The sequence below is a fragment of the Pristis pectinata genome, chromosome 16, assembly GCF_009764475.1.
Source record: "Pristis pectinata isolate sPriPec2 chromosome 16, sPriPec2.1.pri, whole genome shotgun sequence".
NCBI classification, from domain to species: Eukaryota; Metazoa; Chordata; class Chondrichthyes; order Rhinopristiformes; family Pristidae; genus Pristis; species Pristis pectinata.
Window position 1 is genome coordinate 36,820,891 of NC_067420.1, and position 288,358 is coordinate 37,109,248.

Below are 288,358 nucleotides of genomic sequence, written 5' to 3' on the forward strand. Positions count from 1 at the left end.
CATAAGATATAGGAGCAGAATCAGGCCATTCGGCCCATCGAGTCTGCTTTGCCATTCAATCATGACTGACTTTTTTTTCTCTCAACCCCATTGTCCTGCCTTCTCACCATAACCCTTAACCTCCTTACCAATCAAGAACTTATCAATCCCTGCCTTAAATACACCCAAAGACTTGTCCTCCTCAGCCCTCTTGTGACAATGAATTCTACAGATTCACTGCCCTCTGGCAGAAATTCCTCAATTTTAAAGTGAAGTCCCTTTATTCTGAGGCTGTGCCCTCAGATCCTAGAATCGCCTCCTAATGGAAACATCCTCTCCAGGTCTTTCAGACAAAGGAGAACTGTCCATTCAATGGCTGTCCAACATTTTACCCTGTTAGCCACACTCCCTGCTTCACACATTATCCTCCTCCATCCTCTTTGTAACTTGGACTAACTCGCTTTTTCTCTTTCTCAATTCTGATGATGACCTGAGACATTAACTGGATTCTCTTTCCACAGATACTGCTGGACTGGCTGAATTCTTCCAGCATTTGGCACGGTAGCATAGTAGTTAGCGTAACGCTATTACAGTGCCAGCGACTCGGGTTCAATTCCCACCACTGTCTGTAAGGAGTTTCTATGTTCTCCCCATGACTGCGTGGGTTTCTTCCTGGTGCTCTGGTTTCCTCCCACCTTCCAAAGACGTACGGGTTAGGAAGTTGTGGGCGTGTTATGTTGGCGCCGGAAGCGTGGCGACACTTGCGGGCTGCCCCCAGAACACTCTACACAAAAAGATGCATTTCACTGTGTATTTCAATGTACATGTGACTAAAAAGATATCTTATCTTAGATTCCAGCATCTGCAGATTTATTTGCTTTCCATTCTTCCACCCGTCACAGGTGAATAGGAAATTAGCACATGGAGCATCTGAGGAAGGCCAGAGGTTCTCCAAAAATATCAAGTATCCTCGGACATTCCCTGGATGAATGCAGGGAGGAATTTTAGTCCAGCTGGCGATGGGAACGCACTGGCGCGGAGTAAAAGAGTTGCAGTGCAAAGGGCCGAGAGCCAATTTTTCTCTGTGGAACTGTCAACCATTAATCAGCTCAACTTGACCCATTATTTCTAGCTATTTGTTGACCACTCCATAAAGAATTCCGGTTCATGTTCTTTTAACTAACCTGTCTCCCTTGCCCTGTACTTGCATTTGATTGGAGGTAATTCTTCAATTTAACTTTTCTTTACTCTCTCAACTATTTTCTGCAACTTTCAGATATGGATAAAACTTTTCTCATTACCAGGGACCAGCCTCCTGGTTCTGCCTCCAGCCCTCAAGTTTGCAAGGAATGAGAAGTTGATTTTGACGGTAAATTAGAGAAGTTTTCAGTGAGAAGTTGGTGATGATTAAAGGAACCCTAAATGCCAGTGGTGAGCCATCCTCTCAAGTCATTGCTTTCCTTCCAGTGAACATACTGCTGGAATGCTGTTGGGTAGAGACTTCCAGGATTTTGACCAAGTAATGATGAAAGAATAGCAATATATTTCCCAGTCAGGGTGATGTGTGACTTGAAGGGGAGCCTGCTATTGATGGTCTTCCCATGCATTTGCTGCTCTTGTACATCTTGGTGGTGGAAGTCACAGGTTTGGGAGGGGCTGTCGGAGAGGCTTTGGTGAATAAATCCAGTGCACACTGCAGCCAGTCAAGTGGGCTTCTCTGTTCTGGATGGGATAAAGCATTCTCAGTGTTGTTGGTGCTGCACTCATCCAGGTTAAGTTGAAAGCATCCTACTCTGCTCCTGACTTGTGCCTTGCAGATGGTGGAAAGGTTATGAGGTGAGAGGAAGTGAGTCATTCACTGCAGATACCCTGCCTCTGACCTTTAGATACAGTGTTCACGTGGGTGGACTAGTTGAACTTAGAGACAATAATATTAGTGGTGAGGAGCCTGCAATTGAATATCAAGAGTTGAACAGCTTCTTGTTGGGAATGGCATTGATTGGCAGGTCAGTAGCCTGAATGTTACCTGCCACTTATTAGCCAATGTCTGATTGTTGCCTGGGTCTTGCTGCAGGAATGGGCCACTTTACTCTGTGGGGAGTCGTGAATGGAATTGAATGTTGCACAAGCATCAGTGATATTATGACTTTTGATCTTATGATAAACAGAATATCATTAATAAAGGTACTGAAACTAGCTGGGCCTGGAATTCTGCCCAAAGGCGCCCTTGTCATGATGTCGCAGGGTTGGGATGAACGACTGCCAGCTATTTCACTGTTTGTGAGATATGACTCCAATCTTTGGAGAGTTTTCTCCTTGATGCAATCTGACTTCAGTTTTACCAGGGTTTCTTGATACCATACTTGGTTAGATGCTGCCTTGATACCACTCTCGTCTTATCTCTGGAAAATAGCACATTGGTCTCTGCTTGGACAAAGGCCATGATGAGGTCTGGAATTAAATGGCTTCCGGATTCTTTACTCAGAGGGTAGTGCATCTTTGAAATTCTCTATCCAGGAGGGCTTTGGTGCTCATTCATGGAGTATATTCAAGAAAAAGTTCAATCGAGTTTTAGATATTAAGGGAATCAAAGAATATTGGGTTAGTGCAGGAAAATGGCTTTGAAGTGTACGATCAACTACGATCTTAATCAAAGACAGGACAGACATGAGGAGTATGTCCTCATGGTCTTGTTGAAACTGCAACCAGTCATCAATGAGCACAATATCGGCAAAAATGTGACTAAAAATTGGCAAAATAGCAGGTACTAACAACACCTTCAATCACTTTGCTGATGATTGAGTCCATAAAATTATCAGGGATGTAGACCTTCACAATCGAGGCAGTAGAAGTGTGGATATGCTCCAACAGTGTGGAAGTGGAGAGACCCCAGTTCAAATGCTGTATTGGAGGGGTCAGCCCAACAACACATTGGAGAGATCAGTCTGGTAGTGAGTGCAACCTGTCAGGCATTGGGACCGGAGAGGTTAATATGGCAGTGAGAGGGTGAGGAGTCCGTCATCAAAGGGCAAGCCACATATGGCCCCAACTGATTTCGTGACCCACATTTAGGAAGGATTTACCAATATGCACACCAGTGAACAAACCCCTCTACCCCTGCCTCACCTCTGCCTTCTGGTCTTTTCAAAAAATTTGTAGTATCATAGAATTATGCTGCATTTAAGTGGACCCTTTTAGCGCACTTCATCCATGCCAACTGTAATGCCTATCTATGCTAATCCCATCAAGCCTCCATCTACACCCTCCCCATCCAAGTAACTGTCCAAATGCCTTTTAAACATCGCAATTGTATCTGTCTCTACCACCTCCTCTGGCAGCTTGTTCCAGATTCACCACCCTCTGTGTCAGAAACATCTCCTTTAAATTTCTCCCCTCTCTCCATAAATCTGTGCCCTCTGGCTCTAGACCCCCCTGCGCTGTGAAAAAGATTCTGACTATGTATCCTCTCTACACCTCTCATAATTATTATAAGGTCACCTCTCAGCTTCCTATGTTCCAGTGAGAATAAACTCAGCCGATCCAATCTCTCCTTACAACTACAGCCCTCCATTCCAGGCAGCATCCCGGTAAATCTCTTCTGCACTCCCTCTATTGCTACCACATCCTTTCTGCAGTGTGGTGACCAGAACTGTACACAATACTGCAATACTGTACACAAGACCAAACTGTATACAACTGTACACAAAGTGCAGTTCAACCAATTCCTTGAGTGACTTGCGTATAAATATACAGACAAATTAGGAGCAAGAGTTGGCCACTCATTTTGATAGATCATGGATCGGGCAGGCACGGTAGTGTAGCGGTTAGCATAACGCTCTACAGCACCAACGACCCGGGTTCAATTTCCACCGCTGTCTGTAAGGAGTTTTTACGTTCTCCCCGTGTTTGCATGGGTTTCCTCTGGGTGCTCCGGTTTCCTCCCACATTCCAAAGACGTACAGGTTAGGAGGTTGTGGGCATGATATGTTGGCACCAGAAGCATGGCGACACTTGCGGGCTGCCCCCAGAACACTCTACGCAAAAGATGCATTTCACTGTGTGTTTCGATGTACATGTGACTAATAAAGATATCTGTCTTATCTAATTATAACCTCAACTTCATTCTCTCATCTACCTGTGATAATCTTTCACCCCAACTGCCCCCCCATCCCCCACCCCATTTCCAACCCCCATTTGAAACCACCCCAGCTTTATTCCTGCTCCTACATTCCTCTGGCAGAATACAGAAAGTACAGTTTGCCAAAGCACTCTGAAAATTGATTGTATTCTCCTCAGTTTTATGTTTTAGGAGTGTGGTATATCATTATACTTACTGTTTATTGTTACATTGAATTGGATGAATATTTTTGTAACATTCCCACATCTCTCTCATCTTTATTCTTCGCCATTAATGCATGCAATATTTGTACTATCTACTTCCTTCCTACTGTATTTTCTACTTTAAATTTCATCTGCCATTGTTCTGTCCACATGGATCTTTTTTTCCGATTTATGCTGTAAAACTACACTGCCTCGTAAGATTCCACTTCTCCCTCCTGGTTTGGTGTCTGAAAATATGACTACTTTGCATTGAGTTCTGGAATCCAAATCATTGATGTAAATTAGAAACAGTAGTGGTCCCAACACTCTGCCCTGGGGCACCTGCTGCCTCACACAACCATCTGGTGACAATCAGCTTTTTTTCCCTCCTCTTTTCTCTAGATAATTTGTATCCATGGAAATGCTGTGTTAAAAAAAATGCATCAAGCATTAATAAAGCATTATGTCTAGAATTCTGTCCCTAAACTTCTGCATCTCACCAGTTCAATCTATAGGCATTTCTTAAAATGTGGATTTAGTCCTGACCTTGAGTGCTGTCTGTGTGGAGTTTGTACATTCTTCCTGTGACCATTTGATTTTCACCTGAATGCTCCCACATTCAAAAGGCATGTTGGTGGGTTAATTGGCTGCTGTAAATTACCCCTTCATGGAGGTTAATGGCAAATAAAACCAAAAAGAGGAGTTGATGGACTTGTTAGAGAGAATAAATTGCAGGGGTACAGGGAAGTAAGGAGAGGGGGAATGGGACTGGTGGGATTGCTCTGCTGAGAGCTAGCATGGACTCGATTGGCTGAATAGCCTTCTTCTGTGTCATAGTAAATAGATATTCCCTTGACCAAGTTTTGGGTTTTGATCCCATTATTTTTATATCCATTTTTGTTTCTTTACACCTCAGTGAAGTTCTTTGAAAGGTGCTACCATCTGGTGTTGTAAGGTAAATAGCTGCAAGTGAAGATTTCTAAAATGGATCCCTTGTGACTGAGTACTATTTGGATTAGGTTTTAATTTACATTATAGATCAGTGGTCTTTTCTGTAATCCGTGCAATTTTCAAATGTTATATTTTACGTTATTCTGCCTCACAAGTAAATAAATACTATGAAATTATATGAAACTTTAAAAAAATTGTATTTAATTATTGGATTGATTAACATGCATAACCCATGTTTAATTCCATCATTAAGGGTGTGAAATTTAATCAGTTAATAATTTGAAATTTAAAAACAAACACTAATAATGATCACAAAACTACCAGATTGTGGTAATAACCCATCTGGCTCACTAATGTCCTTCAGGAGAGAAAATCTGCCATTCTTACCTGATTTAGACCATATGTAACACCCATGTGCTTGACTCTTAAACAGATATGAAATGGCCTAGCATGACACTCAGTTCAAGGGCAATTTGTGACAAGTAATAAATGCCGGACTTGCCAGTGATGCCCAGATCCAAAAAAAATGAATAAAGAAAGAAAATAAATGTCTTGAAGAGTTACTTCCTTCATTAAGTTTGGATTCCAGATCTTTTTGGACCACAGAGCTTCTGCTTTATCCTGGAATCTTTATTCAGGTGAATAAAGATTCCAGGATAAAGAATTTCTGAAACCTTACATGGATGAGGTAGAATTTGTGACAGAAAATCTGTTCTACAGGATTCTATTTGTTCTTTCAGAGGAAGAGCCTTCATAATCCTAATGTATTTTTTCCTCAATCTATGCCTTTGAGTTTCAGTACATACTGTTGCATCTGCAGCAAAGAAATAAAACCACATTATTAAATGACAGGCAATAAAATCTCAACAAGTTAATTTTAGTTTAAGGATTAGAATGTTACCTAGATTGTGATTAAATTCGAGGTTTCATTAAAGCTATTTTACTGGGGCCTACTTCCCACTCCTAAACCTCTTTGCCTCGTTCTCTTCTCCTTTAAGAGCCCGCTTAAACCTTCTCTGTTTGACATAGGGTTTGATCAATGGTCCTAATGTCAGCTTCTTCTGCATTGTGTCAATTTGTGAAGAATTACATTCTTGTGGACCTCCTTGGGATATTTTGCAACATTAAAGACACTATATGAATGGAAGTTGTTATTTTAATTGGATATATGCACCCATTGCCAACAAGAGTAAGGCTGGAGGAAGTGGCCTTTACCAGGCTCATGAGTTCAGAATGATAGGAAAGGCAAATTTATGAATGAAGCTCAACAGGTACTAAAACCAGTGGTAAATTGATAAATGAAGGTCCCAGTAATGGTGCAGAGAACACTTTGAGGGATGAGGGATCTTGACCAGAACATTAAAATGGAGAAGCTGGGGTGTTTTCCTTTGAGCAAAAAGGACCAAGAAGAGATTTGATGCAAGGGGAAAATAACTGTAAGAAAATAATTAAAGAGCTCTGGGGAAAGAGCAGGGGAATGGGACTCATGGGATTACTCTACTGGAGGCTACATAGACTCAATGGGCAGAAAGGCCTCTTTCTGTCTCAACTCTATGATCCTATTAAAATAAATTTCCAAATTACTACTAGCTTTATTTTGAGAATTTCAACAAATAAATCAATAGCTTTGATTCTACAGATCCTGTTGAACCATTTCCAATGGCCAGAATTGCTAAGCTATTAACTCTCGAGTGATTCATGGGTTCATGCTGGGAGTTCTTCATGTGTTGAGTACGCTACAATTATCAATGAAAAGTAGTATTTGAGGACGAGGTTCTGAATAATCAAGTCCATTATTTATTGAATCAAGTTGCAACAGAAAGCAGAATCAATTCATTCTTCTTTGTAAATTCACTTTGGAAAACTTAAAGGTTTTCTTTCATTTTGCTGATATTATTAGTGGAATAAAAATCAGAACCATCATTGAGAGAATCCATGGAAATTGAAAGGGATATGTGCGAGCTACAAGCAACAACGTTCTTTTTGAGGCTACTTTTAAAAGGGTCTATGCTGGATGAGAAAGCATCAACCCACATGTTTGTCCTTCACATGGAAGCCTAGATCATCTTCCGCTGTATCATTGCTTTATTTCTCTGCACCTCGGTGATGGCTGTGAATGAAGTGATGCCATTAAAATCTCCGGAGGATAACATACTGTAACTACCTCTCATTCATTCATAATTTCATTCCTTATTCTTTATAACTGTGCCATCTCCATGATTAATCCATTGATATTTCCTTTGCAACATTAAGTATTGTATTTAAGTTTGAAGGGGTTTATAATTTTTGTTCAAGTGAATACAAACAAAACATATTTAAAGTAGGGCATGCAATTAGATAGGCTAATGAATATTACTTTTAAACCTTTCAAATTCTTAGTGAAAGGACACATTCCATCAATGCAAATTGAATATCACTTGCCAGGGATTGAACAGAGTGAAACAGGAATATTATTCCTTAAAATCTCCCATCATCCCTGAAATTATGGTGCAATGACTGCAGACATTCACACTGTATGGTAAACTCAGTTGACAGCACAGCCTAATCAAAACCAGCTAGGTTTCAGGTATGTTCTGCATGTGGAGTAAAAGATTCCCATGAATTCAGTCAAACAAATATTGTCTAAGGTCGTGAGTGCCTTCCTAGCTGGTTGGCTGCATTTTTGTTATCTTGACTGTGGCAGGGTTTGAAAGCTAATCTAAATTTAGCCAGTTTTCTTGCTAAGATCACTGAATCACAAGAAAAGTTCCTGAAGCAAAAAGGTGTAGAAATTCAGTCAAGTGACAGAGGTTTTTAAAGTAATACCAGATTGGATGGCAGGATAAAATTGATTGTAAGTGGTGGTCAATTCCTCATAGATGAGTATTTGAAAGTGATCTTGGAAGCATTCCTGCACTGTGTAAATGTCTGCAGTCTTTCACTACAGGTAAATTCTAAATACCATAATCTTGAGAAGACACCAAACATTTCAGAACAAGGATATGTATTGGTATTGGTATTGGTATTGTTTTTTTATTGTCACTTGTACCGAGGTACAGTGAAAACTTGTCTTGCATACCGATCGTACAGGTCAATTCATTACACAGTACTTCATTACAGACTAAAAATCTAATATGACTTACCAAATATTAACATGCAAATACACCATACTGCTTTCCCTCTTTGAAAGGAAAAGGAAATGTGAGCATCCTTCACATAAATACGCCAATTACATATTCATTTTCTTATCTAGCTGTTCCACATGCTTGGACCTTAACTGCATTGAGTCTGTGTCGTTGTAGGTACTTTTTTATGACATCTTGAGTGTACTAACTGTTGAATTATGCCTTATCTCAAGTGGTTCTAAATCCACCTCTGAAATAAATTTATCATTACATGTTTCTTCAAAATATTTAGCATGTCTCTCACTGTAATCATTTTGTCAGTATGGTCTGACCTTGTTTCCAATTTGTGCCAAGTATCAATTCTGATCACAGACTTGTACTGTCATCAATGTCCCACTTCTGCATGTCATACTTACTCATCACTCCCACTATTTCACCATGAGATTTATTTCTCTTTGCCTCTTCTAGTAGCTTTTGTTTCACACTGCCTCCTCAATCTCTCTTCCAAGCTAGGCCATGCCAAATTCAAACACTTTGGAAGTCAATGATGTGAAACCTGTGAAAGAATGTGGCATTGTGCAATACTCAAAAAGTTAGCCAACCGATGATTCATTGTCAAAGTAGAACAACCTGGGAAAACCAACCTTCAAATCTTCTTTCTAAACACAAACAGACTGTTCAGCTGCACTGTTGGTGATATAAAGAAATTCGTGAAGCTTGGTCACATTGCATTTCAAATGTGGCATTAATAGTGTACTGTTAACTAATTTCACAGATATACCACGTGTTGCAACAATCTCTCTGAATGGTGGAGGGCATCAGAAGTGTCAAGGATGTAAGTGGGACACCAAGAAAGGATGACAAATTGGAAACAAAATTGAGGTAGGCAGAAATAGGTTTAGTGGAGCAAAAGAAGATGGGTCTTTGTGATCTTGGTGAAAATGGGAAGTGGAAACAGGCTGTGTGAAGTTGGGAGACTATAAGGCTGGATGCTGTGGAGGGAAGATCTTCTGAGTAAATGAGATCTAGAACTATCTGGGAGACAATGGCCTGATGTTCAGAGGACCGTTGTGGTTCAGAGTGAGGTATGTGGAGGTGAGTGAAAACTGAAATTTTGGCCTCTGTGAAATAGAGGTCAGTTTCCAAACCAGAACAGCACCACTCATGTTGATGGGTTTGATGATGATATTGGGACATCAGGTCAATGTGGAGTTATTGAGTTAGTAAGCACGTAATATGCTTTGGAACCCATCTCTGTATGTAAAATTATTTTCTTTCACTATCTCACAGTGCCTGCATATTCTCAACATGAACTTCGACCATGTGATTATTCCATGTTATTCCATGTGATCATTAAATGACTCATATGTTTAATTGTACACTTCATTGACTGTCTATCAAGCCCTTTCACATTTGATCCTCTAGATTTTCCTGTCTCCCAAGGTGACAATGTGCTTGTCTCCTCTGTGTTTTACACCTGCAAGGTTTCCCTCTGAATTGCACACCAGATGTTGCCTGGCAGATTGTGTCCACTAAGCCAAAAAGAAGTTAAAACTGATGCAAGTATACAAATCCTCGTTCAGGTAAATAGGAGACGTTTTTTGCTGCATCCTGCACCTTTTTTTCCTCTCTTTGTTTTGACTTGCTGATGTCCGCACAAATTAACCAACTCACACTGCACCTGGGTACTTTGATTCCTGTGTTCCTTTATTTCCTTTTCTTGACTGCAGAGTCTTTGGGGTCTTGTAACAAAACCTAATAATTTCCACCCATTGCTTTGTTTCCTTCAGTGCTAATTTTTGTGGGTAGTTCAGACTACCCTTGTTGCCAGTTGTGATGTATTTGAAGGGAAATAGATACTGCCTGACCCGCTGACTTCCTCCAGCATTTTGTGTGTTGCTCCAGATTCCAGCGTTTGTAGTGTCTCCATGATGTATTTGAAGTTGGTCTATAAATTTGTTCTGTGGTGCTGGTAAGTTCTAGTGGGGTGTATCTTCCATTATGCTTAAAGCATCGGCTGCCTTCCCTGTACTGCACTGTTGGTTCCAGCCTGGCCCCTGGCAGAGTCTTCCACTGGGAAACCCATCTCCCATCGCTTTGGCTTGGCTAAGCAAAACATAGGAGTTGACTGAGGAAAGGCTGAAGTCACAAAACCACTTTGGTGAATCCCCAGCCTCCCCAGTTACACAAGCTGTCAGTCTGGTCAGGATTAGTGAATATTTGTAATCTCTGACATTCTCAAACATTCAGTAATATGACAGATAAAAAAATAAATTAAAAATTCTTAATTAAAAACATGAATTGCTGCTTTACATTAAGTGAGTCAATAAGAATATCCACACACTAAAAATCAAATAAGACTATTGGAACTAATTTAAATAAATTACACAGTCAAAAGAATACCTTTCTCAGGGGGTTGATGTATTCTCCTCATTAGAATGGGCATTCTTGTACTTCACCAGATTTACCCAGCTCATCCTCAGTGGACACAGTCTGGCTGTTATTAGGGCACAGTCCTTGCCTACCAGAGTCCACCTCGTGCTTTCCTTGGAGACCTGAAAAGAGAAGGGCACAAGGGTGTCAGGTGATAGGATGGAAAACAATGGGAGAGGCTCACTTCGACCATACATAGGTTATAAAACTGAAGAGAGTGTGTATGAAGAGGAAGCGGGAAGAGACAAAGGTTGGATTTCAACATCTCAATATGCTTTCAACTGCAATCACTTCTCATCTTCTGCTGGCTTTAGGGTCTATGATTGCCAAGCTCATGAAGACTGCACCTCAAGGCAACTGACTGCACCTCAAAGCAACTGAGCCTGTTGTCCCTACTGCTGCAGACATCAATTGCATGCGAGGGTAGTATTATAGAACGAGTTGTGTGTGTATGTGTGCGTGTGTATGTGTGTGTGTTCGTTTGTATGTGTGTATTCCTGTATATGTGTGTGTGTGTTTGTGTGTGTATATGTGCATGCATGCATGTGTGTGTTTGTATGTGTGCGTGTGTGTGTGTTTGTGTGTATTCCTGTATATGTATGTGTGTGTGTGTGTGTGTGTGTGTGTGTGTGTGTGTGTGTGTGTGTGTATGATTATGCATATATGTGTGTGGCTGTATGTGGGTGGGAGTGTGAATGTCATGTAGCTCTCATGGCTGAGTACTTGAAATGTATGTCAGGTATGAGATGCATGTGTGAAGGTTGAAGAGATAGTAAGTGTGTGAGTGTAGCATGGTGTTATGGACTCAGTGAAAGTCCCTTTAAGATAGAGAGTGTGTGTGTATGTGTGTGTGGGGCGTGCTTACGTCAATAGAAGATAAAGGACGTAATGACGTTGTGGAAGAAGAAGAAGAAGAAGAGAGAGAGAGAAGGGAGAGAGACACCAGCCTGCTTGTTTTCTCTATCGATGGATGAGAAACAATAACTGTGTTTGCCACTGAAATCCATGTATGGAAGTTGGAAGTAATCCGGTGGAGTTCACTTTGTTGCTGACCTGTAGAAGGAAACAGGTATTTGTATGTGGACGACCACGGTTCGGATGCTTTTCGGGGTGAGGAAGTCACTACCGAGTAAACACTGAAGTGTCGTTTGGGTTCCATCGTGGAACATTTGGATTTCGTATGTACTCTCTCTGTTTTTCTACATCTACATCTTATCTTCAGACAACGGTGGTTGTTAAGAAGCCCTTGCTCATGTTTCACCTTATGGCTTGCGGAACTGAACTTTAAGAACCATTCAGGAACTGGGAGTTTTGGACTTTGTCACACACACACACGAAGAGTTTAGTTTTGGGGTTAACGTTCGAGGTTTAACATTCTTGAATTCTAACATACTAACATTTTTACTTTTATTTTACGTATTATCAATAGTAGTGATTAATAAAATAGTTTTTAACACTGAATCATGCTCAGTGTGTTTCTTTTGTTGCTGGTTCATGACAAAATTGGGGGCTCGTCCGGGATAGTTCCCAAGGTTAACGAGTGTCATCTGGGATTGTACCCCAGATTGACAAGATTTGTTCGAGATTCAATCCAAAGATTTTTGAGGGAGCTCTGATAAATTCTTTTTTAATTGGCTTGTGTGTGTGGAAACCAGCAGCAATGGATATTAAGGCATTTTTGGAGTCACCAACCCAAAAGGGATTGGAGGTGGCGAAAAAGGATGATTTGATAAAGATTGCTACAAGGCTAAACCTTACAGAAGTAAAGCAGTCTATGAGAAAGGCAGATATTCAGAGATTGATAGCTGGCCATTATGTGGAAAAGAAGGTGTTTGAGAAGGAAGTGTTAAAACAGTTTCCTGGCAGTGAAATAGCAATTTCTGAGGCACAGGTGCAGCTGGCAAAGATAGAAGCTGAACGAGAACAAACCCAGTTAAAGATAGAGGCTGAACGAGAGCAAAAGAGATTAGAGGCCGAACGAGAACAAACCCAGTTAAAGATAGAGGCTGAACGAGAGCAAAATAAATTAGAGGCCGAACGAGAGATAACTCGGATGAAGTTAGAGGCGGAACGGGAACTAATTCGGTTAAAGTTTGAGGCAGAGGAGAAGGAAAAACAGAGGCAGCATGAGTTACAAATGAAGCGTAGGAGTTCGGAATCTGATTCTGATGATGGTTTTTCAGCCAGCAGGGAGGTTCGATTAGTCCCTCCTTTTGAGGAAGATCAGGTTGATCAGTATTTCCAACATTTTGAAAAGGTTGCTGTGAGTTCAAACTGGCCAAGGAAAGGATGGGCTCTTATGGTACAGAGTGTGATTAAAGGTAAAGCTCAAAAAGCTTATTCTGCTTTGTCTGTTGAGGATGCAGCTGATTATACCAAGGTAAAACAAGCTATATTGAAGGCCTATGAATTGGTCCCTGAGGCTTATAGACAAAAATTCAGAGACTTGAGGAAATCTGCAGATCAGACTTATATGGAATTTGCCAATGGAAAGAGAATATGTTTTGAACGATGGTGCCTGGCTAAAAATGTAGATGGGGATTATGATAAATTGACAGAATTGATACTGGTGGAAGACTTTAAAAGATGTGTTCCAGCTGAATTAACAACATATTTAAATGAAAAGGCAGTGGAAACTTTACAAGAAACTGCTAGGTTGGCAGATGATTATGCTTTAACCCATAAATCCAAATGGGGACAACCTAAAACCTTTCAAAAGAGTTACAAAGACAATCCAGGTAAACCAGAGATTAAATTGGGAGGTAATCAAAAAGGAAAAGATGAAAAGAAGCCAGGGCTGGAGAAACCTGTTGAGCGTACTTGTTATTACTGTAAGAAACCTGGCCATGTGATATCTAATTGTGCCCTTTTGAAGAAAAAGAAGGAAGCTGGGCCCAATGCTTGCTTTCAGGCAATTAAAAATCAAAAAGGTTTAGGAGATGCTGTTAAAGATCAGTCCTTGCAAGAGGGAAAAGCGGAAAAGTTGGAGGAGGTGAGAAAAGAATTCCGTTCGTATGTATCAGAGGGTTTTGTTTCACTGAATGATGAGTCACCCCAGGTGCCAGTGAAAATTCTTAGAGATACTGGGGCTAGTCAATCTCTCTTGCTGGACAGTGTTTTAAATTTTGGTGAAGAAAGTGACACTGGTGAAGTAAATCTAGTACGAGGCGTTACAGGTGAGACCATGTCTGTACCTTTTCACAGGGTGATTTTAAAGTCAAAGTTCGTAGAAGGACCAGTCGAGATAGGGATAAGACCTAGTTTGCCAGTGGAAGGAGTTTCTTTGTTATTGGGAAATGACCTTGCAAATGGAGAAAGTGATCCTGTGGTACGGTTAACAACCAAACCAAGGATTGATGAGTCTGAGGATGATTCAGATGTTTACCCATCATGTGCGGTGACTCGAGCTAGAGCTAAAGAATTAGCCAAGACAGACAGTCCGGTGCAGTCTGATGTGGTTCCTTGTGACAGTCCTAAACAGGAAGAAAATTTTGATGCCTTATCTGAGACTTTTCTGTCTTCACTGGAGGATCAACATCCTTACAGTGAGCCTGAATTTAAAGATTTGTCTTTGTCGAGGAAGGATTTTATGGTGGAACAGAAAAAGGACCCTGAGTTGACAGAATTGAAAGAAAAAGCACTCTCATGTGAGGAGATTGAAAAGGTGCCAACTGGATACTATGTCAAAAATGGAGTGTTAATGAGGAAATGGAGACCTCCTCATGTTCCTGTTACTGAGGAATGGGAAACATGTATCTGTACTAATCTGATAGTCTGTAGTTGTGTAGCGTGATAATTATTAACATTACTAACTCTATGCGCGGTTAAAATTTTCTTGGGAAAATTTTTTTTTAGGTGGGAGGTGTTACGGACTCAGTGAAAGTCCCTTTAAGATAGAGAGTGTGTGTGTATGTGTGTGTGGGGCGTGCTTACGTCAATAGAAGATAAAGGACGTAATGACGTTGTGGAAGAAGAAGAAGAAGAAGAGAGAGAGAGAAGGGAGAGAGACACCAGCCTGCTTGTTTTCTCTATCGATGGATGAGAAACAATAACTGTGTTTGCCACTGAAATCCATGTATGGAAGTTGGAAGTAATCCGGTGGAGTTCACTTTGTTGCTGACCTGTAGAAGGAAACAGGTATTTGTATGTGGACGACCACGGTTCGGATGCTTTTCGGGGTGAGGAAGTCACTACCGAGTAAACACTGAAGTGTCGTTTGGGTTCCATCGTGGAACATTTGGATTTCGTATGTACTCTCTCTGTTTTTCTACATCTACATCTTATCTTCAGACAACGGTGGTTGTTGAAGAAGCCCTTGCTCATGTTTCACCTTATGGCTTGCGGAACTGAACTTTAAGAACCATTCAGGAACTGGGAGTTTTGGACTTTGTCACACACACACACGAAGAGTTTAGTTTTGGGGTTAACGTTCGAGGTTTAACATTCTTGAATTCTAACATACTAACATTTTTACTTTTATTTTACGTATTATCAATAGTAGTGATTAATAAAATAGCTTTTAACACTGAATCATGCTCAGTGTGTTTCTTTTGTTGCTGGTTCATGACAATGGCAGTTGGTAGTAGATGGGAAATTTCATTTCTATCAAGATTGGTCAGAAAAATTAGGTCATTGATGGTTTTTCTGGATTGGGACCAAGTCTGTGAGGCATCACACTTCTCAATGAGCTCTTTAGTTGTATGCCCCACTGGGACATCATCTTACCCTCTGATGGCTTTCTCCAGCCTAGGAAGTGCAAGACCACTCTCCGGGTATACCACCTTTTCAACCAGGATTCCCAGCAGGCTGAAGAAGGTTGCCCACCCCCATGCCTGTGTCACCACTGCTGTAAGTATTACCCTTCAACCTACACAGGGATATCCAGGAACAGATGAATCCAGGAATCATTTTTCCTTTTTTGATGTGAATTTGTGACCCTTGATGGGTTACAGCTCAATGGGAGCCAATAACTCCGGGAACCTTCTCTAACTAATCATCCCTAGTACATTTGGTCAGTAGAATCAGAGCTAAACCTTATTCTGTCTTCATCCAATAGCCACTTTTCCATTTTCATCAAAGCCTGGGACATTGTAGTTGTGAGAATAACTGAATCAATTTCCAATAGGTTAAAGAACCTGATTCCAACCCAGACAGCATCAGCAAATGTTGTGAGTTTTTTCCTTGACTCCTTTCTTGCTTTTTCAAAATTACAAGGATTACATTTGTGGCTGAGGAATGGGGGAATCTTATTATCAATTCCTTCAGATTCATCTGACAGCTTTGGTGATCTTCAGGAGATTCTGCAACAATGAAACATCCCTCCTTGTTCGATGTTTCAGTTGTCAGTAGAATATGTTAGGATTGATTTTAATGAGTTCATTGAAACTCTTTAGATCAAGGTACATTCCTGCCATTCTCTACCAAGTCTCGTCAGACATGCATCAAGGGCTTAAAGCTTCCCATGAAGGAGCACTTCCACCTGATCCTTTAAATTACAGAACTGCATTCAGAGAGCAGTTCTCTTTTCTTGCCTAATATGACTCCTGGGCATGGAGATTTGGTATCAAACTTGCCATTTTAAAACTAATTCAGCTGAATTCATAACTTTCTCCTTGCACGGAAACTTGCGCTTGCACATGGGCCTGCTGCAACTGCTTGTTGAGGTTGCAGAGTGAGAGTCTGGGCTTTGTGGCAGATCTTGGGCCTGTCCAGCTGCAAGGGATCTGCAGCACAGCCGGGCCACTGAAGACTTACTTTAATGAGGGAAGAGAAGTGGGGAACTGAAGTGAAAATTAAAATCACTGAAAATAAGTGTAAAGGGCTAAACATATCATTCAAAATTTGGGACAGGAACTGAGGAGGACTTTAAGTTAGAAGGGTGGGAGTAGAGGGAAGTGCTTAAGTAGTGCAGAAGATATTTTGCTATTATTCCCTACTTAGCCCTATTATTTAATAAAGGTATAAAATCATATGTTGTTATATTGCCCACAGGAGCACTAAAATAACAGATGAAAGAAATCTGTGCAGTGCTGAGAGCACTGTTTGGCTTAATTGATCTTCTTCCCATTGTGGCCCTACAGGATGCTCCCAGCAGCACCAAAGACTAGTCGACTAGTGGCGTTCAAGAGGCTTTTAGACAGACACATGAATATGCAGGGAATGAAGGGATATGGATCATGTGCAGGCAGAAGAGATTAGTTTAGTTTGGCATCATGTTCGCCACAGACATCGTGGACCATAGGGCCTGTTCCTGTGCTATGACCCTGAACCATGCTTGAATGATGCAATGCTCTTCAGCACTACCAGGCCAGGTTGCTCTTGAATTCCCCTCTCTGCTGCTCTTAGACCAAAGGACTTTTCACCCAGCTATGTCAAGAACACTAACTTGGCCCATGATTATTCAGAGAGTGATATTAGCTGTCCAAAAGGTAAAAAAAGGTCCCCACTTCCAGGTCAAACCCTGCCAGGCTCTGCAGACCCTGTGGGCAGCAGGAATTTCCGCAGATTCGTATTTACTTCCACTGCTCAAGCCAGGCTGACCTTGGACATCAGCCACACCTACAGAGGATTTCCAGATGTTTATTTCTGTCCAGGAAGAACAATTCACAATGTGGCTCTGGTGCACAATCTAGGTCTCGATCGTCTCATGGGATGGGAATTCTTTGTTGCATTCAAGACATGGCAGATTCCCCAGGATGCCACCCACCCCATTGGACGGTACAGATAGAAGACAGCTTGTTGTCCTTAGCCTTCGCCCCACCACCCCTTTCCCAGACTAGGCAAGGGAGGCACATTAGCAAAGTATTCCAATGGTTTCCTGGTCACAATAACTTAGGCAAGTTTTATTTTAGATTTGCAATTACTTAGTTAATTTAGTTTAGAAGTCTCCAACAGAAGAATTTGAATTGATGTCTCCAAATCAGGCCTCTGGATTACTGGTCCAGTAAATTAACCACTACAGCATCATTCACTCTTTGGCATGATGTTCTGTTTGAATAAAAACATACATAATTTAGGATGAGTGACGGATTAAATCAGTCATATCCAAGTTCCTAAGGATCCAAACATTACTCCCTCTTGTTTCTTATCTGCATGCTGATCCTTGATGACATTAAAGTAAAACATGCCAGTTTCAACATGTTCGCATCACACATTTCCACCATCTTTACTACTTCAGGCTGCTAGTTGAGTAGGATTAATGTAATTCAATTAAAGGCTGAGAAGACTAGGGTCATTTTCTTCCAATACATCAGAGTCTTCGGTCTTCATTCACTGCTTTCCATCGCTCTCCCTGACCACTGCCTCAGATTAAACCAGGCAGATTGGAACCTTGGAATAAAATTTCTGACCCCTTATACCTTCCTTTATCAAGGCATTCTACCTTGTTGTGACCTTGCACCTTATTGTCTGCCTGCACTGCACTTCCTCTGTAGCTGTGACACTTTACTCTGTACTGTTATTGTTTTTACCTGTATTACCTCAATGCACTCTGTACTAACTCAATGTAACTGCACTGTGTAATGAATTGACCTGTATGGTCAGTATGCAAGACAAGCTTTTCACTGCACCTCGATACAAGTGACAATAATAAACCAATACCAATACCATTCTACCTTCTCTTTAATATCTACGATTCTTAACCCTGCCACACACCCGTTTCCTCATTCATACATATTTTCAAGCATAATTGGCTCCCTACTGTCTGACTTCCATTGCCTAAAACTTGATTTCATCAAAAACTCAGCCACCTGACTTGCAGCATTCCACTGATCTATCAGCCTTACTGACCACGTTACAGAAGTACAAGGACAAGTAGAATATGGGAGTGGACTGAAAGAGCTTCTATTGGTATATTAAAAAGAATGGACTAGCAGGGGACAAATGGAGGTGTGTTCCAGACAGAGATGGAAGAATTTATGATGGAAAATAAAGAACTATCAGAGGAATTAAACAACTGCTTTATCTCTGTCTTCTCAGAAGAAGAATCAGATTTATAATCATTGACATATGTTATGAAATTTGTTGTTTTGCAGCAGCAGTACAGTGCAAGACATAAAAATTACAATTAGTTACAAAAATAAATAAATAGTGCAAAAGAGGAATAATGAGGTAGTGTTCATGGGTTCATGGACCATTCAGAAATCTGATGGCAGAGGGGAAGAAGCTGTTCCTGAAATGTTGAATGTGGGTCTTCAGGCTCCTGTACCTCCTCCCCGATGGTAGTAACCCAGCATGTCCCAGGTGGTGAGGATCCTGAATGATTGGTGCTGCCTTCTTGAGGCACCATCTCTTGAAGATATCCTCAATGGCAGGGAGGGTTGTGTCTGTGATGCAGATAGCTGAGTCTACAACCCTCTGCAGCCTCTTTTGATCCTGTACAGTGGAGCCTCCATACCAGGCTGTGATGCAACCAGTCAGAATGCTCTCCACCGTACATCTGTAGAAATTTGCAGGAGTCTTTGGTGACATACCAAATCTCCTCAGACTCCTAATGAAGTAGAGCCACTGGCATGCCAGAAATATTGGAGAACTAGAAATCTAGCAAGAATGTGGGACTGAGGGGAATATATATTAGATAAAACATTAATACATAAGTTGGTGAGACTAAAATGAGATAAATCCCAAAGAGCAGAGTCAGTATGGATCTGTGAAAGAAAAGTCGTGGAACTAAGCTATGAGAATTCCTTAACATTTAGGAGAACCACTGGATGCGGTGTACTTGAGACTTCAGGAGGCTTTCAGTAAGGTCCCTCAAAGAAAATTGTTCAACCAGGTTAGACCATACGGAATTGGATTACTATATTGATGGGGATTAAGAACTGGTATCAGATAGAAAACAACAAGTGGGAATAAGTGTATCTAGCACGGATAGGCAGGCTGTGACTAGTGGTGTATCACAGAGATCAGTTTTGGGCCTCAGCTGTTCAAGATCTACATCAATGATTTGGCTGAAGGAACTCAGTGTCATATTTCCAGGTTTGACACCAATAAAAATGTAGGTAGGATTTTAAGTAGAAAAGAGGATGTAAAGAGGCTTCAAGGGGTTACAGGCAAGCTGAGTGACTGGGCTAGAATATGTAATATGATATGGAAAAAATGTGAAGTTATCCACTTCAGTGCACAAACAGAAAAACAGACTGGTTTAAATCGTAAGAGGTTGGATCAAGTTGATGTTCAAAGAGACCGAGTTATCCTTGTATACAAGTCACTGAAAGTCAACATGTCGGTGCAGCAAGTGATGAGGAAGGCAAAGGGTATCTTAACATTAGTATGAGAGGATTTGCGTACAGATGTCTTACTGCAATTATATTAGGCCATGCATGGTGGGACCACACCTATGTATTGTGTACAGTTTGGTCTCCTTACCAAAAAAGGATACTTTTGTCACAGAGAGTGTTCAACAAAGATTCACTAGACTGCTTCCAAGGACAGCAGATTTGCTATATGAGGAGATACTGCAGGACCTCAGGAAGGCAGTTCAGGAAGGCAGCTCACCACCACATTCTCAAGGGCAATGAGGGATGGGCAATTAAATGTTAGCTCAGCCTGCAAAGCCCACATTCCTTGAATGAATATATATAAAAAAGAAAAGATCTGTATTCTTTACAATTTGTAAAGATTAGAGGAGATTTTGTTGCAACTTATAAAATTCTTACAGGACTTGATAGGCTAAATGTAGGGAGGATGGTTCCACTGACTAAGGAGTCCAGAACCAAGAGTTACGGTTTCAGAATTAGGGTTTGGACATTTAGGACAGGGATGAGGGGAAATTTCCACATGACAATGGTAGTAGATCTTTGGAATTCACTTCCCTGGAGGTCTGTGTTGACTCACTCACAGAGTTCATTCAAAGCAGAGACTGAGAGATTTGAGTATTCATCAGTCAGTCAATGCCACATAAATTATCAGGCCTCTATCACATTGCTGCATGTGGAAGCTTGCTTAATGGAAGTTGGTTATTTATTTCCTACATTACAATAATGACAAAATTGGCTGTAAAATATTTAGGAAGACCCAAGACTGTGAAGGATGCCATAAAAAAGCAAGTCTTTCATTTCTTTCACACAGCAATTTTGCGCGGCCTTGAATTTAAATTTCTCATTCTTTTCAGATCACTACCTGGCTTCATCTCAGTGTCTGCAACCTCCACCTGCTATACGGGTCTCTGAGAAATCAACATTACTCCAATTCGGACACCCCAGCATGTTTCACCCTGCTATTGGTGGCTGTGCCTTTAATTGCTAAGGGCTTACATTCTGGAATTAACTTCCTGGACCTCACTATGTGTCTTGCTTCCTCTAAGATGCTCTGGAAAACCTAAAGGTTGGGATCAGCTATTGTGATGCCTGATTATGTCCCTAAATTTGATTTGATAACTCCCTTGTGGATGGATCGTAGATTTTGACGGATACAAAATGGAAGAAGTCATTAGAGTCATAGATCATACAGCACAGAAACAAGCCCTTCAGCCCAGCTTGTCCATGCTGACCAATATATCTATCTGACCTGGTTCCATTTGCCTGCATTTGGCCCATATCCCTCTTGGCCTTTTCTATCTATGTACCTGTCCCAATGTCTTTTAAACATTATAATTGTATCCTCTACATCTTCATCTGGCAGCTCATTCCAAATACCAAACACCCTCTGTGTGAAAAAGTTGCCCCTCAGGTCCTTTTTAAATCCCCTCTCACCTTAAATGTATGCCTTTTATTTACAGTCCTGATTTTGCTCCACTGAAATGTGTTACAGCATTAAAGGTATTGGGTAAATGCAAGTTACTATTAAAACTCCAGAGCAAATTCAACCTGCTTTTATGATGATTCAGCACTGACATCAGCAGAAACTACTATGACATCATTTTATTTAATGGATGTTGCTGCTGGATAACTTTTATTTCAAGAGGACGGAAAGGGTGATTTTTTTATATAATTGCAGCTTCTTGGAAGATTGGGCTTTTTTTCCCGTCTGGGAGAATTCTTATTTCCAAATCCCTTCCAGTCAATAGATTTGCAAATATTTCTGGGCAAGGAGTTTGATGGTGCAAAGGGGTGTTGAGGAGGGTCGGGAGGGGGAGAGGAAGCGCCTGTACATTTCTGGATCTGGAGCCTTGGAATTCGAGAGCCAAGATTGACATGTGAATGGCCCGAAAGTGAAACTTTGCCCCATCTGCACCCGGTGCATGCGCATTGCGCCGAAACCGGGACTTAGTCTCTACGCGGCTTTAGACTGCGCGGCGAGCAAACACCCCCCCCCCCCCCTCCCGGTGCATGCGCAGTGTGCCGAAACCGGGACTTAGTCTCCGCGCGGTGAGCTGGACCGGCTCAATCTGAGGCAGCTCCTTGGTGTGAATACAACTCAAATTATAAAACTCTCAGCGGCCAAGTGGGGGGTGGGAAGCATCTACAAATAAATCTCCTCAAAAAAATGAGCCTCGATCATCTCTCCCAGGTAGGTGGATTGATTATATCCCCCCCCCCATCGCTTTTGAAACTTGTGGATTTTTTCCTTCTTTTTTGAGGCTGGTGCCCCCAAAAAAAGTTTTAACCTGCTTTTTTTTTGGTTTGTGTTGTAGGTCAACACGGATTGTCGGCTGAACGGTGAGTATTTGGGCCCGAGAGGGTGCAGGTGGTGTTTTATTCTGCCTTTTAATGTGGAGAACAAGAGGATCAGACATGGCGTCCAGAGACTAAGTCCCGTCGACGTGCCCGCAAGCCCTATTGTTCAAATCGGCCCCCAAAATAACCGCCTTGCAGCCCCCTCCTGGCCCCCAAACCACCCTCAGCCCCTTCTACAGGAGCCAGAGTCCGGGATCCGGGGCTCGGATGGTCTCCAGCCCCCGTCGGCGGCCCGCGATGGCGAGGGAAAAGCCGGCTTTTCGGCCGTTAGGACTTAGTCTCTGCGCCATTTTCTTTTGCCCTTCTCTCCGGGTTCCTTCGTGCATGTTGCAAGAGCGAGGCTCCCACACTGGAGCTGCAAAACGTTGCAGGGCATTTAAACAAGCCCTGGCAAAGCGAGAGCAGGCTTTTTCTTTCAAAATGCAGCAAGGACAACACCTTGGTACTTTAAATATGTAGGAAAATACACTTTTGTTGGTTGCGTTACAATTATTTGTGCGCTGGGAGGAGGGAGAGGAAGCTAAAATTCCAATACTTGGTGATTTGCATTAATAATTTGTGAAAGTATTATTTTTAAAAAAGAGCAGTATTTCCTATTATCATTTTTTCCCCCATGAAAGGTTATTAGAGTCGTTCTCCTGTTCGGATAAAAGCCGGGTGTTTGAATTTCCCGGGGTTATATTGTATCAAAAACAATTGGGTTATATCATATCAAAAACAATTGCTACCATACTGAGATGTAGATACTTCGAGAAGTTCCGGCAGAGTTTATAGTTCACAGATTTTATTTTATTCTTCTAAAGACAAATCTTAAATTGGGATAGTGATTACCACATCTTCATCGGTCTGAAGTGCAAACTTTGCAATAATGACCAGTGCAGCTGTTCAAGATTTTTAACAAAAGTTTTTTTTGTTTGTTTTGTAAGGACAAAAAAATGTTTTAACCTTCCCAAAGTTGGAAATGAAGCTGGTAAAACTACAGCAAAGGCGATAAGCTAGCCTTTAGAAATATGTCTGTGATCTGTATTCTTTTTAACACTTTTCTACCTTCAAATCAGATAGGATCACACTGCATATTCTTGCTAAGAGCATTGTGTTCCTGAATGGTAATGATAGCCCATGATCATCCAGGAATTTACTAATACTAAATTGATTACAAGCTTACATATGAAAAGATTGATTTAATTATAATTTAAATATAATTAAAAGATGTTGCATGATAAATCTGTAATAACTGAAATGGAAACTTCCACACTGTTTAAAAAGAAATCCTAGGTGAATTGGAGATTGGTGCTCTCTGGCTACATCTAGTACATTTATATATCATTCTGAATTGATAGTCTTATAATATGATAAAATGATTTTGAATGATCCTTTGGTGTGAGAGGATCTATTTTCTTTGCTAATTTGTATTAAGCATAATGAGTTCCCTTTTTTGAATAGATTTGAACTACCCAATAGCAATTTGAGTTTCACTGTATCAAAGCCATCCTGTTAAATGGCACCAGGTTTCGTGAGATTTGTAAAAGTATTTGAAGAAGGAAATTGAAGGGAGAAGACAATTTGATTCAAATTGTCAGAATTCTGTTTATTTATCAGCTTTAGAATTGGAGATGCACAAAATGTTAGGGTTTTATCTTGGAGAGAGAAAGTGGTGAGTAGTGTGGTTGAAGAATATTCCAAATAAAATCTTTCATTTGATGAAATGTATCTTGCCTTATTTAATAATGCTAGTCAGTGAACTGTTATTGCCCTTAGTTGTGCATTGGATTTGACTTTTCATTTATAGAGCAAGTTTTGATAATGCTTGAGGGGTTATTATCAATTTGAACATCAGTAATTTATTGGTCACGGAGTGGGATGTGGTTTCAAGGCTGTTCTCAATTACTTTGATAGAGATAGCGGGAAAGAAAATAATCACTGGTTGCAAATCCTAAACGTGTGCAATTATCAGCTGCTGGTTCTCCTACACCAAGTAGTTAGATCTATTGAAGTTAATGGAACTGAATGTATGAAGTGGGGGGTGGTGTAGAACGATCGACAGCTGTTACACTCACAAGCATTTGGCACCAGTGACCAAGGATTAGTTTTTCCTCCAGTGATTCATCGTGTGTTTTCATTTCTGTGATGGTCCTTTTGTACATTTGTGGCCGTTCTTCAGCTATGACTCTTTGAGAGTTTGCAGTAAAATTTAAACTATCACTGAGGAGCTCAGGCCAGTTCTTTTTAACTTGCACATTTCAGCAGATGTCAATGGAAAGGCTTCCTGCTTTTGATCACTGTGATTACCTATCTTTGCCATTAGATCAGCTATTTCAGTCTAATAATCTGGTGGGAGGCTTGAGACTGTTTTCAGGTAAACCTCTACATGTGATTATTTTCCTAGAAAAACTGACTACAATAGATCTGCACAATAGATAGGAAACATCTGACATCTAGAGATTATGATCGCTGACTAATTGAAGTATCATGATTTCAATACCATTGGTTTCCTCCTCCCAGCCACTCACTCTGGGTTTAATTTTGCGGGTGTGCGGATGAGTATTAAGGGTGCACTGTCCTTGAAGGTTCCTAGGTTGACTCATTGGGCTCCTCAACTAGTTAGGTCAGGGAGTGCAGAGCAAAGATTAATTGGGCTATATATGCATAGCTTCCAGTGGTTGTTAATTGATGAGTTGTGGAATATGTTTACCCACACAGCCCAGGGGAACTAAAGCCACTCTTATTACTTGCACCCATTCTAATTGAGATTTGTTGTTTGAAGATCAAAGCTGGAGAGAGCCAAACTTGGGCTGTCAACTTAACAACTTTGTTAATGAGGGAATTCATCTAGTAAAGCCATTAAATCAATGAATTAGGCTGCTTTCTAACATGTTCTAACAGTATATGTTCTCCTGGCTGAATCTCCCTGTTACATTCAGGGATATCACAACAGCGTACACTCTCCATCACAGATTATTCTTCAGGATATGGGCCATTCATGCTTTACTGAAGTGAGATCAGACCAGGATTGAAATCAAGGATTAAATCTGGGGGAGGCTTTAGATAGCTTGGTGTACCATCTATTTTTCCAGTGTATTATCCTTTGGGAAAGTTGAGTTAATGGTTTTAAGGAATTCGGTTTGCACTTGGCAATATGATCATTTGCCCGACAGTGTTTTGACAGCCATTATCACTTCAGCTTCCTTACTGGGCTGAGACTCCACTCTAAGACTTTTTGCTGAGTTTGTCACTGTCATGAAGTATCATCCACGCCCTGAGTTGTTTCTGTAATAAAGCTTTTTTTAAAAAAACATGAGCAGGTCGTTGACCAGAGTAACTGTTCAGGTAAAATCAGACAGCGGTCAAAGGGGCTGTAGTAGCCACTCACTTGGCTATGGACGTAACAACTCCAGTGGATGTCACCTTTGTATTTAGAGGCCAGATCAATGGCCTGCCCACCAGCAGTGTGATGGGAGAGCCACTGTGCTTCTATCGAGTGTTTGCATTCATTTAGCTGTGTTTTTAAAAAAATGTTAATGCTTCAACTTCTCTTCCATTGTATTACATTTAGTAAAAAGCATTTACATCAGCAAGGACAAATTTTAGATGTTCACTCAGTTCACCAGGCCCTTCTTTCTCTTGCATCTCACTTAAAGCCGATTTACTTTTTATGATCTTGGTATCAGATGGTAATAAGCTCTGGCCAACAATTTTTTGGGAATTGTCCTTTATTTGAACTTGATTGATAGGTTTGAAGGCAAATCATGATCTGAAGCTTCACATCAATATCATAGTTCTGGATTAATACTGTATAACTCGTAGCGATAACACCTGTTGTGTGGGTGTTAATGTTCTAGGCTGGGTGTAGCACTGCACTGAGAACAATATAATCCATTCTAATAGCTTTGTAAATTCTGGCCTGATTTCAATTTCTTTTTGCATGTGCATTGACATAAAAACTCCTGAAACAATTTCTCACATGACCTGGTTATTTTTCCTGGTGATGATATGGGAAATAGATGAAGGAAAAAGACTTCTAAGCTTTTTGAAGGTGGAGATTTAAAGGTTGGAGCAGATGGGTGGCATAAGAAAAAGTGGAATAGATTAGATTTTTCACCTGGCAGGAAGACTATTTGCTGGACCTTATGTAGGCATTGCAGTTTAAAGACAAACAACAAAGGATGAGCAAGCTATTATTCACTTCAGTACAGATGAGGAAGACTATTTAAACCTTGGGTATGAGAAGGGAGCCTTATCACATAGCTTTTTGTTGGGAAAGAAAAGGTTCTTTGTTGATAAACTAAATATAGACAGAAAGAATATTACTGAGGTACTGCAGTAACATGTACAATAACTTGTGCAAAAGTTCCTATTTTTGTCCATGCTGTTGCGTGTAACATATTTTTGGGTATTTTATCTCGTTCAAAACTGCAAATAAATTGAAACTGATAAAATCCAAGTCATGAAATTATCCTGCTCTCAGTACTAATATTCAAGCTCTTTAGCTCTGGTGCTTGAGCAAATGGGATTTGGGAGGTGTGTGGTTGCAATCATTGGTTCATTTTGAGCTTCATGAGAAAATTGTAAACATTCAGATGGTACCAGCTAACGTAGAACTTGTTTTTTTTAACTTTTGATGATGAGTGCACTTAAGTACTGATGATTTATTGCCTTCAATTTTAAAGTAAAGCTGTGTTATTACTTTGCTTTGTGTGTTGAAGCATATTTAATTGCTGCAAAACAAATTTCACAACATACCAGTCAGTGATAATGAACCTGAAGTGATTGGTGCTGTGGCTTGATGGTCAGATATCTTTTGTTTTCAACTAAATATATGGATCTCTGTTGGACAGGCTGCTACCTATTGTGAGGTGGTGACGGGTTTTTATTCAGTAACCTTTTGTGATGTGATTGTATTGACTGGTTACAATTTGAATTGCTCCTAGTTGGTCTTTGTAGATGACCCATCTTTCTCTTTTGCCTGTGTCACATATCAAGATGCATTCATCCAGATGCCAAACAAGACCTTCCAGTGAGATTACTTAAAGTGTAAATATGATATTGATGCACTCATCCCTAGCCAGTGGAAACTTACTAATTTAGTTGGGCTCAAAATGCAACAGTTTAACTTGCCTCTTTGAATCTTTGACCGCTTTGGTGGTCTGCTTTTCTGAAGTTGACAATGAAGAGGTCATGTTAGTACATGTCTTGGGGGATGGGCAATGAATTATGTCTGTAGATGGAGGTCAAGCAGTGCTCTCTGGACAATGGTGAGTTGTTTAATCCTTGTATTTCTGTATTAGTAGTGCTTTGTTGGATTCTGAATGGATGATTCTGAATGTTCGGTGACTGTCTTGGTTAAGATGAAGAGATCACTTGCACATACTTTCCCAAAACATTCCCCCACTGCCTCTTCTCTTCTGAAGATAATATATGCTGTGGTTATGATTCTAGTTTGCTGGTACTTTGGTGTCTTTGCCAGGTGGCTAAACTTAAATCAATGAAAGTACACCAGTTATTTAATAAAGGGATAAGTATAATCCTGCTGTAAAGCAAAAGCTGACTAGACGTGGGAAGCCTACTGCTTTACACATAGTACTGTTGACCAAGAAAGTTCTCCTGCTGTCACATTTTGATTAAGAGCATGTTGGATAGGTAGAACCCAGACATTTCCTGGTACACTAAGAAAACTTTTCCTTTTTTATTAACCTTTTTCACCAACTCTCTGAATGCTACCAATCCATTGACACCAAAGGCTGTCCTGAGCTTTCCCTAGATAGCCATTCTTCACATTTGAGCCTTAATCTGCAGGCACATTTACATATTGGTCAATTCTGATTTTTGTCTTTGTCTCACTTCCACCTGGATCTATTGTCTGCAGACTGAAATAAAATGGTTTTGCCTTCACCACAGAGACTGTTAAGAGCTCATTCAAAATATATAAAAAGATAATTTAAAGTCATCCTGGAATGGTGATATCCCACAGTTACAGGGGAAGCTGGGACATTTGTCTTCGCAGTAGGACAGGAGTTAACCTGGGGCTTGATGTCTTTTTGGCTCTTTCCTGTGATTCATGAAGTAGTTTATTTTTGCTGTTTTTTTTATGGGGTAAGAGATTATGTCCTTATTCTATTTCATGCCCAAAAGTTGAGTTAGTGAAGAAGACTATCCTTTGCATTAGTTTATTCCTCCCACTTTCCCCCAGGAAGATATGCAAATAGACTTATGTACCCACATCTTTCTCTTGGAATGTGCTGAGACAACATATTTAGAGCCCTTGACCTTCAGATAATGAATGGAAATTGCACAAGGCAAAACTGAAGTGCGTTTTATACTTATCTTTGGGTCCACTTCTGTTGTCTAATTCAAGGCATTTGTAGTGTTTTGCTGCTCACACAGTGGCAAAATGATTTGTTTCCTTTCTACTCCTCCCTACACCTTCCTCCATATTCTGTAACCATGGTTTCTAGTGGTGACTGAGCTTAATTGTGTCCTGGCAATAACTTCATTCCAGTGCCATACAGTACTCCATTAAATATAGAACAGTTGACAGCCTAACACTTGCAGCAATGGGCTTTCATTCTAGTTACTGTTTAGCCTATACTGATATACTTTGTTTTGATTTTCTTTGTGACTTCAGATTTCCCACGATCAAAGGCATTTTGTTCAGGTTCCATAAAGTCGGTTGTCAAAAGTCATAGTCTTTTGTTTTCTTTTGTTTTCTTTTTATTGGTCCCTTTGAACCATCCCGGTGCCACCCCTCCCCATCTTTTGTGAGGTGGCATTAAAGCAATGACTTTAACTTCCTTTGGATGTGCAGGACATCATCAGTCTAAGATGATTTTTAAATTGGCATTTAACATTTGTGAATTTCTTTGATTGTTAGGTTTGTGCTTTTCTTCAAAGTCTTTCCCCTATTAGTTCAAGCAGCAAAATGGGCCAGAAGGCGAACCAGTTTTTTTCCCCCTGCTCGACAATGTTAAATTACGGCTGTTTAATGAGGTCAGATTGTGCTTGGACTTTGCAGCAGTACTAAAATGCAATTTTGTTTTTATTTTGTGGACGGTGTTCAGTGCAAGAAAGGAACACAAACTCCGAAAATATTTTCGTGGCCGCCTTCTTTGTTTGAATGAGGCTGAGTCTGTGTAACGAAATGCTGCTGACCTTGATATTACCTGCTACTACTATTCCAGTGCTGGGATTGATTTTGTTGTGTGTAGCGGTGGTCTCTGATTTCTGGAAAAAAATATTGGGGCCATCTGGGTGTGAAGTATTTGCCTTTTTATTTTTTTTTAAATGTTTCTTTTTTTAATTTCTCAGCTGCCATTTTATCCATAGAGCAAAGCCAGATATAGGTTTACAGAATCCAGTGTTAATTCTGGCATTTCTTCATCCTCGCCATTCTGGGGTCCACAGTCAGATATCCTACGGCAAGACAATTATTGAAATCACACTTGCTGTGTGCAATGGCGGCTATCTCAGGAAAATTACAGATGAGTAAGACTGCTTTGGTCACATTAGCTCCTCCATTTCAAAAGCTGCCTCTAGCTCTCCCCACTACAGTATCTCACAGATTAAGCTCCTCCCAAACACTCAATCCATGTGGTAATCACTTCAAAAACTTGCAGGTGTTGGCCATAATTCTGGTTTGAATCTGTCCCCGTGGCTTTGTTCTGAATTCTTTATTTGTGTTTTACTATCTTGCGTTATGTTAATTTTCAGGCATTATTCTTTAAAAAGCACAAGTCTAATCCTTTTCACCCAAAGGCAGCCAGATTTTAATTCTCTGAACGGCCTTCAGGGCTTTCATGTCATCTTGTTATCTGTATCAAGAACAGGACGTAGAACTCAGGGCTGTAGACTGAAGATCTTATAATTTGAAAATCGTTTTGCTCATTAATCTTGAACAAATCTTAGATGTATTATGTAAATGGGTGCTTATGAATCTCTAAATATTTTCTTTCATGTTTGCATAACCCTTCAATCAGCTATAGAGTTGCACAACACAAAAACAGGTCCTTCATCCCAACACGTCCATGTTGACCATCAGTTTCCCGTTTGTGTCAGGTCTGTTTTCTCTCCTTAATTCCCATCAACGCCCCAGATTCTACCACTAACCTACACACAGTGGCCAATTAATCTATCAATTCACATGTCTGTGGGATGTGAGAGAAAATCACAGAGTACCTGCATGGAATCCATGCATTCACAAGATGAATGTGCAGACTTCACAAGGTTAGGATTGAATCCAGCAGCCCTACTAGCTGTGGCACTGAGCTATTGGTGTAATTTCACTGTTTTGGCTAAGTGAGTTTAATAGGATGTCTACTGGTTAATTCAAAGTTTATTATGGGTTCTTGTCGTGGCAGAGGCCAAATAGCTCCTTGATTTTTTTAAAGTGCTGGTTTAAAGCGAATTAGCTGAGGATTGATAGTTCGTCCCAGCCCAATTGGGTAGGAAGGGAAAACAATTGTGGTGAAAAATGTGACAAAAGGTAACTGTGCTCATGGATCCTTGTGATGGCCAAGAATTGAGACCATCAGAAGATGAGGAAGGATATTGGTATGAACAGAGATTACTGCAATAATAGCAGTACTATCGGATAGAAATATGCACAACGTACAATTTAATGTCCTAAAATGGAGAAGTATAAGAACTAGTGAGTTTTGTTTTAACTTTTGTAGAATTTAGAGATTGCCTAACATTGATGAGCAAGAAGATAAGGAAACTAAGACAATGATGACTTTTTTTATATATTACATTCTAGACTCCCATAAGTCCAGTAAAAGTGAAGAAAAACACAAACATAAAGAGCACAAGCACAAGTCAAAGGATCGGGATAAGGATCGTGAGAAACCGAAGCACAGCTCCTCCGGTTCCAAGAATCATAGCAACAGGTAGCTTTGATCACTTGTGCATTTTTCTGTTGCAGTTACCGTATTCAGGTGTGGTCAGGAATTGAAACTTGACAATGTGCTGTATTTGATTAGAGTTTGTATTGGTATTATAGTGAAATGATTAATAATGAACATCAATTCACAATGCCACTTGAGGCTATCATGGCTGTGTCTTGGGTTGTCGATGCTGTTCTGGTAAGTACTAAATGAAAACAGCCTACATCAGCTATGTCATTGACAGGCGGTGTTTATATTTTTCTCCATATTTACTTTTCCTGCTGCAAGGTGTCATGGATACCTCTGATGCTTGGCCAATGGGCCAATTTTAATTTTACGTGGCTTTGATAATCAGTGTCTGTGAGATGCCAGCTATGTAGGGCATTACAGGTGAATCTGCATCAGATTTGTGCTAGAACTGAAACAATTTCATTCTGGCTCCGTGGTCCATAATGCTTCCACTTCCATTCTGGCTGAGATCAGAGATTTTGGTTTCGAACTGGCTAGCTCAGAGACAACTGGAGGATACAGCAAGGATCTTTCCCTACAACAATTGTGGCTTAGTATGTTTGTTGTCTTTGTTTGCCCAGTTTGGTTGAGACACAGTGGGAAGCTGAAAATTGAGTAGTCACATTCTCGGATAGAGTTCTGTGTGCTTCCTGTGGTCTGATAGCAAACGTAATCTATTCATAAAATACCTCTGCAGTGACAGACTAGTGGACTGTGGAGTTTTGAAACTGCCCTTGGCTGACACCCACTTTCTTGCAAAAGAACAGGACTGCATTTAGCAATGGAACACTACATTTTCTTTTGAACCTTTAATGTGGAAGTGCAGTTGTTGATTATCCATTTTATGTGAGGCAGAAACCAGCTTGATTGTGATTCACTTCTGAGTTGCACAGTTGGTGGTTTTATTCATAGTCAAAATGCTCCCCCCCCTTTCCCCAAAATCATGGAGTTCCCCACTAACTGGAACAGCACTCTGGATGGATCAAAATTGACAAAACACATCAGTGCCGATCCAGAGCCACCAGGTTGCTTCTCCCATCCCAAGCACTTGTACAACATGGAGTCAGGTTGCAAATTTGGTATATCCTATGCTATGGGAATGTATGTTCAGAATTTAGATTGGATATCTGTATGATCTCTATATTCATTGCATTGAAGCTTGTATAGTACTGCAAACACTGATTTCTGAATTTGAAGTTTGCACTTCTTTGGCAAGTGTCCCTTCTTTAGCTTCCTGTTCAGGTGAAGTTGGTTGGATTTAAATCTTACCAATAGCTGAGCTTTCCATTGGGGAATACCTTTCTGTTAATTACCACTTTTTTTTCCCAGTGCCAAATGACAAACCACTAGCTCTGCAGGAAGTCTTTACAAATGAATAGCAGTTAATTCAGAATGAGGCCTTAGTTATAGGTAGAATGATATATGTCATGCTTGTGGCGAGTAAGTCAATTTTCTGAGTGTCCTGCAGGTAGTTTTTGCTAAAGGAAGAGGAGTTCAAATTAATATATCCTAATAGTCTATAACTAGCTTCCTAACAATGATTGTAACTTGATTTTCCTATCTCCTCTCGTCCATCTTTCTTCAGAAGTATTTCTGTTAAAGCTCTTATTTATTCGCCCATCCTGAGGCAAAAAGCCGCTGGCAATCTTGGCTATTAAGCTAGCTGTGAGATGCTACTCTATTATTAACTGCTGTCCTTTGTTCTGCAAGTTCTAACTTTTTGGCAGCGTATGTTCTGCAGATATGGCAGCAGTCCTGGTACTTGACTGAAAAGATTGATTTGTGTTTCATTAGGAGTGTGAATGTCCAGGGGTGTGTACTGGTTTTGTGAATAATGAACCCAAGCCTAATTTGTTACTTAAAACAAAAAGGTGGGGTATTTGGGGAACTTCTCTCCCTCCTATCGTCTATAGACAATGAGATCAATTGTTTTGAGACTGATTCCACCAATGAGTTCATATTGAATCTGGAACTCGTGTGTATGTCCTACATTAATTTTGTAATTTACTCTTGTCGATGAGGAAAGTTTGGAGTACTTTCTTTTCGCGTACTTTAATCTATTATAGTACAGGTATAATCTGGGGCAACAAATTCTGACTATGAAATAGGTTCTCACCCATTATCAAGTATGGCATTGTTTGGTGGATAGTCCCAAATACTTGTTACTTGAGACAGCACCAGTAGTTACCATCTTCCCAATATCACTGTGCTCTTGAACTTGGAAACACCTCTCAAACGATCTGAGGACAAGCTATGGTCCTTTCTCCCCTACTGGCTATTTGAGAATGAAGGAAGTACACATCCCCACTTCAGAGAACTTGGCCATGATGGGTGTTAATACATCTCTTTATTTCATAACTGACGTCTTTCACTGCTGTTTTCACAGACTGGCACAGAAGGTTGTGGTCTTTGATAATTCATTATTGCTGTCAGGAGAGCAAAAGTGTGGGCACTAAACAAGAGGGCTTAGAATATTATTTGTTTTTTGTTTCTTTCCGATACCTGTATTCTGTTGTGTGGGAATGGTTGGGTTTGGATTTGTGTTTTTGCATGGTTGGGATTGGATTTTTCTCATTCTACTTGGGAAGAACTTGCAGGAGAATTATATGCCTTCATGTCTGGGTGTAGTAAGCCACCATATACTGTGTATACAGTTTTCTTTGCTAAGGGAGTCCAGACAAAGGGGATATAATATTTTTGAGCAAGGGAATTCAATGATTGGGAATTATTCTGTGTCACGGGGTAGTGAAAATCTTAACCTCGCTCCACCTAAGGTACATGGAGGCTGTATAATTTGGCAGAACAAGCTTGAGGGGTTTAATGGCCTACCCTAATCTCTGTTACCTTGTGAAAGAAGTGTCCAAGTAAGGACTTGGTGATCTTCTTTAGAGAACGAAATTTCCAAGAATTCTAATTAGAGAATGATTACTTTTATCGTGGTCTGAGATTTGCAAGCTGTTCAAATTTTACAAAGATTTACCACATTATGTTAAGGCAAACTGTAGGTTCATTTGTACAGATGATACTTGTCCTCTGCTAATGTGCAAATTATTCACATTCAGGATTTCACTGCATTTTTTTTAGTAAGTTATTTGTGGTTGAAGCAAAGCAGCACTGCTGAGTCTTGCTGTCCTTGCTAGTGCCATTTATTCACTTGCAAAGTACAAGCCCTATCTCTTCCCCACCTACCAGCTCATACCAAAGCTTGCATGGTTTACCTGGCTACATTCTGTGAGCAACCCAATCCAGATTACTTATTCATATGCTTATTTCTTTATGCATGCTCTTAGCTTGTCTCTTCCATAGAAGAGTAGGGATACTATTCTTGGTCAAAGAAGCAGAAGACTTGGCTCTGGCTCATTTTCGCTTTGCAGACAATTCTGCCAATAGGAACCTTGGGATGGACTATCTCACTAGTTTCCTCTCCTAAAATTAGAAAGGATCACAATTATACCCTTTTTAACATTATTCTTTTTTGACAAATACCAATAATCATGATGTTGGTGCAGTGACTAAATTACCTGATGTATTCTAGGGGCCTGACTAACAATTGAGACCTCTATTCAAATCTGTAGAATTTAACTTCATCCTGAATTTTAAAAAAACACTCATCATTTATAATAACCATAAACCCACGAATATTATTCAGTGGATGAAATCTGCCATCGCTATCCAATCTGGCCTACGTGTCTCCAAACCTACCAATGTGGTTGACTCTTAAAGTGTACTCTGAAATGGCCTAGCTCAATACGAAGCCAATTAAGGAATGGGCAATAAATGCTGGACTTGTTGATATTCCGAGGCAATGAAGCATTTTTGGTACTTGTTATCTAAACAAATATGAGGGGTTTATTTGCCAAAACCTTTTGTGTAGCTATATTCAGCCCAGTTCCGAAAATCCTCCTTGGGTAGCTCAAAGACACAGCTCCTGCATGAAGGTCAGTTAATATCTGCACAAAACATCTTAAACCTGCTTAACAACTTTTTTTTATTATTGACAAGATTCTGGGTTTCAGTTAAAAATGCGCAAGAACAAATTAGAAGTCGATTCCCAGGGTACTGGGCTGTTTTGGGAAAAAGTTGAAATAATGCACTATAATCATGGCAGAAAAAAAAATTGCTGTCTTTCGTGGATGCCAGATAATGTCTGCCACAATACAGAAAAACTACTGTTTGTGTTTTTATTAATTAGGTTCAATCCTTGCGCTGAGCTGATCCTCCCAAATGACTATTCATTTTCAAGTATTGTCAATCAGGTTCAGTAAAGGATCAGATCAGATGAGGTGAATACTTGCCCGTCATATGGTGAGGCTCTGATTTCATTGTATTCTTCACTGGAGAACTTTTTTGGGGGTGAAGGGAGGAACTGAAGACTCGTGGGAGTGTAGTTTGTCCCTTTTCAGTCTCTTTTATCTGGGGCTGCTTTCTTGAACCTTATGGAAGTTATCAGTGTTTGGTCTGCCTTTTTCCCTCCCACAAAATCTGAAATTTAGTAGCTAAAAATGTTTGGGATCTGTCTCTTCCAGATTTGAAACTGAGCTGCTAATTTGTTCTTGTGGTTATTGAAACCTGGGAACTTGTTTTAATTAAACATCCTTACCTCATTTATTTTTAATGCAAATATTGAATTCCAAATAATAATGTCCTAATACAGGCTTTATAAATGAAGTTTTCCCACTGCTACATCCCTCATCTACCTACCCAAACCAGCAGCCAAGTGTGCTGGTGCCAGTTTTGACAGTGTTAAATTGGGGAAAGAAAATTGTGTCCTGGAGTTTGCATCAAGTCTTCCCATAATGTTTTGCAAATTGAAAATGTTGAGGATTGAATTCTTGGCATGAGGGGATGGTATTGTAGCAATTGTCTGATTCCCTTTGGCATGTATAGAATTTTATTCTGAAGTGTGGACATGTGGTCTTGCTGCTTCAGCTACATTTCTCGGTTTCAGTAGCTTAAACTGAATCATCTGCATTGTGGGGGGAAAAAATGCTTCCAAGAATCTGTTGTTGGATCATATCCTCACTGCCCAAATTGAATGAGGAGGCAGTCCTACATGCTGGAAATCTGATCTATATGTTATCACCATGCACACCTGAACACATTGATATTTGCATCTTGTTAAAATCTAAGGACAGAACAAAGCACAATGCCTCAAATACCATGGCTGGAACAAAAAAGAACACAAATGGTTGATCTAACCAGTCCAGTGCTCATCCTCTGTGAGCAGTCTGGTCCCACATCCTTTTCTTTCCCCTTTCCTTCAGATAGACAACCAGTTAGTAGATTGTCCCATGTCAAAAGTGTTAAATGCACAATATAGCAATGTATATGGGTTGTACTTGGTTTTTAAAGTTTGATTTTAGTGCAGCCAAACTTTAGAAGGTTGAATACAATCTGTATACATTATTTCATCAGGGGTGTAGCACATGACAAAGTTTTCCTTCAGATATTAGCTTTTCTAGAAAACTTCTGTAGTTTTCTAGATATCTCATATAATTTTCATCTCCTCTGTCAGTATCCTAACGATCTCTATTATATCAGGAGTTGTTCAATTGGATGTAAAACAAGCATTCAAATGGACATCAAAACTGAAAATACTGGAAATACTTAGCTGATCAGGCAGGAATATCAACAACCTGAAATGTTTCTCTCTCCACACATGCTGCCTGATCTGTTGAGTATTTCTAACCTTTTCTGTTTTTATCTCAAATGTCCGGTATCTAGAGTTATTTTGCTTTCTAAAGGACCTCAGGAGTTAGTATAAGGCAGAACTGCTGGGAATTTCTCTGTCTTGCACTTCCCCTACCCTTCACCTCCCCTGCACTCTCAACTTTCACCTGTGGCTTCATGGCAATGACTTACTGTGTGGTAACTTTCAACATTCTGTAAACTTGAGACTCCCAAGTTCCTCTTCTTCCATGTCATCCAGTTTTTCTGTATTAAAGATATAGTTATCATTTCATCATCGTAGTGCACTGTCTTGCATTTACTGATCCTGAATTCCATCTGACATTGTGATTTGTCTTTTCTACCTTTTGCCCATATGTTTCCCTACTATGGTTTTTGCACATCAAAACAGTTCTTAATCGATTTGCTTTCCACATAATTTCATACTTCTCCATTTAATTTTCCACTCAAGTTACTGCATTAGCTTCTTAGTCAAAAGTTTCCTCAGCCTGTATGCTCTCTGTCCATTGCATTTCCTTTACCCTCCATTTATGTAATCTTAAAGAACTCGTGTGATTAATCAAGGGAAGTTTTTCTCCTTGAATTCCACATTGACTACTTTCAACATTTGGATACTCCACTTGGAATAAAATACTACTGCCACAGGTATTGAGCTAGCTGTGGTGCAGTTACCTTGGCTACGTCTGGCTCTTCCAATCCCAATTGGTGATGGTACGACTGTTAAGTAATACAGGAAGTCCCCGGATTACGAACGAGTTCCATTTTTTGAGTCTGTTCGTAAGGTGAATTTGTATGTAAGTCGGAACAGTTACGTACAGTTCACATCTAGCGTCAATTAGTCCTAAGTCACTACAAGCTTCAGTTATTTATTGCTATATATTAAGATCCAAATGGAATTTTGATTCCAATTTCATTATAATTCCACACATAATGTGAAGCAATCTAAAATACAGCATAACTTGTTATCGCTAGGACGTGTGAAGACTGTCATCAGTCTTGTGTGCGTTTGGTGTCATTCATTACAGTACAGTACTGTGGAGGTACAGTTACCACATCTAGTGAGTTTTGTGTATTTTCCGACTGACGGACAAAATCAATTTAAGGACATCTGTAGAAACGGACCTCGATCATTACCCGGGGATGACCTGTCGGGGGAGAGCGAGTGCTGGATAGATGGATAGATAGAGAGGGAGATAGAGATAGATATGGTGGGTGGGGGCAGCGGGAGAGGGGGCTGGTGACCATTCATGGCGTCCCTCATCATTTGGAACTCTTTGAACATCCCTGCCCCAAAATGGCGGTACAGACTGTAACACATGAAGTCAACAGTAGAGCTGTTCGCCACCTCCATCACCTGGAAAAAGTCAACACTGACAGGCAAACCGTTCTGTGGCCAATTCTACGCCTTCTTCCTGCCATTCATAAGTACGGGCGTTCGTAAGTTGGGCATTCGTAACCCGGGGACTTCCTGTACTCATATAATTTCTGTGAACTATATGTAACTATCTTCCAGTTGTTACTTATTTTTGAGAATTTGCATTCTGTTGAGAGAATCTGTCTTGATTTTCAGTTCCTCAGCTTTTTAATAGACTTCTAAGTAAAATGACATTGCTGTGGGTCACCTCATTCTGTGTCCGAACTCACTGGGGAAAAGTAATGTTGTCAGTGACAACATTTTTAAAAATAGATATTGCCTTAACCACTCTTCAATCCTTAATCACCTTCTGCACTTAGTAGCACCTTGATGTATAATTTGCAGTGGCTATTATTTCTTTCCTAGTTTCCAGATTTGTCAATTACCATCATCTTCTTTGGCTTAACTAACTTTAATAATTTAATTTTTGATATTGCTTTTATTATTTATTAACTTGCTATTCTCATTACTTGTCACTCCTAACTGTAGCAATACTTCTAGAGTACATTTTTGGTTTGCTTCAAATGCTCTTTGTTCCCTTGATTCCTTTCAACCACTTCCCCTAATTTTTTGGATTCCTGCTTGGGTTTTGATCATCTATAGACCTCCACAAATATAATTAAATCTATCTTTTGAAACCTTGAAACTTGTACTTTTACATGGCACATTGTTCAAAATCTTTTTTAAAAGAATTCCATCTTAAAAGATTACTCTGTTGCTCTGACTTTGATTTTAAAACGAGTTTGCAGTACAGCATTGAATTGCAGGTCGACTGGTGCTAAGGGCATAATGGAAGTCTTTGGGTTCCATTGACTGACCTGATTTTCATATAAAAACAACTTTTGCACCCACGCCAACTGTTACCAATATGTTAAGAGCTGTCCACTTTCTCCTGCCTGGTCTGCCTTCATATCAACCATTGGTATTGTTCTACCAGGCACATTCCCAATTTTTTGTGTGCAGAAGATCTTGCATTGGCTGGTTATTAGAAACACAACATGATTCAGATATTCTGGCCAAGTCATTGACATTTTTGAATTTCAAATGATGTAAATGAAGTAATACTGGTTTCCTCTTGGACAGTAGGATCAGAAGGCATGAGTGGCAAATACTTGAAATCTCATGAGAACTGATTTAATATGAGCAGATAAAAATGTTCAGAATAATTTTCAGAGAAGGGTACTTGAGGAACTCTAGAATGCATGTGGTTGCCAAACTGGAGAGTTGAGGTGGCAGAGGTGCTGATTTTAATCCCTTGAATGGCTTTTACTTTCCCAGTGCCACAAACAATCTGCTGGAGTGGGTTGAGCAACATTTACTTTCCTAGTGTCTTTTTTAAGTTTTCTGGATGACGGTGTTTATTTTCCCCAGGATGTAGGTTTGATGGGCAGACAGCAGTCTGTGAGGGCAGCAACGTGGACTCTGAGAGGACGGTAGTGTCAATGAGGCACTGTAACTAGATGGTCTGTTGGCAAAAATTTGACCAAGCTGGCAATGAGCAGTAGTCAGCCAGGGAAGCCAAAGTCTTAGCTGTCTTTGTGAAATGGAATGACAGCAGCCAGCCTGAGGCCTGTGTTTGAAAGCTCGGGGCTCAGTCAGAATGGCGATCTGCCCTGTGCATTCACAGTTCGGCCTTGTCTGTGGAGATGTTGCATTAACTCCTTCCTGACTAATTTGAGAAGAATGTGCTGAAACCAAGTGCTGAAATGTTTTATTTTGAGTTGAAAGTTTGTGCAATGAATTTGTATTTTGCTGGCTTCCTTTCTAAAAGAAAATGAGTGAAATTTATTGTTGGGCTATATGGTCCTTTAAGTTCAAGTTCCAAAATAAATTGTTACTGGGCATTGTTTCTAGCATCATTGCATTATGTAATACAGAAGAGGATTCCCATGCTTTGATATGCAGTTTTAATAATCAGTAAGTTTTAAGTAAGCGAGATATAATGCCTCTATCCTCCTCTCTATGAATTTTCAAATTAATTCTAAGTTTGTATTTTTTTTCCTCCCTTGCTCCATGAATTTGGTTGCATATCCATTAAGAAATGAATTTTTTTCTCACCTTCGTTATACAAAGATCTGAAGTGCTTCTCCCTGGTAGGTCAATAGCATACATAATTTGGAAATTAGTGAGCTTTATAATTGGTTTGCAGACTTACTAAACTAACACTGGCAGAGATCGGGGCCCGGATCTCTATCCTATTATATGTTGGAAGGAGATTGGAGGAGGGAAAGAAATCAAGACTTCGGACTAGAGTAATGGATATCATTAAATTTAATGGTTATTCCTTGTTTTAAGTACATTGGCCTTGTAAAACAGGCTTTCTGTGGGTGGAGCCACCTTTAAAAGTTCTACATTTATATTTTGTGGGACATTTGGAAAGCTAATGACTCTTCTAACCATGCAGCTTCCCTTGCCCCTACCCTCCCCTCCAGTACGTTTCCCCCATCTAAACCATATATTTAGAGCTTACTTCCAGGCTAAAATTGAGGCCTTTGAGTCTGTTTCCTGAACCTGTTTATCCATTTGTAAGGATAAATAAATAAGTGGGATGTTGAATCCTTAAATGCATGAGTTCAGTTCCATATCTCAACTTCTCAGGTTACAGTTATTCTACCCCTGCCCGCAGCATCGATGAGTTGAACGAGAGTAAAGGCCATAGCTTATTCTTCTCCATACCCTCATGTTAAAAAAAACAACTATTCTGTGTCTTTGATCAACTAAGCTAAGTCTACATTGACTGATTGGTCAGGCAGACCTGAAAAAGTAATACAACTCCTTTCCTAAAGTGCCTTTTGTTGCTTTCAGGGAGCCCTGAAGTGCCTTGCAGGCAATGTAGTGCAGTAGTTAATTTGCATGCACCCAGCTTTGGAAAAACAGCATTGTGATGTTAAATATTGATTTCTTATTAATCTTAACTAAAGAAAGAACATTTACCAGAACACAGGATGACTTTCTTGCTCCTTCTCAATAGAGCCATGGGATCTTTGACACCCCATGTGACAAATTAAACAGTTCTTCCAATATGAAGCATTCTCATCACGGCATAGGAGCATCAGTGTAGATTTTTGGCCCTAGAACCTTGTAACTTGTGCAAGAATACTACCAGTTAACTATAGCTAGGTTTGGTGCAAATTGGGTTAAAACTTTGTGTTTGTGCACATGTGAAAAGTCAGATTCTGTCGTAATGATTCCATGCATTTTAATAATTGTTTCAATTGTCTGTTGTTTTCATTCCTTTTGAAGAATTTATTTTGGTAAGATTACTTACTAGTGAAGGAGAGAAATGGAAGAAAGATAACAGAAATGGTATACTTTGGGTAGCACATAAACCTTTATTGTGGGTTCTGTAACCTCGCTCTCTGTTTTTCAGTGAGCACAAAGATTCTTCGGAAAAGAAACACAAGGATAAAGAAAGGGAAAAAGACAAATTAAAGCACAGGGATGGGAGCTCTGACAAACACAAACATAAGGACAAAGACAAGGAGAAAAGAAAGGAAGAAAAGGTATTTGAGTTGGTGTTAACTGACCTTTATCCCGGTGTCATTTGTTTCAACCTTGGAGATGCTTTTCTTCCCTCAAGGTAATTTGGCATAAGTTGAAGTTAGAAATTGATTCCGTTGTACACCTAGCACACCCTGTCTCTCTTTTGCTTACCTACATGCCCCTCCTATGTCCATATCTTAACATTCATCCATTCTGTGGCCATGCACGCCCAGTTACCTGCATGATTTGTTTTCAGTATTTCACAAGATTTGTCTCTGTTAACTCGTGTAGCCTGGGTTTTATTTTAAGATGGTCCACATTGAGGCCCAGAATGGCTAGATAAGAATGCAGGGCCAAGCAGTTCCAGTGGAAATTGTTGCATAGTTCCCTGATTAGTGAGCAAACAAGGTATGGTAATTTTAGTCTTTCAAATAAGGAAGTGGGAATTTAAAAATCAAATGCTCTGATTATTTGCAATGGACCAGTCTTGTGAGATGACAAATAAAATACATTTATTTCATATTTTTAAAAAAACAAGGGTGTTCCCTGGATTTATATTACAGTTTGCACATAGCCATGTCCAAGAGGTTTTAAGGTTAGATATTTGAAGGGAGCATTATGTCCCTGGTGGACACAAAGATGCCACTGTGCAGAAGCTAGTATTGGAAGTGTTTGATTTTGAATGATCTACAGAAGAGATCTTGCATTGCTAATGGATTTTCTTTCTCTTGAAAGGACAAGATCCACACCTCAAGTAGCGGTTCTGGAGACAAAGTAAAGAAGGAGAATGGTTTCACAAGGTAAGCTCTCATCAGCCATTAATCATACCTATTTTACCAATCTGTTTTACCCATTGGTTTTAGAATGCCTATTTATTGCTACTTAAGTTTCTCTTCCAGGAGGCTGAAGCTGTTTGAAATAGTGGGAACTGTGGGTGAGGCAAGAGTGACTGTGGCAGATATTGAACGGTAGACAAATAAGTCCCCCATTTTTTGAGTGGTCAGGGACAGTGGTCATAGAAAATAAATGTTTATCTTCTGCCTACCAAAGTAAGAATGTTGAGTTGGCTTTTTAAAAAAAAGGGTCAAGCCATTACATTTTAGAAAAACGATATATGCTTAAAGGATGTCTGGAACCTTTCTGAATATTCCTTGTTGGAAAACAATGATCGTGCTGGCAGTTTCCTGAATTTGCAGCACTTGGAGGTGTATTTGCATAGGTAAATCTAATTTGGAACAAGATGCATCTGAATTCCAATTGTGTCTGCCTGCATGAATACCATAGTTTAGATTTAATGGGCTATCTGGTCTGGCTCTCAAGGGCTGTTTTTGTTTTGTTTAAGGCAGCCTGTTCTATAAAATAAATTTCTTGGTTTAACAAGAGCTCAAAATTTCTCTCTTATCCCTCTTTTTGCCTTCCCACCCTTTTTAGCCCTCCTCGTATAAAACAGGAGCCAGATGATGATTATGTCCCATCCATTAAGGTGGAAAATAAACCAATGAAGAGAGTCCGTGAAGATGATGAGTAAGTTTCTTCCTTGAAGCTCTGCAAGTTCCACATAATGATCATAACATTGAGTATGTGTAGGAATAAAGAAAAGGACAGTTCCTTAGAAAATAGGGAAACCATCTGGCTACAAGAAAGGAAGGCTGGGGATGGAAATTGGAAATACTCTCATCACACAGCAAGGCCCATAGACAGCAATGGGAAATAATCAGCTGGTGTGTTTTCTAAAGGCCAGTGCATGTTATGCATTCACCTGAAGTTGCAGGAAGAGCCTTAGTTTAATGTTCAAGCCCCAAGAGACTACACTAAAGGGTTAACCTAAAATTAACTTGAGACTCTGTAGTAGGGTTTGAATCTATAATCTTTTGATTCTGGAATGCGAGTGACAACTTAAACCAAAGACTGATGCCCTAAATGATTTTCTCTGAAGGATGTGCTCTCTTTCCCTTAAGTCACTGTGAACTCTCTTGAAGTTAAGGGGGAAAAAAATTCCTAAGACATTTTGGAATTGGAATTTAGCTCCTCTTTAAAAGCTAATACATGAACTCTGAGTGTGTGTCTCTTCCAAGGTTTTATCCCACATGCGTTTTACTTCTATAACCTGTTATAGAGCTGAGCTGTTTGTATTTGCTTGCATATGAATCATTGTTAACTGTTTGGTCTGTTACTGAAGGCTATTTTTCAAGGAGGACCATCATAGAACAGTACATCCCTGCCTGACTTCGGTTATCCACTAACAGTGGATGCAGAGACAGTATCTGGCCTGGTTGGAGTACTTACTGAGCAAATGACCTGCTAATACTTCTCTAATCCCATGATTTTTTAAATTTCTTTTTCAAAAGTGAAGTTTTATTTATCTTTCTCTGATTCTGAATTGTTCCATGTGATGGGCTTATCCCTTTTTTTAGGACAGAAGGAGGGAAAAACATGTCCTCAAAAATCGGAAATGAAAGAAATAAACGGCCCCAAACCAATGGGGCAGGGGTGAGAGCATGAAAGAATTCATGCACGTTGCCACCATAAGAGATAAACCTCCCCAGGCCTGTTTTGTTTTTGTTTGTCATTGCTTCCATTCTTTAAAGGAATAATAGGCATGTGTTTTTAATAAACCACAGCAGTCTTGTGGTACAATGCAAACTGTAAAGGAAACAATGATGTTTACCCTGTTCAAAAACAAGTTTTCTCTAAGCTCATAGGGTAGTGAGTTTTTACTGCCTGGTCATTATCCTAAACTTAATTGTTAAACCTGTAGGCAGGTATGGAAAAAGGTTATGGTTATCCTTTATGAGGTGTTTTGACCGTATTCAATGTTCCTTTCTATCATAGCGCTGATTTTAAACCCAAGAAGATCAAAACAGAAGATGCAAAGAAAGCCAAAAAGCGAAAACCTGAAGTGGTGTGTGATGCTTTTGTTTTCTTCAGGATTCTGTCCTTTCATTTGGAATGGTCGAATTTTGCTTATGTTTTGCATTATTTCATAGCTTTAGAAATGCTTGCTGAAGTGAGTGAGTAGTGAATTGAGCCCTCTCTAATGACCCATATGCAAGTAGCCTTCACCTGTTGATGGTCTCCCAACGTGGTGAAATGCATCAGTAAAACAGTAGAATCATAAATTGTTTCTATTTTGTGACCCAATTGCATCTGAAATCCTGAGATTGGGTCATTTTTTTCTCAGATGGGCAGGGAGATTTTGGCGGAAAGTGACTTGATCTACATTGTATGAAATACAAATTAAAGTCATGGAGACATACAGCACAGAACCTGGTCTTATGGCCCACCATATCTATGCCAACCTTTTTGCCCATTTGCCTAACTAATCTGCAATATTTATACATGGGTGATTTCAAAAATTGAATCTTGTGACTTCTTTTGCATATAGTTCAATAATTATACTATTGTTCCTATGTTTTAAATCAATTATTTTCTGTCTGAAACAAGATTTGTAACATTTGGCATACTGTATATCCTCCAGCGCAGTATAATTCATTAAATTGTCACCCATCATTACAAGCCTCTGAACTCTTTTAACTATAGGCATGTACACTGGTTCTTGCACTATCTCTAATTGGAGAGGCAGACTCAAAACCAACCTTAAAACTGGAAAACTTCTGGATCTGATGTGCTATTCCACTAACTGCTAAGTTTGTCAGAGTTCTGAGATGCTGATCTTGTAATGGGGTTTGGGTAAACGTTTGCATCAGTGGCCACATTGATCACTGAGACAGCAAGAGCTGTTTCAGGAGCTAAATACTCAGCATGAATCAAATACAATCCACAGGGCTGCACAACCAAAGGCTTTACTTAAGAAACTTCAATCTCAACCAGAGACGAATGACAAAAGTGAAATGAGGGAAATTGTTTTGGGAGGGGGGGGGGTTGGGGGGGAATTATAATTGATTATATCAGGGGAAAATATTTTGATTTCTTGTTTTCAATCTCTTAAGTTTTGTTGAAGCGTGTTTTTGGGGATCTGTCCTCTCACTTAACACTTCCTGCTTCCTTAATGCATTTTAATACAGTAGGTGGTTTATTTTGTTCCCTTTTTTTGTGAACTACTTTGAAGGTAACCAATAGGTCTGGCACAGGTCTGTTTGGCAGCGGTTTTTTGGCCTAGTCATTCAAGATATACAAAACTGTTGTGGGGGGAGTTGCATTCTCTTACTCCAGGAGTAGAGTCTGAACCTGTCCTTGCTTTGAATGTAGGTCCTATGAAAATGTCATAGAATGCCTTGCAGTACATAAAACAATACAGCACTGGACAGGCCATTCAGTCTACAATGTCGTGCTGATCTTGATGCCAAATTATACTAAATGTCCTCTTCCTGTGTATCATCTATATCCCTCCATTCCTTTCATATTCATGTGTCTATCATGTGCCTGATTCCATTACTACCCCAGTAACCCATTCCAGGCCCCAGCCTTAAAAGACTGTCCCCTGGTGTTTGACATTTCTACCCTGGGGAAGAGATTCTGACTGTTCACCCTATCTATGCCTCTCAATTTTAAAAAGCTCTATCGGATCTCCCCTCAGCCTCCGACACTCTAGGGAGAACAACCCGAGTTTGTCCAACCTTATAGCTCTTGCCCTCTAATTCAGGCAGCATCCTGGTGAACCTCTTCTGTACCCTTTCCACAGTCTCCACATCCTTCCTATATTGGTGTGACAGCAGTGGTCCTGAGTCAAAAGTTGGTATGCTCGGGCTCCTTTTTGTACCCTGAATTAAATTGAAGCTGACTTTGCAATGCACCTTTTTTTTTTCTGCATTGCATTGATGGTTTTGCCTCTCTGGGGAGCTAAGAAATTGATCTGGTTGCTGAAGTAAAGTGACACCATACAAAATAGAAACATGGTTCAGGTGTTTTGACAAACATCTGTTCCCCCTACAATGCCACCAAAAGCATACCTTTGACCATTCCTTTCATTGCAGTTTGTGATACAGAATGGTTGCTGCATTGATTCATAAAATGATAAGTGTAGAAAGGGGCCACTTGGTCTATTTCAGTGTTAACTCACTTTCAATTAGTTCTATTTCCCCTACTCTTGCTCATAACCCATCAGACATTTTCTTCGAGTAATTATCTTTCTTTGCATTTTTAGAAGTTATTTGGAATCTGCTTCCACCACCTTTTCAGTGCATTCCAGAATGCAACCCTGCTACATATTTTACTTTCTCTCCTTGCTTTTGCAAGCTAGTTAGTTCTATTTGCTGCATCAAAACCCATCAAATCTCCCTTTAGTAGGTAGGCCATCAACCTGAAACATTAACCCTTGTTTTTCTTTCCCTGGTTGCTAGCTGAACTGTTGAGTATTTCATGTAATCAGTTTCTCCAGAAATTCCACAATAGCTAAAGTTCTGTGTTCTGGTACCATTCTAGTAAATCTCATTTACTCTTTCACTAAGGCTTTGGCGTCCTTCTTAATAGTGTAACTCATTGTAGTTGAGCTTTGGCAAACCAGTAAATTAAAGGTTTCATACAACTTTCTTTTGTGTTCTAATCAATATTAAAGCAATGGATCCTTTTGTGCCTCTTATTACCCTTCATAATCTGACCTCTTACCCTGAATGAGTTGTGAGAACCCCTATTCATCACCTTAATCACCATTCCCCTCCACTCCCCCATCTTGCAGCACCCCCTTGCCCCTTGAAAGATTGTACTCTGTCATTTGTATTCTTTCTCCTTGTTCCTACCAACTTCACACTTTGTTTTAAGTTTCACCTGCCATTTTATCAGTCTGCTCTGAAATCATTCCACATCATAATTGCTACATTGGAGTTTTGTGTCATCTGAAAACTTCGAAACTATATCCTATAGTTACCAAGTCAAAATCATTAATGTAAGTTAGGATAATTAGTGCTCCCAACAATGTGCCCAGAGATCTCTCTGAACTTGTGAGAAAAATAATTGCTCCCCACTACATTGTGCTTCATGTCGCTGTGCCACTTTTATAGTTGTTGTCCCTTTAATCTCATGGACTTTGTTTTGCCACCAACTTTAGTATGTGATAACTTGCTTAACTTTTTTTTGACAGTCCATACAGGCAATGTTAATCATGCTGTCCTCAATTACTTCATTAAAAAATTCCTTCAACAAATTTATTAGCCAATATTTTTACAATTCTGTTTTCCACTACTGGCTTTAGACTGGTCTGCTATTACCACATTTATCCTTCTCTTTTTTTTGTTTAAAGATCTGTGTTCTTTTTCTATGACATCACTTGCTATATCTGAGGAAGATTGCAAAATTAATCCGTGCCTCTGCTCTGTTCACCCTTGCATTCCTTAGTGTGTATCCCATCTGTACTTTTATGCAGTCTTTTAAATACCTCAATCTTTTATTTTCCTGTCAGTTTCTCTGCAGCCTGTTCTTTTGATAGTGGCAGGATCCACTATTGAAAATGGCTGCCAGCAATTCATTTAGTAGCTTATCCTTCCTTTAACCATGCCTTTACTATCTAAATGTTCATGTAAAAAAAACTTTTGGATTTCCATATGTTACCTACTAATCTTCTTGTACAATCGTCATCAATTTCCTTTTTTTTCTGCTTCATTTTAATTTGCCTTTCCTTAGTCATGCTTTAGAAACCTTCATGTAACATGATTAGTCTGCATTTGTATGAAGACCTTTTATGCTTCAATTTTCTCATCCACTGTTTATTTGCCAATCTTTTGATTTAATGCAACTAACCAGATTACTTTTCAATGCATGGAATTTAGCCCTTCTGTCAATTAAGTAATATGTTCACTACTTCCTAAATGTGTCGCAATGAAACATTACCCTACGTAATTCCCTAGAATCAATTCCAGCACTGCTTGTTTCCTTGTCAGGTGAAAAAGTATTAATCAAGAAGATGGTTCTGCTCATTTCTAGAATTCCTTCCCCGTAATGCTGTTACTATCCAAGTCAGGATTAGGTAATTGAAATTCCCATTTTCACTACTATAAATTACTTGCATCTTTCTCAATTTGCTTGTAATCTCTCCATCTCGTATCATCTGGCAGCCTGTACTATAATAGCTTCTATATTATTCCTAGTAAATAGATTTTGAATCTTCAGTTACATCATCCCTTTCCAGTCACAAGAATATCTTTCAGCATTATTGTTGGTTCTCTTGTTTTCTCCCAATCTTTCCTGAATGGTTTACATTGGAACGTGGAAATCAGGAGCAGAAGAAAACTGTTTGGCCCTTCAAACCAGCTCCATTATACAATACAATCATTACTGATCCTTGATCTCAATATCATATTCCTGCTTTCTTGCTGTACTTTAATGCCCTTTGTACATAGCAGTCTGTACCTCCTCTTTAAATGTATTTAATGACTTGCCATCTGTGGTTATAGAATTCCATTGGTTCACTACCCCCTGAAGTTCTTTTCATCTGCCCCATATCTGGAAACTGACCATTCTGGACATTAGCCAAGGATAATATATTCGCATTCATTCCCTTTAGGGCCAGGTGTCTTGCTATCACTTTATTATAATCCCAAAAAGCTACTTGTTCCTATTGCTCGTCACCTTCATTTACTATATTCTGGCTATTGGTGCACATGCTCTAAAGTCATCGTAATTCATCTTGTTTGTACTCCACTACCCTTTTGCGTCGCCTGTTCCTGTGCATATTTTTAATCTCTATAATTGTTCATCCTGTTGCCCAGAGCAACAGTGACTGCACTTAAAACTAATTTATTGTGTGATAAGCATTTCAGCGTTCTGATACCCATGAAGTACTGTATTTGATAGAGTTTCAGTTTTATATTCATGCCTTTTGTGCTAGATGATTTGTGTCATGAGTGATTGCAAACTTAAGTTGTGGATCGCAGAGTTTCTCTTTCTGCATTCGGTACAGCTGTAGTGTTTCTGCGATCTGATTATTACACCGTCACTGAGACTTGATCTTCCTTTCCTCAGGAATCAAAGAACAAAAAGTCCAAAGTTAAAGAGGAAAGTGATGGCCAAGGAAAAAAGAAGAAGAAAAAGGAGGAAGAGGATAAATGGAAATGGTGAGGTTTTGTAGAATATTGGTCAAATGATATTTCTTGTTGCTTTCTTCCTTGCACCCTGTTGGACAGCCTTTGTTCCTGAACCTTTGAGGGAAGATTACAATGACCTGTGTTTAGATATAATTCCAGGCACTGCCACTGACCTCAGAAACCTGCCCACAAAGATCTACCAAACTTAGTGATACTAATTTATTTTATTTACTTTTCCCAATGGCATTTGTTGTCAGGTACCAGCCTTGTAGCGTCTCTGCTGTCCAACCAGCATGATGTCATTAAACTATTTAAACAAGGAATCATATTGAAGTACTCTTACACAAGTACAATTTTTAACTAATATCTAACAGTCCAGCAAATAAAGATTGGAACATAAAGAAATTAAGGTACCTTAATTTTTTTTTTCAAAAGACAAATAGAATTTTAGAGTATTTTTAAGGCAATGACAATTTACCCAAAATATTTTAGGGCCAGAGAGGTTGTTGAGCAATAATTATGGATTGATTATTATATTGCTTAAGAACTTAAAGTGAATGGTATAACTATGCAACAGACTGTAACTGTTTCGTACTCGTTTACTGGATGTAGGTGTCCCTGGCAAGGCCAGCATTTATTGTCTTGAAGTTGGCAGTGAGCTGCTGTCCTCTGGAAACACTGCGCCCCTTGGAATGGTGCTCCCTCTATCACTATTGGTTGCAGACTTTTACCCAGTAACTTGAGGACTAGGGTGGTAGTGAGTTGGAGGTTACAGAAGAATAGTTTGTAAATGTTAATTTGTAATTCTCTAGTTTGTAATGGCTGAACAGCACTACCTGTGGAGGAGCAGGAAATCATTGACAGAAATTTCTGTGTTTCCATGTGTATGTGCATACTTCTGAAGTTGCTGTCAAATTTCTTCCATTATAATAGTGACATCCTTACCATTTTGCTCATCACAAGTTTTGGAGCTTGATTTTGTTTTCTTATGCTGAGATTTTCCTCCAAGTTTTCCTTTTAATTGTGCAGTTGTACAGCTTAAGCTGGTATGATAGGTTGCTGATGGGGGAATTGGGTCAAAAATTAATCATTGTTTTTCATCATTAAATATTCTGGTGGTTCCATGGCTTTTAGACTGGTTTTAAAACGTTATTACAAAACTGATGGCAACTTTCTACCCATTACTGCTACCATTGAGCAGATCACCATTAGTGTTTAAATTAGCCCCGTCAAAGGGCCTGAGCAGTTTTTATTCTTGGTATTGGTTTATTATTGTCACTTGTACCGAGGTACAGTGAAAAACTTGTCTTGCATACCAATCATACAGGTCAATTCATTACACAGTGCAGTTACATTGAGTTAGTACAGAGTGCATTGATGTAGTACAGGTAAAAACAATAACAGTACAGAGTAAAGTGTCAACTACAGAGAGTGCAGTGCAATAAGGTGCAAGGTCACAACAAGGTAGATCGTGAAGTCATAGTCCATCTCATTGTATAAGGGAACCGTTCTGTAGTCTTATCACAGTGGGGTAGAAGCTGTCCTTAAGTCTGGTGGTACGTGCCCTCAGGCTCGTGTATCTTCTACCCGATGGAAGAGGAGAGAAGAGAGAATGCCCCGGGTGGGCGGCATCTTTGATTATGCTTGCTGCTTCACCAAGACAACGAGAGGTAAAGATAGAGTCCAAGGAGGGGAGGCTGGTGTCCGTGATTTGCTGGGCTCCGTTGACAACTCTGCAGTTTCTTGCAGTCCTGGGCAGAGCAGTTGCCATACCAAGCCGTGATACGTCCAGATAGGATGCTTTCTATGGTGCATCGGTAAAAGTTGGTGAGAGTTAAAGGGAACAAACCAAATTTCTTAAGCCTCCTGAGGAAGTAGAGGCACCGGTGAGCTTTCTTGGCCATGGCATCTACGTGATTTGACCAGGACAGGCTGTTAGTTATGTTCACTCCCAGGAACTTGAAGCTCTCAACCCTCTCAACCTCAGCACCATTGATGTAGACAGGTGCATGTACACCGCCCCTTTCCTGAAGTCAATGACCAGCTCTTTTGTTTTGCTGATATTGAGGGAAAGGTTGTTGTCATGACACCATTCCACTAAGCTCTCTATCTCCTTCCTGTAGTCCGACTCATCGCTGTTTGAGATACGGCCTACAACGGTGGTATCATCTGCAAACTCCTAGAGCAGAATCTTGCCTTCTACAAAGCAATTTGCATTTGCTCATCCTAGTTAAAATAAAAAGCATTGTCGCTGCCTTAGAATTTTAGGCTAGCATAGCATAAAATGTGGGCATTTTGTTATTTGTGCCTGTGCTAACTCTTAGATGGAACTATGCAATTCATTCCATTCCCTAATGATGTGGACCTTGTCTTTCAGATTCCATGTAGTTATCCAGTTTCTTTTTAACGGTTACTGACTGCATCCATTGTTTAGACAGTGTATTCTTGGTCATGACTCTGTGTCCTTTATAGTTTTGCCACTTTAAACTATACATTAAATCTTAAAAGCTGAAAGATGAAGAAAGATTTCTCATTGTTCAATTTCAGTCAGTGACAATGGCATGTTCCCTGTTCCTTGCCACTTTGAAGACGTTTTGACTGTGTTTGCCATTCCTAGTTTAGGAGTGGTTCTTTAAGTGGAATCTGAAAAATTTCCCATCTCTCCCTACCTGTATTGAGACAGAATGCCACAACCTAATCACTCACAGCGTTGAGCTTTTGTTATACTTGATTTCCTGCTCTACCATTCCTTGGCCATTCATAAATTACATGTGCGGCTTCTAACTTTCATGTGAGGACACTATTTTTGTTCTCCGAGAATGGTTTGACGCCAGACTACTGAAAAAGCAGCTGATGAAATTGTAAGTGGTACTAAATACGGGGTACTCTGGAAGTTGGAAAGTGTTTATAAAGCCAACCAACAGCAATAGCTTGTCAGTTATTGTGAAGTTGGTCTTTGACCACGCAGCAGATTTAAAATTGGGATCAGGGGTTCTAGTGGCTGCCATTTTGTGCTTTTTGCACAATGTAATTGCAAAGTCTTTGAACTTGAATTAGAAAATTCTATTCTGAATTTCAGTCATGTTGCTTCATGCGCTTCTAATCCTATTTATTTGAAAAAGTGTAATGTCTGAAATTTCCTCAAGGAAGTTTTCAAAAAAAAAATCAAAACCGAAAATAACAAAGTGAGGTTTGCTTGTTAACAGCTGGTCCTTTTCAAATACCCAAGCGCAGAGAGAGGCATATTCACAGCTGTTTGGAGGCCCAAATGAATGCAAAATACATGCCAGCCATATCGTTCTGAATCATGGGGAAATGGTGGCAGGAACTTGAAGTAGAGGCAAGACTTGGGTCCTGCATGGTATTGAGTTGAGGAAGAGAGAAACCACTTGCTCAGCTGGTACTGGGTTGGGTGTGGATGAGTGCAGATTAGCTTGCTTGAAACAGCCTTTTAAATCTCAGCTCACTATGTTGGAGAAACTGGCCCCAGACCAGGTAGTTGCTGCATTCAAAAGATGAAAACAGAAGTTGCAGGGATTAATGCAAGGTATTTGAAAATACCTTGCATTAATTTTCATATCACAGCCTGCTTGTTTTTTTAATAAGACTTGTGATGAGGAAAGTGCATTGATGGTTTAATGATGGCAGCAGTATAGTTAAATTCTAGCAAATCTCTCAAGCATATTTTCTTTTGTGCAGGTGGGAAGAAGAACGCTATACAGATGGTGTGAAATGGAAATTTTTGGAACACAAGGGTCCAGTGTTTGCTCCGCCATACATTCCACTCCCAGATAATGTTAAGTTCTATTACGATGGTAAGAGAGCAAGAATAAGCATTGACATTTGCAACATCCAGTTGAGAATAGAAAAGGGGTGGCTGAGAAAAGCAAAATGGGGAGTTGAATACATGGAACTTTATCATTGTGTTTCAATTGTGGATACCATTGCAACAAAGACACACTATTAGAAAGTGGTACAGCTTGTTCAGAGTTTATGGTGGGGTTCCGTTCCTGTGAACTATTGGTAACCAGAACAGTTCATGATTCGGAAATGTGGCCACAAATGGAGTTCCCAGATGTCTGCAGCCCTGCAGCAATCAGCAAATCCATCCCACTGGTAGACCAAACGCTTGTCCATGTGTATACAGGCTGTACACAAGTCGGGCGTTCACAAGCTGGGAAGAACCTCCACTGTGATTCATGGTGTATTGGGTTGTGACTACCCTGGCGTTTTGGGTCCAGATGATGCCATTGTCCTTCAGCAAAATAGTTGTTCATTGTGTGCAGGATGGGGTGATTTGGTTATCCTCCCTTCACAGTTGATATTGCTGCCATGCTGCAGTGGATAAGATAAGGTATCTTTATTAGTCACATGTATATCGAAACACACAGTGAAATGCATCTTTTTGTGTAGAGTGTTCTGGGTGCAGCCCGCAAGTGTCGCCACACTTCCAGCGCCAACATAGCATGCCCACAACTTCCTAACCCGTACGTCTTTGGAATGTGGGAGGAAACCGGAACACCCGGAGGAAGCCCACGCAGACACGGGGAGAACGTACAAACTCCTTACAGACAGCGGCTGGAATTGAACCCAGGTCACCGGTGCTGTAATAGTGTTATGCTAACTGCTACACTACCATGCCTGCCCAATTCAGATCAATTCGGTTAAAATCAAATAACATTTTTTAAGAAGAGGCTCTTGTGTTCAGTGTCATCACCACTTGTGGCCCCAGATGTTCTGACGTGGTGCCTATATTTTGCTATCAAAAGTGGGATTGATTGAATATCGCCAGTGCCACATGTAAAACTGAAACCTGCCAGTGTTGAAAGTTCCTCAGTGTTTGTATAGCAGAGCTGTGTCCTTTTTGGGAGACAGTGCAACACACAAAGACTGTTCTGTTCACATTATGGTCTGATAGCACCACAACCATGTTTCAAAGTAGTTTTTTGTGCTGAGAGTCATTCAGCCTACAGCGGTCATAATTGGTAGCTTCCCTGGCAGAGAATCAATTTCCTATCACTGATTTGAGCAGATGTGGCATATAGGATACAGACAACTTGTCATCTTGTTTCATTACTTGAAGTAATGATTATGGTTTTCCAGGAAAAAAAGAAAAGCTGATCTTGCAAAGAGCTTGCTCTTGTAACCAAACACAACCTTACTGCTGCACTGAGAGTCTAGTAATCGTGACTTTTCTGGAGTTAATTTCTGTTTGTTTCCCTACTTAATTGCTGTGGTGACTGAAATAGATACTAGAAGCATGTGGAATTTCAGGCAGTGCAACATGTATTTAACGAAAGAACATTCATGGGTGAGAAATGCTTGTTCAAAGTGTTCAATTGTTTTTAAACTCTAAATGTATTGGTTCTTTTCCCTCAAAAAAGGCAAAATTTTGCAGAGATGTAATCTTACAAGTGTGGAAAATCAATTAAAGTGGGCACGTGTAACTTGCATGATCCAAGTCTGCATGATGTATCTGGGCATTTAATGATACTTTTATTGCAAACTGAGGGATTGAATGCTGAGCATCAAGTATTGAGAGCACAGATTATATCAGCAACTCCTCACATTCAGTCCTCACCTCTTGTCAGTCTTTGTTCCCAATATGCTAATTTCAACGAATTGTTTTTCAGTATTTTGATGCAAGGGCCCAATTTTTAGTGAGTCATTGGCTCAATAGCAGGGAGTGTAGGAGTTGCTGCATTGAGACTGAATCACCCCTTACCTATTGGCAGAATAATTGCCATTTTTCTGTGGTGAACAGATGTTCAACTCCATTCCACTTTTAACTCGTTTGATAACCAAATTATAAGTGGGGTCTCTTCCACTTCCCTTTTCCTTTCCTCCAGTTATCTTTAAAATGTACAACATGCCCAGATGCCCAATTTGTTCTCGTCTCTGAAGAGAGGGTTCTCGGGTGAGGGTGAGGAATTGTTTGTGGAATGTAAGCCTTCAGACCTCTTAAACCATTGTTGGACTTACTGCCTCGTTATCGTTGCCTTCTGTGGGAAAAGCATCAATCTAATTAAAGTGGAGAGGCAGTCACCTGAAAGGAAATTCTGGGCGGCGCAGGGACTGAGAGGATGATTACTGTTCAGTTGATGGATCACGATTTTGAGATCTGAGGTTGCCTTCCCTAAAATGCTGCTCAAGTTGGTAATTTCAGAACTCAGTTGAAAAGATTTTGTTCTGGATGGGAGTTATCAAAGTACATAGTGGGCAAATGGAGGAGAAGTGGAAATTGGCATGATCTAATTGAATGGCTTATCCTTATTGCTGTGGTGCAGTAAAAGGTGTAATAGACAAGACTAGCATCTGAAATGCTTTAAGTAGCAAAAGAGGGAGACGTCAGAAGAGCTGAGGGTGGATGAAAGACATGGATTTCAGATGTTGCTTCAATTTGGGTAGTGGGTACGATAACAGTGGTTAAGTCATGGAATTTGTATCTGGCTGCATGAGCTCTTAATTTTGATACGAGTTTGAATCCATCATATCAGCTGGGGAGTTTAAATTCAATCAATACTTGGAATATCCTCCAGAGAAAGAAACCTGCATCTTTACCAGTCTGCCATATAGATTAACCATTGTGCCAACAAAGTAGTCGACTGTTAACTGGCCCCTCACCTCGGTGTAATTTAAGATGGATAATTACTGGTGATGTCCACTCTTGGAATGCTTGAATGTTTACTGATTTCTTGGGGGCAAACGGGATTGGTGGAGAAGGTAATTGTGTGTAGAGAACAGTGGCCCAACTAAGCAGAATATTAGGGAAGTCTACACTTAAGGTGATTGGAAACAAGGATCATGAGGATGGAAACTGAGTTGGGTGTGTAATTCCCTTCTGGAGGAGGAAGGGTATGATCTTGAAAGCAAAATCTGTGCAAAACTCCCTGTCAATATTAATCTATTTTGTTTGATTTACCCATTGCATACAGCCAACGATAATTGAGGATTTAAGATGAGTGGTACTTGCTATTTGGTGGAGGTGGATTGGTCACCTCTGAGAGGAGGAGAAAGAAAAAAAACTGTTCCTTTTCGTCTACAGACTAACCAGTTTACTTCCATGAAAGCTTCATAACTTTCTATGCTGGGATTTGAACCCATGGCCTCTGTTGCTGTTCAGTACCAATACTGTTAGGGTACTGTATGTTGTTTACTGTCTCGCATGAGGTTTTACAAACTATTAGCAATAGGACTGAACGTGACTGGAATTTATTGAAGAACTTATTAAACACTTCCCTTCTAGCTTTGCCCATTCATTGTAATTTTGTTCTTTGAGTGGCCATGAATGAGGGATAGAAAAACTCTTCTCTAAAACCCAGAGCAGCAGCTTACCCTATGCTTTGGTTCCTGTCAAGAAGGACAAAAAAATTGTTGTATTATTAACCTGGGAGTAGCATTATACATGTTTGTTCAGTGAAATTTCAATTAGGAAAAAGATTCTACTTAAAAACCAACCAGTAAGATTAATAGTTAATGAAAACGTTATGTGAAACATAGAACAATTCAATTGGGTGCCAAAGCCAAAAGTTAAAAATACTGCATTCCTATTTAATAAACTTCCACTGAGTAACTGTAAACACAGTGATTTCTGTACTTAACAATTTCACATCCATAGCTATCTCATGAAAGGTCAGCTACAGAGCTTGTGAACCTGTTGATTTTCATCCTCCATTGTCCTTTCATGGTTAGCCTGAGCTTGATGCCATCTGAATGGAATATTTGACCCATCTCTCAAGATCTTATTGGAAGGATTAGCTGTGCAGAGACCAGGTTTCTGATGCAAGTCTTGTTTATTCACTCCAAGTACATTGCGTAATGTAACCCTACCCAGTAACACTTTAACTCCCAAACTGGAGTTTCCAGTGGTTGATAGGCTGTTCATCAATGTTGAAGGAATCTTGTCTGAAAGATACCCCCCCCCCCCCGATCGTGCTTCCTAGGGATTGTACTAGAATAATGATGTAAATTTATGTACACGAGTCTCTCAAATGGACTTGACCTCTGACCTCCTAGTTTGGATACAAGAGTGCTTCCAACTGACCCATGGTTTGGGATCTTAAAGTACCACGTTATAATTCAATATTAGTCTGCTCACAAGTACCTTTTTAAAATAATGAATTCAGCTATAGTTGAATGGGACCATTGAAAATGAAGTTGCAAGTTAACTTTGTGCTCAGCTGACCTTGAGCTTCCAAGGCAGCTTTTTTTTTGTGGTGTCTGATTTCACTCTTTTTAATATTTAGGAAATCCTATGAAGCTGAGCCCTCAGTGTGAAGAGGTTGCAACGTTCTTTGCTAAAATGCTTGATCATGAGTACACTACGAAAGATATCTTTAGGAAAAACTTTTTCAAGGACTGGCGAAAGGTAAATTTGCAGAATAGAGTGGCCTGCTTTTGGATTGTGAATTAATGCTAAAGCAGAATCCACAGCTTCACTTGGATCTCATCGTGGCCTTGTTTGTTTTTCTCAGGTTGAAACAATGTAACAGCAATGCCCAAATTCCCCTAATGTACTGGAACATCAGCCTAGATTTTGAGAATGTCTCCTCATAGTGAGGCTTGAACCCATTGCCTTCTTTAAAAATAAATTCAGAGCATTAGTAACTGAGCCACTGCTGACACCCAAATTAGTAATTTTTAACAAGCAGTCCTCAAGTGCTTCATACTTTTGGCTTCATACCATATTTTATCAGTGACTTATCATAAAGCTTAAAAATTACAATTTTATGAGTAATTGGGAATGTGTAGAATTTTTGTGAGTAGAGTAAATTGGGTAAAATAAAATGGAAAATGTCCTTGTGGTAGAGGATCAGTCACAATCTAACTGAACAACAGAGAAAGCTTAAACTTGTGGCCTAATTCTGCTAGTTCATGATTATATGCTGAGAACGGACTTCATAACTGCAATATTTTTTTATCATGGATAATTATCAAATAGACCATATATCCTTCCACCTTATGAAGCTAAGACCAGATTTGGACAAGGCTGGAGAACTGCTGAAAGCTGTTGCAGTTGTGGGATCTTAGAGGTTGGGTAAGAAGACTATGGTTTGGAAAAAGTGGGTTTTAACTGGCAATGGAAGCCAATGGGGCAGTTACGTTTGGACAACAGGGTTCTCAAGCCTGGGCTTGATTGTCCCCAAAGGTGCTTGCATACCTTGAAATGGTGAAGCTTGGATTTGGTAAATTTGTAGGATTTCTGTTTTCTTTCACTCCCACTGACTGCTCAGTTATAGACAAATATACCCTTATAAAACACTTGATTTTGCATGTTATTATCACTGTTTTGCTCTTTGAACTTCTTCCAACCTGTTTGTTGATCTACTTCCACTCCTTGCCCAGTGCTATTCTGAAATCTGATGGAAAAGACAACCCAGTGACCATTTATTCTTGCGTTAGGATCTGTTTGCACTGTGATCCAATTTTTGTTACATTCTGGTCTCTGCTTAATTAAGGACTTGCTCCATTGTAGGAAATGAAACCGGAAGAGAAGGCAGTAATAACAGATCTCAACAAATGCAACTTTGAAGAAATGAGCCAATATTTCAAGGCACAGTCAGAGGCTCGAAAGCAGATGTCCAAAGAAGAGAAGCAGGTTTGTGGTGGGAGACGGGTTGAGTTGAGCAATTTCTCCAGTGGGGATTTTGGTGAATGTCCAATGTGGCACATTTTCATACTCGTGTTTGCCAATCACAGATAGTGTGACTGTTAATCTATACTGTAAACTGTTTCAACATAAAGCTACTGAAGAGATAATGGTGTGAGCAATGCTGGATGGTGCATGTGCATCCAGGGCTATCGGGTGTATCATTGTGCCTTTTTGATTTTGTATATATGCATTGTTAGCGTGGTCAGTATTTATTGCTCTCCCAAATTGCCTTCAGAAGACATCTTAAGCCATTGTAGTAGCTGTGATGCAGATACTTTCATGATGCTATTAGGTAGAAAGTTCCATGATTAGGGCCTAGTGATAATGAAGGAATAGCATAAGATTTGGAGGGAAGCTGCATGTAGTGGTGCTCCCATGGGCTAGCTATTTTTGTCTTTCTTCACGGTACTTTGTAAGGGTGATCAGGAGTAGTTTTGCTTTATTGGAATTCAGTGTCAAGATTGATGCCAGATGGTTCATCTGGTTTTATATCCTTGTTCTGTTTTAACATAGCAAATATAGAACAAGCAAATTATTAGACTGGGTAAGAGTGGCACATTCTTCCCTCCCCTTTCTAGCCCCTCGCCCCCAAAAGAAATCCAGGAGTGTTGTGGGCATTATTATAGATTATTTAATTAACTGAATTTTAACTCGTTTCCTTAGATTGCCGGCTAAGGCCTCTGACTCACTTGCACAGTAATTTACCTCCACCCACCTACCTTCCCTTCACCAGCCCCAGAAGAAAAAACATACACTTGGGAATCATTGTCGGATTTCAAGTACAAAATATTGTACCTCCTTTGTGAGGTTTTCCCTAAATGTGGGATTAACATTTTTTTTTAAAAAAGCACTACAGCTGAACAGTTAGTGAATGAGTAATATTTATACTAATTGCGGGGTTTTTGCTAAAATTAGTAGAGTGGGAAGCCAGTAAGATAAGATAAGATTTCTTTATTAATCACATGTACATCGAAACACAGTGAAATGCATCTTTTGCGTGGTGTTCCAGGGGCAGCCTGCAAGTGTCACCATGCTTCCAGCGCCAACGTAACATGCCCACAACTTCCTAACCCGTACGTCTTTGGAATGTGGGAGGAAACCGGAGCACCTGGAGGAAACCCACACAGACATGGGGAGAACGTACAAACTCCATAACTCCATACAGACAGCGGCCAGAATTGAACCCAGGTCGCTAGCGCTGTAATAGCGTTACGCTAACCACTACACTAGCGTGCCTGTGATCCCTGGAAAGAGAGTTTAGAGACACTGTGAGCAAGCGTGCTAATGAACTTCCAAAATTTGGGTGGTTAGCAGTTTCTGAAGCATTGCAATTTTAAGTAGGGTATCAGACTTTTGGAAAAGACTGGAAGAAGTTGGATTTTTCTGATTTATTGCTTTTTAAATTCTCCTTCACTCTCCCACCTATTCCAGAAATTAAAAGAAGAAAATGAGAAGCTTGTACAGGAATTTGGATATTGTATAATGGACAACCACAAAGAGAGGATTGCAAACTTCAGAATTGAGCCACCAGGGCTCTTCCGTGGCCGTGGGAACCACCCAAAGATGGGCATGCTGAAGAGAAGGATCAGGCCTCAGGACATCATCATCAACTGTAGTAAGTGAGTATCTGAGAAGAAGCCACAGATTTTGCCAGTGCATCATTTAACAGACAAAATTTTATTTGAAACATCTTCAGGATTTCACTATTGACCCAATAAATAACATTGAAGCCCTGCACAGAGCAGACCAATACGGAATAACATGTTTGATTCGCTGTGCAGAGAGACCTTCATTTGCCTCATGCAACATTTAGGCTGGATTTAGTTGCTTGTTAACTCTGGATTGAGGGGCTCAGTGGCAGTGTGGACTTTCTCATTCTTAAGTTTCACTTGGTTCCTGCTGCTTGTGAATTGTGAACATTGAGTGAGAATGTCATGAAGGTTTATGGAGTTGCCACTTGCCTCTTTGTGCCTTGTATGTAAAGGAGGCCTTGCTTGGAGAGATGGTCATCTCCCAAACTAAGGGACTTTCCAAAAGTATTCTTACAGACATGGAAGAATTTTAAAGAATGTTTTGTTTGTCTGCATTTCAGCAATGGCTGTAGTGACATCACAGGAAGTGATTTTTCACCTTTCTTGGCCCTTCCACCAGTCATCTTTGACTTGGGAATGATCTTCCATATGCCCACTTTTGTGAAATCAACAGAGTAGAGAAGAAAGTATTATTTAACAGATTTGATAGGAATCGGATCAAATGTGCATGTTGCTGGAGTGCAGTTTTGACATATTGTATTGCACCACTTGTAAGTCCAGCATTCATTACCATTACTACTTGCCCTTGAGAAGCTGATGGTGTGCTTCCTTGTAATACACTTTACACATAATACCTAATAATACGTTCTATTCCAGCGACCCAGGTTCAGTTCCGGCCGCTAACAATTGTAGCATGTGATGAATAAGCCACTTTGGTCTTGTGTTGCTGGATCTTGGTGCTCCCTCAAGTGGTAGTGAAGACATGTTGCTTCATGAGATCTTCAGCATTAAATTCTAAACCAGAGACCAACTGATTTTTTTGATACCATTTCAAAGTCTTGGTAAGGGCATGTTTTAGATATGGGTAAATGGAAATTTAAATTCTAAACAATGCAGACAAAACTGCCTGACATGAGTGATGATATTTGCTTCGCTATTATATAATGAGAAAACTCTGGAATTTACTGAACAAATGGTGAGATGCTACCGTAACTATTGGCCTACTACAGTCATTTGGGGTTTTCTTTTGTTGAATCTTTTTGAAGACTAGAGTTTAGTAAGTGATTCCTCTTTTTTTCCAACCATACTATGAGATTGGTGAAGATGAGTCTCATGGTTGGGAAAATTTTGGCAACCTGTTATTGATTTGTTTCCCCATTATCTTCAGGGACTCAAAGATCCCACAACCACCTCCAGGCCAAAAATGGAAAGAGGTCCGACATGACAACAAAGTGACTTGGCTGGTCTCGTGGACAGAGAACATTCAGGGCTCCATCAAATACATCATGCTGAACCCCAGCTCCAGAATTAAGGTAGGCTGACATCTTTTGAGGCTGAGAGAGCAGCTTACTGGTGGTCAGACACATCCAGAGACCTGCAGCTTGACCTGCTGCATCTAGATTTATATTAATGCTGGTAGATGATGTTCTATAGGAATTCATATTATTTGCACAAGACTGGATTGTTGAGAGTCAAAGTGCCAATTATCCTACTGTGAGGACCATGGGGAGGTGGGGGCAATGAGAGAAGAAAGGTGATACAAACACAGTCTTTTAAAATTAGCAGAATCACTGTTGATATCTTTACAAATCATACTGCTGCTCTAGGAAGCGGGTAAATAGTGATATGTATGGCCCTTGGCTTGATCTGGTGCATCACCATATATAAGGATCAGTAAGAATATTGAACTCAACAAATTGTGTGTCTGATTTAAGCAAAGATATTGATCCAGCTTTCTGCTTTGTAATCCATTCTTGTGTTATACATAATTACATTATACAATCTTTTCGATAAGGACCCATTAGTTTTCATCTTGGGATCTGCCAACTAAATCCCTTCGTCAAAGTTTTTGGTTACTTTGCACCTATGTTATCCCCGTGATTTCTGTTGGTGCCATGTTACTTATTTGGGAACTCCCTGCTAACAATGACCCTGAGTCTTGGGTGTTAGTCATTGGGGAGGAACAACTAATGATACTCGTTCTATTTTAAATAGGGTGAAAAGGATTGGCAGAAATATGAGACTGCTCGGACATTGAAGAAACACGTTGACAAGATACGTGCACAGTACAGGGAAGACTGGAAGTCAAAGGAGATGAAAATCCGACAGCGTGCTGTTGCACTTTACTTTATTGACAAGGTGAGTGGAAGCCATGTTGTCTGTGCTGTGGGCCCTGTTGGAGATGAGCTTAGGTGGCGGAGATGGGAGGAAGACTTAGACTTATCCCTCCACTTTTGGACCCTGTCAGTGTATATTTCTGCTGCCAGAATACTCTATCCAATGCAGTTTCATTTTTTTTGTATTTTGATTGGTTCCACTGAACTAATCCCTAGGGGCATTTCACTGCAGGGTCCTTCAACACAACAGCTGCCTTCCAATCAGTTATCTCTAACTTTTGTTTCTCTTTCATTGTAGCTAGCTCTGAGAGCTGGTAATGAGAAGGAAGAAGGGGAGACTGCAGACACAGTAGGTTGTTGCTCTCTCCGAGTGGAACACATAAACCTGCATGCTGAGCTTGATGGTCAGGAATACGTGGTTGAATTTGATTTCTTGGGTAAAGATTCCATTCGATATTACAACAAAGTGCCAGTGGAAAAAAGGGTAAGAATTGGCGAGACCACTGTTTGTTTCATTCTTTGTGGCCTATTCAGTTATAATGATAAGCATATCACTGATCCAGACTAGGAAGGATCTCTCCATTGTTTTCATACTCCTTGACTCTTCACTCAAGTTTGTACCTAACTGATTTTTGGATGCCCAGGACTAGGGTTCATTCTCTGCTTAGAAAAGATTTTGAGAATTTAAATGAACTTTCACAGTGAGGTTTTTCATTCAAATTGTCCAGTAACAATGCTTCATTTGGCTGTCCAGGTAGTTTAGTGAAGTGCTGCTGGAAGGTGCAGAATCTAGAGGGGAAAGGAAAGAAATTGGGAATGATAGTTATTTTTGCTATGCTGGTAATTGTTTAAATGCACACAAAGTAGTTGAACACAGCCAAAACTGATTTTTATTGCAATGGTATAAATAAACTGCTGATGTCAGGAGCCTGAAATTTAAAACATAATAAAAGTTTTCAGCAAGTCAAGTAGTACCTGTGGAAAGTGAAATAGTGTTGACTTTTTATCAGAACAAGGAAAAGTAAGATCTTTACTAATTTTTTCTTTTTTCCTAAACCTGATGAAAGCTCATTAACCTGAAACATTAACTTGGTTTCTTTTTCTATAGATGCCACCTGACCTGGTGATATTTCTGGCATCTGGTGTCTTTATTTAACCCTATTAATTTTTTTTAACTTAAAGATCACTAGTATGTCTCTAGCCCCTAAGTATCATTTGTTTTCCATGTGGTCATCTAAACTCTATTAGAATGTGTCAGGTCCCTGACTTAGATAACTGTAATCCAGTGATAAAGTTTTGAGCAATGTTAAGTTCAGAAATGCTGTTCTGTCCACTGCAGGCCACTGCATGGTGTGTGAGATAATAAAACTTTCTGCAGTTCAGATAAGTGCATCCTGTTTCTCAATAAGGCTCAAAACAGACGGAATTTTTAAAGAATGCTTTACCAGGCCATTTATTGATCAATGTGGAGATGTTTCCTAGCTATTTGGCCCTTGACTGATGACAGTTGGAGTTTTGTGTTTTTGTTTACCGGCATAGCTATTATTTCCAGCACAGCAAACCAAGGCTGAAATTCCTATTTTCCCATTTGGATCTATTGAAGCAAGCTTATTATAGTCCACAGTACCATGGACACATGCTGATTGTATCTGTTTAACAGATATTGTACGTCACCTTGCATATTCCAAATATTGTTGAGGTTTAAAGCCTTGCCATTGAAAATGATATCTGCATGTCCTTTTCAGTGTTGTCAATGTGCTGTTAAACAACATTTCCATCTCTGAAGACTTGGTTTTTCATCTGCTTACCAGCCCCCATTGTATACTTAGTCTGTAATACACAATACAGTCTGTACTCCTGCCACAGCACTTAGCTTTGTTGCAAAACCTATAACAAACCTCTGTGTTACTCCTGAAACTAGAAATAAAGTACTAGTCTCATGGAAGAAATGCCACTGTGTGTGGGTTGTTCACTTCCTGTTTAAGATTGTCTGTCTGTATTTTGGTATGCCTTACTATTAAAGTGAATAAAATTCTGAAAGGAATAGGTATCACAGAATACTTGAAGTTAAAATAGAATTTGCGGCATCAATATGGGCCATTCAGTTACTGATAAAGTTGGTAAAAACAACTCGCTCTCGGCAACTAGAATCAGCCATAATCCTGTTAAGTAAAATTACCTGAAAAATAAAAGGATGGAGATGAGAAAGTGCCAACAGGTGAGAGGTGGCAGGGCAGTGAAGGGACCCAGGATAACTTGTGTTTTTGAGTTGAATACTTTCTGGGTAAGTGAGGTTGCTGTGTCTCATGGTATTATTCTTATCTCAGGTGTTCAAGAATCTTCAATTATTTATGGAGAACAAGCAACCTGAAGATGACCTTTTTGACCGTCTCAATGTAAGTAACTGTGCATGAACTGAGGGCCATTGAATATTCATTTTAAAGATTATTTGAGGTAGTGTGGCTGATTGCCAGTGCTTGTGTTTATTGCTACAGGTTGGTGAACCTCCAAAAGGGCAGTACTCCCTTTCTGTGAGTGTTAGCTTAGATTGAGCCCCTGTTGTTGGATTTTAATACATAACCTGTGTATTACCAACTGAGCCATGTTGTACAAAGTAATGACTTAAAGATTTGATTTTTCATCCTGCAGTTCAAATTATACGTATTCCTGACACTTTTGAATTTTTTTTTATATAGACTTCAATCCTCAACAAACATCTACAGGAGCTAATGGACGGACTTACCGCTAAAGTATTCCGTACCTACAATGCTTCTATCACTCTGCAGCAGCAACTGAAGGAACTGACCAACCGTAAGTGCTGGTTGCACTGTTATCTGTGAGCTGGCACCATGCTGGAAGCTAGGGCTACTTTCTTCCCTTTGTTGCAGTTTATTAATGTTACTGTTGAAATGGGAACGAGAACGCTTTGAGTACTGGTTTAATTCTAACCTAAGGCATTGGATTGTCTAGATGTATTTGAATCATTTTCCGGAGGGAGAATTATTCTAATGCTTTAGTTAATGGACCAAATTTTTTATTACTTTATTTCAAACCCTCATGCAGCTGGTGAGACTTAAATATAAAGTAATGATGCCAGACCAGTGATCCTCCAGAGATGACCAGTTACAAGAGGAAATCTCAGCACATTTAATTGAACCAGGCTTGAGTGGAGACAGAGCTCGGTGTCAGAGTTAACCCCATAATATTTTGTTGTCATAAGTATTGAATTACATTAAGTCTTCCAGATGATCCATCCTGTGGTGTTGAACTGATGTAAGAGAGTGACCTGTGCTGTGCTGTACTGTGGCAACACCACCTATATTATAACTTTTTACTGTGACTGCACAGCTCCTCATTATCTGTCTTATTTCTTTGTAGCGGATGAAAATGTTGCAGCAAAAATACTCTCTTACAATCGTGCCAACCGAGCAGTCGCTATCCTTTGTAACCATCAGAGGGCACCCCCAAAGACATTTGAGAAGTCGATGCAAAACCTACAGACCAAAGTGAGTCGGAGCTTTCCCCACCCACCCATTAATCCCTGTATAAGGAAAATGGTTGTTAAGGACCCTGAAGTTTTCACCTGGGGTCATGTCAGCCAATTTGAATCGCATTCAGTGGCTGAGTTACGTGCCACACATACCCCTCCAAATATGCCAGGAAGAGGAAATATCAGCCCATATTTCTGCTACCAACATCCTGTACTCAGCATGAGTAGATGTGCAGTTGATTTTTATCAATTCTACTATACTGGTTGATTATCCTGTCAGTAATTGCTGATTTCCTATGTCCAGCAGGAGCCTGCAAGATTTACTAAGAAAATGTAGTCATGATTGGATTTGACTAATATTAATTTCTTGATCCATGTCTTCATACCACTATTGCATGGGTCTCCTACCCAGCCTTCATTTGGCATCCTCATTAAACTTGAGATCAACCAAATCTTTCCTACCTGTAATCTAACCCTCACCACGTCCCATATACTCACCACCTCTGAGCTTGCTGACCCATCCTCACTTCTGGCCCAAACTACCACCGTTTTTAAAATCCCTATCATCGGTATGAAGTCTCTTGCATATTGATTGCCCCATCATGTCTCCTTAAAAATCCTTTAGCCCTGTAACCCTCTGAGATCTTGGTGCTCCTCCAATTCTGATCACTTGTACATCCCTGAGTTTTCATTGCCACATCATTGGCACTGTTCTTAGAACCACCACATCCTGGGCTGTTGAATTTCCTCGCCACCCTCTCTTTTCAAAGATTTCTCTTTAAAAGTCACCTGTTTGACGAAGTTTTTAGTCACCTTTCCTAATGCCTCTTACATTTTGGTAATGTTTCTGTAGTGTCTTCAGTTGTTTGGTTACAAATGCACTCTATTGATGCACTAATAGTTTCCTGTGGCTCTAATCAAAATTGTACAAGCAATGTTTGGCAGTATGGGAAGAGTTTGTTCTATGTCTGAGATTCACTACAAAGTTGGATTTGAATTTCAGCTATGTTGATGGAATGTAACAGTTGGGGGAATCAAGGCTAGTTGCTGCTTGTGACAAGAGCTCATGCTAATTTCAACTATTACATGTAAGCATCATCACCAAGCTTGTACTGTGTTTGCATTGTTTCATTTACCACGTTATTGAAATGCCACCAGCTGCCTTAATGAAAGGGGGAATTTGGTGATTCACAGCTCCAGTAACCCAGGTTTGATCCCACCCTTTGGTGCTGTCTATGTGGCTTGCATGTTCTCCCTATCATTCTGTGGGTTTTCCCTGGGTGCTCCAATTTGTTCCCACACCCATGTAGGTGGTAGGTAAATTGGCCACATTAAGTTGCCCCAAGTATGTAGGTGAGTGGTAGAATCGGGAGGGAATTGATGGGGAGAATGGGATTGCTCTGTGAATGGGTATCAACTTGATGGGCAGAAGTGGCCTTCTATGTAGTAAGGAGGTATGGTTTTTGGGTCCATGTGTGAGCAATACCCAGTTCACTTGTTCTCTTTATTTGCTGCACTGCCATTGCTCCAGTGTTAACACTAATGCCTGCTTTATTTAAAACACCTGCAGCAAGCTATTAGTGGTATTTATTGTTATCCTGAAATAAGTGAACAGGGTCTGCTTATGCCCTTTCATTCAGCTACTTGATCAAAATCTTGAAACTGCCTAGAAACCTTGGGTGAATCCCAGGCATTGCAGCAATTCAAGAAGGCTGGTCGCCACCACCTCAAGGACGATGAAATCTGGTCTTGCCGTAATCTTACATACTTGGAACAAATTAAAAGGGAGCCTATTTTGATGTGGTGAAAAACACTATGGTGCTGGAGGAACTCAGCGGGCCGGGCAACATCTGTGGTGAAAAGCAGGCAGTAAACATTTCGGGTCAAGACCCTTCTTCAGGACTGAAGATAGGAAAAGGGGGAAGCTTTTCCAGAAGACAGTCTAACCTGAAACATTGACCACCTGCTTTTCTCCACGGATGCTGCCTGGCCTGCTGAGTTCCTCCAGCACCATAGTGTTTTTCATCTAGATTCCAGCATCTGCAGTACTTTATTTCTCTTTTGATACGGTGTTGGGAAATGTGGTGGTTTGGTTTTGTGGCATACCCATCGAGCTATAGAGTAGTACAATGGGTTTGTTTATCACGTCTTTCTAACTCATCCATAAGGCACACCACCCACCACCTCTGACATAATTTTGAGTAGAATCCTTTCTTTGTACAGATCTATATTTTCTGCTGTGAGCAACTTTTTTTTAAACCCTCATTGTTTGGTCTTTAGATTGATGCAAAAAAAGATCAAATTGGCCTAGCCAGGAGAGAGCTGAAGAGTGCTAAAGCTGACTATAAAGTCAGAAAAGATGAAAAGTGTCGAAAGTAAGTGTTCTTTTTAAACCAATTCCTACTTTTACTTCACTTCTGTTTACATTATTGGCTTGCTGCCTGCAGCCTGTAGATTAGTGATGCAGCCATAGGACAAAAGGCTAAATTGGAACCTGTAAAGTACATCAATACAGTGTAAATTATTTGGACTTTCTCTTTCTTCCTTCTACTAGTCCATTATTACAAAGGGTATTTTAAAATTTGTTGTTCAAATTCTCCCAATTTTTGGCTTATGGGTCATATAGTAATAAATCCATGAGGCTCCCAGCCCATGCAAAGAAACTAACTTGTACTTGTACATCACTTTTTATTACTTTGGGACATCCCAATGCAACCAAGTAATCATCACTGTTGAATTTTAAGAGCCTATTTTGTGCAGTTAAATTTGCATTAAGGCCCTTTTTTAACTAATATTAATTTAGAGGGATTTAAGTTATTTTAACCTTCTTCAAACTACCAGGCTTATCAAGTTCAGTCAGTCAAGCCAAGAAATCTAGAAAATTCCAATTTGTTTTTGAGAGTTCCTTAGGACTCTGTGGGGCTTTTGCACATCCAGCTTCAATTAACTGCTTGACTGTTCACTCATCAATATTATTTCCCTGTTAAATTCTCCTGTGCCTTTTCTGTTACCCCTTTGCTTTGTACTTTACTTTGGGTTTGAGGAATGTATTGCCAGTCCTTTGTGCAGGAATAACAGCTGTTTTCTGCATAGATCTGTGGAAAGTAAGAAGAAAGCTCTCCAGAGACTTGAAGAACAGTTGATGAAATTGGAAGTTCAAGCTACTGACCGAGAAGAAAATAAACAGATAGCCCTTGGGACTTCCAAACTCAACTACCTGGATCCTAGGATAAGCATTGCTTGGTAAGTGTGTAAGCTGGCCTCCCTTTGTGAACGTAATTCAGTCAGCATCCTCCTGTTAGAGCGTTTTTTCTGGCAACCCAAGATGTCACTAGTGATGCCATTAAACATCTCTGAGGAAAGAGCATACCTGGTTTTAAAATTCCAGATGAAAGGGTAAAATGGCCGCTCAGTAACCAGAATATTCAAAGTGAAATTTTCAGACTTGATTTAATCGATTAAAGGTTAGATTTAGCTCTTTTTTTGCGGGGGGCGGGTGAGGTTTATGTGTTGATCTGCATCTACTCCATGATGCAAGAAAATTAAGGGAAACTTCTCAGCTATTGTACATAAGAAGCTCTACAGAATCTGACACCTGAAACATCTGACGTAACATTTTCTTGTGATTTCATTTGCACTCACTTTAAGATCCTGCTTGAAAAGGCAGTAGATTCTGAGGAAACAACAATCCACAGAATTGATTGATAATAAGCATAGGCATTTGTATTGCACGTTTAAAATAACAAAAAGATCTCATGCCAATTCATGGGAACTTTATTAAATAAAACTTGACACAAAGCACTTTGGGACAGTGTGATAGATTTTTAAGAGTTTTCTTTAAAGAGGTAAGATGGAGACAAGAGAGGTTTTGGGAGGGAATTCTAAAGCTTGGGGCCCAGGAAACTGAATATATGGCTGCTAGTGCTAGAATACAGAAAATCTGGGATCATAAGACCTAAACTGAAGCAGAGGTTATGGGGCAGGTATAGGCTTGAGTTGTAGAATGAGGTATTTTGGAGGGGTGGGGGGAGAGAACAGATGAGGATTTAAAATTAATGGATCTATTTTAATTAAATATGACACAGATGCCACCATTTGGTCCATCAAATCCATGCTGGTTCCCAGCACAAACAATCCCCTCAGTCTCATTTTCCCCAGAGCTTACTCTTTCACACACATTCCCATCACTTCACCTTTTGATTTTTTTTGCCACTTACCTACACTGAGGGATAACTTCCAGTAGGCAGTGAATCTGCCTACATGTCTTTTGGATGTGAGAAAGAATAGGAACACCTGGGGGAAGCACAGTCACCCAGTCAATGTACAAACTCCACACAGCACGAGGTCAGGATTGAACCAGTGTCCCTAAAGTCATGGGGCAGCAGCACTAACTGCTGCACCACCATGTCACAGTCAGTGAAAACCTGAATGATGTGTTGATGATAATTTGGTGTAGGTTAGGAGGGGGGCAGTAGAGTTTTGGATGAGCAGATTTATAGGGTGACAGAGGGAAAGTTAGCCTGAAAAACATTGGAAAAGTCTAATCTAGAGGTAGTTTTAAAAAAAATCAAAATGTCTACATGTAATGTGATCTTTTGGTATAAACTCCCAAGTGTATTGGAATTGAAAAACTGAATTTGTTTAAAGAATCTGAGAGTTTCATTTGGTCAGAAACATCTGAAAGGCTAAATGGTCGTCACAGTCTGCACGTACCACGTGATGTGTATTCTCTTGAAACTGTTTCGCTCTACTTGTGCCTGTGCCTGGCTCAGCAGCATATGGCTGTTTCCACACAATGAATTAGCTTCCTGTCACATTGGTTTTCTTTTATGGATGCTTAGGACTAGGTGTGAGAATTGGAACCAGTGAAAGATTGACTGACAGCTTTGAAAACATCAGACTGTTCACTGAGAGAGATGGTCATTAACTCGACAGTTTGAGGATTACCCACTCAGTTGGTCAACAAAACAAGTTTATTTTGATCCAAGCTAGTTGGTGCAGGGTGACCAGCAAGCTGAATTAGTTATTGTATCTCTGTAAATGCAGTTAAAAGAGGGAATTGAGAAATTGCCAATTTCTTCTTCATTTATTTGTTAGGATACCAAAACCCATCTTCCTGAGTTTCATTTCATGGGTCCTATTTCAGATCACAACAGCAATGAAGAAGAATTTTGGTTTAAATGACAGCATGTTTGACTATGCAGCTCTCAATTCAAACTCTTCAATCTACACGAGAAAGCTATTTACATTTGAGATCAAAGGGTGCGGAGAATGATCGATGGCTTTCTTTCACATGGACAAATAGGGTGTGCTTAATGTTGCTCGCACAAGGACTTTTGCCATGCTCTTATGCTTCCCTCCAAACCTCCCAAAACTATTGCTTGGAGCTGTGGAATTAAGGATGTAGGAGATTGATGTTCTACTTGTCCCTGAACCACTACCCAGTAAAAATGAAATGAGCAGTGTCAGTTCACCTTAAATGACTGAGCAGGAACATCAAGGTAGGTGGGTGGTTGTAGGGTGACCTGTGTCTCAGAATTATCAAAACTTGGGAAGTAGATTGAAGCAGAAAACTGTGTCAGCTTGTTAGAAATGGATGAAGTTTGTGGCCTTTTGCAGAGGATTATTGAGTGTTGACTTGTTCTACCTGTGCCTTTTCCCAACCCCCATCCCTCCCTCCCACTCATACTTAGGTGTAAAAAGTGGGGCATCCCAGTGGAGAAGATCTACAACAAAACCCAGCGTGAGAAGTTTGCCTGGGCCATTGATATGGCAGATGAAGACTTTGAATTTTAACCATTGACGTGGCTGAAGCTGAGTGAAACGCAGTCTAAGCCACCTCCGAGCTGGAGGAGATACGTTTTTATGTAACAAGGAAAAAGGAGAACTCTGTGGTTCCGTAGCTACTGTTTTAAGAGGAAGAAAAGCAAAGCAAATATATATATATATTCGCACTGATTAGATTGGTGCATTTATACTGTTAGAACCTTGCAATAACTTTTTTTTTAAATTGAGAACTACAGTCCTGTTTTAAAAAAAATCAAAAGTGCACCTGCTTTAAAACTGGTCACTGCTGAGCTCTGGGGAAGAATCAGTGACTGTTCAGCCTGATCTGGAGACTGAATGCTTACTATCCTGTGGTTTGTTTTTTCTTTTTTATCTCTTAAAACATTTGTCCCGACTGCCCTAACCGACTAACTACAACTTGAACCCTGGCATTCATTAGATATGGTTAACTGCAAAACTATTAACGTGAGTGATTTTAGATTTTACCAGAAGGATGATTTTATATCAATGTGTTTTTTAAGAATGTTGCAGTGGTGGAGCCAGGAGCATTTGGGGTGGTGGGTTAGCATCTGATTGTCTGGCATAATCTATAACAATTGTCCTTTGAGCAGAGCAGCCCCATGCTTCCTCCCACCCCCCCCCCCCCCCCATCTCTAGGATTGTAGATCTTGTGCTGCTCTTGGGGCCAAAGATAAAATAGTTCTGTGAGCAGGACACTCAGCTGGGGTACCAAGCTTGGCCTGTCAAAAGGCCTATGCAGGGAACAGTCAAAGCTGGACAAGTATGTAACTCATTCTCTTTCACCCCCACCCCCAGCTGTTTTGAACAACCTCAAGAAAGGTTTGCCATTGTAGCTATGGCCTGCCTCTCCACTAACCTGCTCCGCCACTGAAATTACGCTTTGCTGCCTTTTCCTCCCCCACCATGAATTGGTAATATATTTTTTTAATGGATGTATTGCAGCCTGCTTCAGTTTCATATACTGTAATGTTTTTAAAACAAAATCCTTTTTTTTAAATGTTTGGGAAAGATTGCCCATTTGCAGGTGAAACTGAGTTAACTCGAATCCAAAGGGGATTTGAGTCTCCTTCAGCAGTCCTGTGAGAAACCCATTAGAATAAATTTTGGGTTGTTCTGACCCAGAAGAATGGCTAAACTTTAAAGACCTGATGAATTTATGGGGTCAGGTCATCTAGTTCATACTCCATGACCAATGCTTTGTGAGCCACGTGTTTGAACAGTCATGGTCTTTCAGTCTCTGATTGTTGCTCTGGGAATTTTTAAACATGATTTCTTTTAAGGGCGAAGGGGAGAAATGAGAGGTTCCTGAGGATTTAGTAAGTCAAAAGAAATAGTGAAATGTTGACACTTCCAGTTTTAAAGTTTGTAGCAAGTAAATGGACCATCAAGAAATATTGGCAGGGAGGGTGGGGGGAATGGAAAGAACGGAAATAACTCCCCCCACCCCACCCCAGAGCAACATTTAAAAACTGTGAAACTAATAATATGTGGTAAGTGTTCCGCTGCATTCCCCATGTGAGCAGTCCAAGCAATTTGTCTGAGCTTTTGGTAAGCAGTGACCTTTTAGATCTGGTGTGTGCTTGTGTTTCTTAACCCTTTTTTTAAAAAAAAGGTTTCCTTATCTGTGACTGAGATGAAATCCTTTTTAGACAGAGTTATTGGATAGTGACTAACACCCAACAGCAACTACAAGCCAATTGAGGCTTGCTTAGCTGTAAGCTGTATGTTTAGTTTTTTTTGGACTTTTGTCAATGGGGAAGTATCTACAGCTCGAGGTTTAATTTACTACGATTGTAATTAATTTTAAAAGTGTGCTGTTAATTAGTACTTTCTTCCTCGTGCATTTTAAAGGCTCCTTGCACTCCATCAAGTAATTATTTAGGTTGCCTGAATAATTATTTCCAGATATTTTGAACCATTTTGAGAAAAGGACATCTTAAGAGGCCTTTATTGCTGTGAATATGTATTTTGTTGTATTTATAAAATTTAAAAAAAACATTTCAGCTTGACTTGGGGGAAACAGAAGTAGACAAGTTAACTCGTTCAGAGGCCCTGTCACCAAAGAGTAAGGGGACTTGATTTAAATGTGTCCACTGGTTTAAGTTGAATTTTTTTTTTCTTTTTTTAACTGTGAATGGTTTTCCTTTTGTTTTTATGAGACATGCAACTTTTTAATGCTTCAACTCAGGTTAGAGAGTGCGCGAGCGAGTGAGAAAGGGTACCAGAATGAACTTGCCTACAATTCCAGTATTTGTGACTTTTTCCATTTTAAAAACTGCATCATCTTAGCCTAACTGGACAGCTGACCCTGGAAACCTGAAACACAAGTGTCACCATTATTTATTTTTTTCTCTCTGGATTCTAGATGCTGTGCCGCTTGCTATAATTAGGAGGGGTTTGTATATGGTGCTGCTTGTTCAGTTAAGAGAGAAACAAATGGAACAAACATCTCTCCTGATTTAAACCCCACCCCCATTCCCCCCCCCCCCAATACACACAAACAACACACACACACCCTTCCCACACTACCTGAACCAAACATTCGCTGTCCATTTGGCCACCCAGCTCACTTGATGTTGTTGTCTTTGGCAGGAGTTCATCCCCACCTAGTGCTTTCAGTCACTTCCTGACATCCATGGGATAGACTGTATTGCCCAGGCCTTGAGTCAATAATATTGGATTATGACAGATCTCAGAGTTGATTGAAAATCAACTTTTGACGTGTCCATTGTTAAGCACACTCTTTTCACAGCCTCTTAGGTAATTGGTGTGCTTTGTTTTAGATGGCGGAGAGATTGGGGAGTAGTAGTACGGATTTATGTTGTCATTTCAAGAGGATAGAGTGCAGAACAAATGTCACACCGTTAGGCAATACAAAGCACAGGGTGTTTCCACCACATCCCACCACTGCATTATCTATCCAGAATTCTAGATGATGATTATATGTAGAATGGATTTGAAATGGGTAGAACTTGCCTGATTATGGGAAACTTAAAGAGTGGCCACAGAACCAGCATAGTGATTTGGATGCTTCCCCTGTTTGCACCCAACTCAAATCCACCCTGAATTTCTAACTATCAAGAGTCTCTTGTAAAGTAAGTTTGGGGCAGACTGCAGTGGCTCCTTAGTCAGTATACATCCACAGGTACCAAACAGCTAATTCAACACCTGAGGTATCCCGGCTCTCAGGTCCAGAGATGGAGTGGGGAAGGGGATGGCTAGTAAGGGGATTTATCTTTTTGGGTTTGGGATAAAGCCGTGCATTTTGTTAGAGAATTGTAGAAAAAAGCTTTTGTTTGCATCTTAGCTTTTGCTATATGTAAACTGACAATACTTGAAGCTGACACTGAATGAGAAAGTGTTAATTGCTCAGGACCAGCACTGAATAAACATACTGTAAGGAACCTTCTCAAATGGTGGGAAATGAGTGTAGCTTGCTGATGCACACCATTATTCTGTTTTAAAGCCAACTGTTTGGTTATCCTATAACCTAGAGTTTGTTAAAACTAGATAGTGAAATTGCAGCTTGGGTGGGGGGTGGGGGTGAGGGTCTAGATCTTTTTTTCTCACCTTGCCCTACACATCCACTCTTCACATTTAACAAATGGGGACCTTGGCTGCAAGTGTTGCATGTCTTTCTGCTTTGCACATGACCCTGTTTTGTGTGTCATTGGATGGGGGTGGAAACTTAATCCAATGTATGCACTAAGTCTTCTGCTTAAAATGTTAACCATTAGCGTGCCATTGGGACTCCAGATGATGAGAGATGAGCAGCACCAACATTTAAATCTGAGTGATCCACAGTGTTGCACAAATTGTTCTTTTGCCTGTCACCTCCTCACTGTGGATAGGGAATTGAATCCGGTGTGTATAATCAACAGCTGGCAGAGCCAATGGAGCTGTTGAAGAGCATCCATAATGTTAGGACAACCTCTGTTTACAAAATAAATGAATCTGCATTGGGCAAGTGCCACTATTTCACCGACCTCCAAGACCCCTTCCCTACTGCCCTGGCTGAAGATCTGGAGCTCAGGGTGGTAATCCAATGGAACTCTGTGTGTTAGCATGTCATACTCTGACCTATCCTCCACTTGCTTCAATTTTAAATTCTTTTGAACACTTTCCGTTATAACCATTATTTCGCTACCCCTTTGTTCTTCCTTCACCCCAACCACCACCCCTCACCCCAAATCTCTTAGGTAGGAAAAAGGTTGTTATAAAATGCACTCATTATAGGAGATGAAATATTTTTTACAATTTAATGTTGGGAGGGTGGGTGGGAGATGAGTTGCCGCTTAGATCTTACCTGAAAGGTTGTTGAGCCATATATGAATTGAGCTGCTTGGTTTTAAAATGCAAGCTTTTTAAATTTATAATTTAAACTGGAGTTCTTTTAGCATTTACACAGTATGCCACTGTGTTCGTGATTTTGTTTGGGCACCAATTTTAGCATGTTCCTGTGCTTCAGCTATCCAGTTAGGTTTTCCTCTTCCCTGTCTATGAATCATTGTTGAACTGTTGTAGCACATTTATCATGTACTTGTGAAACTGGCCAACATATATATAAATATATATTAAAAGATGCTTATTCAGTCTGAATTGTAATGAGGAAATTTTACATTTTTCTTTTTTCCTCTTGCCTAAAATTCTCTTTAGTTTGTGCTTTAACCGATGAGCTAGTATTCACAGACTGATGTGTACCAGGTTTTTTTTACAGATTATTTCTGTAAATTTAACATACTGCGATGAACTGTGCTCATTTGTATTTTTAAATAAACACATTGTACACTATGAATGCAGCAACTGAGTGTGTATTAATGTGTTTTTGGAATGAAATGTTTAGATTTTTGAAATGATTCAAATGCATAACTATTTCTGCACCCTTGATGTTTGTATGAAGGAGCTACATCAGTTTTGAGGTGTCAAACTCGTGTTCCATGGGGTTTGGTCAAGTTTACAGTGCTGTCTAGTACTGACCAAAGTAAGTGGAGTGCTGTCTTTCAGACAAAAGGTATGAAAGTGCCCAAGATGTTATATACATCACTTTGGAGATGTTAGCCTAAATTGAATGCTCAGTGAAGATCGTGGGGGGAAGGGCATTGTTCTTCAGAGTGGTCGCTTAAACCATAGAACACTACAGCAGAGAAAACAGGCCACTTGGCCCTTCTAGTCTGTGCCAAAACATTATTCCGCTAGTCCCATTGACCAGCACCGAGTCCATAACCCTCCAGACCTCTCCCATCCATGTATCTATCCAATTTATTCTTAAAACTTAAGAGTGAGCTCGCATTTTACCATATCAGATGGCAATTTGTTCCACACTCCCACCACTCTCTGAGTGAAGAAGTTCCCCCTAAACCTTTCCCCTTTCACCCTAAAGCCATGTCCTCTCGTACTTATCTCTCCTAACCTTGGTGGAAAGAGCCTACTCACACTTACTCTGTCTATACTCATAATTTTGTAAACCTCTATCAAATCTCCCCTCATTCTTCTACGTTCCAAGGAATAAAGTCCTAACCTGTTCAATCTTTCCCTGTAACTCAACTCTTGAAGACCTGGCAACATTCTAGTAAATCTCCTCTGCACTCTCTCAATCTTACTGATATACTTCCTATAGTTAGGTGACCAGAACTGCACACAATGCTCCAAATTTGGCTTCACCAATGTCTTATACAACCTCACCATAACATCCCAACTCTATACTCAATACTTTGATTTATGAGTGCCAGGATGCCAAAAGCCTTCTTTACAACCCTACCTGTGATGCCATTTTCAGGGAATTATGTATCTGAACTCCCAGATCCCTTTGTTCCTCCGCACTCCTCAGTGCCCTACCATTTACTGTGTATGTTCTACCTTGATTTGTCCTTCCAAAATGCAACACCTCACACTTGTCTGCATTAAATTCCATCAGCCATTTTCTGGCCCATTTTTCCAGTTGGTTCAGATCCCTCTGCAAGCTTTGAAAGCCTTCCTCGCTGTCCACAATGCCTCCAATCTTAGTGTCATCAGCAAACTTGCTGATCCAATTTACCACATTATCATCTAGGTCATTGATATAGACAACAAACAACAATGGTCCCAGCACAGATCCCTGAGGCACACCACTAGTCACAGGCCTCCAGACTGAGAAACAGTCATCCACTCCCACACAGCCAATTTCGAATCCAGTTTACAACCTCTCCATAGATACCTATTGTCTGAACCTTATGAACTAACCACCCATGTGGGACCTTGTCAAAGGCCTTACTAAAGTCCATGTAGACAACATCCACAGCCTTTCCTCCTTCTACTTTCTTCGTAACCTCCTCGAAAAACTCTACAAGATTCATGAAACACGATCTACCACGCACAAAGCCATGCTGACTATCCTTAATCAGCCCTTGGCTGTCCAAATACTTGCATATCTGATCTCTCAGAACACCTCCCAATAACTTACCTACTACTGATGTCAGGCTCACTGGCCTGTAATTACCTGGTTTACTTTTAGAGCCTTTTTTAAACAATGGAATAACATGAGCTACCCTCCAGTCCTCTGGCACTGCACCCGTGGCTAAGGACATTTTAAATATATCTGCCAGGGCCCCTGCAATTTCTACACTAGTCTCTCTCAATGTCCGAGGGAATATCTTGTCAGGCCTGTGGGATTTATCTACCTTTATTCGCTGTAAGGCAGCAAGCACCCCCTCCTCTTTAGTCTCTATATGTTCCTGCTTGTTTTCCTTCCTTCCATATACACTATACCAGTTTCCTGAGTAAATACTGATGCAAAACAAAACTGTTTAAGATCTTCCCCCATCTCCTGAGGCTCCACACGTAGACGACCACTGATCTTCTAGGGGACCAATTTTGTCCCTTACTATCCTTTTAATATGCTCGTAGAAACCCTTTGGGTTTACCTTCACATTATCTGCCAAAACAACCTCGTGTCTTTTTGCCTTCCTGATTTCCTCCTTTAGTATTTTCTTACATTTTCTATACTCTTCAAGTACCTCATTTGTTCCTAGTTGCCTATACCTGCTATACACCTCTCTCTCTTAACCAGATCACCAATATCCCTTGAAAACCAAGGTTCCCTATGCCTGTTAACTTTGCCTTTTAATCCTGGCAGGAACAAGCAAACTCTGCATTCTCAAAATTTCGCCTTTGAAGGCCTCCCACTTACTGAACACATCCTTGCCAGAAAACAACTTATCCCAATCCCCTCTTCCTAGATCCTTTCTCATTTCCACAAAATTGGCCTTTCTCCAATTTAGAACCTCAACTCGAGGACCAGACCTATCCTTATCCATAAGTAACTTGAAACTAATGACGTTATGGTCACTGGACCCAAAATGTTCACCTACACATACTTCTATCATTTGACCTGTCTGTTTCACTAATAGGAGATCAAGTATTGCATTCTCTCTCGTTGGTACCTTTATATATAGATTTAGAAAACTTTCCTGAACATCAAGGAAACAACCTAAGAATTAAGTCTTGAGTTCAGTGAATCCTTTCCCACTTGAACAAAGGGCAATAGATATAGAAACATAGAAAAATTACAGCACAATTCAGGCCCTTTGGCCCACAAAGCTGTGCCGAACATGTCCCTACCCCAGAAATTACTAGGCTTACCCATAGCCCTCTATTTTATTCAGCTCCATGTACCTATCTAACAGTCTCTTGAAAGACCCTATCATATCCGCCTAGATTGTCAAGAAGGCTATTGAAACAGTAAAAGTAACTTGGTAAGTCTTAGATCACAAACATATCCTATTACTTAACCAATCTAATTGTACTGAACAAGTTGGGCCAGAAAGCCTTTCCAACCAAAGTGTGGGTTAGATTTTATTTCTCAGGTGTGGAGCCCTTCACCTTTAAATAAATAAGCTTAAGAAACTTTTGGCTATAGTTGCTGTGCTGGGGATCAGAGAGTCCATAAGTGCATGTAATCTTCCAAATCCAGTACAACCTCCTCAGATTAATCACTAAACCACAGCATATGCAGCAGCATAGTATACGACCATAGAGTGAGGTTCAGAGTCCCTACCAAAGGTTAAAATACACAGCAAAAAAAGGAAAACAATACTGTTACATCAGAGGAAAATGTCATAATCTGAAGTTCCTTTATTTTAATATTTCCTCTGAATTGATTGAGTCATGTAAACATTAAACCTTGCACCACCAAAGGCAGAAAATGTTTTGTACCTCATTTACTGTTGTTGCATTTTAAAACCCACTTGGAGGTCAACTGATTGATTTTCAAAGTTGGAGGTTGGTGATGTTAACTTAAACAATAGAAGCAGGAGTTGCTATTCAGCCTCTCTCAATCTGCTCCACCGTTCAATAAGATCATGGCTGATCATTCACATCAGCACCCCTTTCCTGCATGTCCCTCGATTCCCATAATATGTCTAGAATATACTCAGCAACAGCCTTCACTGCCCACTTGGGTAGAGATTCCCAAAGACCCTCTATCCTGTTGATGAAGAAACCTCTTCAGTCATGAATAGTCCATTCCTTTTGAAGCATTTTGTACACTGGAGTGAACAATCCAGAGGGATGTCTAGTGACCATCACAAGTTTCCACATCTCAGTGGCATGTAACTTGGTTAAAAAGGTTAAATAGTCAGTGCTTTAGGGAGTTGATGCCACTATTAAAGGTCGTAAAAATGTGCAAACTGTCCAGTCCCATTTCAAATTAATGAAACTAATCTTTTGTCCTTTTCCTAGACAACACACTGCCATCACCCTCATCCCAACCCAACCACCATCAAATTGCTTCAATGTCCAGCACACTTCGTGCTAAAGCTTTGAAGAGCAGTTTCTCCATACAAAGCTGGCAATCAATACACAGAGGCAAAAGTGGAGATGACAATGTGAATGGCCATCAAAGATTTAGTTGAACTGGACACTTGCTGTTGGTTTAGATAGGAGATGTAAAATGGTTAATCTTCAAGTTCTGGCAATATATTGGTGAAGTTGGACCAGACTACCCTAGAACCATGCCGGTACACAAAAACATTATTGACAACACTAAGGAAAATGTAGTCGGGTGAGCTTGTGAAATAATTTTGAATGTCCAAAGAACATATGTTTGTATTTGAATTTTTGTTTCTGTTTAAAATTTGTACTGAGCTCAATTTTTCAGAAGAAAATGGTACTGGAGTGCTGGCAATGATTATGCAATGATGTTTCACTTTACGAATACTGATAAATCGACAAACACATGATCTTTCTACAGTGCTCTTTTCAGCCGGGTTTCTTTATCCTTGACTGAGTCACGATGTATATTCAAGGCTTGAGACTTCCAGACAATAAGGTATTTGAGGATTTATGGGATTGGTTGAGAAAATGTTGTGGCGAATGATCAACCTTGATCCTGTTGATTGGTGAAGAAGGCTTGAGAGGCTGTGTTGTCTGCATTGTTGAGGCCCATGAATGTCATTGCCAATGAAGCCACAGGGGAGGGGAGTTTTCCCCTGACTTTCATCTGGATTAATTTCCACAAAAGTTTCCTGCACTCCTGCCTTTTAATGTTGAGAATTGGAACTCGTTAGCATGGTATCTCTTGCGGCCCTCTTAACCTATGGAACTGATGAGAGTTTGCCTAATTCCAGTGTGATTTCCATATCTCAACTACCCATTTGAATGCATATGATCAAACTTCAGCAATTGTTACCAATAATTGACTCCTGATCATTTAATTATTTTATTAAACTGGTATGGCTCTGTTAACAATGTTAGCCGTGCATTTTACTTTAACAATGCAGTTTTTAATGTGGTTCAAAGTTGAGTTTATTGTCATGTGCACAAGTACACGTACGCACAGGTGCAATGAAAAACTGCAAAGATGAAATAGCATCATATAAGCAGCATTCACTAGAAAAATGTAAATTAAGCATAAATTATACACAATTTTTGCAAGAAAGAACACAATTGGGTTTAGGGTTACAGTCCAGCACAAACTGGTTGCCACATTCCCCTCTGATAGTGACCACACTTCAGAAGTTTTTCAATGGACGTAGAGCATTTTTGGGATCATGGAATTGTAAATAATACACAGGAGGCCAGTCAGCCCGCTGTGTCTGTGCTGGTTGAGAAAGAGCTCCCATATTCCAGCACCAGGTCCCATAGCCCTGCAACTGCATGTTTTCAAGTACACGTCCAGGTACTGTCCAAATACAATGAGATGTTCTGCCTCTACCACAATTTCAGACAATGAGTTCCAGACCTCAAACTCTGGGTTTAAAAAAAAATATTTTCCTCATCTCCCCTCTATTCCCCCTGGATTTTCACTCCTCTGTTAAAAGAAGTAGGTTCCCCTGTTTACACTATCTAGACCCTTCATAATTTTATACACTTTTGTCAGCCTCTCTTCTATATTCCAAAGGACACAATCTTCATTGTTACTATTTTCCAGACATGTTAATAAATCAACTCTGCACCCTCTCAAGAGCAATAAAATAATTCCTTTTTTATGCATCTGTTTATCGGGATCTGGTGCTGTCGGCAAAACCAGCATTTATTGCTTATTCCAAATTACCCTTGTGAAAGTGGTGGTGAGCTACCGAGGATTGCTGCTGACCATCTGGTGGGTGTACTCCCACAGTGCTGTTTGCGAGGGAGCTGTAGGATTTAGAACTGGCGACGAGGAAGGAATCGCAACGTATTTCCAAATTGGGGTGATGTGTTTCTTGGAAGGGAACCTGCAGGTGATTGTGGTCCCATGCACCTGAAGCCCATGTCTTTGGTAGAAATCAGGGGTTTGGGAGGCATTGTTGGAGTGGCCAAAGTGAGTAAATGCAGTGTGTTTTGTAGCTGATGCATACTGCAGTTACTGTGCACTGGTGGTGTAGTGAATGAACATTTACAGTGGTGGATGGGGTACCAATCAAGCAGGTTGCTTTGTCCTAGATGGTGTTGAGCTGCTTGAGTGTGGTGTGACTTGTACTTGTCCTTACCTGGTCAATTCCCCACACAACAGTATCGAGTATTGTAACTGTACTGGAACAGCCTAACCAGAAGTACAGCTAGTTCTGGAGCTTGGGTCTTCAGTGATACAGCTGGGATATTGTCTGGTCCCACTAACTTGGTTCTCAGCTGCTACTTGATCAAAGTCGGGTTCATTGTCATATGCACAAGTACATTGTATGCACAGGTGCAGTGAAAAACTTACTTGCAGCTGTATCACAGGAACATGGCATCAGATACACAACATTCACAAGAAAAGTGTAAAAATTGTGTATAATTTATGTTTACAAGAAAGAACACAATTAGAACAAAAAAAAACCAAAGTCCATTGTAGTGCAAAATGGTCATAGTGTTGCTATACTGAGGTAGTGATTAGGGTTGTGCAGGTTGGTTCAAGAACCAAATGGTTGAAGGAAAGTAACTGTTTTGAACCTGGTGGTGTGGGACTTCAGGCTTCTGTACCTCCTGTCTGATGGTAGTTGTGAGAAGATGGCATGGCCCAGATGGTGGGGATCTTTGATGATGGATATTACCTTCTTGAGGCAGCACCTCATGCAGAAACTACCGATGGTGGGGAGGGATGTGCACGTAATGTATTGGGCTGAGTCCACTACTCAGATGGAGTAGTGATCTCACATGGAGTGATTTGGCTGAGACTAGCTTCTGTGATGGTGGGGATCTCACAGGGAAGCTGAGCTGGGTCACCCACTCAACGTTCAGTCTGATCGTGGTTGTAAATGCTTCAGCCTTGACTTTAGTACGCGCTGGGCCCCGTTATCATTGAGGATGAGGGTGTTCTTGGAGCTGCCTCTTCCCGTTAGCTGTTTAATTGCGCACCACCATGCATGACTACATGAAGTAGGGTTGCAGAGGTTTGATCTGATCCATTGGTTGTGAGATCACTTAGCTCTGACCACTGCATGCAGTTTAGCATACATATTGTCTTGTGCTTCAGCTTCTCCAGTTTGGTACCACATTTTTAAGTACACCTGTGCTGCTCGCAGCATGCTCTTCAGAACCCCTCATTAAACCAGGTTTGACCCCTTGGATCGATAGCAACGTCAAAATGAGGGATGTAGCAGGCCTTGAGGTTACAGATTGTGGTAGTGCACATTTCTGCCGATGATGTCTAAGGCACCTTATGGATGTCCAGTTTTGAGCTGCCAGATCTGTTCGAAGTCTATCCCATTTAGCACCATTGTAGTGCTGCACAGTGCAATGGAAGTGTCCTCTAAGCTGGCCAACAGAATTGTATACAGTACTCAAGTTGTGGCTCTTGTAGTCCGTCTGTCCCTCCACACCAATCAGTATCCTTTTTTTGTATAGGTATTCCCTTACCTTGTTCTAGTTGTGTTTTTCTTGTAAAAATTGTGTATAATTTATGTTTAATTTATGTTTTTCTTATGAATGCTGCATATCTGATGCTCTGTGCCTGTGATGCTGCTGCAAGTAAGTTTTTCATTGCATCTGTGCATACATGTACTTGTACATGTGACAATAAACTCGACTTTTACCTTGACTTGTTGCACCTCCCCAAAATGCATTTCCTTGCACATCTCTGGATTACATTCTGTTTGCCATCTTTCTGCCCAATTGACCAGACTGTCCATATCTTCCTGAAGTCCAAAGACCTCGTCCTGTCGATCAATCATATGGCCAATGTTTGTGCATCGTGCAAACATCTTCACCATGCCTCCTGCATTTGGGCCTAAATAATTAACAAAATCAAAGGACCAAGCACTAAATCCTGTAGAACGTCGGATGTGACAGCCTTTCTGTCACAAAGCCACCCTTCGACCATTGCCCTTTGCTGCTTGTACTTCATCAGTTTGCGGTCCAATTCATCCCTCTCTCTTTCTCTTTGTTCTGAAAAGGTCAGAAAAGCTGCTGCAAATACAACTCTATGAGTGTTGTGGACACAGCTCGGCACATCACAGAAACCAGCCTCCCCTCCACGGACTCTGATAACGCTTCTCGCTGCCTCGGAAGTGCAGCCAGCATCAAAGACTCCTCCCACCCCAGACATTCTCTCTTCCCCCCTTTGTATCCTTTAGATACAAAGGCCTGAAAGCACATACCACTAGGCTCAAGGACAGCTTATATCCTGCTGTCATGGGACTACTGAACGGTTCCCTAGTATGATAAGATGGTCTCTTCTCCTCAGAATCTACCCCATTGTAGCCTTGCACCTTATTGTCTGCCTGCACTGCACTTTCTCTGTAACTGTAACTCTTTATTCTCTATTCTGTTATTGTTTTCCCTTGTACTACCTCTATGCACTATAATGAAATGATCTGTATGGACAGCATGCAAAACAAAGTTTTCCACTGTACCTCAGTACATGCGGCAATAATAAACGAATTTACAAATTTATCTGTCTGGTCTGACATATCTTGAAGGTCTTGTTCCTCTAAAGGTATCAGATTAGCCTGTTTTCCCTACTGAAAAGTACAAGTGGTCTGATGCTCAATAGCGCAGGTTAAAGCATCCAAAGTTGCTGATTCCTGGTAAGAGCAGCTGGAGTAACATTGAACCCAGCCGGCAAATGTTGCAAAAACAATACGTTAAAGGAAATCTCAGTGGGGACTTGCATAGTTGAAAATGCCATTACCTCCAGGGGGTGCTGTTGGCATTGGTGTATGAACACTTGCAATCATTGAGGCCCTGATCTGAATGTAGCTCAGAATTTTCACCACCTCCCCAGTCTGACCCCGTTTATTGCATCAGATTTTGCCCTTTCTCTTGCATCATCTGGCTGTAGTTCAATCTTGTCTGCATCTTAATTACTTACCCTCAACGCCCTTGAACTCATTAACTGGTCTTGAATTGTTTTCCTCCATCAGACAGCTTTATGGTGAGCTGGAGGCTTGCGTGTCTGTCTATCTACCCTAAATCCACTGGTACATGCAAGATTTAATGAATGAGGGTTGAAGGTTCAAGTCCAACTTTGGAGATCAATACAAAAAAATCTAAGCTGAAGCTCCAGTGCTGTGGTGTAGGTAATGTCTCTCCAATAAGTTGTTATATCAAGGTCTCATCTAATCGAGTTGTTGTATAAAATCTTCTGGCATCTCAAAGAAGTGCAGAAGTGTACTCCCAGATATTTATCCCTCATTAAAAACAATTATTTTGTCATTATATAATTGCTGGTTCTGAAGGAATTAGGGTTGTTTTTCTATCTTACAATTGTGATGGCATTTCATAAATTTAGAACCAAAATCAAATGGAGCATGTACAAAAAGAACCAAGTACACCTCAGGTGACCGCCCATTCCAATGATCCTGAGATCACCCTGAAATGAAGGTCTCTGTCTTCTTTCCCCATCAGATTAATGTCCAGATGCCCACAAACAATCTGCTGGACGAACTCAGCGGGTCGAGCAGCATCTGTGGGCAGGAAAGGAATTGTTGACGTTTCAGGTCAAAACCCTGCATCAGGACTGACTGATTAATAGTACTGATTACTGACTAATAGTACTGAAACCCTGTGCACAGTAGTGTAGTGGTTAGCATAACGCTATTACAGCGCCAATGACTCGGGTTCAATTCCAGCTGCTGTCTGTAAGGAGTTTGTACGTTCTCCCTGTGTCTGCGTGGATTTCCTCTGGGTTCCTCCCACGTTCCAAAGACGTACGGGTTAGGAAGTTGTGGGCATGCTATGTTGGCACTGGAAGCGTGGCGACACTTGTGGGCTGCTCCCAGAACACTCCAAGCAAAAGATGCATTTCACTGTGTGTTTTGACGTACCTGTGACTAATAAAGAAATCTTATCTCATCGGGACTGATAGGAGTAGGAACAGTCTCTCTGGCCCCTCAGGCCTGCTTCCTCTTTGTAACATAACTAGCACGGACAACATAAGCCAGTTGTTACTTAAAATCAGAGGAACTCATCAGATTTATTTGACCTTGTCTTGTGTTCTCCTGTGCCTCATCCTTTTTCCCCTGGTTGGAGAAGGGATGTGCCCAGCAACTGCCAACAACATTCTCTAAGGTTCATACTTGCAGACAGGTTATAACATGCCGTGACCAAGAACTAGGGATGATGCAAAAATACTTCTTACCTTATATGACAAACCACAATTTTTTTCCAGAATGTCTATTGACAAATCTGTGACAGCCAATGAGTTGGATGCAAAGCAGGTAAGTCTGTCTGCCTATGCTAGGTGCAGTCAACTATGTAGTATGCAACGTCAATTCATCCTATCCAGATGCATCACAGTTTGGTATGGCAACTGCTCTGTCCAAGACCACAAGGAATTGTAAAGAGTTGTGAACACAGTCCAGTCCATCACACAAACCAGCCTCCCCTCCATCGCCTTGGGAAAGCAGCCAACATAATCAAGGACCCCTTACACCCAAGCCATTCTCTCCCCTCTCCCATCGGGCAGAAGATACAAAAGCATGAAAGCACGTACCACCAGGCTCAAGGACAGCTTCTATCCTGCTGCTATAAGATTCATGAACAGACCTCTCGTACGCTAAGGATGAATTCTTGATCTCCCAATCTACCGTGTCGTGGCCCTCGCACTTTAATTGTTTACCTGCACTGCAATTTCTCTGTAGCTGCTGCAATATATTTTGCATTCTGTTTTCTTTTAATACTTCGATGTACTTATGTATGACATGATCTGCCTGGATGGCACAGAAACAAAAGATGTTCACTGTATCTTGATACACGAGAATTAACCAACCAGCAATTTTGTTTTACTCAGAAACCTATCTATCTAATGAGCAGAGAAATCTGAACTCAAAAGACAAACTACAACAACTCCCAATGTGAGCAGAAACCCAATGTGTGGATTATGCATTTCAATCCAATTTCAATCACTCAAAAGTATTGATCGGCCATAGAGTTATCCCATCATCCCCACTCTGTTTTAAAGAAGTATTGTTACTACATTTTTAGTGATGCAACATGGCAAAGCCAAGGTGTAATGCCCAGCCCTATGGTGTTCGTACCATGCTGTTCATTGAGGGGTTCTGGAATTTTGACCCAGTGACAATGGTGAAAGTGTGATATATTTCCAAATGTTAACTTGCTATCCTAGCCTGGAGGTTATTTAACAGTACACACACTTGTAGTGTTGTGTGCAATTCTGTTCACCACTCTATAAGAAGTCCATACTCTTGTCATTCCTGTCTCAGTGCTCCCCTTCTCTATCCTGGTCAGCTCCCCACTCCACTCTCGGACCTGCTGCAGGGTTTTGACCCAAAACGTTGACAGTTCCTTTCCTCCCACAGTTGCTGTTTGACCCACTGAGTTCCTCTGACAGATTGTTTGACTTCCTCCAGCAGATTCCAGCATCTGCGCTGTATCGGAAGTGGTTGTGCTGGAGAGATAACAGAGATAGTCATCTGGTTGTTGCCTGGATTGGAGGACTTTAGTTATGGGGAGAGATTAGATAGGCTGAGCCTGTTTTTCCTGGAGCGATGGAGGCCGAGGCGTGACCTGATAGAAGTACATAAGATTTTGAGAGGCTTAGATAGGGTAAACAGTCAAAATCTTTATTCTTACAACAGGGGTATCAAAAACAAGAGGGCATAGGTTTAAGGTGAAGGGAAGGAGATTTAAAGGGGATCTGAGGGGTAAGTGTGTTACGCAGAGAGTGGTTGATATCTGGAACACACAACCAGTGGAGATGATGGAATCAGATAAAATTACTATGTTTAAGAGGCATTTAGACAGACACTTGAATGGGGAAGGCATAGAAGGATATGGCACCATTCTAGGCAGACTGCATTAGTGTAGGTGGGCAAAAAGGTCGACATGGTTGTGGTTGGACGAAGGGCCCATTTCTCTACTGTACAGCTCTATGACTCTAATATGCAGTCTCCTTGGTGGCACAAAGTGGTAGGTCTATCAGAAAAAGAAAGTTACTACCACCCTCCCTAGTTCCAAGTCATGGTTGATTGAGATATTGTTATGCATTTGGGTCCTTGATGTAGTAACTGACTATACAATGGCACAAGGAGGTAAGGGGAGACTACTTCTAATTAGGGCTTTTGCAACAAGAACTCGTGGAGTTAAGAAAATGAGGAGAGAAAGATTAAGAGAGGTTTCTTTATTCAGTGGAGTGTTGAAGCATGGCACGCTTTGCCATGAAGAAAAATTAAGGCAACTTCTTTGAAGAAAAATTGGCAACATATTTGAAGCAGACGTACAGAGTGAAGGAAAGTATATGGTCCGTGTGGTTAGTGAGAGGAATTAATGTAATTGGCTGTAAACTTTTACATTTCTTTCTGAAGAAACATATGTTTTCTTCTACAAGTTTTTACATTTTATTTCCCATAGTAAATCCCAGGAAATGATTCTGAAAAGGAGACAACTGTGTTTATTCATTTGACTTTTAGTGATTTGAACGTGCAGTGTAGTTCTCATGCTTTATGTTCTGTTGGCAGCAATATTATCTTGGTTATCAAGATGTTTTAAAACTGCCATTATCTAACTGTCAGTACTGTCCCCAGAAGACACAAGAGACTGCAGATGCTGGAATCTGGAGCAAAAAACAAACTGCTGGAGGAACTCAGCAGGTCAGGCAGCATCTGTGGAGGGAAATGGACAGTTGACGTTTCAGGTCAAGACCCTTCATCTGGATTGAGAGATCAGAGGGGAGACACCCAGTATAAAGAGGGGAGGGTGGAGCAAGAGCTGGCAAGTGATAGGTGGATCCAGGTGAGGAGGAGTGATAGACAGATGGAGGAGGGAAGAGTGGAAATATTGACAGAGGCCGGGAGGTGATAGGTGGAGGCAACAAAGGGTTGCAGATGGCGGAATCTGGTAGGAAAGAAGACTGTTCCCAGCCTTTTCCCAAACATAACCAGTTACGTGGGCAGAAGGGAATGAGGAGTTGTCTAAAATACTCTTCCTTCAGAATCCTGCAGCTTCCAGATGCTGGGTCAGAATCCGTGAATTACACACCCAGCAACGTTACGGGAGCACCTTCACCATGTGGACGGCAGCAGTTCAAGATGGAGGTTCACTGTACCATCATCTCTTCAAGTGGAGCTTGAAGTGCAATTGTAATCCATCTATGTTTGAAGTTTTATTCAAGGATGTACAGGAAAACTCCATTAATCCAGCATGGTTCCAGACCGGCCAATTTTCCAGATTATTGGTTGTTATTCCAGTTAATCTGCAACACTCTTTCATTTCACTTTACTTCGATGTCACACAGTGCAATTTGTCAATGACTCTGGTAAGTTTCAAGTGAGCGCAGGGAAACAGAACCAGACAATTTTGAAGGGAGTGCAGGGAACCGGAGCCCCGGTGAGTTTCAAGGGAACATGGGAATTGTGTTAAAGGGAGTGCAGGAATCATCAGGATTCTCAAACATCAGACAGTGGATTATTGAGAGTTTTACTGTATTTTCATAGTAACATAGAATATAGCAGGAGTAGACCATTCAACCCTTCGAGCCTGCTCCGCCATTCAATATGAACATGGCTGATCTTCTACCTCAGCTACGTTCTCCATCACTATCTCATCCCTTGATTCCCTCTAGTCCTAAGAAAAATATCTAACTCCTTGAGTATACCTAATGATTTGTCTTCAACTGCTTTCTGGGGTGGAGAATCCCATAGGTTCACCAATCTGTGGGAGAAGAAATTTCTCCTCATCACAGTTTTAAATGGCTTATGCCTTGTCCTTAATTTGGACCCCTAGTCCAGATAACATTAATCTTTTAATACCTCGACTGAACGTCTATTCCTTCTGCACGGGACAGGTGCTAGGTATCATATTTTAAATTCTTAAAATATTGGTATAAGCGCAACATCCACATTTATAGTCCATCACAGATAGTACAGGAATCTCAGTAAGAGGAGCCGAAGGCACAGTATAATGAATCGGTAGATCTGCGTCTTACACCATTGCATCCATGCAGTGAGTCTGCTCCCATAAAGCTGTCAGGTAGCTGGTTCAAAGATTCTGACTTTGTGGTGTTGAAAGGGTCAGAATCCATGAATTACGCACCCTGTGTTTATTCATTTGACTTTTAATGACTTGAGCCGTGCAGTGTAGTTCTCACACTTCATGTTCTGTTGGCAGCAATATTAACTTGGTTGTCAAGATGTTTTAAAACCGCCATTATCTAACTGTCAATACTGTCCCCAGAAGACACAAGAGACTGCAGATGCTGAAATCTGGAGCAAAAAACGTACTGCTGGAGGAACTCAGCAGGTCAGGTAGCATCTGTGGAGGGAGATGGACAGTTGACGTTTCAGATCAAGACCCTTCATCTGGATTGAGAGAGCAGAGGGGAGGGTGTGGGGCAAGAGCTGGCAAGCGATAGGTGCATCCAGGTGAGGAGGGTTGATAGGCAGATGGAGGAGGGAAGACTGGAAATAGTGACACTCCTCACTCAATGTCCGTGTGCATCCTGAAGCAGGAGGAAGAATCCAGGTTGAGTTATGTTTTTCTCCCCCTCCCTCCTTGCCACACTCAGGCTGTGACTACCTAACTGACACCAGTACCGACTAATTGTGATACGGGGAGTTAACCATTGCCCCTTCGTGGGGTATTTGATTGCTTATTGCACATGTCCACTGGGGCAGCATGAAGAACTAAGGGTTTGTAATAAGGGAGATAATTGGACCTTTGCCCTGTCAATCAAGCTTGGTGCCCACCCTGCTCTATGACTGATTGTAATTTTATGCATTTAATTTATGAGCAGTGATTTTCCACTTATTTCATTCTTTTCTGTTGTCGCTAAAAATTGTTGTAGTTTCTGCTTTCTCCAGTCTTTAAATAGGGTGTGTTTACTGAGTAAATTGACTTTGTTTGCTGTACAATAGGTCTTCAATCACATACCCTGCCCTGCCATCAACTCATTGGCTGACATGCTGTTATCAATAAATACTCTTAAGAAAAACATCCTTGTATATGAAGCTTCATTGCTTTTATTAAATGACCCATGACAGGAAAGGAGGAGGCTATGAATGTTATATTGGAATTTTTGCAGATTTTGAAATGAAAGAGAGGTTGGAAATGAATGTCACTTTGATTTCTATATTCTGACTTCAAGGTGCAGGCTTCCTGCAGAGCCAACTTCTCTCTGAAGAAGAGTGGAAAAACTTAACTGATCTCCCTCCACATCAAACATTTGTGTGTTTTATTATTATATTGACCTGTGAGTCATGGAACTATGTGTATCCATGCCACAAACCACGTGGCAACTCTTGTATGAAGTGTTGTGGAGATGAAAAACATGCAATAAACTTACCGGAACAAATTTTAAGAAGGCAAGTCATAAAACATCTCTTAAGTTTGCCTTTAAAGATAAAAGGAGACAGTCAAAATAAGGATCGTTGCAGTGTGGCTGAAAGTTAACTGGCAGAATTAAATTCATTTCAGAAGAACACAGGAAGTGGATCAAATTCAGGCAGAGACCCAATGAAGAGTCTTGGAGCTGAAATGTTAAGTGTTTCTCCTTCAACAGAGAAATTGCCCAAATACAGGTAAATTAATCTGTTTCCACAAGAAGTTGTTGTAGTTTCTTCCTCCTCCACTGAGTGTTGCCAGTATTTTATTTTTATTTCAGATTTCCAGCATCTGCATATTTTTCCAATTTTCATTTTGTTTCTGCTTGTGTTTGTGAATGTGTCTGATTTGAGATTGGGAATGGGGATCATCACCTTCAGCTCTGGTTGAACATTTTAATGAATTGGTAGATCACCATCTTACACCATTGCATTCATGCTGTGAATCTGCTCCCATAAAGCTGTTGGGTAGCTGGTTCAAGGATTTTGACCTTGTGATGTTGGAAGCTGCGTGACTGTCACATCCAAGCAACATTCACTCCTCACTCAATGTCCGTGTGCATCCTGAAGCAGGAGGAAGAATCCAGGTTGAGTTATGTTTTTCTCCCCCTCCCTTCTTGCCCCACTCACCTTAAGGTTGAACATTTGGCACATGGTGATGGGGCTGTAGAAGACAGAGGAAGTTTTAGCCGAATAGGCAGACTGATGGGAGTTTGAGTTGGTATAGCGTAGAAGGAGAAGCAAGGAAACTGTGCTCAATAGAAATACATTGTGCAGCATTCATGAATACCTTCTGAAAATTCTTTGCAGTAGATTGATTGAACCTCTGATTTCTCCAACATCTCACATCTGTCATAACAAGAGTTGCAAGGGTGTAGCGGTTAAATTACTGGGCTGGCTGCCACTGTTCTGATGTATGGTGACACAAGCGGCTGCAGATGCTGGAACCTGGAGCCACAGAAATCCTGCTGGAGGAGCTCAGTGAGTCGAGCAGCATCTGTTGGGGGGGAGGGCACGGGGGGTGGGGGGGGAAGGATCTGTTGATCCGCGTACATGAGTTCACACCCCACCATGACAACTGGGGAGACGAAGTTCAAGAACTTTAATAAATATCTAGTATTTTAAAAAAAATGTTAATCTCAGTAATAGGTGCCATAAAATTATCAAATTGTCATTAGAAGTCCATCTGGTTCACTAATGTCATTCAGTAAAGGAAATTTACACTGCCCTAAAAGTGACTATAGATCCACCCCTGTTGTTGTTTCTTAAATGCCTCCTCAGATCAGAGGCATTTCAGGATGAGTGAGTGCTGGTGTTGCCAGCTTTGCCCAGATCCTGTGAACAACTTAAAAGAAAAGCCAATCCAGGGGTTCAGACTTGTTTTCGGGCAGAGGGAGCAGGAAACAGCCCTGAACACCCCCATGATAATTTGGTTTTCATTCCTGCTTCCACCCCCAAGGTTTAATTTGTTCATAAAATTTGCAAAAGTATAATTCAGGACATTCATATTGGCATTCACAGTCCAAGGTGTACATGACTTATTCCATTTGGTTATGTAATTAGTACTGAATCAGCATAGACATTCTGGTTTGCAGTGCTATATTCTGCATTCTGTTTTCTTTTTACTACCTCAATGTAATTCTGTATGGCATGATCTGTCCGGATGGCACGCAAACAAACTGCATCTCGGTACATGTGACAACAATAAACCACAGAGAGATAGAGCACAGAAACGGTTCCTTCAGCCCATTGACTCGGACTATCAAGGACCCATTTTTACCCTAATCCTACGATGACCCCTTTTATTTCCCCCACATTCCCATCAATTACCTCCCCCCAGATTCTACCACTCGTCTACACACTCAGGACAATTGACAGTGGTAAATTAACCCACCAACCTGCAAGTTTTTGGAATGTGGGAGGAAACCAGAGCACCCAAGGGAAACCCAGGAGCTCATAGGTAAACTCCACACAGACAGCACTGGAGGTCAGGATTGAACCTGGTTGTAGGTCAAAGTCAAGTTTATTGTCACATGCACAAGTCCATGTGTGCACAGGTGCAATGAAAAACTTACTTGCAGCAGCATCACAAGCACATAGCATCAGATACATAGCATTCACAAGAAAAACATAAATTATGCACAATTTTTGCAAGAAAGAACACAGAACACAAAAAAAACAAAGTCCATTGTAGTGCAAAGTGATCAAAGTGGTTATAGTAGTGATTAGGGTTGAGCCAGTTGGTTCAAGAACTGAATAGTTGAAGGGAAGTAGCTGGTGGTGTGGGACTTCAGGCTTCTGTACCTCCTGCCCGACAGTAGCTGAAAGAAGATGGCATGGCCCGGATGGTAGGGATCTTTGATGACGGATGTTGCCTTCTTGAGGAGGCACCTTATGTAGATGCTGCAGATGGTGGGGACTGGGGTCCCTCTGAAGCTGTAAAGCAGCAGCTCCACTTAGCTGTGTCACTCTGTCACCCCAAATCAGTTACTCTTCTTTCCCCAAACATGAATGACTGATAAGTTGGAAAAGTTACGACATGGGCTCTGCCCCTCAATGTCCAGTGACAGGAGGGCTTAAAGTGTAGCCTTACCCCAAAGGGACCTTTGCAACAGCTGTACCAAGGTTCAGTGGAGTTCTGGACCTTGGAATATGCCAGACTGTGACATTTGGCTCGGGACAGCTCCTTGTACTGGAAGACCAGCAAGTCATGGCAGACCAGAAGGCGTCTTTCACCAGACTGATAATCTTCCAATTGCGGCTGATATTTCTCTTGGTGTAGATCCCTGGGAGTGACAAACAGAGCCTGTGTTGTGCCTCTGTTTGGAAAGAACTTCCACAAATACTGCCACATCTCCTTCCAGACCTCTTTATTTTATGCAGGCCTGTGTGCGTGTGTGTTTATATGCAGGTGTGTGTGTGTGTGTATGTGTGTGTATGTGTTTGTGTTTTTATACAGGCCTCTATGTGTGTAGGTCTCAAGTTCAAGTTCATAGGCACACATACACAGGGTACAAATACCATGAAAATTAACTTTTTACAGCAGTGTGTGTGTGTGTGTGTGAGTATGATATTCCATCAAAGGCTTTCTCCTGGACCAAGCTGATGAAAGAAGTGTCCACCCTTTATCCCACACATAGTATGGTATCCCTAAGTAGCAAAATACTATCAGAGATCTTCCTGCTGGGTACGGTCAGGTCCGACCCAGGTGAATCACCAGCCCCAGACCAGACTTGGTTTAATTACCGATGACCTTGGACAGAATCTTTTGATCCTCGTTTCTTCCCTCTCCTCCTTCTGCTTGTAGGTGAAGGTGATGATGCCCTTCCTAGCTGACATGCTGCCAGCTGGAAGAACAGTACCATGCACTTCCAGTGGATTTGGGCTCATCCGGTCCCACAGAACTGGGTACATCTGAGCTGGTGAGCCATTGCTACTGGGAATTCTATTTGCCCAGAAGGGACAGATAGACCCAGTCAAACCATTTAGGATTAATGGTTGGTCCATTCTCCCTCACATGCTCGAGCCATTCCCATATGGTCTAGTGGTTAGGATTCCTGGTTTTCACCCAGGCAGCCCGGGTTTGACTTCCGGTATGGGAATTACACTTTCGGGGCAGCACGGTAGTGTAGCGGTTAGCATAATCCTAGTACAGTGCCAGTCACCCGGGTTCAATTCCAGCTGCTGTCTGTAAGGAGTTTGTACATTCTCCCCGTGTCTGCGTGGGTTTCCTCCGGGTGCTCTGGTTTCCTCCCACATTCCAAAGATGTACAGGTTAGGAGCTGTGGGCATGCTATGTTGGCACCGGAAGAGTGGTGACACTTGCGGGCTGCCCCCAGAACATTCTCAGTAACGCAAAATGGCACATTTCACTGTGTGTTTCGATGAACATGTGACTAATAAATAAATATCTATATCTATACCTAATTTGGATTTAATAGCTAGCAGCATGGAATACAAAAGTAATAGAGTTATACAGCATGCAAACAGGCCTTTTAGTTCACCAAGTCCAACCATCAAGCACCTATTTGCACAAATCCCATTTTATTTCCCCCACATTCCCATCAATTCCTCCCAGATTCTACCACTCACCTCCACATTTGAGGCAATTTATAGTGGCCAATTAATCTAGCAACCCTGGGAAGGAACTGGAGCACCTGGAGGAATCCCACACGGTCACAGGGAAGATGAGCAAACTCCACACAGGCAGCACTGAGGTCAGGGTTGAGCCTGGGTCACTGGAGCTGTGAGGCAGCAGCTTCGACCATCTCAGCCACTGTGCTGCCCACTAAAGAAGTATGTTGTGGCCAGTAGCAGGATTGAGGAGCCATTTCTGGCTCCTATTTCCTACATAGTGATGAATTCATGCAAATCATTGGTCAGGATGCAGTTGAAGTTCTGACCAGTTCTGTAGAATTGAGTCATACAGCACGGAAACAAGCCCTTTGGCCCAACTGGTCCATGCCGACCAAGATGCCCCATCCAAGTCAGTCCCATTTGCCCATGTTTGGCCCATAACCTTCAAAACCTTTCCTATCCATGTATCTGTCCAACTGTCTTTTAAACGTTGTTATTGTACCTGCCTCAAGCACTTCCTCTGACAGCTTGTTCCACATACACACCACCCTTTGTGTAATAATGTTGGCCCTCAAGTTCCTATTAAACCTTTCCCCTTAAACCTATGCCTTCTAGTCCCCAACCCTGGGAAAAAGTGTGCATTCACCCTACCTATGCCCCTCATGACTTTATACACCTCAATAAGATCACCTCTCAGTCTCCTATGCTCTAAGGAATAAAGTCTTAGCCTGCCCAACCTCTCCCTATAACTCAAATCCCTTGAGTTCTTGCAACATCCTGGTAAATCTTTTCTGCACTCTTTCTAGTTTAATAACATCTTTCCTATAACAGGGCGACCAAAACTGAAGTGCTAAAATGTATTCAGTAGAAATAGGCCCACCTAGTCTGTCACAGTGCAAGCCATCTCCCAGTTTCCTTCATCAACCCTTCTTCTCTCCCTCAAGTGTTTATCCACCTAAAATTCACCCAGACGATTTTCCTCACAACTGAATTCCAGGAAAGAAATTTGCCCCGAAATACTGATTGAATTTGTCAGTAATTGTCTCATAAATATGGCACTTGTGCAAGCAAATCTACCTGCAAACAATTTCCTAATCCTAAAGATCCACATCAAGTCACCAGCTCAGCTTCTCCTTTCTGGAGAAAAGGGACTTTTGCCAGCTCCTAATCAATATAACTTCTTAGTCTATGCATTTATTGACCATGAGTTGTATTCTCAGAATCAGGTTAATTATCAATGACATATGGTGTGAAATGTGTTGTTTTGCAGCAGCAGTACAGCGCAAGACATAAAAATCTGTAGATTACAAAAATAGTGCAAAAAAAAGTGAGCTGGTGTTCATGGACTGTTCAGAAATCTGATAACGGAGGGGAAGAAGCTGTTCCTGAATTGTTGAGTGTGGGTCTTCAGGCTCCTGTACCTCCTCCCCAATGGTAGTAACGAGAAGAGGGCATGTCCCGGGTGGTGAGGGTCCTTAATGATGGATGCTGCCTTCTTGAGGTACCACCTCTTGAAGATGACCTCGATGGTGGGGGTGTGGGGTGTGGGGGTGTGGGGGGAGGGGGGTTGTGCCCATGATGGAGCTGGCTGAATGCCCAACCCATTGCCACAACCCTTCTGTATTTAGAGCAACACACAATCTGCTGGAGGAACTCAGCAGGTCGAGCAGCATCCATAGGGGGGGAAGGAATTGCCAACGTTTTGGGTTGAGCCCCTACGTCAATCCTGATGCAGGGTCTAGACCCCAATATGTTGACAATTCCTTTCCCCCCCACAGATGCTGCTCGACCCGCTGAGTTCCTCCAGCAGATTGTGTGTTGCTCTGGATGCCAGCATCTGCCGTCCCTTGTGTCTCCTTTCTGTATTTGCACATTTCTGATCCCAAAGGACATCATCATAAAAATGTTGATAGAAATGAAGGGACTGCAAATGCTCCCTAGGTCAGGCAGCATCGTTGGAGAGAGAAACAGAGTTACTGTATCAGGTCCCTGATGTTTCATCAGAACCTTTCCACACGTTCTTGCATCCCCGATATTCCCACTTTTCCTCTCCACCAACTAAATGCTCAGGAGTGAATGAGCTATGCAATATCAAACAGTCAACTCTTGTGTTTCCCAACCCTTGGTCCGATTTGTAACGCGTCCCAAGTAACAGGGTGCCTTTGTTTACTGGCGTACGTAATGCTCCCAGCGTGGAAAAGTTGTAGTAAATATGCGGCGTGTGGTGTGCCGTGCTGCACTGTATCTCCTCTGCCCTGGCTGCTTCGACTTTGGTCATGCCTCCTTGGTTGATGATGATGACGAGGAGGGAGGAGGGAGGAGGAAGTGGGGGAATTAGCGGCGACTTTGGTTGAGATGTGTTTGCGGTGAAAATCTTGGTGATGCAAGGCCGGGGGACGGCGAGTTCGGAGATGAAGGGGGAAGGGTGTTAAGTCTCGCATTTGTGTGTCCTGGGGCCGTATGGAGTGTGAGTTCGGCCTTTTGAGTAAAATGCAGAGTGCAGGCAATAAAAGCGGCAGTTGGAACGCACCGAGAAGACGAAACCTTTGGAAAGGAAGCAGCTTTTGTTAAACACACTGCATGCAGAACGGAGAAAAAAAATCATCTGAGATTTTCAGCCCGGTAGGTTAGAAGGCAGAAGAATATCAACAAGACGCTACCGTCAACCATAACTTCCGGACTGTCGCATTTTTTAATTGAGAGAGTGGTGCATTTTTTCCCTCTCTCTTCACGATCAATAAACTACAGGGACTGCGAGCGAAATATAAGCAGGAGGGGGGGGGGGGGGGGGGGGGGGGGAAGAAAAGCTGCAAAGGAGAGCGGTGCACGCAACAGCTCCGAGCTTCAAGGCTTTGTGGAGGTTCCTCCCCGCGTCCCTGGAGCGTGAGCCGTGAGACAATAGAAGCTCTGAAATTGACCCTGAAATCTCATTGAGGGGGCGCTTGTCACTCGCCCGAATTCCTTCTCGACCCACCAGTGCTTTTATTTTGCAAATCCTCCCTTTGCATTCAAGGCGCGCACACACACACAAACACACGCGGATTTTTTCCTTTAAACTGTATAGATCTCAGAAGGGACATGGCTGTTGCGGGAGGGTTATTCCACCACGGGATACCACCACTCGACCACGGCATCCAGAACGAAACGCAGATCGCCGAGCTGTGCAGGAGTCTGGAGGTGGGCACCGTTATCACTCTGTATTTCTCCAAGAAGTCGCAGAGACCGGAGAGGAGAACCCTTCAGGTGAAGCTGGAGACCCGGCAGATCATCTGGAGCAGGGGACCCGAAAAAGTGGAAGGAGAAAGTAAGTTGCTCAACCGTTCTGCACGAACATTGAGGGATCCTAACTTTTAGGAAGCGTTTAAACCCAATTTGAAAGAGTTCGCCGAGAGTAAAAAAACAGAAAGTGTTGGAAACACTCAGCAGGTCAGGCAGCATCTGTGGAAAGAGAAACCGTTTACAAAGAACAGATGTCTCAAATTTGGTGAACCAATAGCAAAATAGTATGTGGAAGGGAAACAAAGACAGCAAGTGCCAGAAATGCTCAGCAAGTCAGTCAGCATCTGTGGAGGGAGGAAAGGTTCTGGTCAGTGACCATTCCATTAGAAGGGTTTCAGGCTGAAACGTTTGGCTCTGTATCCCTCTCTGCGCACTGCAATGCAAAAGAATACTTGTGGAAGTTAGGATATTATAAGTGTTGGGCCTGATTGTGCAGTCGTGGGATCCATGGAAGGCTTGGAATTTTTAACAACAATTCCCATATTGTTCCCTATTGCATTGAAGTCCAAGAAGCTTGAAACTCTGATGCCCTTTAGATTTAGCAACGTGATGCAGTAGTTGGATGTATTTAATTTCTGGGTATGGGTTGCACAAGCCTGGATTGTATTTCCTTGAGGGAGTTGAAAGATGATCAAATCGAGGTGCGTAAAACGACTACAAAAGAATTTATTAAACTTGGATCTGAGAAACTCTGTGGTCGGAGAAATGATGACAAGGCGTCGTGATCTTCAAAGTTCGTGAGGCCATTATAGGAGACAAATCAGGAAGCATTATTTTAGAATTATAGTCAGAGCACAGAAACAGGTCCTTTGAGCCACGGAGCCTTTGCCAAACTTCAAACACCCATTAATGTTGATGCGCATCGATCATCCCCACCTTCCTGTCTGCCCTCACAGATTCCACACCTCACCCTGCGCATTAAGTGAGGGGTGACCTCATAGAAGTTTACAAAATCATGAGGGGTTATGGATGAGGTGGACGGTCACAGTCTTTTCCCCAGGGCTGGGGCACAGATACAAGAGGTTAAAAAGGAGACCTGAGAGGTAACTTCTTTACACCGACGGTAGTGAGTACTGGAATGAGCTGCCAGAGGAAGTGGTCGAGGTGGGTACAATTGCAACATTTGGATAGGTACATGGAGGGGAGGGTTATGGGCCAAAAGCAGGCAACTGGGACGAGCAGAGAGGATGCTGTGGTCAGCATGGACCAGTTGGGCTAAAGGGCCTGTTTCTGTGCTGTATTATTCTGAGTCTATGACTCGCCCATCTACCAACCTGCATGTGTTTGGGGTGTGGGAGAAAACCAGAGCACATGGAGGAAACCCACCCAGTTACAAGGAGAAGGTGCAAGCTCAACACAGACGGCACCTGAGGTCAGGATCGAACCTGGGTCACTGGAGCGCCTCTACTTGCTGCACCACTGTGATAGTGGAAACTTTGTCCCAAAATGTATGTGTTATGGGCCAGTTAAAATTTTCTTGACCAGATTTTTATTAGGTGAGCAAGTGATGTGGATCAAGAGCATGTCAATGGGAGTAGAGTTTTGACTGTGAAATGTTTTTTAAAAAAATAGTTTCTATTTATATAGACCCAAGGAATTTTACAGCCAATGAAATGCATTTCAAGTGTAGTCGCAGTTACAATAAGTATACCAGTCTAAGCAGTGATGTGACAGTGACCAAGTAATAGCTGTGATTTTTCAGTGGCACAGAGACTGAGGATAACTCATCTGCTTCACTTTGAAATAATGTCTTTGGATCTCCTGTGTGAGAGAACAGGAAGGAAATACTCATGTCACCAGTGGCACCTCCAATGGTGCAGAATTCTTTCAGAGCAGCAGTGGTGTGTAATCTAGTCTGTTCATTGAGTAATACTTGTATCTACAACCTTTTAGAGGGTGCTACTGACTAAGATGTGGTTGACATCTGCATGGTAACTGAGGGGCTGAATGATTTAATTCTATTGCAGTGTACTGAACCATTTTCCCCTTGCTTCTAATGCATTGCTTAGAATTGGATGGATGAGGCTATATCTTATTTGTACCATTTTGTACAGATTCTTGTTCTTTGGGATTGAGGGTCAGTTGCCCCATGCGACTTTACTGGGTTCTGACGTGCCTGATGAGACTGTTGTGGGAACCACGGACTCACATGGATGGGACAGAAGATGCCTGGCAGGGTGGGTGGCTGGTTTGTGAGGAAGAGTGCTACTTTGACTGCTTCAGCAGGGCTTCTCTGCTATCTGATCCTGTAGAGTACTATTGATCAAGCTGTCTTCAACACAGCTCATTTCAAACCTCACTTCCGATGAAAGTGTCACATACTGAAATGCCGATCTGCCCTTTTCCCTTTACACTCACAGACCTGTGGCTTATATGAAAATTTCTCACATTATTTTTGAATTCCAAAAGGTGTGACTTTTGTTCTTTTCACTTCATTTTAAGTTTTTTTTATTCTGTGATGTGCGTGCCATTGGGAAATCCAATATTTATTGACCATTCTAATTTACCATTGATTTTATTTGCTAGTGCACATCAAAAGGGCCATTAAGAATCACAACCAAAAACAGAAACATTCAGCAGTTCAGGAATCTTTGACGGAATGAGAAACAGAGTTGACATAACAGGTCCAAGACTCTTCTTCCCCGACCTACTGAGTGTTTCTTGCATTTTCTGTTTTTGTTTCCAGCATGTGTTCTTTTTTGATTCCCATCGACAGTTAAAGAGTTGGTCAGATTGATAGGTCTGGAGTTATATCCAGGCCGAAATGGGGAAGGACGGCAGATTTCCCTGCTTATAGTGGAGCAGTTGGATTCTTGCAATGATCTGGTAGTAGCTTTTTATCATGAATTTATTTAGTTTAAGTGGCCAATTTGTCATTGTAGGTTTAGAACTAACTGGATCATTAGCCCAGCGTCTGTGTTATTAATCTATCATGCAACCATATGCTTTATTATGTGCTCCTCCAATACTTTGTGAAAATGAACATGGAATTATATAATAATTAAATAAATGTATATTTTTATTATATTATAATTATATAAACAAATACAAATATAATAATAAAAAATGTAGTTGCTGCATCACCAAATAACCCCCAACACAGCAGTATCTTTTAGCAATCCGAGCACCTTTTCTGATCTGTGCCTTTTTATTCAGTGCTATTCCATTAAGATTGATTTGAATTGAATTGATTTGAAGAGAATTTCCTCTTAATAGAACATGCTTTTTGTATTGTATTGTGTTGTAAGTTCAAGAGAGGAAGGGAGGAGTTTGGAAGAGAGGAGAAGCAGATGATTGTACATGGTAATTGCTATTAAAGTTATGAACACTATAAATCTATCACTAACAATTGATAAAGAAGAACATACAGATAATTTTAAAATTGTGTTTCGAGATTTCAGTATGTGTTTCAATGAGTTACATTTCTCTATCTGTGTCCTGTGTCCTGACATGGAGGAACATAGTGAACAGTGTCTGTCTCGACAGCTAATCTGGAAAACATCTGGGGGTGGCTGTGTTTGCTGCATCCCTGTAAAACACTGACATTAGGAATAAAATTTCCAGTTCTTTAATTAATACATTACAATCTGGGAGAATGTCTGGTTCATGGGGAAATGGCTGTGGCCTATGCTAAAATAGCGAAGTGCCAATATTGGGAACAACTCACATCCACGTTTGTGAGGGAAGGGATCTATAATCAATAATTACTTTTTGGCAAATAAAGAAATCTGCTGTTGACAACAAAGCCCAACTTTTTAATCTTTCCTGCAGTGTGTTTATATTTGTTCTGTTTTAGTCTGCATAAGAATAACATTGAGGAAAATAAACCCAGGGTGACTGAGGCAGGAGTAATTACTGAAGATCTGGAAGATGGCTTCAATTACCTTCCTTTAATGTGTAGCTCACTGTGACACAGTGTGTGCCAAAAAGGCAAATCCCAGGCACAGAGTCTGTGTTTACTTGTCTCTTTATGTAACTAGACTGCCAATTCAATTTGGTTCTTTGTTTGTTGTTAACTGGCCAGTGTAGATGACCCTTAACCATGTGCTACCACCATTTTGAAAAGACTGAAGTCCTTTACACTGTTCGCAATTAGAATAACGTGTACAAGAGTGCAATGCAAATCTTTGCTACTTTTAAAACGTTCTTTTATGCATTGTAGACACTGCTGAAACACAGCGGGCATTTGTTGCAAACACCATCACCACAATTCCCTCCCCAACAGCCCTGGAACTGCACGACTGTGGTGATTGTGTCTGTAATAAATGCTCCCAGTTGATAAGTCTTATCTGGTTCAGGCCAGGTAAAGGTGGCAGATTATTTTTCCTGTAAGATAGTAGTGATCAAGATGGGATTTTACAGCAGTTTGATACTCACACGGTCACCATTATTGATGTTAAGTTTTTATTTCCAGACTATTTTAATAATTGGGGGTGGGTATATCTAAATTAGTAATGTAGACCATTGACCTAGTTAATCTGGTTTGAATTCCAACATAGCAGCTGGAGAATTTCAATTGAAGTAATCAAATCTGAAATAAAAGAACATTTGTTGTTGGTAGTGACCATAAATCTACCAATAAAAACCCATTTGATTCACAGATACCCTTCCGAGGAAGTAAGTCTGGCTTCCTCTTCTTGGGTGACTCCAGATCTTCGATTATGGTCAACTCTTAACTGCACCCTTGTATTTCTGCCTTGTGTAGAAAGAGGCTATTCAGCCCATCAAATCTATGCCAGCTCCCAGAGCAATCCAATCAGGCCCATTCTTCCTATTCTCCACATGTCCATCAATTCTCATCTGATTCTCCTGCTGCCCACCTACATTAAGGGGTAATTTACTGTGGCCAATTAACCTACCCAGTGTGGGAGGAAACCAGAGCACCTGGGGGAAGTGTGCCTGTTACAGGGAGAACGTGCAAACACCTCACAGTCAGCAGGGGAGCTCCTTCGGCAGGTAGAAATGGACACTTAACGAAGTCTTTCCATGCACATAAATCGGTTGTATTTGCCTTCTCCATCTGCTGTTTGGGGGGTGGGGGGGAAGGCATTCAAACTTGCATCTTCGTCACTAGTCCTGGCCTCTGGACACTGGTCCAACAACTTAACCACAGTGCTACTGAACTGAACAAATCCTGTGCTGTTAGCAATTGCTTTAAAAAAAGGTCTCATTGTTAAATTTTATGGACTTTTCTTTGTAATCTGTTCAAAGCAATGTTGACCTTTTGGAACCTGGTCTGGTCAGTTTCTGTCAATGGCTCATTTGGTTCAGAACAGCAAATACTAGAAGCCCAGTTCACTCTTGGAAGGAGGTTGCAAAGCTAAAGAGGGGCAAACCTTGGAAAGATTTGGGTGTAATAAGAATATCAGATTAGAGGCAAAGGGATGCATTTTGAACAGCCAGCAGTCTGTGCTAAAGTGGTTAAAGTACTACAAGTTGAGATGCATCATTGTTCTGGATGAGCCGAGGTGTATGGTGGGTGGGTACCACTCAGTAGAACATTGAAGTGGTTGAGTATGGACGTGTCAAAAGCTTGACAAATAATTGCAATAAAGGGCGAGCGTGGGTTGGGGAATGTATATATTTGAAGCAGTTGTGTGATGCCATTTTTGGGCTTGAGGGTGTCAAGGGAACTGAATTCCAATCAGTAGAGTCATTATTGTGAGTATGATTCAGCAACTCCTGTGCACATGGATTTATCTTGTTTTCTGCCAGCCTCCTACGACCTTTCCTGGCTGATTATGTCATCCAATAAATAAAAAAATATTAAATGTATGGAGGCGGAGAAGTGCTGTTTAATATTTATTATAGATGTATGTAACTGACCTGTCATTGAGCCTTTTAGTAGTGGGCTGACTATGAGGTGACATTGGATTGGCCATTCCTATCTGTGCATGGCCTGACTTGTTCGGTGGGCGTGAGTTGAAGTCCTGGCGTTTCTGCAGACGTTGCAAATCAAAGGAGGAAGCTGCTTCCTGGAAATGGAGATGTTTAGTTTTAATTTGTTTTTCAGTCTATGTTTCCTCAGTCTCTGGCTGGTGAATGTCACTGCCAAGACCATCTCTGGTACTGATTGTCGCAAGAAGGTTCCGGGAGGCTGTCTCCTTTCAGTCGTCCTGATGATGTGGACATTGGTGGTGAGATCACCACTGGATCCCCCATCCCTCATAACGTGACAAATCAGCTGAGTTGTTTGCTGCTCCACTTCTGGGGCCACTTAAGAGTGAATGTGACTGTAGTCACATATGTGGCCACACCAATAAAGAACAACAGTTTTTTTATTACACAATAAGTTGGCGTTTGCCAAAACACCATTTAGGTCTGACCGTTGATCCTTTGAGCTGATTTTTGTAAAATATTATTCCTGATTCTTTCCCTTGATTTATAAAAGCGATGGACAATGTTTAGTGAAGTGGAAATTTGTAAATGGAAAAGGTTGGGGTGAAATGCCTTATAGGTATTTCAGTAATGGGCAGTGAGTACCACGCTGTTCATTAGAGTGAAAAATACACTGAAGAGTCAAAATTCATAAATCGAACATTCGTAAATCTAGGAATACCTGAATCTTCTCTCTTGGATTATGTTGGCCACTCTTGAGGTGAATAGGTAATGGCTTTTGTTGACCTGACTTTGTCAGCATCTAGTTTTAAGCAGGCAAGGAATAGGTCATGATTAAGAACAACAGTGTTTGCCTGATGATATTCCTTCTCTCACACACCTGCTTCCCCAAGAACCCTGTTCTTAGAGCACTGAAATCTCGCTGTGGCTTCAGATGAATTAGAAAATTACTTGGACGCAGAAGGAGGCCACTCAGTGTATTAACTCTGTGCTAGCTCCTACGAGGGCTCTCCTATCAGTCCCATTCCTCACTTTTTCCCTATAGCCCCACACATTACTTTTCCTTGGGTGTTTATCCATTTCTTTTTTTGAAAGCCCTGATTGATTCTGTTTTCAACATAACTGCTCTTGCATGGGCACATTCCTTCCTTGCATTTCCCCACTGCCTTTTCCTTTGCTGTAAGTGTTGCCCTTGGTCCTCGAACCATTGGCTAATGGGATAGATGGAGGAAAGTGCTCCCATCTAAACCAGTCATGATCTATCCACTATCCTCTCAATCTTTCTTTGCTCCAAGGAGAACAACCTCAGTTTCTCCAACCTAACCTCAGAGATGGAAAAGACTAACACCTTTAGATTTGAATATGGGACTTCATGGGTGCATGTAGTTTAGGAGCATGAAGCACCGTGCTTACCCACAGCCCTAATCTGATGAGTGGCATTTCTATAATTCTATAGACAGGGTAGTGAAAAAGGCTTTTGGCACGCTGGCCTTCATCAGTCAGGGCATTGAGTATAAAATTTGGGAGTTTGTGGTGCGGTTGTACAAGATGATAGGCCACACTTGGAGTATTGTGTTCAGTTTTGGTCACCCTGCTTTAGGAAAGATGTTATTAAACTCGAAAGAGTATAGAAAAGACTTACAAGGATGTTGCAGGAACTCAAGGGACTTCAGTTACAGGGAGAGGTTAGGACTTTATTCCTTAGAGTGTAGGAGACTGAGAGGTGATCTTATAGAGGTGTATAAAAATCATGAGGGGCATAGATAGGATCAATATACACAGTCTTTTTCCCAGGGTTGAGGACTAGAAGGCATAGGTTTAAGGGGAAAGATCTAATAGGAACTTGAGGGGCAACCTTATTACACAAGGGGTAGTATGTATGTGGAACGAGCTGTCAGAGGAAGTTGTTGAGGCAGGTACAATAACAACATTTAAAAGACAGTTGGGCAGGTACATGGATAGGAAAGGTTTAGAAGATTATGGGCCAAACGCCGCCAAATAGGACGAGCTTGGATGGGGCATCTTGGTCAGCATGGACGAGTTGGGCTGAAGGGCCTGTTTCTGTGCTATATGACTCAGTAACTGTGTTCTTTAGGATGTTAAGATTTTTGGGTGGATTGTTCTGCTGTATGAGGTTGACTATCCTTTTGTATCAGTCAAACATGTGACTCCAGTCACTCACTGACAAAAGCCAGATGAGGACAAGTCAGCAGATCTCATCTGACGGGCCAAGTTGAATTAGTTGGATTCAGTATAACAACACAGCAGCTCCAAAACTTCTGCAGTACTGCATGCAGTTCTGGTGTCCTCGCTTGAGAAAAGATATACTAGCTTTAGAGGTGATGCAGAGGTGGTTCACTGGATTGGTTCCATGGATGAGGGGGTTAGCCTATGAGGAGAGACTGAGTTGCCTGGGACTATGCTCGCTGGAATTCAGAAGAATGAGAGGGGATCTTATAGAAGCATATAAAACTATGAAAGGGATAGATAAGATAGAAACAGGAAAGTTGTTTCCACTGGTGGGTGAGACTAGAATGAGGGGACATAGCCTCAAGATTCGGGGGAGTAGATTTAGGATGGAGATGAGGAGGAACTGCTTTTCCCAGAGAGTAGTGAATCTGTGGCATTCTCTGCCCAGGGAAGCAGTGGAGGCTACCTCATTAGATTTCTTTAAGACACAGCTAGATAGATTTTTGCATAGTAGGGGAGTTAAGGGTTATGGGGAAAAGGCAGGTAGGTGGATCTGAAGGAAACAAAGGACTGCAGATGCTGGAATCTAGATGAAAAACACGATGATGCTGGAGGGTCTCAGCAGGCCAGGCAGCATCCGTGGAGAAAAGCAGGCGGTCAACGTTTCGGGTCAGGACACTTCTTCAAGACTGAAAATAGGAAAAGGGGGAAGCCCGATATATAGGAGGGAAAAGCAGAGCAGTGATAGGTGGACAAAAGAGGGGAGGCAGGGTGGGCACAGGGTGGTGATAGGTAGATGCAGGTAAGAGATAGCGATAGGCAGGTGCGGGGGAGGAGGGGAGAGCAGATCCACTGGGGGAGGGGTCAAAGGTAAGGAGATAAAAAAGGGGGGTAGAAAAAAAGAGAGAGGCTAGGAAAGGGAAGAAAAGAAGAGGCGTGGTTAGGTGGGGGGTTGTGGGGAAGGGGTGTGGGGATTACTTAAAATGGGAGAATTCAATATTCATGCCGTTAGGCTGCAAGGTTCCAAGACGGAAAATGAGGTGCTGTTCCTCCAGGCAATGGAGGAGGCCGAGGACTGACATATCAGTGATGGAGTGGGAGGGGGAGTTGAAGTGACTGGCAACGTTGAATTCTCCCACTGTAAGTACATGGGGGGCGGGGGGGGCTGACGGCAGACCAAGCCTCTAGCCTCAGGAATGGGGCTGACAAGGAGCAGAGATGGAAATAACTGCCCAGAACCCAACTTTCACCTGGCCACGTGAGTGGTGAACTTCGCTGTGCCACCCTTGGAACGAAGCCAGGCGTCATTGGACGTGTGCCATTGCTGGGGGCAGTTTGAAGGTGTTCCAATGGGACCAATATGCTAGGCTGGGAAAGGATGGTTAATTTCTAAAACCCACCTGCAGCCAAAGCTTGGATGAGATAGGTGGAGAAAACAGAAATCATACCATTTCTCATATTTTTGTCTGACATGGAAGGAGGCCATTTGGCCCATCGAGCATCTTCCAGCTCTCTGATCAATCCCCATTCTCCCACTTCCTGTAAGCTATTCTTTCTTGTGTCCATTAACTCCACCCAGATTCTACCATCCATCTGGACACTAGGATCAATATACAGCAGCCAGTTAACCTTCCAACCTGCATGTTTTTGGGATGTGAGAGGAAACCAAGTACCTGGAAGAAACCCGTGCAGCCACAGGGAGAACGTGTAAACTCCACGCAGACAGCACCAGAGGTCAGGATCGAACCTGGGGTTGCTGGAGCTGTGAGGCTTGTGTGGAGTATAACCACCAGCACTGACTAGTTGAGCCAAATGGTCTGTTTCTGTGCTGCAATTCTCTGTTGACACAAACCAGCATGGAGCTGGCAATCCTAAACTCACGTGCCGACCCTGAGCTGGCAGTGTGGGTGTTTGTAGGTAATGGGCAGATGGAGTGGGTTGGAGGGGAAAGAAACAAGGTAATGAGGGGAGAGGGTGGGTGTAAGAAGAACTGGGTAGATGGAGGTGGTTTCTGATGCACTGATGTGAATGTTTGTGCTTGGTTGCTGCCTGATCTGTCTAACATTTAGAAATTGAAGTGGAATAACAAAAACTGTGTCTGCCGTGACTGAGTAGCAGTGCAGGATTGTTTTACAGGGGGTTGCATACATAGAAATAGGCCATTTGGCCAACCAGACCAAACCGGTATTTATGTGACACTCAAGGCATCTGACCCTGTGTTCCCTTCCTCCACTCACATGCTTGTCTAACCTTCAAATAAATGTACCAATACAACAACCACTTCCAGAAGAAGCAATATCCACATTCTCACCGTTCTTGATTTTAAAGATATCTGTTAGGACATCCTTGGATTTTTTTGCAACAGGGAAGAGACCTAGTATCCTCCGCCATTCTGAAAGAGACAGAGCAGGAATGGGTCTGTAGGCCCCTCTCGTGTGCTCCATCATTCAGTTTGATCAGAGCTGATCCAATCTTGGCCTCAACGGCTCTTTCATGCTTCTCCCCAAAGCCCTCAACTCCCTTGTTAGTAGTTCAGGTATCTGTAGTGTCCGCCTTGAGTATATTCAGTGTTTTGGACTCCCCACCTCTTGGGTAGAGAATTCCAAAGACTGAGAGAGTCTCCCTCCAGCACTTAAATGGGTAACTGCTTTGTGATAAGACTATTGAACAGTTCCCTTGTACGATGAGATGGACTTTGACCTCACGATCTACCTTGTTGTGACCTTGCACCTTACTGCACTGCACTTTCTCTGTAGCTGTGACACTTTACTCTGTACTGTTATTGTTTTTACCTGCACTACATCAATGCACTCTGTACTAACTCAATGTAACCGCACTGTGTAATGAATTGACCTGTACAATCAGTATGCAAGACAAGTTTTTCACTGTACCTCGGTACAAGTGACAATAATAAACCAACACCAATATACCCCTACCAGGTGAAATATCTCAGAATCCACATGGTCAGTCCCGCTCAGAGCGTTTTATGTTTCAGTAAGATCACCCCTCTCTCTTCCGTACCCCAGTGAATAAAGGCCCTTCCTGTTCAACCTTTCTTTATCTGTCAACCATTTCATCCCAGGAATCCACTTTGTGTGGCTTCTCTGCACTGTTTCCAATGGTGTATCCTTCCTTTAGTATGCAGAGCAAAACGGCATGAATAATCCAGTTGCAGTCCCACCAGTGCTCTACAGAGTTGCCCAAAACATCTTGATTGTTCTACTCCACACCCCTTGCAATAAAAACCAATGTTCCTGAAATATTCTTCCTAATTAGGAAAGAATTCCTTCCTAATTAGTCAGGAAAGTTATTTCCACTGGTAGGTGAGACTAGAACTAGGGGACATAACCTCAAGGTTCAGGGGAGTAGATTTAGAATGGAGATGAGGAGGAGATGCTTTTCCCAGAGAGGAGTGAATCTGTGGCATTCTCTGCCCAGGGAAGCAGCAGAGGCTACCTCACTAAATATCTTTAAGGTACAGTTAGATAGATTCTTATATGGTAGGGGAATTAAGGGTTCTGGGGAAGAGGCAGGTAGGTGGATCTGAGAGAAACAAAGGACTGCAGAGAGTAGTGAATCTGAGGAATTCTCTGCCCAAAGCATCAGTGGAGGCTACCTCATTAAATATATTTAAGACACAGTTTAGATTTTTGCATAGTAGGGGAATTAAGGGTTATGGGGAAAAGGCAGGTAGGTGGATCTGAGTCCATGGTCAGATCAGCAATGATCTTATTGAATGGTGGAGCAGGCTTGTCGGGCCAGAATGCGGACTCCTGCTCTTATTTCTTATGTAATCCCCTGCTGTACCTCCATGCCATTTCTTTGTGTTTCTGGATCAGGAGCCCCAGCTCCTGTCTCATCACAACACTTTGTCCTCTCGCTCTATTTAAATAATTATTTACGTCATCATTCTTCTTTCCAAAGTGGTTAAGTTCACACTTCCCACATTGTACTTCATCAGCCAACTTCTTTCCCACTCACTTAACCTATCTATATCCCCTTACCACATTCTTGGTGTCCTCCTGACAATTCACTAACCCACTGTGTATATCATCAGCAAATTTGATCCCTTCATTCAAATCAGCAGTACAGATTAGGTTATAAGTAATTGAAATTCCTGTGGCACCCCACTAGTTAGTGATTCCAGTCCAAAATCACCCATTTGTTCTGACTTCTGTTTCTATGAATTTTCTCTGCATCCTCTCCACTGGCTCTGTACAAGTTCTGTAGACTAAATGTGGTCTAACCAAGATTCAGTACAGGTTGAGCATAACATTCCTGCTTTTCAGTTTTCTCTCTCTCTCTCTCTCTCTCTCTCTCTCTCTCTCTCTCTCTCTCTCTCTCTCTCTCTCTCTCTCTCTCCCTCCCTCTCCCGCCCCCTCCCCCCCCTCTCTCTCTGGAAATAAATGTTTGCTTGTTTTTATGAACTTACTAACCTGTGACCCAACCTATGGTGACTGGTGTGTTTGTATTCTGAGACCTCTACCCTTCCTAGATTCACACCTTCCGAGTAATAGAAAAAAACCTTTCTATACTTCTTATCAGAATGTGCTGCCTAGCATTTATCTTCATTTAATACAGATGGGATTGGTTTAGATTGGCATCAAGGTCAGCCCACACATGATGGGCTGAAGGGCCTGTTCCTGTGGTGCACTGTTCTGTGTTCTAATTATTTGTCCATTCTGTAAGATTATTAATATTGGTACGCAGGGATTCAAGCTGAGAAAGAAATACCACAGAGTCCTTCAGCCCAACAAGTATGTATCAGTCATCAGACACCCATTTACACTAATCTCATTTTATTCTCTTCATATTCCTGGCAACTCCCCCCAGATTCTACACATCTGGGGCAATTTACAGTTTACATCTTTGGGATGTGGGAGGAAACCGGAGCACCCCGAGGAAACCAACGCAGTCATAGGAAGTATGTGCAACTCCACATGGAGAGTACCAGAGGCCAGACAAAGTGTTCCGATGAAGGGTCTCCCAACTGAAGTGTTAACTGTTTCTCCTTCCACAGATGCTGCCTGACCTATTGAGTGTTTTCAGCATTTTCTGCTTTCGTGCCAGAGATGAGGATTGGACCCACATCAATGGAGCTTTGAGGCAGCAGCTCTAAACCTGCACTGTTGTCCTACCAAAGAAAACATTCTGTTCTCTGTAAATCTAACCTGGAGTTAAATTATCTGAGCCATGAACATGCAGCTTACAACACCTGACCTCTGCCTTGGTGCAGCAGTGTGGCGTACCTGTTGATCAGCAGCAGGGTCTTAGAGCTGGAACATCAGCTCTGTTTCTCTTCCCACAGATGCAGCCTGACCTGCTGAGTATTTCCAGCATTTTCTGTTTCTGTATCACCATCTGCTATCGGTGCATGAAGTGGAAACATCAACGAAAGGCCAACACCCTGAAATATTCCTTTCTCCACAGATGCTGCCTGACCCACTGAGTGTTCTCCGACTTTTTCTATTTCATCACTGTTCTCGTTCTGGTCCTGCACTCTGTGTGTAGTTTATTGGGTTTTGATGCATTTCTTGGTCCAATACGTTTCTAGCTATCGCTGAATAAATGGGTGCATGGACAGCAGCCACCAGCTTGGAACTGTCTGCTGGTCAAATTCATTACCTTTGCAGAAAGAAAACTAAAGTTAAAAGAAACCCACCTTCACCCCTGAAAATTACGCAAGGGGATGTTTAAAAGCTTCCTGCTCTTGTGTAGGCGAGCAGTCCTTTCAAAGGTTGCAGTTTGTTGGTGAGCTAGACCTTGGTTACGAGTGGAAACAGGCTTGGTGTTACGCATAAAAGTTCCCCCTGACACTGGAGGAAATGGAATGAAGGGTCCTTGCTCTCCATGTTAAGCTGTTCTTTTCTGAGAAGCTGGATACAGAGCCAAGTGTGTCAGCAAACCCGTTACAGTAGAAATAATGAAGGAGTTGATTGAGTGGCTAACAGTACCAAGACGCATGCTGCAATGGTATTGGTACCATTTCATTAAATGCTTACCATCCCTGCTTTGCCCCTAGTGTATATTTGGTGAACATTTCTAGCATTTCCCCTTCTTTTGAGACTCTCAGCTCTAATGCAATATTTGCTGTTGGATTAAATGACTTGGTCACGGTTGTGTACTTTAAGCAATATCAAAGTACTGCATTCAGGTCAGTGCCCAAAAGCGAGATCCCCTATGTGGACAGTGTATCTGCCTAGACCACAATTTCCCAGTATAGTCACCATCCTATTTCTTGTACAATGCAGTGAAGGTTATAATCACAAGGCTGCCCAATGCTGTCTATCACCATCTATTTGCGAATAGTGTCAGAGTGAGAGAAGATATCAGAAACTGCACCTGTAATCTTGCGATCTAATCTGCATCATTGAATATTAAAAACTAAGTTGCCTAAATGATAGAAAATGAAGGTTTCAATGGGAATGTAGCTGAATGGATCATAGTGCTGGCCAAGAGAACTACAAGCTAAATCGAAGAAGTTTTCTTTGGATATGTGTTGTGGTTAATTTCCATTGGTTGGATGACTCTACTGTGACTACAAGGGAATGATAATGGCTTTCAGAGATACCTGACCATGAATCATGCAAAACAAGAGCATGATTGAAAGAGATTGACAGGCTCGTGGGGAGGCAGGTGTATCTCAGCGCAGAAGAGTGCAAGGAAAACTGAGAAAGGCTATTTAGCAAGACATGGAATGAGTTGGGAGTTGGTCTCATCTTCTAACCCACCCTGCAAGGTGAAACTCACAAACACACGGACAGAAACTCACCTCTTTTCAAAGGTCCCGCTCCAAATCTCACTCCAACTCCCGACTCACTAGTCGGGGTATTGAGTTCAAGAGCCGCGAGGTAATGTTGCAGCTCTAGAGAACTCTGATTAGACCACACTTGGAGTATTGTGTTCAGTTCTGGTCGCCTCATTATAGGAAGGATGTGGACACTTTAGATATGGTGCAGAGGAGATTTACAAGGATGCTGCCTGGATTGGAGAGCATGTCTTATGAGGATAGGCTGAGTGAGCTAGGGCTTTTTTCTTTGGAGAGAAGAAGGATGGAGGTGACTTGATAGAGGTGTACAAGATGATAAGAGGCATAGATCGAGTGGACAGTCAGAGACTTTTTCTCAGGGCAAAAATGGCTAACATGAGGGGGCATAATTTTAAGGTGATTGGAGGAAGGTACAAGGGGGATGTCAGAGGTAAGTTTTTTTACACACAGAGTGGTGGGTGCATGGCACTGAGGGCAGAGGTTGTGGGGGCAGATACATTAGGGACATTTAAGGGACTCTTAGACACATGAATGATAGAAAAATAAGGGTTAGATAGATCTTAGAGCAGGATAAAATGTCGGCCCAACATTGTGGGCTGAAGGGCCTGTACTGTGCAGTAATGTTCTATGTTCTAATGGAGGAAAGTGGTTGTAGCCAAATAGATCCTTAATTGTGAAATTCAAGCTGAAAAGTCCTTAACTTCCAGATTATAAAGTGACTCGTTAAATATAAAGTCAAGGAAGTGACTTGACTTGTGAAATGGCTTTGGTTAGGTCATAGTTGGCACAGGTTGCGTGCCTGTTATAGGATGCATTTAATATTGTGGCAATCTACATTTCCGCTGGCTGAATCCAGGGTGTATCCCTTCCTGCTTCTCTTTAAGCCCACTCCTGCAGCTCTGTGGAACTAATCTGCTTGATGCCCCTTCTATCTGAACTAAAATAGCGAGTTGGTCTCCAGCAGTGTGTCTCTTCTTGCCTGCCAGAATTCTTACCCCCGAAGTATCTTTCCTTCATGAGATCAGCTGTGGGTACTTGAACCAGTTTCTAGAGGCATTCTCACCACATTCATCTCTTCTCCTCAAGACCTTGCTTGTCTGTCCAAAGTAAATTGGTTTATTATTGTCACATGTACTGAGGTACAGTGGAAAACTTTGTTTTGCATGCCATCCATACAGATCATTTCATCACATCAGTACATGAAATTAATAACAGAATGCAGAATAAAGTGTTACAGAGAAAGTGCAGTGCAGGTAGACAGTAAGGTGCAAGGGCCATGACGAGGTAGATTGTGATATCTTAACATACGAGAGGTCCTTTCTATAGTCTTATAACAGCGGGATAGAAACTGTTGAACCTGGTGGTACGTGATTTCAGGCTTTTGTATCTTCTGCCCGATAGGACGGGGGAGAAGAGAGAATGTCTGGGGTGGGAGGGGTCTTTGATTATGTTGGCTGCTTTATCGAGCAGGAGGTTGGGGAGGTTAGCTCAATTACTCTATCGATACTGCAAAGGCACAGCAGGTCAAATGGCTTCCTCCTGTGCTCTTGAGATTCTAACGTGTAAAGACTTTCTTCACCTGAACAGTTGGGGCACCAGTATCATTGATCCAGCGACCCCACCTCACCAACCACATCCTGGAGCTCAGCTGGGGTGTGGAATCATGATAAAACCAGAACTGAGCTCAGTGTCTGATGTCACTGTGGCTGTTTATTTCCATCTTCCGAAAAGAATGTTTGCCTCATTTTTTTACTGAAACACGTTCGCTCATTTCTTCCTTTACCCCCTCTGCGTTGTCAGCTTATGTGGAACTTATGGGCTTGCATCTGGTTCCTCCTTCATTATGATCACAATGACTCCCTGTCTCCCAGTAAGTCCTTCATTACTTGGGCAGACTCTTCACCACCTCCCGGCCTTATTTATCGCATGCGGTGCTCCCGATGTGGCCTCCTCTACATGGGTGAGACCGGACGCAAACTGGGTGCCCGCTTGGCCAAGCACCTGTGCTCTGTCCGCCGTGGCTGTCTGGATCTCCCAGCTGCTAACCATTTTAATTTTCCTCCCCATTCCCACACCAACGTGCCTGTCCTCGGCCTCCTCCACTGCCAGGTTGAAGCTAAGTGCAAACTAGAGGAACAGCACTTTGTATTCCACCTGAGTAGTCTACAACCCAATGGCATGAACATTGAATTCTCCAGCCTCTGGTAGACTGCCCCCCCTTCCCCCCGTCCCCTTTCTCTCCTCCTGATCTACCAAAACCTTCCTACGCCCACCCCAGTTTCTTTCCCCTCCACCACGCACTCCATCTGCCCATTGCATGCACGCTTCTCCCACTGGTTCCCCGTCCCCTCACTGCTCCCACCCACCACACCTCCCTCCCTTGATCCTGTCGTCCACCTTCCTCTCCCGTCACGTTCCATCATCTGCAGCCCTTTGTTGCCTTCCGTCATCTCCCAGCCTCCCACTCTCCCCTCCCCCATCTGCCTACCACCCCTCCTCACCTGGATCCACCTATCACCTGCCAGCTCTTGCCCCACACCCTCCCCCAACCCCCATTCACCTATTTATACTGACTATTTCTCCTCTATCTTTCAATCCAGTTGAAGGGTCTCAACCCTAAAAGTCAACTGTCCATTTCCCTCCATAGATGCTGAGTTCCCCCAGCATCTTGGGTGTACCTTCAACCTTGTTTTCCTACCTTGCTTTAGCCTCCCTAGTTCTGGCCTTCAGTTGTCTCCATTTATTTTGTCCATCTCTTCCACACCCCCCACCACCCAGCTCTCCCGTTACTACACTTCTCTCCACACCTATACTTCTCTTCTTTTGAAACCTCCCCAAATCTTTGATCAACTTCAGGACACCTTTTCTAGCTCATCCATTGGTGTCTTTGTTTCTTTGTGTTTACTTCTCCGTAAAGTGCCTCATGACACATCCAATGTTAAGGGCACTCTCTAAGTTAGTTCTGCTGTGATAGGCCACTTTCACCACAAGTTCCCAGCATACTGTAATCCACAAAGCAGTGCACAGTAGCAAATGCGTCTCTTAGTGTGGGTGTTGTACATGGACATTGATTAGCTGAGTGTACGCGGTGGCTCTATCTGTTTCACAGAGGAATGAAACCTGACCCAAGAGTGTGTTGTAGTAATAAACAGTGTGATGTTGTATGAATGTTTTTACATTGTTCAAAGTTATATTCTCACTGGTATCTGCCAGACAGTGTGGGATTGTATGGTCTTGCTGAATCTGCCTGGAGAGACCAGAAACTTTTCCTCTTTCTGATAGAGAGTAATAAAGGTGGCTCTTTGTGGCTTTTTGTTGCAGAATTGTAAACAATGTTATGGCCTGCAAGTAGGATTGAGAGCCATTTCAGTTGGTTTAAAGACTTGGCAGCAGATTTTTATTGGCTAAGGTGATGAAGGGATATGACTGGAAAGCCAATCATTGGAGTTTATTGTTATCAACCATGATATAATTGAATAATAGAACAAGTTTGATGGGCTGAATGACCTCAGCTCTTCTTACTTTCCCAGTTATGTCTAAAACAAGTTACATTGTTAACTGTACTTCTGGCACAGACATCAAATTGCATTCAAACTCCACTTTACCCTTATCATGCCTTCAGTTGATTCATTGTAACATTTTGATATTTTTTGGCAAATTTGGCTGTAATTCTACAAAATGGGAGGAGGGAGCAAGACTGAACTACCAACTTTGCTTTCAAGAGGTGACTCACTTGTGTAGCAGGTATTCCGATACATATTCCCACATCAGTGGATTAAATTGCTGGTCCTTTCAAAAGGAGTTGTTGAAGGAAAGCTGGGAGAACCTCTCAGTAGGATGTATATTACTCAACATCCTAATCTCTGGTTGACTCTAAAAGGCTAAAAGTTAACCATAAAATTAATGTTTCTCAAACACTCTTTCCTTCCATTCCATCCATTATGTTCCCAAATTTAACCTGGGACCAGGATTTTGAGATCACTATGAATCCATCAATTTAGAGCTGATCCCACTTTTAATTTATTCATTCATCCACTTTTAATTTATTATTGTCACATGTATCGAGGTACAGTGAAAAACCTTGTTTTGCATGCCATCCATACACATCAGTACATTGATGTAGTAAAAGGGAAAAACAATAACAGGATGCAGAATAAAGAGTTACAGTTACAGAGAAAGTGCAGTGCAGGCAGACAATAAGGTGCAAGGGCCAAGCTGTCCTTGAGCCTGGTGGTACGTGCTTTCAGGCTTTTGTACCTTCTGCCCAATGGGAGGGGGGAGAAGAGAGAATGTCCGGGGTGGATAGGGTCTTTGATTATGTTGGCTGCTTTAATGAAGCAGCGAGAAGTGTAGACAGAGTCCATGGAGGGGAGGTTGTCCGTTCCTAACTGGCTCTGAAATGAGAAAGCAGTTATGAGTCAACTACAATGGCGTGTCTGGAGCCTCATGAAGGGTAAGGAGGGCAGAGTTTTCCCCTCTTCTCTCCCTCTCCTGAGAAACATTACTGTAACCATTTGTTTGGTTTGCTAATGTGACCACGAAACTGCTGGAAAGTCATAAAAATGTGCCACCTTTTTTTGCAACAATTCAGGGGTTTCACAATTACTGATATAACTTTTGCTTTATAATTATAGATTTATTTAAATATTTGAATTTAAATTCCATGGATGTTGTGGTGGGATTTGAACTCATGTCTTGGGATCATTGGTCCAAGCCTCTGGATGCTAGTCCAGTCATTTAACCACTATACTACTTCATCCTTTGGTCAAACTATACTTGGCTTCGATTTTCTCCTCCTGTATTCATTTTCCTTCCCTTGCAATGGTGGGTGTTTGATATTCTGCAATGGCCTCTGAGTCATTTAAGTTGTGTCACAAATTATTACTCAGGTTAGTTTTAATACGTACAGCTTTCCAGTCCACTAATGTTGTACAGGAAAGTAATTTGTAGTTCTTGGAACAAAAAACAGAGCACTGGAGGAACTCAACAGATCAAGCAGAGTCTGTGGAGGCAAATGATGTAGTTTGAGGTTTCGGGTCAATACCCTGTATCAGGACTGAGAAGGAAGAGGAGAGGTAACCGATGTATAGCAGTATGAGGGAGGGGTGGGACAAACATTGGTAGGCGATAGGTGGAACCAGATATGGACAGGATGATGGACAGATGGAACCACTGAGTGAGGGGTAGAGGGATGGGGGAAGGGAAGAAATGGGATGGTAAAGGTTAACAAAGGGAGAAGGAAAGATAAGGTTTCTTTATTAGTCACATGTACATCGCAACACACAGTGAAATGCATCTTTTGCATAGTGTTCTGGGGGCAGCCCGCAAGTGTCGCCACACTTCCGACACCAACGTAGCATGCCCACAACTTCCTAACCCGTCCATCTTTTGGAATGTGGGAGGAAACCGGAGCACCCGGAGGAAACCCACGCAGACACTGGGAGAACGTACAAACTCCTTACAGACAGTGGCCGGAATTGAACCCGGGTCCTGGCGCTGTAAAGCGTTACGCTAACCGCTACACTGCCATGCGTGGACGGGTGAGTGTGTGAGGGAGGAGAACACCAGGGGTGTGGGTTACCTGAAGTTGGAATATTTAATGATCATATCATTGGTTGTAAGCCACCCTAGCAGAATATGATATATTGCTCTTCCAGTTTGCTTTTGGCCTCTCCATAGCAATGGCGAAAGCCGAGGACAGACGGGTTGGTGTGGGTGTGGGAAGGGGAGTGAAAGTGACCTGCAGCTTAGAAGCTTGAGATGGCTGTTGTGGACAGAGTGCGGTCACCCAGTCTACACTTGGTTCCTCCATTGTAGAGGAGTCCACGTCATGGGCATCCAATACAGTAGACCAGGCTGGAAGTAGACCAGACCAGACCGGGCTGTTTATTCCGGCATGTAAAGTGTCCTTTGTCTTCAATCTTCACATCCTGCTCAGTCTTGGCTAAATGTGACTCCGGTCCCATCAACGTGGTTGACTCTTTTGCCTCCTCAGTTCAGGGGCAATTAGGGATGGAATATAAATGCTTGTGCTACCAGTAATGCCCACATCCCATGAACAAATAAATAAAGATAGATCTGATGTTCTGGGAGCAGAGGGGCAGAGAATCTGTGCTCATAATGTTGATCGTGAGGGGAAGGTAGGCCTTTCTCGTGTCTGCTCTCCATCTCCTCCCCGGCCAATCATGAGTCAGTGTTCCATGGGATTCCAGGCTCCCTTGGAGGTTCTAGCGATTGTGTGTCCTGTATGGGCTACATTTTGAATCTGCATCTGTCCCTATTATTATATTAAAATGGTAATTGTTGTAAGTGTAAATGCTTCCTGCTCGAATGTCAAGATCAGCAGGGATAAAGCAACCCTTTGTTTTATCAACCAGACTGGTCTGAGCCTCCTACAGGAATGCACCCTTCTGTGATTGGATGTTTTACCCTTAAAATAAAATTACCCCAACCCCAGAATTTGCACAGAGCTCTTCGTGAGGTCAGATACTGTAGTTGTAAAGAGCACATCTCCTGAGGCCTGTGTCTTTTTAAAGGCTCTTTGTGTTGAAAGGATGTAAGGGAGTTCCCCCAGATGTCCTGTTCAGTAAGTACCAGTCTGCCCGCAGCACGAATGTCACAGTTTTATTTACTTACTCGTTCAACCACAGGAAACGAGGCACTGGTATAAGGTGGCCAGCATTTATTGAACACCCCCAGTAGTCTGATAAAGCAGGGGGGAGTCACTGGTGTGTGTGTGTGTGTGTGTGTGTGTGTGTGTGTTGGTAATACTCATGGTGGCTATCTGTTTTTGATACTGTTAAGTGGCTTTCAGAGATCGGATGGAAATCAACCACATTGCTATGTATCTGGTATTACATAAAGGGCAATAATAGTAGATTCCCTTCTCTAAGGGACATTAGTGAACCAAAGTCATTTTAACATCAGTGTATCAGAAACCACCTTCACCACCACTTTGTTCTTAATGTGACTGTCCTTGATTCCATTGCATCAGTCTTGCTGCCTTCTCCTGACCATCAACAAGCCAAAGAGGCTGCATCCCTACTAAAAATATAACAAGCAGTAGATGACTCTTCCCTGAAATCCTGAAACTCGGTGGCAAAAAGCTTCAGCCACAAATCTACAATTTCATTGCCCATATCTGGGAGGAAGAGGACAAACCAGGGAAGCCCAGAAATGCCGTAGTTGTGACCAGCTTCAGGAAAGGCAATAGCTGATAGTGATAATGACAGAGGAGTTTCTCTGCTGTCTGCCACAGGGATGGTCATCACCAGGGTCTTCCTCAACCACCTCCTCCTCCTCATGGACAAAGAACTGCTCCCTGAATCACAGTGTGGAATCTGTCCTTCCAGAGACACAATGGACTTGATCTTCACCGGGTGACAGCTCCCAAGAAAAATGCAGGGAGCATCTTTGCAGTATCACAGGCACATAGCAGCATTATGCGTCTCCGTCTCCATTTAACATGGAAATGTTAACATGGAAATACGTCTCCATTTAACATTTGCTCTGTGATGCCATGCAAGCCATGATCCTCAGCAACTGGTCCACAACAGCACCAATCTCCCTGAGGGCCAATTCAAACAAGGCTGTGTCATCACCACATAAAGTTTTTTAGTCTTTCTTGTCGTACTGATAGGTCTCACCTCCAACAGACCTCCCACAGGAGTGGAGCTGATCTTCTGGGCGAATAAAACCTCTTCAACTTGCATGGATTTCGCTCCAGAACTTCGGTAGTTAAGCTGCAGTATGCAAAATGACGCAGGCGTTGGCTTACGGTTGGAAGGCCGAAATCCAAGCCATCTTTGCCCTGCTTCAACTAAAGCATGTGATTAGGCTTTATTCCCAACATCCCCTGCTGCATCACGCTACGTTCTGACAATAAAGGTCTGTGACCAGACAACTTCCCGTTGTCTTGGGAGCCATTCTTGGTGAAGGCTGGTGTCAATGATGAAACTCACCATTCCCTTTCATGCACTAGCAGTCATCTGTTGATTGAGAAAAGGAGGATTTGAAGATCACAACCTCAGATCTAGAACAATACTCATGGCCTATTGGGTAGCTGTGACGCCCCCCCCCCCCCCCCCCACCCTCCAGGCAACTGAAGGCACTGGAATGAAACCACCAATGCTCCCTCCATAAAATCCTTGAAAGTCACCGGAAGCATGAGTAAACCATTGTCAGTGTGCTCTCCCAGGCCAACGTGCCCAGCATCAAGGCCTCTCAGTCAATAAGGTTGTGCAGGCCGTGTCATTCACTTACTCGACCCCAGACTCCTGAAATACACACAGTGTTCCAAGCTCAGTACTGGCAAGAGATTACCAGATGGACAGATCCAATGATGTGCACAAAGTCTCTCTGAAGAAATGCAACATCCTTACTGACTCCTGGGAATCTCTGGCCTGCGTCCGCTCAAAGTGGAGGAGAAGCATTTAGGATGGGATTGACAACCTCAAGTCCATGCTTTTGGACACACAGAAGCCCAGCATGAGTGGCAGAAGGAGTGCACTGCCTCAGTAACCACCCTCCCACCTGCCCCATCTGTGGAACAGTCTGTGGTCCCCACTAACTTTATTGGGAACTCAGAACCCACAAACCTACAGTTGAAGCAAGTCAAAGTTAAGTTTATTGTCATATGCACAAGTACATGTGTGCACAGGTGCAATGAAAAACTTACTTGCAGCAGCATCACAGGCACATAGCATCAGATAAGCAGCATTCACAAGAAAACATAAATTAAACATAAAGTATACACAACTTTTACAAGAAAGAACACAATTAGAACCACAAAAAACAAGGTCCATTTTAATGCAAGGTGATCAAAGTGGTCATAGTGTAGTGATGAGGGTTTTGCCGGTTGGTTCAAGAACCAAATGGTTGAAGGGAAGTGGCTGTTCCTGAACCTGGTGGTGTGGGACTTCAGGCTTCTGTACCTCCTGCCCGATGGTAGCTGCGAGAAGATGGCATGGGCTGGATGGTGGGGATCATTGATGATAGACGTTGCTTTCTTGAAGCAGCTCCGCCTGTAGATACTTCTGATGGTGGGGAGGGATGTGCCTGTGATGTTTTGGGCAGAGTCCACTACTCTCTGCAGCTTCTTGCATTCCTGTGCATTCGAATTGCTGGACCAGACCATGATGCAACCAGTACAGCTGTAGAAGTTTGTTAGAGAGTTCGGTGATAAGCTGAACCTCCTAAGAAAATAAAAAGCAGCAACACCTCCAACACGATTATTCTCAACGCTGGTGCCCCACAAGGCTGCGTCCTCAGCCCTCTACTCCCTATATACTCATGACTTCGTGGCCAGATTCTGCTCTAACTCCATCTACAAGTTTGCAGATGATACCACCGTAGTAAGCTGGATCTCAAATAACAATGAGTAGGAGTACAGGAAGGAGATAGAGAGCTTAGTGACATGGTGTCATGACAACAACCTTTCCCTCAATGTCAGCAAAACAAAAGAGCTGATCATTGACTTCAGAAAAGGGGGCGGTGTACATGCGCCTGTCTACATCAATGGTGCTGAGGTCGAGAGAGTTGAGAGCTTCAAGTTTCTAGGAGTGAACATCACCAATAGCCTGTCCTGGTCTAACCATGTTGACGCCACAGTCAAGAAATCTCACCAGTGCCTCTACTTCCTCAGGAGGCTAAAGAAATTTGGCATGTCGCCTTTGACACTCACCAACTTTTATTGACGCACCATAGAAAGCATCCTATCTGGAGGCATCACGGCTTGGTACAGCAACTGCTCTGCCCGTGACCGCAAGAAATGGCAGAGAGTTGTGGACACAGCCCAGCACATCACAGAAACCAGCCTCCCCTCCCCGGACTCTGTCTATACCTCTCGCTGCCTTGGCGAAGCAGCCAGCATAATCAAAGACCCCACCCACCCGGGTCATTCTCTCTTTTCCTCTCTTCCATCGGGCAGAAGATATAGGAGCCTGAGGGCACATACCACCAGGTTTAAGGACAGCTTCTACCCCACTGTGATAAGACAATTGAATGGTTCCCTTATACGATGAGATGGACTCTTGACCTCACAATCTACCTTGTTATGACCTGCACCTTATTGTCTACCTGCAGTGCACTTCCCTGTAGCTGTGACACTTTACTCTGTGTTCTGTTATTGTTTATACCCTGTACTACCTCAATGCACTGTGTAATGAATTGATCTGTACGAACGGTATACAAGTTTTTCACTGTAGCTCAGTACAAGTGACAATAATAAACCAATACCAAATATATATAATCACTGTGCTCCCATCTTATGGCTGTGATTCCATCCCTTATATGTTCACAAATTCAGTGCCATGTTACTTTATTGAACATTTGCTCAGTCTTTCCTTTCAAGATATCCTGTTCCCCTCCTCTCTCCTTCTTGTAGTAAACAGGCCCAAGGTCCAATGCACGAAGAAATTTCAGGAAAGGTGAAAAAGAAAGCAGGAGTCAGAGGGCATGCTGAAGGCATGAGTCAGGTTGTCAAGCTATATGACTTATGCTGAATGACAAAGGTTAGCGCCAAGCAGCTCTTGCATGTATCAGAAGGCCCCATGTTTGCTTTAATTTGCATGTTACCTGATCCAGTTACTGTTAGTCTGCATTCTGTTGCTGAATAGCCGTTGCCAGGACATCGCATGCACCTATAGTGCTTGATTATGGTGATCATGGAACACAGGACACTCCCATTATCTGAGTGCCAATAAAGGTAGTGGTTCAAACAAAAAGAGGCAAGGGTTGTTGTTATACCTCAGCTCCGTGGGTGGAAAGACTCCAGGAATGGCTCTTCAGCCCAGCTGTGTGAAACCAGAGGGAAAGGAATCAGCAGAGGTCTCGCACATTCTGTGTGTGGTCTCGGGATTTCTGCCGGAAGAATGGGATGTGAGCAGGGCAACTATTCCTCGTAACCCTGAGCTGGTGGGAAAACACCTTCTTGAAGTCAAGTCGAATTTATTATCATGTGCACAAGTACGATGAGGTAATGAAAAGCTTGCTTGCAGCAGCATCACAGGCACGTAGGCACAGACAACACGCAGAATATAAATCATACAAGATAGGGGAGAGAGAGAGAGAGAGAGAAAATTGTTGCACTAAGATCTTGTTTTTGCACAAAAAACGAAGACACAATCAGAGACGAGTCCACAGCAGTGCACGAGGTGGTCTGTGGTGTTCCGTTGCTGAGGTCGGGTGAGGGTTGTGCAAGTCGGTTCAAGAACCTGATTGTTGTAGGAAGGTAGCTGTTCCTGAACCTGGTAGTGTGGGAATCTCTGTAGTCTGTGTAAGGAAGGGGATTCTAGTGATGAAAAAGGAACATTGTTTTGGAGAGACTTGCAGTCCCTTCATTCCTATGAGCCTTTATTCCTGTGAACCTTCGGTCCCTCAGCTTCTAGTGATGGTACCTTCCAAACCCGTGAACCTGTGACCTCTGTCAAGCAAGGTTCGATGCATTTTCTGGTGATACACCCACCAGCCTTCGTGCGCTGGTGGGGGAGGAGTGAATGTTGCGCTCATTAAACCTCTGGACTTGTATCTCGTAGGTGGTGAGAAGGTCTTGGGGTGGAAGGAGTTGCAACACTTGCTGCAGGATGCTCAGCCTCTGAGATGCTCTTGTAACCACAGTGTTAAATGCTGACACTCACCTAAACACATTAGGCAGGCCACAGCCTACACTGATATTGATGAAATTCTTAAGAAATGCCCTTAATAGATTACACCACTTTACAAAGTTAAATTGTATTTATGTTTTATCTTTCTTAATCCTTCATAAATAATTTAGTGCACCTAAGCTAACCTTGCACATAATAGGAAGGGTAGATGCTTAATATTTAGTTTATACGTGGGAATAGTTCAGTGTAAAAGCTTGTGGAGAGTAGCACCCATTTAAATAATCTCAGAGTGAGTCATCAAACTGGATTTTGTTCCAGGGAGCAACACACAGGAGATGCTGGAGGAACTCAGCAGGTCAGGCAGCATCTATGGACGGAAATGGACAGTTGACATTTCGGGTTGAGACCCTTCATCTGGACTGGGATCCTCCATCTGAGTTCCTCCAGCATCTCTTGGGTGTTGCTCCAGATTCCAGCATCTGCCATCTCTTGTGTCTCCTATGTTGCAGGGAGGGTTGCTTTCTGTATGTCTGTTGGACTATATCAGATACACGTAGATGAGGAAGACTCATCTGGTTTAACTAGGAAGACTTTTTCAAGGAGTGTGGGTATCACTGGCATTTATTGCCCATTGCCTTGACTACCCTTTGAACTGAGCCACTTCAGAGGGCAGAAGACTCAGCACATTGCTGGAGCTGAACACTAAAGATGGCAGATTTCCTTCCCTCAAGAAATTTACACGGTAGCGTAGTGGTTAGCATAACGCTGTTACAGCACCATGGATCGGTGTTCATTTCCCATCGCTGTCATGAGGACTTTGTACATTCTCTCCGTGACTGCATGGATTTCCTCCAGGTGCTCCGGTTTCCTCCCACATTCCAAAGATGTATGGATTAGTAGGTTAACATGGGTGTAATTGGGCGGCGTGGGCTCGTTGGGCCAGAAGAGTCTGTTACCGTGTAGTATAAATAAAGTTTTAAAAATGTTTTTATGGCAGTCCAGTTGTTGTAATGACCAGTACCAATGCTAGGTTGTTTTACTTATTAGTTATTTAATTGACTGAATTTAAAATTTCCATCAATTATTGTGAGATTTGAATCTCTATTTCTGTATTATTAAGCCTGGAACTGAACTAGAATGGTGTCGTACCCCATACAAGTGAAAGCTGTGAGAATCTTTTGGGGCTTTTCCCTACAGATGAGGAGACTCATGGTTGTAGCAAGTGTAACTAACACTGTGGGGTTGTTGGCTGATAATTGTCAACCTTGTGGCATTGTTGTAGATTTAGTTCAGTAGTGTTCCGGGTTGTGTCTGAAGAGAACTCTGTGACGCTGGTGAATCTGGCTTGTGAATTATCCACCAGTTGGGGGAAATGGAGAATATTTCACACAAATATTTTGCAATGTAAGGTGTGCTAAGTGTGTGTTGTTCCGTCGAGTCAATTGGCGCCAATAGTAACGCAAGCACTTCACTGCACCACCTCTGCTCACTTTGCTGAACTTATGGTCTGGAAATAAAACGCTGGGTTTATCTTCTTTTCATCATCCTCTCTCTCTTTCCCTCAGACCTTCTCTGTGTATCTCTATCTGTCTGTCTCTATCTCTTTCTCACTCTTTCTATCACTATCATTCTGTTATTCTTTTTACCACTCGATCTCCTCTTACCTTCTCTATCTCTTTATCTCCTCTCACTCTCCATCATTTTTTGTCTGTCTCTGTCTGAATCTATCTGCTTATCTGTATGTCTCACCAACTGCCTCTCTCTCCCTCTTTGTTTCGCTGTCACTCTTTTACCATTCTCTCTCTATCTGCTGTCACCTTCTCTGTCTATTACTTTCTGTCTCCTCTTTGCACTCTCACTTTCTTATTCTCTACCTCTATCTCTTTCACTATATCTTTCTCTGTAACTATTTCCTCTCGCTCTCTTATCTCCGTCCACTCTTTCTCCTTTCTCCCTCGCTCTCTCCTTCCTCCCTATCTCTCCACTCTCTCCCTCTACCGTCCCCCATGCACCCGCTCTTTCTCTCCTCCCAGTTTTTCATCCCTTTACACCAGCACATGGACACATGAACACTTCGTCATTTACAAGCTGCTTCACTCACTTGTCATGCTGGCTGTCTTGCTGAACTACTATTTTTATAAAATTCAGTTCTTCAGGTAAGAGCGATCTTTATTTTAAAGAAGCCTTTTAACAAGGGCTTAGAGCTCCTTTTGTTAATGTCCTAACCTGCTTGTGTTCTCTGTACTTACTTATCTTGTGCAAGTTGTGATGTTTGCTTTATTTCGTTTCTCTGTTCACACACAGGAAGTCATTGGTTAGCATTGATCAAGGTTTCACAAACGACCGGCTTAACTTGGAGAGCAAGAACGTGACAGGGCTGTGGCTGGGGGACACGATTATCTGCATATACGTGCGATGAGTTATCTCGGGCTTCAGTCCTTGTGCCTGTTTCCCTGCAGTGTGGTGTTGTGACTGTTCTATATCTCCGCTTTGCTTCTCCACCTTGTCTCCATGACCCTGAATGACCTTGCGTTTGAAGTTTCCAATTGGTTAAGTCTCAGCAGATTTTTGTGAAAAGAATTCCAGGTTTCACTGTCCTTTTGAGCAGAAAAAGGATGGCCCAACATAACCTGAACATCCTTTACTCTAACTTTAAGCTGGTGCCCCTTGTCCTTGGGGACACCCAGCTTCTCAGAGTTACTGTTCTCAAGCATTCCCTTAGAATTCCATTGAAAACATGGCAAAGAAGCAGGCCATTCAGCCCAGCCAGTCCGTGTGTCCATGTTGGTGTTTCTGCTGTACATTTGACAATAATAAACCAATTGCCGATTACCCTAGCTTCCGTCCCCTAAATCTATCTGTTCATTTCCCTCTTACAAGCTTGTTCAACCTCTCTTTAAATGTATGTTTGCTTCAATGAGTGCCACGTTTTCACCACTCACTGGGTGAAAAGATTGCTTCTGAATCCCCATCGGATTTCTCGATACATCAATGCACTCTGTACTGACTCAATGTAACTGCACTGTGTAATGAATTGACCTGTACGATTAGTTTGTAAGACAAGCATTTCACTGTACCTCGGTACAAGTGACAATAATAAACCTATACTAATAATGAAGGCCTCTAGTTATGGTCTTCCCCACAGGTGGAATGGTTCTCTCCCCATGCACTCAGTCAAAACCTTTCATCCCTTTTAAATCCTCTGTTAGGTCACCACTCAGCTTTCCTTTATCAAAAGAAAAGAGACCTAGTCTGTTCATCCTTGTATTTATAGTCTGGTATTTCTGGCATCGCATTTGTAATACTTTTCTCCATCCCCAGTGCCTCACTTTCCTTTTCGTGATGTTGTCACAGTCCGCAGCACTGTAAGTGTGTTCTAACCAAGGTGTAATACAGATTTACCATCATTTCCCTATTTTTTTAATTTCTGAAATAAACCCCTGTTGTTTGGCCTTTCTTTTTGTGACCTTGTTAAGCCAGGCACAATGATTAGTGATCACTGGATGAGTCATTCAGTGGGAAAACAGGCCTTGGGGCCTACCTACCCAGGTGCTTGAGGTGCATAAAATCATGAGGGGCACAGCTAGGGCGAACACACACAGTCTTTTTTCCCCAGGGAAAGGAAACCAAAAACTAAGGGGCGTAGGTTTAAGGTGAGAGGGGAGTGATTTTAAAAGGGACCTGAGGGGCAACTTCTTCACATGGAGGGTAGTGCATATGTGGAATGAGCTACCAGAGAAAGTAGTTGAGACAGGTACGATAACAACATTTAAAAAACATTTGGACAAGTGCAAGGATGGGAAAGATTTAGAAGAATGTGGGCCAAGTGCGGGCAAATACGACCGGCTTAGGTGGTCAGCATGGATGAGTTGGGCTGAAGGGCCTTTTCTGTGCTGTTTTACTCTATGATTCTATACTGCCCCATTTTCCAGCCCTCATAGTGTGAGAGTGTCTGTCTCCATCACCCCCTGAGCAACTGCTCTGCAATCCCTTTATTTCTCTGTCCCACCCAGACTCACCAAGTGCCTGGGAAAAGGATGGATTCCCACACTGCCGGTCCCTCAGCTCAGCTGCTTTCAAGCACACAGCCCACCCCAGGTAGTGGGGCAGGAGTGGTGGAGCTTGCTCAGTTTTCCACTGGGCTGATCCTCGCACATTCCTCGCAAGACACCGGAGACATGGGCAAAGTGACAGGGTTGGGATTTGAGACAAGACACTGACGTACCGAAAGGGGAATAAAGAACTTGAGGGCAGAGGTTTAAGGGGAAAGATCTGATAGGAACTTGAGGGGCAACATTATGACACAAAGGGTGGTAGGTAGGTGGAACAAGCTGCCAGAGGAAGTGTTGAGGCAGGTACAATAACAACACTTAAAAGACAGTTGGACAGATACATGGATAGGAAAGGTTTAGAAGGTTACAGGCCAAATGCTGACAAATGGGACTAGCTTGGTTGGAACATCTTGGTTGGCATGGATGAGTTGGACCGAAGGACCTGTTTCTGAGCTGTATGACTGTGTTCTGTAACCGTATGTGCTCTCAAAATAGGAAAATTTGTGATTTGTTATCCTCTGTTTTCCCCTTGGACAGTGCTGATGCAATTGCACCCCCAACCCTCCCACCCTTGCTCCTACCACACCGCTAGTGTAGGCTGACAGGAAGCCCATGTCGCTGACAGGAAAGTGCTGACTACAGCTGGCACCGTACCCGCTCTGCACTTGCTACTCTTCACACCTAGTGTATCTGATTATGAAACACCACAGCTGAATTGCTGCCGACTTCCTTTTGAGTGCGATTTTTTTTTTGGAGCTATTTCTTGCAGCGTTTCGGAGGTGTCATTGTGCAAGATGGTTTCCTCAACTGTTTGTCGAAACCTGCCGTAAAAGCCTTTTACATTGAAGATGCGACCCATTGCGACGAGTACAGAACTCTGCAGGTGGGACAAGACCAATCAGATCTTTGCTGTGTTCCATTGATCTATCCGGCACAGCAAGTCTCCTGGTTGTCCCCAACAGTGCACTCATAATCCCTTCATCTCCTGATGGGGGAAGAGTTTCAAGTTCATTGTTGTCACAGGCGTACATACACAGGGTATATAGAATCATAGAGCAGTACAGCACAATACAGGCCCTTCAGCCCACAATGTTGTGCTGACCTTTAAACCTCGCCTAAGACTATCTAACCCCCTTCCTCCCACATATCCCTCTATTCTAAATTCCTCCATATGCTCATCTAGCAACGTCTTGAATTTGACCAATGTACCCGCCTCCACCACTACCCCAGGCAGCGCATTCCATGCCCCAACCACTCTCTGGGTAAAAAACCTTCCTCTGATATCTCCCTTGAACTTCCCACCCATTACTTTAAAGCCATGCCCTCTTGTATTGAGCATAAATGCCATAAAAATCAGCTTTTAGCAGTAACAACACAGTACATTACAGCCGAGATCAAACACAAGCTAATGAACAAATTAACATAAATTATGCATAACTTACACATGTACAAAATAAACATAACGACACTAGTGCAAGATTGAGAGAGAGAAAGAAAATATAGTGCGAGGTAGTGTTAAGGTTTTTCAGGTCGGTTCAAGAACCTGATGGCAGTGGTTGTTGAATCTTGAGGTGTGGGTCTTCAGGCTCCTGTACCTTCTGCCTGATCGCAACATCGAGAAGAGGGCATGGCCCATTTGGTGGGGGTACATGATGATGGATGCCACCTCCTGTAGATGTCCTTGATGGTGGGGAGAGCCGTACCCATGAGGAGAACTTTTAAATTGCTTTTGGCCAGAATTGAACCCGAGGTCGCTGGCGCTGTAAAGCGTTATGCTAACCGCTACACTGCCGTGCCTGCCCATACCATCCCTGGATAACAACTGTGAAGGAGCTAGTCCAACACTCTCTTTCCCCAGTCTAGGCCTGGGCAGGTGTTGGAGGCAAACACCTTCAGTATTCTGGACAAACTCTTCAATCACTGAGGCAGAGAAGGCTTTGGACCAAGTGCTGGTAAATGGGATTGGTACAGATGGGTACTTGAGGATCAAAAGAAACTGCAGATGCTGGAAGTGTAGAACATTAAAACAAACGCTGGAAGCGGTCAGTAGGTCAGGCCGCATCTGTGGGAAGAAAAACCGAGTAAATGTTTCAGGTCAGAATTGAAAACTGCTGGAGGAGTTCAGCAGGTTGGGCAACATCTACGGAAGCAAAGGGTTGGTCAACATTTCAGGTCAAGACTCTGCATCCAGAACATCGACTGACCCTCTGCCTCCACAGATGCTGCTTGACCCGCTGACCTACCCAGCAGTTTGTTTTTTGCTCCAGATTCCAGCATCTGAAGGCTCTTGTGTCTCCAACAAAGGGAGCTTGTGAAGCTGCAGAGAGGGTGGAGGAAGGGGATGTCTCTGACCAGGTAAAATTGGGGTGACCATGGCGATAAGCTGTGAGCAAGGTTGAGCAGCATCTGTGGGAGGGAAGGAATTGTCGACGTTTTGTGTCGAGACCCTGCATCGGGACTGAGAGTGGTCTCGCCTTTCCACTCTCAGTTCCAATGCAGGGTTTCGACCCGAAACGTCGACAGTTCCTTTCCCCCTCACCGATGCTGCTCAACCCGCTGAGTTCCTCCAGCAGACTGTGTGTTGCTCCAGATTCCAGCATCAGCAGTCTCTTGTGTCTCCTGGAAACAAGGTTATCTGGTCAGTGAATGTGGCGGTTGTGAAATGCAGAGCAGGAAGACAAGCCCAGCAGGTCAGGCTGGGTGTGTCCTCCACTGCCAGAGAGAGTAATAAAACAGGAAGGGGAAAAGAAACAAGCTGAACTAATATTACAGCTGGATGACTGTTATATACAGAGAAGACAAGTTACCTGAATTAGTAGCATTCAATATTGAGTCCAGAAGGCTGCAATGTGTCCAGGCGGAAGATGAGGTGCTGTTTATGAACATTTGGAGAAGCATAGTCTGATTAGGAATAGTCAGCATGGCTTTGTGAGGGGCAGGTCATTGCCTCACGAGCCTGATTGAATTCTGTGACAAAACATGTTGATGCGGGTAGAGCAATGGATGTGGTGTATATGGACTTTAGTAAGGCGTTTGATAAGGTTCCCCATGATAGGCTCATTCAGACGGGAGGCATGGGATCCAGGGAAATTTGGCTGTGTGGATTCGGAATTGACTTGCCTATGGAAGGCAGAGGGTGGTTGTAGATGGAGAGTATTCTGCCTTGAGGTCAGTGACCAGTGGATCTGTTCTGGGACCCCTGCTCTTTGTGATTTTTATAAATGACTTGCATGAGGAAGTGGAAGGGTGGGTCAGTAAGTTTGCAGATGACACAAAGGTTGGTGGTGTTGTGGCTAGTGTAGAAGGTTGTCGAGGATTACAACGGAACATCGATAGGATGCAAAGCTAGGCTGAGAAGTGGCAGATGGAGTTCACCCTGGAAGAGTGTGAAATGATTCACTTTGGAAGGTCAAATTTGAAGGCAGAATGCAAGGTTAATGGCAGGATTCTTAACAGTGTGGAGGAACAGAGGGATCTTGGGATCCAAGTCCATAGATCCCTCAAAGTTGCCCTGCAAATTGATAGGGTTGTTAAAGAAGGCGTATAGCGTGTTGGCCTTCATTAGTTGGGGGATTGAGTTCAAGAGCCGTGAGGTAATGTTGCAGCTCTATAAAACCCTGGTTAGACCATACTTAGAATATTGTGTTTAGTTCTGGTCGCCTCATTATAGGAAGGATATGGAAGCTTTAGAGAGGATACAGAGGAGATTTACCAGGATGTTGCCTGGATTGGAGAGCATGCCTTATGAGGATAGGTTGAGTGAGCCAGGGCTTTTCTCTTTGGAGTGAAGGAGGATAAGAGGCGACTTGATAGAGGTGTCCAAGATGATAAGAGGCATAGACTGAGTGGACAGTCAGAGACTTTTTCCCCAATGCAGAAATGGCTAACACAAGGGGGCTTAATTTTAAGGTGATTGGGGGAAAGTACAGGGGGGATATCAGAGGTAAGTTTTTTTACACAGAGAGTGGTGGGTGTGTGGAACGCGCTGCCAGGGGTGTTGGTAGAGGCAGATACATTAGGGACATTTACGAGACCCTCAGATAGGCACATGGATGACAGAAAAATGGAGGGGTATGTGGGAGGGAAGGGTGAGATTGATTAAAAGGTTGGCACAACATCGTGAGCTGAAGGCCCTGTACTCTGCTGTAATGTCCTATGTTTAATCACTAGACCCCTGCCAGAGCGCATATCTCTGAAGGTTACAAGGATTATAAGGAGGGGGTGAGATGGAGGGGGAGAGAGAGAGAGAGAGAGAGAGACCCTCCTGCATTCTACCCCACCCTTAACAGTCTCAATTCCTACAGTCCCTTACAACATTCCTTCTCTCCACCTGTTTCCCTCCTCCCATTGCTTCTTTGCACACCATGTCCCTCCTCTCTCCTTCCATCCATACCCCGTCCCACCCTCCGTACTCTCTCCCTCTGTCTCTAACCCCTCTCGTTATTTCTCCTTCCCTCCACTCCTCACATCCTTATCCTCTCACAACTTGGCGGCTGCGGAGATGGGGAGACAGATCAAGCAATACTTAATTGTGACGTGCATTTTGGCTTTTTCGCCCAGACAACCCACAGTTTAATTACTTCCTCCTGAATCACTCGCAGAATGTGTTCAGTTAGAGACTTCAATTTCTCTAAAGAGTTCCTTCCTCTTTCACGGCAGAAGATGAGGCAAAGTTTTCTGGAGTGCCTGATTGAAATGTGACTGGATGTAAGTGCAAAACGCCCATGTGGATCTTTAGTGGGCCTTCCCTCGCCATCCCTCAGCCCTTTCAACCCTCTTTGGTGAAAGGGCAACTTCAGAGACAGGGAGGAGGGAAAAATGTCATGGAGAAATGCCGATGAAACTCTCTACACTGGAGCTCAAGTTCAAGTTTATTGTTGTCATGGGCTAACATACACAGGGTAGAAATGCCGTGAAGATTAGCTTTTGCAGCAGCAGAACAGTACATTCCAAAACAAGGACAAACATAAACTTAAATTAACATGAATTATACATAATTTCTATTCTTGAGCTTTCAATTCAATAGCAATAAATGATCTTACGCTTGCTTTCTTTTGAATAGTACCATGTAAAATAGTTTCTTTTTATGTCCATCGGAAAGGGCAGGATGAGAACTATGATCTGGGAGCATTTGTGGAGGATTCGGTGGTGCCATAGATTAGTGCACAGGCATTTTGGATCTGGAGCCTGGCTTTGATTCCGTTCCAGGGCAATGGGATGGAAGTTTTCCATGCCCACAGATGATATGATTTCCCCCTTTTGAAATGAGTTTGTCAAATATGAACTTCCCTTGCCTTAGATTGGTGCTAATTTGGCATTTTCAGCTAGACATCAGTGATGGTGAGGAAATGGAAAATATCACATCTGTACTTTAGGAAGTGCCTGTCTGTGATGTGATGTTGGGGCAGCATGGATGGAATTTTACTCTTCCTGTTAACTTGACGGTGGTGGCCATACTATACCAAGAAAATACCGAGTTCCATTCCCTGCCGTAGATCTCACATCATCATGACCACAGGGGGAAAAACATTTCTGCCTTTTGTTTGTGAAGGCCGGATAGCTTAATTTGTTCCTCAGATAAATTTGACATTTCTGTGGCGGGAAGTGCTACTTCTATTGGGTAAACGACAATTTTAAAAAAAACTCTCAGACTTTGAAAGATAGTCATACAGATAAATATGTGCTTTTGATTTCATCAGTGATATGTAGGTCACGTTTTGTTTGGGCAGGAAAGCAGGCAATTTTTTTGCAGATCTCTGCATTCCTTGAATGTTTCTTCACTGGAATCAGTAGACTCCATCCGACTTTAGTAAGGCTTGTGACAGGCAAAAACATGATTGATAAATGCTAAATACTTGTGAGAAAAAGAAATATTCAGGATGTGGGGACAGAGCGAGACCGACTACCATACTCTCAGATAAAGCAGCACTGACTCTTCGATTCTGTGTAGAGTTATACAGCACGGAAATGGGCTCCTCAGCCCATCAAGTCTGTGCTGGCTATTAAAGACCCATTTACATTAATCTGACACCAATTCTATTTTTACTCTCGAGTCATGGGAGACTGCAGATGTTGTAACGTGGAGCAGGAAACAAACCGCTGAAGGAAGTCGGTGGGTCAGGCAGCATCTGTGGAGGCAGAGGGATGGTCAAGGTTTCGGGTTGAGATCCTGTACCCAAAACGTTGACCAACCCTCTGCCCCAACACAGATGCTGCCTGACTCGCTGAGTTCCTCCAGCTGTTTATTTTTTTACTCCATTTTTATTCTCACCATGTTCCTGTCAATTCCTGCACATTCCACCTATTACCTATGCACTAGGGGCAATTTACAGTCGCTAATTAAGCTACCAACTGACATGCCTTTGGGATGTGGCAGGAAGTTGGAGCACCCAGAGGAAACTCAATCAGTCACAGGGAGTATGTGTAAACTCTACCCAGACAGTATCTGTGGGGGGAAATGGGCAGTCAATGTTTCAGCATAGATGAAGGGGCTTGACCTGAAATATCGACTGTCTATTTCTCTCCAGAGATGCTGCTTGTCCCATTGAGTTCCTCCAGCTTTTTGTGTGTTGTATCTGCAATCCCTTGTGTCTTCACAGACAGCATGGAGGTTCAGGATTGAACCTGGGTCACTGGAGATGTGGAGCAGCAGCTCCTTGCTCACTATACCACTCTGCTGTCGCTGTGGAGGTTCCTTTGTGGTGCTCAAATAGAGGAAGGGGGGCAACTGTAATCAGCAAGGCAGCATTGTTTTTAAATTAGTACAGTGGAGAGAGGCTTGAAGTTGTTTGCAGAGAAACAAGACCCTGATCATCACCCGAAAATATGTTGCATTCTGGGCGTACAACTTGCCCTAAAATATAAGGATGCAACTGTGTGCCTTCTGAAAGGGGGCAGATTTGCCTCGATGTGGAAACTATGAAGTGAAGCAGTCAAGGTCAAGTTTATTGTCATCTGCACAAGCCCATGTATGCACAGGTACAATGAAAAACTTACTTGTAGCAGCATCACAGGCACATAGCATCAGATAAGCAGCATTCACAAGAAAAACATAAACATAAATTATACACAATTTTTAGAAGGAGGAACACAATTGAACAAAAAAAAAGTCCATTTTAGTGCAAAGTGGTCATAGTGTTGCTATAGTGAGGTAGTGAGGGTTGTGCAGGTTGGTTCAAGAACTGCATGGTTGAAGGGAAGTAGCTGTTCTTGTACCTGGTGATGTGGGACTTCAGGCTACCGTACCTCCTGCCCGATGATAGCTGCGAGAAGATGGCATGAACCAGATGGTGGGGATCTTTGATGATGGATGTTGCCTTCTTGAGGCAGCACCTCCTGTGGATACTACCAGTGGTGGGGAGGGATGTGCCCGTGATGTACTGGGCAGAGTCCACTACTCTCTGCAGCTTCTTACGTCATGAGTTCATTGAGAAAGGGGAGCATAGCTGAAGGAAAAGGTAGAAGATCAGGAGCCCCCACATTTTGTCAAGAGAAATGTAGGCGTTCCAGGAAAATCAGAGACCGGAACAATCCAGGTCAAAGCAAGCTACTTGATTGTACGTCACCCACTTCCTTTACCATTCATCCAGTCCAGTATTGTCATCTACAGAATGGGGGGGTGGGGGAGGGGAAGCACCTCGCTGTGGCCCCCAGCAGCAGGTTGGACAAGGACAACAGGTGCACAAGAGAGGTTGCAGCATCCTGTTTGAATGTTTGAAGGGGCTGCTCCTCAAGTTCTGGTTGCACTCTAACCCCATACTCCTCTTCTACGGCAGGCCAAGTTGGTCGGGGGACCTCTTTATTGGTCTGCTCCTGGGCATGACCAGGTTGGCCATTCACAGCACCAAGCAGCAGGCTGTTAAGGGGGTCTGTCCGAGCTGACTGCCTGCCCCTCTTCCGAGGATGTGTCCGTGCCTGGGTGTCCCTGGAGAGCAAGCACACCATGTCCGCTGGCTCTCTGGAGTCCTTCCAGGACCTCTGGAGTGCCACAGGGAGCTGGAGTACATCTTGGGTAAAAGATAACTGGACATGCAAGGGTTAATAACCAGCAATGTAAGGGTTAATGGCATGCAGCTATTCTTCCCATGGTATGAAATTACCTCAGCCATGGGGTGACTATAGTTATAGCTGGATTTAAGGCCAGGTGTGGGTGAGAAAGAAATAAGTTTTCTTATACATATCTTGTTTTGCTAAAGCTTGCTGGAAACAATTGCCGTAGTGAGTGCAACTTCCCACGAAGGTTTCTCACAAAGTGGGTATAAAAGTACACACTAACCGGGGCATCTTTGAGTGAGTGTAGTACAGAGCTCGGGTTACACTGTTTACTCTTTCTCTGTATCCCTCACTCCCACTAGTGTTAAACTAATAAAGCATTAATCGTAAGTTCTTTGGTTCTGCTGTTGTCTGATTTATTACAGAGCGCGGGTCGACTTTCACACTTGGACAAGGGTGACAATGCTTTCATCTGAAAATTATGCAAATATTTAAATGAAAATGATGTAGCTGCTGTAAATATGTAAATAAAACTTTTGTTTCTAAAAATAATGGGAATGGTATAGCCTACAGATTCCTCTCCAATCTGCATACTCTGACTTGAAAACGTATCATTGTTCATCGTTGTTGGGTTGTAGTCCCGGACCCCTTGATGCAGCAGCGCTGTGGGAGTGTGATCACCGCATGGAATGCAGCTTTCTAAGAAGGTGGTGAGTGGTGAGCTTCCTGCTCAGGAGCAATGATGTCTGGGCTTGGTTGTGATGTCTGCATTCTGTTCACAGACAGTGAAACAAAAGTGCTTGTCGAAGAAAGGAGACATTTGCTTTCATCTGAAAGGAGACATTTAGAAAGGAGACATTTGCCAAGGTGGGCCTCCTCCTTAAAACTCCCCCTAACCTTCCTGATTTGGAGCAGCAGATAAGTTAATACCTCGATAGGTGCAGCTTTAAGCAAATTGGGCCCTTTATCCTGGCCCAGACTAATGTTGCAGGAGGTCACAGGTTTGGGAAGTGTCAAGCAAGCTGTCAAAGGTACTCTGAGCCTAACTTGTGAGTTTAGTTTCACTGAATAATTTGTGGTTATATCAGCTTTGGTCATTTGTGGAAACCACAGGGCTATTTAGTGTGTCTGTGGTGTTCACAATTGCTCTGAAGTGTGTTGTCTGTTCCTGGGCCAATAGAGGAATTTAAAATTTGCTCACATAAATATAGACAATCAAAGATAAAGTTTATTTTAAGAACTTGCATAAATTTAATTATAAGCGCAAAAAACTGAGACCAGTATCTTTTTTCCCAGGATTGAAATGTCTTGTACTAGAGGGCATGTATTTCAGGTGAGGGGGGGGGGGGGGCGGAAGTAGAAAGGAGGTAAGCGAGGCAAGTTTTTTTTACACAGTGTGGTGGGTGCCTGGAATTCACTGCCAGGGTGGTGGTAGAGGCAGATAGCGTAGGAGTGTTTAAGAGACACATAGATAGGCACATGAATATGCAGAGAAGGGAGGGATATGGTCAATGTGTGAGGAAGAGGGATTTGATTAATTAGCAGTCATTGGTTTAATTAGTTTGGCACAACTCTGTGGGCTGAAGGGCCTGTTGTGTGCTGTACTGTTCTATGTTCTATCAAAAGCATTAAAATAACTCGTATACTTAAAACCAAGGAGCTGGATGTAGAGTGAAGGAGACTCCTCTCTCTAGCCTGTTAGTGCTGCACCAGCAGATTCATTGGTGATCCAGTGGTGGACCAGAAGGACAGATGTGTTGGCATCTGACATTCTAGACGTCTCAGACTGCTAACTTCCAATGAGCATGTTTGGCACTCCAAGATGTCTTTGACGTAGATTGGGTGGTATTTTCCATTTGGCCAAATGTCTGATGTTCTTGAGGGAGGAAGCCATTAACGCTGATCCCTAGAGCCCACAGCTGATGCTTTATGAGTAGGGACCTTCCATTTTGTGAAGATATAAAAAGCATTTTTTTCTCAACATTGGAAATCATTTCAAAAGCAGGAATATCGGGTTGGGATATTCGTCAGTAGCTGTATTGCATTTCTGGGTTCCAGAACACAAAAGGGATTAGGTTGTTCAGTCACACTATTTATTGTCCATGGCCAATGTTACCAACTCTACACCTATTCCTGGAGATTTCATCACTAACCTCTCCCCGTCATTGGATATTGGACACACTCGCATCACAGCTCACAACTTTCTTCAAGTCAGTTGCACAGGAACAGATTTTTTTCTTCTCCAATGGGATGGATTTTGATTGCCAGTCTTTTTATAACTCTCTGTACTTAAGTGTTTAACGTAGCAATCCCGACCCTCTCACCTTCGCTTTCTCAGTGGCTCACAGCATTCTTGCTGATAAAATTTGGCACTGAGCCACTTCAGATAGTAGGGTAGATGTCCAAAAACTTGGGGGAAAAGGTGGGTTTCGAGTCACAGAGAGATACAGCACCGAAACAAACCTTTTGGCCCATTGAGTCCAATTGACCATCAACCACTCCATTTACACAAAACCCTACATTCATTCCATTTCTTAATATCCCCACATTCTCTTCAGCTCCCCCCAGATTCTAACACTCACCTACATACTAGAGGCAATTTACAGTGACAAATCTTCATTTATTTGGGATGTTGGAGGAAACTGGAGCACTCGGAGGAAACCCACAGGGTTACAGAGAGAACGTGCAAACTCTACACAGACATTGCCTGTGATCAGGATTGGACCCAGGCCTCTGGCACTCTGAGGCAGTGGCTCTACAAACTTCGCCACTTTGCTGCCCAAAGGTACATCTTCTTGTAGCAGAGAGAGGTGATTGGGATTAGGGAGGGAATTTCAGGGTTAAGGTCCTTGGCTGCCAGTGGTGAATTGCTTAAGCTTGCAGTTAATTCAGAGGCTGAAGAGGAGCTCAGATACCTCATAAAGGTGTAGAGCTGAAGGCGATTACAGAGTCGGGTAGAGGTGAGGTCACGGAAGGATCGGAATGTAAAGTTGAAAATTTCAAAATTCAATCATCTTTGCTCATCTGTGATGCAGCAGTGTTGCAATAACCAAACGTATTTGGATAAAACAGCAAATAAACCATTGGAGACACCAGCGACTGCAGATGCTGGAATCTGGAGCAACAAACAATCTGCTGGAGGAACCCAGCAGGTCGAGCGGCATCCATCGGGGGGAAAGGAATTGTCGATGTCTCGGATCGAAACCCTGCATCAGGTCTGAGTGGGGAGAGGGGAGGTGGCCAGTATGAAGTAAGGATGGGGAGAGGTGTGACAGGAGCCTGTGGCAAACTGTTGCACTAGTTCAAAAATCTACATTGTCATAGGCTGCTCAAAGTGACATCTCAGAGATCAGCCCTAAATTTCAGGAATGGTCAGGAGAATCCTGAAGTTGTTCTGAGGAAGGATTGCTAACCCAAAACATTGACTGGTTTCTCTTCTCACAGATGCTGCTTGACTAGCTGAGTTCTACCAGCATTTCAGTTTTTGTTTCAGATCCTAATTTGTTTTGGTAACACCAGCTGTGGCTTGGCAAGTGCCAAGATGTGGGGTGACCTAAAGTAAGCATTAGCTTGGGGGTTTCCACCCTGGCTGAGTTGGCTAGCAGTTGAGGTGCTGCTATGAAGATAAGGCACTTTGTCCTTCAATGTTCCTGAATTGAATGAATGTCAAATCAACCAAGGCTTCAAAACCAGCCTGACTGAGGAGTTCATGCAGGTGTAGAGGACTTGTGATTGGCTCTTACTAAACCACTGATACATTTGAAGATTCTTAGCGACGGCACTGTGAGAGGCTATTCAACCCTTCCGGCTTCTACCTATCCTTTGAATTTCTTTCGGTTTTCACCACAACCCTGCCAATTTCTCACTATGACTGCAGCAAAGGTACAGTAGTCTGTTTCCTGAGCATTGGCAGATGAGCCATGGTACTAACTGCCTTTCTGGGGAATAGGTGATGAGTTGATTGGGTTTGACATTTACTGACCACGTTCCCATGTTCAGTATCCGCTGACTGAAACTGAGAGAAGGCAGTTGAAGCCTTGGGATTGGTACAAGACAGCCAGGTGTACAGTAATGTTGTGGTTAAGTTATTAGACTAGATTTCTGGACTATTGATAGAGAGATACAAGTTTGATTTCCACCACCATGAAAGCGGAGGAATTTACAGTCATAGAGTTACGGAGCACGGAAACAGGCCCTTTGGCCCAACTCATCTGTGTCGACCAAACTGCCCATCTAAGCTAATCCCATTTGCCTGCATTTGACTTATATCTCTCTAAACCTTGGATAAATAGTTCGAATGGAAAAAAAATGCAGGGATATTGGGGGAGAACACAGGAATTCACTGGGCTACGTGGGCTCTTTCTGTGCTGTGTCACCAGGAGTCCACAAATTGGAGTGCCAGGGTTTAGGAAGAGGAAACTATTAAACCATGTCTGGCTTCCCTCAGGCATGGACTTCAGATAGAGATCAATGCATAAGAAACAGGCCAAGGAGCCTTGGTTGATTTTTCATCTACTTAGCTCAGGAATACTTATGGAACACAATCATTGCCTTGGTCAGAGAACATTAAAACCAGTTGAAGTGTTGGCGTTGAATAACCTTGCATAGAAAGGTTATCGAAGCTGAAACCACCGACTGATCTGCTGGGGAGCTCAAAATGGTGTGTTAGGAGTTTGCCTTATTTGTATTGTTTATGTTCTGTTTCCATCATACAAAGTGAATGATCACTCTAAGTTCTTCAAAAGAGGCGAACAAATCTATCCATGTATATGTAGCTTTGCACAGTAGTGTTGCTGGTGTTTACAAGACCATATATATCTTTCCCAATTGGATCATTCACACATAACTGGAGTTGTAGACAAATAAAAGTGAATGAAATGTTGCAACTACTCCATTACTGTCTCAATAATCTAAGGCAGCTGGAGACAGGTTTTGGCAGTTCTTCTTTCACTTCAGAGTTAAGTAAACCCGTTGGGGTCCAATGTCCTTAAATATTGAGTCTTGCAGTTACATGTCAAGAGGTGTCGTATTTCTAAATTAAACTCTTGCAGCAAATTCTAAAGTATCCACAACAGAGGATGATCTACGTGTTATTCTGGCTCACAATTCTTCCTGGGAGATGGCTTATAGATCAGGAGGCGGGTCACGGAGTGGGAGGTGGGCTCATGGGGTAGGAGCTGGTTAGTGGAGTGGGAGAAGGAGGAGGGTTACGGGGGGGGTGCATAAGAACTTAGGAGCAGGAGTAGGCCACTCACCCCTCAAACCTGCCCCTCCATTCAATATGATCAAGGCTGATCTGCCCCAGGTCTTATCTCCTCCTCTGTGCCAGTTCCCCATAGCCCTTGATTCCCTAAACTTTCAAAAATTTATTTTCTTCCTCTTTCAATGCCCCCAATGTTCCAGCCTCTACAGCCCTCCAGGGTAGAGAATTCCAGGGACTCACCACCCTTTGCGAGAAATTCCTACACCCCTGAGTTTTAAATGACTGCCCCCTAATCTTGTAAACCAAGTTCATTCCTCTCTTAGTACTGCTTCGCTAAATTTATGCTATTACTGCTTGATATCTCTCCCTCTCTCTCTCTCTTTCACTTACTCACTCTCACACTCACCCACGTGCACACACAGACACTAAGAAGTCTTCTCTATCCAAAGTCTCTGAGACTAATTTTACTTCGGCCTTGATTTGGAGCAGTTAACCTGTTGACTGAATGAGAGACCATTGTAAGCTTGTATGGCTTGGCTACTTGCTATGTTAACCCTCTGTGTTTTAACCACATTTGAGGTCCATGTAAAAGATGCCGTAGCACTATTTCGAAGAACAGCAAGGGAGAACTGGCCATCATTTTTACCTCAACATTAATATTATTATCACATTGCTATTGTTTGGAGCTTGCTGCATGCACTTTGGCTGTCGCCTTTTGTACATTAGAACTGTGACTGGACATCAGAAATACTTCACAATGACACAAGAAAACCAGAGCAGTGGGTCCCACCATTGAATATGATCATGGCTGATCTACTGCAGGCCCCACCTCTTCCACTATGCCGGATCTCCGTAGCCCTCAATTCTCTGATCTTTCAAAACCTATCCACCTCCACTTTAAGTATCTCTAATGAACTACCTTCACAGTTCTCTTGGGCAGAGAATTCCAGAGATTCACTCCCCCCCCCACAAAAAGAAATGTTGACGTACCTCAGCTTTAAATGACCAACCTCTTATCTTAAAACTATGTCCCCACATCTGAAATCCACCCACTCGTGAAAACATCTCGATGTTTACTCTGCCATGCCCCCTTACGAACGTAAATGATTCAATAAGATCACCCCTCATTCTTCTAATCTCCAAGGTATACAGACCTTACCTATTTAGCCTCTCGAGATAGGACAATCATCACATTACAAGAATAAGCCTGGGGAATCTCATTTGGACTGTCTCCAATGCTACTATATCCATTCTTGGGTAAGGAGCCCAAAACTGTGCACAGTACTCTAGCCTCACCAGCATTTTGTACAAATGTAATAGAACTTCCCTATTTCTAAATACCAACCACTTTGCAATAAAGACCAATATGCTGTCATCGTAATTACTTGCTGTATCTGCCTGCTGTTTTTGTGATTCATGCACAAGGACACCTAGACCCCTCTGTACTTCACTCATTTGCTGTCTTTTTCCATTTAGATAGTAATCTGCCTTTTGATTACTCTTACTGAAGTGCCTGACTTCATTAGCTGGGAGATGCTCTTAGATGTCTGAAGATTAAGCTATTGCATAGAACATAGACCCCCAGAGTTAAACTATTCAGTTAAATTATGGTTGATCTTTATCTAATCCCCATCTACTCACATTGGTTCAGTAACTGGTTCAGGGGCAGGCATAGTAGTGTAGGGGCAGGCACGGTAGTGTAGCAGTTAGCGTAATGCTATTACAGCGCCAGCGATCCGGGTTCAATTCCGGCCGCTGTCTGTAAGGAGTTTGTACGTTCTCCCTGTGTCTGCGCGGTTTCCTCCGGGTGCTCTGGTTTCCTCCCACATTCCAAAGACGTTACGGCTAGGAAGTTGTGGGCATGCTATGTTGGCGCCGGAACCGTAGCGACACTTGTGGGCTGTGCCCAGAACACTCTATGCAAAATATGCATTTCGCTGTGTGTTTCGATGTACATGTAACTAATAAGGATATCTTATTTAATACTTACTTATCTTATCTAATACTTGGTACCCAATGAAACTTAGATTTCTAGGTAAATTTCTACACCAAAATGTTATAGCACACAGTCAGGCAATTCTGTGCAAAAAGTTCTTCAATCCTTGGGTATTTTAGAGAGTGAAATATTCACAATCTTGCAGTCATGGTAAAAAGCCTAGCTGTGGTCAACTAATCCCTGAACTGCTAGAAGCTAATAGACATTGGGATAGTATTTGTCTTGGATAGGAACTTGTGGGTTATACCGTTCCCTTATGCCTGCTGACTTTGATTGATAGATGCTGTGGGTTTGAGAGGAGCTGTCAAAGAAGCTTTGGCAAATCAGTGCAAAAGAAATAAGTAATATGATATATTTATAAATGCTTCTTGGCAACAGGCAGAACGTGTGCTGATCCTATACAAGGCTTGGTGTGTAAGAGGGCTGTACTGGGAGATTTAGGTAAATAAATTCTGCACGGCTTAACCTTGGTGTTAACATGTCTCGCCGTAGTTCAACATTGGTTGCCTTTGTATTTCCGAGCTTATCCTGAAATTAATTAAAACCCTCCGGAGGAATAAAACGTAGCTTAAATACAGATTCTCCACCTGAATGCAGTTATAGTCTGACCTACGTAACATTCTAAGAATCCAGTGAGCTGTCAGTCATGAGCCAGTTTTTGCTGAGTTGGAGGGTTTGTGGGGTCAAGTCTCACCTACGACCACCGGTCCACGAGACTGATCAGATTGGAGGATGCTCTTATGAGGGCAGAATACGCAGAGTGGATCTTATTGAAACACACCAAATTGTTACGAGACTTCACAGGATAGATGCAGAGATGAGGTTTCCACTCCCTGGGGTGTCCAGAACCAAGGATTAGTCTCAAAATAGAGGGATTGGGACTGAGATGAGAAGAAATATTGTCACCTCAAGGGTAGTGAATCTTTAGAATCCTTTGCCCAGGAACGTTGTGGCGGCTCAGCCTTTGAGTGTATTCAAGATAGGGATGAAAAGACTTCTGGAAACTCGAGGACATGCATTTAAGGTGAGGGGGGAATGTTTAAAGAGATGTGTGGGGCAAGTTTTTTTTACGCAGAGTGGTGGGTGCTTGGAACGGGCTGCCAGGGGTGGCGGTGGAGGCAGGTACGATAGTGGTGTTTAAGATAGGCATGTGAATATGCAGGGAATGGAGGGATATAGACCGTGTGCAGGCAGAAGGGATTTAGTTTAATTTGGCATCATGTTCGACATACACCGTGGGCTGAAGGGCCTGTTCCTGTGTTGTACTGTTTGATGTTCTGTGGGTGTTAAGGGAATCGAGGAATATGGAGTTGGTGCAGGAATCTGGAGTTGAGGTAAAGAGTTATCCATGGTTATAGTGAATGCCAGGGCAAGTGCTGAATGCCCTAGACCTTCTATGAGGCAGGTTGACACTCCAATACGGTGTCAAGAGAGTGTTGTACGTGTTGGATGTGCTGCCCTTCCAATGAGATCTGCACCTCAGCTGATCTCTGGTGGATGTAGAAGCTTCCATGGCACAATGTCAAAAAGCAGGAGAACTCTCCCCCAATATACTGGCTAACATTTATCCCTCTACAATTATCTTTCAAAAATAAATACATTATATGATCATTATCTCTTTGCAGGAGCTTGCTGAGAGCAAAATGTCTATTGCATTTCCTAGAAATGACTGCACTTCAAAAGCACGTCATAGGCTACAAAGTGCTTTATTACAGGGTATGGTTGTGCAGTGGTTATGTTGCAAGACCAGTAACCAACACCTGGACTATGGATCAGGAGACACAAGTTCAAATCCCAACATGACAGTTTAGAAATTTATATAGAGACACAAGAGAGACTGGAAATCTAGAGCTCAGCCCGAAACGTGGACTGTTCATTTCCCTCCATAGATGTTGCCTGACCTGCTGAGTTCCTCCAGCATTATGTGTGTGTTGCTTTAGAAATTTATACTTTGAGTTTTGGGTCAAAAACCAGAGGGTGTAAACTTAAAGTAATTGGTAGAAGGGTTAGAGGGGAGGTGAGGGAAGGAAAAAAATATCACCCAGGTACTAGTAGGGATCTGGAAGGATTTCACCACCAGAAAGGATGGTGGATGCAGAAACCGGCATGGCAGTCTAGCAGTTGGTACTGCTGCCTCACAGCTCCAGCGACCTGGGTTCAATCCTGACCTCGGGTACTGTCTGTGTAGAATTTGCCTCATGAACTCTGTGAGTTCTCTACGGGGGTTCTGGTTTCGTGAAGACACACTGCTTGGTTACTTGGCTTCTGAAAATTACCCTTTAATATTGAAAGGTGGTAAAAAAAGAATTGAAAGGGAGTTGTTGGGTGTGTGAGAGAGAATAAGTTGCAGAGGTACATAGAAATAAGGAAAAAGGGAATGTGATGAATGGGATTGCTCTTTTGGGAGCTGGCATGGACCAGATGGACCAAATGGCCTCCTCCTGTCTCACGGTAAGTAAATAAAACATACAGAATAGACTTGAAAAGCTGTATCCTGCAAGTCTACAGACCATTTGCTGGATGATGAAATTAAGCTGAGTTCTTTATTTGACCTGCAGGAATACAATGGGCTGAATGGCCTTGTGTATTGTAAATTTTCTATGATTCTGTCCTGAGGTTATAAGTGGCCAAAGATGAAAAAAGAGAAAAATGCCAGTTTATCTTTCTTTCTTCATGTGATGACATCTTTCAAATCACAGGGAAGATGGTGATACTTCCTTGGTTGAGGATTATCACTGGAGTAATTTGAACTGTGAAGTGGACACTCAGCATGTTTAATTCAGTTTTTGTCTTTGCCGGGTAGTGGTTCACACCTGCTTCCTGCCCTGTACAACCGGACCAGCAGGAACAGATGAACCAGCAGAAATACTGCCAGCTGTTCTGTCACCAACATTTTAACCCTCGGATATATAAACCAGGGCTGCCTGGAAATGGTAGGTCACAACCAGCCTTTCCCGAATTTAAAAAAAAATCTCTTTTCTCTTTCAGTTGATATTCGGGAAATCAAGGAGATTCGTGCAGGGAGGAATTCCCGGGATTTTGAACGGTACCAGGATGATGCGGCCAGACCTGATTTATCCCGGCCTGACTCTTCGCACTGTTTTGTCGTTCTGTATGGGATGGAGTTCCGGCTGAAAACTCTCAGTCTTGCAGGTAATCCCTGATTCCGGAGTTCTTTCCATGCTTGTAATCAATTCCATATTGGGCATCTAAACCAATTGATCTCAGTGTCAGCTTCACATTTGCACCTTCAAATATTTTGATTGATTTCTAATTGTCTTAAGCCACATAAGATCCCCAGACAAGATGGTTAGCAAAAGAAATTAAGTTGATTTATTATTGTCACCTCTACTGAGAAACAGTGAAAAGCTTTGTTTTGCATGCCATCCACACAGATCATTTCATCACATCAGTACATTGAGGTAGTACAAGGAAAAAAACAACAGAAAGCAGAATGAAGTGTTACAGTTGCAGAGAAAGTGCAGTGCAGGCAGACAATAAGGTGCAAGGCCATGATGAGATAGATTGTGAAGTCAAGAGTCCATCTTATCATACAAGGGGACCATTCAGTAGTCTATAACAGCGGGATAGAAGCTGTCCTTGAGCCTGGTGGTACGTGCTTTCAGGCTTTTCCATCTTCTGCCCGATGGGAAGGGGGAGAAGAGAGAATGTCTGGGGTGGGTTGGGTCTTTGATTAGATTAGATTAGATATTTTACTAGTCACCTGTACATAGAAACACAGTGAAATGCATCTTTTTTGCATAGAGTGTTCTGGGGGCAGCCCGCAAGTGTTGGCCACGCTTCCGGCGCCAACATAGCATGCCCACAACTTCCTAACCCGTATGTCTTTGAAATGTGGGAGGAAACCGGAGCACCCAGAGGAAACCCATGCAGATACGGGGAGAATGTACAAACTCGTTACAGACAGTGGCTGGAATTGAACCCCGGTCTCTGGCGCTGTAATAGCGTTATGCTAACCGCTACACTACCGTGCCTACTGCCGCATTACCAACCTGTTTCCATTCTATGGGTTTCTGCCTGGTTGCACTGTGATGGTCAAGGAGTGGATGGCAGAGAAAATAGAATGGGAAGAGGGAGGACATTTGTGAATCGGCTCACCACTTGGAAACTCACCAGCCTGACAGTAATTTAATAGAAAATAAATGGCACTTCAGAAGGCTGATGCAAAATCCTTTCACTGCCGATAACTGGCTCCAGATTTTCTTTAATACAATGCTGAACAACATTTATGCTCCATTAGAGGATACTGTAAAGGATAATTCTATTCCAATAAGCCAGTCTATCAGATGCTGGTGTAGGTACGATTGATTCACTGGTATTGGCTCTGAGCAGACATTACACTGATTTGACACCAGTACCAAGGTTAATTTTTGGGGATTGCTTTGTCCCACTTCTCAAACTTTCCTCTTGTTCTCCTCTTTCACAGCTACTTCGGAAGAGGAGATGAACATGTGGATAACTGGTCTGAACTGGCTTTTGACGGACACTGTGAAATCACCAACACCGCTTCAGATAGAAAGGTAACAAAAGAAACCTGTCAGGATGGCAACAGAGAGGCAATGTGTGTGTGGGCACTCTGAGTGGGTGTTAGTTTCCCACATTAAACAGTGTGTCTTGTCAATGGGGATACTTGATGCAACTGAATATTCATGGCAGTAGGACTGGGTGTACTCAGTAACTCGATTGTAGAATCCAATGGCAAAGAAGGAGACCATTTGACTCATTGCTCCCATGATAGCCCTTTGAATGAGCTATCCCAACAATCCCCATTCTCCCCCTAAATCCTTCCTTTCAACAATTGCTATGTCATCTTGCCCTTTGAGGAAGAGAGTGCCGAATACTCACAACCTCTGAGAGGAAATACTTCACCTCATCTTTGTTTTAAATAGGTGATCTCTTATTTTTAGACAGTGACCCCGCACGCCCAGTTCTAGATTCTCAATCAAGAAGAAACATAAGCTGTTTCTGTCTTCACAGATGCTGCCGGCCTGCTGAGTGTTTCCATACACTTAAGGTGGTCCACTTCCAGATAATCACTGATCTGAAACTGTACCCACCCCTCTTTCCTTACCACAGTCTCTCTCCGGTATCTTTCATGCCATTTTATGGTCTGATTAGATGGTGAAGCTGCTGAGACGTTGTGGCAATTATCCCAACAGAATCTGAGTCTAAAACTCTTGATAGATTCGTTTACCAGTAAAATGAATTCAACAGCTGGCAACTCAATTTATCTTGCATTAATATTCCAATGTGGTTGCATTATTATAACCATGTGCAGGCAGATGGATTAATTTAATTTGGCATCATGGTTGGTGTAGACATGGTGGGCAGAAGAGCCTGTTGCTGTGCTGTAACTTTGCCATGTTTCTAAAGTTGGCTTAATTAATGACCCCCATTTAATAAAGAGTATTGGATAATTATATATTAATATTTTGTACCAATACTTCAATGTTGAAGCAGCATTTATGCTACTTGATAAAAAGTATCAGATAATCTAAAAGTTTTAGCAGTAAGCACTGAAAACTGCAGTGAGAGTCCTGAATTTGATTGGCAGGATCATGATGTGTTGAATACATCACACTCTATTTTTAGCAGAAATTAGCCCTTGGTCACATCTGCTAGGTGACATAAGATAAGATAATATTTTTATATCTTATCTAATTAATATATCTTATATACTCTATTTTAGCAGAAATTAGTCCTTGGTCACATGTCTAGGTGACATAAGTGAGTTGGACAACACCTCAGAAACTTCTGTAACTTAATGGAGCTGAATTTTGGATGAGGAGTTCAGTGCTCGTATGCTACTACATTGGTACATTACATCCAGTCTATGAGGTTGTGGGCTGAAGGGCCTGTTCCAGTGCTGTACTATGAGCATATGAATTAGAAGCAAGCATAGGCCACATCCCTCACACAAAGCCATGCTGACTACTCCTCATCAGATCTTGCCTTTCCAAATGCAAGTAAATCCTGTCCCTCAGAATCCCTTCCAATAACTTTCCACCACTGATGTAAGGATCACAAGTTTGTAGTTCCCTGCCGACCTTCTTAAATAAATGTACAACATAAGCTATGCTCCAGTCTTCTGATAACTCACCTGTAGCTAATGAAGATACAAAAGTCTCTGCCAGGGTCCCAGCAATCTCCTCCCTTGCTTTCCTCATAACATCCAGATCAGGGCCCCAGGGACATAGCCACCTTTTATGTGTTTCAGGACCTCCCTCCCAACACCTCCCCTTCATAATGCTGATATGCTCCAGGATATCTGTGTTCCCTCTCCTCAATTCACCAGCTTCCATGTCCCTCTCCACAGAAAATACAGACGAGAAGTATTCATTTAAGACCTCACCATTTTCCGTAGCTCCATTCATGGAATATTGCATTGATCTTTAGGAGTGCCTACTCTCTTCCTAGCCACCCACTTACTGTTAATATTCACTGTAGAATTTTTTAGGATTCTCTGTTATCTGCCAGGGATATCTCATGGCCCTTTTTGCCCTCCTAATTTCCTTCTTAAATGTCCTCCTACATCCCTTATACTCTTCAAGGGACCTGCTTGATGCCAGCTGCCTATACCCAATATATGCCTCCTCCTTTCTCCTGATCAGACTTCCATATCGCTAGTCAACCAGGGTTCCCTAATCTGGCCAGCCTTCCCTTCATTCCAACAGGAACATGCTGGCTCGGAACTCTTCTTATCTCGCTTTCAAAAGCGTCCCACTTGCCAGACATCCCATCGAAATTAGTCTTCCCCCAGATTAGGACCTTTTTAGAGGCTGGTCATTTAAAACTGAGGAACGCAGAGGGTGGTGAATCTCTGGAATTCTCAGCGGGTGGTGGAGGCTGGGTCATTGAAAGTATTTAGAGTGGAGGTGGACAAATATCTGATAGATCAAGGAGTAGAGGGGTATGGAGGAAGGGTACAGAAGAGGAGTTGGAGGCCAGCATAGATTATGCTCTATGTGAATCTACATGCCTGTGATGCTGCTGCAAGTAAGTTTTTTCATTGTACCTGTACAAGACAAGACAAGATACCTTATTAGTCACATGTACGTTTAACACACAGTGAAATGCATCTTTTGCATAGAGTGTTCTAGGGGCAGCCCGCAAGTGTCGCCACGCTTCCGGCGCCAACATAGCATGCCACAACTTCCTAATCCGTATGCCTTTGGAATGTGAGAGGAAACCGGAAGCACCCGGAAGGTACCCTTGCAAACATGGGGAGAACGTACAAATTCCTTACAGACAGCGGCCGGAATTGAAACTGGGTCTCTGGTGCTGTAATAGTGTTATGCTAACCGCTACACTACCGTGCCTGCCCTTGGGAATAGTAAAGGGAAAAAATAACAGGTGGGAATTGTCTATAGGCCAGCAAATAATAACATTGCAGTGGCACAGGCAAGAAACCAAGAAATAGATGAAGCAGAGGATGCGGAGAGTCTACAGAGAGATATAGATAGGTTAAGTGAGTGGGCAAGGGTCTGGCAGAAGGAGTACAATGTTGGTAAATGCGAGTTCATTCACTTTGGAAGGAAAAATAGAAGATCAGATTATTATTTAAATGGTGAAAGATTGCAGTATGATGTTGTGCAGGGGGACTTGGGAGTGCTTGTGCATGAATCGCAAAAGGTTGGTTTGCAGGAGCAACAGGTTATCAAGAAGGCAAATGGAACGTTGGCTTCCACCTCACTGTACTTGCAAACATGACAATAAACTCGACTCGACTTGATCAACCCTGATTCTATTAAATGGTGGGGCAGGCTTGAAGGTCCTGATGGCCTACTCCTGCTCCTATTTTCTGAGTTCTTGTTCTTGTATGTGTTCATTGCTGAATGGTAACAGACTGAACAGAAACTAGTGATCGGTAATTCTGCCTCTTGTGTCTTTACGCATATCTGGTTATGCATGCTATAATAAAACATGATTTCAGTCTGACCCTCCTACAAAAGAATTCTGCACCACTCCCCTGCGATATCCCAAATTTAGAGTTTGCAGCCAAATGTTTACCTTTGGAATTATGTTTGAGTGAGAAGAGATCACAGGAATGAAAAAAAGAACTGCAGATACTGAAAACCTAAGGTAAACATAGAAAATGCAGGAAGTACTCAGCAGGTCAAGCAGCATCTGGGAAGGAGAAACAGAGCTGATGTTTCATTTCTGACGAAGGCTCTTTGACATGAACCGCTTCTCTTTCCACAGATGCTGCCTGATCTGCTGAGTGTTAACAGCATTTTCTGTTTTTATTACAGGAGGTCATGGGTTTGTCTTGGTTTTTGATACCCAAGAGCTCAGTAGGAAACTCAGAGTGAGCCCGTTTGAAAGTCTGCACCATTTATGTGCAACAAGGCTGACGTTACCAGCATTTCCTGCCCACCGTTAAATCCCAATAGCCACCATGGGAACTGCAGTGTTGCTGGCAGAGTGTGATTACAGCCGTAATTTCAATTATAAAAGTTAGGAAAGAATAGAAATACAAAAATAAAGACAGGAAATCTGACTTCAAAACAGGACCTGAATAGTTCATACTTCCTAGTTTGATTACTCCTGGTATAATCCCAGTTCTCCTGAAGATTACACATGTGCCTGACCTTAGCAGATCTACTGGTGCAGTGAATTTTCAAAAAGTTAAGGAATGTTTTCCTTTTCTCAGTTTTGCCTTTTTTTCACACCTAGTCCTTTTGGATTTCTCCTTATTTCCCATTCTACTTGTTTCCTTTAAATCACTTTCTCCCCTTCTTTTAAGCTCATCTTTTTCCTTCTGTTCTCTGTCTCCGACTCTTCTGCCTTTCACTCTGTTTTTCTCACTATTTCGTTCTCCTTTCTCCTTCTCTTTTATCACTTTCCCTCTCCTTTCTCTCTCCCTTTTACTTACTCTCTCTCTCTCGCTCTCTCTCTGATTTTCCATTTTTTTTTGCTGTTGGATACTTTAAAATTCTCTTGATAGTTTCTGAATGGACAGCCCCAAGACTTGGGAACTATGGCTGTGTGTTTCCTCTAAATATCTTGTGTAGAAATAATTTGCATTTCTCAAATTAAACGCAATGATCTCTGCAGCACCCATGTATTGGGCAGTTCTACCAATCACTGTGCAGAGCCCACATAGTTTTAGCTGTGTGATTGTGCAACCTGCATCCATGTGGTATAACAAGTTTTTCCAAAATTCATAACACATTCAGCCATGCCTACACAGAACACTGGCTGGAAGAAATTAGCTCTCAGTGGAAGAAACATTTACCTGATTGCTAATAGGGTCAGAATTCCTTGTGGCTCATTTTGTGGAAAAAAATTATGCTCTTCTGACCCAGTTCACGTTCCTCTCCCGTGGACACTGACTGGCTCGGAGTGTAATGTTGTGAGTGCTCCAGTTACCAGGCAGAACCTTTCCTGAGTGGCTGCTGAGTGACAGTAACTCACCCAACTTCACAAAACGACGTACTGCTGTTTTGGTGCCAATCATCAAACAAAACTCAGGACACAAAAATGCTCCTTTTGCTGGAAAGCTATAAAAGAACAGAAATGCTGGAAACATTCAGCAGGTCATGTGGAAAGAAAAGCAGAGTTAACATTTTGGGTTGAAGACCTTTCTTTGGAACTTGGAAAGAGAGGAAACAAGTTACAGGAAGGGTGGGGAGAGATGGACTTGACAAAGGAAATATCTCAGATAGGGTGAGGCTAGAGCTGCCGTGAGGACGAGTTGTAGATGAAATCACACAGACACTGGGTCGCACTTCAGAGCAGCAGATTGGAGTTGCAAATTTGGTGAAATGCTGGAAACACTCAGCAGATCAGGCAGCATTTCTACTGTGTAGAGAAGACCACATGGTGAGCACTAAATGCAGTACACTGGCTTGGAGAAACCAAACGCAAAATTGGGTGACTCTTTTGAAGAGCACCTGCATTCGGTCTGTTGGTGTGACCCTGTGCTTCCTGTCACCTGCCACTTCAATTCTCCATCACACTCTAACCTGTCTATGGCCTTCTGCACTGTTGCAACAGTTAATGAGGACTGTTAGAGAGAGAGAACGAGAGAGAGAGAGAGAAAACATAAACAAGCAAACGTAACAGTTATGAAATGAGGGCAAATGAAAGGAGAGTACACAAATAAAGAAATGTAAAAGCTGTGTAATGCAGAGCTGTAAGAAATGCCCAGCAATTCCGGCTGTGCTAATGGAGAGAGAAAGTGGAGCCATTATAACATGTGGGTGACTTAAGAAGAACAGTCCAGTTCTGATGCAAACAGGGGATGCCAGTTACCTGAAGTTACAGAATTTGATAAGAGTCTGGAAGGTTGTGTTGGATTCGACTGTTTTAAGTAGTTTTTTTAACATGCATAGTGCTTAATACACCTCAAGTGGCTGCACAAGGTATAACTGCTTTTTAGCTTATTGGTTCGTCCATCAGATGAATACGTGTTTTCTCATTGGTTGGTTTTGCCACAGGTATACACAGAACATAGAACACTACAGCACAGTACAGGCCCTTCGGCCCACAACGTTGTGCCAACATTTTATCCTGCTCTAAGATTCTATCTAACCCTTCCCTTCCACATAGCCCCCTATTTTTCTAATAGGTTTTCTGATTGGACTATTGTTAGCTAAGGAGTACCTCTTATCTCAGGTATAAAAGGTGTCGTTTTTTTGTTAATCACTCTCCTGCTCTCTTCCCCCGCCCCCGGCCCTAGCTCATCTTTAGTTCCTTTTGTCTTGACTCATCTCACCCAGTAGTAAAGCTAGTGCCATGTGCTCTGTGACTGTTTCTTGTTTTAAACTTTTCCAATAAAACTTTGTGAAGCACCAAGTTGTTTTCAACTCATTCTTGGACTCCTGAAAGAACCTCCAGATTCAAAAATAACTGGATCCGACAGTTGCAATGCACACAGATGGAAGATGGGGTGTTGTTCCTCAAACTTGGGTTGGGTCTTGTAGTAACAGTGAAGTGAGTTGTTGTAACAAAGATGTGACAGAGAATTGAAGTGTCAAGTGACAGGAAAGCACAGGGTTAAACCCATGGACTGAAAACAGGTGTTGAGGTTGGGCAGGCTAGGACTTTATTGCTTAGAGCGTGGAAAGGTGTGTTTAATAATGAGGGGTCTAGGAAGGGTGAATGCAAATTTTTTTTCCTGGGGAAAGGGAATCAAAAACTAGAGGGGTTAGCTTTATAGTGAGAGGGGAAAGATTTAAAAGGGACCTGAGGGGCAACTTCTTCACACAGAGTGTGGTGCGTGTATGGAACGAGCTGCCAGAGGAAGTGGTTTAGGCAGGTACAAAAACAACATTTAAAAGACATTTGGACAGGTACATGGAGAGGAGGGGTTTAGAGAGATATGAAGCAAATGCGGGCAAATGGGACTAGCTTAGATGGAAATCTTGGTCGGCATGGATAAGTTGAGCTAACGGGCCTGTTTCTATGCTGTATTACTCTATGACTCCGCAAAACAGTCACCCAATTAGCATTTGGTTTCTCCAATCCAGTGTACTGCGTTTGGTGCTCATAATGTGGTCATAATGTGCTGCCTATTCTGCTGAGTGTTTTCAGCATTTTCTGTTTGCATTTATTAAGCAAATTTGCAATTCCAATCTGCTGCTTTGAAGTGTAACCCAGTGTCTGCTGATTATACTGGAGTTTTATTTCTGTAATGCAGCACAATACACAATCTACAAAAGAGTAGACATGCGTTTAGTTTACAGAGGAGCGCGGTTATCTACCTTGTTAGAGAGTTGTTCAAGTTCGGTTAGAGGTTCTTTACTAGGTGCTGAAGCTGTGTACTTGGCTGAAGTCTTCCTTTTTTATTGCAGGTGGCTAAGGAAACAGTTCTACAACATGGATCGCAATCGAGAAGATCGGTAATGCCATCCAGGTTTTTTTTGGGGCAAGGTATTCATGAGAGTTGGGATTATGTGATACTGGAGGAGAGCATTTCTTACCATTTACTGATTCCCCTTTTTCTTTGACAAGCCCTCCTCCAGCTGAATGAGTCACAGACCAGGTTGAATACTCTGGATAAATATTTTAATAGGGTTGCTGGGTTTAGAGATGACAAGTTTGAAAAATCACATTTACCTCAGCCATTGCTCTGCTTACAATGGAATAAGCTGACGTTCAAATTGGGATGCATATTGGAAAAGATGTACATAGTCCTTGTTATCATAGCTTCTGTGTGCTTGTGTGGTGGACTTAATGGCTCTGTCTATACATCAGATTGCATGTATTACTGAGCAAGTCAGTAAATGGGACCAGCTCAGTTAGGCAACTTGGTCAGCATGGAGGAGATGGGCCGAAGGGCCTGTTTCGTGCTGTGTAGCTCTATGACCTCTGTGAAACTTTATTAATATTCACGTTCAGAGTTTAGCATCACCATCTAGAGCTGTGAGCCCAGCACGATGAACTTAACAGAGATGAGAAGGCAGGGCGCTGGGCACAGAGCAGTTGGACCAATCTCGGATACATGGCACAAGTGATCCTAGTTAAGATAACATATCTTTATTAGTCACATGTACATCAAAACACACAGTGAAATACATTTTTGCATAGAGTGTTCTGGGGGCAACCACAAGTGTCGCCATGCTTCTGGAGCAAACATAGCATGCCCACAACTTCCTAACCCATATGTCTTTGGAATGTGGGAGGAAACCGGAGTACCCGGAGAAAACCCACGCAGACACGCGGAGAACTTACAAACTCTTCACAGACAGTGGCCGGATTTGAACCCGGTAGCTGGCGCTGTGATGTCAGCGGTGGCTTAAGTGCACACTCCCACCTCCAAATTAGATGGTTCTGGGTCAATTCTCATCCCTGAGAATTGAGCCCTTAAATCTGGGTCAATATTTGAGTGGACAGCTTTCTGGGTGAGGCGGGTGTATAGGACCTGATGCTGTAGACAATGCTGTACATGGCAACTGCTCTGCTCAAGATGCAACAAATTGCAGAGGGTTGTGAAGCAGCTCAGTCCATCATGTAAACCAAGCCCTCCCCTCCATGGATTCCATCTACACTTCCCACTGCCTTGTGAAAGCAGCCAACATAATAAAGGACCCCTCTCACCTCAGTCATTCTTTCTCCTGTCGGGCAGAAGATACGAAAGTCTCAAGGACAAACCACCAGAATCAAGGACAGCTTCTACCCCACTGTTATCAGAGACTTTAACAGACCTCATACACACTAAATCTCCAATCTACCTCATTGTGTCCCTTGTACTGACTTGTCTGCCTGCACTTTCTCTGTAACTGCAACACCATATTCTGCATTCCGTTTCCCTTTTTACTACCTCGATGTAATTACGTAAGGGCATAATGCATCTGGGTGGCATGCAAAGCGAAAGCTTTTCGCTGTATCTCGGTACGTGTGGCAATAATATACGAATGCCACTTGACAACTAATTCAAACCCAGCCTGACGAGTTGTAATATTTGTAATACCCGACCTGACCACATATTTAGTTGGCTGGGTCAGGTATTTGCATTCTTAAAGAAAGGGCTATTATTGTGGCTTGGGGCTTCCTTGGTTCAGCGGTTTCCAGTGGGCTTTGCTGCAGAAGTGTCTGTGGGCTCCAGTCTCTGAGCTCCTGAACCACTCCCTGCTTACTGGCTCACCACTGTGGATGCCCCTTATCCTGCTGACGGCTGACACACCAGCACCCACCAGTGAAGTCCAATGGTAGCAAATTTTTATTTGTAAAGAGATTGCGGGGCTTGATCCAACCAGAATGCAAGGACTGTAATCTCCAAGCAGAACTGACCTGAATCTGATGCAGACAGACGGATCTGTTCGAGTCCAGTTAAGAGCCAGGCTGTATCCTGAAAAAAGGAAAGGGACGTTATCTCCAGTGTCCTAGGCACTCTTTATCCCTCAAACAACCTTCACCAAAGCATTATATCTGGCCGTTATCACATTGTTATAGGTGGGAGCTTGCTGTGCTTTTCTTCAAGTGCTTTGTTGGCTCTAAAGTTTTCAGGGCATTATGCGGTTCTAAAAAGTGCCATATAAATGCCAAATCTTTGTCATTGGAAGGAGCTCCAAGGAATTTCCCAGTTGGTGTGTGAAGCTGTCTGGTCCTCCAGGTGCTTTTGTGTAGTAAGGTTATGTTTCTCCTTCTCTCACGTAACCCTGTGATATCTGAGGAGTGGAGACACGAGGACTGCAGATACAGCAATCCAGAGTGAAAAACAAACTGCTGGAGGAACTCAGCAGGTCAGGCAGCATCGTGGAGGGAAAGGACAGTGTCACTTGGACTGAAAGAGCAGAGGGGAGATCACTGGTATAAAAGGGTGATGGGGAAGGCTGGGGCAAGGGCTGGCAAACGATAGTAGATCCAGGTGAGGGGTGATGGACAGGTAGAGGAGGGAAGGGTGGATTCAGCAACAGAGGCTGGAAAGTGATAGGAGGAGGCTACAAAGGGCTGCAGATGATGAAATCTGATAGGAGAGGAAGGTGGAGCATGGAACCAAATTAGAGAGATGGAGAGGGCAGATGGGAACAGTGGGGGGAAGGGACCCGGTGGGAGGAGTGGGTAGATGGAGTGGGTGAGGATCTGATTAAACTTGTGGCCAGTATTAAGATATTGTGGTGGTACATGGGGTGGGGGGGTGGGGGAGAAACGGTGGGGCTAGGAATATACTTATGGTTCTGTGAGCCTGTTTCGGTGAAGTGTGGGTACTTGTCAGATCTGTGCTTTCAAATTGCACACAGGATCCCTGCACCTAATTCTATAGTAGAGTGATGCTGTTAAGAGCAAGTCATTTATCAGCATCTGGCAGATCTTCAAACCGGCTTCCCACATTACAATCCATGGTTTTATGCCTACCCCTGTGTGATTAGAGACCCTGTCCGAGTGTAGCTTACTGAAATGGGCACTATTAAATTATGTAGTGCCCAGTTCACATCGATGATGAAGCCAAAGGCAATGTAAAGTACTCCTTCTGCAGATGATTTCATTTTGCTGAGTCTCCATGCTTTTAAAAACCTCATGTCATTTGGCCAATGATTCAGGGATGAATGAATTGTATTAATGCCACATCAATCAGCAAGAACCCAGCATAAGTACTTAAGAAGTAGAAGCAGGAGCAGATCATTTGGACCCTCATGACTAGTCAGTCACTTAATAACGCTATGGTTGATCTTTTAACTCAGCACCACTTTTCTGGACATAGTACTGACCCCATATCCCTCGATTCCCTTAATATCCAAAAATCTATTGATTCCTGTCTTGAATATACTTGGTGAATGAGCCTCCACAGTCCTCTTAAGCAGACAATTCCAAAGATTGACCAAGAAATTGCTTCTCATTTCAGTTCTGAATGGCTGGCCCTTTATTTAGAGACTGTGACCTCTGGTTCCAGACACCCTTCCCACTCATAGCCAAGGGAAAACACCAACTTTTTCAAGCCTTGTAAAATTTTTAAAGGTTTCAGTGAGATCACCTTTCATTTTCTAAACTTGTGGGTATGTTCTTAATCTTAAACTCTCCTCAAAAGACAATTCCCCGGAATCACCTCTGTGGCACTCTTTCTTTTGCAAGTAATCCTTTCTTGGGTAGGGAAACCAGACTTGTACACTGCTCTCTCAATGTGATTTCATCATGGTCCTCTGCAATTGAAGATGCCTTTACTATTTTCACCGATGTTCCCGTGCGATAAACATCAACAGGCTGTTTGCCTTACTATCTGCTTGTTAACTGTTCGTGATTCATGTATTAGGACACCAGGTCCCTCAGGATACGATCTACCTTTCAGTAACTACCATTTAAAATATACTCCACTTTTCTATCTTTTCAACCAAAGTGCACGACCTCTGCTTTCTCCTCATTGTATTCCACCTGCCCATTCAATTAGTCTGTTCCTATCCTTCTGCATCCTCCTTACAGCTGGGTATAGGGTGTACAGGCTGAAAACTGACCGTGTTAGGGTGTACAGCCTGTGGTCTCACTGGGTTCGGGTGTACAGGCTGAGAACTGACTGTGTTGGGGTGTACAGCTTGTGGTCTCACTGGGTTCGGGTTGTACAGGCTGAGAACTGACCGTGTTAGGGTGTACAGCCTGTGGTCTCACTGGGTTCGGGTGTACAGGCTGAGAACTGACTGTGTTGGGGTGTACAGCCTGTGGTCTCACTGGGTTCGGCTTGTACAGGCTGAGAACTGACTGTGTTAGGGTGTACAGCCTGTGGTCTTACTGGGTTCAGGTGTACAGTTCGAGTGCTCTTCCGTATATAGTGTTGTAGGCTGGGTGGTCACTGGACTCCAGTGGAACACACTGGCTGCTCACTGGACTCCAGCATACACACTAGGAATCAAAATAAGTACAAATGCTTGAAATCTGAGATAAAATCAGAAAATGCCGGAAAAGGTCAGCAGGTCAGGCAGCATCCGTGGAAAGAGAAATGATCAGTGTTTCAGGTTTACAGGCTGGGTGTCGCTGGGTCAGGGTGTGCAGACTGGGTGCTCCTTCTCTACGGTGTACAGGTTGGGGTGCTCCCTGGGCTGAGGTGTGCAGGCTGTGAACTGATTTGGCTTGATAGCAGTAGCTGGAGGCTCAGAGTCTGGGTGCACAGGCAGTGTGCTCCCACCTTGCTGTGCTGGTGACCTGGCCTCTGGTAATTCCACATTATTGGAATTGGTTTATTATTATCACATGCACCGAGATACAGTGAAAAACCTTTGATTTGTGTGCCATCCAGACAGATCATGCCTTTCATAATTACACTGAGGTAGTAAAAAGAAAACAGAATGCAGAATATAGTGCTGCAGCTACAGAGAAAGTGCAGTGCAAATGGACAAATAAAGTGCAAGGGCTATGAGAATGGAGATTGGGAGATCAAGAGTTCATCTTTTAACATATGAGAGGTCCATTCAAGTCTTATTGCATGTTCCAAACCACAATCCAGCAAGGACTCTAATTGGACATTTTTCTTTCCCTAGGGTTACAGTGAAGGATCTGAAGAACATGCTGTCTCAAGTCAACTACCGAGTGCCCAACATGAAATTTCTGCGGGAAAAAATCACGGTAATTTAATTCTTCTTGAATTCAATTTATTCGGCAAGACAGAATTTTCATCTTATCTGTTTATCTGGTTTCGGACTTTTACCTGTAATGTACTGCTGATGGAGATACAAGAGACTGCAGATGCTGGAATCTGGAGCAAAATAAAACAAAATGCTAGAGGAATGCCAGGCCAGATGAGGAGTCTCGACCCGAAATGTCTACTGTCCATTTCCCTCCACAGATGCTGCCTGACCCGCTGAGTTCCTCTAGCATTTTGTTTTATTTTTGCGTACTGCTGATGATTGGGGTAACAAGACTCCAGTGTTGCCCAGTCAAAGTGTTTGACATGTCAAACCAATCAGACTCAACAAAATCAAGAACAGAATCCACTCTCATTTTTCAGTTATTTTTACACTCTTTACCCTTTCTTTTCTCCAGTGCAGCCACTAAGCCACACTGCTTGTCTGCATCACTTCTCAGAGTTTAACTCTACATTGTTACTTGGACTCTGTGTATCCTGTGTTTGAACCAATACTCTTGTCAACAAACAATTGCTGGGTTATGTTACTAACCTGAGGATTCCCAGCTGGGAAATCCTGCGATACAGCTGGGAAATGCTGTATCATCCAGTCACTCCATGTCACTATGGGCAGGCACGTAGTGTAGCAGTTAGCGTAACGCTATTACAGTGCCAGCAACCTGGGTTCAATTCCGACCGCTGTCTGTAAGGAGTTTGTACGTTCTCCCCATATCTGCGTGGATTTCCTCTGGGTGCTCCAGTTTCCTCCTACATTCCAAAGATGTACAGGTTAGGAAGTTGTGGGCATGCTATGTTGGCGCCGGAAGCGTGGCGGCACTTGTGGGCTGCCCCCAGAACACTCTACGTAAAAGATGCATTTCACTGTGTGTTTCGATGTACATGTGACTAATAAAGAAATCTTATCTATGTTTTATTCATGCTGCCTAAGCATTTACTGTCGCTATAGGATTCTTATACCATCTAATGTATCATCCATGTTCTGACAAGATTCTGGAATTGATCCTGTGCTAGTAAAAATGGAAGATGCCAGGAACAGTCAGTAGGTCAGGCAGCATCCGTGGAAGGAGAAGCTGAGTTAATGCTTCACATCAAAGACTATTCCTCCTTTTTCAATCTTTCAGCCATAATGTAATGTCTTTGATCACTCTCTTGATCCTGTGCAATTCAGTGTCTCCCGTACAATTCTGAATCAACAGTTATCTTCAGTATGACTCTGCAGCAGCCAATGTTTCAGGAGACAGTACTGTAATGAAGGTCCAACTGTTCACTTGGTTGTGACCTTATGTCAGCTGCTGATTTCCTGGACTATCCAGTTCCACACCAGGATCAGGAATCTGGTGTGAGATATGGGAGCTCCCAGTCTCCTCACCTGACCAGTAACCTGGTTTGTTGGTGTTGATGGAAGGATGATTGTTAACGCAAATCCAGTCCCCTGATTACTTCTCTTCCTGCCCTCAGGATATGGAACTACGGAGTGGAGATGTCACATACTGCCAGTTTGCTCAGCTTTATCGTAGCTTGATGTATGACGCTCAGAAAAATGTAAGTGCTGGACATGTTGAATGGTTTTATTGGTATTGGTTTATTATTGTCATTGGACCGAGGTACAGTGAAAAACTTGTCTTGCATACCGATCGCACAGGTCAATTCATTACACAGTGCAGTTACATTGAGTTAGTACAGAGTGCATTGATGTAGTCCAGGTAAAAACAATAACAGTACAGAGTAAATTGTCACAGCTACAGAGAAAGTGCAGTGCAGTAAGGTGCAAGGTCACAACAAGGTAGATTGTGAGGTCATAGTCCATCTCATTGTATAAGGGAACCGTTCAATAGTCTTATCATAGTGGGGTAGAAGCTGTCCTTAAGTCTGGTGGTACGTGCCCTCAGGCTCCTGTATCTTCTACCCGATGGAAGAGGAGAGAAGAGAGAATGTCCTGGGTGGGTGGGGTCTTTGATTATGCTGGCTGCTTCACCAAGACAACAAGAGGTAAAGACAAAGTCCAAGGAGGGGAGGCTGGTGTCCGTGATGCGCTGGGCCTGTGTTCACAACTCTCTGCAGTTTCTTGTGGTCCTGGGCAGAGCAGTTGCCGTACCAAGTCATGATACATCCAGATAGGATGCTTTCTATGGTGCATCGGTAAAAGTTGGTGAGAGTCAAAGGAGACAAACCAAATTTCTTTAGCCTCCTGAGGAAGTAGAGGCACTGGTGAGCTTTCTTGGCTGTGGCATCTACGTGATTGACCAGGACAGGCTGTTGGTGATGTTCACTCCCAGGAAAGAGAAGGACATGTGATTACACTGTGACCTTCACGGCCACACTGGTCGAACTGTGGTCACGTTGGTTATTTAGAGAACTACAATTAATGTTGCTTGGAGGTTTAATTGTGAAGAGGGAATGGCTTGCCTGTGGTTGGCTTTCTTTGTGGCAGATGAACAAAGGGGAGATTTGATTGTGAGGCATAAAATTACTGGAGACCCTCTAAGGCATTCATTTCAGGTGGAAGGACTAGGTGTAAATCAAGGAAAACTATCCAGAACTTACTCGCTGAAAGGCTGGTGGAGGTGCCTGGATAAACTGAGGGGATGAAAGGGTTAAAGTATGAGGAGTGCTTAATGGCTCTGGGCCTGTACTCACTGGAGTTCAGAAGGATGAGGGGGAGATCTCATTGAAACCTATTGAATAATGAAAGGCCTGGATAGAGAGGACATGGAGAGGATGTTTCCAGTAGTGGAAGAGTCGAGGACCAGAGGGCACAGCCTCAGAATAGAAGGACATCCCTTTAGAACAGAGGTGTGGAGGAATTTCTTTAGCCAGAGGGTGGTGAATCTGTGGAATTCATTGCCACAGACGGCTGTGGAGGCCAAGTCATTGGGTGTACTTAAAGCGGAGGTTGATAGGTTCTTGATTAGTAAGGGCGTCAAAGGTTACAGGAAGAAGCAGGAAAATGGGTTGAGAGGGAAAATAAGTCAGCCACGATCGAATGGTGAAGCAGATTTGAAGGGCCAAATGGCCTAATTCTGTTCCTATGTCTTATGGTCTAACACTTGATGTGCTGAAACTTACAAGACTGCACAGTGAGATCAATTTCAATTGCTCCATTTTAGCTGGCGTTGCCATAATAGACCCAATGGATTTCTGTGTGTCAAAGCTGTGCTTCTCTAATCTATCTCTTCAGATTGATGAAAGGAGGAAAGGAAGTTATTTTCACTCTCCCAGCCCATTTTCTTATCCCTCAACTAGTACCACAAGAAAAGATAATCCTGTCATTTCTCTCAATCTCTGATAATGGGAACTTGCTGGATGCAGTTTGGAAATAGCATTTTCCATGCTGTAGCTTTGAATCCACTTGGAAAGGATTTTGTTGGCTGCAAAGCACTTTGGAACATCCTGAGGCTCTGAAGAGTAATGCATTTCAGTACAGGGAGAGACAAAATGAAGTTGATTCAGATTTAAACTACTCACTTCCTCAACAAAGGGTAGAGGATAATATAGTAGGTCATGGTCAGATAAGAGATGACTTCCTTCCCTTGTGGTTGAATAGTCTGTTTACATTCTGTATTGATAGCCATTAAAGAGGTAAGGTGAGTACAGTAGCACACGGGAACGGGCCTCCGAATTGGTTCACTTACGTGGAAGTCAGATGAAAGGAAAAAAGAATTGGTTTATTATTGTCGCAGTGATAAACCTAGTTTTGCAAGCCATCCATACACATCAATTCAAAACATAAGTACGTTGAGGTAGTACAAGGAAAAAAAACAATAACAGAATGCAGAATATAGTGTCCCAGCTACAGTTACAGAGAAACTGCAGTGCAGGTAGACAATAAGGTGCAAGGGCCATGTTGAGGTAGATTGTGACATCAAGAGTTCAGGTGAGACAGAATAGGGTGAGAAGTTTGTCTGGAGCATAATGGTTCATGTGGACTGCAAGGGCCAAATGATCTATTTTTACGGTGTAATTTTTGAGTCACTGCTTTCAGTTGGAGAGAGCACAGGTAGATCGGGGAGATGAACAGGCAGTGTTCCAGTCAGCGGCCAGTTTGCTTGCTGTTCCTATGTTGGGATTGAGCTCCTAATGAGGTTTCTCTTAGGGTTGGATTGGAGCAAGAGAATTTCTCACATAGGGGTAGCAGTGAACAGTGCTCAGTGTACAGGCCAGCTGGACGCTGTTATGGTGCTGACACTACTGGCAAGGAGAGGATTTTTTATATGTATGAAAAAAGACGTTGTTTCTGATTCTGTTTTGTTTCTCCATGGCAGATGGATGTCCCTTTCTTCAAAGGTAAGTGGACAAAGTCTTTGGACACAGTTTGGAGAACCATGGCGATGTAAAGCACCAATTTCATGCCTGCTGAAAAATGTGAGCTAGCTTGATACCACCTTGCAATCCTCAGCTTTCAGAGAACTTCAAGCACTCGCTCAAGTAAATGTTAATCTGCTGAAAATTTCTGCCTTTTCCATCCTTCCTGACTGCGAGGCCCAGAAGTGCAGAACCCTCAGCATGGAAGCAAAATTCTCCACCGACTACCAGCTCTTCCACAAATTACCTTCAACCTGCGGGCATTGAGTTAATGATCTATATGCTTGGAGAAACAGGTTCTTCCTATTTATCCCGTCCAGGCTTGTCATAGTTTTAAACATCTCAAGTAAATTTCCTCTCGGCCTGTTTGCGTTCCATAAGGAAGAAGCCCAACCTGGCCCACCTTTCACCACACTCAGAATTTTACAGCTCTGGCAACACCTTCTCCATCCTTGTTGTCTGGTGGCTTGAACTGTACACGCTACTCTGGCTGTGACCCAATCAGTCCTTTACACAGTTCTACCATGATCTGTTTACTGTCCCTCAGCCAGTGAAGGAAATTAAGCTGGCTGGAAGAGATGTTAATGTGTATTGCAGATCTGTGTGTGTTTAATAGCAGCCTGCAACATTGCCATGTTGCAAGTACCAACTCCACCACTGACAATTAATGCCCATATTATTTCCCTACCGTTTTGCGCAAAGTAATGACTTTTGACTGGCTGTACATTTAAGAGATAAAAACAGAAAATGCTGCAAACAGTCAGCGGGCAGGCAACATCTGTGGAAAGTAAACAGAGTTAACGTTCCAAGAAAGAGCCGCTCTGTCAAAATATTTAAAAGATACTTCCTCATTCTACTTCCCACTCTCCTGATTTATCAATTCAAAAGTTTAAAAAGTGCGGCTCCCAGCAACGAGAGGGAAACAGGACTGACCACAGAGCATTATCTAACAAGCAGTAAAGGAGACTGAGGGGTGATCTTATAGAGGTGTATAAAACCATGAGGGACATAGATAGGGTGAATGCGCACAGTCTTTTTCCCCAGTGAAAGGGAACCAAAGACTTGTTTAAGGTGTGAGGGGAAAGATTTAAAAGGGACCTGAGGGGCAACTTCTTCACGCAGAGGGTGGTGAGTATATGGAACAAGCTGCCACAGAACGTAGTAGAGGCAGGTACAATAATAACATTTAAGAAAACATTTGGGTACGTACATGGATAGGGAAGGTTTAGGGGTATTGGTATTGGTTTATTATTGTCACTTGTACAAGGTACAGTGAAAAACTTGTCTTGCATACCGATCGTACAGGTCAATTCATTACACAGTGCAGTTACATTGGGTTAGTACAGAGTGCATTGATGTAGTACAGGTAAAACAATAACAGCACAGAGTAAAGTGTCACAGCTACAGAGAAAGTGCAGTGCAATAAGGTGCAGGGTCACAACAAGGTAGATCGTGAGGTCAGAGTCCATCTCATTGTATAGGGGAACTGTTCAATAATCTTATCACAGTGGGATAGAAGCTGTCCTTAAGTCTGTTGGTACGTGCCCTCAGGCTCCTGTATCTTCTACCTGATGGAAGAGGAGAGAAGAGGAAATGACCCAGGTGGATGGGGTCTTTGATTATGCCGGCTGCTTCACCAAGGCAGCGAGAGGTAAAGACAAGAGTCCAAGGAGGGGAGGCTGGTGTTTGTGATGCAATGGGCAGTGTCCACAACTCTCTGCAGTTTCTTGCGGTCCTGGGGCTATGAACCAAGCACAGGCAGAAGGGACTAGCTTGGGTGGACACGTTGGATGAGTTTGGCCAAAGGACCTGTTTCTGTGCTGTTTTACTCTGTGGTCTCTGTAATGAGATCAAATGATTGTTTGCTGACAGTGGGCACACTACCCTATGCTTCAGCTTCTGACAGAATAGCAATTAAACCTGGACATAAATGTTGGTCCTTTAGATTCTTAGGTGAATAGCTAACAGTATTTAATCAGATCTTAACAAGGTATGTAAAGGTAATTGATCTCCCTGCAATAGTCAGGGCTTTAAGTGTTATTAGCATTGCGTTTAGAGTCACATAGTCGTAATGCACAGAAACAGACGTTCATCCCAGCCTGAGGTTACCGACCATGAAGTCCAATCTATTACTAATTCCTTTTACTCGCACTTGGTCTATAGCCTTCTATGCCTTGGCATTTCAGGTGTTCATCCAGATACCTCTTATATGTTGTAATTCTTATGAAATGTTGTATTTCTAATTGGCTTTAGTAGGAATGGCAAATGGTCAGCAATATCTTCCCCATTAATGAGGTACCTGGTGGGACAGTGTTCCTGCTACAGTCTGTCTTTTTTCCTCTGCCAGTAAATGCCACAAACCTTAGAAGTAAATACTGGGAGGCGATCAATATTGCAATAATATCTCAAGGACCACAGTAAAGTGTTGGCGTCCAGCTAGGAAAACCTTGCCCACGCATTGACCCCACACAAAGGAACTTGAAAACCATAGCTACTGTCTCCAAGGGCAACAGAAATCTCCTGACCTACGCAGAGTCTAGAGATACTTCTCAGAGTCTCGCTTTTGACAGCGGTTTTGTATTGCTGCTCTCACTCTCTGGAATGTCCTCTGTGAGTCTAAATCGGTTGTCAGTTTGCCGCACCGTTCAGCATGGCTCCTCTGTGTTTTTAAACTCCCAAGTTCCCTTGTTCCTTCATGCACAGTCCCCCTTTTAAAATCTATGTGGCAATGAATTCATTGTCCCCTCTATCCACTTAATCAGTTATTTTAATTTTTTAAATATTTATTTATGTATTATTTATTATTAAACAAATAATTGTTACTAATTATTAAATTATATATAATTTATTAGAGTCATAGAGTCATGCAGAGGCATAGCTTTAAGGTAAGAGCTAGAAGATCTAGATGTAATTTGAGGAAGAATTAGGGGGAAGTGGTGGAGGCTGGTACTCTCACATTAGATGAACACTTGAAGCATTGTGACATAGACGGATATAGGCTGAGTGCTAGAAAATTGGATTAGTATGGACGGTAATTGACAGCCAGCATGCGGGTGTTGGGCCGAAGGACCAGTTTCCATGCTGTCTGACTTTATGACTCTAAATACCAGAGAACCAAGGCTCTAGCAAGAACGAAGCACTGAAGAAAACAAGTAGTCATTAAAGGAAACTAATAGAGAAGTTGATGAGATTAAAAGCCTAAGAACCCATTGATCAACACTCCAGGGTTTTGAAAGAGATGGCTTCAGAGATGGTGAAGAACCTGGTCGTCATCTTCAAGAATTCTTTAGGTTTTGGAATTGTTCCTGTGGATTGAATGGTAGTAGGTGTGACCCAACTATGGAAGAAATGAGGGAGAGATGAAGCCAAAACTACTGACCTATTAGTCCAACATCAATGTTAGGAAATCCCTGTGAAATAACTGAAAACCTTAAAGAAACCAGCATTGATTTATGAAAGGAAAATCATGATTGACTAATCTAATGGAGTGGTTAGAGATGTAACAAGTGGAATAGATAAGGGGAACTAGAGGATGTGGTATATTTATAAGGGGGGAAGTAGAGGATTTAGATTTTCAGAAGGCTGTCAATAAAGGCCCACACAAGAAGTTAGAGCACACAGAGTTGGGTATAATGCACTGATGTGGACTGGGAAGTGGTTATTCGACAGAAAGCAAAGAGTGAGAGTAAACTGATTTCTCAGGTTGGTAGGGATCTGCTTGAGCCCCAGCTATTTACAATCCATATCATCAATCTGGCTGAGGGAACCAAATGTCATATTTCCAAATTTGCTAACAATATAAAACTAGGTGGGATTGTGAGCTGGGAAAAGGATGTAAAGAGGCTTCAAGTTTAAAGGAGGTGTGTGGAGCAAGTAGGTGCCTCCAACGGGCTGCCGGGGTGGTGGTGGAAGCAGATACGATGCTGGTGTTTAAGATGCTGTTAGACACATGAACATGCAGGGAATGGAGGGATATGGATCACATACAGGCGGAAGAGATTTGGTTTAATTAGGCATCATGTTCGGCACAGACATCGTGGGCCAAAGGGCCTGTTCCTGTACTGTTCTATGTTACAGAGTCATAGACCAACACAGAATGGAAATGGGCCCTTCGGCCCAACTTGTCCATGCCGACCATGGTGCCTATCTGAGATGGTCCCATTTGCCTGCATATGGCCAATATCCCTAGAAACCTTTCCTATCCATGTTCCCAAATACCTCTATCCATTCAGTACTCAGCTGTGTCTTCCAGCAAATGTTCTGTGGTAAATGGCTGTATACAAGCTGAGTGAGTGGGTAAGAACATGGCAGATAATGTAGATAAATGTGAGGTCATCACTTTGATGATAGAAAAGCAGAGTATTTGTTAAATGGGGGAGATTGGGGGGAGATGGTCAAAGCGACTTGGGTATCCTTGTACACAAGTCATTGAAAGCCAACCTGAAGGTGCAGCAAGTGATTCGGAAGGCAAATGATAAGTTGGCCTTTATGATGAGAGAGTTTAAGTACAGCCGTGAAAAGGTCTCACTGCAATTATAGAGGACTTTGATGTGACTTCACCTGGATTATTGTGACAGTTTTGGTCTCTTTGCCTAAGAAGGGATGTATTGCCATAGAGTGAGTGCAGCAAAGATTCGCTGGATTGGTTGCAGGGATAATGTGTTTGCCATATGAGGAGAGATTGAATAGGCTGGGACTCTGTTCCCTAGAGTTTAGAAGAATGAGAGATCTCATTGAAACTTCTTACAGGGCTTGTCAGGTGGGATGTTTTGCTTGACTAATGTGTCTAGAACCAGAGGTCACTGATTCAGACTTTAGAACTAAGATGAGGGAAAAGATCTTCATGCAAACGATGGTAAATCTTTGGAATTCTCTGTTCCAGAGGGGTGTGGAGGCTGAGTCATTGACCCCATTCAGAACAGATATTGAGGGAATCAAGGGGTATTGGGATAATGCAGGAAAATGGCATTGAGGTGGAAGATCAGTCATGATCTTGATGAATGATAAAGCAAGTCCAAGGGGCCAAATGGCTAAATCCTGCTATTTCTTATGTTTCTTTTATCTGGCCCTGAATGTTATTTTCTATGGGTTTTTTGGTTAAGTGTAGATAAGGATGAGTGACTCTGTAATCCATCATCTAAAGGGAAGGTTCAGCGTCCTTTGCCAGCTGCCAAGGCTCAACCCAGGTTGATGCCCGTGGTTAAGACTTGTGATCTTTCTGTTCCACAGGAGCTGTGAAAAGCTGGAACTCAGCAAAGTCTCGCTGCAGGATTTTCAGCAGTTTCTGCTGGAATACCAGAAGGTAAGTGGAACCACCTGTCTCTTCCCCTTTGCAGAGTTTTTTTAAAATTATTTATTCACAGTGAGACTAGCAGGTATTACCCATCCTCTGATTTTCTTTGAAAAGTTGGTGGTGAGACACTACCGTGAACTGTCACAGTCCTTGCACTGAAGCTCTGATACATCAGAATGGCTTGTTAGATTATTTCAGAGATCAGCCACATTCCTTTGTTAGTCACATGTACATCGAAACACACAGTGAAATACATCTTTTTGCATAGTGTTCTGGGGACAGCCCGCAAGTGTCGCCACGCTTCCGGCACCAACATAGCATGCCCCCAACTTCCTAACCTGTACGTCTTTTGGAATGTGGGAGGAAACCAGAGCACCCGGACGAAACCCACACAGACATAGGGAGAACGTACAAACTCCTTACAGACAGCAGCCGGATTTGAACCCGGGTCACTGGCGCTGTAAAGCGTTATGCTAACCGCTACACTACTGTGCCTGCCCTGTGGGTCTGGAGTCACATATATGTCAGACTGGATACTGCTGTTAGATTTTCTCCTTTAATAGAATTTTAAGTCAACGATATGAGTGCTTCTGACAATCCAGTTGTTACATTTCAGTTATTATTGACACCAGCTTTTTATTTGTACTCTAACCTGTCAAAAGCTGTCACCTCCACTTCCAGATATCAGACTATAGTTTTAGTATTAACCTTATATTTTTATTGTTTGAACAAATTGTTCTTTTATAGGATAGGGAAGGAGTTTAAAGGTTAATGTAAACTCAAGGGTGCGTGGACGAAAGTAGCTGTCCGTGTGTTAGTGTGTGTTTGAGGAATAACGTCCTGGAAGGGGAATTTCTGCTATTAACCCACTCCCTTCTGCTGCGAAGTAGGGTGGTGGTAGATAGTGGGGAAGTGGGAACGTGTCTCCCATATGGAAGTAAGACCAAATGAATCTGATATAAATTTGACACCCTCTATTGTCATATTCCAGAGTGCTTTTCATAGTCTTGGATTCTGCCTCAGTAACCACTGCTCACCTGACTAAAGAAACAGCAACTCAAAATTTGTACCCTGGACCAACAGTTTTGACCTTCTGTTTCCATCGTCTAGGAACTATGGGCGACAGATATCCAGCGGGTGCGAGAATTCATGTTCAATTACCTCCGAGATCCTCTTCGGGAGATTGAGGATCCATTCTTCTACCTCGATGAAGTAAGATTACTCTCAGACTGTAAAGCAGATCCTGTTAGTCAGGGGATTCAGTTTCTCAGTTGAGTCCTGCCATAATAATCAGGAGCAACAAACAATCTGCTGGGAGGAACTCAGTGGGTCGAGCAGCATCTGTGGGAGGGGAAGGAATTGTCGACGTTTTGGGTCAAAACGCTGCATCAGGACTGAGAGTGGAGAGGAGAGATGGCCGGTATAAAGAGGAGCAGGGGAGTGGTGAAACAGGAGTCTGAAGTGATTGGTGGACTGAGGAGGGGTGTAAGGTGCTAGGTGTGGGAGAGGAGGTGTGGAGTTGGGAGAGAGAGGCATTAGGATCTTGGCTTTCAAGGATGCCCTCATTAATAGAAGTGATGAGGAAGTGAAAGACTGGTTATTGAAAGCTACAATGTGGTGGGGTGGGGAAGCTCTGAGCAGGTTTCATCACCATCGCAGAACTTATTGAAAGCCAGCAGTACCTATGAATAAGTATGCCCACTGTTACCGAGCCTGGAATATAAGGAGATCCTCAGTTTGTACAGAGCCAGTTGATGTAAGCTCTGAAAGTATTTGAGGTTCAGTAGCAGACGTTCCTGCCCTTGTGTAAAGTATCCCAGGAAGAATTGGTGCCTTTATGGTCAGTATTTTTGGCAAAAAGATCCAAACCCTGTCTGTACTTGAGGAGAAAAGTGACATGGTTATATGGAAAGCGTCCGTTATGCTGTGGAGATAGTGGCACAGAAAAGGGTGATTTCACCAAGAGGAGAGGAGCCCAGCTACCCACCTCCCAGATCTAGTGTCCCAGCTATGTCCAGAGAACAGTACCCGGGCTCTGCACCAGGCTTATACTGCTGACTGTATTTTCTATCTGCAGCAGGAGAGCACTACACATGTTCAAAGTTCAAAGCTTGCAGCAGGTTAATTTGCAAAGTTCTGAAAATGTATGTGGATTAATGCCACAAAGAGTCGCATATTTGGGAGCTATTTATAAGTGACTTTGGCGTTTAAAAGACCTGTCCCTGCAGGTAGTGTAAATCCTGATCGATCCATACCAGAACACCATGTACCACCCTTGCTCCATCTCAACAAAGGTGAGCTCAGCCTTGAATGGTTTAGCTGATCCAGAGCGTTCTGGTAGAAGGGAGGTCCTGATCTCTATCATTCCTTGCAAAGCCTGCACTCTATTGAAGACAAAACCTCAGACAGTATGCCGTTGACAGTGTGGTGTTCCCATAGGAAGGCAATAGGGACACAAAATAGTCTCATTCCCAACCACCAGTCTCTGTCTCTCAAGTCGATAGAGCCTAGATTACTTGTACCCTTCACACAGTGGTCATTGGGCAGCTCAAGGCAGGCATGTACACTTGGGCCTCTCCAATGATGATGGTTGCTGTTGTGGTGTCTAAACCCAGGCGTCCAACTACACTGTTCACAAATGCCCTCAGAGTTTTCCATCAGCAGCTCATGGTCTTGCAGACATCGACCATTCTAGTCATCGCTGGTGTCCACCATACTTGGAGTGTGTGTGTGTGTGTGTGGACATTTGTTTTTCTCATCACCTCTCCTTGCCTAGAATTGGAATTTAATGACCTATAGCTCAAGGGACGCCACTCACAATACTGGTTTTACAATTCTTACTTGGACCTGTGCAAACAAAACTGTTGTGACAACTACACACAATGTCTGCAGAGGGCTGTCCAATGAAGGGCAAAGGGTCTCTGAGCACAGATCCAGGGGAGAACTAAATAGGAGAGTCAATCAATAACTGGCAGGCAAGGCAGAGGGAAATGGGTATAATCTCAGGAAGCCAGATGTAGTGGCTGAGTGATTGGAGATGGAATGGAAGGGGTGCAGACAGAACCTAGTGCTAGGGCTACAGAGAATGTGATGGTGTAGATGTGACTTTAAGAGCTGAGCAGGTAATTTTTATTCTGTAGGTGCCTACCTAGCACACTGCAGCTCAGAGTAAAGCAATCCATTGGTGGGCTCAGCACTGTGGCATGATAAGGTTCAAACCTTTCACTGCTTTCTTTCACTTTCCTTTCAGTTCTTGACTTTCCTGTTTTCCAAAGAAAACTCCACCTGGGACATGAGATTCGATCAGGTCTGCATGGAAGAGATGAGCAACCCACTGTCACATTACTGGATTTCATCATCTCATAACACGTGAGTATTTGCCCTGCCCTGGAGTCAGAATCAGCTCCATGTTAACTCCACCCACTAGAGAGGCAGTGTATCCCAACTCACCAGGCTTTTGGTGAACTTCCAAGTGGTCATGTCACTGGCACTTACTTTAACTTGAACCACATCATCTGGGTGAATTTTCTGCACTTAAACTCCGATCCCTTCTCTCTCTCCCCCTGCTACAGAGGGCAGTTCCAGGCCACAGACTGCTCTTCCTGCATCTTTCCCAAGTGGGACAAAACTTAATTCTGCTTCTCCTACTGTTGCCTTTATAGTGCAGGACACAGCAACCAAGTTGCTGGACTAGTTTCTGGAGTGAAGAGACATGAGTTCCAATCCCACCACAGCAGCTGGGGAATTGAAATTCAAGTCACAAAATAAATCTGAATTTTTTAAAAGAAGCTAATGTCAGTAATTGTTAGAAAAACTAACTTGGTTTCCTTCGTGTTCTGAAGGAAAGGAATACTGCTGCCCTTACTCCAGTCCACAAGTGTGGTTGACTGAGATAGTCTGTCATCCATTCAGTTCAATTAACAATAAGCAATAAATTCTGGTCCAGCCAGTGACATCCACATCATGTGTGAGGATACAGTAAACATATTTTCCAACTTGTTCAGTTGGCAGTGTTGGTGGAGAACAGTGGGTGATGCAAATAAACTCTGATAATCCAGCATACCAGGACTTTGGTACGGGACTGGAAGATTGTCAGCTGTTACTTCTATTAATACACCAATGCACTTTTAATTCACCTCTATTTTAGATGTTACACTGTAGTGTAATAAATTTTCTAGTGAAACAGGTGAGAGCAGGAAGCAAAACCTGGTGAGTTTAAAGAGAGCATGGACAATGGGGTCCTCTATGAGTTTAAATGGAGTTTGGGAACAGGGTCTTGGTGAGTTTACAGGGAGGATAGGAACAGGGCCTCAGTGAGTTTAAAGGAAGTGTGGGATTGGGGCCCAGGTGAGTTTATAGGGAGTGTGGGATTGGGGCCCCAGTGAGATTATTGGGAATGTGGGATCAGGGCCCCGGTGAGATTATTGGGACTGTGGGAAGTGGGGCCCCGGTGAGTTTAAAGGGATTGCGGGAAATGGGGCCCAGGTGAGTTTATAGGGAGTGTGGGAAACGGGGCCCCGGTGAGTTTAAAGGGAATGTGGGAAACGGGGCCCAGGTGAGTTTAAAGGGAGTGTGGGAAATGGGGCCCTGGTGAGTTTATAGGGATTGTGTGAAATGGGGCCTTGCTGAGCCAGATGCCGAACCACTGGGAATTCTGAAAAATGGGATAGCAGGTCATCGGAATTTTGCTGCAGTGTGGTACCACCTTTCCCAACTGAGCACAACCAATGCCAGTGTTGGCAGTTGGCTAATGAAAGCAGCAGCATGTTGAATTTGATAGGCAGCTCTGAGAGAAGTGGGGAGCATGACTCACCGGTTTGGTGGTTCCTGAAGCTCTGCTCTGCCCGGCTGGTCTGTGAAGGAGCTGAATCCACGGCTTAGCTTCAGCTCTCAGACGCCACACCTGTTGCTGCTCTGCGCCTCATCAGCACTGATAAGGCTGTGGACAGGAAGTAAAGCAACAAGAGCCCAGGGTCCAAAGGTAGATGGGAAGCAGCTGTTTCAACTGAACTCCTGGGGTGGCAGGAGGAAAGGTTTTGTCGTGTCAAGTGGTTTAAGTTTATATTGAAGCAATGCTACAACTTGTAAAAACAGGAGCGGCTGTACAGCACTGACTGTTCCTCACTCGTGCCTCACCCTTTCTCTCAGCACCATCTACCCTTTGTACTGCTGCATTCCTTCAACCCCTCTGTGTCCTTGTATCTATTGGTTTATCCTTCAATGTTTTCAATGACCTGAGAATCCACAGCCCTCTGGGATAGAGAACGGCAAATGCTTACAAACCCTTGGCTCAGATGCAAGTGGCTGGCCACTAACCTTGAGACTGCAGGTAGAAATGACTCCCCCATTGCATGCACTCGCAGTGCACGTTGTCCTCAGCCTCTGAAATGTGGCTTGTTTTTCTGATGCTGACGAGGCAGCAATACAGCCAGATAGGTTTCAGCTGCTCTAGAGGTAGCTTATATTGGTTAGGCCACAGCTGGAATATTATGTGCAGTTCTGATGCTGCACTAGAGGGAGGATGTGATTGCATTGGAGGGGGTGTGGATGAGATTCACCAGGCTGTTGCCTGGGTTTGTTTTCCTTCGAGGAGAGGAGGCTGAGGGGGCATTGACTGAGGTATACAAAATGATGAGGGGCATAGAGAGGGAAGCCTTGCACCTTATTGTCTGCCTGCACCGCCCTTTCTCTGTAACTGTAACACTTTATTCTGCATTCTGTTATTGTTTTCCCTTGATATAGATATCTTTTTATTAGTTACATGTGTATCGAAACACACAGTGAAATACATCTTTTGCGTAGAGCGTTCTGGGGGCAGCCTGCAAGTGTCGCCACGCTTCCGGCACCAACATAGCATGCCCACAACTTCCTAACCCATACGTCTTTGGAATGTGGGAGGAAACCGGAGCACCCAGAGGAAACCCACGCAGTCACGGGGAGAACGTACAAACTCCTTACAGACAGCGGCCGGAATTGAACCTGGGACGCTAGCGCTGTAATAGCGTTACGCTAACTGTACTACCTCAATGCACTGTTGTAATGTGAAATGATCTGTCCGGATGGCATGCAAATTTTTCACTGTACCTCAGTACATGTGTCAATAATAAACCAATTTACTAACTTAGATCGTGAGAAATGTTTCCCCATGGCAGAGGTGTCTTAGACCAGAGGGCAAAAGTTTAAGGTGAGGAGTAAGAGATTTAAAAGCAATCTAGGGAGGGATTTTTTCACCCAGAGGGTGTTTGCAATCTGAAACATACCTCTGCGTGAGAAAGTGCTGAAGGCAGGTTCTCTTAAAACATTTAAGAAGCACTTGGACAAGCACTGAAATTGCCCTGACAGAGAAGGCTACAGACCATCTGCTGGGAAAAGCAATTCATACAGAGAGGCTCTTGATGGTCAGTGTGAACATGGTTGGCCAGAGGGCCTGTTTCTGTGCTCTATGACTCTATGCCATCACCACTGTCTTCTGAGGGTAACTGGGAATGAGTAATAAGAACAACCTTTCCCACAAACCTGCATACAGATAAAAACACTTAGGTAAGCTCATCCGAGCAGCAGTGCTGTATCATCAGCATCACTGAACGTGTGCAATCCTGAGGTGTGGTGTTATTGAGACATTGCTGTGTGGCAACTCCTGACGCATTGATGCTGACACGACATTGAGATCTCGCCGGAAGCCTGTATCCAGCTGCCAAAGGCCTTTGGAACGAAAGAAAAAAAATCTGCTGGAAATCCGAAACAAATTTGGAAAATGCTGGAGGCAGCGTCAATGAGGAGAGGAGAGAAACAGAACCAAGGGCCCTTCATCAGGGACTAGAATAGTAGGAGTGCTAGTGTGCTAAGTGGCCGAGAGTCAGAGAAAGCAGAGGAGAAGTCTGTGAGAGCCAAAAGCCTTGGTGGACTTCAGTCGCGGAGATGAGCAGTTAGGTCATCCATTTGTGAAAATGCACCGCTGAACGAAGAAGATGTTATTTGGGATTTGCTCTGCCTCTGTGCTTTTGGAATGGTTAATGTGCATCAGCAGTGAACTTTCCTACCTCAGTGTCTGTGTGCTCTTACTTGCCATCTCTAACTCTCAACCTTTGTTTCAGTTACCTGACAGGAGACCAGTTTTCCAGTGAATCCTCGTTGGAAGCTTACGCTCGCTGCTTGAGAATGGGGTGCCGATGTATTGAATGTAAGTAAATTAGAGTGTCTTCTGTAAACCTATATGAATTATTTTGCATGGTCAACAGAAACCATTTGGGACCTCATTGGTGTCAAGCATTCAGGAGGTATAGATTGACTGGAAAGGTACCAGCGATGAGAGCCATCTGATAAGTGAGAAACTGGAGAAGTGGTAGTAGTCCTTCTTAGAGAAAACAAGATTAGGAGGAGATTTACTGGAAGGACGTGGAGGGTTTGGAAAGGGTGCAGAAGAGGTTTACCAGGATGTTGCCTGGATTAGAGGGTGTGAGCTATAAGGAGAGGTTGGACAAACTTGGATTGTTTTCTCTGGAGTGTCGGAAGATAAGGGGAGACCTGATAGAACTTTATAACATTTGAGAGGCAAAGGTAGAGTAGACCTTTTTCCCAGAATAGAAATGTCAAGTAATAGAGGACATGCATTTAAAGTGAGAGGGGGAAAGTTTAAAAGAGATGTGTGGGGGCAAGGGATTCTCTCCGACCGAATTCGACAGTTGAGACAGGTACAAAAGACATTTGGACAAATACATGGATAGGAAAGGTTTATAAGATAGGATAAGATATTTATTTATTAGTCACATGTACATCAAACCACACAGTGAAATGCGTCTCTTTGCATTACTGAGAATGTGCTGGGAGCAGCCCGCAAGTGTCACCACTCTTCCGGCGCCAACATAGCATTGCCCACAGCTCCTAACCCGTACGTCTTTGGAATGTGGGAGGAAACCGGAGCACCCAGAGGAAACCCATGCAGACACAGGGAGACGTACAAACTCTTTACAGACAGCAGCGGGAATTGAACCTGGGTCAATGGCACTGTAATAGCGTTACACTAACTGCTACACTACCGTACCAAGTTTAGAGGGATATGGGCCAAACGTGGGCAAAAGGGACGAGCTTAGGTGGTCACCTTGGTCGGCATGGACGAGTTGGACCAAAGGGCCTGTTTCCGTGCTGTATTACTCTATGACTTTATGACTCTACATGGACTCTGCTGGACCTGGTCACCAGAGGATATCAGAGTTTGACTGTGTTAGGCTCCTGCGGTGCGACAGACTGATGGTCTGAATTGAGGATTACATCTGAAGACTGACCAGTTGCATGGGAATTTGAAGATAGCCGACACACTGTGTAGAGTCAGCTCCTTTGGGAGGGGGGAGTAGGCGACAATCGCTGGTCGTAGTCCGATCAAGATGAAGAGTGCCAATAGCGATTTGGGGAGTTAGGAAGTGTGCAGGTGTACAAGGTGACTGATGGGGCAGCAGCCTGCTGCCTCACAGTTCCAGCGATCCGGGTTCGATCCCGACTTCCAGTGCTGTCTGTGTGGAGTTTGCACGTTCTCCCTGTGACCGCGTGAGTTTCCTCCCACATCCCAATGACTTGTGGGTCAGTAGGTTAATTGGCCGCTGTAAGTTGCCCCTAGTGTGTAGGTGAGTGGGAGAATCTGTGTGGGGGAAGTTGATGGAATGTGGGGAGAATAACATGGGTTAGAGTGGGATTGGTGTAAAAAGTCCTGCTTGATGGTTGGCGCGGACTCGGTTTCCTGTTGTATCACCCTGTGTGATGAACCATTGTGACTCTCTTGCAGTGGACTGCTGGGACGGACCTGAGGGAATGCCAGTAATTTACCACGGCCACACACTGACTTCAAAATCAAATTTAATGACGTTCTGACTACAATCAAGGAACATGCATTTGTGACTTCAGAGTAAGATGCCCTTTCCTTGGTACTTTTGATAATCTCCCTGGAACTTCACTAAGCAGGAACATTAGAACATAGAACGTTACAGCACAGTACAGGCCTTTCAGCCCACAATGTTGTGCCGATATTCCATCCTGCTCTAAGATCTATCTAACCCTTCGCTCCCACATAGCCCCCTGTTTTTCTATCATTCATGTGGTTAATTAAGAGTCTCTCAACTGTCCCTAATGTATCTGCCCCCACAACCTCTGCCAGCAGTGGGCTCCACACACCCACCACTCTCTGTGGAAAAAACTTACCCCTGACATCCCCCTTATACCTTCCTCCAATCACCTTAAAATTATGTCCCCCCGTGTTAGCCATTGTCACCCTGGGAAAAAGTCTCTGACTGCCCACTTGATCTACGCCTCTTATCATCTTGTACACCTCTATCAAGTCACCTCTCATCCTCCTCCTCTCCAAAGAGGAGAGCCCTAGCTCACTCAACCTATCCTGATAAGACATGCTCTCCAATCCAGGCAGCATCCTGGTAAATCTCCTCTGCACCCTCTCTGAAGCTTCCACATCCTTTCTATAATGAGGCGACCAGATATTACTGGCCCAGAAACATTTTTAGCAGAGGCTGAGGGGAGACCTTAAAGAACTTTATAAGATTATGAGAGGCATAGATAGGGTAGAGACCTGATTTCCTTTCTCCGGGGCCGCAATGTCTAATACTGGAGGGCGTGCATTTAAGGTGAGAGGGGATAAGTTCAAAAGAGATGTGTGGGGCAAGTTTTTTTACACACAGAGTGGTGGGTGCCAGGAATGCACTGCCAGGGGCGGTAGTGGAGACAGATACGATAGAGGTGTTTCAGAGGCTCTTAGATAGGCACATGAATACGCCGAGAATGGAGGGATATGGGCATTGCATAGGTCAAAGGGATTAGTTTAGTTAGATGTTTAATTAGTTCAGCACAACATCGTGGGCTGAATGGTCTGTTCCTGTGCTGTGCTGTTCAATGAAGAATTTGGGGAGAGTGGCAAGACCATAGTGGCCTCACGTACTTGGTCTGTGCTTGGCTGGAGTGGCTCTTGTGAAGCCGTGGTGGGAAGACTCCATACTGCAACTCCAGTGAGTTCTGGTGGTCGGGGAGGGGAAGGGTCACAAAATAAACCCTCCCCATAAAATGGCTGGAAAATCTTTCAGCTGGTCAAGCCTTCCCTCAGTCTCAAATATCCCATACACCAGATCAGTGGTGAAAATCAGACAATTTTATCCACAGCCTTTCCTTTTTGGTGTGACTTATTGGCAATTTGTCTGTGAAGGGCAGCTGCTCGTCTGAGTTTCTTTGAAAGTGACTTGGTCGCGCGTGGGTTACAAAGGTTGGTGAGAATTTGGAGTTACATTGAAACATTTTCGATAGATGCATTTACTCTTTTACACACTTTTAAAGTTTTAAAGTGTGCATTTACACACTTCACTCTGTAGTCTGTTATTGTTTTTACCCTGTACTACCTCAATGCACTGTGTAATGAATTGATCTGTACGAACGGTATGCAAGAGAAGTTTTTCACTGTACCTGGGTACAAGTGACAATAATAAACCAATACCAATTTATGCATCTGATGTCCTGATGCAGGGTTTCGACCCAAAACATCAACAGTTCCTTTCCTCCCACAGATGCTGCTCAAACCACTGAGTTCTTCCAGCAGATTGTTTGTTGCTCCAGATTCCAGCATCTGCAGTCTCTTGTGTCTCCAGTACTGTAGCCTCCTTTGAAGGGCTTGGGCAAGAGAGTCGGCCACATTGGCGGGTTTAGTAGCCACAGTACTAAGCACATAGTAGCCAGGGGTGGTAGTGGAGACAGACTGCATATTCACGTGTCTATCTAAGACCCTCTTAAATGCCTCTTTTGTATCTGCCTCCACTACCACCCCTGGCTACTACGTACTTAGTACTGTGGCTACGTTAAAAATGGGCGTCACAGGCATGCAGCAGTTAATGCTGCTGCGACACAGATCCAGAGACCTGGCATTGATGCTGATCTTGCGTGCTGTCTGTGTGGAGTTTGCATGCTCTTCCCAGCATTGCGTGGGTTACCCCTGGATGCTCCAGCTTCTGCCCATGTCCCAACCATATGCTGGTTGGTAGGTTACTTGGCTCCTGTGAATTGCCTCTGGTGTAGGAGGGTGGCAGGTTAAAATCAGGCCAAGTCGTTGGGCATGGAAGTAAGTGCGGGAATAGGATTGCTGCGCATGTTCCTCCTTCTGACATGGGAAAATATCAGTGATCTGTGGTAGCTAAGGAAGTTATCACCGTTACCATGTTCTTTTGGCTCTTCGTTGCGATTTATTTATTTATTTTAGCATTTTTCTTTTTCCGTTCTGACTAAAGTTCCCCACTGCACAAAGATTACAAAATTCTGACAAAATTCCCCACTTTCCCAGCTGAAGCAGTTTGGTCAGCTATAGTAAGACTTCACTGGACCCGTTGGGACTTTACGTGTGACCTGACCTGTTTGTGTACACCCACCCCCACAGCAATGGGGCTGAGATTGAGACCCAAGCGATTTCTCCTATCTCTGATTTTCCTCACAACATTAAAAGAGGCCATTGGGCCCCACAAATCTATGCCAGCTCTTGAGGTCGAGATGGTTGAGAGCTTCATGTTCCTCGGTGTAAACATCACCAATAGCTTGTCTTGGCCCAACCACATGGATGCCACGGCCAAGAAAGCTCATCAGTGCCTCTACTTCCTCAGGAGGCTAAGGAAATTCAGCATGTCGCCGTTGACCCTCACCATTTTTTGATGATGCACCATAAAAAGCATCCTGTTTAGATGCATCACGCTTTGGTATGGCAACTGCTCTGCTCAAAACTGCAAGAAGCTGCAGAGAGTTGTGGACACAGCTCAGGACATCATGAAAACCACCCTCCCCTCCATGGACTCTGTCTGCACTTCTCGTTGCCTCGGTAAAGCAGCCAACATAATCAAGGACCCCACCCACCCCAGACATTCTCACTTCTGCCCCCTCCCATCAGGCAGAAGATACAAAAGCCAGAAAGCACGTATCACCAGGCTCAAGGACAGCTTCCATCCCACTGTTATAAGACTATTGAACAGTACCCTGATATAATAAGATGGACTCTGACCTGACAGTCTAGCTCATCATGGCCTTGCACCTTATCATCTGCATGCACTGCACTTTCTCTGTAACTGTAGCACTTTATTCTGTTTTCTGTTATTGCTTTTCCCTTGTACCTCCCCAATGTACTGATGTGATGAAATGATCTGTCTGGATGGCATGCCAAAGATTTTCACTGTAGCTCGGTACATGTGACATTAATAAACCAATTACCAGTCCTATTCCCCTGTAACCTATTCTCTCCCTCTCTCTCATGCCCACTAACTCTGTCCTGATTCTCCTGACACCTGCTGTTGGAGTAATTTCCAGAAACCGATTAACCTACCAATTCACCTTTGGTAAACCCATCTGGTCACAGGGAGAACATGCACTCTCAACACAGACAAAAACCCAAGGTCAGGGTCGCTGGAGATACGCAGAGGCAGGACTAACTTCTGCACCAGGATACAGCCCTACTGAGATCAAAAAGCCTTTGCTGCCCAACTTCACTGGTTGACCTGACTGCACTTTGTCATTATCTCTGCTGGAGAGGCATGTCCAAAAGTCATCGTTTACATACCACTTCACACATTTATTAGTCATTTAAACTAGAGATCTCCTTCAGTCCAGTACTCCTGGTAGCAGCTGCTTTGAATTTTCAGGCTGATATCCTCGCAGCAGATTCAGCAGAGAGTTCAGCATAGTTTTTATAAACACTATTAGGCCCAAATCCTGACTTTAAACATCTGTTGTGGATGGCTCATTAAACACTGCCAAAGCTGTGTGTGAGAGTCTACAGATATTTAAGGGGATCTCTGTCACCTCTGTTATACCACCACGGTATGTCAGCATCAATCTAGTTGTTTCCTCAGTGAGATTGCTCCTGTGTTCTACCCTCTAGCATTGAGATCTCATAGCCTTTCACACTTACGCAACGACTATTCGTGTAGAAGTGAAATTGGGTGCAGGGAAAGTGTATCGGTCTTTTCCCTCTAAATTCTTCACAACATCAATGGGTTGGATCTCTCATTGTTGATGGCTGTGTGCAATCGAATTGGCACCGGTGTTGGACTCAGTAGTAACAGCACAAAAGCTAGTGCAAGATGAGGCAATGTTCAGTGTGGCCTGAGGTAGCACCTTCCTGTATCAGCTAATCTGGGGTTTGTGTGTCCTAGCTCTTAGAACCTTATCCAGATCTTATCTACGTCTCTCTGCAGGTATCCAGTAATCCTGTCCATTGAAGACCACTGCAGTATCTCTCAACAGCGAAATATGGCTGTTACTTTCAAGAAGGTTTTTGGTGACATGCTGCTGACCAAACCCGTTGACATCACTGCGGATGGACTCCCGTCACCCAATCAGCTTAGGAGGAAATTCCTGATTAAGGTCAGCTGATTGTCTTCACTCTTCACTGTTTGCTTTGATCTGTTCAGAGATGGCAGAGAAGAAATGTACTAGAATGTCTGCAGGAATGAGAGACTGGAGAGATTGGGATTGGTGCCCGTTGAATGGAACTTAAAAGCATACGAAATAGGAACAGGAGGAGGTCATCTGGCCCGTCAAGCCTGCACCGCCATTCAGTAAGATCATGGCTGATCTGGCCGTGGACTCAGCTCTACCTACCTGCCTTTTCCCCATTACCCTTAATTCCCCTACTATGCAAACATGTATCTAACTGTGTCTTAATTATACATAATGAGGTAGCCTCCACTGCTTCCTTGGGCAGAGAATTCCACAGATTCACTACTTTCTGGGAAAAACAGTTCCTCCTCATCTCTGTCCTAAATCTACTCCCAGAAAGATCTGGAAAGATAAATTAAAATTATGAAGAGGCAAATAAACAGTGACTGTTTACTGTGGCTGAAGGACTGATAACAAGTAGTAAGGACTTGAAATCCAAGCGTGATACGATACAGATTCAAAACAGATACGGGTAAATGCATCCAATTCTAGGCACTGGAAAGGATGTGATGGCTGTTCCCATTAGCAGATGGTTCGAGGACCAGGAGACACAGCTTCAAAGATAAGGGCAAAAGACAAAGGGGAATTTAGGCTAAGTCTGATTTTGACCTGAACTCACTGCTTGTAGGGACATTTGAAGCAGAGTCAGTCAGGGTTTAGGGTACTTAAAAAAAACAAAAAAATGTTGCAAACACTCAGCATGTCAGGAAGCATCTGTGGAAAGAGAAGCAGAGTTGACATTGGTTAACTGTGTCTCTTTCCACAGATGCTGCCTGATCTGCTGAGTGTTTCCAACATTTTCAGATTTCCAGCATCTGCAGTCTTTTTGATTTTAAGCGGGACCCAAACATCAGAAATATAAAAGCCACTTGCCAACAATCATGTCCTCATATTTCACAAGATTTCATTTATGTAATGTTCATTCTTCTATATATGGTGGGGCTGTGTGCTGTTTGTGTTTGGAGGTACTTGCTCCCCGCTGTATATTAAATACTTGACTGTCTCTTGTACATAAGGTCAATCACTGTCCTGTGTCTTTGAGTCTGGGCACTTGTCGTTCATGGCTACTGTCACCTTCTTTCTTGCAGCACAAAAAACTAGCCGAGGGCAGTGCTTACGAGGAAGTCTCGACCTCCACGTACTCAGAGAATGATATCAGCAACTCAATAAAGAATGGGATCTTGTACCTCGAGGATCCAATCAATCACGTGAGTGCCAGTTGTGGGATGTTACTTCACCCTTTCTTTCCATTTATTAATGATTACTGTTGCAGATCCTCATCTAAATGGTGTGTTCCTGCCATTTCAGGTGGGATGGTTTGGTTAATTTCCACTCATTTCCACTCACCTGCTCGCCATCTTTCTGAACATGGGCAGCTTGCCTCTCTCACTAACGAGCCTGGTATCACACAAGCCTGATCTTGGCTGCTTCGTAGCTAAGAACTCTCAGAGATCCAGAATCTCCCTGTCCCGGTGTATGTGGCTCAGTGGCACAGCTCACGGGAGCAGTGGGCGAGACAAGAACATGTCTGCTGTTTGTACCCCAATCGACCTGATCACCAGTAGTTTATGTTTCTTTACTTAAAGGTGGAATGTGGACGTTGATGGCAATTAGTTGCTCACCCACAATTGCCCCTTGAATTTCTACAGTCCTTCTGGTGAAGGTGTATCCACAATGGTCCATAGTTTGGACCTGGGGATGATGAAGGAGCTGCAGTATATTTCCAAGTCAGGATGATGTGTGACTCTCCTGAATCATTTCCATTTCAAGGTGGTAGAGTTCATACCTCTGGATGCTCCACAGAAGCCTTGACGTCTGTATCTTTTCTGGAGTAGTAAGTGTTTTGGGACTTAGTCCAGGAGTTTAGAATCGTTACTATCTACTATACATGTGATTTTTCCTGACGTGTGTCTGTTGGTAATAGGTCTGATTCTGATGCCCTGTTTTATCTCGAAAAGAAATAATTATTTGAGGCGCTTGGATGGAGTGTGAGTTTGTTTGCATAATCCAAGACCCCTCCCACCTCGGACATTCTCTCTTCTCTCCCCTGCCTCATCGGCAGAAGATACGAAAGCTTGAAAGCACGTACCACCAAGCTCAAGGACAGCTTCTTTCCCACTGTTATAAGACCCTTGTACGATAAAGATGGACTCTTGACCTCACAATCCACCTCGTCGTGGCCCTTGCACCTTATTGTCTGCCTGCGCTGCACAGTCTCTGGGACTGTAACACTAGATTCTGTATTCCGTTACTGCTCCTCTCTTTGTACTACCTCAATGTACTAGTGATCTGTATGGATGTTTATTATTGTCACTGTATTGCAGTACATGTGACAATGGTAAACTAATTACCAACTGTGATCCGACACTTCCTCAGCCTTATGATTTATGTTGGGATGTAACCCTTTCCCTTCCCTGTGGAAACCCAGGAATGAAACTGGAAATTCCACTTAGTTGTAGGGCTTCATTTGGTACAGATTGAGAATTGACTCCACCTGACACGCTATTCATTCCTCTGCATGTGTCAGATAAGAATTAAGCCCTTAAGGCATTGCTTCTGTAAAGATAACATATTAGCGTTTCTCTAAATCTTTGCACAGCCGGGTTTGTTTATTCAGTAAGTGTTGTTGATAACTGAGTCACTTGCATTGTATTCGCTCTTCAGTAACCTGTTTGTTTACCGGTGGTTTGCCCAGGAATGGAATCCGCATTTCTTCGTCCTCACAAGCCACAAGATTTATTACTCAGAGGAGACTTCGGTAAATCAGGCCAATGAAGATGAGGAAGAACAGAGGGAGGTGGGTGCCAAGTAACTTGTTCTCGGGCACGGAAACCTCCCAGAGGCCGCTATCTGTAGAGCCTGAAGGGGTACATGGCACGAGGTCAATAAAGGGGGTAGGTTAGCATTGTGGCCATCATTGGACTGGGAATCCAACGCAGGCTAACAGGCTCTTCAGCCCACTGAGTCCACACTGCCCATCAAGCACTCATTCACACTAATCCCATTTCTTTTTACTCTCCCCATATGCCCCTTAACTTCCTCCCGATTCCACCACTCGGCTACACACATGGGGTAAATTACAGTTGTCAGTTAACCTGCCAACCCTGGAGTTCAAATGCTATCTTTGTCTTTGGGTTAATTCATTACAATAATCTGGAATGTTTTAGAAACAGCCTAGAATCTGTAACGGTGACTGTGAAACTAGCCAATTGTCCTCAAAGCCCACCTGTTTCACCTTTGAGGGAGAAATCCTTGTAGTCTTTCTGTCACTCAAGACTCTCAATGATTGGTTAACTCACTTTTAATCCTTACAAGCAGCCCAGCAAGCCTATTTGCATGCAAAGTGCTGTGTGTATTTCTGTAACAGAATAGCCTGTGCTCACAAGTCATGGCAGGTTATAACTGAACAGGGAGTTGGTAGCACAGATTGGCAAGTTTCTGGGAGTGCTAAAAGCAGAAAACCTTGCATCATAATGGATAGGTAAATCAAATGAACCTACTGTTTCGAGTACTTCTCTGCTGTACCTTCTGGATCTCCCATCTGCAGGCTAGTTGCTGAAAATAAGAATTATTATGCAGTGAGTACCTAAAAATGTACCTGCCTTGTCAAGTTCTTGCAGTATTCTTTCCTAATTCCCACCCCTTTGTCTTCTCCACCTCTCCCAGTTGCACCGGAGGAAGAACAGATAGGTGAAGTGAGTGGGAGAAGATCTAACAGTTGAAATGTAATTATAAAATTATGAGAGGCGTAGATAGGGGACACAGTTAGAATCTTGTTCCCCAGGGAGAAATGTCAAATACTAGCGGACATGCATTTAAAGGGAGAGGGGGAAAATTTAGGGTAGAGGGGAAAAGTTTAAAGGAGATATGCGGGGCAAGTTTTTTTTACGCAGAGAGGGGTGGGTGCCTGGAGCGGGCTGCCAGGGGAGTGTTGGAAGCAGATACAATAGTGGCGTTTAAGAGTCTGTTAGGTAGACACGTGAATATGCAGGGAATGGAGGGATGTGGATCAGGTACAAGCAAAAGAGATTTCGTTTAATTTGGCTTCGTGTTCAGTGCAGACATCATGGACTGAAGGGCCTATGTTCTAACGCCATGATTAATGTCATCACTTGGCTGAAGTTGGAGCAGGAGGACAGGGGCATGGGAGGAAGTCCACGGGCGTGGGAGGAAGTCCATGGGCGTGGGAGGAAGTCTATGGTATGGGAGGAAGTCCATGGTGTGGGGAAGGGTTGAGTGGGTTACCATGTGAGTCCTTTGCTCTCTACCCACACACAAGAACTGTGTATGAACAGTTGTGTACCCCACAATTCTAATGCCTAACACCTTTTCAGCCCAGTGTTGGCACTGACCTTCACGTGACGGAGAAGTGGTTCCACGGGAAGCTCGGAGCAGGACGCGACGGACGACAGATTGCAGAAAGGCTGCTCACAGAGTACTGCATTGAAACCGCAGCGCCCAATGGCTCCTTCCTAGTGCGTGAGAGTGAGACGTTTGTGGGAGACTATACACTCTCATTTTGGTAGGTTGGGATTAAATGACCATGAGTGTGATACTGGGTGTGGAGCTTGGTAGGGAACCAATGTATACCAGAAAGTCTAAAGTCAAGTTTATTGTCATATGCACAAGTCCATGTGTGCACAGGTGCAATGAAAAACTTATTTACAGCAGCATCACAGGCACATAGCATCAGTAGTTTATTGGGTTGTGGTATAGAGAGAATGATGGTAGATCAGAACTAACTTGTAGAAATAAAATGCTATACAGTAGAGTCATAGAAAGAGTCACAGAATTATGCAGCACAGAAAACAGGCCATTCAACCCAACTCATCCATACCGACCAAGTTGCCTAACTGAGCTAGTCCCATTTGCCTGCATTTGGTCCATATCCCTCTAAACCTTTCTCATCCATTTACCCGTCTAACTGCTTTTTAAATGTCGTCTCTGTACCCGCCTCTACCAGTTCCTCAGACAGCTCGTTCCATGTACCCACTGCCCTCTGTGTGAAAAAGTTGCCCCTCAGGTCCCTTTTAAATCTTTCCCCTCTCACTTTGCCCTCTAGTTTTAGATTCCCCTACCCTAGAAAAAGACTGCCTACCTACCTTATCTATGCACTTCTTGATTTCATAAACATTTATAAGGTCATCCCTCATCACCCTATACTCCAGTGAAAAAAGTCCCAGCCTATCCCGTCCCTCCTTATAACTCAAGCCCTGCAGTCCCGGTAACAACCTCATAAATCTTTTCTCACCCTTTCTATATTAATGGCATCCTTCCTAAATTCCTCCATTTACAAACACTCGATTATGAGATTTTTTCTGTTTCGCCATTTTCTCTCTGGGGTACGTGTCTTCGATTCAGGAACCCACTTCTCAATGTAGCGAGTAGCGTACCACTCCCTGAGCACTGGAATATGCCACAATGGCCACAAAGCACTTTATGGAATTCTGCTCAGCGAATCGTTTTCCAGGAGTGCATCCCTTATGTAAATTCAGGAATGACAGTACAAGGAAGAGGATGTGACTACAGGGTTGAGTCATAGGAACTGATTTAGCACAGCCAAGATCTTTTAAAGGGGCAAATATGGTTCACAAAAAGATTACAGGAGATCTGTGGCAAATGGGAGGGTGTGTAGTATAAATGCGGTATCTGAAATGTAACAGGAGAGGTGTGTGTCTGAATATTGCAGAAGAGGTATGGTATTTGAGATGGAAAAGCAGAGTTGTGTGTGGGAAGTTATAGAGGTGTGTACGACAAGATAGAATTACAGCACATGAGAAGGTAAAAAGTTAGGTATGTATATGAAAGTAGAAGGACAGGTGTGTCATATGAGAAGGCACAATGTCAATATGGTAAATGAAATGGTCAACTAAACATGTGGTGTGTGAGAAGATAAGAGGGTGTGGTGTTAGAGAATGTTGCTAAGGAGACGAAATGGCAAAGATGGCTTCGAGGCAGGAGATGAAAGCCAAAGAATAATGTGAAGTTATTCAGCAAAGCCAATAGGTTGTATTGTCATCTCTCTTGGACCATCATGTTTATTACATTGTGAGCTTCACTTTTTATTTCCTGGAAAGTAAAACAAAAATCTTGTCTTCTTTGCCTGGCCCCCTCAGGCGCTTTGGAAAGGTGCAGCACTGCAGGATCCATTCCCGTCAGGAAGCAGGCAGCCCCAAGTTCTACCTGACAGACAACTTGGTGTTCGACAGCCTGTATGCCTTGATTTCACACTATCAGAAGCAGCCGCTTCGCTGCAACGAGTTCGAAATGCGTCTAACGGAACCAGTACCTCAGACTAATGCCCATGAAAGCAAAGAGTGAGTACGATCTTGGTCACCAAAGGAACTAGAAACTGTGTCACGTACCTTGTAGGATGAAGGTTGCATACAGCGAATATTACAGCGTCTTCCCATTGACCAAGATGCCTGCTGTTTTGGAATTGGAATTGGTTTATTATTGTCACGGGTACAGTGAAAAACTTGTCTTGCATACGGATCAATTCATTACAGCAGTGCATTGAGGTAGTCCAAGGTAAAACAATAACAGAATGCAGAATAAAGTGTAACAGCTACAGAGAAAGTGCAGTGCAGGCAGACAATAAGGTGCAAGGTCATAAAAAAGTAGATTGTGAGGTCAAGAGTCCATCTTATTGTACGAGGGAACCATTCAATAGTCTTATAACAGCGGGATAGAAGCTGTCCTTGAGCCTGGTGGTATGTGTTTCACTGTCTTAATTCCACAGTCCCCCAAGGGAGCAAGGGAAGGAGCCTCGCTGGAGGACAGTTACGTGTGCATCACAGTGTCCTGCGAGCTCAGCTCCCCCTTGTCATTGTGGAGTCACCCTTGGAATCCGTGCTGTGACTCACCAGGTGATTTCCTTGCTTTGAGGTGTTTTCTTTAGAATGTACGTCTTGCTTGCTTCCACCAGGGGGTGCTTTCTGCAACTGGAGCAACTTGACAGTGCCAGGAGGGGGCACTGTTGGTCCAGCCTGCATCCAGCAACCCTTGCAACAAATGCTTCTCTCTGTCACAGCTGGGTGCTTCGAGATTGAAGTTCTCAATGGACCTTCTCATAAGCTCCACCTGCTGGCACGTTGGGTGACAAAAATGAGCTGGGAAGCTTCCTCACACTTAGTGTCACTTGTACTGAGGTACAGTAGAAACTTGTCTTGCATACCAATCGTACAGGTCAATTCATTACACAGTGCAGTTACATTGGGTTAGTACAGAGTGCATTGAGGTAGTACAGGGTAAAAACAGTAAGAGTACAGAGTAAAGTGTCACAGCTACAGGGAAATGCATTTCAGGTAGACAATAAGGCACAAGGTCACAACAAGGTAGATTGTGAGGTCAGAGTCCATCTCATTGTCTAAGGGAACCGTTCAATAGTCTTATCACAGTGGGATAGAAGCTGTCCTTAAGCCTGGTGGTATGTGCCCTCAGGGTCCTGTATCTTCAGAAGTGAACCGTGTTCAAAATCATCAAAGACTTCGGCACTGATCAACAGGTCTCATTGGGAGAAAGTGGGGAATGCCGGGGGTGGGGGGGGGGGCACGGAGAGGGGAACAGATTTTGGCAAAAGGACCAGGGGTGGTAGGAGGAAGAACTTGTTCATGAGGGCGGAAAGGTTTGGAGAACTGCGGAGAAAGTTGGACAGCGGTACTGCTGTGAATGGTGCCGGGCCGAATGGCCTGCTCCCCTGCGGTCCTGCTTCTGCTGGAGTGCCGATCCAAGCCACATCCGGAAACTGCTACTGTCCAGCCTCCCAGCGTCTGTTTCCACTGGCACGAGGGTCGGTAACCAGGGAGTGGTCATGAAAATACTGGGAAAAAGAAGATAAGGATTTCATTAAGATAGCAAGGCTCTGTGGTCTGTAAGCATTGCCTGAAGGGCAGTGATAGCAGAGTCAATAACATGTCCAGCCTCTATTTTTCCAATAGCTCCAGTGATTTACTTTTGCCGTAGTGTTTGGTGCTGGATATGAGTCTCGATGCGTGTCTTTAGTGATCAATGAAGTCCCTTCAGGTTTTGTGATGTGCTGTTTTGTCGCTTGTTGCTCAGGTGGTACCATGCCAACCTCACACGGTCCCAGGCTGAAACACATGCTGATGAGGGTACCTCGGGATGGCGCCTTCCTTGTTCGGAAAAGGAATGAGCCCAACTCCTATGCCATCTCATTCCGGTAAGTGTCAACACATTCTCACGACCCTGTTTCTTGCCCTTCTATCACTACTGTTCACTTGCCTGGGTGGGTTGACCTCCAATCACACTCAGGAATCTCAACACTGTCTAGGAGAAAGAAGTCTACTTGGTTGGCTCGCCTTTCATCCACCCCGAATGTTCAATCCCTTCAATGAGGTCTCGTCTTGACTTTTCTGCCCCCTCACCTACTCCAACCAGACCCCTTCTGAACGTTCTGCTCTCCACTCTCTCCGCACCAACCCTGACAAAAAAAAGGAAGGGTCCTGACCCGAAGCGTTGACCGCCTGCTTTTCTCCACGGATGCTGCCTGGCCTGCTGAGTTCCTCCAGCATCATCGTGTTTTTCATCTGGATTCCAGCACCTGCAGTCCTCTGTTTCTCGAGGTCTCCTCTTAGCTTTCTCAACTGCAAAGAATATACTCCTAGTCTACTCAGTGTCTCCTCAACTGGCTCCTCAGTGCCACCATCCCTAAACTGTCAGGTATATACAGCTGTATATACAGGTGCAGCCTCACCAAGGTCCTTTACAGTAAGGTTTCGTTACTCCTCTGGTCAAACCCTCTCATTACAAAGGCGAACATACCATTTGCTTTCATAATTGCTTGCTGCACCAGTGACATGTGTACAAGCATATCTAGGTCCCTTTGAACATCAACACTATCCAAAGATTTAACAAATAATCTGCTTTTCTGCTATATGCACCATAATGGATAACCTCACATTTTTCCATTCTATTCCAGCTGCCATGTCCTTACCCATGCACTCAGCTTGTCCCTATCCCCTTTAAGCCTCTTTACACTCCTGCTTAGTTTAGTATTATCAGCAAACTTGGAAATATGATATTTGGTCCACTCAGCCAAATCGTTGATACAGGCCGTCCCAGGTTATGAACATCCGACTTGTGGACACCTCTAACTACAAACGAGCTCCTGTAATATTATTAAATTCACAAGTCCAATGTACGTACATACCTTCATTCCTACAAATGATAGAACTAAGATAAGATAAGATATCTTTATTAGTCACATGTACATTGAAACACACAGTGAAATGCATCATCATTTTGCGTGGAGTGTTCTGGGGGCAGCCCGCAAGTGTCGCCATGCTTCCGGTGCCAACATAACATGCCCACAACTTCCTAACCCGTACGTCTTTTTGGAATGTGGGAGGAAACCGGAGCACCCGGAGGAAAACTCATGCAGGCACAGGGAGAACGTACAAACTCCTTACAGACAGTGGCCGGAATTGAACCTGGGTTGCTGGCGCTGTAATAGTGTTACACTAACCGCTACACTACCGTTGCCTGCCCCCCCCTCCCATTTTTAGTAAGTGTTCTTTATTATCAGTCTTATGTGCTTCTGATGCCATTCAGCACAATACAGTGGAAGTATAGTTACCATATTGGTAACTGATAATGGATTTATTGTTGTCACATGTAGCAACATACAGTGAAAAGCTTTGTTTTGCATGTCATCCAAACAGATCATTCCAAACATAGGTACATTGAGGTAGTACGAAAGGAAAAGTAATAACAGAATGCAGAATATAGTGTTAAAGTTACAGAGAAAGTGCAGTGCAGGCAGAAAATAAGGTGCAAGGGCCATGACAAGGTAGACTGCGAGATCAAGGATTCATCTTTATCGTATAAGACGTCCATTCAAGAGTCTTATCACAGTGGGATAGAAGCTGTCCTGGTGGTACATGCTCTCAAGTGTTTCATATTTTCCACCCCAAGGGAAGTGGGGAGAAGATGAGAACGACCGGGGTGGGAGAGGTTCTTTGATTATGCGGCTGCTTCACCGAGGCAGCTGGAAGTGCAGATGGAGTCAATGGAAGGAGGCTGCCTTTCATCAGAGACTGGGCTGTGCCCACACCTCTCTGCAGTTTCTTGCAGTCTTGGCCAGAGCGGTTGCCGTACCAAGCTGTGTCGCATCCAGATAGGATGCTTTCTATAGAAGCAAAGGACTGCAGATGCTGGAATCTAGATGAAAAACACGATGATGCTGGAGGAACTCAACAGGACAGGCAGCATCCGTGGAGAAAAGCAGGCGGTCAACGTTTTCGGGTCAGGACCTTTCTTCATGGTGCATCTGTATAAAAATCTGATAGATGGCACTTTTGGCCACTGTGATGGCCTGGATTTGTTAGGAAGTTCTGGCGTAGGACTTGAACCCATAGCCTCTGAATTAGAGGTGACTGGATGAAGCACATGATGCCTACTAATTCCTTTGCTGCTTTTTCCACACAGAGCAGAAGGAAAGATTAAACATTGCCGTGTGCAGCAAGAAGGCCAGTTAGTCAGCCTGGGGAGCTCGGAATTTGAAAGCCTTGTTGACTTAGTAAGCTACCACGAGAAGAATCCATTATATAGGAAGATGAAACTCCGCTACCAATAATGCAGAAGCCTTGGAAAAAATTGGCACGGCGGTAAGTGCAGGTGGCCTTTCGCCTTCTGAGGCAACAATTCCTTCATTTAGCTCCCTTTTCTGTCATATGATTGGAAACACCCAGCACTGACCAAAAGTACTTTTAAACTTTGTCAACAAGTGGACCAGAGTACAAAGTCCAAGTCACATGAGACGCTATTGTTGAATAAACCTTTTTTATGTTGCTAATGATGACTTGGGTCATCTCGGCTATCACCATGGTAACAGCCCACTGAGGAAAGGGAGAAATATGACGTAGATGAGTATCTGGAATTTAATTCTTCAGATATTGTCTAACCTGAGAGTGAATCCTGGTCATGATTTTATTCGGGCATTCGTGTGGAAAGATTTCTTAATTTGGCAGCAATCAGCCTCCAGATCCCTCAACTCCTAGGAGTCGGTGCTTCCTGTTGTTGGACTCTACCCTGAAGTGCTAGGTAAAAATTTATCCTCAGGACACGGGCAGGACTGCCAAATCTGCAAATACTATCCACCCCTGACATTCTGGATGTGACGGGTGAGATGTACTTGTGGCTTGAGCTCCCTCTGCCTCGTGGAATGTTTCTCGGGTATAGAAGGCCAACTCATCCAACTGCCTTGGATCCGGACAAGCTACAGGTGGACTGAGGCCACAGGCAGAGAGCCTGGCCCCTCTATTTATACTTTAGCATCTTGATGCTTTGTGACAGAGTGTAAGTCTGGAAGATTTGACCCGTGTTCTCCTTCCCACAGGAGCCAGATTACGGTGCCCTCTATGAAGGACGGCAGTCGGGGTTTTACGTGGAAGCAATCAGATGCCAACATTTAAGGTCAGGATTTACCCAGTGCATCCTGCCCTGCCCTTTGCTCCCTTGCGTGTAAAGTCTCTTACCCCCGGTTGACAAGTACTTTGTCAACTAACATCTGGTTGTCGGCACCAGTCAGCCTTGTAAGGTTAAAACATAGCCAAAAGGTGAGGTGTTGATGGGTTGCATTTTTGTGTTGATTGGAATACTGTTACTGAGTAAGTACATAGAGCCACAGAGACATTTGAGCAAACACTAGATTAATACAAGGGCGGAAGGAATAGAAGGAGATGGTATTTGGGTCTAGGTTAATGGGAAGGGTAGGGGACTCTCACGGAGCCAAAGCACCAGCAAAGGTGTCTGATGGGCCAAATGGCTTGTTTCTGTAATTCAGTGGGTGAGAGTGCCACATGCTGAGAGTAGAGTCATAGAGTAATACAGCACAGAAGCAGGCCCCTTCGGCCCAACTTGTCCGTGTGGACTAAGGTGCCTACCTGAGCTAGTCCCTTTTGCCTACGTGTGGCCCGTTATCCCTCTAAACCCCCATCCACGAACCTGCCCAAAAGTCCTTTTAAACGTTGTAACTGTACCCGCGTGTACCTCTTCCTCTGGCAGCTCGTTCCATATACAAGTTCAAGTTCGGGTTTATTGTTGGCATAGGCACCATACCCAGGGTATAAAGCCATGAAAATTAGCTTTTCGTAGCAGCAGCACAGTACACTACAAGACGAGGACAAACATAAGTTAACATAAACTTAACATAACATAAATTAACAAAACCGCCCTCCTCTGTGTGAATAAGTTGCCCCTTGGGTCCCCTTTAACCTTTCCCCTCTCACAAATCTATGCTTGTCTTATGAGGAAAGGTTGAGCGAGCTAGGGCTTTTCTCTTTGGAACGATGCAGGATGAGAGGCGACTTGATAGAGGTGTGTAAAATTATGAGGGGCATAGACAGAGGGGACAGCCAGCACCTTTTCCCCAGGGTGGCAATGGCCAATACCAGAGGGCATCCGTTTAAGGTGCATGGAGGAAAGTTTAGGAAAGATGCCGGAGGTAGGTTTTTCACACAGAGAGTGGTGGGTGCCTGGAACGCACTGCTGGGGATGGTGGTAAAGGCTGATACGATAGGGGCATTTTTAAAAAAAACTCTTAGATAGGATGTAAGAAAACTGGAGGGTTATGGGCTGTGTAGGAGGGAAGGGTTAGATTGATTGTGGGGCAGGTTTATATAGGCTGGCAGAACATTGTGGGCCGAAGGGCCTGTACTGTGCTGTACTGTTCTATGGTCTGTGCCCTCTAATTTTAGACTCCCCTACCCTGGGAAAAAGAATGTGACCATCCACCTTATCTACGCCCTCATGATTTTATATACCTCTATAAGGTCACCTCTCAGCCTCCTACACTGCAAGGTAAGGGAGAAAATCTGGAACCACAGCACCAACATCAACAGTAATGTTAATGAATTACTTATTGACGTGGTATTGTCCCCTTCACCCACCTCTCTCAGACCCTACACCGGGAAGAAATGTGCTAACATTTCCCTCAGACACCAGAGCTTCAGTTTGTAAACACGACTCCTTACTTTTGATGCTCAGTGTGTAGGGTGAGCAGTGGGGTGGGATGAAAACTGAGTCAATGGCTAGGTTACTCAGTGTAGTCACTGATTGTGCTTCAAGTAAACCTGAAGGAAGGCAGAGCCAACACCACTGTAGATACGGGTGGACCTGAGCACCTCTGCTACCTGCAGTCATCAGTCAGTGGAACCTGTACCGGTGGACATCACCAGTATCTGCGATCAGTCATCATTTTAAGTGAAAGTCAGAAAAAAACTGCAGATGCTGGAGATCTGAAATAAAACAGGAAATACTGGGAAATCTCAGCAGGTCAGGCAGCATCTGTGGAAGAGAAGCAAACGTTTCGGATCTGGATCCTCCAGAACTGAGAAAGAGAGAAACAAGTTAGTTTTAGGTCGCAGAGACAGTGGAAGAGGGTGATGGGAATGTCTGTGAAAGAGTGAAATAATGTAGTCGTTAAGGGACAGTTAGGTTGCTTTGTCTAGGTATTGGTCTGTAATGTGTTGCTGACTGGTAAAGTCTAGGTAATGGAGAGACAAGAAATGGCAGATATTGGAATCTGGAACAACACGCAAGATGCTGGAGGAACTCAGCAGGTCAGGCAGCATCTATGGAGGGAAATGGGCAATCAACATTTCAGGTCAAGACCCTTCATCAGGACAGTCCAGAAGGGTCTCAACCTGAAACCTCGACTGTTCATTTCCCTCCACAGATGCTGCCTGACCCGCTGAGTTCCTCCAGCATCTTGTGTGTTGCTCCGAAGTCGAGGTATTGTTTGTATAGTCTGACCTACTTGGACCTACCTGGCAGGTCCAAGTGCTAGTCCTGATACAAACAGAAGGAAAGAGCAAGGAGTAACAAACAATCTGCTGTAAGAACTCAGCGGGTCAAGCAGCATCTATGGGAGGAAAGGAATTGTCGACGTTCAGGACCTGATGCAGGGTTTTCGACCCCAAAACGTCAACAATTCCTTTCCTCCCACAGATGCCGCTCAACCTGCTGAGTCTCCCAGCAGATTGTTCATTGCACCGGCTTCAGTGTCTGCAGCCTCTTGTGTCTCGAAAGAAAGATAACTTGATCTAAAGTTGAGAGAATTTGATACTGAGTCAAGCATGACCTTCTGTTGATATTGTGTTGCAGTGCACAGTGAAAGCAATGTACGACTACAAGGCGCAGCGGGACGACGAGCTGTCCCTTCTGCAAGCACGCCATCATACAGGAACGTGGACAAGCAGGATGGGGGATGGTAAGCTCATGTAGAAAGCTTCACCTTAACTGAGGCAAGGCCAGGAGCCCAGAGCCCGACTCCCAGACCTGACCAGCACAGGACTCACTCTGGGCGTTAGGCACCGCTCGGGTGTACGTTCTGATCGAACCTTTGAGTTTGGATAATTTTGGGCCAAGCATGACAGCCAGGCTCAGTACTTTGTCCTGGTTACAATGATTTTCTTTATACTACCCACATATATGCTCTGTTCTCAATCAGTCTGTCAAGAGGAGATGTAAATAGAAGGAGATAAATAAGGATGGAGGAGAGAGAGAAAAGGGGAGAAATAAAAACTAATGCTGGAGCAGTTGGCTAGCAGAGCAGATTCAAGGGGCTGAATGGCCCAACCTTGTCTTTTGATTCAGCTAACACCCAAGAATAGCTTGGGCCAGCTTTATTACTGAGGCTGGAACAGGAGGTCAGAAGAGGACCTCTAGTTTACTCCTTACACTTGACTCCAGTAACTTACATAGTGAGCTTGTGTACTCCCTGAAACTCTTTTGTGTTGACTCCATTAACTTTCAGGGAGAAACATGCAAGGTGGATTCCTTCTGTTGTTCCCCCTGAAAATGTCCCCACCCCCAACCCCGCTCAATGCCCAACCAAACCTCGTTAGTCCCCCTGCCTCTCCTTGATCTTGCTGTTAGCAGCGTTTTGCTGAAGTTCACCTGGACACAACAGCAAGTTTGTGTGGCTTCAATAGCAGACAACTCACCCACCTTTTTCCATTGGTATATTAATTCCCCCCCCACTTCCCTGCCTGTGTCTCTTCCACTAGTTACTGATGTGTGTTTATCCATGCATTTCCCAAATGTCTCCTTAATGGAACATTGTACAGCTACCAATTTTTCTTTTTCCCTGGCAAGTTTGTATTTTCCACCCTGCTTCCATTCCGAGAAGGTGCGATCCATTTGGGATCTGAGAGACTTTCAACTTCAGAAAATCTCTCAGTCAACTTGTTGAAGTGTCACTGATTTGAGTTTAAAACAGTGACCATGTGGCTTTGCAAAGTACTAAATATTCCATTGATGACTGAACCTGGCCGTGTTGAGTGAAGTAAAGAATAATGTGTCTGGCGAGCTCCCCTGTTTAGTTAAGCATGCAATATACCTATATTTTGTGGTGATTTCCCTTGGAGTGAAACAAATTCAAATCTTCAGCATGTGAGCAGTTTATTGGAGGATAGATCGACAAGAACACAAGAAAATAGGAGCAGGAGTAGGTCACCTGGCCCCACAAGCTCTGCTTTTGAATATGATCATGGCTGATCTACCCCAGGCCTTAGCTCCTCCTCCAGCCCTCAATCCCCTGATCTCTCTCCACTTTATAAGCTAGCCCCCACAGCTCTTTGAGGTGGAGAGTTCCAGAGATTCACCACCCTCCGCAAGAAGGAATTAGCACACGCCTCAGTCTTAAATGACTGCTCCCTCATCTTGAAACTGTGGCCCCTGGTTCGAGATTCTCCCAACAGTGAAAAAATCTCAGTGTCTACCCTCTCAAGCCCCCGTTAGGATCTTGTATGTGTCATGGAGTCATAGAATAATACAGGCCCTTCGGCCCAACTTGTCCATGCCGACAGTGGTGCTAGTCCCATTTGCCCGCCTTTGACCCATATCCCTCTAAACCCCTCCTTTCCGTCTACTTATCCAAAGGTCACCCCTCATTCTTCTGACCTTTCCCTCCAAGCACTAATCCGAATCCTATACTAGAGATAGAGATACAGAGCACAGAATGTAGCTCCTCATCTCACTGGATCCGCCACTGACCGTCGAGCAGCCGTTTTTTACGCTAATGCTACCCTAACCCATTTTCTTCTCCCCCATCACTCCTCCCCCTCCCAACCCCCCCCCCCCCCCCCCCCCCCCCCCCCCCCCCCCCCCCCCCCCCCCCCCCCCCCCCCCCCCCCCCCCCCCCCCCCCCCCCCCCCCCCCCCCCCCCCCCCCCCCCCCCCCCCCCCCCCCCCCCCCCCCCCCCCCCCCCCCCCCCCCCCCCCCACCTTCTGCGGATTCTACCACGCACATACACACTTTGGGGACAATTTGCAGTGGCCAATTAACCTACCAGCCGGGAAACCGGAGCACCTGGAAGAAACCCACACAGTGGTTGGGAGAACTTGCAAACTCCACACAGACAGAGGTCCGGATTGAACTCAGGTCACCAGTGCCGTGAGCCAGCAGCTGCGCTAACTGTGCCACTGTGCTACCCTAAACTCTTGGCTCTGTGGGAGAGGTCACATCAGCTTTCTTGAAGGCCCGCTGTGGATTTTAATCACAATTTATTTTCCAGGTGGAAAGGTGACTATGGAGGTAAACGGCAGCTTTGGTTCCCTGCTAATTACGTGGAAGAGATAATGAGTGTAAGTACATCGCATCCAGAGAGATGGGTAAGAGACCTTATATTGGACGGTTGTCAGAGGAATATTTTAAATGGAGAACTTATTTCTCTTTTTAAGATTTGAATTGGCTGCTCTACAACTGTGCAAAAGTCATCTTTGATGAACTAAGTGCAAATTCAACACAAAAGAATTCAGAATTGCTTCTCACTGTGTTTCCTTCACTTACAGCCCCTGACTGAGAACAGTCCTCTTGGAGACTTGCTGAGAGGTGTTGTGGATGTACCTTCCTGTCAGATTGGTGAGTGGCACGTATGATTTTGGTTACATCTCACTGGCTTCCTTCACACCCAGCCTGTGCCAGGGACTAGGATCCCCATCGGAGGGGAAGAGTGAAAAGCAAAGCAATCCACAGATGCTGGAAATCTGAAATAAAAGCTAAAAATCCTCAGCAGGTCAGGCAGCATCTGTGGGGAGAGAAATGGGTTGTACAAGCCCTTCGGCCCCACCATCTTATGCCGACCTTTCAAACCTCGCTTAGGACTATCTAACCCCTTCCTCCCACATATCCCCCTATTTTAAATTCCTCCATATGCTTATCCAACAATCTCTTGAACTTGACCAGTGTACCTGCCTCCACCACTACCCCAGGCAGCGCATTCCATGCCCCAATCACTCTCTGGGTGAAAAACCTTCCTCTGATATCTCCCTTGAACTTCCCACCCATTACTTTAAAGCCATGCCCTCTTGTATTGAGCATTGGTGCCCTGGGGAAAGAGGCGCTGGCTGTCTATCTATTCCTCTTAATATTTTGTACACCTCTATCATGTCTCCTCTCATCCTCCTTCTCTCCAAAGAGTAAAGCCCTAGCTCCCTTAGTCTCTCCTCATAATGCATACTCTCTAAACCAGGCAGCATCCTGGTAAATCTCCTGTTTTAAGTCTAATGTTTTAAGTTCCATCAGAAAGTTAGAAATCAAACATTATTTTAAGTTGCAGAGAGGAGGGGAGGATGAAAGGATGTCTGCAAGAGATTGGGGACCGAGAGAACCTGAGAGAACAAGTAGTGGTGCTGGCTGAGGGAGGGTTGTGGAGGCTGAACTATCTGGGAAGGTAAATACAAGGAGGTGACTGGGACAGAGGGGAGGAAGCTAAAGACAATGCTGGAACTGTGAGATGCAAACGCTGCAGTTGCTGGAAATCTGACATACAAGAGAATCCTGGAAATAATCGGCAGGTCGGGCAGCATAAGTGGAGAGAGAAAAACAGTGTTAATATTGCAGGTTGATGATCTGTCAGCTCTAATACAAAGCTGGTCATCTGAAACTGTTGAACCTGTTGCTGATTCCTGAGGTCTGTAATGGTGCCCAGTCAGAAGATGAGATGCCGTTCCTAAAGTTTACATTGGGCTTTGTTATAAGGTATCTTCTATTAGTCACATGTACATTGAAACACACAGTGAAATGCATCTTTTGCGTAGAGTGTTCTGGGGGCAGCCCGCAAGTGTCGCCACGCTTCGGCGCCAACATAGCATTCTCACAACTTCCTAACCCGTACGTCTTTGGAATGTGGGAGGAAACCGGAGCACCCGGACGAAACCCACGCAGGCACGGGGAGAACGTACAAACTCCTTACAGACAGTGGCCAGAATTGAACCCGGGTCGCTGTCGCTGTAATAGCGTTACACTAACCACTACACAATACTATAGGAGGCCACAGATCAGAGGGGGGAACGGGATAGAGAATTAAAGTGAATTCCAGGCAACTGGAATGTCAGGGCCATCCTCGTGGACTGAATGGAGATGTTCTGCAAAGTGGCCCCCCAACCAGCAATTGGTTTTCCCAATGTTGAGGGAACTGCACTGTGAGTTACTGAATTGGGAGACGTACAAGTGACTGCTGCTTCACCCGGAAGGACTGCTGGTTTGATGAGAAGTTACCACTTTAGTAGATACCTCCAGCTGTACTCTGGCAATATATCCACCCTCTGTATCCAATGCAAGATGAGCCTTTTCTCAGAGGACAGAGAAAGAGCATCAACCCAAAAAAGAAAAACTGTGAATTTATATAGTGCCTTTTTCATCCTCAGAATGTCTGAAAGGGCTTTGCAGTAAACAAAATGATTCTGAAGTGTGGTAACTTAGGAGCACAGGGAGTTCTGACAGCACCACGAGCCGTGTTGACCAAAGTATTGTAGCTTCCACTGAGGCCTAGAAATAAGTCATGAAACCACTGACTAAGTTTAATGTAATGTCACAGGCAGCTCGGGGACATTATCATTCATCATCCCCATCCGAACAACTTCAAATATTTGAAAATTATTAAAAAAACTACAAACTTGGAATGAAAACAGGAAATGCTGGAAACACTCAGCAGGACAGGCAGCATCCGTGGACGAAGAAACAGTTAACGTTTCACGCCTGGGACCCTTCTTTGTTTCTCGGTTCTGATGGTCTAGGTAGCGGGTGGGGGTGCGATGGGTGGATCAGAGGAAATATCTCTGGTAGGGTGATTGATAGATTTCTGGATATTAAGAGAATCAAGTGATATGGGAAGAGGGCAGAAAGTGGCACTTAGGTAGATGACCAGCCGTACTCTGGTGAATGGTGGAGCAGGCTCGAAGGACTGTTCCTTATTTTCACATGAGAGTGATTATTATCCCTATATCATGAGGATTTGTGCTCCCTCCAGCTTGTATTCAACCCAAGAGCTCTTTAAGAATATTCAGAGCATCCAATTTTACAAAGTCCCTTTTTGTTCTTCAGTGGGCTGTGAGAATTTAAGGGTGACCACAAGTGGCACAGATGGTAGAGCTGCTGCCTCACATCACCAGTGACCAGGTTCGGTCCTGACCTCGGTTGCTGTCTGAGTAGAGTTTGCATGTTCTCCCTGTGACTGCGTGGGTTTCCTCTGGGTACTCTGGTTTCCTCCCACGTCCTAAAGACGTTGGTAAGTTAATTTGTTCCTGTAAATTGCCCCTAGCGTGTCATTGAAGAGTGGAATCTTGGGAGGAGATGGTGGGAATGTCGGGAAGTATAAAATGAGGTGGGCTAGGAGGAGTGCAAGAATGGGTGGTTGGCACAGTGTGAACTCAGTGGGCTGAAGGACCTGTTTCCAACTTGTATCTCTATCTAACTGCCCATGATCTCAATGGCTTGGAGACACAAGAGACTGCAGTTGCTGGAACCTAGACTAACAAACAAACTTCTGGAGGAATTCAGCAGGTCGAGCAGCATCTGTAGGGGAGAAGGAAATGTCGACGTTTCAGGTCGAAATCCTGCATCAGGACTCAGGTTAACTGTTTCTTATGCAGGGGTTCAACCTGAAATGTCAACAATTCCTTTCCCCCCTCCCACAGAACCTGCTCAACCCATTGAGTTCCTCCAGCAGATTGTTTGTTGATGCCAGTGGCTTGTTAGCCCATTAGAGGGCAGTATGGAGTCAGCCCTCCCTCTAGGGGTCTGAGGCCACACTCGGCCCGATTGGACAGGTTTCCTTCTTCCGAGAACCGCTTCCCTAAAACTTGAGGAGATGGGAAGCTCCTCACTTCAGGGGCGGGAACAAATGGCGATAAATGCTAACATTCCCAGTGACGTCCACATCCTGTGAACCAGCAAATTAAAAGAAAATTTATCCATCAATATCTGCATTAGCTTTAACCATGCCACATGACTTGCTGTTAAACATCAAAACAATCACGCTAAATGCAACTATATAATTTTTATTAAAGAATTAGTGTCAGGAGGTGGGACTTGCGCTGGGAGTTAACTTTCTTCTCTAATGAAGCATTTTGGACTTCAGTACTCTTAATTGGATCGATATTTTATTTGCGGCACAGTGGCACTGCTAGTAGAGTTGGTACCTCACAAACCCAGGGATCTGGGTTTGATCCTGAGTTTGGGTGCTGTCTGTGTGGAATTTGCCCGTTTTCCCTGTGACTAGCTGGGTTTCCTCTGCTTGCTCCGGTTTCCTCCCACATCCCAAAGACGTATGGGTTGGTAGCTGCTATAAATAGCCCCGAGTGTGTTGGTGAGTGGTAGAATCTGGGGGGGAGTTGATGGGAGTGTGGGGAGAATAAAAATGGCATAAATGATAGTAAAAAAGGCAAATGCAATGTTAGCATTCATTTCGAGAGTTCCAGAGCATAAAAGCAAGGATGTACTCCTGAAGCTTTTTATGGCGTTGGTCAGACCACAGTTGGAATATTGTGAGCAATTTTGGGCCCCATATCCAAGGAAAGATGTGCCGGCTCTGGAGAGGGTCCAGAGGAGGTTCACAAGAATGATCCCGGGAATGAAAGGCTTAATTTATGAGGAGCGTTTGATGTCTCTGGGCCTGTACTCAATGGAGTTCAGAAAGATGAGGGGGGAATCTCATTGAAACCTTCTGGATACTGAAAGGCCTGGATAAAGTGGATGTGGAGTGGATGTGGAGAGGATGTTTCCATTAGCAGGAGAGTCTACAATCCAAGGGCACAGCCTCAGAATAAAGGGACATCTCTTTAAAACTGAGATGAGGAGGAATTTCTTCAGCCAGAGAGTGGTGAATCTGTGGAACTCGTTGCCGCGGAGGGCTGTGGAGGCCAAATCATTGGGTGTATTTCAGGCAGAGGTTGATAGGTTCTTGATTGGTAAGAGGGTTAAGGGTTAGTGGGAGAATGGGGGTTGAAAAAAATGGCGGAGCAGACTCAATGGGCAGAATGGCCTAAATCTGCTCCTATGTCTTATGGGATCAGTGTAGATGGGTGCTTGATGGTTGGAGCATCGAAGGGCCTGTTTCCGTGCTGTATCACTGTGAAAGTCGACCCGCAGTATAGTAAATCAGACAACAGCAGAACCAAAGAACATACGATTAATGCCTTATTAGTTTAACTTTAGTGGGAGTGAGGGATACAGAGAAAGAGTAAACAGTGTAACCCGGGTTCTGTACTAGACTCACTCAGAGATTCACATGCCAGGGTCCTTCTTTTTATACTTAAAACAAAGAAGCCTACGTGCTAAGATTCCCATACCAAGCCATCTCTGACGATTTACTTTTTGCTTAATTATAATGATTTACATTTTGCTTCATTATCCATTACTTTATTATCTTTGAGCACTTGTAACTCAGCAGCAGTTCATCATGCTACAATCTGAAGTCACAAGATCACACAATCACAAGACAAAGGAGCAGAAGTAGGCCATTCGACCCATCGAGTCTGCTCCATGAGCTAAACTAAAACTATTCCTACCTAGCTCCAATTTCCGGCCTTATCCCCATATCCCTTGATATCTTGACTAATTAGATACCTATCTATCTCCTCCTTAAACGCCCCCAATGATTGGGCCTCCACAGCTGTACGTGGCAAAGAATTCCATAAATTCACTACCCTCTGGCTAAAGAAATTTCTCCTCATTTCTGTTTTAAACTGGTACCCTCTAATTCTAAGATTGTGCCCTCCAGTCCTGGACTCACCCACCAAGGAAAACAGCTTAACCACATCTACTCTGTCCAGTCCTTTCAACATTCTAAATGTTTCTATGAAGTCCCCTCTCATTCTTTTGTACTCCAGTGAGTACAGTCCAAGAGCCAACAAACACTCATCATAAGTAAGCCCTTTCATTCTGGGAATCATCCTCGTAAATCTCTTTTGAACCGTCTCCAACATCAGTACATCCTTCCTAAGATATGGGGCACAGACAGCTCCAGGCTCCAAGGATAACCATTTATCGCAAACAGCTAGCAAAGACAGGATACTCCTTGACTAACTACTTCTCTGATTTACACAAGGTACCTGGACATCATGCATCTCTACTATAGTCACACCATGGTTAGGCCACAGCAGCTGAATAACATTAACCCTTACATTCTAAGTTACTTTTACATGACTCTTCTCTTGTCGTGCTGCAGCGGTTCACCCAGATGGGAAAGGCAGTCGTCGGTACGTTTTCAAAATAAACGCGAACTCGTTTGCCTGCACGGGCGGAACGATGGACTTGGCAGCAGAATCACTGGAAGATCTGAATGACTGGGTGACCAAGATCCAGGACGCAGCTCGGAATGCAGGCGCCAGGGTAAGTTCCTGCTCCAAAATAAAGCCGCATCCGTTTGAATTTCTTCGAGCCTGGTTCAGAGATCGTGATGGAAAATGTTTTTACATAAAATGTTCTGTTTTGTAAATGGAAACTTAGTGGGAACAGGCCCTTTGGCCCAACTGGTCCATGCCGACCATGATGTCCATCTCTCTTGTTATTGTACCTGCCTCAACTATTTCCTCTGGCAGGTCATTCCATATACTGACCATCCTCTATGTGAAGAAGTTGCCCCTCAGGTCTCTTTTAAAGGTCCCTCTCACCTTAAACCTATGCCCTCTAGTTTTTGATTCCCTTTCCCTGGGAAAAAAAACTGCTTGAATTCACCCTATCTATGCCCCTCATGATTTTATACACTTCTATAAGATCACCCCTAAGTCTCCCATGCTCCAGTGAATAAAGTCTTTGGTGAAAGGAATTTCAAGGACACTGCTTATTTTTGGTTGCAGGTGGCTGGTGCTGTGGGACAAGTCTCACCAACAATCCAGAATTGGGAATTGGAGACATTTTGTTTCTCTCCCTAGCCTTCCTACATGTACATACCTCACTATGGATGGCGACCATTCAAACTGTACCTTGGCAAGAACAGGCCTCCCTGAAATTTATATTCTGACAAGATCATTTAAGCTAAGACAAGACTTCTTTATTAGTCACATGTACATCGAAACACACAGTGAAATGCATCTTTTTCCGTAGAGTGTTCTGGGGGCAGCCTGCAAGTGTCGCCACGCTTCTGGTGCCAACATAACATGCCCACAACTTCCTAACCCGCGTGTCTTTGGAATGTGGGAGGAAACCGGAGCACCCAGAGGAAACCCACACAGACATGGGGAGAACGTACAAACTCCTTACAGACAGTGGCCAGAATTGAACCCGGGTCACTGGCACTGTAAAGCGTTATGCTAACCGCTACAATCCCTCGAACAATCCCAATAATAATGGTCATCTCTGTAACTGAGGCTTAGAGAGAACTGACATCACACAAAAGGGATAGTTATGATAACGAATTCAAGATTTGTAGCCCAGGGATATCATCACTGGAACTGTTGCCTAATCAGAATGAGTAGTGTAGAAATATTATCCCAGTGTGTACAAGCGGCCCACATACTGTAGTAACAGTACCCAAATATCCATTGAGTTTAGAGAAACCGAGGCAAAGGCAAGAAAAGGCCCCTTTTGAGTGAAGTCATAGAGGTGATGGGTAATGACTGTGTTCAATCACTGTGTCAGAAAATCCTGCTGTAATGGGATTGATGTAGGGTTTTTTTCATTCCTTAGAAGGAAGAAGGCAAGATGATGGAGCGCAGGAAGAAGATTGCACTGGAGCTCTCTGACCTGGTTGTGTACTGCAGACCTGTTCCCTTTGACGAAGATAGTAAGTGACGTTGGATGAACCAACAGGCTTGTTTGCTGTAGGTGGACAAGACTGTGGACTGGCGCCCCCAGCTGAAGTCCTGGCAGTGCGTTGATGTATATTTTGCTTGTGCTTGCTCTCCTTCTGGACCTGAACCATTGTCGCAGGAGTGGACAGTGGGAGGGCGATGCTGGATCAGTGTCCTTCCGGTCGGGATGGGTTGGAGGAAGTGGATCTCATGCACAGTTTAAATTGGCATCGTGGTTGGCACAGACCTCGTGGGCCGAAGGGCCTGTTCCTGTGCTGTACTATTGGGTCAGTTACAAATAGGACAGGATTACTGCAATTTTTGGCACCAGCAACAACACTCCCCCCAGATTTCACCACTCACCTACAGACTAGTGACAACTTACAGTGTCCAATTAGTCTACCAACCCCCACAGTCACAGGGAGAACATGCAAACTCCACACCGACAACACCCGAGGCCAGGATTGAACCTGGGTCTCTGGCGCTGTGAGGGAGCATCTCTACTAGCTGCGTCACTGTCCAGTCAAACAATGTGTTGCCTCATTTCCAGATCCTAACAATAGGAATTAAGGCCCAGAACCATTTGATGAATTTATTATTTCTATTGTGTGCAAGTTGATGGCAGTTACTATAGTGACAGCCCACAGAGCCACCTCGTGGCCATAGCCTCTATTTACGTCGTGACTGGTGACAGAAAGGTGGAGTGGGCAATGTGACTCAGTAATGTACTTCATAAAGTTTAAGCAGAAATTGAGGGGCATTCTCAAGTTAGTTTCCAAGTCATGTCCAATAATTTGGCATTATCAAAATATAGGGATTGGAACAAAAAACTGCAGATGCTGGAAATCTGAATCAAAGGCAGAAAATGTTAGGAGCACTCAGCAGGTCTGTGGAGGGATACAAATAGAGGTGACCTTTCAGGTCAAGGACCCTTTGTTAGAACTGGAAAAGTGAGAGGGGTAGAAAGAACAAGGGAGGTGTCTGCAAGAGGGTGCAGACCAATGTTGACAAGGTAACAGGTCCTTAAAAATAGGTTAAATCGGAGTAAAACAAATTGAAATAGAAAGATACAGCCTTGTCTGTGGAGAGAGAGGGAAAGGAAATGGTCATTGGAAGTTGTTAAATTCAGTATTGAGTTGTGAAGGCTTTAACATGCCCAAACCTCACTGGAGCAATATTGGGAACCAAAGACAGAGAGTGGAATGGAGAATTAAACTGATAGGCGGCTGGAAACTCAAGGGTCTGTGGATTAAATAGAATTAATGTTCCATTGCTAGGAATTTGATTTCATTCAATTTCATTGTGGTATCAAAGCGCAGACCTAACTGGGGTCAGTGTGGCTGTAAAAATGGAGGCTGGAAAGGTCCTTAACTGGAACCAGAGGGTGTAGAAAAAATTAGAAGCCTGTGACTGTAGAGGAGCTGGAATTGAGATAAGAGCTCAAAGTTAATGGGATATGGAATCCAGAACTGGACTTAGCACGGACGAGCTCAGAGGTGAATGGAACAAGGAGGCAACTGAATGAAAATCAGGTTTCATTTTGCCAGATGTCATCGGTTCATCCTAACCATATGTTAATGAACACTTGTTGAGGTAGCAGCTTAACTTTTCTATCTTACTGAGGATGAAGGCCGCTAGACTAAAAACTTTCAAAACTAGTCTGGTGGGTGACTCAGTCTTCTTCTGCAGTATTTCTTAACACCACCCAGCTGTCCCTTCCACCTCCACCTCCATTTCCAGAGTGCCATTAGCCAAACATCTAAAGATAATATTTCTTTATTAGTTAAATGTACATCGAAACAGTGAAATGCATCTTCGCGTCAAATGTTCTGGGGGCAGCCCGCAAGTATCGCCATGCTTCCGGCACCAACATAGCATGCCCACAACTTCCTAGCCCATACATCTCTGGAATGTGGGAGGAAACCCGAGCACCCAGAGGAAACCCATGCAGAAACAGGGAGAACGTACAAACTCCTTACAGACAGCGGCCGGAATTGAACCCGGGTCGCTGGCGCTGTAATAGCGTTATGCTAACTACTAATACACAGTCGATGTTTTGATCAGAGTCCTGATGAAAGGTCTTGATCTGAAACATTGACTGTTTATTTCCCTCCATAGATGCTGCCTGACCTGCTGTGTTCCTCCAGCATTTTGTGTGTGTGTCTTGCTCCGGATTCCAGCATCTGCAGAATCTCTTGTGTCTCAGTCTAGATTCACGTTTGTACTCAATCTCCAAAATTCAGTTCTCTTAAAGTCAATGGAACCAAATTTCAGAGGCAGGGCTCATGGCATGCACACTATCATGTTGTGCAATTAGCTCAACTGCCTGAGAACATATTTCTGGAACGAGCTTCTGGAATGAAGGTCAGTATTTGGATGGGAAGGTTTACAAGTGCTGGGTAATGGGAGTATACTGAGGGTGATTGTGCAGTGGCTTGTGGAGTGCCTGTCAGAAACACTAAGACAATAGCCTTTGTGCTGCAGAGATTGGGAGTGACCGAGCCTGCTACAGAGACATGTCGTCATTTCCGGAGACCAAGGCCGAGAAGTACGTGAACAGAGTCAAGGGGAAGAAATTCCTGCAGTATAATCGCCTGCAGCTGAGTCGCATCTATCCTAAAGGGCAGCGTCTTGACTCATCCAACTATGACCCCCTGCCCATGTGGATCTGTGGTAGCCAGCTAGTGGCCTTGAACTTCCAGACACCAGGTACCTACTGCTTTCCTCCTTTCAACACTGTTGCAGCAAGGGGAGGTGGGAGGGAACCTACGCAGTCACAGGGTGAACGCAGAAAATCCATGCAGACAGAAGTCTGGATTGAACCTGGGTCACTGAGCTGTGGGGCAGTGCCACTGTATCGCTACACAATGGGTCACCGGAACCTTAACCAGCACAACCTCGGGGGCAGGCCAGAGGCCTTGTTACCTGTATCTAATAGCTGACATCTTACCGCCTCAAATGCATATCATTGCCTACAAGGTTCAAATCAGGACTGAAATGGAACACCCGTCACTTAACTTGCTGGTTGCATCAGTAACAACACTGAGGAAACCCTCAATACTAGGCTCAAGGTGCACCAGTTCCAATTTAACATGGCAGCAGTATTTATGACCTACAGGGTGCATTTGGTATTGGTATTGGTATTGGTATTGGTTTATTATTGTCACTTGTACTGAGGTACAGTGAAAAACTTGTCTTGCATACTGATGGTACAGGTCAATTCATTACACAGTGCAGTTACATTGAGATAGTACAGGTGAAAACAGTAACATTACAGAGTAAAGTGTCACAGCTACAGAGGAAGTGCAGTGCAATAAGGTGCAAGGTCACAACAAGGTAGATTGTGAGGTCAAGAGTCCAACTCATCGTATAAGGGAACCGTTCAATAGTCTTAACACAGTGGGATTAAAGCTGTCCTTGAACCTGGTGGTACGTGACCTCAGGCTCCTGTATCTTCTACCTGATGGAGAAGGAGAGAAGAGAGAATGACCCGGGTGGGTGGGGTCTTTGATTATGCTGGCTGCGAGAGGTAAAGAGTCCAAGGAAGGGAGGCTGGTTTCCGTGACGCGCTGGGCTGTGTCCACAACTCTCTACAGTTCCTTGCGGTCCTGGGCAGAGCAGTTGCTGTACCAAGCCATGATGCATCCAGATAGGATGCTTTCTGTACATTTAAATCCTTCTCCCACTCCACACACCAACAGCAATGTCCTGCAAGCACCATTTACTTCGAGTTTCCCTCTGTACAGTGAACAGACCTGTTCAAGAGCAACTGGAAACTAAAACAGATTACCTGCCCTGTTTGTAAGCTCATAAGCTGTTTGCTGCCATTCAATCAAGCTCGAAACTCCTGTTAAAAGTCCTGCCACATTTGATAATGTGAACAGCAGGGGATAAAGATAGAATGGCTTTGACAAGCGAGGATGCAGAGGGCAGGTTGTGATGCATTGGTAAGTCCTGACCTTAAATATTGGCTTTCACAGAGAGCCCCCAACTCCAGTCCTTTATAAACAACCTTGCTGATCAAAGCAATCCCACCACACTTGGAAGGGAGGGAGAGAACTTGTGAGAGGGAGTACACAGCTTGTTCAGATAACCCACTCCCACTGTGCTGCTCTCCCACACCCACCAGTCCACCCTGGGTCACTCCCCCTTCATTCCCCTTTTCCATCCTGCATCTTCCCTCCTTTTTACCTCGACTCATCATCCTCCTCCACCCGGTTCCATCTGCCTGTCTACCTGGGCTTCTTCTCCCTGACTTTTCCTACCCCCCGCTCCGTTTAGTTCCACCTATCACCTCCCAGCCTCTGTCTGTAGCCTCCTACCTCCCCTCTCCTCCCCCCAACTCCATCTGCCCATCATCTCCCGCTCATCTGATTCCACTGTCACCTACCAGCCTCAGTCTCACCCCTCCCTCTCACTTCTACATACCCGCTATCTTCCCTCTGCTCTCTCAGTCCTGATGCAGGCTCTCAGCCTGAAACGTCGACCATCCCACGGATGCTGCTCGACCTGCTCAACTCTTCCAGCAGTTTTATTTTTTTTTCCTTCACCATCATCTGGAACTTGCGTCAAGGACTCGGCACCGTCAGCAGTAACACTGCTGCTGAGTGCACTGATCCACCCTCTGGTTTCTTGTTTCCAATCCTCTGCCTTCTTTGAATTTCATCCACACTGGGTTTCAAACTGGAAATTGTTCTTGGCAATTGCTTCCCGAGTGGGGAAACATTACTTTCTGTTCCTGTCTCTCAATAGAGGCCAAGTTCATGGTGTTACTGGCACTGGTTCTCATCCGCAGCTAACCCTCACGTTCGATTAGAAAGACCCCACCCACCCGGGTCATTCTTTCTTCTCTCATCTTCCATCAGGTAGAAGATACAGGAGCCTGAGGACATGTACCACCAGTCTTAAGGACAGCTTCTACCCCACTGTGATAAGACTATTGAACGGTTCCCTTATAGGATGAGCTGGACTATGACCTCACGATCTGCCTTGTTGTGACCTTGCACCTTATTGCACTGCACTTTCTCTGTAGCTGTGACACTTTGTACTGTTATTGTTTTTACCTGTACTACCTCAATGCACTCTGTACTAACTCAATGTAACTGCACTGTGTAATGAATTGACCAAGATGGAAAGAGTTGCATTTAACAAGTGCCTTTTATCACCTGAGGATGTCCAAAAATACCTTACAGCCAATAAACTCCTTTATTGGTATTGGAATTGGTTTATTATTGTCACTTGTACCGAGGTACAGTGAAAAACTTGTCTTGCATACCGATCGTACTGGTCAATTCATTACACAATGCAGTTACATCTAGTTAGTACAGAGTGCATTGAGATAGTGCAGGTAAAAACAATAACAGTACAGAGTAAAGTGTCACTGCTACAGAGAAAGTGCAGTGCAATAAGGTGCAAGGTCACAACAAGGTAGATCGTGAGGTCATAGTCCATCTGTCACTGTTGGGGTGACCCCAATCTATGCATGGCAAACTTCCCCAAACAGTAATGAAGACCAAATGACCTGCTTTTTATTTGTCACATTGATAGAGGGATAAATATTGTCCAGGACTCAGGAATAACTTCACTGCTCACCTTTTTCAATTGGGCTGGGATCTCTTATGTCTGCCTGAGGATGCAAAAACACAAGAAGATAGGAGCAGGAGTAGGCCACCAGGCCTTGAGTAGGATCACAGATGATCTGTGCCGGCCTCAACTCCTCCTCTGTGCCAGTTCCCCATCACCCTCGATTCTTCGATCTATCAGATACTTAGGGAGAGAAGCTGGGGGCTTGACTTGCCATCTCTTTGAAAGTCAGCATCTCCAACAGTGCAGCATTTCCTCAATAGTGCATTGGAGTGTTAGGCTCATATCCCTTGGGTCTACAAACTTTTGACGCAGAAGCTGGAGTGTCGCCAATGAAGCCACACTGAAGCTTTGCTGCCTGGATCTAGCAGAGCCCATAGATCACTTGCAGCCAGCCTGGGTGTAGTGAAGCCTCCATCTCTGATGTCTTGTTCTAACCTTTATTCTTTGTGTGTGTGTTTCTGTTTCATCCTTCAGACAAACCCATGCAGATGAATCAGTCCTTGTTTGCATTGAGTGGAAAGTGTGGGTATGTACTGCAGCCCTCCATTATGAGGGACGAGCAATTTGACCCCTTTGACAAGCACTCACTGAGATCAACAGAGATGCTCAGCATGCAGCTACAGGTCAGTTGCACAGTCAAAATCGAGCTTCCTTTCCCCTGTTTCCTCAGAGTGAATAACGTCAGCTTCCGATACACCTGGATAGATTTAATGGAGTAATACTGTAAACCTGCTGTTGAGCTTTGTTCAGGGAAGGGAGTAAGGTGGTGATATTACATGGCAGAATGATTAATGAATAGTACAAAGTTTTTGCTGTAGCATTTGGCGTCTGGAGATGCTAACTTTTCTTAGGAGAAATGTTTAAAAGAAAGACTTGCATTTATAAAGTGTCTTTCCCTCCTCAGGATGTCCCGAGAGCGATTCGCAGCCAATGTGTGGTCACTGTTGTAATGTAGGAAGTTCAACAGCTGAATTATGTGCAGTGTGCTCTCACAAACAGTGGAGTAAATGAGCAGATAATCTAAATTTAAAAAAACTGCGGATGCGTGCTCTAAATCTGAAATAAAAACAGAAAATGCTGGAAACAGTCTCTGTGGAATGAGAAACAGTCAACGTTTAAGATAAAGGACCCTTTATCAGGATGGGGAAAAAGAGAAAGCAGGTTAGTTTTAAGGCACAGAGAAGGTGGGGTAGGGATGACTAGGACAAAGGAATGTCTGTGATGGGGTGAGGCCAGGGTTGCTGTGGGGATAAGTTGCAGAGGTCATCTCGTTAAGGGGTTGATGGCAGCAGTTAGAGAGGGAGAATACCAACAAAGGAGTGTAAGGTCTGTGGAACATGTCCAGCATGTCTGACTGTGCCAATACAGAGAGAAAAAACTGAACCAATCACAGCTAGAGAAGTTACAGCAGCAATGCTCAGTTACAACAAAGAGAAAGTGAGCCACCTGAACTTGTAGAATTCATATTGATTTCTTTTTAAGATAAGATAAGCTAAGATATCTTTATTAGTTACATGTACATCGAAACACAGTCTTTTTGCATCTTTTTGCATAGAGTGTTCTGGGGGCAGCCCACAAGTGTTACCACGCTTCCGGCACCAACATAGCATGCCCACAACTTCCTAACCCGTACGTCTTTAGAATGTGGGGGGAAACCGGAGCACCCGGAGGAAACCCATGCAGACACGAGGAGAATGTACAAACCCCTTACAAACAGTGGCCGGAATTGAACCCAGGTCGTTGGCACTGTAATAGCATTACACTAACTGCTACACTACCAGAAGACTGTAACATGCCCAGGTGAAAGATGTGGTGCTGTTCCTCAGTCTTATGTTGGGCCTTGAAATAACAGTGCAGGAGGCTGCTGATGGGTCAGAGTGGGAGTTGGAGTGGGAAGGTTAAAGTGACAGGCCACAGACAGCTCGGGGTCACCCCTGCGGACTGAATGCAGGTGCTTCACAAAATGGTCGCCTGATCTGCGTTTGGTTTCTCCAGTGTAGAAGAGACAATGTTGTGAACACCCAGTACAGGACACTAGGTTAGAAGAAATGCAAGTGAATCGCAGCTTCACTTGGAAGGACTGTTTGGATCCCAGGATAAAGGGAAGAGCTGAAAGAACAGGTGTAGCATCCTCTGTCTTTCCCATGCAACTCACTGCCATCTTCCAGATGAGACACCACATGCTCCCTCACATGGATATGAAAGATCCTGTGGTACCATTTCAGAGAGTGGTGGATTTCTCCCTAGCGACTTGGCCAATATTCACCCCTCGCATAAGCTCAGCAAAATAGATTAGCTGATTATTATCGCTTTGAAAGCTTGAGAGAAGTCAAACTGACTTCTGGGTTTCCTGCATTACAAGAGTGACTGCACTTCAAAAGTACTTAAGTGATGAAGCGATTTGTGAGGCCTTGGAAAGGTTTTCAAAGGAGCCATGTAGATACAAAAGAAAACCAGGAATGCTGGAAGAACTCAGCCAGTCAAGCAACTGGGAACAAAAAACAGTTAACATTTCAGGGCAGTGTTCCTACCTCCAGTGCTGAGAAAGGATCATTGGCCTGAAACATTGATTGGTTTCTCTTTCCGCAGATCAGGGGTTAGTAGAGGTAGTTAGAGAGGGAGAATATCAGCAAGGGAGTGTAAACTCTGTGGGACATGTCCAGCACGTCTGACAGTGCTAATATAGAGAGAAAAACTGAACCAATGACAGCTGCAGAAGTTACAGCAGCAATGGCCAGTTACAACACAGGTAAAGTGAACTGCCTGAAGTTGTAGAATTCAATATTGATTCCTCCACCCTGGGGAAAATGACCGTGTGCATTCACCCTGCAGCTCTATAGAACTCTGGTCAGACCACACTGGGAGTATTGTGTTCAGTTCCGGTCGCCTCATTATAGGAAGGATGTGGAAGCTTTAGAGAGGGTGCAGAGGAGATTTACTAGGACGTTGCCTGGATTGGAGAACATGTCTTATGAAGATAGGTTGAGCGAGCTAGGGCTTTTCTCTTTGGAGAGGAGGAGGATGAGAGGTGACTTGATAGGGGTGTACAAGATGATAAGAGGCATAGATTGAGTAGACAGTCAGAGACTTTTTCCCAAGGCAACAATGGCTAACACGAGGGGGCATAATTTTAAGGTGATTAGAGGAAGGTATAAGAGGGAATGTCAGAGGTAAGTTTTTTACACAGAGAGTGGTGGGTGCGTGGAACGCACTGCCGGCAGAGGTTGTGGGGGCAGATACATTCGGGACATTTAAGAGACTCTTAGATAGACACATGAATGATAGAAATATAGGGGGCTATGTAGGAGGGAAGGGTTAGATAGATCTTAGAGAAGGATAAAATGTTGGCACAACATTGTGGGCTGAAGGGCCCATACTGTGCTGTAGTGTTCTGTGTTCTATCTATGGCCCTCATCATTTTATACATTTCTAACATTGCCACTCCCAATCTCCACGTGTGGAATAGTAGAATACCATTAATACTGTAAACACAACAGGGTCCAGGGCTAGGCTTTGGATGTGCAGGCATGTTGTTATGTAGGAGAGGTGTAACCCAAGGATAACTTTTCTCCCCTCCTCCCCACCTTTATAAAATTGCTTTTTCCAGGTCCTGGGGGCTCGTCACCTTCCTAAGAATGGGAGAGGGATAACCTGCCCGTTTGTCGAGGTCGAGGTCTGTGGAGCCGAATACGACAACTGCAAATACAAGACTGAGATTGTAGGTAAGAGTGCCTTTGTCCAGTCCCAAGATGGCTGAGCTCCTGCCCCAGTTCTCATGGTAACTTTCTCCATGATGATGTCACTGGGTTTTTATTTCCTGTCTGTGGCAGCCTTTAAGGCAATGTCATCAGCTGCATTGTTTACTCATGCCGAGGTTGTGGTAAGTATTCCCTCAGATTTGGTTCTGCAGTTTGTCCCAGATCATGGTTACCCTTAAAAATTAGAAGGGGTAGACCACCTGGCTCTTTGATTCCCCTCTGCCACTCAACAAGATCATCGCTGATCTTCTATATCACCTTCATGTACCTTGACTCCCTTAATATTTAGAAATCTATCAATCTTTGTTTTGATGAACTCAATGACTCAGTTCTTCAAACCTCTGGGACTGAGAATTCCAAAGATTCACCACCCTCTGAGTGAAAAAAATGATGAAGGGTCTTGACCTGAAACGTTGACTGGCCATTTCCCACCTACAGATGCTGCCTGATCCATTGAGTTCCTCCGGCAGATTGTTTTTTTGCTCCAGATTCCAGCATCTTGTGTCTCCTGAAAAAAAAATTCTCTTCGTTTCAGTCCCAACTGGCCTATCCCTTGTTCTGAGACTGTGACCTCCTATTCTCGACTCCTCAGCCAGGGGAAACATCTTCCCTCCATCCACTCTGTTGAGCCCTGTAAGAAGTTGGTAGGTTTTAATGAGACCACCTTACAATCTTCTGAACACTAGAAAATTCAGTTCCCATCTACTCAATCTCTTCTAATGTAGGAAATGCACCATCCTAGGAACCAGTCTAGTAAATTGTTGTTGGCCTCCCTCTATGCCAAGTATATCCCTTTTTCAGGCATGGAGACTAAAACTGTGCACATGGTCTCTTCAGGATTGCAGTAAATCTGCAGTAACTCCTGTACTCAACTCCTCCCTGAATAAAGGCCAACTGACAGTTTGCCTTCTTAAGTACATGCTACACTTGTATGTTAACGTTCAGTGGTTTATGTACAAGCACAACAAAGTACCTTTGAAAATCAGCCCAATCTCTCACCATGTAGAGGGTACCACTGTAAAACCAGTTCCCCCTAAGTTGCCCCTCAGGCAATCTTCCAGTTATCTTACATACTTACAGAGTTATTGGCATGACAGGAGATGATAAAATGCCAAATCAGAAATAAAAATTAGGTCAATTTATAAAATGCTGGTAAAAGTGTCTTGTCTTTCCCTAATTGCCCCTGACCTGTAGGGCCATTCAGAGGGCAGTCAGGAGTTAATCACACTGCTGTGTGATAAGGCCAGACCTGGTAAGTGTGGAAATATCTACCTGTGACAGACATTAAGGAACAAGGTGCTTTTTTTTGTGAATGACAATCCAGGAGTTTGATCATCACCATTACTGTTACTAGCTTTTTATACCAGGTTAATGTAATTATTTGAACTTAAATTCCCCAGCTTTTGAGGAGGATTTGCACTCCTATTTCCAGGGCTCCTATCCAGATTTGGATAGACACCATACAGTCTAATCGGAGCAAATATTTTTATGGAATGGACAGGACATTGTTACTGGTGTAATACCACTGCTTGCACTTACATTGTACCTTGAGCAATTGAACACATCCCACTGCATTTGCAGGATCATTGATAAACAAGGTGTGACTCAGAGCCTCATTAGGGGGTTTTTGGATCGATGACCCAAAGTTTGCCTGAGGATGTAGGTTTTAAGGAGCATTTTAGAAGAATTGAGGAGATGGAAGGAATTAGAGAAGGAGTTCAGGAGCTTTGGACTCAGACAACTAGGAGTTGGTCAGCAATGATAAGCAGAAGGAAGTTGACAATGCCCAAGAGGCTAGAATTAGGCTTGCTGTGTTTGGTGAGCCAAATCTCTAAACTTATTTCCCTCGCTGTAAAATGTGGTAGTTTCTGATGGTTCTGTTGCTCCCTCACAGCGGTGAATGGACTAAATCCCACATGGACAGCCAAACCATTTTCTATCAACATCAATAACCCCGAATTCAGCTTCTTGCGCTTCGTTGTTTATGAAGAGGACGTCTTCAGCGACCAGAACTTCCTCGCAGAGGCGACCTTCCCTGTTAAAGCCATTAGGGCAGGTAAAGGGGCAAAAAAAAAACCTTTTCTCCTTTTCCCCATCCTGCATGTTCTTCTGTGTTATTTTACCTCCATTCCCGTTGTAACAATCTTTGCCCTTCCTGAGGTTACTTTCGTCTCTGTTCCAATTTTTGTTGGTTAATTCCTTTTTTGACCAGCAGTTCCCTTGGAGTCATAGGCATATACCAGCACAGAAACAGGGCCCCCCCACCCCCCCCAAGTCCATGCCAACCATCAACCACTTGTTTCTACTAATCCTACACTAATCCCATGTTATTCTCCCCACATTCCCATCAACACCCCTCTAGATTCTATCATTTACTCACACACTGGGGGCAATTTACAGTAGCCAATTATCCTGCCAACCCGTACATTTTTGGGATGTGGGAGGAATCCAGAGGAAACCCATGCGGTCACAGGGAGAACATGCAAGCTCCACACAAGTAGCACCAGAGGTCAGGATTGAACCTGAGTCCCTGAAGTTGTGAGGTCGCAGAGGTAACTGCTGCACCGTGGTGTTGCCCCAAGCTTCATTATTGAACCCTTTTGTTTCAGTCGAACTCCATCATTGTGTTAATTCATTGTATTTATTGCACTTTCCATGAAACACAGTTGGAACTTTCTCCTTTTCTGTTTAACCGGGCCACTATGATTAATCTCCACGTCTCTTGTGTTGCCTTGTGGCCCATTCTCTGTTGCTTCACAGAATCATTTTTACTGCACTAAAAGAATTGTTTGGCTCATTAGTTTCCTCGCTAACTGCCATGTAGTTTCAACCCTGTTACCCATATCGTTCTCTCCTCCCATCCCTTGTGCTAATTCCTCTCCAACTCTGACTGTGTCACCTCTTACGCTGCTTTAGGCTATCGATCGGTGCCTTTGAAGAACAACTACAGCGAGGACCTCGAATTGGCGGCATTGTTGATTCACCTGGAGATCTTGGAGTCCACGATAAAGGTAGAGCAACTTTGCAATTAAACCCAATATGTCTTGTGCTGAAATGGAATATGGAAGTCAGAGGTACACCCTGTATAGTAAAATTCCGATAATCCGGAATCTTGTTGGTGCCAGGCTAGCAGGCTTTCTGAACTATTGGATACTATTCATTTTTCCCCAACGCATTGCTATTATACTTTTTTTTACATATTGCACAGTAGTATAATTTTTCAGTGTGCCTGGTGAGTTGGTGCTCTGGTTTCCTCCCACATTCCAAAGATGTACAGGTTAGGAAGTTGTGGGTGTGCTATGTTGGCACCAGAAGCATGGCGACACTTGCGGGCTGCCCCGAGAACACTCTTACTCTTAAGGAGAGCACAGGAAAGGGAATCCTGTGAGTTTCAGCTTGTCCGACCCTGACCCACACTCAAGATTCCAGTCAGCACATCTGACCCATAGTCCAGCCACAAACATGCCCATGTTCCTGACCTCCAGTGTTCCCGACATGACCCTGGATCCATCCACTCACCCAGTCCACACTCCCAGTAATACAAGACTAACCTCCCAAGTATGTAGATCCGTGGATGAGGATTAGTTTGTGCATGAGTGAGCCAGATTTCAAACCATTGGGATTTCTGAACAATCGGATACCAGGTTACTGGAATCTTGCTGTATAGGGATGCAGTCATGACCTCACCCTAACCCATGTCCTGAGCAGACCTCATTGTGTTACAGAAGTTCCAACTCCCCATTATTTTTGCTCCTCTTCACCCAGGAGAACGGCGACGCTGTTCTGTCCGTGACAAACCCATCGCTGCGGGATCGTGGCGCTGACCGTTCTAACCAGGGGCAGGGCTACAGGGGCCGAGAGGGGTCGTTCGACGCCCGGTACCAGCAGGACGACTTGAGGCTTTTCCAGGAACAGCACGCGGAGCAGGCCGAAACCAGAGAGCGGAGGTAACGCTGTTTTAGTTCGGAACGCTACGATAATCCACAAAGTGGATTAACTCTGTTCAGCTGTCTCAGGCCAGGTCTAGAGAATGGTGACAACTCAATATAACTGACCTGGCATAAATATCACAGGAGTCATCAAATGACAGTCTCTATGACAGAGCGATTCAAACACCCATCCATATTTTCCCTATTATGTATCCAATTTTATTTTTGAAACCTTCTGTTGAACCTCCTTCACCCACGCTTTTGGGCAGTGTTTTACAAATCTCTGTTTAAGACTTCTCTTCATCTCCCCACTGGTTCTTTTGTGAGTTACCATAAAGCCATGTCCATTGGTTTTCTGTTGCTCCTGCCGGAGGAAACAGTTTTTTATTCCCCCCTATCCACATTATCAAGAGCCCCTCACAATTTTGAATCCCTCTCTAGAATAGTAACGGAAACAACAATAACTTCTGGTTGTATACCACCTTTTAGGTAGCAAAACGTTTCAAGATATGTTGCCAAACCAATACAAACTGAGTCAGATCAGGAGATGTCAGGGCAGATGACCAGTAACTGGGTCAAAGGGGCAGGTCTGAAGGAGGTTCCTAAAGGAGAAAGAGAGACAGAGTGGTTTATGGAAGGAATTCCAAACTTGGCAGCTGAAGGTAAAGGTTCTATTTGTGGAGATTAAATTAGGGGGTGTTCAAGAAGGCAGATGCTTACAAGGTTATAGAGAAGGGGAGGGGTGACACAAGAGATTGCAGATGCTGGAATCTGTGGAGCAACAGGCAATCTGCTGGAGGAACTCAGCAGGTCGAGCAGCATCTGGGGGAGGAAAGGAATTGTTGACATTTGGGTCGAAACCCTTACCAGGAATCTGGGAGGACATTGCTTGGTCAGGCAGTGAGGTAGGTCAGTGAGCCAGGGGGACTTGGTCTGAATTAGGACAGTGGCAGCAGACTTTTGAGTGACCTCAAGACTATCAGTAGAATGAGGGAGTTTCACGGGGTTGCATCGCATTAGTCAAGTCTTGAGGAAAGCAGAGGTGTGGGTGAGGTTTTCAGCAGAAGATTACCTGCAACATAGACTTATTTGGAAGGTTTCAGAGGCTCTGGTGATAGCACTGACACAAGATCCTGACACCAAGGTTGCAAAGAGTCTGACTCAGTTACAGACAGTTGCCAGGGTAAGGGATTGAGGGTGTCTAGGGACTGGAGTTTGGGATGGGGATTAGCATTAGTCTTCCCAATGCTTAGCTGAGGAACTTTCTGTTCATCCACCATTTACCCTCTGAGCATATTTCATTGAATATTTTGAGTGTAGATAAATAGAGGCAATCAAAAGATAGAGTGGTGGATGGTGCAGGAAATTAGCAAGCATTTCTAAGTTTAGGAGTGGATGCCAAGGTTAAACTAAGCTCCAGAATGTGCAACACATTGTGACCTTGCTCAATATGACAATGAATACATCTCCCCCAGCAGCAGTGTCTGGTGTGAGGAGACAGTTCACATGGTCCCAATCACTTGTCCAAGTGACCATTCTTAGTATAAGAGTCTTAATGGCGAGTCTCAGGATAAGGGGTCAGCCAGTTAAGATTAAAATGAGAAGACAATTCTTCATTTGGAAAGTTGTGGATCTTTATCATTCTCTATCCCGGAATTCTGTGGATGCTCAGGCCTAGTAGATTTGAGGCTGAAGTGATAGATTTGTAGATGTCAAAGGTGTCAAAGGATTGGATGGGAAATTGAACTTGAGGAAGTGAATCAGTGTTGATCGTTTTGTATGGCAAAGTTGGTTCGAGGGACAATATGGGGTCTCTCCTGCCCAGTCCCCAGAAACTTCGGTTCCCTCAATGTCCATCGGTCTCCTGATCTCAGGCCTCCAAGTTCAGCCAAATGGTAGAGCATTAATTTACCAGAAGCATTAGGCAAAGGCTCATGGTAACGGTGCCCTTCTAGAGAAAACCTTTGGTTTGTGGAAATATAACAGTTGCTAGCTCCGGTTCAATGTAACCCTGGAACCACCTTCAACCTGGGCAAGCATCCTCTGCTCTTCAATTCCAAAATTATAATAGCAAATAAAATTGTACAAAGGATTTCTTAATTTTTTTAAATAAAAGCAGAAAATGTTGGAAAAACTCAAGTCCATTAGTGGAAAGAGAAACAGAGTTAACATTTCCGGTAGAACTTCTGTTTCAAATTTGATTTTTGACTCTCACTTTTTTGAAGAATGCCCCTACAACCTTTCTCCTGAGCGTTGCTCGCAGCACTATCCAGGGGATTAAGCTTTAATTCCTGGAGGCACAGAGCAGCCCAGAGATGAAATCTGCAATTGATGCTGGAGTTATTAATGGGAAGGCAATGAAACTGGGTAAATATATCCTCAGGGCCAGTTAAAGTTAGAAGGAAAGTTACTTCACCTGTCAGTACTGTTCACTAATAATGCACGATTCTAGAAAATAACCTCCTCTGAGTGCACACTGCTGTGTATCCTTCCATTTTTATACCCATTCAGCGTTCTATCACACTTGTAATCTAATCAATCTGTAGCTATTGATACGTAAATCCAGTGCGCACAGTTTTACCTTTCTGATGTACACCATTTTTTACACCATAGCTGTCCAGATGAAGGTTCTCAACCCAAAACGTCAACTGTCCTTTCCCTCCACAGATGCTGCCTGACTCCCTGAGTTCCTCCAGCTTTTTGTATGTTGCTCCAGATTCCAGCATCTTCACTCTTGTGTCCCCATTTTTTCCCTGTTTGTTTTCAGTATATTGTGTTCCATGTTCTATTAAATCTAAGGTGCATATCCTATTATTTCAAACCAGTGTGGACTCCCCTAGCATCGTAGTGCAGTTAAAAACAATAGAGGACATTTTTATAAATATTAGTTTTTATTCTATGTATAATTAGAGTGGAAAACGGGGAGGTGTGCAGAATAAATAAATCCCTTGAAAACAGCATAAAAATGAGAAAACCTTTCATTCATTATATATGTATATCTGAGTGTGGTTGTTCTGGATATGTCTATATTCATGTCTGTGTGTGTGTATGTATATAGATACATGTTTTATATGTTTGAAGATATAAACTGTATAGTTCTATGCTCTTACATTGTGTGTCTGCACTCATTGTTACTGTTTTGAGATAAGATATTTATTTATTAGTCACATGTACATCGAAACACACAGTGAAATGCATCTTTTTGCATTACTGGGAATGTGCTGGGGGCAGCCCGCAAGTGTCACCACACTTCCGGCGCCAACATAGCATGCCCACAACTTCCTAACCCGTACGTCTTTTGTAATGTGGGAGGAAACCGGAGCACCCGGAGGAAACCCACGCAGACACACGGGGAGAACGTACAAACTCCTTACAGACAGCGGCGGGAATTGAACCTGTGTCGCTGGCACTGTAATAGCGTTACGCTAACCGCTACGCTACCATGCCGCCCCCATCTAAAGCTTTAGAAGTTGCGTTGCTCCTTTGATAAGAACGTAAAGTTCATGGGTGTGAAAGGTGATCCAGCCCATCAAAGGGAACCTCCCTGAGGACTTGCCTACACCAGTGGTCCTATCATCCCACCTGGTAGATTATTCCAGGCAAATATAACCCTTTGCCTAAGGATGTTCCTTCATACTTTTCCACTAGTTAATCCATTTAATCTGTAACGCCTGCCTTCAACTGCATCATTTCTTTCACTCAGATTGTTGAGGAGGACTAGGATAAGCGGAGACAACAGATGAAACCTGCCGGATGCAGACCGCATGGATGCCCTGTCAGTTCTAGGGATGTGGACTGCTGCAATTTGGTTTCTATGGAAACTCTTGCTCGGGCCTATTTCAGGCAGCTTCTTCAGTACAAGTCATAGCCCTTGTGTTCACAGGAAAGTACATTTTAACTTCAGAACAAGTGACTTTTATTTTAACGTGTTGTCAAAATGTAGTTTTAATGGGATGAAAAAGAGAACATTTACATCAGCAGAGATTGGAAGTATTCACCGTTGCATTTTTGAAATGTGTGACCAAGTCAGTATTTCATGAGCCTCTGCTTATTAAACTGTGAGAATTGTTCTTACTTAAAGAACAGAGCAAATATACAGTGTGCCTGTGCTAGTTTCTTGTAATATAATGGTAAGGGTACCTTTTACCCAGAGGCATAACAAGCCGTGAAGTAGAATGTGTTTAATAAAGACGTCTGTGATGTAAGTTCTTGTCCTGTGACTTTATTTAGACCCCAATATTGGTCAATGGTTTTCCTATTAGTAAAATTCAGAGATTGTTAGGGTATTCTGTTCAATGGAGTAATGACCACTTGTTACAGGTTGCTGCAGCCCTTTATATTCCAGGGGGAAACGTTACAAGGATACGCTGAAGGTGTACCTCAAGCCAACAGACATGGATGTCATGAGTGGCCACCAACCAAGCTCAAAGGCACTGCAGCATGTTGAGTGGGGGACTGCTTTGAAGAGAAGGGCCTCACCCTTGAAGCCAAAGGAAGCCCAAAAAGGAAATGAAAGCCTGACTGCCAGGGAAAATTCCCTCATGGAAATATCTGCCATCCCTGAGGAAGGATTGGTGGCACCAGGTTTGGATTACATGGAGTTGTATAGCAGAGATACAGGCCCTTCAGCCCACCATGTCCATACTGACCATCAAGTACCCATCTAATCTAAACCCATTTACTGGCACCCGATCAGTAGCCTTCTATGCTTTGACGATTGAAGTTCTTACCAAGAGATAGACCGTCCCCAGGTAATGAATGAGTTCCATTTTTACAGACATCCATAAGTCAATTTTGTCTGTAAGTTGGAAAATGCACAAAAATTACTCAATATGGTGACCACACCCCCACAGTATTGTAATGAATGGCATCAAAAGTACATTAGACCGATAATAAAGAACAATTTCTAAAAGTGAAGTGAGAGGGAACTAGTTCTGCTGTTCGTAGGAACAAGTGTTTGTATATGCGTCAGACTTTTGAATTTTATATTATTGGAGCTCATTCGTATGTAGGGTATCCATAAAGTCGGGGACAGCCTGTACTTCTTAAATGTTGTGAAAGCACTTGCCTCCACCATCTACTCAGGCAGAATGATCCAGATTTCAGCCATCCTCTGAGTGAAAATATTTTTCCTCTGATCCCCCTTCTAAACCCCCCTCGCCCTTGTCTTGAACTTGTGCTCTCTGGTTTTAGACATCACTATCATGGGGAAAAGTTTCCTACTCACTACCTACCGAGTCACATCAAGATCCATCAATGAATGGAGGGATTGCTGATAATAGCAAGTATCCCAGTGAAAAATCTGTTCAAAGCTCAGCTTTACTGGAGAGATGGTATCAAGGTGATAAACACCAGAGTGGCTTGGGAAGGTTGTCCTCACAATTCAAGAACACCCAGGAGGCAAGAGAGAGAGAGAGAACTGTACAGCACCAAAGAAGCCTGCTCGCCTTGCCTATGTAGATTCTCTGATATCTTTATTAGTCACATGAATATCAAAACACAACCCCCTACTCTCTTGTCTCTGCTCTTTCCCTGTCACCTGCCCATTTTCTGTTCCCTTTTCAACAATATTTCAATTCCCTTTTGTGGTCAGTGCATCTTAAGACTGTACCAACTCAAATGGGTATTTGATGGTCAGTGTAGACTTGATGGGCTGAAGGGCCTGTTTCTGTGCTCTGTGACTCTATAATTCTCACTTCCAAAATCATCTTGTCTTCTGCTTTGTTTTATTTTGCCAGTTCCCTTCAATCAGCAACCTCTGGCTCCCTTATTTCATGAAGGCTTTTCTAAGAAAAGGTGGGTGTGATTGGGTAACTCCACTGTCAATCGAGGCTGGGTTGCAGTGAGTGATGAATGAATTGAAGTATTTAATTTGTGTGTAACTATTCTCCACTCCCTGAATTTCTGGCACAACTATCATCTGGGCAGAGTTTCTTTAATTCTGTAGTTTCTTTAAAGAGTTCTGCTTCACCTGCTCTTTAAATTGATTTTGAATTGCTATAGTTTACTGAGCAATTGAATGTGAGCACAGGCATCTCCCTCCTACTCATTGGCCAAGTGTTGTCAATAATGGATTTTATTCTCCAAATATCAGTGGAACAAACACCAGTCAATCAGTGTAATCATTTCTGTGGCACCACATAGGTACCTGCTATTCTCGTTCAAAGGACCAGTTCTTTTCATGGAAAGTACACAGTTAATGGCGGGACCCTTAACAGCATTGATGTACAGAGGGATCTTGGGGGCAACTTCACAGTTCCCTGAAATTGCCTGCACAGGTTGATAGGGTGGTAAAGAAGGTATATGGCATGCTTGCCTTTATTAGTCGAGGCATTGAGTTCAAGAGTCGGGAATTTTTATTACAGCTTTATAAAACTCTGGTTAGGCTGCATCTGGAGTATTGCATTCAGTTCTGGTCGCCCCATTATAGGAGGGATGTGGAGGCTTTGGAGAAGGTGCAGAAGAGGTTTACCAGGATGCTGTCTGGATTAGAGGGCATGTGCTATGGGGAGAGGTTGGACAGGCTTGTGTTGCTTTTTCTGGAGCAACAGAGGCTGATAGACGTTTATAAGATTACAAGGGGCATAGATAGAGTAGACAGTTGATATCTTTTTCCCAGGGTCGAAATGTCTAATACTGGAGGGCATGCATTTAAGGTGAGAGGGGGTAAGTTCAAAAGGAGATGGGCAGGGTAAGTTTTTTACACAGACAGCGGCAGGTGCCAGGGGTGGTGGTGGAGGCAAATACGATAGAGGTGCTTAAGAAGCTCTTAGGCACATGAATATGCAGAGAATGGAGGGATCTGGACATTGTGTAGGCAGAAGGGATTAGTTCAATTACTAATTTAATTAGTTCAGCACAACATCGTGGGCTGAAGAGCCTGTTCCTGTGCTGTACTGTTCTAATGTTCTATGCTTGAAACACCCAGCATCTGAGGAAAGGGGAACAGAGTTAAGGTTTCAGATCAAAGACCCATTTTCAGAACAGGGAAAGGAAGGAAAACAAGCAAGTCTTAAGTTGCAGAGAGGATGAGGGAGTAGTGGATAGAGGAAAGGGAATATCCCGGATGGACTGAAGCCAGGGTTGAGCAGGTGACCCGGATATTTATGGAGCTGTCCCATTAATAGATTAGTGAAGATGGTTAGGGGGAGTGAAAGTGAAGAGACATGTTAACGCTGTGAAATGCTGGTCAGAGCTGTTGCTGTACCTGAAGCCAAAAGGAGAATGTTGAAAATGTTCAGGCAGTGTGAGAGGAAAAACTGAGGTGATACACAAATACTCCAATAATCCAGCACCCCGTGGGGATTTGGTAGTACCGGCCGAGAAGATTTTCTGGGCTATTGGATCTTACTCCTGGCCTTGTACAGAGACTCCACTGCACAGGATCACAAGAGGCTGCAGAGGGTTGTAGACTCAGCCAGCTCCATCACGGGCACAACCTTCCCCACCATCATCACATCTTCAAGCGGCGGTGCCTCAAGAAGATGACATCCATCATTAAGGACCCTCACCACCCGGGATATGCCCTCTTCTCGTTACCACCTTCGGGGAAGAGGTACAGGAGCCTGAAGACCCACACTCAACGATTCAGGAACAGCTTCTTCCCCTCCGTCATCAGATTTCTGAACGATCCATGAACACTACCTCATTCCTTTTTTTGCAATATTTTGTAACTTATAGTAATTTTATGTCTGCACTGTACTGCTGCCGCAAAACAACACATTTCACATCCTGTAAGATAGGATAAACCTGATTCTGATTCTAATATCCAAAAAACACTGTTATTTCCCCCTTTTTTAAACACATTGTAAAGTACTATGATAAGTTTTTCAGTGAACTTGGTAATGGAATGGGAACTACGGATCCTCTCTCCGGCTACAAACCTGCTCATCTTCCTGACCCCTAGTATTCCGGATCCTGACCCCCAACCTTGACTCTGGCCATACACTTAGCCTACTGTTCGGACCTGGATGCACAACCCACTTGGACCCCGGACCTCCAGCTCACATTGTGGACTAGGGAGTGAGCCAGACGCTGAACCATCAGGATTTCTGAATGGCCGCAGCAGAAGTGACCGAGAAAGTGAGTGATATGAAGTTGCAGAGTTCGATATTGAATCCCAAAGGCTGTAGTGTTTGCCAGATGGAAGAAGAGGCGGTGTTCCTCAGACTAATGTTGGAAAACCTGTCCTTTTGTTACCAGTAATCCATTATTGGGGGAGTTGTGTAGACCTTGAAGATTTGGTTTTCTCATCTCGCAATGCACATCTTCTCCCCTTGAAACAATGCAATGTCAGCCATTCACGGCCTGTCAGTCAGACAGTTGTGGGCTCAAGACCCACTCCAGAGCAATGAACACAAAACAGCCTGATATTCCAGTGACAACAAGAAAACGACTTTAATTTATGTTGTGCCAATAATGTAGCAAAACGTCCCAAAGCTCTTCGCAGGACTGTTATCAGACAAAGTTTGAATGAGAAAGATAAAGATGTCAAGGCAGTTAACCAAAAGCTTGGTCAGAGAAGGGAAGACAGATAAAGAGATTTAGGGAAGGAATTTCAGAGCTTAAGGTCTTGTTGACAAATGATGGGCTGATCAAACTTGTATAGGACAAGTTTAGCCACAGCACAAGACACCACTTGGCCCATTTGAGACTGTGCTGGCACTTTGGACAAGCATTGGTTTTCCAAAGAGCCAGCACAGACTCAAATGGGCCAAGTGGTGTCTTGTGCTCTGCCATTTCTTTGATGTGGGAATGATAAAGAGGCCAGAGATGGAAGAGAATAGTGAACTCAGAGGTTAATAAGTCTGAAGGTGACTACAGGCAGTCCCTGCATTACGATTAGCCAACTACATGCAAACAAGCTCCCATAATACTAAATACAAAAGCCTGACATACGTACATACATTTATTCCTACGAATGACAGAACTAGTTTCTCTCTCCACTTTTAGTAATTTTTTTTATCAGTCTTATGTGTTTTTGATGCCGTTCATTGCAATACTGTCGAGATATGGATACCATATTGAGTAATTTTTTTGTGTATTTTCTGACTTTATGGAGAAAATTGATGTCTGTAAAAATGGAACCCGTTCATTACCTGGAGACGGCCTGTACAGAGATTGGAAGGGGGGAGGTCATTTGAAAAGGGTGAGAAGTTTAAAACTGAAACATTGCTTAATTGGATGCAATGTAGATTAACAGGCACAGATCTCATGGGTGAACAGAACTGGGTGTGAGTTAGGGCACAGGTAACAGTTGCAGATAAGTTCACATTTATGAAAGGTAAAGTGGGAAGTTGGTTAAACATGTTTTTGGAATGGTCAGCACTGGAAGTAACCAAGGCATGGATGAGAACGTCAGTAGAGGATGAGCCGAAGGAACAGCAAAGTTGTGAGATGTACAGAGGTGGGAACTGGTGGTTATAATGATGGCAGGTGTGTGCCCCAGAGACAATGTTGGTTTCAGATATTGGTCAATTACTGATGGATTGCTGCTGTTCTGCAGAGGCCATTAAACCAAAAACTGCACCTGCCATTTTGGGTGAACACTAAAATATCCCATGACGACACGGTGGAAATATTCAGCAGCCTTGGAAAAATAGAGTTAATGTTTCAGGCTGAAGAACTTTCAGCAGAACGGAAAAGTTAACTGTTTCTCTCTCCACAAATGTTGTCTGACTTGCTGAGTGTTTCCAGCATTTTCTGTTCTTATTTTGTTGCTGTCTGTGGGAGCTTGCTATGCTTAAATTATTTGCTGCGTTTGCAACCGTATAAACAGCAACTGCATTTCAAAGTGTGTTGGGACGTGGAAGGAGGCATCTCAACGCAACTCTTTTTCATAATTAACCGCATATTTGTCGTCTCGGTTTTGCTTCTCAGCCACTCATTATATCCTTGATGACTTTTGAACAAATCGGCCATGAGCTCCCCTTTCCCGTGGCTTTGTTCATGGCTGTTGAAAGGACTACTGAGCATTTCCAAAATCTTGGAAGTTTTGAGATATCTGGAATCTTAAGTGTTTTTAAGTTACCTTTAGTATGGAATTCAAATTTGTTTCCTCAAAAGGCTTTGAACAGCTTCAGAATTTAATAAGTAAGACATATGATTTGCTGTTTCTCCAGTCTGGTATGTTCACTGCCTGCAGCTGTATGTGTTATGTTGGGTAAAAGTTAGTAAGGATTTCAACAGAATGTCAAATCTCGCTCTAAATAAAACAAAGTGAAGGACAAGGATCTGTATTTTCTTGTCGACCTCCGGTGCATTCCATCTGTTGGAGAAACAAAGAAAAGAATCCAGATGAAAAACACGATGATGCTGGAGGAACTCAGCAGGCCAGGCAGCATCCGTGGAGAAAAGCAGGCGGTCGACATTTCAGGTCAGGACCCTTCTTCAAGACTGAAGATAGGAAAAGGGGAAGCCCAATGTATAGGAGGGAAAAGCAGAGCAGTGATAGGTGGACAAAAGAGGGGAGGCGGGGTGGGCACAAGATGGTGATAGGTAGATGCAGGTAAGAGATAGCAATAGGCAGGTGCGGGGAAGGAGGGGAGAGCAGATCCACTGGGGATGGGTCAAAGACAGATGCCCCATGGGGGGAGCGGAGGAGAGAGAAAAAAAAGGTGAGAGGAAAGTTCCATCATTTTCCATCTTGGGACCTTACAGCCTAACAGCTTGAACATGAAATTCTCCCACTTTAAGTAAATTAACCGCACCCCCCCCCCCCCCAACCATGCCTCTTTTTGTTTCTCACCTTTTTCTTTCTCTCTGCTCCCCATGGGGAACCTGCCTCTATACCTTTGACCCATCCCCTGGTGGATCTGCTCTCCCCTCCTCCCCCACAGCTGCCTATCACTATCTCTTACCTGCATCTACCTATCACTGCCTTGTGCCCAACCCCACTTTCCCTCCTTTCTCCACCTATCACTGCCCTGTTCCCCACCCCGCCCCCATATATTGGGCTTCCCCCTTTTCCTATCTTCAGCCCTGAAGAAGGGTCCTGACCCGAAACGCTGACCGCCTGTTTTTCTCTACGGATGCTGCCTGGCCTGCTGAGTTCCTCCAGCATTCCGTCCATTAGCCAGTTTGGTAAAGGACATACTTGGAATCATTGTTAATGCTTCCTTGCTGCTTTACTGGCATGCTTATTATGACACAAAAGGTGGCCATACCACCGCCTATGTCTGGACCAGCTCCCAGCAGATCAATCCCTGTCCCTGCCCCCTTCAACTTATTCTCCCTCTTACATGCCTACCAACTTCCTACTATGATTCTTTTGCCACCTACCGACACTTAAGAGGTAATTTAGCTCATTAACCTCCCAGCAGAGCTTTGGGAGGTAGAAGGATATCAGAACACTGAGGGAAAGCCACATGGTGAACGTGCAGACTCCATGCAGACCAAACACTGGAGGTCGGGATGGAACCCGCATTCCAGAGATCTGAGGCAGCAGAGGTAACTGCTGTGTCACTGCACTGCCCCCAGCTTGTTGAACTGCTGAGACAAGAGACTGCGGCCACTGGAATCTGGAGCAACAGACAATCTGCTGGAGGGACACAGTGAGTTGAGCAGCATCGGTGGGGGTCAAAGGAATGCTCGACATGTTGGGGCGAAACCCTGCATCAGGACAATTCCTTTCTTCCCACAGATGCTGCTCGACCTGCTGAGTTCCTCCAGCAGATTTTATTCATTACTGAACTCCTTTTTATTTCATTGGGACTCCATTATTGTATTAACTCGTAGGGTGTATTGCACTTTCCGGGAAACACATTTGGGGTTGTTTGCAATTTCTTTTGAACCAGGACACTATAATTCATCTCTCTGTCCCTGGGAATGACAACCAAAAATTAGCCAGGGTTTGTTGCTGTTTACTGATCCCAGCTAGAGTGGGGTATGGAATGTGTTTGTGATGCCACTGCAGTTCAATAGCCTGTTACTGCTCAAAGTGTCCAGGTTGAAGAATCGTCACTTGGATGAGACAAAACTGAAGTCTAAGCGGGACTTCAAAGGGAGGGGGAGGGAGAGGGAAACGGACACACAACGAGCTGGTGTTTAATCTGGTATTTCCACAAATGATCATGAATGGCACTACACATATGTGATTCAAATGATTTCTGATAAATGACAACAAATACCCCTTCCTAATATGCAAGATTCTGAGGCGTTATTAATTTTGTACTTAACTTTCCTCTCCAGTGGTTCCTATATTCTTGGCTGTACTTGGAATGTAAGGTCTGCACAATCTCTGATCAATCTCTGATGGAACTGTGGGAGGAGATGTGAAACACTACAATTACAAAGAAAGCAGCCAGTATTCCAGCATGTAAGCACTGCCAGACAGCTGCTATTCCCTAGTGCCGTCTCTCCATCCTTTTGTGTGAGCTGTGTTGATGTGTGCTGGCATTTTTTCACGGCTTTCCTCCCAGTGTCCTCTCTCATTTCCATGTAAGTGCTTTCAGATGTTGGCAGAGTGCTGAACAAGGTCCAGTCAATCCTATCTGGACTGCAGACCCCTACTCAATTGAGACAGGGTACGTGGTGTGCACGGAGGGGATGAGAACCAGGACGTTGGTGTGTTTTAGGGATACGGTGGGGTAATGGGGGAGGGGAAGGACTACGGGGGGGGGGGGGGGGGAACCAAGATCTTGGCACAGGAAAAGAATTTAATGAAAAAACAGAACCGCTCTGAGTGCTGCTTTTGGTATTTGTTAATCCAAGTGTTCTGCCTCAGCATTCATTTCAAACCCTGCTATCATGGCCCCTGTGCCTGATTTGCTCATTTCTTACAGAAATATTGCAACGACTTTCCTATTTTCTCCTTCTCCTCAGCTAGAAAGTACTGAAAGAAATGGATGCATTTGTTGCCGGACTTGAGATGTCTCAAGTGTTCAAATCCTGATATTACCTCTGGGGAAATGAAATTTGGTTAATTAAATTTGGAATGAAAAGCTAGTATCAGGAATAATGACCGTGAAACTACCAGACTGTCATAAAAAAAGCCATCTGGTTCACTGATGTCTTTTAAGGAACGAAATCTGCCAGCATAAGTCGGAATCTCCTATATGTTACTCTTGCCCCGTAGCTACATGGTTGAAGCTCAATTATTCTCTGAAATTTGACCTAACACATCAATCAGTTGTTTTAAACCCCTTTCTGCACTGCTGAAGTGCAATGGTTCAAGTAGATGCTTTCTCCAGAGCAATTGGAGATGGGTAAAATTGCCATTGATATCCCCCTGTGTTTTTTTAAAACAATCTACATTTGAAAATTGTGGTTTTCAAAATTCTGTCTTAAAAAAATTGCATCTATATAGCTTCACTTTTTAAATGAATTCTTAGCTAGTCTCCCACACCTTCTGTAAAGTTAAGGTCATCCAAGTTAAGGTCGTCCAAAACTCTAGCGTCCAAATTGCACTAATTCCCCTTCCCTCAGTGCTTGTTGATCTATATTGACTCCCAGTCAAGCAACGTCTCGATATCAAAATTTCGTCCTTGTTTTCCAATTACTCCATGGCCTCCATCTCTGTCATCCCTGCCAGCCCTACAGATATCCAGGATAGAGTTCTCTTTCAATTCTTGGCTCCTAAGCAAGCCCGACTTCACCCACTACTTCTCTGGTAGCAATGCCTTAGAATCTTATGTCCTAAAGTTCTGGGATCGTCTCCCTAAACTTTCCCTTCTCCCCTTCCTCCCTTAATGATGATCCTTATAATTTAGAGCAACGAACAAAGTGCTGGAGGAACTCAGCGAACCAGGAAGCATCTGTGGAGGGAAATGGACAGTAGATGTTTCAGGTCAAGACTCTTCCATCAGTCCAGATGAAGGGTCTCAACCCAAAATGTCTATTGTCCATTTCCCTCCTGACCTGCTGAGTTCCTCCAGCTCTTTGTGCGTCGCTCCAGATTCCAGCATCTGCAGTCTCTTGTGTCTCCTTATAATTTACCTCTTTGGTCAGGATTTTGGTCTTCTGTGCGAACGTCTTCTTGTGTGACTTGGGATCAGTTTTTCATAGAGCAGTACAGCACAGGAACAGGCCCTTCGGCCCACAATGTTGTGCCCAACCAATTACATTAGTAATAAAATGCCCAACTAAACTAATCCCTTCTGCCTACACACTGTCCATATCCTACCATTTCCCTCACATCCATGTGCCTATCTAAGAGTTTCTTGAATGCCCCTATCATATTTGTCTCCACCACCACCTCAGGCAGCGCATTCCAGGCACCCACCACTCTCTGTGTAAAAAAAAACTTGCCCCACACATCTCCTTTGAACTTACCCCCTATCACCTTAAATGCATGCCCTCTGGTATTAGACATTTCAACCCTGGGGAAAAGATACTGGCTGTCTACTCTATCTATGCCTCTCGTAATCTTATAAACCTCTATCACATCTCTCCTCAGTCTCCACCACTCCAGAGAGAACAACCCAAGTTTGTCCAACCTCTCCTCGTAGCACATGCCCTCTAATCCAGGCAGCATCTTGGTAAACCTCTTCTGCACCCTCTCCAAAGCCTCCACATCCTTCCTATAATGGGGCAACCAGAACTGCACGCAATACTCCAGATGTGGCCAAACTAAAGTTTTGTAAAACTGCAGCATAACTTCCTGACTCTTGAACTCAATGCCTCAACTAATAAAGGCAAGCATGACATATGCCTTCTTTACCACCCTATCAACCTGTGTGACCACTTTCAGGGAGCTATGGACTTGGACCCCAAGGTCCCTCTGCTCATCAACACTGTTAAGGGTCCTGCCATTAACAGTGTACTGCCCCTTTACATTTGATCTCTCCAGGTGCAACACTTCACACTTGGCCGGGTTGAATTTCATCTGCCATTTCTCCGCCCATATCTGCAACTGATCTATATCCTGCTGTATCCTTTGCCAGTCTTCTACGCGATCCACAACACCACCAATCTTCACATCATCTGCAAACTTACTAACCCACCCATGTACATTTTCATCCAGGTCATTTGTACACATCACAAACAGCAGAGGTCCCAGTACAGATCCCCGAGGAACACCACTAGTCACAGACCTCCAGCTAGAATAGGTCCCATCAACCTCTACCCTCTGTCTTCTACGGCCAAGCCAGTTCTGAATCCAAACGGCCAATTCACCGTGGATCCCACGCTTCTTAATCTTCTGGGTGAGCCTCCCATGAGGGACTTTGTCAAACGCCTTACTAAAATCCATGTAGACAACATCCACAGCTCTACCTTCATCAATCACCCTCGTCACCTCGTCAAAAAACTCTATCAAGCTAGTAAGGCATAACTTGCCCTGCACAAAGTCATGCTGACCGTCCCTAATTAGGCCATGGTTTTCCAAATGCTCATAAATCCTATTCCTAAGAATTCTCTCCAATAACTTTCCTACCACTGACGTGAGACTCACCAGTCTATAGTTACCAGGATTATCCTGGTTTCCCTTCTTGAATAATGGAACAACATTAGCTACTCACCAAGTCCTCCGGTGCCTCACCCGAGGCTAGAGAGGACACAAAGATATTGGTCAAGGCCCCAGCAATCTCATCTCTTGCCTCTCTCAATAACCTGGGGTATATCCCATCAGCCCCTGGGGACTTATCCACCTTAATGCTCTTTAACAGACCTGACACTACCTCCTCCTTTATCTCGAAATGCCCTAGTATATTAGCACGCTCCACACTGATCTCCCTGTCCTCCACGTCCTTCTCCTTGGTAAATACTGATGCAAAGTACTCATTTAGGACCTCAGCCGTATCCTCCACTTCCAAGCACATGTTCCCTCCTTTATCCTTGGGTGGTCCTACCCTCTCCCTAGTTATCCTCTTGCTCTTGATGTATGTATAGAATGCCTTGGGATTCTCTTTAATCCTACTTGCCAAGGACTTTTCATGTCCCCTCCTGGCTTTCCTAATTCCCTTCTTGAGTTCCTTTCTGGCTTCTTTATAATCCTAAAGTGCTTTGTTTGATCCTAGTTTCCTAAGCTTTACACACTTTTCCTTTTCTTTCTTGACTAAATCCACCACCTCTCTCGACATCCAACGTTCTCTTACCTTGCCATCCTTGTCCTTCCTTACTGGAACATCCCTTCCTGTACTCTGTGCAGTTGGTCTTTAAACACCCTCCATTTGTCAGATGTGGACTTGTCCAAAAATAGCTCTTCCCAATTAATTCTCCCTAGTTCCTGCCTAATGCTCTTGTAATTTGCCCTGCTCTAATTTAATACTTTCTCACAAGGTCCATACTTATCTATAGCTATCTTAAAACTTAAAGTTGTGGTCACTGTTGCCTAACTGTTCTCCCACTGAAAGGTTGGTCACCTGGCCTGGCTTGTTACCCAACACCAGGTCCAGTACAACCCTTCCTCTCGTTGGACTATCAACATATTGATTTAAGAAATTCTCCTGGTTGCACCTAACAAATTCTGCCCCATCTAAACCTCTTACACTAAGGAGATCCCAGTTTATGTTAGGGAAGTTCAAGTCCCCCATGACAACAACCCTATTAGTTTTACACATTTCCCTAATCTGCCTGCATATCTGTTCCTCAATGTCCCAGTGGCTACTGGGGGTCTGTAGTATAATCCCATCAGAGTGATTGCACCTTTCTTATTTTTGAGTTCTACCCACACAGACTCAGTGGACGAGCCCTCCATTGCAGCTCCAGTGCAGCTGTGATATTGTCCCTGATTAGTAGTGCAACATTCCACCCCCTCTCACCCCTTTACCTCCCTCTCTATTTTTTCTAAAACATCGAAACCCTGGGACATTAAGCACCATTCCTGTACCCTCTCTCAACCAAGTATCTGTTAGGGCCACAACATCACAGTTCTATGTATCGACCCATGCTCTAAGTTCATCACCCTTACCATTTTACCCCTCGCATTCAAATACACACACTTCAAACTGTCCATCCCATCATGTCTATTACTTTGCTCCTGCCTGTGTTTACTGACCCTGACATCTATCTTCCTCTCAATCCCTCCACTTTCTGACCCGGTGCTCTGGTTCCCATCCCCTTTTCCTTGATTATATTCCTGTAAACTCCCGTGTGAGTTTTCAAAGTTAAAACCGTTATAAAGTTCAAACCTTTGCTGAAATATCTTTTAGAAGGGTAGTATCTCTGTAAGGTAGAAACCACAGCAACAACTTTATCCATGGGAAGGTCCACAAGGAACAATGTGGCTGTTTTAAGTGGTTTGGAAGATTGATCTTGAGGGTGAAATAGCTCCCATGTTCCTCTTCAAAACAGTACACAAGATATTTTTCATCCATCCAAGATCATTTATTACTAGCACGGTGGCTTTGTTATTAATGCAGTGGCATAGCCGGTAGAGCCGCTGCCTCACAGGTCCAGAGACCCGGGTTCAATCCCAACCTCTAGTACTGTCTGTGAGGAGTTTGCACGTTCTCCCTGTGACCATGTGGGTTTCCTCCCACATCCCAAAGACGTGCGGGTTTGTAGATTAATTGGCCGCTGTGAATTGCCCCTAGTGTGTAGGTGAGTGGTAGAATCTGTGAGGTAGTTGATGGAAATCTGGGGAGAATCTGGTTTAGCAGGAGGAGGGAGGATCTCATTGAAACCTACCGAATATTGAAAGGCCTGGATAGAGTGGACATGGAGAGGATGTTTCCAGTAGTGGGAGAGTCTGGGACCAGTGGGCACAGGCTCAGAATAGAAGGATGTCCTTTTAGAACAGAGATGAGGAGGAATTTCTTTAGCCAGAGAGTGGTGAATCTGTGGAAATCATTGCCACAGACGGCTGTGGAGGCCAAGTCATTGGGTATATTTAAAGCGGAGGTTGATAGGTTCTTTATTAGTAGGGGCATCAAAGGTTATGGGGAGAAGGCAGGAGAATGGGGTTGAGAGGGAAAAATAAATCAGCCATGATCAGCCTCGATGGGCCGAATGGCCTAATTCTGTTCCTATGGTTTATGGTGTAATAAAATGGGATTAGTGTAATTGGGTGCTTAATGGTTGGCATGGACTTAGTGGGCTGAAGGGCCTGTTTCCGTGCTGTATCTGATGCAAGGAGCTGACTCAGAATTGCACTGGAACATCTACCTGGAGACTTCCTTATCCCTGCTTTGGATCTCTGGAAGACAGAAAGGTGAGTCACTTTTGACATAAGATAATTTAGTCAATGGAGTGGTTAGTAACTTACACCATAAGATATAGGAGCAGGATTTGGCCATTTGGCCCATCAAGTCTGTTCCGCCATTCAATCATAGCTGATTTTTCTCAACCCCATTCTCCCACCTTCTTCCTGTAACCCTTAACCAATCAAGAACCTGTCAATCTCTGCCCTAAATACACCCAATGACTTGGCCTCCACAGCTCTCTGTGGCTACAAATTCTGCAGATTCACCACCCTCTGGCTGAAGAAATTCCTCATTTCAGTTTTAAAGGGACGTCCTTTTATTCTGAGGCTGTGCCCTCAGATCCTAGACTCCCCTACTAATGGAAACATCCTCTGCATGTCCACTCTCTCTAGGCTTTTCAGTATCCAGTAGGTTTCAATGAGATTCCCCCCCTCATCCTTCTGATCTCCATCGAGTACAGGTCCAGAGACATCAAACGCTCCTCACAGGTTAAGTCTTTCATTCCCAAGATCATTCGGGTGAACCTCCTCTGGACCCACTCCAGGGCCAGCACATCTTTCCTTAGAAACGGGGCCCAAAATTGCTCAGAATATTGACGGATTATACAATAATATAATTGCAATGTAATATAATTGCAATATAGTAATTGTTATTGATTAAATACAATTTATACAATAACTGTATGTGTATATTTATTCTGCTCATCAGGAGCCTCCTGCAGTAGGTTCCAAGCCATATTAATTATATAAGAAATAGAATGAGGAAACGCCCCACACCAGCACACAGACCCTTCTCTACCACCATGGCTGATCCTACACCTCGTCCACTTCCAATGCCCTGCTCATTCCCCATTTCCCTGGTGTCCAAAAAATCCATTGATCTCATCCTTACCCCCTCTGGGACGAAGAATTCAAAAGGTTTATAACCCCCCACCACTCGGAGTTCTCAAAGTTATCCCCTTTTCCTGAGACTTGTGTTCCAGGTCCCTCCAGCCGAAGGAAACAACCTCTCAGCTGCTACCCTGTCAATCCCTCTCAGAATCTTGTATGCCTGCCATCAGTGTATGGTTTTACTTACAGGTTTGGCAAATGTAAGTAGTTCTACTTGATAGTCTAAATGCATCTCAGCTGTGTGACAAGCTGGACAGTGAGCTCCAATTCACCAGCATGTAATCACCGCTTTGACTGATGAATTTAGGCACAACACTAAGAATATTGCCTGAGTGACATCATAAAGATGTTCTTACGTAGAATAGCCACTGGCTTGCCTAGTATTTGGCACTAATTATTTCAGGTCCATTTAAAATATGAAGAAAGCTTTTGGCACACTGGCCTTCAGTCAGGGCATTGAGTATAGAGGATGGGATGTTACGTTGCAGTTGTACAAGACATTGGTGAGGCAGTATTTGGAATATTGTGTTGAATTTTTGTCACCCTGCTATAGGAAAGATGCCATGGTAGTGTAGTGGTTAGCGTAACACTATTACAGCGCCAGCGACCCGGGTTCAATTCCGGCCGCTGTCTGTAAGGAGTATGTACGTTCTCCCCATGTATCTGCGTGGGTTTCCTCCGGGTGCTCTGGTTTCCTCCCACATTCCAAAGACGTACGGGTTAGGAAGTCGTGGGCATGCTATGTTGGCGCTGGAAGCGTGGCGACACTTGCGGGCTGCCCCCAGAACACTCTACGCAAAGATGCATTGCACTGTGTGTTTCATGCACATGTAACTAATATAGAAATCTTATCTTAATTTTATAAGTTGGGAAGAGTACAGAGGAGATTTACGAGGATGTTGCCGGGACTGAGTTACGGAGAGAGGTTGAGCAGCTTGGGACTTTTTTTGGTAGAGCATAGGAGAATGAGGGGTGATCTTATAGAGGTATATAAAATCATGAGGGGAATAGATAGGGTGAATGTGCACAGTCTTTTTCCCAGGGTTGGGGGATCAAGAACTAGAGGGCATAGGTTTAAGGTAAGAGGTAAGAGATTTAAATAGGAACCTGAGGGGCAATTTTTTCACCCAGAGGGTAGTCAGTATATGGAACGAGCTGCCAGAGGAAGTGGTTGAGGCAGGTACATTAACAACATTTAGAAGGCACTTGGACAGGTACACAGATAGGATAGGGGGATATGGGCCAAACGCGGGCAAATGGGACTTGCTTAGATGGGAATCTTGGTCAGCATGGACCAATTGGGCCAAAGGGCCTGTTTCTGTACTGTGTGACTCTATGACTCAATGGTATCACAAGAGACCGCAGATGCTGGAATCTGGGGCAACAAACAGTCTGCTGGAGGAACTCAGCAGGTCGAGCAGCATCTGTGGGGATGGGAAGGAATTGTCAATGTATTCCAGGTATGGCTGGTTTGATCCTTTTCAATGTACTCTTGAATCTTTTGCCCCTGCCTAGCAAATGAGTTGAATAACCATACCTTTCAGAGATCTTGAAGTCTTGTGATCTTTCAGCATCCTCGGTCGGGCTATCAAAAGCAAGAGGGCCCAGGTTTAAAGTGAGGGGAAGGAATTTCAAAGGGGATCTAAGGGGTAAGTATTTTTTGCCCAGAGAGTGGTTGATATCTGGGACATGATGGAATCAGATACTATTACCGTGTTTAAGAAGCATTTGGACAGACATGTAAATAGGTATGGCCTAGAAGGATACAGTCCCAAAGCAGACAAATGGGATTAGTGTAGATAGACAAAAAGGTCAGCATGGATGTGAAGGGCCGAAGGGTCTATTCTGTGCTGTACAACTCTATGATTCTATTCCTACGAGCAGAGGAAGCAACTTAACTTCTGACATTACGGGGAGTGGGATGTATACATTTAAATATATTAATGGGTGAAAATTGACCACAGTGGGCCATAGAACTGGCTGGGGATATCATGCTAGCTTGAGAACACAACATGAAGTCTATGGTTGCGTATGCCATCTCCTTACCCTCTCACTTTACTATTACTGACTTGTCATCTGCCCAGATCCAATAACTTCTCTGGGCCCATGCTTTTGGGTCTGTGTTTGCAGATATGCAAGTTCCTCAAGTGCTGCTCTCCAACTCACTTCCCACCGGCAATCTGACCACAGTTTCCTTCAGGTAGTTTATAAATCTTTTGTGTAGTCCTTGAGGGACGGCAATCTTGGAAACCTCCTCTGCAATCTCTTTGCTTCTCCAAATCAAGGCTTCAGTTCCCATCTTGGTGCACAGCTGTCTCACTGAGTAAATGGAGAAATAAATCAGTGTCTATGGGCAATGTCAGAACTTAGGAAGATTTTTGAGGTCCCAATACAGTGGGAATAGGGAAGCTTCCCCAGCACTGTCACTCCTACAATCCTGGCTGCTTGCTCATTCTAGATTTGCATCTGCGGCTGTGCCTTAATCTAATCCCCGGATTTCCTCCCTATACCTCACCACCTCCTCATCTAAGAGCAACCCATCTGGCCAAGATTTTGGCTACTTACATCTCCGTGCATGATTTGTCAAATCTTGGTGGATAACTCTCCTGTTAACTGCCCTGAGGTGCTTTGCCAAGTTAAAGATGCCATATAAATGCACATCCCTATTGATATCATATCACATTATTCAACCTGTTGCTCAATTTTTTTCTTCCGGTGAATTATTGGAGAGTATGATTTCAAAACAACGCATTTGTTCTTCACACTGGCACGATTCGTGTCCATTCATCGTGGACCCAAGGTGGCGGTGGTGATTGTGTGATGGACTGACGAAGAGGTGCTGTTGAAGTCTCACTCCAGAGACCTCAGTACAAAAATCTAGGCTGACACTTCAAAGCAGTACTGAACTGTTAGGGGTGCCATCTTTCAGATGAGCCGCTAAACCAAGACACTGCCAGCTGTCTTTGGTGCCATATTGGTGCATGGACCAGATGGGCTGAAGGGCCTGTTTGCGTGTTGTATTGCGCCATGACTCTAAATTACAGTAACAAATATAGCAATGCCTTAAAAAGATCCCCCAGCACTGCAAAAAAAAAAGCCAAGTCATTTCTAATGATTGGCCAATATTTGCCCATAAAAAAATGCCTAGTAATTAATCCCCAGTTAATATTATTGAACGTACTATGTGGAATAATATGTGTAATAAGATCAGTGCATTGTACTCTACCTACAAAATTCATTGTACTGAAATCAAGGGAATGAATTTCAGAGGCAATGAAGGACACGGAAGCACTATATATATATATAATGACAGAGATAAATTTCTAGGCGAGGTAACCAAGTAGTGCATTGCCTGTAAAGCACTTTAGGATGCCCCTTAAGTTGTAAAAGGTGTGTCGTAAATTAATACCTCTTGCTTTTACTTAATCCACTTCAGCAAGCAACCACAGAGTAGGCCACTGTCTTCAGTGGGAATGATAGGAACAGAGGTCGTGATAGAAACATGCAAGTTTTCCTTCAAACATGCTTGAAAATTGGTACATTCAAGGGGTATACTAGCTCTCGACAGTCCTTTGTTACCTTAAGCAGTAGAGCTTTTCTGAAGTGCAAATCAGCAATGCCCTGTCAAGAATTAGGATGTAAAACCAGGGTAGGACTTTCACAGTGAACCTGAGGAGTTATGTGGAACAGAGAGACCTAAGAGTACAAGTAAATGGTACCCTGAAAGTAGCATCACAGGTGGAGAAGGCGGCATTTGGCATGCTGGTGTTCATCAGTCAGGACACTGAGTATAAGAGTTGGGTCATTATGGTACAGTTGTATAAGACGTTAGTGAGGCCATACCTGGAGTATTGTGTAACAGTTTTGGTTACCCTGTTATAGGAAAGAAATCATTAAGCTGGAAAGAGTGCAAAGAATATTTACGAGAATGTTGCCAGGGCTTGAGGGCCTGAGTTATAGGGAGAGGTTGGGCAGGCTAGGACTTTATTCATTGGAGCGTACGAGACTAAGAGATAACCTTATAGAGGTGTATAAAATCATGAAGGGCATCGATAGGGTGAATGCACACAGTCCTTTTCCCAGAAAAGGGGAATCAAAAACTAGGGGGCGTTGGTTTAAGGTGAGAGGAGAAAAATTTAAAATGGACCTGAGGGGCAACTTCTTCACGCGGAGGGTGATCCGTATATGGAACGAGCTGCCAGAGGAATTAGTTGAGGCAGGTACAATAACAACATTTAAAGGACAAGTACATGGATAGGAAAGGCTAAGAGGGATATGGGCCAAACTCAGGCAAATGGGACCAGTTTAGATGGGCATCTTGGTTGGCCTGGACCAGATGGGCTGAAGGGCCTGTTTCCATGCTGTAGTGCTCTATGACTTTAAATTACAGGAACAAATATAGCAATTCCTTAAAAAAAAGAAATGCAGTCAAGTTTTATTTGAAAATTTTAATCAAATAATTTAGCATTCATTTTTTTTTCAGTTTAGTAAATCAAAGTATACTAATAATATAAAACACACTAACATTGCTGTTTGGAGGATGCACTTTACAATTCAAGGTCAACAAGTCCATTTGAGGGAAGGAGTTGTGACGGACTGCTTTGTTGGTTCCTAAGGTTTATGAGATTCAGCCTCAGTCCATCATTGAGGAACAATTCCGAGGCCTTACCTATGCAATTTGCTTTAGCAGCTTCCTAGGATGGAAGAGAACTCTCAGCTTCATCCCAGGACTATTTTCTTTAATAGTAATAATGAAAATCCCCTCATGTCCCCAAACAGTTTTCCACTTTCTCCGAAAAGAAAAACAAAAGGGCATAAAACACATTTGAGGAAATCGGTAAAGTAATCGTGTGCGAGGGGCTCAGACTTTAGAGAGGTATAGCATTTCTTTCAGGTTTGTTTGTTCTCTTCCTGCTCTAATCTGAGATACTGAGCCTTCAGGTGACCCAAGCTGACATTTCCCAGGATATCCGTTCCTACATCAATCTTTGGGAACAACGAGTATATCAAGCAGCATGCCTTAGAACAACCACAAGAAGACATCAGATCTACGGTCACAAGGTAAAATAAAACAATCAACTGGGCCAAGACCATCACGTTGGATTTGCCAGTCTCTGCTACTGCTCTGTTACCATCTTCTGGTGACTACTCTCTCCGGTACCTTATGACCAAACACATGATCTGCCTCCAAGCAGTTAGAAGAGACAGAATTGGAGCACATGGTTCAACAGACAAGATAGCAAATGCTCAGTGCAAAGAAGAATGGGAAACCTCTAAAAATGTACAATCTTGCTCCATAGAGAGTATTGGGAATAAGATAATATCAACACCAACAATAAAAGGTATCTGGGGGGAAATATGGATCCATTAAAAACAGATGGAGAATAAGGAAATAGCACATCTGTTGTGTCCAGACCATGTTAAAAGATATGAAAGAGACCTTAAAAATTGGTAATGAGCCTTTATTGGTTTAATATACATTTTATAATTGCATTGGAGAAAATAATGGGACTTAAGATTGACACATTCAACAGGACCCGATGGCTCCACCCTTGGGTATTAAATGAAACAGATGAGGAATTTACCTATACATTGGAAATTGTGGCTCAGGGTTGGAAAACTGGTAATATCAGTATATCATCTGGGAAGGAAGGAAAGGGGAAATCAGGACGCTGCAGATTCCAGGTCAATTTTCTATTAGAAACAGAATGTCAGCACACTTGAGCAAGTATGGATCAAAGAGTTAGCATGAAGCTGTGAATCCCCTGAGAATTCCAATTATGGTGGGCAGGGAACGTCTCCATGAATAAAGGTTTTACAGAACATTCTACAGAACAAATGACCAAGGGTAAAAACGCACAACATTTAAGGTAACTTAGTGACACGGGTTGCTCGTTTGTCAAGAGGCAGGACTCACATCAGGCACCACACCCTTGGAAGGAGATTTTGCCTTGGGAAGGGGTGGGTTTAAAAAGCAGCGTTGCTACAATACCACCAGGGTTTAAAGGATTAAAGTAATGAAGGAAAGTGCATAAAACATGGCTTAGATTCCACTGAGTTTAGATAATTGAGGATCGATCTATTCATAGGATCAATGGAAATTACTTCTTATGATAGGGTAATGAGAAATATTCGGGTACAATTTTAAAATTAGAAATGTTAAGATTTTCCCACAAAATGGATTGGGAATGTCAAACCTTCTCCCCAGGAAGAGCACAGACTGGTGGGACAATCAAAACTTTGAAGACTGCAATTGGTAGATTTTTATTAGGTAAGTGTATCTCACTACGATCAAAGACAAGCAAAAGGTCGAGGACAATCCAACAGAGAGGCAAAAAACAGGTGCAAGAGGATTGATGGATTATTCCTACCCTCCTGTATAAAAGGCTGCACTATTGTGGCACACATTTATTTCCTAAAACTGTATCAAAGTGACAAAATAGAAGAGGCAATCTATTTTGAATTAAGCCATTATAATCATTACCACTTTAGCAAGCCTAAAGACATGGATTAGCATCATTCAGTATGGACGATTTGAAATCCTCCTCCCACTGCTGAGGCAAACATACAGCCCTACAATTGGAAGAAGATACAGCCAAAAAAAAAATCAGTATCAATTTTTTTCACTGTAGTGTAAAATTTAGTATTTGGAAATCTATGGATAAGATAATCATGTGAAACTCTCAACTTCCTGAAGGGATTAAAAAGCAAGAGCGGCTGATCTAAAACCCATTATCACCTCAGAGCTTCCTTCCCAATTGAACAATGCTTAAGAAAACAGTATTCTCTACTGCAACATAACTTTCAGGGCTTAACCTCTCGAAATTCATAAAAGACAAATAACTTCCATCTCAACACCAGCATCTGGATAGTGAAATGGCTTTGGATTTACTTGGGCAGGCAATGCGATATAGCAACCAGAGAACAGCAATTTTGCTTCTGACCAAAACTGCCTGTTCGGCATGAAGGAGCAGACCATCGCACTGTGGATGGACTGCAGCAGAAGCTGGCAGCTGTCTCTTATTCGCGCCCTCTCTCTGAATCACAAGGTAACTGTTCAGTTTATAAAAAGGACTAATTATCAGTAACAGCATGCGTCACAGGGCAGAAACAGAAGTCAGCTCAGAATGCAAAGCATCTATATGCTTCACCCTTCCCCAATCCATTCTCCCTCTTTCTGTCCTACTTCCCTCAGCAATATTCCACCCCCGCTATCACCTCTCCTAAGTACTGTCTACAAACCGTAGGCCGCTGCTGAAAGAAACTGTGTTGATTCACAAACATTTAACACATTCTTGGCTGTCACAATCTTTCCTCTAATATTTTCCACCTGTAATTCTGACCGAGAAGAGGTCAGGTGGAATGTATATCTATGAATGCCCTCAATGAAGTAGCCATTTGTTCAGACCCTAGCTTAGGAACTTCATGCTTAACCCTTCCAGTACCCTACCTTCTTAAATCCCTCCTTAACACCCATCTTAATCCCTAGTACTTCGCAATACACAAATACCTCCCTCACTGAGATAACACTGTGTAAAATCACACACCAAATCTTGGTGATTATGGCATGTTTTTTTCAAAAACCAAACCAGGCAGTTACTATATTCCAAGTTAAGAGATAATGGATTTTTATGTGGATTAAAATTTCACTAACAAAAATCTAGGTCACCGCTCCAGTGCAGTACTGAAAGAGTCATTTGGATAAGACCTTCAAATGAGGTGTAAGTAAAAGATCCACAACACTAGCAGAAGAGTTTTTTCCAGGGCATCCCTAAATCATCCCTAAAACTGATATCTGGTCATTATCAAATTGTTGTCAATTGGAACTTACTGCTTGATAATTGCCTGCTGCGATTAACACATCACAGCAGTGACTACACTTTGAAAGTACTTCACCAGGTAGAAAGCATTTTGGGGTGTCTTGAGATAAGCACTATTTAAACGCAAGTTCATCTTCCTTCCACTAGACACGAGTAGGACTTGAAGTGTTTAGTTTTATCCAATAAAACTTTAAAAAAACTACACACCTGAAAGTGTAACCAGAAAATTGTTTCCTCCAATGAAACTCAACACTAGCAATAAAAACCATGCAGAATTTAAAGATTTATTCATTTTGCTTTAAGAATGCCGCAAGTGGTTTTCAATATGCTCAGACCACTGACCAATCCCATTTGAATGTGGGATCTGGTGGTCAGTGACGTGATGATGCTTAGAAAAGTTGGAAAAGTCAAAGTGTGAGAGGAAATTGTATTATTATGTGTTATTATGTAGTTATAATAGAAGCAAGCAAAGAAAGGAGAGTGAACATGCAGAGGATCCTTCTACAAAGCTTAATTTGAATGTGAAGTTGGAGCCACTTAGCTCTGAGGAAAATTCTGGAAGTCAGGAAAGCAAGCCTGTCTGGTGTTGGTTAATAAAAAATATTCAGATGTTAAACCCACGTGAAGTTTATCTCTTGTTGAAGAACAAACACAACATGGTGTCAGAAGTTGGTGTGAGGTCTGAACAGGGAGAGTAGATGAATACTGTGTGCAATTGAGAAAGAGACTCAGTGAGTACGAAAGAAAACCTGTAATAAGACGGAGAAAAAGCTGGCCGGCGTGGCGAGGGAGCACATTGTTCCTGAAGTTCAGCACTCACCGGATTTGCCAAGAGAGATTCAGGTGAGAGGCCGAGATTTCCCATTATGGATAAGCTAAGTCCTCCCACGCCTATGCAGTTTACTGGCAATCTAACCGATAATTGGAAACACTTCAAACAGCGATTCAACATATATTTAGATGCTAGTGGAGCGGGAAGGAACGATGAAAAATTGAAAGCGTCTATTTTTCTGCACGTGATTGGCGAAGATGCTTTGGGCATCTATCACAGCTTTCAAATTGATGAGACAGCTTTTGAGTTGGGCACTTTGATGAAAAAATTTGAGGAGTATTTTATCCCAAGTAAAAACATCACATTTGAGAGATATACATTTTTTTCCTGTGGCCAGAAACAAGGTGTTAGCTTCGACCAATACTTAGCTGAGCTTCACACACTGAGTAAGTCTTGTGAATTTGGAGATTTGAGAGACTCGCTAGTTAAAGACAGAATAGTTTGTGGAATTCCAGATAATGGACTCAGAGAAAGACTGTTGTGTGAAAAAGATTTGACCCTGGAAAAGGCGGTGAATATGTGTAGGTCAGCAGAAACCACATGAGCACAAGTTAAGGAGCTGCACAGGGCAGACACAACAGTGCATGCTGTGAAAACAGAGAAGCAGCACACAAAGCATTTCCAAAAGCAACAGCAAAGCAAAGAGGAAGGCTCAAACAGCAAATACAGCAGATGTGGAGGTAGACACCTTCCAAAGATGTGTCCTGCTTATGGGAAGTCCTGCAATAGCTGTGGGAAGAAGAATCACTTTGCAAGGTGCTGCAAAGCTGAGGCTAACAAGAGAAAGGTGCACACAGTTGATGAGGAAATGGAGGAATTCTTTGTGGATTCTGTACAGACTGTGGCTGCTGGTAAAACAGAATGGATTGTTCCAGTAACTGTGAATGAGACAGTAATTCCATTCAAGCTTGACATCGGAGCTCAGGTGAATCTGTTATAAGACTCTCACAGTAAAGAGTAAGATTTACCCTGTGAAGTTAAAAGTGACAGGCTACACTGGAGAAAAAGTTCCAGTAAAAGGGGGCTGTATGGTGACCTTTAAGCACAGGGGGCAGCACTTAAAATCACAGCTACTGATTGTAGAAGAGAGTACAGCCAATATTAGGTCTGAGTGCATGTGAAAAGCTCAACCTACTGAAAAGAGTTTTCATAGTAGCTTCACATACCAAAGATGACCACACAACACTCATGAAGAAAGCGCAAGATGGACGAGAGGATTTCCACAGAAGTCTAATGATTTACAGAAGTGCACCACTGCAGAACGGCCTTTCACCAGCCCAAATGCTGATGGGTCGACGCATACGCACTAACCTTCCAATACGTGAAAACCTGTTGACACCTGAAGGAGCACACAAGGTCAAACAAGCTAAAGAGGAAGGAAAGAAAAACAGAAACAGAATCACAAGACAGTGAAAAGCCTACCAGTCCTGAAGCCTGGGGATCAAGTGCAAATCCGAGATCATGATTCTGGCACATGGTCATGCAAGGAGTTGTGCAAGAGGAAGTAAATCCACATTCATACCAGATCCAGATGGAGCGAGGGACACCTCTGAGGAGGAACCGTGTGGATCTATGACCACAAGCTCCAACCCATGGCTGTGACCCGTCCCCTGTCAGTACACCAAAGGGGCCAGCATATGGAGAAAGTAAACACGTGGACCAGAGTTCCTGGGAAAACACCAATAGTAATGCAGCAACTGAAAGCAACACACCTGCGAAAACAAGTACCAGACCAAAAAGGACCATTAAACCACCTCGGAGACTGATTGAAAGCTGCTGAGTGGACAAGGGTTCTTGGCAGGTTTATAAGGACAAAGTATTGTGTTTGTTTTTCTTTAAAGGGGGAAGATGTGTTATTATGTTAATTATAATTATGTTATTATAATAAAGAACTACAGTTCCCAGTAGGTAATGCAAAGGGTCACATGTGGGAACAGGAAGTGGCTGTAAAAAGATAGGGAAAGCAAGCCTGTTGGTTAATAAAAAATGTTCAGATGTTAAACCCACCCGAAGTTTGTCTCTTGATGAAGAATAAACATAACAGGAATGGGGTGAAAGATATGAAAGCTGTTTATGATTACTTGAAAAAGTAACTAAGGTAAAGGCTCAATAAGTCGGTAATTGTTATCAACACCAATTTTGACTTAGTGCACTTTATAGGGACTGAATCTCCATGCATCTCTTCAGTGAGTTCTTCTTAAAGTAACTAAAAGTACCAAACACTGAGAGATGGAGCCCGAACAGAATCAAGAAAAAGGGATAAAACTCAAGCCCAGTTAGAGAAAACTCAGGAAAAGCTTCTTGCGCTCAGGGTCGGCAAGTGTTAGAACATAGAACATTACAGCACAGTACAGGCCCTTTGGCCCACAATGTTGTGCCAACATTTTATCCTGCTCTAATATCTATCCAACCCTTCCGTCCCACATAGCCCTCCATTTCACTATCATTCATGTGGCCAGCTCCACCTGAAAAGGCAATGGACTCCAACCAGATTCCTCTGCCTGTACAGTATGTAGGCTGTGCTACAGAATGAGGAGAGGGAGGTGATAATGAATCCACAGCTTTTATTCATAGAGTAACAGAGATAGATAGCATGGAAATAGGAACTTCATCCAGTAAGTCCATACCGCCAGCAACCAGCCATTTACACCAATCCTACGTTAACCCCATTTTATTCTCCCCACATTCTCATCAGCTCCCCCCAGATTCTACCCCTCACCTATACACAGGTGGCAATTTACAGTGGATAATTAGCCTACCGACCCGCACGTCTTTGGGATGTGGGAGGAAATGGGAGCACATGTGCAAACTCCCCACCAACAGCACCCAAGGTCGTGAGTGAACCCGGGTCTCTGCTACTGCAAGGAGCATCCCTACTAACTACAACACCATGCCAGTGCAACTTCATTGCATCTCAGCAGCCCAGAACAGCTCAACTCTTCACCATTTACTATCTTCTCTTGGTTATCAAATTGTTTAAGAAAAATATAAATGTGCACTCCTCAGGAGCAGCCCATATCCTACATTGCTTTCTATTTGCTTTGCTCAGTTCCTTACTACCAGAGATGCTGCAGCAAGCAAAATTTTCTACATGTGCTGTGTACATTGCTTTATGACTCATTGTAAATAATGCAGTGTGGGTAGTTATTTTCCAGTTGTAAAATATCACTTTGTGCGAATGTGGCATTCAGATTACTGAAAAATAACTACATTCTAGGGAATGAATGAAAATTGTTTCTTTGAAATTCCATTTATTTTATCGGTTAACAAACAAATTAAATGCTGGAACTCAATCTCAGAGTTCAAGGGAGATCAATAAATTTACATAACCAATCAATCTGAAGTAGACATTAGCCTTACTTCCATGCTAATTAAGGAAAACTTTAATTTTCTCCCACCACTTCATACTGTAATGTCTGTACAAGTGAAAATTCTTCTCTTAGCTTGTTAACAACAGCACTGAAAATATACATCATATGCTCACTAATAACATGGAACAACCAGTCAGTTCAGTGAGCTTCTTGCAACTCTTACCACTTGAAGGGAGGTGCCTCTTTAAAGTGCATTGCCTGGTCTTGTCAAACTGTACAAGTTGCCCGAAATGATCGTCGCAGAGCAGAAAGAGATGTGCGAGTGTCTAGCTGAAATGTTACATCACCGCTAGGGAGATGAGGAGAAGTGTTCAGCTCAGGGTTGGCAAGGCCTGGACTTGGCTCCACCTGAGGAGATGGTGGAAGCTCATTCCATGAACCATATTAAAAATGGAATTGGACTTTGAAGATGAGGAACTCAAGGGGTATGGATGTGGGATTAAGCATGATAATCTTGGTTGGGCATGGCTAAATACGGCCATGGGGCTGTTTCTGTGCTGTATGACTGTACTTTCAAAGAGCTAGCACAGATATCAAGGGCATACTGTACATTTCTATTATTCCAGCTCATAAGGTGGCATTGCTCTGGGTGTTTCATAATCCTATTTAGATACCTCCTGCTTGCTCTATCCCTTGTCGGCTTTCTCCCCAAGTTATTGATCCATTGTTGCTGAACAGTCTGAGGGTCAACAACACACCTGTGGAACACCTTTGCTCATTTATGGGTTGTGGACATGCCAGATGGCCCAACAAAGCCCTTGATGGTGGACCTTCATGTGAAGCAATTTTGATGAAACAAAGCAGTTTGATATTGGGCTATCACCGAGCACTTGAGAATCAAGATCATTCCCGTCGGACTGGAGTCACATATAGGCCTGACATTGCAATAATCTGACAGCCAGTTGAAATCACCATGCTAGGTGGTTCTCTGACTGTTTAACTGGGGGCCAAAGGGATGGGACTTGTGAGGGAAAGAGAGCAAGGAACATGAAAGATGACCTCAATTCCAAACTCTCTGAAAACCCACAGTGACAGGCTTTGAACTATGGCGACGGTAGAGAGTCCATGGAATCTTGGACAACTTTCCCTTGTTGAAACCCTGAGCTTTTAGGGCCAATTGGAAGAGGCTCCCACAATCTTAGCTAGGTGTTCATGTACCCAGAATCCCCCCTCACATGAATGACTGATGTACCCAGTGGTTAGTCTCACTGAGTCATCTGCCTTTGAAGGGATCCTTACAGTGCTGGATAAAATTAACTTCAAGGCCAAAACTGTGTTAAGTTCAAATTTGGGTTCAAATTTCAAAATTCAAATAAGCATACGTGGGTTGGTGCCATTGACGAGGAAATCATTGTGATTCTATCAACATAATTGCCAACATGAGATAACATCTTAAAATTGGGTTAAAGTGAACTGCAAGTTCCTCTGATATGTATGTGGGTTAACTTGGTAAGTGCTGGTCTTCAGATGGGAGCCAATACCAATTGTTTTAAAGATGCAGCCCTACCAACCACTAAAAGAAGCATTAAAGGGATGACTAAGGCTTTAAATCAAACACTGTCACTGAACTTCACTGAGGTAGGAAAGAATTGTCTTTATCTAAATAATCGCACACAGTAACAAAAGGCATCTTTGCATGGAATTCTTCAAGCCAAGTTAAAGCACTTAAAGGCAGCAACAAATCCACAATTACCAATTTCATTCAATTGTTTGCAGAGAAGAAATGTTTGAAAGGATGTCATTAAACGCGTTAGAAAAATAACAGTTCAGGTAGTGCCAACAGGGGACCAACTTCAACCAATCATTGCCATCTTTTAAATCATTTGGAAATTCAGGCCAAGGAATTAAGGATTCACAGCATAAAGAACTTCCTTCATATGCCTTCTTTGCCTCTACCATCTCCCCCTGCACCTTCAAGGTGAAGCTTTTGTTCATTCAGTACCCCATTCAAAAGGCAAGGTGGTGTATCTGCTCATTCTAGATGACATATTCCTCATAGCCCACAGGACGAGACTTGATTCTCCCCGGATGCCCAACACTTTATACTTCTACAACCCAATCCCTCTCGTAGATCTTTCAAGTATTCCGATAGGAACCTGGGCTCAGGCAAAAAAAAAACCTTTTTTTGGTTTCTCAAAGCAATGATGATCATTTGTTTTACACACACGCACACACATAAATATATATACTTTTTTAAATTAGTACAATTGACCTGCATATATCTTCCTTGACAATTCCTATTGTGACAAGCACATATGTTGCTGCTCCTTCACACCACTGAATGAAGTGTGGACCTACCCTTGCTATCTAAGTACCAAACATAACTGGACCCCCGAGTTCCCTCAATAAAAATTACTTTAAAAAAATCTTTCCTTTTCGAAATGTCATTTTGGTTTAAGCTGTCCCATGTAACCAGTGAGTGGCACAAAGCTCTTCAAAGAAAGATTGCTCACAATACTTTAAAATCTAATTACAGTCGTGGGCTCTTGCTGCCTCAGCAGAGCACATTCGAACCGCGGTGGATCTGACCACCTGACTCCCTTCTCCGCATGCCAACATGCCCCACAAGATCTTCCTTTTATGTGCGGTGGAAATCACTGCATGCTTTCTTGGCGCATCCTCCACTTCTCCGCACTCAATATTAATTGCCACTGCTGTCCTTTGAGGGAACTGGATCCTTTGCCTATTTTATTCCCCATGTAAACAATGTGCCACCTGAAACACAGATGAACCTGACAAAGGAGAGGGAGTGAGGTGTGGATGGGGTAAAAAATAAAAACACTGGGAAGTGTCGAAACGTTAAGTATTTCCAAATCTGGCTCGCTGTGCAAACAGGAATCGATAATACATTTTTACTGGTGCAATCCTGGCCCTAAGGACTGATGACCCAGAAGATAAACTGAGCCATTTCCAAGCATCAATCACCACCTCCACTATCATCTCAATTTGGATTCACCAGATAAAAGTCTCCATTTTATAAGCATGTCAAAAGCATGCCTTTCTTTTTCCAGTCCTGTTATATACAAACAAAAACGGATTTGTGCAGTGAAGCCAATTCCTCGACTGTGGTGCCTGCAGGATGCTAATAAAATCTCAGGTGGGCACCTCAGTTTCCCATGTCAGTTATATCAGTGTCTATTTACAGTGATGGTGCCATCAACTCACACACACTCACAAAACACTAGAGAAAGTCTGAACCACAGCCGCAGCCTCCCAACGCAGCATCCGATCAGTCCGAGCAGCAGCTAAAGCCGGCGGCGGGCCCAGAATAGTCCGCGACGTTCCTCGTTCGGGAATGAACTGCAGTATTCATTTCTTTTACTTTCGAGAGTGCTCATCTTCCATCACTCTGCTTCTGAAATGGCAAAGGGGAGAAAGAAAAAACAGAAATGATCTAAAGGCCTTCTCAAAGTGTCTGGGGGGCGGTCTGGCAGAGAGTTTGATTGGCAACAGATTAAGGATTTTTACTAGCTGGACATTCCAACTTCTATCAAGGACACTCAGGGCCCAGTGAGCAAGTGGATCAAATGCATTACAAAGAACAGTACAGCAGAGGAACAGGCCCTTCAGCCAACAATGTTTATACTAGTAATTACTAGCCTACTAAAGGGGTTTAAGCCAGTGATCTCTTCATTGGAATAGGGTTGCCAACCATTGCACAGATTCTGGACAAAAGATATGAAGGGGGGTACAAGAAAGAACTTTTATTTTTACATAAAGACTAGTTATGATCGTGAATTTACTATCTGAAGGGGAGATGGAAACAGAATCTATCAGGGCTTCCGCAAGGGAATTGAATGGGCACTTGAGAGGGAATGACTTGCAAGGCAAAGGGGTAAGAGCAGGGGAATGGAACTGATGGGATTACTCTACTAGGAGCCAGCGTAGACTCAATAGGGTAAATAGCCTCCAGCTATGCTCTAACACTGCCATTTGCAACAGTCTGAAGAAAAATTGTTGTGATAGTTTTTTAAAAAAATGTGCACATAGTTATCCACTTTCTCAGATAAGTTACAAAAACATTGAAGGTGGAATTAAAAATGTATGCACAACTAATGATCCAATAAAGTCCAGTCCAGCTGGTGTGGGGATGAGTGAGGGTGTTTGTGTGAAGTTAGCAATACAGCAGTGTGAAGGGAGGGAACCTCCAAGAGTGCGCAGAACCGGGGCTGACAGCTCTACTTCAAGAGCAAGGTGACTGGTTTGACAGAAAACATGTTTTCAATCCATTTCTAAGTGCGGGGAAAGAAAGTGGCTGACAACAAAATGTTGCGAGCTGACGCATAATCCACTGACCATTTATAGTTCCTATGCACAAAGCCAGTGCATACTTGCCCAGCATTTCATGAGGACATAAGAAAGAAGCCACAAGTCCCCGTAAGCCTGCTCCACCATTCACTAATCTTCCACCAAATGCCATTTTCCAGCATCATCACCACATTCCTTGATTCCCTGAATGCCCAGAAATCTATCATAGAACACTACAACACAGTACAGGCTCTTCAGCCCACAATGTTGTACCACATTTTATCCTGCTCTATGATCTATCTAACCCTTCCCTCCTACATAGCCCCCTATTTTTCTATCATTCATGTGTCTAAGAGTCTCTTAAATGTCCCTAATGTATCTGCCCCCACAACCTCTGCCGGCAGTGCGTTCCATGCACCCACCACTCTCTGTGTAAAAAACTTACTCCTGACATCCCCCTTATACCTTCCTCCAATCACCTTAAAATTATGTCCCCTGTGTTAGCCATTGTTGCCCTGGGAAAAAATCTCTGACTGTCCACTCCTTTGAATAAACTGAGCTTCCACGGGGTAGAGAATTTCACAGGTTCACCACCCTCAAAATGTCCTACTCCTTTTCCCTCAGACTATACCCTCTGATCCAAAACTCCTCAGGGGAAGCATCCTCCCAGCATGTCGAGCCCATCAGAACTTTATACATCTCAATGAGGTCTCCTCTCAATCTTCTGAACTCTAAAGAATCCAGTCCCAGTCTGCTCACTGTCTCCTCAGACGGCAAACCCACCATCCCCGAACCAGTCTAGTAAAACCTCTCTCTTCAACCAAGCTTTCAGTCATCTATCCTAATAATAGCAATAGGATTTATATACATTTGGAAAGGGAGGGGCTGATCAGGGATAGTCAGCATCGTCCTGGGGAAATCCAGCCTCACTAATTCGAATAAGTTTTTTTGAGGAGATAATTAAAATGACTGATGAAGGCAGGATGGTAGATGTTACCTAAATGGTCTTTGATGAGGCATTTGACAAGATACCGATTGGTAGGCTGGTCCAGAAGTTAAGGCACGTTGGATCCAAAATTGGCTTGGTGATAGGAGACAGAGAGTGGTGGAAGGAGGATGCTTTTTTGATCAGAAGTCTGTGACCAGTGATGTACCAAAGGGGTCAGTGCGGACACCTTTACTGTTTGTGATAATAAAAGAGGCTTCCTATTTCAGGATCAACCACAGAGTGGGAAGTGGTCTTGAACGGACCTTTTCTTTTGGAATTCATTCCCAGTTAAGTCCAGCTTCTACTGCCAGTTCTCTAGCTGCTCTAGGGAAGTTGGTGAGCATGGAGCACCAGGATTGTAACCAGCGTCACTGAAGGTACAGACATGGTTCATGTGTGCTGTGGAGGAGAAATTGGAGGCGATTGTGCTCCCATGCACTGTCCCTGTCCTACTTAACGGTTGGCGCTGGAAGCATTCCTTCCCTCGAGAACAATAATGAAACATGTAGGTTCCTATTTACACAGTAACTTCCACACCCATTTTTCCTGGTGCCACCTCACACACAATCAGATTCATGGAAGATGACAATATGCCATGTTAGATTCCAAACCAACAAACACTTTGATGTCAGTGCAATACCATGGCCACTACACCACTAACCCCTGCAATCGAGGATACAGTGAGGAATGAGTGTGCCAGAAACCAAGTATTAGCTCTGCTCTGATATTTATATCTTCTTGCAGGAAAGAGAATAGGTCTCTTGGTCCATGCTAGGAATGGAACATCAGACAATACTGCTCAGCCATGTGTATTATAGAGTGGCTATTCTGCCCAATGAGATGAGAAAAGCACCTACTTTTCTTTATTACCTTCTTAAGGAAAGTTTTGCTCACCCTGCTATAGGAAAGATGTTATTAAACTGGAAAGAGTGCAGAAATGATTTACAAGGATGTTGCCAGGACTTGAGGGACTGAGTTATAGGGAGAGGTTGGACAGGCTAGGATTTTATTCCTTAGAGCGTAGGAAACTGAGAGGTGATATTATACAGGTGTATCATGAGGGGCACAGATAGGGTAAATACACTCAGTCTTTTTTTCAGAGTTGGGGAATCAAGAACTAGAGGGTATAGGTTTAAGGTGAGAGCGGAAAGATTTAATAAGAACTTGAGGAGCAACTTTTTTTTTATATAAAGGGTGGTATGTATGTGGAACGAGCTGCCAGAGGAAGTAGTTGAGGCAAGTACAATAACAACTTTTAAAAGACAGTTGGACAGGTACATGATAGGAAAGGTTTAGAGGGATATGGGCCAAATGCTAGCAAATGAGACTAGCTTGGATGGGCATCTTGGTCAGCATGGAGCAGTTGTGCCAAAGGGCCTGTTTTCATGCTGTATGACTCTAAATATTGAAATACTTGTTCACAGCATTTAACATAATGAATTATTTTGATCAGGAATGCATCACTTAATGGATGGTGGAAGGTGATTAAGCAGTATCTTATGAAAAGTGCATAGAAAACACCCAAGAGGAAATTTGCTGAGTTATGGGGAAAGAAAAGATGGAGTAGGGTTACTGGGATAGGTCTATCAAAGAGCAGGCACAGTCACGATGGGTCAAATAGCCTCCTTCAATGCTGCACATGTACGGTAGGGTCACCTAGCTCAATTAAGGCATATGGACATACCACATGATGTTTAAAAGTACTGCCCTGTTAATATACTGAGTTCAGCTGTTCCACTGCAGCCTTATGAGGAAACTTCAGAATTTGAATCCAGTTTTTTTAAGAAAAAGCCTGGGGAACTTTGCAGCCGTCAACAAAAAGTTCCACAGACTGTCAAACCCAAACTAGAACAGTCATATTTTCTTACTCAATTTGGGCTGTGATACCAGTCACATCCCCATGTCCTTGCCTGGGGAGCAAGCCTGCAGTTGAAATATCAAGACAACTAAGGATGGGCAATAAATGCAAGTCACACCAGAACTCACCCCCTTAAAACGAAAGTAATTATTTTCCCAAACCATCTAGCTTTACTCTCTGGAAGCTTCCAAATCACTCCCAGCATAATAATGGTTCTATACTACACCTTTCCATTCACTAAGAAACTGGATGGATTCCCCTACTCACTAATTTCAGTCAGGATCCTTAAAACCAACAGAAAAGGAAGACTTTTAACACAGAACATACAGCACAGGAACAGGCCCTTCAGCCCATGAGGCCAAATTAAACTAAACCTATCTGCCTGCACATAGTCCATATCCTTCCATTCCTTGTATGTTCATGTGCTTGTCTAACATGATCACATGGTCTCTTGTTCATGGTCTCTTGTTGGGTTCTGCATCAGGACACAAAGGCTGGAAAGGAGAAAGGAAAGAGAAGCAGCACTGGGCCAATGCCATTATTTCAATCCTGCCCAGAGGTAACCTTCCAAACATAGCAAATCATTCTCTTAAACTCCTCTTTTATTAATCCTTGACTGACAGCTGACACTGTACTGAGATTGAACCCAAATATCTTTTTAAAAAGTTTTAACATCAAGAAATGAAAAAAAAATTATCAATACCCAACTGAACTACTGATTCAGAATTCATGAGTTCAAAACAGCAGCTGGGGAATTTGAATTCAAGCAATTAAAAAGAATCAGTAATAGTGAACATAAAACTGCTAGATTCTTTGTAAAAACTCACTCATGTCTCAGGAGAAGGAATCTGCTGCCTTGGTCTGGCCTGTCTGTGGCTCTCGTTTTGTAGCTGACTCCTGACTGCCCTCTGAAAAGGTGCAGCAAGCCATCCAGTTCAATAGCAATTGAAGAATGGACAATAAATGTTGGCTTTGCTATATCCCAGAAATTAATAAATACAAAGAAAAGGAACAGTGAAGCTTTCAGATTGTCATACTAAACCCAAATGGCTTACTCACATCAACTAGATGGTTTAGGGAAAACAATTTTACTTTCAGGGTGAGAGCACAACTGAGAGGGCCAGCATTGTTTGCCCATCCCTAAGCCAAGTGGTTTGCTCAACAATTGGGAGTCATCCCTATTGGTACGGGATTGGAATCGCACATCAGGCCAATGGGGGAGCATCCTTCCCTCACCTTCAAATGAGGGAACAAGCTTGAGGTAAAAACAGAACATGCTGGAAACACTCAGCAGGTCAGGCAGCATCTGTGTGGGCAGGGGAACAGTTAATATTTCGGGTCCAAGATCCTTTGACATTGAACCTCAATATCCTTTAAAAAGAAAGCTTAAAAATCAGGAAATGAAACACAAAAAGCATCAATGCAGGACTGGATTATTGATCCAGAGTTCATGAGTTCGAATCCCAATTCGGCAGCTGGGGAAGTTAAGTTCTGAACCTGTTCCTCTCCCCACAGATGCTGCCTGACCTGCTGAGTGTTTCCAGCATGTTCGGTTTATATTTCTAATTTCCAGGACCTGCACTCTCTCTTGATTGTTGTGGACAGGATTGGGGTTTTCACAACAAGCCGATGGGTTTGTGCTCCCTTTAATTGCATCAGGTTTCCTCACTTCCGGCTCAACTCTGCTTCACCACACCCATTGAGCCCAAAGCCTCACCAGAGATATTCTCAGCGTCAAACTCATTCAGTTCCGCGGGACCCTCCCGCGACCTGACATCCCAGTTATCGCTGTTGTCAGTCACATCGGAGTAGGCCTCCTCCGCGGTGAACCGCAGGCAGCCCTTGGCCTTGTCGCTCTCGCCGTTGGTCGACTGCTGGTCCTCGTTGCTGAAGTCGGACATGTACATGGCATCCTCGGTCTGCTTCTCGGCGAACCAATCCCTGACCTGCTCGTAGCTCATGCTGGACTTCTCACACAGCCGGTCCAGGTCCTCCTCGTGCAGCATGCGGTGTTGGGTGTAATACTCAAACAGGGCCGCCTTCCCGCTCTTCTTGGACGGGGTGCGCCTGACCCTGTAGTTCTCCGCCGGCACGTCCGTGATGAGGCTGTTACTGCCCGAGCGGATGGCATAGATGCCCTTCTTGTAGTCATCGTACCACTTCAGCTGCCCGTTCTTCAGGGCGTAGCGCGCGTCGCCGAACCAGCGGACCACTTCGGTCCTGGGCAGCCTGGCGCTGATGGCCAGCTCATCGTACTCCTCCACCGTTGGCCACTGTGTGCGCATGAACTGCAGCTTCATCAGGTGGAGCTGGTGGACCGTCTTCTTGTTCTGGCCCTTGTACTTGGGGGCGTTGGGGCAGGAGGCGGGGCCAGGGTTCAGGGCCTTGGTGGCCTGCATCGCCTTGGGCTGGACGCACATGCCAGAGCCTTCCTTCACACAGATCTTCAAGGGGCTGACCTTCAGCCGCTCCTGAGGGGGCAGGATCCGCTTCATGTCCACCGAGCTGCTGTCGCTCGGCGTCCCTTCCCCATCTGACTCCTCCTCCTCCTCGTCCCCGGCGGAGTCGGCCACGCCCGAGTCCTCCCGGCGGCCCCGCTCATCCAGCTTGACCTTCCGCCGCTCGGAGAACCACAGGTCAATCTCCCGCCGGGTCATCTTGGTCTCGGCCCTCAGCCGGTCCACCTCCTCCTCAGGTGGGAAGGGATTGAGGCCATAGCTGTGCTCCAGCGTGCTGAGCTGCTCGGCCGACTTGCCCTTGAACTTGGGTGGGGTGAAGTCGCAGTTGGTCTGCCACTGGCGCCGGTGGGGGTGGTAGCCCGGGGTGGCCAGAGGAGGGGGCGGCTCCTCCAGAGCGTTGCTGGCGGGAGGCACGCTGAGGTGGCCCGCCTCGAAGGACTGGTTGCACTTGAGGTTCTTGTAGTTGTAGCGCCGGTCGCTGAACCACTTGCGGATCTCCTTGCCCTGCAGACCCGTCACCCTCACCAGCCGCTCCACCTCCTCGTGCTCCGGGAACTGAGCTCGCAGGAAGCTCTGCTTCAGGGCAGCCAGCTGCTCCTTGGTCTTCTTGTACTTGTACGTCCCGAACTCCGAGATCAGCCCGGGCGACGGGAGGTGGCCTGAATTGACCACCGACTGCCCTCCCGCAGCCGAGGTTAGGACCTTCACCCCTGGACCGTCCGTGGAGCCCCCGAGTTTCTGCAGCTGGAATTTGGAGATATCCTGCTGCTTGGGGACGGTGGCCAGGTTGACGGTGACGGGGGAGCCTGTCATGGTGACCCCTTTCACCACCCCTCCGGGTTGGGTGACCACGATGTTGCCCGCCTGAGTCATCAGCTGGCAGGGGAAGTTGGCCTGGAAGAGGTGCTGGCCGCCGTTGGTGGTGGTCACCTGGCCCGGGAGCACAGTGATGGTCTGCTGCGGGACACCCTGGATGATGGTGCTGAACATCTTCTTGCGGGCGTCCTCGATCTCCTCCGGCGTCCAGCTGATGCCGTGCTTGAGCCGCTGGGCGGTGAACCAGATTTTCAGCTGCTCCTCCGGGTACTTGGTCACCACTGTCAGCCAGCACAGCTCAGCCTTGGTTGGGTAGGGGAACTTGCTGAAAGAGTTGTTGAGGAAGCTGTTGGAGTCCATGGCAGCATTGTAGGTGGGGATGCTGCTCAGAGGGATCATGACCTTGGGCAGGGGGCTGGCATTGTTGCCCGGGGCCGGCTGTTGAACCACAGGGACAATCTGGGCCATGCCAGCCTGTAGGACGGGCACTGGCACAGCAGTGGTCCCATTGACAGCCTGGCCAGGGTTTGTCGGCCCATTGGTCGGAAGCACCTCCAGGCCCTCGGCCTTTTTAATGGCCTCGTCGGCCACCCCCACTTCCTCGCTGGGCTCTTCCCTTCCCGGGTGGGTGACGCTGATCCTCTTGGCGTCCGGCTTGGCCTTCAGCATCTTCATAATGGGCGTCTTGCTGATGGAGATTTCGGACTGGGGGTCAGCCTCGTCGCCGTTCTCTTGGGTGTCGCTGCCTCGGATCTCGGGGACGTTCTGCTCAGGTACCGACTGGCTGCCCTTCTTGATGACGCTGACTTTGAGGTTGCCCTCGCTGGCGTGGCTCAGGGCGTTGTGCACAGTAAGCGACTCCTGGCTCTTGGTGCTGAAGTTGCACTCCACGCAGACGTACAACTGGTCTGCGCTTGCATCAGAGTGCACTGATTCCACGTGCACGGTAAATGCGTGGTAGTCCTGACTAGTGTAATCGCAGTACTTGCATTCAAATCCACCATGCTCTACCACGTCATTCTGACCATAGGCCTCCTCCCCAGCTGACAGGTCGTCTATTGGAAATGGTTGTGGTGAGGATTCCTCGTCATCATTGTATGCTGGGCTAATGTCGATGCCTGGGTCCTGCAAGGCAAGGGTTTTGGCTGGTATCATGCAAGGGGTAGTAGACTTCCTCTTGCTCGCCATCACGAATGGCAATGGCGTCAGAAAGCCGATGCACAGCAGGAGTCCTTAACCCCACGAGCGCCAAAATCCAGCTCACAGTCCCCTTCTCTCCATTAAAGCCTTGCCCTTTTGCTTGCCTCTCAGCCAGGACAGTCACCAACTTGAGTTCCTCTGAACAGCTGGTCCCACCTGTAAAACCAAAGTGAGAGCAATGAGAGATGTATTGAAGTAAGCTGCAGTTGAAAGTTTTCATTTTACCAACAGAATCCTATGAGCTTTTTACATACTTCATTTGATCTCAAGAGAACGGAGAACCATAGTGGAAGTGGATATGAATATAATGTAAAATTTTTCCCTGTCACCATTAGGACAGAGCTCAGTCCATCACGAAAACCAGCCTTCCCTCCACTGACTCTGTCCACACTTCCCACTGCCTCGGGAAAGCAGCCAACATAATCAATGACCCCTCCCACCCCGGTCATTCTCTCTTATCCCCCCTTCCATTGGGCAGAAGATACAAAAGCTTGAAAACACACACCACCAGGCTCAAGGACAGCTTCTATCCTGCTGTTATAAGACTCTTGAAGGGGCCTCCTGTTCCATAAAGATGAACTCCTTGCACCTTATTGTCTACTTGCACTGCACTTTCTCTGTAACGGCAACCATAACACTCTGTTCTGCATTATGTTATTGTGTTTCTCTTTGTACTAACTCAGTGTACCTATGTTTTGGAATGATCTGGCATGCAAAACAAAGTTTTTCACTGTATCTTGGTACATGTATCGATAATAAACCAATTACCAATTAGGTAAATTGACAATGAACTACTGGAAAAAATTTCAGAAAACCAACATGTTATTGTACCTTATACAAGTGTGTCAATTCATCAGCTCAGTAACAGACTCATAGCCTTTCTCCTTGTCCTCAGTGGTAGTTCACTTGCACTGACCTTGTATCTTCACATTACTACAATTGAAAAAAAACTAATTGGCTGTAAAGCTCAATGTGGTGCCCTAAAAAGCATTATAGAAATGCATTTCTATATTTTCTTATCTTACAAAGCTCTTTCCAGACGCAACTAAAATTTCAGGGAATAAAATTAATGATTACAGAGACTGCAGATTTTGGAATCTGGAGCAAAAAACAAACTGTTGGAAGAACTCAACGGGTCGAGCAGCATCTGTGGAGAGAAAGGAATTGTTGATGTTTCAGGTCAAGGACGGCTGAAAATTAGTGATTACACGAATGATTGCACAGTGAACACAGAGAGATAGTTTCTCAAGGGAATTGTTGCACTTTACTGAAATGCTCATGTGGGAAGAAAGAAACCAGCGATGGAGGATGAGGGGGGACCTGATAGAGGTACATAAGTTGATGAGAGGCATTGATCGTGTGGATAGTCAGAGGCTTTTTCCCAGGGCTGAAATGGTTGCTGCAAGAGGACACAGGTTTAAGGTGCAGGGGAGTAGGTATAGAGGAGATGTCAGGGGTAAGTTTTTTACTCAGAGAGTGGTGAGTGCGTGGAATGAGCTGCCGGCAACTGTGGCGGAGACGGATACGATAGGGTCTTTTAAGAGACTTTTGGATAGGTACATGGAGCTTAGAAAAATAGACGGCTATGGGTAAACCTAGTAATTTCTAAAGTAGGGACATGTTCGGCACAGCTTTGTGGGCCGAAGGGCCTGAATTGTGCTGTAGGTTTTTCTATGTTTCTATGTCTATGTGCTAACATTAAATGGATATGAGAATAAAGCAGCAGCACAAACACCCTGAGTCCAGAGGAAAAGATCCTCGCCACCATCCAAGGGGATGTCAACTCGGGAAGCGCGATCAATGTGAAGAAGAATAACAGTGCAACACAAGGAAGAATTTACATAGAAAGGGCAGCTAAACAGTCCACGGTGACCTTTAATTCGCAGCAGAGGAGAATTTCCTTGTGCCAAGTCTGGGTTGTTGACAGATATTGCCAGCTAGAGTTAGTCAATAACTATTATGAGCATCATTCAACCATCAGAAAGGTCAGGGATTTACAAGGATGTTGCCTGGACTGCAGAATACTAGGTGCAGGGAATGACTGGCTAGATTTGGAACTGAAAGGCAGACTGGAGATTTAATAAATGGTATAAAATTATCAGAGGCCTAAACAAGACCTGTTTTCCTTAGCAGAGAGGGCAACAACTAGGGAGAATAAGTTTAAGGTATTCAGTGTCATACAGCACAGAAACCGGCTCTTCAGCCCACTGAGTTCATGCCAACCATCAAGCGCCCATTACATTCATTCTACACTGATCCTATGTTATTCCCTGCACGATCCTACTATCCACTTACACACGAGAGACAATTTACAATGGTCGATTAATCTACAATTCTACACATCGTTGGGCAGTGGGCAGAAACCGGAGCACTGAGAAGAAACCCATGTAGACGCTGGAAAAGCATGCAAACCCCACACTACTGGCTATGCCACCGTGCCCCCAACCCTACCCCACCACAGAGAAGAGTTGAATTTTTTTTTCACCTAAAGAGAGGACCTGGAACTCACTGTGTGAGAAGGTGGGAGACCCAGAAACCCACATCTACAGAGCACTCGAATGAGCACTCATTGTGCCTCAGGAATGGTGACAGTCTGGAATCCACTACCTAAAAAATTGTGTCAGAACACCCTATTGAATCTAAAAGGTATTTGTATGGCTTTGACATGTTGTACTCTACAAGGTTGTGGACCAAATACAGGGATGCGAGGTAGACCTTTCTTTACCAGCATGGACACAATCAGTCATAAGGGTGCCATAAGCCCCTACAAAGCTAAGAGTAGCAATCAACAAGACTGCCGTGAGTCTTTTCCCATCCAACAATTTCTATGTTCCTAAGAAGTGATGTGAATTGATTCCCTGCTATTACAGCGCCAGCGACCCGGGTTCAATTCCGGCCGCTGTCTGTAAGGAGTTTGTACGTTCTCCCCGTGTCTGCGTGGGTTTTCTCCGGGTGCTCCGATTTCCTCCCACATTCCAAAGACATATGGGTTAGGAAGTTGTGGGCATGCTATGTTGGCGCCGGAAGTGTGGCGACAGTTGCAGGCTGCCCCCAGAACACTCTACGCAAAAGATGCATTTCACTGTGTGTTTTGATGTACATGTGACTAATATATCTTGTCTTATGTCTGCTGGGATAAATTGAGGGGACCTATGACAGGCACAGTCACTGTTATCCACTGACTGCCAGGCTCTCAGCGTTGGGTGCTTGTCTGAGCCTGAAACTGAATAGTGGTATTCTATAAGTTATGAAAATTAGGTTCACAAATATTCACCATGAAACATTTCCCTGGAGCAAAACCTTTTCATAACCATGGAATACCTGTATGAGCCTCCCTTAATTTGATTTGTACAGGTGACTGACTTTATGCAGAACAACAACTGAAAACTGCTAGCTGCAGGCTCAAGATTCTTCTGTAACAGACCCACACTTCAGGGAGCACTGTGCTGTTACCTCACAGTTAGCCTGCTGTCCCACAGCTCCAGGGACACGGGTTCAATCCCAACATTGGGTGCTGTCTGTGTGAAGTTTGCACATTCTCCCTTTGACCATGTGGGTTTCCCCCAGATGCTCCAGTTTGCTCCCACATCCCAAAGACAGCTGGTAGGTAAATTGGTGACTGTAAATTACCCATGTGGAGATAAGTGGCAAATGCATCAAAGGGGAGCTAATGGCCATGTGAGAGAGAATATGTGTGGGGTTACAGGGAAACAAGAGGGGCAGTGGGACTGATCGGATTGCTCTACTGGGAACCACATGGGTTGATGGGCTACCACATGGCTTGATGGGCCAAATGGACTCCACTTGTCTAAGTTACATACAGCTCTCCATCTGGACTATTCAGCAACTGCTTGATTCATAATCAGCTGTGACTCAGTGGGTAGTGCACTTGCCTCCTGAGTCAGAAGATTTGTGTTCAAATTCCACTCTAGATTGATACTCCACTGAATGTTTGTTTCCTGAACAAGGTGTATAAAATCATGAGGGTGAATTAGAGAAACAAAGGACTGCAGAGGCTGGAATCTAGATGATAAAACAACAAGACACTGGAGGAACTCAGCAGGCCGGGCAGCATCCGTGGAGAAAAGCAGATGGTCAATGTTACGGGTCAGGATCCTTCTTCAGGACTGAAGATAGGAAAAGGGGAAGCCTAATATATGGGGAGGGGGGTAAAAACAGAACAGTGATGGGTGGACAAAAGAGAGGAGGCAGGGTGGGCACAAGGTGGTGATAGGCAGATGCAGGTAAGAGATAGAGATAGGCAGGTGTGGGGGAGGAGGGGAGAGCAGATCCATAGGGGGATGGGTCAAAGGGAAGGAGGCAGGTGCCCCATGGGAGGAGAGCAGGAGAGAAAAAGAATTGGCGATGAGAAAAAGGAGAGATAGGCTAGTACAGCGAAGAAAAGAAGAGGCATGGTGGCGGGGGAGGGAGGTTTGGTTTACTTTAAGTGGGAGAATTTTATATTCATGGCGTTAGGCTGTAAGGTCCCAAGACGGAAAATGAGGTGTTGATCCTCCAGTTTGCGTTTGGAATTCTCCCAGCAGTGGAGGAGGCCAAGGGCTGACATATCAGTGACAGTGTGGGAGGGGGAGTTGAAGTGACTGGCAACGGGGAGATGCAGATCGCGGTTACGGACAGAGTGCAGGTGTTCTATGAAGCAGTCACCTAGTCTGCGTTTGGTCTCACCAATGTAGAGGAAGCCACACTTGGAGCACCGAATGGAGTAAATGATATTTGAAGAGGTGCAGGTAAATCTCTGCCTCACCTGAAAGGACTGTTTGTGTCCCTGGATGAAGGTGGTGTAGGGGCAGGTGTTGCACCTATGACGGGGGCAGTGGGAAGTCCCCGGGGTGGGAGCAGGATGGGTGGGGAGGGAGGAGTGAACTACGGAGTCGCGGAGGGTGCGGTCCCTGCGAAAGGCAGAAAGGGGTGAGGAGGGCAAGATATGCTTGGTGGTGAGGTCCCGTTGGAGATGGCAGAAGTGGCGGAGAATGATGTGTTGGATATGTAGGCTGGTGGGATGATTCACACAGGTGAATTCACACAGTTTTTTTCCTGAGGAAAGGGAACCAAAAATTAGGGGGCATAGGTTTAAGGTGAGAGGTGAAAAATTTTAAATGGACCTAAGGAGCAACTCCTTTATGCAGAGGGTGATGCGTATATGGAACGAGCAGCCAGAGGAAGTGGTTGAGGCAGGAACAATAACAACATCTTGGGCAAAAGACACTTGGACAAAAGACACTTGGACAGATACATGGATAGGAAAGGCATAGAGGGAGATGGGCCAAATGTGAGCAAAGGGGACTAGCTTAGGTGGACATCTTGGTCAGCATGAATGAGTTGGGCTGAAGGGCCTGTTTCCGCGCTGTATTACTCCATGACTATGATTCTGTGACCAACATCAAGGAAAGGATGTTATCTGGTTGTTAAGAGCAGTAAGTGTAAGTTTACACTTTGGGATGTTAAAGGTGCTATTATTTTGGAGAGCCAGTCCTAAGCACAGACAAATGGCCCGTCACCCTTCCCCCAGTATTTCATTAACTTTGCCTGGCTTTGATACTTTGATAAATTGATGAAAGGCAGGGAAATACCTCTCCATTTAGAATGTGATTTTCCACTCACTGGTCAAAGAGAATCCTTTGAAAAGGAGGAAACAAGAATCATTTGGACCGAAAAGGATTTTATGCTACCATGCATTTATTGCCAACCACTGCATCAAGTGGGGAATCAAACTGAATTTAACTCAGAAGGGGTTAATCCCCAAAATTACAGGAGTCACCTGGAATGGTGTATGTGACAAATCAGCCAGAATGCCAAGGGTGTTAGCAAGAGCTGCTTGCATATTACATTTGTCTAAGGCAACAGGGTTAATCCACAATCTCAAAAGCTTTTGCACCTGCAGAATTAATTGGTGTCCACTTGCCAGCAGGAGTCTTAGCTCAGCAGTCAATGCCACTGCCGTGGTGCCCATAGCAGAGGTCTGACACAGAAGGCAGCAGCTTTTATTGATGGCTTGTTGAGCCACTTGTCAATAGGTGGAAATCAAAGATAATGCCAGAGCGTTCCAAAATCGGATGACCTGTCCTGGGCCCAGCACATAGATGCAGTGACAAGGAAGGTGCGCCAGCGCCTTTACTTTATCAGAGGGTTAAGGAGGTTCAACATGTCGCTGAACACTCTGACAAACTTCTACAGATGTACTGGTTGCATCATGGTCTGGTACGGCAATTGAATGAGCAGGAACATAAGAAGCTGCAGAGAGTAGTGGACTCAGCCCAATACATCATTGGCACATCCCTCCCCATCATCAGTAGTAGTTACATGAGTATCTACAGTAGTATCTCAAGAAGGCAACATCTATCGTCAAAGATCCCCACCATCCGGGCCATGCCATCTTCTCACAGCTACCATTGGGCAGGAGGTACAGAAGCCTGAAGTCCCACACCACCAGGTTCAAGAACAGCTTCTTCCCTTCAACCATTTGGTTCTTGAACCAACCTGCACAACCGTAATCACTATGTCAGTATGACAACACTATGACCACGTTGTACTACAGTGGACTTTGTTTTATTTTTGTTCTAATTGGGTTCTTTCTTGTAAAAATTGTGTATAATCTATGTTTAATTTATGTTTTTCTTGTGAATGCTGCTTATCTGATGTTATGTGCCTGTGATGCTGCTGCAAGTAAGTTTTTCATTACACCTGTGCATACATGTACTTGTGCATGTGACAATAAACTTGACTTTGAAAATATTTAAGATTGGGTAAAGTTAGTTTCCTCATTGTGATAAAACGTTAACTGATGATTCAATTTCACCGAAAGTCCAATTTTGTCTATTTATTGATACAGTGGAGGTGCAGCATTTAAATTACCAGACATGCGAGTCACAAGTTCCGACCCCAACGAGGGAGCAGTAGAACTTAAATTCAGTTAATAACATAGAATTTTAAAGAAAAAATGTTATGAGTGATGATCTCAAAAGCTACCAGGTTGTCTGAAAAACCTAACTGGCATTTCAGGGTAGAAGTCTGCTACTTTAGCTGGTCTGGTCTATATGGGATTCCAGACCCACCAATGTGAGGACTCCTAAATGGCCTAGCCATCCACTCAGTTCAAGAACAATTCAGAGTCATAAGCTCATGTAGCATGGAAACAGGCCTTTCAGCCCATCAAGTCCATGCCAACCATCAAGTACCCATTTACACTAATCCTACACTGATCCCAGTTTATTCCCCCCATATTCTACTTATCAACTCCCTCCAATGACTATTCCTTGTCTACAGACCAGGGGCAATTTACTATGGCCAATTAACTGACCAACCCACACATCTTTGGGATGTGGGAGGAAACCAGAGCACCTGGAGGAAACCCACATGGTCACAGGGTGAATGTGCAAGCTCCCACACAGACAACTCCAGTGGTCAGGATTGAACCCAGGTTGGTGGAGCTGTGAGGCAGCAGCTCTACCAGCTGCGCCACTCTTCTGCCCTAAAATTAATGGGCAATAAATGCCAACCTTACCAGTGACATCCACATTCTGAAAATGAAGAAGTACAATTATGCCGTTATGGTACTGGATGGCTGATATTGGGCTGCAAAATACCTGCGAAGAAGGACCAATGATACTGAATCACAGAGTATTGAGTCAGGATCCAGAACTTATAAATGTGGGGAACACCCAGCAGGCAGCTTTAGTGGAAAGAGAAACGATTACTGCTTTAGTTTGAAGACCCTTCACCATTTTCTATTTCAGATTTCCAGCATCTGCAGTTATTTTGATTTTCATATATGAGTGGGGCTATGGGGTAAAGATATTTCACAGAAGGAAATTCAAGGATTTTTCATTGTGGAGGACAATTAGAAAAATCTTCACATTTACAATTGTTAAAGGCAACAAACTCCACAAATGCAGGATTTGGTTTTGCTGAACAAATGCCTGTGTGCCATTGCAGCATCCACAGCAACTCTGAATGGCCACTCCCTGCCTGCCTGCATGATTAACACCCTCTGCAGTACTGGGTTTAACTGCCAGTAGGAGTTGATGCTGTGGATACCCTGCAAAGAGAGGTCAGAATGACCACATAAACCAATCCTATCACCAAAATCACAAAGCTCTCCTGGTGGGCTCCGTTTCCAGGCACCAGGCAGAATGCACTGATCCAGATCTCTGTGGCCAACAAGTTTAAATTTATTTCTGCCTTTTCAGATGAGTCAACTTGCAAATCTATCAGCAGTTCTTTCTTAAAGAAAAGAGTGTTATAATTAGGAGTCTTTTTAAAAATCAAAAGCAGATGAAATCTTAACTTCCTTTCTTTTAGCCAAGGTTCTGGATCACTGATCCAGGGACATAAGTTCAAATTCCACCATGGTGGCTGGGGAATTTAGGTCTGAGCACTTAAATTACCAGAATACTAAATTACTGAATAGTGAAAGGCCTGGATAGAGTGGACATGGAGAAGATGCTTCCATTAGGAAGAGAATCTAGAATCCAAGGGCACAGGGTCAGAACAAAGGGAGGTCCTTTTCTGAGGTGAGGAGGAATTTCTTCAGCCACAGAGCGGTGAATCTGTAGAATTCGTTGCCTGTGGAGGCCAAGTCTTTGGGTGTATTTAAGGCAGAGATTGATAAGTTCTTGATTGGTAAGGGGGTTAAGGGTTACGGGGAGAAGGCGGGAGAATGGGGTTGAGAAAAAAAGAATCAGCCATAATCAGCAGAGTCTACAGGCTGAATGGCCCCAGTCTGCTCTTATATTTTATGGTCTTATGGTCTTAATTTTAAAAAATCTAGAATTAAAAAAAGTTAGTCCCAGTAACAATAATAAGAACAGATGAAATAGAAGCAGCAGTAGACCATCTGGCCCTTCAGACTTGCTCCGTCATTCATCAAGATCATGACTGATTTTCTACCTCAGAAACCTTTTCCAGCCCTATTGCCATATCCTTTGATCTCCTTAATGTCGAGGTTAACGCACGACCTTGAGGGAAGGAAATCTGCCATCCTTACGTGGTCTATCTTATATGTGACACAAGACCTACCAACTATTATCTGCTTCCTCATTTCAGGGGAAATTAGGGGTGGACATTATATTGCTAGCAATATCCACATCCCATGATTAAATAAACTATGTATTTTTGTAACTAAAAATCATCAGTTCTAACAGGGTAACAGCAAACTTGCAGAATCATTTGACAGCTCACAATTAGAAAATTTTGTTCAGTTTTGTGTCACAGAGTATACACAAGAGGGTGGATGGGGGCATTATGTTGGGAAGAGGGTATGGAAAATGAAAAGGTTTTATTCCTAAGAAAAATGCAAGAGAGCAGATCAAATAAAGAGGTTAGGTTAGGAAAGTTATATCCAGTCACAGTAAATGGGGAATTTAACCATTTTCCTCAGGCAATGAATTCGAGTTACTTGGATTCTTTGAGGAACATTAGCAGAAGCTAAGTCCATGGGATGTAGATAAATATTTAAGGGAGATGAATTTAAGAAGATATTTGGTAGGGCAACAAATGAGATGGAGTCTTCCGAAGAGCTGGCACTAATGTGATGAACCAAGAGGGCTCCATCTGGGCTGTAAGACACTGTTGAGGAATGGCTAATGTTATAAACAAACAGTCTATGTCATCTCCTGAACCAGTTCTGGTCATTTCAAAAAAAAATTTTCACAAAATGTGGAAGTTGCGAGTATTCCTAATTCTCGTGAAGTGAGGAGATGTTAAAAAGGGAACCACATTGGTGGGTCTGAAGTCACATGGATACCAGACCAACCAAAAACAGCAGATTTCCTGGAAGACATTACCATCGCCTCAATCCTCTTACAATGGTTCAGTGCCTCTCATATCTCCTCCTGAAGCAATGACACTCTGAAATATTTGAGAGGCTGTTAAGCAGGGCCCAGACCCTCAGTGTCCAGTCATGGCAGGACCCTAGATCGTGGTTCTTCCTCATGGAGCCTTTGCAGTGCAGATGAGATGATCATCAATTTCCTCATGGACTGTGGGTTGGCCAAGAATGTCTAGAAAGGGACGCAGTGGTCCTTGTTGAGGTTTATCCTGACAAGCTACATAACGCAGAACTCTCTGCTCTACGTTTTGTTCCCAGGGACACAAACCAGGACAAACACCAACTGCTGCTGGAAGATCAATCAGCTCGGTTAAATACGTACTTTCGTCTGCCCAAAGTTTATTGGTCTTTTGGAGTAAGGAGATGGCCACAAGCAAATGTGGCCAACTAGCACATTCCAGGGTGCAGGATCATGTTCTGAGGGATGCAGTGAAGCTTGATGCAGCCAGTGCAAAGGCTCCATAGGGAAGGACCACGGTGTAGGGACCTGCCTCCACTGGATACTGAAACGTTGGCCTTGTGTCACAGCCTCTCAAATGCACTGTTGAAGAGGAAAAATGAGTGGCATTCACACATTTTAAGAGAATGCATTGAACTGATGGTATAGTGAATACGGAGGAAGGCATGTCCTGATGGTATTTTAGATAAGATAACTTGATTAGTCACATATACATCGAAACACACAGTGAAATACATCCTTTTGCATAGAGTGTTCTGGGGGCAGCCCGCAAGTGTCGCCACGCTTCCGGTGCCAACATAGCACGCCCACAACTTCCTAACCCGTACGTCTTTGGAATGTGGGAGGAAACCGGAGCACCCGGAGGAAACCCACGCAGTCACGGGGAGAACGCACAAACTCCTTACACACAGTGGCTGGAATCGAACCAGGGTTGCTGGCACTGTAAAAGCCACTACACTATCATATATATTATGAATAGATACTGTATATATTATGAATAAAGAAAAAAGAACCAGATGGGTTCATAAGACAGCATGACAGTTTTGTGGTTACCATTACTGAGATTAGCATCTTACTTAAAACAATCCAGATTTATTTAATGATTTTGAACCTAAATTTCCCAGCCACAAACTCACATTTGTGAACAATGCTTCAGAATAATGGGCTGCTTGTCCAGTTACTTAACTAGTAACTACACTAGAACATAGAACAGTATAGCACAGGAACAGGCCCTTCGGCCCACTATGTCTGTGCCGAACACGATGCCAAATTAAACTGAATCTCTTCTGCCTGCACATGGTCCCTATCCCTCCATATTCATGACTCTATCTAGAAGTCTCTTAAACACCACTATCGTATCTGCTTCCACCACTATCCCTGGCAGCCCATTCCAGGCACCCACCACTCCCTGTGCGGAAAAAACATTTCCCTTAAATTTTCCCCCTCTCAACTTAAATGCATGTCCTCTAGTATTTGAAATGTCAAATAAACCTTCCCAGAGCATTAGGAAGGAAATTTACAGAGCAGTTTTTCCCCCGAATTGTACCAAGACTCCCTTCTCGTGTCGGATTACATGGCTGCTGGGGAAGGTGGAGGGAGGGGGGTGGGGGGGTGGGGTGGAGTGTGAAGGAGAGGGTACAGGCAATGATGCCCCATCCATCAGGAAGAGTAGAGCAGGCCAGGTCGACTTGCTGCTCTATTTCTGCTTCTCAAGCTCATGATCCAAGGCAGGGCAAACATTGGGAGTTGTCAGTCTTCTCAAAGCAGAGGGGAACAGCAAAGAACCTCCACGGAAGGAAGGAGGGTAGAGTGGGGGGGGGGGGCGCGGAGGAGAGAGAAGAAGGGTATTTAAAGAGAGGAAGAATGATGGAAGGAGAGAAAGAGGAGAGGGGGTGAGAAGTAGGAGAGGGAGAGTTAAAGAGGGGGTGTACAGGAAAAGGAAACAGAAGAGAAGCTTATCAGAAAAGAACAAAGTCCTGTTTATTTCTTCTGCCGAGTGTCTTGCTACTTGAAAATATTTTTGCTCAGTTGGTGTCCTCAAGGAACTAACAGGGAGAAGTTAGCGAATGTGACAGAGGGCAAGAACAGGACCAGCATCAATTTGGCTCAGAACTGCTCTGGTCCCAGTCCTTTATCAATGTCGGCCAGTGCCAGTCAATGAAACACGTTCAGCAGCAACACATTAAAGATATTTTTTTTTTACTCAAGGCTTTGTAAACGGGGGCATTCTTTAAAAAGTCCCTTAACATATTTTCATATACTTCCTCCTTCCCTCCCACCCTCCAGTACAATCTGCTTTTATTTGAAATCAGCCTCGGCCTCCCCTCCAAACCACCCCTCCCCCCACCTTCCCCCCCCACCCCACCCCCAGGGCATGTCAGCATCACTCAGCACAGGGCGTCGTGCTCAGTGCATCGCTCCTTCCAGTTGGCTCGTCACCAACATCTTCACTGGAGTGAGGCAACATCAAACGTACAACGTTCCGACATGTGGAAGCAATGCTGGTCCTCTCTGCATGTACGTGGAAAGCCTCTGGAATTAATGCCAAAGTTTCCAACATTCACTAGTGAATATACTTCTTCACTGGTAGGATGTGATATCATGGCAAGGCTAGCACTGCTTGTCCAATTTGCCATTTCAGAGGGCTGCTAAGACTCAACAGTGTTGGGGGAAGGGGTGAGGGGGAGGAGATTATCTGGTGACCAGAGAGTCCATAGTAAAAACAGAAAATGGTGGAAACACTCAGCAGGTCAGGCAGCATCCACAGAGAGAGGGAAACAGAGTCAACGTTTCAGGTCGAAGAGCCTTCTCTTTGCTTCTCTTTCCACATGCTGCCTGACCTGCAGAGTGGTTCCATTTACTGCTTTTATTTCGGATCTCCAGCATCAGCGGTATTTGGATTTCCATCCACAAAGATGCCAGACAAGGTAAAGTTGGCAGATTTCACGCCCCGAAGCATATTTTGTGGGCCATATAGGCTTTTATGACCATCTGCTATAGTTCTGTTAATTCCAAATTTATTTAATTACTTGAATTTAGATTCCCCAGCTGCTGGGGTGGGATTCAAACTCATGGTTCGAGACCAATTGTCAAGTAACTTGACCACTGTACTACCATTCCCTCTTTGGAACTTACGAAAGTCACTGGGACTGTGGGAAGTGAACAGCAGTCAGTGATGGCAGGAAGAACTCTACCCCTCTCCCCTCACCGCCCATCCATCCCAACTAGGGTTTTGCCCTTACACAAGGTAGGGTCAGTGTCCAACAGGTCTCAGCATCAGCTACACTTGGAAGAAGCCCTGCAAGTACCATTTGCCTGCATTAGGCCCGTATCCTTCAATGCCTTGCTGTTTCAGTGTCTTTCTAAATGTCGCTACACCATAGTAATTACATCTGATTCCACTACCTCCTTGAGTTCCAGATATCAACCACACTTTGTGTAAAAGATTTATCCTTCAGATCTCCTTTAAAATTGCTTTCACCTTTAACCTATGCCCTTTTGTTTTTGATCTCCCTACCATGGGAAAAAGATTTTGACCGTCCACCCTACTTATGCCTCTCATAATCTTATATACTTCTATCAGGTCACCCCCTCAGCCTCCTTCGCTCCAGGGGGAAAAAAAGCCGAGTCTATCCAATCTCCCCCCATAACTGAAGTCCTCCAGTCCAGTCAACGTTCTGGAGAATCTCCTCTCCACTCTCTGCAGTGCAATCACATCCTACCACATGTAATTGGGAATGGTTGTAGACAATTAACTATGTATTAGAAGGAAAAGGCTTCAAGGGCATTTCCATCCTCAATGATGGCAGGGCCCAGCATGCGAGTGCCAAAGAAAAAGCTGAAGGATTTGCAACTATATTCAGCTAGAAGTGCCAAATAAATGATCCAACTCAGTTTTCTCCTGAGATTCCCATCATCACAAAAGCCAATCTCTGGTAAATTTGATTCACTACACGTGATATCAAGAAATGGTTGAGAGCCTGGGGTATGTCAAAGACTATGGACCAGACAACAATCCCACTGTAATACTGAAAACCTGTGCTCCAGAACTAGCTATGCCTCCAGCCAAACTCCTCATGATGTGGGCATCTACCCAACCATACGGGCATGTCCCGTTCACAAAAGCTGGACACAATCAACAGCAAAGTGGTGGAAGCTGCCATCGACAGTGCTATCGAGTGGGACTTACCAGTAAGCTACTCGCCGACGCCCAGTTTGGAATATGAGGATGGGCTCGAAAGTAGAGATGAGGCAGAAGATGAGTCATGGTATGATTGAATGCTGGAGGTGCTGGATGGCTCATTCCTGCTTTTACTTATTAATCCCATTACTAACCAGGTGAAATGCATTTAACACTTTGGGGATGAGGGCAGTGGGTGGTGTACCTTGGTGTAACTCCCACCCCTGATGACACTGACATGGGTGCCAGTCACACATGCCCAAGCCATTTTCTTCACAAAGGTTAAAAGAACATTGGGCCATTTGTGCACAGGGGCAGTATTGTGAACACTCCCTTTTTCCACTGGGCACAGAGAAAGAAGATGAAGCCTTGCCCTATTATTCTCCATCTCCCCAATCCAGTGCTAGGTTCTTTAAACCAAACGCTTAGACTAGCTTACAGTTGGCTGGCTGCTATTACGATCCTCTAATATGCTTTTAACAACTGAGTCATTGACGAAGCATCTACACATAGGTTCTTGTTGTTCTTCAAAGGTGGTCTCTGTGAAACTGGATGCAAATACACATCTCTCTTTGTTACATGCCCTATGGAAGCCTTGGGGTGTATTCAGATTGGAAAAAAAAATCATAGCTATTGAGTATGTACACTGTCAAAACATATAAACTGTCAAAAAATAAATCAATTTCTAACAAGTTAGAATTAACGAGTTGATACGATATTTCCAACAAAGAATGCAAGGAAGGCATATTAAAAAGATACAACCAAGATTTTAAAAAAAAATCTTCCTGTGAATAGTTGGGTGTGACAGTCTCATCTGTGACGGTCTCGTCTGTGGTCGGCCCACCTGCTGAAGGAGAGTGATTTTAAGCTACAGACAGCCTAGAGACATAAGACCAAGAGCTTGGCGCTACACTGCTCGAAGCTGCCACAAACAACCTATTTATTTGCTCTATAATTGATTCAAACAGGGCTCTCATTAAAATAAAAAGGAGGCCCTTGAGAATTGGAGCAATTTTCTGCTTCTGCATCCAGTCTTTGCATGAGGCACCAAATAAACAGGCACCAATCCGAACAAAGCCATTCAATAATGCCACCAAGGAGACACAAGAGAGACTGCAGATGCCAGAAATCCGGAGCTACACATGAAAAATGCTGGAAGAACTCAGCAGGTCAGACAGCATCTATGGAGGGATTTCTCTAACTTCCAGTAACCACTCCCCTCTGTCACCCCCCCCCCCCCTTGTTTTCCCTTATCCCTCTGGCCTCTTTACTCCTTCTCTTTCCACTCCCCTGCCCATCACCCACACCTTCCTCCCTCTGGTTCCCCACCTCCTTCCCTTTATTCTATGATCCACTGACCTCTCCTATCAGATTCCATCTTCCACCGATCACCTCCCAGCTTCTGATATTATTCCCACTCTCCCACCAACTACCTCCCCCCCCCTTACCTGGACTCACCTGTCACCCACCAGCTTGTGCTCCTCCCCCTCCCTCCACCCTTTTATTCTGGCTCCTGCCCTCTTCCTTTCCAGTCCTGATGAAGGGTCTCAACCTGAAACGTCAACTGTTTATTTCCCTCCAATAGATGCTGCCTGATCTGCTGAGTTCCTCCAGCATTTTGTGTGTGTTGCTCCAATAATGTCACCAATACCCTGTGTTGATTCAACACCTTAGTATCTCTGGATATAAAACATATATAGTCACAAGATACTCTGCAGAAAATTTGCCAAACAAAATCAGAGTCCAGAATTACTGGAAAGGTCACTAGAATGGCTCTGGGGTCAAAGACTTCAGCAATGAGGTAAGAGTGAAGCATCTGAGCCAATGGTACTTGCAGTAATGAAGGTTGAGAGGTGACACAAGAGACTGCAAATGCTGGAATCTGGAGCAAAAAATAAACTGCTGGAGGAACTCAGCAGGTCAGGCAGCATCCATGGAGGGAAGTGAACAGTCAACACTTCAGATCAAGACCCTTCATCTGGACTCGAGATGAAGGGTCTCAACCCGAAACGTCAACAGTCCATTTCCTTCGACAGATGCTGCCTGCAGGTTGAGAAGAGATTTGATAGGAGGTGTAGAAGATCATGACTGGTTTATACAAGTTAGATAGAGGGAAGCTGTTCTCATTAATGGATGGTTCAAGATGGAGGCTAGTGTGATACTTTTTGGGGAAAAAGATGCAAGGCGGACATGAGGACATTTTAAAAAATTATTTCTGAAAAACAGAAGGAGGTTATTACCGCTACCCATGTGGATGGTGGAAACGGAGTCAAATGGGGATTTTAAAAGGGAAATGGAAAGAGCACGAGAGAGAAGAATTTGCAGGGACATGGGGAAAAAAGCAGGGACATGGGACTGACAGAATTGCTTTATTAGAAGCCGGCAGATGCTCTATGGGCTAAATATCCCATTTCCAGTTCTATGATCCTCTGAGATGTTAGGTGAGAAGCTTGATCACAAGAAAGGTAGATCGTATGGACCGTCTTAAAGGAAGATAGGTGGAGAGACTTAGAGAGAAAATAACAGAGTTTTGGGCACAGTAGCCAATGGCTGAATGATAAAAATGTGGGATGCACTAGAAGCCATAATTTAAGAATCCCAGAAGGTTGTGAGGTTGCAGGAGATTGTCATTCCTGCTGGAATCAACAACACCAATGTCTTCCAATATTCCGTGAAGGACATAAGAAAGAGAAGATATGTTCTCTTGAGCCTGCTGCACCATCCCCAATCACAGGAGAAGCTGTGCCTTAATGTCCTATAATATTTCCTTAGTGTCCAAAAACCCAACATTCTCAGTTTCAAGTGCGCTGAATGTACACCAGCTTGCAGGCCATACACAAGGTACTTAAATTCTATGCCTTGGCTAATAAAGGGAAGGGTGTGGAGATCATGGTGCAACTGGACAGAACATTAGCTAGATTGGAGCTACAGTACTATGTAATATTTTGCTCACCACTCTACAGGAAGGATGTGGTAGCAACAACGGAGGAGATTTACAAGGAGGTTGCCAGAACTGGGGAACTTAAGCTGTGAGAGAAAAAAAATGTTGGATTGGGGCTGTTTTAATTGACGTGTAAAATTATGAGAGGCCGAGATAGGGTGAACAGAAAAGACCCACTTCTCTTCATAGAGAGTTTGCTAACCAGAGAATATAGATTTAAGTTAATTGGTGGGAGGATAACAGTTTTCATCCAAAGAGTAATGGGGTCTGGGGCAGGCAGCGGGTGTTGGGTCACTGAAAGGATGTGGAGAAAGGAACCCTCATCAAATTAAAAAGATTCTGAGCAGGAGCTGGGAAGAGAGAATAACCTAAATAGGGGGCTATGTGGGAGGGAAGGGTTAGATAGATCTTAGAGCAGGATAAAATGTCAGCACAACATTGTGGGCTGAAGGGCCTGTACTGTGCTGTAGTGTTCTATGTTCTATAAATAGCTCCATTTTTGTGGACACAGTGGTCGCTTTCTATACCCTAAGATTCTATGATTCTAAGACTTACATCCTTCCGCATTAAGCAACTTAACTTTAACACATACCTAAATGGCTGTACCATTATCCAAAGACCATGTATGCTGATTCTGGCTTCTCAATCTCCTAGGCTGTCAATTACTCTCAGAATCAGACTAGTCATTATATTATGCCCAAATTCTAAAGCAGTTTCATAATAATTTTTATTATTAAAAATTGATAACCTGCCCATCTCCTCCCCTCCCCCATCTTTTATTCCATGGTCCACTGCCCTCTCCTACCGGATTCCTTCTTCTTCAGCCCTTGGCCTCTTCTACCTATCACCTCTCAGCTTATTACGTGTTCCCTCCCCTCCCCCACCCACCTACCTTTCCCCTCTCACCTGGACTCGCCTATCACCTGAACTCGCCTATCCCCTGCCTGCGTGTGCTCCTCCCCCTCCCCCCCATCTTCTTATCTGGCTTCTGCCCTCTTCCTTTCCAGTCCTGATGAAGGGTCTCGGCCCAAAACGTCGACTGTTTATTTCCCTCCATGGATGCTGCCTGACCTGCTCAGTTCCTCCAGCACTTTTTTTGTGTATTGCTCCAGATTCCAGCATCTGCAGAATTTCTTGTGTTGTCATAATAATTCTCCATTTATACTGCAAAGTGAACATGCAACAACATTGGAACCATGGCTACCAACTCTGACTAGATGAATTCCAGAAGGCTTCTTCACATCCACCTCTGATTGTCTGGCACACCCTTCCTGAAGGAGTCCAACCTTCTCATGCTGGTGTCTTTTTATCATTTGTTTGTGGGTTGTGGACTGCTGGTGTTTGCTGCCCACCTTAATTGCTCCCGAGCTGAGGGGGGCAGTTATGAGTTAACCTCACCACTGGGTTTCGAGGACAGACTGGGCAAGAACAGCAGAGTTCCTTCCCTGAAGGACACAAGTGAACCAGATGGGTTTTTGCAGTAACTTGGTAATTCCATGATCAGCGTTTTAATTGAGATTTAGTTAATTACTTCAACTTAAATCACATAGCTGTGTGGCAAAATTCAAACTCCCATCCCCAGAATAATAGTTCAGATCTCTGGAAATTAGTTAGCAACTTAACCACCAATGCAAAACCCTCTAGATTCACGGGAGGTTAAGCAAACTGATGTCAGTGTCCTCTCTCAGGCTGACGACTCCGGCATTGAGGGCCAAGTTACACTCAGCTGGTTCTGGTTGGGCTAATCGCATCAGACTCCCGAAACAAACACTCTGTGTTCTATCACAGGACCAGGTTACCAAGTGGACGGAGAAAAAGATTCAAGGACATGTTCAAAGCCTCCTTGAAAAAAAATGCAAAGACCCCACTGACTCATGGCAGCTCAAAGTGAATTCAGGATGGTGTTGGAAATCTTGAATCTGTACGTCGGGAGCACATAGAAGTCCAGTGTGACCACAAGGAGACACACCACACAAATGACCTACCCAACTGCCCAATGGACATTTCTTGCCCCATCTGTGGAAGAGTCTGCAGTTCCCACTTAAACTTTTAAAAACTTGAATTACAGCACAGCAACAGGCCCTTCCGGCCCAACGAGTCCGCATGGCCCATTTAAACCCATGTTAACCTACTAACCCGTACATGTTTGGAATGTGGGAGGAAACCGGAGCACCCGGAGGAAACCCACACAGACACGGGGAGAATGTACAAACTCCTTACAGACAGCGACGGGAATTGAACCCCAATTGTTGGAGCTGTAATAGTGTCATGCTAACCGCTACACTACCGTGCCACCCCATTGGCCTCGTCATTCACCTCTTCACCCATCTGTGGAAGAGCCTGCAGTTCTCACCTTGGCCTCATCAGTCACCTCAGAAACCACAAAACCAAACTGGAAGCAAGGCATCATCTGTCCTGAGGAACTGCCTAAGCAATAGAACCATGTACCAGTCTGTCCAGCAACAAACAAGAAGCTGGAGGAGCTCAGTGGGTCAGGCAGTATCTGTGGAGGGAAATGGACAGTCAATGTTTCAGGTGGAGACCCTTCATCTGGTCCAGATCTCCCTCCACAGGTGCTGCTCGACCTGCTGAGTTCATGCATCTTCTACTGACCTCTCCAACTGGATCCCTGTTAACTACTAGGCAAACTGATTTTTATCCCATCATAGGCAATGATAACTAACAATCAAAATTGCTCAAAGAAAACAAAGGTAAAATAAAGCACACTTTTTATGAATGATCTAGTGATCCTCCTGTTGGGGATTCATTATATTAGCTGGTCCCAGGAGGACTGGGAACCCTGCCTGGAACAATTACCTAACTGGACTTGTTGCAACAGCAGAGCTACTAAAGGGAGAAAGGCTCATCCAAAGGCACAACCAATACCAGAGACCACCCCAACAACCAGGGTGGGATGAGGCAATACAACACAGGGGCAGTAGCACTGAATCTGCAATGCTGGCCTGCACAAAATGGCAGAGAGTGCGAAATGGCTGTCCCAAGGGCAAACTGCTTGGGCTCAAGGCAGTACGCCAAGCCACTCTCTTAGAAAGTAATGTCGTTCTGTAAACGCCAGAAGGAAATTCTGAATCCATGTGCCAACACGTCCTTAAATTTTTTCCTCTGTCACTTGGTAACCTCGTCCTGTGACAAAGCTCAGGCTGTTTCCATAGACCAATAGTTGGATTCCTACTGTTCTATCCTGCTGATGTGCACTGGTATGTTGAACTAATACTGTCCAGTGCTGAGGGCAAATTGGTCAGTTAGAATATAGTCACAAAATCAAAGGAATTTACATCTGACAAGTGGGCCATTACACCCATTGTGTCCATTTGCATTAGTTTACTCCCATTTCCCAGCTCTTGATCTACAGCCCTGAAGGCTATGCTACACCCAGACATTTGCTAAGTTTAAAAAAAAATGCAGATGTTGGAAACAAAAATGTACATGCTGGAAAAACTCAGCCAGTCAAGCAGCATCTGTGGATAGAGAAACTGTCAACATTCAGGGTCTGTGACTCTTCGTTATGATATTCTTTCGATATGCGATGGCCCCACCATTCTCCCAGGCAGTGAGTTCTAGACCCACACCCAATCAAGGCCTTTCACATGTGGAAACTGTGTTTAAACCTGGCCCACTCCAATCTAGACTGGTCTGAGCGAACCTGTAAACAACTGGCATGAAGACAACTGGGACAGCTTTAGCTCAGAATTTCAATGAGAGTTCTCAGGATTTCTACAGGGTTTCAAGTCCAGCTGGGAGGGGGGTTTGGAGTTTGAGATTGGCGTGAAGGCCACAATGTTGGATGAAAGACTTATCTGGCTTCTGACCTGTTCCACACTTGACCTGGGAGTGGTTGATGACAACTGAGTGGAAAACATTCTGTTCTACGCTGCCAGCATCTCCCACCTTGCCATATGACAGATTTAAATGTCCTCAATAAACCATAGAACATGCAAACACAGGCACAACCAAACAAAACCGGTAAGAAAGCAGAAACTAGCACTGAATGAAAACCCAAGGGCGAAAAGTGGGTCCCCCCCACCATCCCCCATCCCCCCCTTCCACCCCCCCGCCATCCCCCGTCCCCCCTCCGTCCCCCGTTCCCACCCCCCCCACCACCAGAACAGCGGGACCTAGTTGATGCGAGACTAGAAGAAGAAACAATCAGAGGGGTCAGACCAGCAACAATAGGCAGCACTGCGCCGAGTGCCAGTGGATGAGAGGGTGTGGGTCTTTGCAGGGAAATTGGGCTTGAAATGAAGCAACTGGTGGGCTACCAGGGACTCATCAGTAGGACCAGAAGACACACTGTCCTATGTGTGAGGGAGATCACAGAAGTCGATGTGTATATCATGCTCTGTCCTATTAAGAAATTAACAGCCTGGGTTCTATCATAATCACATCCAGACACATCAACTACCTATTGTAGCAACCCTCCCCCTCCTTCCCCCCCACCACTAAGTCAAATACAAATTTAGCCAAGGATTGCTGCCACGTAGTGCAGGGCTTTCACTGATTGCATGAATGCAGCTACCAACAGTCCTGCAGACAAATCGGAAGTAATGTGATTACACCAAGATGTAAACTGTAAGAAACCGCCAGCAGAAATTTCATGGACGTCAATGCATATTTCCCAGGAGAAACACAGTCATTTTTATTCTGCTGTAATAAGTTGTGAGCCAGCTCTTCTCTGAAAGAGAGAAATGAATGGGCAGTAGGTTCTTTGGGAGCTGTGCGACTTTGCACAACTTCTCCTCTGCTGCCAGGGATCAGATACAAGACACCTGCATGAACAGTGAACAAACATTCACCTACACAGCAGTGACTGAACTCCAACGTACCTACTGGCTGTAAAACACTTTTGAGTATATCCAGGAATACAATAACACACTCTTCTAAAATGTAAGATCTTTCTGCCTAAAGCAGTGTTTCAGATGTTGAAGATAATTATTGAGTGTGGAGCTGGGGAGGAGAGACGTGAAACTGTGACTGTATCTGCAATCTGCGGAAGCCACCAATTGCAGAGTCCCTGGAGGAGAAATGGTTGCAGAAGGGTCTTATTAGCCGAGGGGTACAGCAATGTAGTGATTATATTCCTGCACAAGTAATCCAGAGAATTCCAGTTAAATTCCCTCCATGACAATATGAATTCAGTTTAAAAAATTCGCTGGAATAAAGTAATGGTTGCCAATGCTGCATAAATAGATTTCTGGGAAAGCAATCCCTGTTAAGATCGGTGCCCTGAGGTACCCTTGGAAGAACACATGATTACTCTGGCCATCTGCCCATCTTCTGCAAACCCTTCATCACAGGCTCTGATCTCACTGAGATCTCTTTGCTCTACAAATAGAGAAGACCGACAACTGAATGCATGGGCAGACTTGCCATTGGCAACAGTAATATTACATACGTTATCTATTTGCATATAACTAGTGAATGGTGGCACAATGATTGAATACAGGACAACTCGGTGAGCATGGTACGTGGTTATCCAAACATTTTCAAGTTAGCGATCTTCAACAGCCTCCCTCCCCTTTAATTCCATGTGATGAGTTAAAGGAATTACCATCCATTTCATAGAAACTT

The 288,358-nt window shown here is 43.5% G+C and overlaps 3 protein-coding genes and 1 non-coding gene across 9 annotated transcripts in view; 3 read left to right on the plus strand and 1 right to left on the minus strand.

Annotated features, from left to right (window-relative positions):
• Positions 1-22,071: 22,071 nt before the first annotated feature.
• Positions 22,072-77,457, plus strand: LOC127578748 (DNA topoisomerase 1-like). The gene is made up of 21 exons (XM_052031161.1): positions 22,072-22,235; positions 22,360-22,384; positions 31,152-31,281; positions 41,760-41,892; positions 42,608-42,672; positions 43,304-43,396; positions 44,705-44,774; positions 49,787-49,878; positions 53,548-53,663; positions 58,095-58,216; positions 59,324-59,446; positions 60,932-61,119; positions 62,420-62,564; positions 63,247-63,390; positions 63,667-63,852; positions 65,696-65,764; positions 66,065-66,179; positions 66,747-66,874; positions 69,139-69,233; positions 69,952-70,101; positions 72,552-77,457. Exons 1-21 carry the CDS (start codon positions 22,212-22,214, stop codon positions 72,652-72,654), a joined length of 2,316 nt encoding a protein of 771 aa, XP_051887121.1. The 5' UTR covers positions 22,072-22,211; the 3' UTR covers positions 72,655-77,457.
• Positions 57,097-57,216, plus strand: LOC127579091 (small nucleolar RNA SNORA26). Its single transcript, XR_007957637.1, has one exon. It is a non-coding gene; the product is annotated as a small nucleolar RNA SNORA26 (small nucleolar RNA).
• A 21,845-nt stretch (positions 77,458-99,302) lies between the features above and the next one.
• Positions 99,303-227,452, plus strand: plcg1 (phospholipase C, gamma 1). Its single transcript, XM_052031441.1, is given in 37 exon segments — positions 99,303-100,260; positions 148,867-149,031; positions 150,326-150,419; positions 157,698-157,745; positions 162,810-162,894; positions 164,372-164,455; positions 167,176-167,210; positions 172,445-172,517; positions 173,619-173,720; positions 175,759-175,877; positions 179,603-179,688; positions 181,285-181,341; positions 181,344-181,404; positions 185,723-185,891; positions 187,055-187,174; positions 188,662-188,763; positions 190,301-190,488; positions 192,083-192,283; positions 194,028-194,064; positions 194,066-194,148; positions 196,416-196,559; positions 196,561-196,594; positions 197,326-197,377; positions 197,380-197,402; positions 200,094-200,156; positions 200,159-200,199; positions 202,507-202,576; positions 202,784-202,853; positions 208,441-208,604; positions 209,901-209,997; positions 212,489-212,713; positions 216,065-216,213; positions 219,198-219,312; positions 221,243-221,404; positions 222,265-222,359; positions 223,114-223,295; positions 226,981-227,452. Coding segments are annotated over 37 exon segments (3,861 nt in total). The 5' UTR covers positions 99,303-100,034; the 3' UTR covers positions 227,021-227,452.
• Positions 227,453-246,784: 19,332 nt separating this feature from the next.
• The window catches only part of LOC127578731 (zinc fingers and homeoboxes protein 3-like), a 109,471-nt gene continuing 67,897 nt past the window's right edge, over positions 246,785-288,358 (minus strand). For 4 of the 6 annotated variants that reach the window (XM_052031117.1, XM_052031118.1, XM_052031120.1 and 1 more), the window contains exons 2-3: positions 263,085-265,998; positions 246,785-257,628 (exon numbers count right to left, since the gene is read on the minus strand). In XM_052031117.1, coding sequence (XP_051887077.1) covers positions 257,618-257,628; positions 263,085-265,830 — 2,757 coding nt within the window. In that variant the 5' untranslated portion in view covers positions 265,831-265,998 and the 3' untranslated portion in view covers positions 246,785-257,617. Of the gene's footprint in view, positions 257,629-263,084; positions 265,999-266,673; positions 266,776-288,358 lie in introns of all 6 variants that reach the window. The other 2 variants (XM_052031119.1, XM_052031121.1) reach the window with 1 other exon arrangement.

Bases quoted from the DNA above. Each gene is read 5' to 3' on its own strand.
- LOC127578748 (XM_052031161.1), top strand. From the start codon at position 22,212: ATGAGCCTCGATCATCTCTCCCAG. The intron at 22,385-31,151 runs GTGAGTATTTGG...ATTACATTCTAG, and splicing joins CACGGATTGTCGGCTGAACG to ACTCCCATAAGTCCAGTAAA. The intron at 63,391-63,666 runs GTGAGTGGAAGC...CTTTCATTGTAG, and splicing joins CACTTTACTTTATTGACAAG to CTAGCTCTGAGAGCTGGTAA.